Genomic DNA, 288,358 nt, shown 5'->3' with positions numbered 1-288,358 from the left:
ACCTAACATTTATTGAACGTATCTTATGTGCTTAGAACTGTGACAGATGTTTTACAAATGTTATTTCATTTCACCTCCACAGTGGCCTTAAAGGTAATATTATTTTACACATTGGAAAACCAAGACTTGGAGACTAAGTAATGAATAAGTCACAGATAGAGCTAGAGTCTGTGACTCCAATACAGGACTGTGTGACTTTAAATCCTATGTCCCTTCTTATAGAATACGCTTTCTCACAATTTTAATATAATTCACAAGCCCTTTATAATCACTTTTTTAAAAACTTAACTATATAGTATATTTCATTTTTTTCCCTTATCTGCTTTTTATATTTTAAGATCAAATTTAATTTGCTTTTATATTATGTTTTATTTTTACAGGTTTACAATTGAATTCTGCCAAATTTTCTAAAGAAGAAACAATTGCAAAATCATACAAGATCTTCAGATATCAGAAAAAGAGTAAATTTCTTCTCAACTAATTTGACGATATCAGTATAACAATTATACCAAAACCAGTGACCTAGAATAAGATAGAGTCACACATCAATCTCATTCATAAATAGATGGAAAATGCTAAACAAAATATTGCACTGTATAAAAAATAAACCCAGATCAAGTTGAATTTATCTGAGAAATTCAAGGATTTACATTAGCAAAACTAAAAAGCCATATCATCATCTAGATAGATGCACAAAACTCATTTAATAAATGTCAACTTTAATTTGGGATAAAAATTCAAGGCAACCTAAGGTAAATGATGAAATTTCTTTAAATTGAGAAAATGATATCTAGAAAAACAGTCTAGAGTAAGCATTATTCTCACTAGAAAATAACACAGTATTACCTTTAAAATCAAGAACCAGTAAAGGAATCCAATAGCACTACTTTTATTACATATTGTACTGAATATTCTAGCCATCATATTAAGGCAAAAAAGTAATTAAAATCATAACTATTTGAAAGGAAGAAAATGAAATTATCCTTACCCACAGATAATGTGATTTTAAAATATCAGTCTTTGAATAAGGCGTCCTAGTGCTAGAATTCTATTATTTAGGAACACTTGCATATCTGCACATGAATGTGATTAAAGATGATCATTTTAGCATTATTTATAGTAGTGAAAAATGGAGAAACATGTAAATGTTCGTTAATAGAGCATTTGGCAGCTAACATTAAATTTTCTATTGGGCCAGTAAAAACAATTGAGGAGATTAAATGAATAGGTTCATCACAAAAAATGCAAAGGGTATCATCTCATTGTAGAATGCATTCGTGTGTGTGTCCTCATTTGTATGTGTATATGCAGGGAAATTAATATAAAACATTCTAAGAAGATGCACATCAAACGGTTGATAGAGGGTAACTCTGGAAAGTCTACATATATGGAGAGAGGCAAGAATTAAATAGAAACTACCCTCTTTTGCTCAGTACAATTCAATTTACAAATAGTATGTATTCAAATATTTATTTATTTTTATAAAGGGGGATATAAAATAAAGAAAGGCATGATAAGCAAAAAAGGTAGATGACAACATAAAAAAGAAAAAATAAATTAAAAGGCCAATAACCATATTCAAAGATGAGTAACCTCACTAGTAATCAGAAACGTACAAATTAAAATAGTGTTAACATACAATGTTCACCTAAAACATTTTCACTCACAACATTAAAAGGATTGCTAAATATCCTCTGTGGGTAAGGAAGAAGAAGAAAAATAGAGATCTAAATCAATGTTTGTAGGAGTATAAACTGGTTCAATTTTCTTTGAGAAATTATTTGGTAGTATCCATAAAAATTAAAAAGCGTATACCATTTTAGCAGCAAATACATTTCTAGAAAATTTTCCTACACATATGCAGAAAAACATATGTAAATAGATACCCATAGTATCACCAATAGTAAGAGTGAACAATAAAATACTTATGAATTGGGGAATAGTTAAATACATTAAGCGATATTTAGCAGCAATTATAAGTATGAGGTAGCTCCAAATACACTAACATAAAAGATTATCCAGATACTTGTTAAGTTAGGAAGAAAAAATAACAAGCATGTAAAGCATGACCCCAACTGTATTAAAAATGTTAACTTAAATTGTATATATTCGCATATGCTCCTATTGATTATTATGCATAGGGAAACATTATCATTAGCAATGTTTACTGCTGAAGGGATAAGTTGGGTTGAAATAATTAAGTAGTTCTCTAGCTCTTTTCAGTACCAAATTTTGTATTATTTATTTTTATTCATTAGCATTTATTCTTATATTATTTGGGGAATTAAGTAATCAAAATAAAATTGCAATATAATCTCATAGAGAATAAAATAACATTCATTGGGAAGTAGCTGAATTTTTATTGCTTTCTGGGTGCAAATACATACTTTTAAGCATCTTTTTTTCCCATGAATCCAAATACTTCATCTCCATTTTCTTAATATACCATCTATGGATTTTAATCTGTTTCCTTGAGTTTGGCACTTCCATCTGGCACTAATCTCCTCTGTGTATGTTCTTCTTCAGCTTAAGAGGGTACAAGGAGACAGAGAGGAAAGAAAGTGACAGGCAGGTATTAAGACCTGTACAGAGTCTGAGATTTTACCCTACCAGAAGCCATGATATTCCTGGGTCAGAGACAAAGGACTTTATTACTCACAATAGCAATAGCAAGCACATTAGTATTTGAGATGAAGGACAATCCACTCCTAGTAGAAGTAGTCAAATACAAAAAAAAATTATTGTAAGACAATACTCCTAACTAGAAATATAAAGATATGTGGGAAAAATGAGTTATATTACCCTGTTTTATGAGACTACACTAAGTAAATTGAGAAGGAAAGGGTTAAAAGTAAAATTTTAACTCATTTTTCCCTTCTCCTGGAAAATTAGTGGATTCCAGGGCTGTGTTTAGGAAAAGATACATATTTTCAGTGGAGAAACCTGGAAGACACCATCTTAACCAAATGATCAAGGTTAACATCACCGGCACATCACTACTTATTGACATCCTGTACTTCCTAATAGATACATTGAAAAGGGCACAACATCACTTCTGTGGTATACTTGCTGAAAATGCATATGCTTAATCCAATCATGCAAAAGTACCCGACAAATTCAGACCAGGAGACATTTCACAAAATAACTGACCAGCACTCTTCAAAATTTTCAACGTCATGAGACACAAGGAAAGGTTTCTAATGGTTCAGTCTCTCCTTACAATAACTGTGCGAGATTTTTCTGATAGGCTCTGATTCATGGGAATAGATGAGGTGGGTTTCTTTCAAGAAGTATAGACAGCTCACAGCCTCTGAGTACAGCTTTCAGGTATTTGGATTGTTGCTCTTTTAACCCTGTTCCTCTCTTGGTCAGTATCAGTCTTCATCAAATGTTCTTTGAGTGGAAACTCTTGTGCTCCCCTGAAGCTCAGAAAGAAGACCTCAGGTTCTTCTGTCATCAGTCACCCTGTCTTCTTCTAAGGGCACAAAGCACTGTGCATTGGAGGCTTCCTTCAGGCCTTCCTAAGATAGATTTCTTCATTACCAGCTATTCTTTTTCTTTTCATTTTAAATGTGTTTCTGCTTTGAGAAACGCTACCATGCTGGTACAGAAATAATGAAAGAGGAAAATACATTATAAAGCATTCTTTTTTTTCCTAGATAGTGTTGCAAATGCTACAGTCTTTCAATGAAGAAATTTTGTTTAATAAAATGTGTGAGTCAAAGTGAAATATTAACCCATCATTTTTTGCAGATGATGTGATATTATACATTAAAAACCCCGAAGTCTCTATAGATACATTATAATTAAGAAGAGAAGTTAGCAAAGTTGTAGGATACAATGCCAATATACAAAAATATATCAACTGTATTGACTATCAACTAGCAACAAAAATTTGAAAATGAAATACTAATTGATACCTTTTATACTAACTTCAAAAATTATCAAATGCAAAACCACAATGAAATACTACTACACAGAATTTAAAACAAACAAAAACATCAAATGTTGGCGAGGGTGTGGAACAACTAGAACTCTCACATTGCTGGTTGATACATATAGATATAAGTATATAGATACAGATATATTCTTATAGGGAAATCATTTTTAGTTTGAAACCACCAATTAACAAATAAGCAAGTTTCTTGGAAGTTCAGAGATACCTATGTTATCATTGACTTTCTATTCCTAAGGAACACAAACACATGTAGAATATAACAACAAAAAAAGAAATCGGTTTTATTATTTGTGAAAAGTACTATCAAAGAAAAGCTAATATGTTGTTGGAATATGATGATGTTGAGGCAAATTATTTTTCTAATTCCTTCATATTCATTCACATTCAAAAATGAACTGCAACATTATTTGCTGTAAAGTGGCAAATAAGAGAGCATGCCTGCATGTAAGGAAAATGCACTCTAATGGATTTTAATAGATAAGTTTATTCAAGTATTAAGATGGAAAAATGTGTTTGTGGTAACACAAGTGTTTTTCCTTCATTCATATACATTTGATACGTATTTGCAGATAAATGTGCCTCTCCATGTATATCAATCAACATCAGTGCCCTTGAAACCTAATTTTTTTGCCATTTTCTCTAAAAAATATTTTTTAAAGAAAAATATATACAAGATTGTTAAGAAACTAAATAACTGATGGCTACCCGACATCTCTCCAAAATTTGGTCCACGAATCTAATTAGAATCTCCTTTTTAAATTAATCACTTGCTTTATCATCTTTTACTATAAAACTTAATTTGGTAATCATATCCATTACTGAATATAATATGAATAATTATCAAATATTCTTATAATAGTACCTGACACATTGAAGGAAACCAACAAGAATTTGCTGAATGATTGAGTAAATGTTAATAAGGAAATTATGCAATTATTTTAAGGAAGAACAAACTAGAAGCACTCGGGAAATGAATTTTTTTTTTTTCATTTAACTTAGTGCATCATTTTCTTTGTGTTCAGAGAGCTGCTTTGTCTTTCAGTATTTGCCTGTTTCTGATTTAAGCCCAGAAATCGTGTATGATAATGCAGACACTTTTAAATATCTCTAACTTGGCGAAAATACGAAACAGTTCACACGGCTGAGGTCTTTTTCCATGTTCTCTCCCCTAAAATAGACTCAACCCTTTGCCCCCTTATTTCATAGAAGCATCCTCTTCTATAGGCCTTGGAGGACATAAAACTTCATTTATGTCCTGTTAATAAAGTTAGAGGCATCACAAGAGCCTGCTTATAATTCATGCTTCTCTTTATTAGTTTTTACCCTTGCTTTGCCTTCTGCCTCTTAGTTTTGTTTGGTTTAATTCTGTTTTTCTTTTTTTTTCTTTTTCTAGTTGGCAAATTTACCAGTAGGTTTTTCCATAACAAAGAAAATTATATTCTTGGTACGAACATCTTCACACATGTAGCATTTTAGTATTAAAATATTTCTCTTGGTTAAAGAAATCACCCAGTTTGATGCATTACAAAGAGTCTCCTAAATATTCTGTATTATGGAGATGCTGAAATTATTCTCAATCCTTTCCAAAAAATATACAAGGGAATGATTTCTCAGTAATACTCTTATTTGTCCTTTGGTTTATGATATTTAAACAGATTTAATATATATTTCTACTAGTATAAAATAGTTTATCAAATTAGAATTTCATGTTGTTTAATGTGATATAATGCTTTTGTGGTAGAGCTGTCAAATACTCCTGATTCATTAATCTGTCACTCATTTGCCTCCAAATTCTAGAAACAACTGACTTCTTTCATGTTTTCATGTATGCATATATTCATTCATTCCTTTATTCATAGAGCAAGTGATTATTGACCAATTACAGTGTTCTAGGCTCTGAGCTAGTTTCTACAGATAAAATAAGAAACAATATAGTGCTTAACATTACATTTCAGTTTTTCTTTCGTGAGCTTCCTCTAGGCTCTAATTGAAATATTAAAAAGAACAAGCTTGCATAATTGTTCAAGGCATCCAGGAAGCAACTAACATTTTGCAGAAATTCTCATACATTATCTTCCTTTGTTATTGTAAAATATATAATTTCTATCTGAGAAGAGTAGCCCTGGGCTAGAAGGAAAGAGATCCATATTTCTAGTAATAAAAATGATTTACTGCAACCTCTACGATGTTACAAACGATATGTCCACTTTTCAACAAAAATTACAAGGCACACAAAAAGGTGACACATTGCCATGAGACACAGCCAGCGAGAAAACCAGACTCAGTTGTGACACAGAAGTTGGGATTGCCTCACTGGGACTTGTAGAGACCTGTGGTAAATACGTTAAGGCCCATTAAGGAAAAGGTGGACAACATACAAGATTAGGTGTGTAATTTCAGCAGATTGCTGCAAACCATAAGAAAAAAATCTCATAAAATGGTAGAAATAAAAACCACAGTAAGAAGCAATGACACACATATTCAACAAGCTCATCAGCAGACTTGACACAGGTGAGGAAGGAATCAGTGAAATTCCCCCCTAAGAACAGGAACCAGGCAGGAATGACCTTTCTCACCAGTTTTGAAAGTCCTAGTCAGTGAAATAAGACACGAAAAAGAAAAGTCATACAGAATGAAAATGATTCCACATGTAAGTGAAATCATACAGTATTCTTCTTTCTCTTTCTGACTTGCTTTACTTATCATATAGATCTTATAGATTTACTTATAGATCCATCCATGTTGTCACAAATGGCAGAGTTTCACTGTTTTTTATGGCTGAGTAATATTCCATTGTATATTGGATATATATTGATATATATATTGGGTATACATATCACATCTTCTTTATTCATTCATCTATCAATGGACACTTAGGTTGCTTCCATATCTTGGCTATTGCAAATAATGCTGCAATGAACATAGGGATGCATATATCTTTTCAAATTAGTGTTTTCATTTTCTTTGGATAAATACCCAGAAGTGCTGTTGCTGGATCATATGGTAGTTCTATTTTTAATTTTTTTAGAAACTTCTATACTGTTTTCCATAGTGTGTTGCACCAATTTACATTCCCACCAACAGTGCCCAAGAGTTCCCTTGTCTCCACATCCTCACTAACAGTTATTGGTCGTCATTTTGCTGATAGCCATACTGAAAGGTGTGAGATGATATCTCATTGTGGTTTTCATTTGCGTTTCACTGATGATTAGTGATGTTGAGCACCTTTCATGGACCTGTTGGCCATCTCCATGTCTTCTTTGGAAAAAAAACAAATGTACAAACAAAACAAAACAGAGATAGACTCATAGAATCAGAGAACAAATTAGTGGTTGCCAGAGGGGAGGAGAGTGGGGGGGAAGGGCGAAACAGGTGAAGGAAATAAGAGGCACAAACTTCCAGTCATAAAATAAATAAAAAAGTCATGGGGACTTAATGTACAGTACAGGGAATATAGCCAACAATATGGTAATAACTTTGTATGATGACGGGTCGTTACTAGTCTTATCAGGGTGATCATTTTGTAATATAAATAAGTGTCGAATCACTATGTTGTATACTTAAAACTAATACAATATTGTATGTCAACTATATTCAATAAAAAAAAAAGGAAATGATGAAATAAATCTCTATGTATATAAAACCTGGTATTAACATATAAATTCCCCCAAAATCTATAAAAAGCCCCTCGATCTTTTAGAATTTAGAAATGCCCCAGGGTACTAAGTCAATACGAAAAATTCAATTTCATTTATGAATAATGCCTGTGAACAATTGAAAATTGATTTTTTTAAAGTAACATTTACAATAGCATGAGGGAAAAAGAAATATTTGATTATAAAGTTAAAAAAATACATATAGGATCTGCATGTTGATAACTACAAACACTGAATAAGAAATAAAGAATGTTCTAACAAATGAATAAATATATTGAGATCATGGATTGGAATAATTAACATTTTATGACGTCAATACTATCCAAATTGATCTGTAGAGTAAATGCAAACCCAATTTAATTCCTTGTAGGTATTTTTGTAGTATTGACTAGCTTGTGCTAAATTTATATAGAAAGAGACAGTAACTAGAATTACCAAAACAAGTAGAAAAAGAAAAACAAATTTGGAAAACTTATACTTCCTGATTTCAAGTTTCACCAAAAGGTTGCTATAATCAAGATATTGTGTCATGGGCAAAGGAAAAACATAGAGTCAATTAGAAACCCTAGAAATAGACACACAAAATATAATCAGCTGTTTATTTACAAACATGCAAAGGCAATTAAGTAGAGAAAATTTTATTTATTCAACAAATGGGGTTGATCCAATTGGACTTCAATACATATCTCAAAACTTATGCAAAAAATAAATAAATATGAAGCATAGACTAAAATTTAAAACTTTAACCCATCAAGAAGAATATACAGAGGAAAATCTTTGTAGTCATGCATTAAAAAAAGGTTTGTTTTATGCCATACTACCAGTATAATCCATAAAAGAAAAAATATTGGTAAATGGGACTTTATCATAATTAGAAACTTTTGTTGTATGAATAAGTGAATGAAACCCTGTTAAGTGAATGAAAAGACAAGACGCATTCTCTAAAAAAAGGAATCAAGGATTCTTGGAGAAGTGATTGATTCCAAGATGAGTCTGGAGCACCTTGTGGTGCATGAAAGTAAGAAAATGTTCAAAAATATGGCACTTGTTGAAGTGGCACAGAAAACAACCTGAAAAAGCTCTCAAAGACTAAAGCTAGAAAATTTTGAGCAAAAAAATAAATAACGATAGCATTGGATTATGACCCAGAAAATAAAATAAATATTCATGAGCCCATAACAGATATAAATAAATAAGTAAATAAATAAAGGAAGGAGAACTAACAGGTCTTCTCTACAGAAGAATTCCAATTAATACACGTAGAAATAATAAGGGAAATAGAAAATCACCAGTCAAATACCAATATAATAACTTTTGCAGTCAAGATCCAATCTGAATGCTAAAATTAGTGGGGAAAATCAAAGGAGAAAAAAGATATTTTCATCATCTTCATGTTTCTCCCTCAAGATATTTGTTAATGACAAAAGAGAAAATAATAATTTTACAGTAAAGGCATGTGAAAGGCACTATCTTACCCAAGTGATCAAGGTTAACATTATTAGTAATGATATGTTGTCACCTTGTAACTTCTGATATGAAGCATTGAGAAGAGCATACCTCTTCATTGGTTATCTTTCCAAAAATGCATAACTTTAAACTAATGGTGAGAAAATGTTAGACAAATCCAAATTTAGGGCTAGTCTACAAAATAACTGACCAATACTTTTCCAAAATATCAAGGTCATGGAAGACAGAGACAGATTTAGGAATCATCATAGATTGGAGGAGTCTAAGGAAAATGACAGATCAATGCATTATGGGATCTTATACTTGATCCTGGAACAGAGAAAAGCATTAGTGGAAAAGGTGGTAAAGTCCGAATAAAGTATGTGGTTTAATAAAAGTAGTGTGACAACATTAATTTTTTGGTTATGCTCATGGTACTATACTTACGTGAAATGTTAACATTAGGGGGAGTTGGATGTAGCGCGTATAGGAACTTTCTGTACTCTTCCTGCAACTGTTCTGTAAATCTAATGTTTCAAAATAAGTAAAAAATATTGCTGGTGAGAAATCAAAAAAAGTTTACAGCCACTTTGGAATGCAGTTTTTCATTCCTCATAAAGTTAAATTTGTATATAGCATACAAGGGAGTAATTTCATGACTAGCTACGTACAGAAGAGAGAGGAATACGTGTGTACCCCCAAAGACTGATAAGGGAATGGTCATAGGAATTTTATGCTCAATAGACTAAGGCTGAAAATGGGCCAAATGCCCATTAACAAATGAATGGATAAACAAATGGTGGAATATCTGTACAGTGGACTATTACTCAGAAATCATAAAATGGACAATCGATAGATAGGTGGTTGAAAAGAATTGGAGATGAGGGAGGCTTGATGCCATCATCCCTCTATCATTACCAGAGCCACTGATAAAAATAAAGATACCTGGGCATAGAATGTATAGAAACAAAACATAACCAACGAATCATGGTGACTGTTTCCTGCTCTAAGTGGAAAAATTAGCAGTCTCTAACCCAAGACTAGATCTGGATTATTCAAACGCTATAGTTAAAAGAAATAGAAGCTGATGGAGTAGAATAATATTAATTGATTTTTTAAAATAATTTCCTGTAGAAATGGAGGAATGAATGTCATTTTAATTATATTCCACAGCACTTGGATGATGTATTTATTATAGGTCTATTCGAGTATTATTAATTGAGAATCTATTATGTCTCTGGTATTTTGTAAATTTTCGACACTATAAGAGTAAATAAGATACAGATTTTTATATTTGCAAGCTTCTCATCTAATTAGGGAGACATGTTTTAACTAACAGTTTCTCTCTCTCAATCTCTGTCTCACACACACATGCACAAGAGGGTACAATTTTTAAATTCCTCCTTTTAATTTGATGTATTCCAAATTCCAACCAAAGTCTTATCTTTTGAAATACAACTTTGATCCCACACCTATCGAACTTTCTTGGGTTCCTACATGCCCTGTGATGATGTACGAAGAGAAATGAAAGCACACAGCTTCCCTTTCATTGCCTAATGAAGTCAACATATCCAACAACCAGAGTTCTTGGGGAAAAGACATCAGGTACAGCTGTAGGTCCATTTCAGGGCAGGCTTTTGATTGAAACACTAAAGATGAAACGTCAAATTCAACACTGGGAGTGAGAACTGATTTATGTTACTTCATCAAAAGATAAACAAGGTGAGATTTTGTTCATTAACAAGGCATAGGTTTAATCTCTTTAACTTGAGCTGCAAGATATTTCTAGGTCTAAATGAAACTAGTTTAATGATATTTTTAGAGTTGCAAATGTATTTGATCTACTAACATCTAAGTTAAACAAAACATCACTCGAAAATATGATTTTCTGAAATCCTGGAATTTCTTGAATTTAAATCTTAGCTGCTATATACGTGTGTGTGCACGCTCACAAGTAATAAAGAATAACCTACTCTTCTAACTCTTTTTAGATTTTCTTCTGCCAGCAAAGAGAAAGCTGACAGACAAGCTCCTCTGTTCATCTACTCATTAGTAGTAGTATATGACTAGAGATCTTCAAATATTTTGCCCATTTGCTTGTAGCCCAGATGGCTAATTCTGAGCTTTCTGCTTCCCTGCAAGATCAAAACTACTTTTAGATTCCCACATTGGATTAAATATTTTTATAAAGTAATCACAGAACCAAAAAAAAAATGGTTTGCATTTTATGAGGACACAGAGGTTTATAAGATAATTAGGCCCAGCATTAAAACATCCTGTGAGTAGTAATTAAGACTACAAATTTCTTGGTCTTTGCCTAAAATATGCCTTTTAACTTAAAGTACAATTCAACTTGATATTTGAAATTTTTCAATTTCCCCGAAATATTAGTAAGATAAATAATGTAATAACAGAATTCAGTAGGAATATATAAAGTTGATCTCCAATATTATAAAATATAATATATCTGAGAATCTTACAGAAGTTAATCTGGATTTGTCGCTCAATATGAGATTTCCTTCTACACAATTCTTCAATATGGCTTTCCGTCTATATAAGCTCCTTACCTCCCCTTGCCTTTCAGAGTAGCTTTTAGGTTGGGCATCTGCCCCAGATATTTGGGATTATTTATGTCCTGCCTCCTGATATGCAATCACTTGCTTTGATCTGGTCTTATTCATTCCCATCCTTGTGCCATGCATTGGGATTCTGCCTCTCTACCAGTTCCTCTCAGGATAATATCTTATAGTCTCTCTGCATGCCTTTGTTTTTAAATCAACCCTAGACTTGCTTCTTGTATCACACTCAGTTTCATGCTCTGTAGCTTGAGCATGAATCTACTTCACAACTGTAGGTCTTCAATGTCCCCAAAATAATCACCTAGCCTCTTCTTGGCTTTTAAAAATTTAAGTAGATATTGTGTCTTCACTTAGTCCTTTCTTCTACAGTCAAAACACCCACACAGTAACTTCAATGATTACTCTTAGGCCACACAATGTAGTGCAATGGTTTCAAACTGTAACCAAAGGATCCCTAGGAATCATGCATATCCCTCATCATCCAGGAGTGGTTTGGCGGGGGCCTGGAAGAAAACTAGAATGTATGTGGCTTTGGGCCTCGCATCTCTACTTCAAGCACAGGTTGAGTAACTCCGGTAGCATTTGTTCTGCATACAATGAATCTATTAGGCATCTTTGAAGATTTTATTAAGCAAATAATTTTGCCATAAAGCATTCCCAAACCACCAGTGTAAATGTTAAAAAAAATGGATTTTAGATTCCAACAGACCTGCATTTAAAACTCAGCTCAATACATATTAACCCCATTACCTTTTATTATCTTAGATATTTTAAGCCTACAGATACTCAAGATTTTCAACTGCAAAATGAAGAAAGTAATCTGTAATTCATATTTTGGGGGGAATAGGGAATGAATTTTTGTTTCTAAAACACTGAGAAAAAAAAAACCTTCATGTAATAAATACTAGAAAAATGGTTGCTTGGAATTCCAACTTTGGCCATAAAGGAGTAATGAGTGTCAGATTTACCCTCCTCCTCCTATAAAAATTTATGTAATTGGACAAGATATATGAAGCAACATTTTTCAAGCATTGAACAACATATTCTTTGATCATTTGAACAACAGTGCATTGATCATTCAAAGAAGTGAAATACGTTAGGAGAGCCACACATTTACCCCTGTTTTCTACCTGGGGAATTTTCCAAACCTCAATAGAGGGAATGGAGCCCAGATAAAAAGCATGGGTTTCACTGGTTGGAGGAAAAAGAAATCAGTGTTCATGACTGCTGAGATGGCTGGAATTTTGAATTAAAGGTATTAGAATGAGGGATATTCACAAAGAAAGTGCTCCAGATGTATGCTTCTAGTTCTCCTTGACTCTTTGGCCAAATACTAATCTAATAAGGCAAGAGTCAATAGTAGAGAACACAACAGAAAGGCTGGAGCTGAGCAGAGACTACAGAGGTTGCAAAATGCTAAGAGTCTTTAGAGTTCTGACAAGAGTGAGTGGAGTTGATTTTGAGACTGAAGTTAATTTGAAGAAGACCCAAAGATAACACAGATGTTGAAATTAACAGGCAAGGGATTTAAGCAATGATTATAATTCTGTAGAAGAAATTCAAGAAAAAAATGGACATAAATCATCAAACATATGGAAAATATTAGGAGAAAGATGGAAGCTGTAACAAAGACAAAAAGGAAAATTATAAATGCAGAAATACAATATCTAAAATAAAAAATCCACTAGATTATCCTAACATCAGATTGTATGGTTATTCAATTAACTGAGTACAAGGCAATGGAAACCATCCTAACTATAACATGGAGAGGAAAAAGATCTTAAAGAAATCAGCATGGCCTCATCGACTTGTAGGAAAATATTTAGTAGTAGAATATACATAATTGGAGTTCCAAAATCGAAAAGAGGTTAGGGCAAGAAAAAATTGAAATTCTAAGTTTGATGAGAAATATCAACCCTTATATTTAAAATGCTACACAAATCCCAAGCAGAATAAACACATACACCCACATACAAAGGCAAATATAAGCAGCACATCATAGTCAAATTATAGAAAACCAAACCTAAAGAGAAAATTATAAAAGAAGAGAAAATGAAACATTATATAGATTTAGATTTACATTTAGATATATATGAGAACAGTGGATAAGAATAACTGTAGACTTCTCATCAGAAACAACACAAACTGTAAAGAAATGGACAGGCACCTTTAAAGAGCTGAAAGAAGAAAATATCATGTCAATTAGAATTCTATATGCAGCGAAACTATCTTTCAAAAATGGAGGTGAAATAAAGGGTTTCAAATGGAATGATAGCTGAGAGAAGTTTTTGCCAGAAGACCTGACCTCCATGAAATATTGAAGGACGTCATTTAGGCTCATGGGAAATTATACCCAATGGAAATGTGGTCCTACACGATGGATGTAGTAGAGCACTAGAAACAACAAATAAATTAGTACCTAGAAGATTTTTTTCTTAATTTATTTAAAAGATAGTTGGCTGTTTACAGCAAAATATGACAATGTATTCTATGGTTTATAGAATACATTGTGGTAAAATATGTGACAATAGAATAAAAGTTGGGAATTGAATAAATGTATACTCTTGTCAGGTTCTTAAATTTTATATGAAATGTTATAATAACTTAAAGTTAGATAGTAATAAATTAATGATGTAAATTATTAACGCTTTGAGCTAACAATGAACATACAAAACAAACAGACCTTTGGCTAAAATGTTAGTAAAGGTGATAGAATAGTAAAACCTACTTGATTTATGGAAAAGGAGACAAGAAATATTTAACAGAGAACCAAAGAACACATTGAACAAATGAAAAAACAGGAATATGGTACACTTAAAACAATAATATAAATAATTACATGACATTTAAATGAACTGAAAACTCCCCCTCCAAAAAAAAAGAAAACAAAGATTGTCAGGTTGGATAAAAAAGCAAGACCCAATTATACACTGTTGATAAGAAATGAGCTGTAAATATCAAGGGCCAAATAGATTTTTTTAAAAGTATAGAAGATATGTTATGCAAATTCTAAGGGTATAAAAGAAGATTAGCTGAAATAATATCAAATCATTTATATTTTAAGGCAAAAAGAATTGCTATAAAGACATTTTATAAAATGATAAAAGGATCAATTAATCAAGAAGATATAACTCTCCTAAATGTGCACAAACCTAAGAACAAAGGATTAAATTACATAATGCAAAAACTGAAAGAACTAAGAGGAGAATCAGACAAAACTACAATAATAGTGGTAAATTTTAACATATTCTCTCAGTATTTGACAGAAGTTATTTTTATAAAATTTAATATATTGTATATATATTAATATATATCTGTATGTATATAGAAGCTTAGATTAGCATTATCAGCCAATTTAACTAATCAACCTATATAGAATATTAGACCTGTAATAGCAGAACACATTTTTTTTCAGTACACATACAATATTCACCAAAATAGATCATATGCTGGGCTATAAATTGTTTGAATACATTTTAAAGGAATGAAAATCTACAGTGAATGTTCTTTGAGAAAAAATGGAATTGAATTGGAAACCATTAGAAAATAAGATACCTGAAAAATTCTCCAATACTTGGAAATTAAAGAATATGCTTATAAATAACCCATGAGTCAGAAAGATCTACCCCTACTCTACACTATGGGCAAAAATTAATTTGATGTAGCTCATAGAGTTAAATGTAAAGGCTAAGACTATAAAAATTCTAGGGAAAAGTAACTAGGGTCAGTAGAAATTTTTTTTAAAGGACAGAAAAAAAAATACCCATAGAAGAAACTATTTATAAATTTGACTTCATTGAAATTCAAAGCTTCTTCTCAGGAAAGACACCATTAAGAAAATGAAAGGGCAAGACATAGAAGGGGAAAAACATGTTTTCAATACATATATCTGACAGGATCTGTATTGACATTTTTGGGCATCAAGGAAATGCGAATTTAAACTACAAAGAGATATCATTGTATCATTATATACCCACTACACATGCACTGGGATGCCTAAAATGTAAAGACTGACAGGACTAAATGGAGACAGCAATATGGAACAAACCGAACTCTTGTAAGTTTCTTGTGGGAGTGTAAAACGTTGTAATCATTTGGGAAAAGAGCTTGCCAGTGACTCATAAATTTAAATGTATGCCTACTCTATACCTGTGATGCAGCAATTTCATTATTAGATATTAAGCTAGGAAATTAAATGAAAATATATGCCATAAAAAGACTTTACAAAAATCTTCATAGCAGTTCTATTCATCATAGACTCAAACTGGAAACAGTCCATCAACTGATAAATGTATAAACACATTGTCATATATTGAATGATGATATATTACTCAACAATGAATGGAATAAAGAGAAATGAACTAATGGAATATTAATAAGAAATAAAATATATCATGGTAATATCACAGATATGCTGAATCTAAAAAGCCAGACACAAAAGACTACATACTGTATGAAACTTTATAGAGTTATAGAAGAGACAAAACTAATCTATGGTGATAGAAATCTGACCAGTGGTTGCTTCTTAGGGTGTAGGATATAAACTTGCAAAGGGGTAAGAGGTTGCCTTTTTTGAGTGATAGAAATGTTCCATATCCTGATAGATTTCTGGGTGACACAAGTGTTTGGATTGTCAAAACTTATCAAACTGTATAGTTAAATTCTGTTCATTTCACTATATGGATATTATACAATGATGATGATGATAAATGGTTATCCTTCTTTCTCTCCCTCCTCTCCCCTTCAATTTCCTGGTTGCCTCCTTCCAAACCTTCCTTCCCACGAACACTATTGTATTTTTGTGTTTTTTCAAATGTGACCTAGAGCCTAGTAGCTTCTAAAGGATTAATCATTCCTCTTTCTCCCAGAAATATGATTATGGATTTAGAATTGTTACTTATGTAATATTTATCTGCTTGCTTAGTATGCCATTTTATTTTATTTTAAGAAATACAAGGATTTACACAAATGGATATGTTTCTTTGACTTCAATCAGAATGTTTCACTCTTATTCCAGTTTTAATGTTAATGTTTAAAGTGCTTTTAAAAAAATTAATAAAACCACTTTGATGTTCTCTTTGGATCGTGTTTTGAACTCACAAGAGAAAATAAGTCTCATAACATAATGGTAATATGTTGGTTTTAATAGAAAATGCTATTGTGGTATTAAAGTTCCATATTATTTACCGGTACTGGTAAATGACTGGTTTATTTGTTTGTTTTATAATGTCCACCAATCAAGTCCACTCTAAAAGTGGGAAGATTCTACATACCAATCATGTAGAAATGACTGTACTGTGAGGCCAGGAATTGAGCCCCTGCTGTGTTATGGAGAGAGACACAAAGGTTATGTCTTGCATACGTACACAGAGACACACAAACACTAAAAAAAAAGGTATAATTTATAAAGCTAAAAGTAGACAACAAGTGAACCATTGAAAGAAGAAATACAAAAACATGATAACTGAATTTATTTCAAATATGTTATACTTATAAATTTAAGTCAAGTATCTTTCAGATTAGGTTCAAAAAGGTACAACTCAACAAAATATTATATAAAGTATTATATAAAAGATATGCACCTGTAATAATCTCTCCTTCTCATAAGGAAAAATACAAATTAGAAATAAGAAAAATAAATTTTAATTTTTCCTGCCAAAGAAAAGGAAAGAGACTCTCCCCCATCCTACTTCTCAGAGCACCTGCTTTAGAAAACTTGTCATTGTGTATTCACTCTCTGCCCCTTTGAGATATCTGCATATATTTTCAAAAGCTAAATAAACATTTTGTTAGCTTTACAACCCAGAGATATTTTTCTCAAGGATTTGAAAAATATTTCTTTACAATGTAATCATCAAGGAAGACAGTTCCCCTATCTCCCAGTTTCTATGGGAGAGTAGGAACCTAACTTTCAGCTGGCATCTGGCTCCAAACCTACCTGCTTTCATAGTTGTAAGAAATTTATTTTTCATGTGGATAAAAGCAATTGGCAAACACAAGTGGTTATCCCAATACCAGGTGAATTTAGAATGAACGATGTGTGACAAATGATGCTGTGAAGACCTCTTACTTGAGGACTAATTATTGTTTATCTTGAAAAATACATGCAATAAGTCGTATCTGCTTGACTATATAAAATGGTAGGATTTCTCTGTCTTTGCAATCTCTTTAGCATATAGCCTATGATGAGCATTACATTCTGCTTATTTAAAGCTTCTTATGCTTAATTCTTTTTAATGCTTATTCAATAATAAAATTGTTTTCTTCTGCTGCTATTTTTGTGGAGAGGTTTTCTGGTTTCGCAAGAGATTTTGCTTTTTTTTTTTTTTTTTTTTGGTGAGATCAGCCCTGTGCTAACATCTGCCAAACCTCCTCTTTTTTTGCTGAGGAAGACTTGCCCTGGGCTAACAATCGTGCCCATCTTCCTCCACTTTACATGGGACGCCGCCACAGCATGGCCTGCCAAGCAGTGTGTCAGGTGCACGCCTGGGATCCAAACTGGCGAACCCTGGGCGGCCACAGCAGAGCGCCCCCAGGCCGGCCCCAAGATTTTGCTTTTAATTATATTTCCCCAACACTATCAGCCCCAGGTTTCTGTACTTGTTACACACTTTATGGACTAAGATGATTCCACAGTGCTGGAGTTTATGTGTATAAGGTCCAGAGAAAGATGACATTTCTGTAAACCTTGCAGTTCCAACCCAGAGAAGGATTGATGCCTCACAAAATGGGTTCACTACATGATTATTCTCTTGATTTCTACAAAGAAAAAAGAAATTATGTTTCAGGATAGTTAAATATCTCAAAGCAGAATTAAATACATACATTTAGTTAACAATACTATGGATACTTTGAAACTTCATGGAAACAGCTTCAACCACTGAACTGACACAGCCTCTATATTTCTCAAGTGTTTGACACAAATCCATTAAGCATTTTTTTCTTTTTCTTTTTTTTTTGCTGAGGAAGATTCGCCCTGAGCTAACATCTGTGCCAATCTTCCGCTATTTTGTATGTGGGTCGCCAGCACAGCATGGCCACCGCTGAGTGGTGTAGGTCCATGCCCAGGAACTGAACCCAGGTTGCCAAAGTGGAGCATGCCAAACGTAACCACTAGGCCACGGGGCTGGCCCCAGTTAAGCATTTTTAAAAGTTTTATATAAAAGCAGTTTAATGTATCTATAAATAGTATGATTCTTTATTGACCCAAATTATGATTATTTGCTTATAATTATAATTATGGATTTTTCAATGTGATGCCTATTAATTTAATCATCTAAGTCTGAAGCTTTTTTCTTCTGAAGTTAGAATTTATTGAGTGAACAAATTATATAATAATAGTATTGCTTCACAGACCATTCTAGGGAATCTTTATTCTTTGTCTGAAAGTACTCTCAAGAAGAATTAAACCCAGTTTGCCAAAAAGCATATAGATAGAACATGAACTATAAGGTCATGTTCACAAGCATCCATAACCTCTTTCAGCAGACACCAGAAGATGATATGAATCTTAAAATTTTATACTTTAATGGGGCCTTCAAAATAATCTATTTTAGTTTGGGTAAGGTCTTGGGCTCTGTATGGTTAAGTTATATGATAAAAAGACCATCATCAAATTTATTGAAACAATTGTCTCTGAACTTAGTTTACAAAATATTTTTCTGTATCACCTCTTCCAAGATTTTTTGAAGTTTTATAACTGAATGGCAATATCTTCAAGCTAAGGAGTATAATTTGTATCCACAGGTGTCAAAATCACATAGCAAAAATATCAGTGAACTTGAATTCAGAAAAGTCATGGACTCATTCTGCCTTTACAGCTAAGAATTATTGTGACCCTGTAAAGGTAATTTCATCTCATGTACCTTTATTACTTCGAGCGTAAAATAAAAGCATTGAGCCAGAAGTATTTTCCAACTGATGTTTTTAAAGTATTCTTGAGAAGCCGTTCCAAATTAATAAAAGACCAATGAGGGAGAAATAACATCTTACAGCAATGGAAATATTAATACAAACTGTAACGTAATGATTCTTTGTTCAGGTAACATTCTTGGCTAATCAAAGGAAAGCAAATTTTCCTTATGGTTGCTTTTGTTTTGTTGCATCCATTCAGATGTTAATCTAAGAAAGTAACTATGAGTCTATATTTTTATATTTCTTTCATATATTTGACCTTTGATATGTTTCTTTTTTCTTAATTTTTCTAAAGAGAAAGTCACTGAATTTATAAATTAACACGAGGACATGTGCAATTGAATGTGCTTTTCCATTTTCAGTGACCTTTTCCTGGCGAGTGCATTAAAGTGCATTGTCTGTGACACCCAGGAGCTGCTCAGGAGAGTTAGTGAGTCCAGGAATTTCTGAAAGGTCATAGTTTTTGTTGCTATTCATTTGACAGCTTTTTTTCCCCCTTATTTTGAATTTGTTCTATAAAACTCGTTGTTAGCAGATGGTTAGTTTATACAGCTTGGATCTTCAGATCCAATTATTTACCATTGCAATTGAAATCATCTTACCATTAAAATCATTTGGAAAAATTATATTTCATGTTAAGGGTAATAATTCCAGTAAGGGGAGACATGTCCAGACCATGCCAAAAACTTGAAACAAGTCAACTATATTCTAAGTGGATCTAATCCTTTTTCTATTTTGTCTAACATGATCTCAAGGTACTAATTTGACTGTACTTTTTCTTCTAATTAAATCATCTGCTTGATTGGATTATCCATAATTTTAAAGATAAATATATAATGCTCTAAATGAATAAAATGTATCCAGATCAACTTTTTCTAGATTGTAAAGCAAATTCACATTCATTTTAAGATCTAGAAAATGATCTAGCTTAACTTTCTGCATACTCTCTCATAGGTTTCTTGAAATTGGTTGAATACTTTCGTAAAGGTTTACCAAACCTGCAACCCTCAACATTCTTTTTACAACTTAAAAATAAAAAGATGAAATAATCATATCACTAATCATGGTGTCAAGGTTAATAAACCACCTTCAAATTTATGGCCAAAAAGATATTTTATTATTGAGTCAGTATTAAAATTTAGAAATCATATTTCATTTTAAATGCTTATTCTAAGCATCCTATAGCTACATTTAGTAAGCACCTTCATTAATAGTGCCCAATTTACAGTTTTAAATCTTCATTAGTGGTACTAATTAGAGCCTGAATTCCTTAGAGACATTGTAAGAATGCCTGCAGGCATGTTCTTTGGATAAGAGTTTTTTTTTTTTTTTTTTTGTGAGGAGATCAGCCCTGAGCTAACATCCGCCAATCCTCCTCTTTTTTTTGCTGAGGAAGACGGCCCTGGGCTAACATCGGTGCCCATCTTCCTCCACTTTATATGGGACGCCGCCACAGCATGGCTTACCAAGCAGTGCGTCAGTGCGCGCCCGGGATCCGAACCAGCGAACCCCGGGCCGCCGCAGCGGAGCGCGCGCACCCAACCGCTTGTGCCACCGGGCCAGCCCCTCTTTGGATAAGAGTTTTGTCTCTGCTGACATTTTCCTATAGCTTTTAAAAATCCACAGAGGACTTATTTCCTTAAAACAGTTCATTCTATGAATCAAAAGAGAATAGTAAATCTCTCCCCAAAAAATTCACTTAATTTAGATTCAATAGCTCTGTTAAAATTTTAATTGAGTTTTAGCAGACGAAAAGATTTTTTGAGATCAATTTATTGAGAAAATTTCTGTTAAAAAGATCTTTCATTTTTTTCCCACATGAGTATTATCAGTAATAAAAACAGTTAAAGCTAACCAATTGTTTACTATATTCTAGGCTCTTATATCTATACATATATATTTAAACATGACAGCATTCTATAAAATACATAACTTTATCATAACTTATTAGATCTAAGATACTATTGTACCATTGATTGCAAGACCTAAAATATACCATTTCTATGTGCCACTAAGAAAGAAAACAAAGCTGATAAATAAACTATTATATTGATTTGTAAGATACAACAAAGACACTAGAAAATGAAAAAAGTCCTTTATAAAATCAGTGATGGTATTTATCATTCCCATTTTACACATAAAGTAATTACACGAGGAACAGCAGGGTTGTGTAACTTGCCTAATATCACAGAGCTGGTGAGTGGCAGAGCTGCACTCTAGCTTCCGGGTCCTCGGACATTAACCGCTACCTTACACTGTCTCCAATACAAAAAGAACGTAATTTAAACCTATAGCAGCAGTCTGTAAGAGAACAATGAGGCCAAATCTGGCTGTGCTATGATAGAAATAGTTCTAGTATCTGGCATTTTAAAATCATGAGAAAAATCTTCTGCAGGAGGAGTTAAACAATTCTCATACTACATATGGTTTTTATGTCAAATCAGCTGTAAAAAGATATTTTAGGTCAATTAAAAATTTTTGTATATTGTTGATGGGATGAAATTTTATTTAAATAGAATGGTGGAAATTATTGACCAAAACCAGGTGGTTGCAAGACAGGACATATATTGATGATCTAATTTCGGTAAAAATACATATATATGCACATATATGTGCAGAGAAAGCTCTAGAAGGGTTTTTATGGAAGTGTGCTGGTAAATGTGCTGGGGCAGGGTGTGGAAGCCTTGATTTATAGCACCTGCTCATTATCAAGGTGTAAATACTCCCACTATGGCAATCAGTCCTGTGGCAATCAACACAATACCAATGTGATGTCACTGAACACACAATTGAGAAAAGATGCTCACAATTAGGTCTGGGAGACAGTAGGAGCTGGTTCCAGCACATCTCTGGTTATGAACTAAAGTGTTAAATGTGGTGATCTCTGAGTAGGAGAAATCTGAAGATGTGATTTTTTTGTTTTTATTTTGCTTATCTATAATTTCATTTATTTTACAATGCAAATACACTGCTACTGTTTATGCACGTGTGTGTGTGCGCGCGTGTGCACACATGTATGCCAACTAGGCAAGAACTTTGTCTCCTTAACTCTCCTTACCCTAGACAGTGTGTCACTGACTAGGTGCCTCCCAGAAACTCAAAGGTGGGTTTGGAAGTATTTAACTGTTTTTCCAAGTTGTTTCTTTTCCTTTTGTATGTTAAGGAGATGTAAACAACAGCCATCCTGAAACTGACCAAGCCTCACCACAAGAGCTATGCCCATGACCTTTACCTTATTTTTAATGCAAAGATCTCTCCAGGAGGAGCTTAGGCCTCATTATGTGGAAGCGTGTTCTCCAACTGAGCCTGTGCAAGTGAATACTTGCCTCTCCCTTTTGAATATTCATTCCCCAACCAAAATAAAAGTTCCTGCTTTTGTTCGTTTGGGGATGCCATGACTTTGGAAATGATTCCTCATGGCCTCCTATTTGCTGCAAATACACTTTACTTTGTGAGACAACTTCCACTGGTGTAGAGTCTTATTTAACTCACCAGGAGGGGAACCCACTTGGTTCGGTAACAAGTGTGATGGCATTACCTTATAAGTCAAGGAATTGGAATCCATGTAGCTGAAGGAATATTGTTTTAATGCAGTAGGGGGTTTTAGTCCTCAAAAATCTTTCCTAAAAAAACTCTTCAAAATGGATCAAAAAAGCAATCTGAAAAGAAGTCAAAAGAGTATTATTTTGTGGTCCATCCTTAAGAAATATTTTAAGGAGTTTATTTCTGGGCATTGAAAGATTCCTGCCCCCTGCATGACATGCATTCATCAAGTGCTTTTTAAGAGTACTTCTAATCTTTTCTCTTTGAATAATACACTAAAGTAACAAAAATTTCCAAAAAGAATATGGATTGAGATAGCATATTTCATGATTTATTTTTACTGGTGAAAAAAATCTTTATTGTTTAAAAATACATTCAGTCCACCAAGCCATTCATGGAGAAAAAAGTCCACTAAATAGTGAAAAAATGTGAAACATGTATGACTCCCAGTCCTCCAGATGTATTCCCCAGGACCTTATAATATTTTTGAAAAAGCCTTGAAAATTAGCATGAGGTTTAGCCATAGCCTAAAACATCATTTCAGTGACCTTAATCAACTTTTTGCCAAGTGAATATTTTGAATCCAAATGGAAAATTATCTCTACAACCTTGAATTTATCACCAATGGAAGAGTTATTTGCTGTGACAGTGAGTCACTCTCAAAAATGTAGGCCTCATATGTATTGGGCAGATCAATTCAGAGCTTCAAAAATCTATCTTAAAGCGTTGGTTAAAAACAGTCTGTCTCTAGTACCATTTTACTAAACCAGTATTTGTCCCTAAATCTCTGCAGTGTAGGAATAAAAGAACATCTATTTGGTTGTTTGCACTTACATGTGAAAAGCCTTTCCCATTTTTATAGGCTTTTGCCAAATTAAAGGCAGAATTTTGAAACTATGTATATATTTGTTCCTATAATGGACTTGTGCATATATCTACACTTTCTCATCATAAATATGGAAATGAATTAAACGTATTTAAAGATATGAAATCTAAAAAAAATATGCTTCGGGAACTTTGAAGATTAAGATTCTCTCATGATTGAGTGCATCTATTTCCAGGGAAAAGATTTCATATGTGTAATCTAGAAGAAAATGTGAATATATAGAAATTATGCACCCTAAATAATGCTTTTCAGAAGAAGGAAGAACAATAAATATTTAATAAAAATGCAAATATGAAGCCAGGCAAGGTGCAATTTCAGCAATAATTTTAAACCGTACAGTTTACCTCTAGAATTAGCCCTTTAGCAATTCATCCTCCCATCAGATATGATGGTGGAAGTGGAGGAGGTTTTAGGAGCAGGGAGGGGAGAAATAGATAAAAATGACGTATTTATATCTGAAAAGTGAGTTACTTCCTGCGTTTCATCCCTCCTGAATAGTCTTCTTGTTAGATTTTTGTTGTTTAATTCCAGAAGCACAATGCCTGACAATTTTCATTGTATATGAAGCACAATGTTACAATGAACTTTACACTATTTAGCCAGTTACTCCTGTCACAAACCAGGATAGAATGCTAATTATTTCTTTATTGAAACAGAGCTTTTGAAATGAAGTAACAATCTTAGTTTAGCTTAGCGTGAATGGGGTGAGGGGGAGAGATCCTGAGTTGCATTTTAAGACCATGGTACAATGACCAAATGAGTACAAAGTCTAAGATACAGGGGGTGAGTTTTATTTCTGTTTAGTTTTGGTTTAATACAATTAAACCATTAAACTGTTACTCTATACTGATGAGTGGGCTAGATGCAGATAAATGTTTACACATGAATAAATTTTATGCCCAAATATATAAAATATCTGGTCTTGTAGAAAATGCCAAATATTTCTTTTTCAATGAATTTAAAAATTAAATTTTAAGCTGATATTCTCTGGTAGGCTTTCATATTCCGAGCTTCACACCTAAGTGTGCTTTAGAACTGCTTTTGGTCCAAGTGCAAACTTGCAAACTTGGCTTCTGCAGGCTCTGCTTTCCCATTCATTGCCAGTACTTTCCTCATATGTTGATCTCTCTCCCCCGCCTCTCTGTTTATATCTATGTCTGTCCCCTCACCCCCTTCTAAATAACATGCTTTGTCTTCAACACAGACATTGTACACATTGGCTAAAGAGTATTATTGTTAGTTGTCAATACTTTAAAAATTACTTCAATGGAAAAATTTAAAGTCCCAAAAGGAAACGTGATCCCAAGAAATATTCTCTAAAGGTAAAGCTGGAATTTAGGGGGACATTTGATTATCAACCTTTTCATAGAGAAAATAATCTTTAATAGATAAAGTAAATACTATTTTTAATTTTTATTCATAAATCATTTTTAATGAAATATTGGTAAATTACACTGAGATTTAGATTGTGATTACAGTGATCTTTTAATGCATTCCTTGTATGGAAAAGTATTAACTAGTGCAGAAAATGTGAGTACACATTTTTGCTTAATGGTAATATAACCACGAATTTTTGTGAGGTTATTTGAAATTGGATCATCACAAATACTTCAACATAACCTGATTGAATCAGTGGTAAGCTATATAAGCACATAGAGAAAAAAAGTCTCTCATTTAGTAAATTCATATCATTTAGGTAGAAAAAGAAAAATACAATTTTGATTAAGGAGTTTTGTAGATTAGCTGAATTCTGAGTGATATTCTTTAAGACCTAGACAATTACAGTTTTTTTAGATTTTCCTTTTTTCTCTACATTTGGTAAAATTAATGAAAGTTATCAAGACTGAAAAAAAAGAAAAGCTTTGTTAATCACTCAATACAAAGGAATGCGTAATAATTATTTATTGTTTAGTTATTATTTAAGAATGTTGTAAAAATGATAATATTTTCCTCTTAGGATAAAAACGCTATCATCATTGAAAGGGTGTAGTTATTACAGAGAAAACGTAAGAGATTGGAAATTAATTATTATTGAAGTTTTTTAAATGTTTCTTATTTATCTTTTCCAAATATCTGGTTACTTTCTGTTTGTAGTAAAATCTTTTAAAAATTAAATTAAATTATTATGCAAACTTTACATTCTTTCATTTTTGTAAAATTGATTGTCTTCTTGGTCAATATATTCTCCTTTAGAGATCATACAAATAGGATTATTTATATATCAATAACTTCATTACAAAAATTCAGAATAATTCCATTGCCTTTTTAAAAATGAAAATTGATCTTGGTGCTGGTTTTGATATATGAAAGTATTTTTTAAAGGCTTTGATAGGATTTTTGTGGGCTGTTTAATAAGATTTCATTAGTGATAATAAGCAGTGGACTTTATTATTATAATGAATCAACAAGTGCAATAGATATCAAAACTAATACAGTAGTAGTCCTTATATCCTTCCAGTACAGTAGGTTTTATAATCCTCATTTTATAGGTAACAAGACAAAGACATGAGAGTTAAAATAATGGGCCATGGTGTACCTAGGATTTAAAGAAAGGTTGGTTTAATCCAAAGCCAATACCAGTCACCAAACCTTCAAACATACTGCTTCTCAGTGTTTACTGTTTTTCACTCAAACCTGTGAGCTCCAGTAAGAGGTTGGCCTTGATTTGGCAGCTCCAAGCGCAGCAGAAGATAGCGGTAAAGGCATGAAGCTTGATACAGAGACATTAAGTAAGATGAATGGAGAGGCTCTGCTCTATTTTCCATCACTCAGTTCCTAAAATCCTCTCTGGATGACAGCTCCCAGAAGTTCTCTGGATAACTGACCAGCTCAAGACCAGACTTAGAGCAATTGACTTCACAGTCTCTCAATGAATCATCAGATGCCCATCCTACCACCAGATAGAGAAGCCTATGGGTCCACAAAGCTTTGGATGTATGCTCTCCTCCCTCTGCCTGGGCACTGTACCCAGGCTGACTGCCCTCCCTCATGCCCACGTCCCACCACATGGATGCCTCTTCCTCCACTTGGGCTCTAATACTCTAGGGGAGGCTATTATGTGGATGTCCTTCTTTCTCTGCTCAGGCTCTGACACCCAACTCTGACTCTCATAACTTGCCAGGCCATCATGCCCCCTCCTCCCCCAACACAGATGCCTAGTTTGTTTTATCCCACCTAATGGTTTGAGGACTGAATTGTCTAGTAAAGGAAGGGAAGGGAAAGGAAGAAAAGAGAAAAAGAAGAGGGAGAAGAAGAGGAATAGTATATCACTTTCAACAACTTTGTTGAACAAGCTCATCTTGTGACAAAATCAAAATGTAACCTTACGTTTGGCTCCTGCTGACTCATTAAAATTTATTCAGTAGGGGAATATTTCTCTCTTCATTTGGGTAAAAACTTAAAGAGATCAACCCATAACTTTTCTCTTTGACTCATGTAATAAGATTTTTGTTATGGACTGAATGTGTCCTCCCAAAATTCATATGTTAAAATCGAATCCCCATTGTGATGGTACTTGGAGGTGGGGGCTTTGGGAGAGCTGCACCCTCATGAATGGGATTAGTGCCTTTATAAGAGGCCAGAGAACTAGCTCCCTCTCTTTCTGCTCTGTAAGGATATAACAAGAATTTGGCAGTCTGTAAACCAGACAATGGCTTGCACCAGAACCCAACTGTGCTGGCAGGCTGATCTCTTCCCAACCTCTAGAAACTGCAAGAAATAAATTTCTGTTGTTCATAAGACACTCAGTCTATAGTAATTTGTTATAGCAGTCCAAACTGGCTAAGACACTTGTCATTCTTTTAATTCACAAAATAAATAAACACAAAAAAAGTCTCAATTTGTTCACTAGGATACCTAGTTCTTTGTAGTAGTGTGGGAATCAAGTTTCAAACTTGATTTACTATTAGATCTTCTCTGGTAGTTAGGCTTGTGACTGCAGAGAATAATGACTCACAATTGACTTCTTTGGGGTATCTCTGTCTCCTGTACCTTCTTCACTCTTTCCAAATCCCTTCCCATTCAGCTTCAGATCTCTCTAGAATCAGGGTAGTAGTAGAGAGAAGAGGTAAAGGGCAGGAAAAGCCACACTGGGCACTTTGTACGTTGACTTCACCCTCTCTGAGCCAGTAGATGTTGAAATTGGACCTGTGGTGGTACTTGGGAGTGGTAGGAAGTTGATGAATTGAGAAGAATGGATAAAAGTTTTAAATATCATTTGAGAGAGTGAGTGAATTGCAGAAATATCATAGAATTGCTGGGAAGTATTGAGGCCAATTGATGTTCACTATCAGAAATTATTATAAAACCCTGAAATATTATTCAAAATGTGAATTATCCACTTTTATTGCTCATTACTGCTACTGGCCTCTTGCATGCCTCTGTCACTGGTAAATCTGACTAAAGAAGCCATTACAAACATTAATAAAAAAGGAATCCCCTATCCCAAATCACTGTGAGTTATGACTTTTGATTATACTGAAATATATTTTTATCCTTTGCAATTGAAAATTAGTAGGTAATATGATATTTTAAAAATTCATAATTCTTGATCTATTTAGTTATAGTAAGCTTTTAGTAGCGAATATCCTATGAATATTGAATCTACATAAGAATTTAATATGGTTAATCCTTAAGTGAAGGAGAAAATTGAACTACAGAACTAAAAGTAACATGAAGTTTCAATGATTCAGCTAACTTTCAAGGAACTGTCCTTGGATTTCAAACCTAATCTTGGGCTGTAAGTCCAAAAATAGTAAGAAGAGGGCTTGGACATAAAAACACTATGAGATCAGCAACTTGCCCCTCTTGGTAGGGATGACTAGGCTATTTAGTGTCCCCCATGGCTAGCAGTAAACACTTTAAACTGTGCTATGTAGTAATTTTCAAGGAAGTGACACATACAATATTCTGTTCTGTAAGTCCAGAAGAAACCTATGATCATCACACTTACTGTCATTTTCAAAGCTAGGCTAGAGTAAATGGATTGCCTTGCACAGGAAGGAGCTTAAGGCTGCCCTCCATACCACTCCCCTCCTACTCTACTTACTGGTTTTGATAATAGTCCATTACTCTTATAATCTTCAAATTTAATGAGTAAAGAGGTTATGGATGAAATCACGGTGCAGTTTGTCTTTCTAAGTCTTCCTTTTTGAGCATTCCCTATCTCTTTTCCTTCTTCCCTCCCATGCAACTGAATTGAAGGATGGCTGGGAAGGTGGGCAGCCTCCCACTAAGAAGGAATATGGTAGGCTTTCCCAACCATATCCATGTCAAGCTTTGGGAATGAACTATCTGTCTCTTCTGAGACCATTATTTGGGTAGGTGGATCAGGCAAGTATGTCAAGAAGCCAATCAGACTTCTGTGGTTTAAATCTCAGAAACATTCCTCTTAAAAAAAATGTCTCTGTGGTTCCTATAAACTGTCGTAGGTCAGCAGGACTACGGTTTAATAAGGAAGTTGGGAAACAAATCCAACATTAACCCCTATCTTGGTATTAAGGTGTTTCTCTGTTTGCTATGTCCTCTATATAGATAGAAGATAGATAGGTAGAGATATACACATAAATATAGATATGGTCTTTTTGCTCTTGGGGAACTTGCAAGGCTTTCGAAGTCATAGCAATGAGTTGAGAATTTGAGGTTTTATCCTGAATACTGTATAGTTGCCTTTAGTTAGTGAATTAATTAACATGATATTTGTTGCATTACTCTTAGTTATTTTTCTGCTAAAATGTGGAAAATTCAAGTTATATAGTAACATTTTTCAGTAGATAAAATAGGACACTGCACAAAGTTTTGTACATTGTAAGGTGTGTTATAAGGATTGATATTACGGTCTTCTTGAAAATGAGGAAAAATCAGGCTGAAGAAGGAGAAAGGAATCAGGCATCACAGTGTTTTGGATTTTGAAACCAGTTTAGGCAGTTATATCTTTATCCTAAAAGGAATGTTAAGCAATTATTGTTTTGCTTTTAAAAGATCCTTCTAGCAGAAATGTGGAGAATAGATTAGATATGGGGTAAGAGGGCAATGAGAAAAGTTGTCTGACATAACAGAAGTCAAATAAGTAAAGATCATAGCTTGGACTAGAATGGTAATAAAGTCAAGAGAAAGAATTGACCATAGTTAAAAATTTTTTTTCATTGTTCTGACAGCTCTAAGTTAATTTTTAAGTACACAATTATACACTAATATTTTCTCCTTATAAAAAAAAATGGTTAGGTGAGCTATAGTTAGCCTTCCTCCCTCCAATTCTAGAATTTTCCTCCTTATACAAAAGTTACCAATGACATTTATGCCTTTGGAACACTTTCTGCAGTTTTAATTCCATAAATATGTGCCCCTCATGCCATAAAATCTAAAAATAGTTTTTAAAAATAAGTATTATTTCACTATATGAATTGTTCTGGCCTTGTTTTTCCACTTGTTATGTCTCAAAGATATTTTTGTATTAATACATACAATTTCCTTATTCTTTTCAACTACTGAAGGCTATCCCATTGTATGCTGTACTGAACATTTGTCAGGTTTTAGTCACAAACATATCATCCTTTTTCCCTATAATACTCTGATTTTACTTTAAGGAATTGCTCCCTATCCTGTTTATGGAAAATTTTGACTGGATAATAAATATAACTGCCTGGTTCTCACCATGAAAGCTGAGAGGGCCATAGTCCACCCAACTCCGCCTTATTTACTTGCATATCTGAGGAGGTGTGGTGTTGGCAGACCAATAAATTTGGTCAATCTAACATTTCTTTTTGTGTGTGTGTGAGAAAGATCAGCCCTGAGCTAACATCCATGCTAATCCTCCTCTTTTTGCTGAGGAAGACTGGCTCTGAGCTAACATCTATTGCCAATCCTCCTCCTTTTTTCTTTCCCCAAAGCCCCAGTAGATAGTTGTACATCACAGTTGCACATCCCTCTAGTTGCTGTACATGGGACGCGGCCTCAGCATGGCCAGAGAAGTGGTGCGTCGGTGCGCGCCCAGGATCCGAACCCGGGCTGCCAGTAGCAGAGCGCACGCCCTTAACTGCTAAGCCATGGGGCCGGCCGCCAATCTAACATTTCTTTCCAGGAATTTCCATCTTGAAAGTTCATTTCTATGGCAGTACAGCCCTGACCAGACTGGTCTGACAAAAAGACTATACTAGTAGGTATTGCTTCCTAGTCCTCAGAGATTCTCAGGTTCTTGCATTTTTCCATACAAAATATGGCTTTCTTATCAATTCAATGAGCTTTAGGAATCTTCCCAATAAATCTGACTGTGCTATCTAGAGACAATCACTTTACTTTTGATTGAATAAAGCGAAATACTGTAAAAAAAAATAGCACTAGGAAAAAAAAGAGAGATTGAAGTCACAGATCCTCAGGAAATGTAAGCTATGTGAGAATATTTATCTGTTTTACATTGGGAAGAGGGTGGTAAACGTTCTGTTTATATTCTGAAATAGTATCCTAGCCTCCTCTAACATTCAATAGTAAGAGAGTTAATTAAAATAATATCTGTGATCAACTGGAATAATGGTTGTACCCATTTACCAGAATTTTAAAAACTGTCCGTTTAAAATGTTTGTATAATTCAATGAACCTACAATAGCCAAGAAAATTATGAAGAAAAAAGAAAAGTTGGAGAATTTACACTATTAGATATTAAGACAAAATAAAACTAACATAATTAAGACAGTGTAGTATTAGTGCAAGGATAGATAAATAGACCAATGGGACAGAATAGAGACTCCACTCACATATTAACCTGACGGGACAAATGTGCCATGGTTATTCAGCAAGGGAAAGATGGCCTTTTAAATAAATAATGCTGAAAAAATTGAATATCTATATTAAAAGAAAGAAAAGCATTGACCTCTAATTCACATCATTCTCTAAAATCAATTTGAGATGAATCCTACACCTAAATATTTATTTATTTATTTTTTGTGAGGAGATCAGTCCTGAGCTAACATCTGCCAATCCACCTCTTTTTTTTTGTTGAGGGAGACTGGCCTTGGGCTAACATTTGTGCCCATCTTCCTCCACTTTATATGGGACGCCACCACAGCATGGCTTGCCAAGCAGTGCGTCGGTTCATCCGAAATGGTGAACCCCAAGCTGCCACAGCGGAGTGTGTGCACTTAACCACTTGGGCCACTGGGCTGGCCCCTACACCTAAATATTAAAATGAGAATATTTAATAATCTAAAAGAAAAAAATAGCAGAATATTTTCATGAAGTTTGAATAGGCAGAGATTTCTTAAATAATTTATGAAAAGCTTTAACCATGAAAAAAGATTGATAAATTAGACTTCCTTAAAATTAAGAAGTTGTGGTAATCAAATTACATCATTAAACTGACATATATGTGAGTGAAAGACATATACCATATGTCTTCATATGGTGAAAGACATATAACATGTATATGTTATATATATATGCAAGAGAAGACTCAATCAGCATTAGATTCAGAATCAAAAAAAGAACACTTCTAAATCAAATAAAAAAAGAAAACAATAAAAAATGGACAAAAGACTTTAGGAGGTATTTCACCAAAGAAGACCATGAAATATCAGGTAAACATTAAAAAAGTATCAAGGTTTTGCTAAATTCAAAGTAAAACTTTATTTAGATACCATTACACAGCCACTAGTGTGTATGGCAAAAATATTTAGCAACTGGAGATCTGTGTATTGCTTGTGAGAGCATAAAGCAGTAAAACTTTTTTGGAAAACTCTTAGTATATTCCAAATAGAGAGCTAAATATATGACTTCCATATGACTCACTAATTCTACTTTCAACTGTATACCCCAAGATAAGTGAGAGCAATGTCGAGCAAAATACCTACGCAAGAATGTTCATGGGAGCATTAATCACAGAAGCCAAAAACTACAACTTGTTCAAATGCCTATCAACAGTTGAATGAATAGATATAAAATTGCATATTCATACAATAGAATGCTGCCTAGCAATAAAGATGAACAAATATTTGCTACATGCAACAATATGGATGAATCTTATCAATAGAGTGATCAACAAAAAGAGAGACAAAAGAGTACATTTTATATGATCCCATTTATATAGGGTTCAAGAAGAGACAAAACTATGTTTAAACTCTGTTGCTTGAAGTCAAGACAAATGATTATTTCTCGGTGGGAGTGGGAGATTATGGACTATGAAAGGGCATAAGGAAGCCTTCTGGATTGATGAAAATGTTCTACATCTCGCTCTGAGTGATGGCTACACAGATGTATACACACGTGCACTTTATTATAACTCAAAAATGTAACTGTTACTTTTTATTTTTAAGACTTTATTTTTTTGGAGAAGTTTTAGGTTCACAGCAAAATTAAAAGGAAGGTGCAGAGATTTCTCATATATCCCTTGCCCCCATACATGCATAGCTTCCCCCATTACCAACATCCCCTGTCAGAGTAGTAATTTATTACCTACACTGACACATCATAGTCATCCAAAGTCCATAGTTTACTTAGGGTTCTTACGGGTTACTTATGAGTTTGTACAAATGTATAATGACATGTATCCATCATTATAGTATCCTACACAGTATTTTCACTGGTCTAAAAATCCTCTATGCTCCACCTGTTCATCCCTCCCACTCCACACAACCCCTGGCAGCCACAAGTCTTTTTATTGTCCCATAGCTTTGCCTTTTCCAGAATATCACACAGTTTGAATCATCTAGTATGTATCCTTTTCACATTGGCTTCTTTCACCTAATAATACACATTTAAGTTTCCACCATGTCTTTTCAAGGCTTGATAGCTCATTCCCTTTTAGTGCTGAATAATATTCCATTGTCTGTATGTATTATATTTTATCTATCCATTCACCTACTGAAAGACATCTTGGATGCTTCCAAATTTTGGCAATTATGAATAAAGCTGCTATAAACATCCCTCTACAGGTTTTTGTGTGGACAGAAATCTTCACAAGGAGAATGATTGCTGGATCATATGGTAAGAATAGGTGGAGTTTTTAAGAAACCTCCATACTGTCTTTCAAAGTGTCTCTACCATTTGGCATTCCTACCAGCAAGGAATGAGAGTTCCTGTGCTCCACATCTTCATCAGCATTTGGTATTGTCAGCGTTCTTAATTTTGGCCATTCTGATGGGTGTGTTTTAATTTACATTTCCCTAATGACATATGGTGGGGAGTATCTTTGAATATGGTTATTTGCCATCTGTATATCTTCTTTGGTGAGGTGTCTGTTAAGGTCTTTGGCTTGTTTTTTTAATTGGGTTGTTAATTTTCTTATTATTGAGTTTTCAGAGTTCTTTATATGTTTTGGGTAACTGTCCTTTATAGATACGTCTTTTGCAAAAAATGTAATATTTTTAAAAATAAATAATTGAAAATTTCTAGATTGGATCAGAACCCATGCATGAAAAGAATTTCATGGCCACATTACACGTGGCCCAGACTCTTGCTCCTTGTGATCTTTTGGCCCAATGATAATGAAATTGAAATTATTTATGGTATCTATGGTAATCTCTGATCAGAGACTTTATTTTGAAATCATCTAATGTTTTCTAACAAAGCTGTGCCCTCTTCAATAAGTAAATCATCACCCTCTGAAAATAAACACATATCTTTACACTGGGCAGTAGTGACGGCTAAATGTCTGACCATGGGATACTAATTGACTAGGCTATCCAAGTCCCTTACTATAAGTTGGACATTAGCAGATCCATCTGTCATATCATTGAAGATGCCCAGAGGCACTTCCTGTGCTACATCCATGAAAAATCTGAGTAGGCTCTGATGGCACAAGCAAGTTGTCCATATTTTTAGCATGATAACAGATATCATACAACTGATCCTTTTTCTGTCCTTATTGAGAATTCCCTAAGTACTGTAAACTGATAACGAAAACATTATAAGTCTGGTTTACAGATGACACTGCGCAATATGAGAGCACCAGCCAAGAGTGGATCTTTTTAGCATTATTTTGTAGTCACAAATGCCCTGAAGAAAACTGAAGGAGCAAAAGCCTTCCTATGAGAAGAAGGAAGTAGTATGTGTCATTTTAATGGGAAGCAAGATAGCCTAAGGTAAGGACCTATACTCATTAACAGACAATGGTTCAATTATTGGTCATTTAATGGGGACCAGGATAGGGACTTGGAAGCAGTGCAACTAGAGATTTGGAAAAAGAATGTTTTCATAAGGGATGAGTATAGAGCACTAAAAATGGATCCAGAGAATAAGAAAATTGATATCCCTTGTGAATGGTCTTAAAAAAACCTCATTTCAGCGGATGTTCCCTCTAATCAAGAGGACGAGCTGGTATTCCCTGTAAATATCGGGCATTCTTCTGTACCATTTACATCTCTAATTAATCAATGGCAAGTCAGCAGGTCGGGTTAGGTTTGCATGGGCTCAACAACATGAACTTTCCCATCACGAAGATAATATGTCTAATGCCTCTCGTGAGGGCCCAATTTGATAGCAGTAGTAAATACTGAAGTTAAATTATGCTACCATGCCTCAAGAGGATTACAAGATTACTAAATAGCTCATATACCATTTTTATATTTCACAAAATATTTCTTCTGACCAGGGGAATCACTTTTTGGAGAAAGAATAAGTCAGAGATTCATATAGTATACTTTGTTCCTATCGCTTACCCCATCATCCAGAAGCAGAGATTGAACACTCCGTTGTGGTGCTGGGTGTGAGATAGTACTTTCTGAGGTTGGGGCATTGATTCAGGGTGCTATTTGTGTTATCTAGCTGCTTTTTCTTCCATACTCATATTACAAGGGCTTAGGACTTCAGGGAAGAAATCATGAAGAGCAACTATTACTACTCATGTAATTATTTATTCACAAAAATTTTCCTTTTCATCTTTTACTTTGGGCTGTACTTTTACAGGAGTTAGTATTAAAAAACAAAAGAATTCTACCAGATAATAAAGTAGCTCCACTGAATCGAAAGCTGCAATTCCCATCTATCCCACCTAATATTTCTTGTGCTTCATAACACGGGGTGAAACTGTTAGAAGAGGGTGTTTTGTGTTGGCTTGCAGTGATTATCACAGCTATCAAAATGAAACAGAGTTTCAGATGCATAAGGGGAGAATAAAAGAATAGAGTTGGGGCTGGCCCGTGGTGTAGTGGTTAAGTTTGAGCGCTCCACTTCGGCAGCCCGTGGTTCACAGGTTAAGGTCCCAGGAGTGGATCTAGGCACCGCTTATCAAGCCATGCTGTGGCAGGCATCACACATATAAAAGAGAGGAAGATGGGCACGGATGTTAGCTCACAGCCAATCTTCCTCAGCAAAAAGAGGAGGATGGGCAGCAGATGATAGCTCAGGGCTAATCTTCCTCACCAAAAAAAAAAAAGAAAAGAATAGAATAGCACCCCAGGAAACTTTGCCATGAAAGTCTATATTCAGTATTAAGGATAAATAAAGGCTGAGATCTCCCAATAATAAAGATCTGACTCACTGCTGTGAGCAAAGAACCCTCAAAACACTGGGGGGCTGGACAAAGGCAAAACAAATACCAAAAAGATATTTCAGGAGAGTAATCATAACTACCCAAATAAGGCCATTTACAGAACGCCACTTCTATAAATAGTTTCAGAAATAAGCACTTTAGGTGATCCCTGTATTTATTTCCTTGCTGGAATTAGCAAAGGTCTAGTTGTTTTTTTTTTTTTCTTTTTTTGGGGAAGATCAGCCCTGAGCTAACATCCATGCCAATCCTCCTCTTTTTGCTGAGGAAGACTGGCCCTGAGCTAACATCTGTGACCATCTTCTTCTACTTTATATGGGATGCTGCCACAGCATGGCCTGACAAGCAGTGTGTCGGTGTGTGCCTGGGATCCGAACCCCGGCCGCCAGCAGCGGAGGGTGCGCACTTAACAGCTACCCACGGGGCTGGCCCTGTCTAGTTGTTTTAAGTAATTCTCTTTTTATTTCCTTATTCCCTTCCCCCAATCTAACAGATAATACCTACTTATGAGTAAATATTGGAAAATAAAGGATGATGAAAATTTGTTTTAGTTCATAAATTTAAAAATATTGTCGAGTTGCATAGAACTAGAGGAAAATGGCTCTCACTTGGGATTGCCTCCCTTTGCAGACTGGATGAGTACCTTTTAAACTACATGCACAGTCACAACACTGTATTATATAGGAGACAGTTTTAGAAGTGTTTACATGGGAAGATGACATGTGGATGTTAGGTTATCAAAGACAAAGACTGGTGTTGGTATTTGTTTTTCAGCTACCTAGCATGTAGTTCTCAATCCTAATTGCACCTCAATTTCCTATTGTGGAATTACTTCTGAATCTTCCAAAGTGCTTCATACCAGTCCATTGTTTACATGTAAAACAAATTATATTTACTTCATCTTTAAATAGTTATTTGTCAATATTTGAATCTCTGGCCCCTATTACAGTCTCTAATATACTGTAAACACTTATAAAATGTTTGTTGAACTGAACTGTATTCAATCATCCACACAATGAAACTGTAACCGAACTCAATGGGTTTGTCTCTTGGTGAGTGCAGAGCCAAAAAGCACAACCAAGGCAGAAATAGTTGAAGAAGAGGTTTACCGCTTGCACAAGCAGTGGAGAACACTAGGGATATCTCCCAAAGCAGTGTCTCCCCAAGCTAAGTGCAGGGAGAGAGCAGAAGATAACAGGTTTATTTATAACGACTGTGTAACAACTATATTCTTTTAAGGCGCATGTGTAGCAGGTAAACATGTTATTATATACATCTCATGATCTAAAAATGGCTGTTTGGACCCTCCCAGAGAATGAGAATTTAGGATGCTAATAAATTAAGGCAACTTTAGGTCACTTGGTTCTGGAACATTTTGCAGGGGTCTTGCTGCAAACATGTGAATTTCTCTGCAAGACAACAACATCTGCAAAACGGGAACATCAATTTCTGAAAAATAGAACACACAGTTTCTTCCTGTCTGAAAAACATTTGACAGGCCATGTTAGTTGTTGACCAGATCCTCAGCAACCTTTTTTTTGCCTGGTTCCCTGGTCACAAAACTTTGAACTCTATCTTGTACTTTTGTTTCTTAATTACAGAGAATGTATTCTGTAATGGTTCTGAATTTTTAAAATGATAGAATTTTTGTGGCATCATACAATACAAAGAAATTCCTCTGGATATTCTATGGAAAATCAAAAATAAGAAGTGACTCAATAGGATAAAAAATGTGTTAATTAACCATAATTCTACTTAGTCATACATGAATATCATCCATACCTGTAAGTAAATATAATGATGAAATTGTAATTTTGCCAAGTTTTTGTATATTTCTAATGGTTTTTGCTTTAATATCTGTAGCTATGTCTTTCGACAAAGAAGACTTTTAAAATGCTGTTTCTGTTATCAGTTATCTACACAGGTACATCATAACTTTACATTCTTTCATAGTTTTACTTTAAATTCTATCTCATCTGACATGAAATACCAAGGAAAATGCCATTTGTGACAGGTTTTCAAAATTATTCTCTTAGCTACTTGGTCTGTGAATCACTGAAAGTTTTTCCTTCTATGAACATTATTTGAGCTGAACTTCTTGCTTCTAAGTTCATAAGTTGTTCCTGAAGTAATTGGTATTTGGATTATTTTAATTCTCTGAAATTATTTCGTGGTTGTTTTATTTCCCTTATCACTTTTAACAAATAACAAGCTATTCTTTTTCACTTGATAACTCTCTTACTACAGTAAGATTTCTCTCTTTCCTTCAGTATTTGACTATGCATTTATCACAATAGTTGACTCTTCATTGAATTATCCTGGCCTCTTTATGCTGCACATTTTCAATCTTTCTATTTCCCTCCTCTCCTCCTAGGAAAATTTACCTTACATTTAAAAGTAATGCTCACTTTTGTTTTGCAGTATGGTAATCCAAATTTCACCCTAACATAATTTTCTTACTTAATTCATTCCTGCCTCTTTACCACATGATTTATGTATTAAAGAAAATGAGAAGTGTTTCAAAGATAAGCACTAAATGGAAAAGTGAAAAAATGTAAATAAATGCTAATCCCATCTGTATAAAATTATCAATGCCTTTCTTCTTTATCCTGTGCACTCTTTTTCTTTCTTAGTCCTATTTATATCCTATTTCTCACCTTCAGTCAATTTAAAGTTGCACAGAATTATTCATCAGACAGACAAATTAAAACATTTTACTCCTGCAAGTCCCTAGTTTCTTTCTGCTCATTATGTTAAAGTACTGCTTTCCCCATATCTCTGAGCTTTTATCTCTGCTGGGTATTACCAGAGCCTAACCCTGGAGTCAGCTCCAGCCTTCCACGTGGAAGAAGAGAAATATCAACTCCTGCCCACTCTAGCCATCCTGTCTCATGTGGGGATTGAGAACGCTTGTGAAGTTCACAGCCAAGGGATTAGGTTCACTGAAAGGCTGAGACCTATTCACAGGACTATAGAATGCTTCCCCTACCCCCACACCTTACCACCACATTACTAAAGGCCTATTTATAGCAGTTCATTTTACCTGGTACATTATGTCTGGCTATCAAGAAAAAATTACAAGGCATGCCAAAAGGCCAAAAGCACAGTTTGAAGAGACAGAGAAAGCATCAGAACTAGACATGTCAGGGATGTTGGAATTATAAGACTAGGAATTTAAAACACTTATGATTAATATGCCAAGGGCACTAATGCATAACGTAGACAGCATGCTTGAACAGATGGGCAATGTGGGCAGAGAGATGGAGACCTTAAGAAATAATCAAAAAGAAATGCTGGATATCAAACACAATGGAACAGAAATGAAGAAGGCCTTTGATGGACTGATTAGTGGACAGGTCATGGCTGAGGAAAGAATCTCTAAGCTTGAGGATATCCAAATAGAAACCTGCAAAAATGAAAAGCAAAGAGAACAAAGACTAAACAAAACAGAACAGACTATCTAAGAATTGTGAACTACAAAATGTATAACATACATGTAATAGGAATACCAGAGGAGAAGAAAGAAACAAAAGAATAGAAGAAATATTTGAAATAATACTGACTGAGAATCTCCCCATATTAATGACAGACACCAAACCACAGATCCAGGATGCTAAGAAAACACCAACCATGATAAATGCCAAAAAACTACACCTAGGAATATTATTTTAAAACTGTAGAAAATCAAGGATTAAGAAAAAATCTGAAAGAAGCCAGAGGAATCAAACACCTCACCTACAGAGGAACAAAGATAAATATTATATCTGACCTCTCCTCAGAAACCATGGAAGCAAGAAGAGAGGGGAGTGAAATATTTAAAATGTTGAGAGAGAACAACCACCAACCTAGAATTCTAAATCCTGCAAAATTATCTTTCCAAAGTGAAGGAGAGAATATTCTGGGAATATAGCAGACTAGGAAGCATCAGAAATATGTTTCCCCACGGAGACAACAAGTGCACTGGCAAAGTCTGTCTGATGTAACTATTTTGGAACTCTGGAGCCTGGTGAGGCTTGCAACTTCCAGGGGAAGCCTCCCAAGGTAACTTGTGGTTAATTTCAGTCCATTTCAGCTCTTAGCACATTAGTAGCTACCTATCCCCCATTTCCCAGACCTGTAGCAGGCATCTGAGCAAGTGTTCCAGGAGCAGATTGCATGCAGCTTGCAGGAGTCAGAGGGTGCAAAAAAGAGCCTATCCTCCAAATATTGAGGGTTAGTGCTGATTGCTGCTTCTGAGCACAGAAGTACAGACTAAGAGGTTGGTGGCTGTTGTTGTTGCACCACCCCCGGTTGTTGCAAGCCTCTCCCCCAAATTGAATTTAGCTAATTCAATTTCTAAATGCTAAATTAGAACCTAAAATTCTAACTAAATTGAATTCCAGGGATTTAAAGGGCAGATACTCATTTTTATCCCTCTTAATTTTTCCTTTTTCCTCTTTTGAAGTCAGACATTAGAGACTATGACATTTAGAAGAAACCACATATATGGGGGAAGTTAGAAAGTCACCATCCATGCACGGGGAAAGGCTTAGACTTAGAAATGACCGGAGAAGACCCTAAGTTTATATCTCCCACTGATGCTTGGAAAAGAGACAGCCTGCAACAATTGAAAAACAAACAAAATGAAACAAAAACAGCAAACCACAAGGAAGGGAAGAGAATTTGATTTTCAGAATTACTACATTATTAGATTCAAATGTCGAATTTTCAATGACCAAAAAAAAAATCAGAAGTCATACTAAGAAACAGAAAGTATGGCCCATTTAAACAAAAGAGATAAAACAGCAGAAACTATCCCCAAAAAAGAATTTATGGCAGTCTACTAGACAAAAACATGGAAAGAATGGTCTTAAAGATGCTGAAAGAACTAAAGAAAGACATAAAGAAAGTGAAGAAAACAATTTGTATTCACTACAAGAAAAAAAAAATTACAGGCCAATAACCCTGATGAACATGGATGCAAAAAATCCTCAACAGAGAATATTATCAAACCAAATTCAACAATACATAAAAGGATCATACACCATCATCAAGCGGGATTTTTTTGCCAAGGATGCAATGATGGTTTAATATCTGCAAATCAATCAATGTGACACACTACATTAATAAAATGAAGGATAAAAATCATATGATCATCTCAGTAATGCAGAAAAAGCATTTGACAAAATTCACCATCTTCATGATAAAAATTCTCAGCAAAGTGAGTATACAGGAAATTCACTTCAAGAAAATAAAAGCCATATATGACAAGCCCACAGCTAACATCATACTCAGCAGTGAAAAACTGAAAGATTTTCCTCTAAGATCTGGAAGAAGATAAGGATGCCACTCTCTCCACTTTTATTCAACATAGTACTGGAAGTCCTAGCCAGAGCAATGAGGCAAGAAAAAGAAACAAAAGGCATTCAAATCAGAAAGGAAGAAGCAAAACTGTCTCTATTTGCAGATATGATATTATATATAGAAAACTCTAAAGACTCCACCAAAAAACTATTAGCACCAATAAACAAATTCAGTATATATATTCACAATATATGTACATCAAAACATCATGTTGTACAAACCAAATATATACAAATTTTGTTTGTCAATTATATGTCAATAAAACTAGGGGAAAAGGCAAACATTGATAATTAAGGATTCTTCCACAATTAAATGGAACCACAAACTCAGATGAAATAATACATCCTCCTTCAACCATAAAGGGGTCCCTCCATTTGGTACAGAAACTGCACTTCACTTAACAAACAGAAAACACATCTCTGAGAGTTAGAAAACTAGTAAACTTAAACATCTCACCCTTGCCTTTATTGGTGGTGCATAAAAATATTAAATATTTAATAACGTACAAAGAATATCAGGCAATATTAATAAACAGCAGTATAAAAAGAAAACAAACTAATAAAATTAAAATATTTCAGTTGTTGAAAATTCTCCCCCCAAACCCCAAAACATGAAGCAGAAAAAAATTAATGTGACAATCTAACCTGAGTTAAATGTTCTTAAACACAAATTTACCAATATGAAAGGAAACAAATTTAAAGCAGAAATTTTAAAGCTTAGGAAATAAAATGGACAAAAAGGAAATAAATTGAAAAAAAAAGAGATAAATTTGTATAAGAAATGAAGACTAAATTACAAGATTTCCAAAGAAGAATGGATTTGACAAAAAATCAAAGCAATTTAGTATAGAAATGAGCAGTCAAGAGAAAAAAACATGAAATAAAGAAGAAAAAAGGTCCACTAAAAAGATGATAGATATAGAAGGTAGGCAAAAGATATTCAATGCATACTTAATTGGAGATACAAAATAAAAAAATTTAACAAAATGATGGACTTATAATTAGAAAATTTTGGATATAAAAGAAAATTTGAGTTGACATATTAAAAGGGACCACTATATACTTTGGAATAATTAAATTGAAATGCCAACTCTGATCCATATCTTAACAAAAGAAAAGAATTTAAAGATAAGGGAAAAATTATCTTAACCTTCTGAGTATATAAGTAACTCACTAATAGAAAATGTAACAATTTCAAGAAATTCAAGAAAAGAAAGTTTGAACTAAAATTTTTATATTTGATCAACTTGTACTTATGAAACCTATAGATGATAGCTTAAGTCTTGAAATGACTGTCAAGAGTTTTCCTGAGGACTTTACTAGAGGATGAGCTTGCTCCCAATGGAGGATACCTTGAAAAATCACAACAAATAGACTGCTATTAAATATTGAACACCTAGAATTGTAGATACATGTCTAAATCAAAGTTGACTACATGGGTAAAATAATTATATGTAAATGTTATATATTCCATGCAAAATAGAAATAATAAAATTAAAAAAAAAGGGACGATAAGGGAGAGAGAGTGGGAAAGTGGAATGAACTCATGAAAGCTTGCGAGATAGTGGTGTACTGGAGTGGGCTCAGAGAGGTTTGCAATTCCGTTAACATCTTCTTGACTTTGCATTCAGTGGTAGCTTGACATTGGCCGTATTGGGAGTATTTTCATCATGGAACTCAGCAAACCAGGGCTTTCTCCCTCCCAATTCTTGCAGAGACCAGTTAAGTATTTACCAGCACATCACTGTGCATAGGTAATAAATAGGAAACAAACAAACAAATAAATAAATATGCATTTAAAGTTGGTAAACCAACTAACTGAAGTCTAAAAAAAAAATGGCTGAGTAGTATAAAATCATTAATATAAAGTAACCACTAAGTAACCACTAGTTAAAACTACAAACCTAATACCAAATGAAATATCCAACTTAGCAAAGACAGAAAAATAAATGATAAATACGACAAAATATACAGTTACATGACATAAATCTGAGCCTAAACACAACAGTCATACCAGTAAATTCAAATAGACTTAGATATATTAACAGAAAAGATGTTTTCCAATCTGAATACAAAACAAAGCCAAATTCAATGCTATAAATTGATACAATAGACAAATAAAATAAATGGATTCAAAAAGACTTAAAAAATGTGTGGAGGCATGGGGTGGAAAAAACATACCAGGAAAATGAACACATTAAGAAAATAGTGGTTGTAGTGCTGATAGCAGAGAAGGTACAATTCAAGACAAAAAAAACGTGACATGAGGCAACAAATGACACTTAATAATGCTTAAGGTTGCAATTCACAATGGATATATAAGACAATATTTATCTTTTTCTATGCAACAAATCACACAGCAAACACATTCATAAAGAGAAAATATAGAATAATCAAGGACAATAAAAAGAAAACTACAAATAATTGGAGCTTGCAATACACTTCTCTCAGTCTAAGAAAGGTCAAGTAGACCCAAAGAATATAATGAATAAGGTAGATCGTGTAGGTATATATCAAACTTTATAATTTGATAATAAATAATACAGTTCATAAGCATGCACTGAACATTCACAAAACTTGGCAACATATGAGGATATTATCTCAGACACAAACGGTATTAGAATTGGAAAAGAAAGAATACCGTTTCTCTCTGCACTTGATAAATACTTGGTAGTTTTCAAAAATCACCAAAAATTATTTCCCTCCCTGTACCTATTCCTCTTTGAATGTGATCTTATACCTCTTTCTTTCAAGAGTTGAAAACTATTTCCCAACCCCTTGAATCCATGCTGGCCTTGTGACTTGCTTTGGTCCACACACCGCAGGAATGCCAGTTCTGATTTTCTATAAGTTCGCTCTTGTACTTGGAATCTGCCAAGGCACCATGTAAACGTGCTCTAGCTAACCTGTTAGACAATGTGAGATACATGATCCATCTGCCAACATAATTTTCCCATTCAACGACCAGCCAATGCCTAGAACAGCCTTCTTACAGCAGTTGACCACAGACTCATGAATAAATCCAACTGTGACACAAAGACCTGCCAAAGCGAGCCCAGTCCCAAATGCCACATAATCATGATTATCATAAATGGTTGTTGTTTAAAACCAGTACATTGGTAGTAATTTGTTATGCAACAAAACTAACTTATACATAAGGAGACAAAAAAATACGTTGTATCGATGGAAGGAACTTACTTGAAAACCATCAAGGAAAGTTAGCATAGGCTGGAAAATTGTGATAATGCAGATATAGTAGCCTGGGAAAATATCAACAGGTGTTATGTCATAGTGAATAAATTAACAAAACTGTTGCTTATAATAAATTGTTAGTTAGAAAATGTGCCAGATGAACTTGTGGACCCGGGAAAGGTGATTTACAAGCAGGATGTTTCAAATTTCAGTTGCTTTGTTTAGCTGTGTATGATAAGGAACAGAAAGAAAGAGATTCATTAGAGAGAGGACTGAGTAGATTTTAAAAGTAAAATACAAGCAACAGGATTTGCTGTGTTGGGAAAAAAAAAAAAAAAAAACCCTTCTTCTATCTTCTGTCTCCCTAGCTGTTAAAATATTCTTTAAAAGTGAATTAGGGTGCCATGACATAGTTCAAATCAAGGATGTGATTGTAAGACCCTTTTTTAAGACCTCAGATTGATTAAAGATGGTACCTAGCAGATCCTCTCAGCTTGACAAAAATGTTCTAAGAATCTTAAGGATATTGTTACATAGCAATCTGACATATCCAAAGTAGCCCTGAGTAAGTCTAGAGAAAGAGGTATATTTTAAAATTAACTTTGAATCTGACTTGTATTGAATGCAGTTTGAGTCATAGTTAACCGCAAAATTTTCAAAAGATATGTACTATAGAATGTGTTGCAGCTTATAGTAAAATTAATTGAGATATTCAAATTGCAAGATATTTTTAAGTTCCCACATTTCTACATGTAAAAAGCTGCTTAGCTGCCCAAATAGGCCATCTCTTATGGAAAAAGAAAGGCATTACTTAAGAGTCTAGTTACTGAAACCAAGAGCCATGGAGAACAAAGAAATAGCGAGTCTTCCCTAGGGAGTGGTAGAAAACAATGGACCAGGGAGCCATTTCCACAGAGCAGGACTGGACACTAATCAAGGAGCATTCCTTGTCCCTGGAATCAAGGCAGCAATGTTTGTATAGTGGAACATCAGAACTGCAACAGAGCAGTGACTGTGTGTGCCTCCTGTGTGTCCCTTTGACAATAATAGTGTCTGTTCTGGTTATCCTATCCCTGTCCCACCATTGCATGTTGGATGAGGTGGGGAAGGGGCAGATACCTCTCTTTAGTTAATTTTAGTTAATTGATCTCCAGAATATACAGAGCTTTATATGGACATGATATAGCTCATACAATTAGGCCTTTGTACCTGATAGCATAATTAGATGAGTCTTTTGGGAGTCCTTGAACGTAGAGAAGCACATTTTGCAAATAGGAGGAATTTTAAAAAACCATGGCAAGTGAGTAGACTGTGATAGATTGCAAAAAATGGCCATAAGTTATTCCCATCCCTAAATCCATGCCTCTTTGCAGTGTCATTTTTCAGCTACTTCCATTAAAAGAAGGAAACTAGGGGCTGGCCTGATGGTGTAGCCGTTAAATTCGTGCTCTGCTTTGGCAGCCTGGGGTTCACAGGTTCAGATCACAGGCGCAGACTGGCGCACCACTTGTGAAGCCGTGCTGTGGCAGGGTCCCATATAAAGTAGAGGAAGATGGGCACGAATGTTAGCCCAGGGCCAATCTCCATCAGCAAAAAGAGGAGGGTTGGCAATGGATGTTAGATCAGGGCTGATCTTCCTCACACACACACAACAAGATGGAGACTATTTCTTCACGTCTGAAACTGGACTGGCCTTTTGACTCCTTTGGCAAGTCAGAGGGGAGGCAACGTTGCATCAGTCTGCAGGCCTCAAGATGCTTTGCACACTTTAGTTTACATTTTTGGAACTCTGCTGAGTTACCACGTGAACAACCCTGGTTAAGTGTGTTGAATGATGAGTGACACATACTCACAAACTCCTATATTGGTTGTAGCTAACTTCTAGCCAGTCCCCAGAAGCAGAGCTCTTTATCTGACAAGCAGTTAAGTGCAGATGTATCAGTGATCCCAGCCATGACCAGAAGAATTGCCCAGCAGAGTCCAGCCTAAATTATTGACTTATAGACTTGTGAGCATGATAAATGATTATCGTGAGATGCCACGAAGTGCTTGGGTTGTTTGGTACTGAAAAACAACAACCACCACCAAAAAAACTGATACATAGTGTTCCTGGACAACACAAAAGAATCAAAGATATGTATAATACAAATAATAAAATAATTCAGTATGGTAGCAGGATATAAAATTAACAGACAAAAATCAATACCATTCATCTGTACAAACAACAACAATTTAAAGACATAGTTGAGGAGAAAGCATTTTTTCTCTTTATGTTAGATATAAATGCCTAAAATACTTAGAGAAATTTAATAAGAAATGTGAAAACCTACCAGTGAAAAACTTTTAAAAACTCCAATAATAACTTGAACAAATGGAAAGACATCTCTTGTTTTTGGAAAGAATGACTCACTAAAGATGTCAGTTACTCCTAAGTAATACATTGATTTAATGCCATCTCAATAAAAATACTAATGTCTGGGCTAGACGAATCGCTTCTCAAGTTTACGTGGAAAATAAGTTTACATGGAAAAATAAGCCTCCAAGTATATCTATGAAAATTCAAAAAAAAAAAGAAGAGCAAAAAAGGGGTATTACAAGGTGACTAATATAGAGAGTATAGTGGTAGTGCATACATAAATAGGTGGAAAAAAGGAACAGAATAGAAATTCAAAATATAGATCAATGTGTATATGAAATTTTAGTATACTATAAAGGAGGCATCTCACATCAGTTTGAAATATAGTAGTTTTCAAAATACGTAAAGTTTAGAAACTCAGAGAGCCACTTGGACAAAGGCAAGAGTGAATCCACACCTGCCACCACTCCCCCAAATAATTTACAAATGGATCTGAGGTATAAATGTAAAGCAGGATTCCACTTATACGAAGTGTCTAAAATAGTCAAATTCATAGAATCAAAGAGTAGAAGAGTGGTTGCTAGGAGGAGGAGAAATGGGAAGTTACTAATCAAAGATGGCATAAAATTTCAGTTAAGCAAGATGAATAAGTTCTACAGATCTGTTGTACAATATTGTACCTCTAGTTAAAAATACTGTATTGTACACTCAAAAATTTGTCAAGAGGGTAGATCTCAGGTTGTGTTCTTACTACAATAAAATATAATTTTTTAAAAATATGAAGCAAAAATATTAATTTATAACCTGAGTAGGAGAAAGCATATAAATATTTTATTAAAATCTAGAAACCATAAAAGAAAGATGGATAATTTAACCACTTAAATAAAACCTTTTTCATAGGGGAAAAAAACAATGAGCAAAATCAAAAGAAAAACAGAGAGAAAAATATTTTCAACAAATATCACATGAAAAGTAGATTAAAAGGCTAATTTACCTAAAATATAATGAGCTTTTAAAAAATAAAAAAAGCCCCAAATCCAAAATTCTGATAGAAAAGTAGACCCCAGCCACACAAAATAGTGAAGAGACAGTACATGAACTAAGATTTACAGTCATTAACATGTAAAAAGACGTTCAACTTCGCTCATAACAAAATGTGCAGATTAAAATTAGACTCGCATGCCGTTTCTCTTGAAATTAGAAAAAATTTAAAGCTAAACAACGCACTCTATTGGCAAGGCTGTGAAGAAAGCAGTAGTCTAATTTATTTCTGTATGAGTGCAAAATTGGATCACACTTATGGAAGGGAATTTGACAATTAATACAAAATTACTGTTTTCTACTCCTAAGAATTCATCCTAAATATATACTCCACACTATGAAATGAAATATGCACAAGGTTATTGGCAATGATATTATATATGAAAGCAAATATTGGAAAAATATTAATACCGATCCATAGGAGACTAGGTACAAACACTATGATGGGTGTCACACAATAAAGAATAATGCAGGGGCCTGCCTGGTGGCGCAAGCGGTTAAGTGTGCGCGTTCCCCTGCGACGACCCGGGGTTGGCCAGTTCGGATCCTGGGCGCGCACCAGTGCACAGCTTGTCAGGCCATGCTGTGGCGGCATCCCATATAAAGTGGAGGAAGATGGGCACGGATGTTAGCCCAGGGCCAGTCTTCCTCAGCAAAAAAGAGGAGGATTGGCAGATGTTAGCACAGGGTTGATTGCCTCACAAAAAAAAAAAAAAAAGAATAATGCAGCTTTTGAAAGGTCTACATGATCATGATAATTGGAAAGATATTTATGGTCTGATATGGACTGAGTTCCAGGATACAATGTTAAGTAAATAAAAATATTTAAAAGTAAAAGAAAGTCCAGTTATATCTCTATATTTTGGTTCAGTCAGACATCCTCTGCATGCTTAAATTTCCCTATTAGGTTTAAATTATTTCACATGGGTTTTGATACTTGCAATCAAAAGTACATCAATCAACACACTAAGAAAATTCTCAGTGTATAAGATAACATCCATTTTCACATTTCTCATTCTCCAAGATAAGGTGAAATCAAAAATAGAACTTGAAGAAATCACCTACAAAATCTGATATAGCTCCAAAACCCTCAAGGGCATTCAGTGTTGAAGGAAGCAATTTTCTTCTTTTTTAATCCCATTTTCTCTTATTTTCCTTGTCACTTCCTTTGTGCACTCTTTTCCACCTTGCCAAATGCCAGCATTTACATGAATGTCTGAGTTTCAAGTGATGAGAGCAAGGTTAATAAACTATGCTCTCCAGCAAGCCTATCTACATATTAATATTGAAAGAAGTAGCTAAGATTTACTAAGAAACAAATATAAGAATTTCCTAAAATATAAGACTTCCTGAAATTACATTGGAAAAGAGAAAATAAAATGTACCTTGTAATAATTTTTTAAAAAATGAACCACATTTTGCTGATGGAAAATTGAATATTTTTGAAAAATTATAATGCTAACTATATCAAAACGCTTATGGCTTACGTTGACACTGGGTCTACCATCTCCAGGTTGGAAGCAAAGGTCAGATGGGAGAGGAGATTATAAGGCCCTAGAGGTCATTTATCCTGACCTTTTAATGTCTAATGAGACATTAATGAGGCAGTTCAAGTCTCTAGGCTCAAAACAGCTTCGGTTATGTTACAACCACAGTTGGTGGAGAGAAACCAACTGGACATTTCTTAAGGGAATTAACTCTTTTTAAATGACCACGCAGTCAAGGACACATTCAGGACACTTTTTTTCACAAATTTCCTAAATTTTCCTGCTCCATAAATCTATTCTGCCTCTCTAGTACCATCATGTGTTGCTTAATGATGGGGATACGTTCTGAGAAAGGCGTCATTGGGCAATTTCATCCCTATGCGAACATCGTAGAGTGTACTTACGCAAACCTAGGTGGTATAGCCTCCTACACATCTAGGCTATATGGAATAGGCTATTGCTCCTAGGCTACAAACCTGTGCTGCATGTTACTGTACTGAACACTGTAGGCAAATGTAACACAATGGTATTTGTGTATCTAAACATAGAAAATTTACAGTAAAAAGAAGAGATAAAAAATGGCACACCTGTATAGGGCACTTACTATGAATGGAGCTTGCAGCACTGGAAGTTGCTCTGGGCGAGTCGGTGAGTGAGTGGTGAGGGAATGTGAAGGCCTAGGACTCTGCTGTGCTCTACCGTAGACTTTATAAACACTGTACACTTAGGCTACACTAAATTTATTAAAAAAATTTTATTTCTTCAATAACAAATTAGCCTTAGCTTATTTAAACATTTTTACTTTATAAACTTTTAAATTTTTTTAACTTTTTGACTCTTTTGTAATAACACAGCTTCAAACACAAACAGGTTGCACAACTGTACAAAAATATTTTCTTTATATCCTTTTTCTATAAGCTTTTTTCTATTTTTAAATTTTTTTTAATTTTTAAACTTTTTGTTAAAAACTAAGACACAAACACACATATTAGCCTAAACCTACACAGGGTCAGGATCATCAATATCACTGTCTTCCACCTCCACATCTTGTCCCACTGGAATGTCTTCAGGGTCAATAACACACATGGACCTGTCATCTCCTATAGTAACAACATCTTATTCTGGAATACCTCCTGAAGGAGCTGATTGATGCTCTTCTTGAGGAAGTATCACTCTTTTCAGAAATATGTCCATTGTGATTTGCTTCTTTTTTCACCATAGATTTGCTTGTAAGCAGATAATGCATCATGAACATTCCCCTCTATTAATGAAAACATTTTGGGGTTGGAGTCCATGTTTTCAAGCTTTTTAAAGAGCTTGTTGAGGTCTGCAAAAGCTTCTGCTAAACCCTTTACTGTGAATTTTCTTGGAGGTTCTTCTTTTTCTTCTCCTGTAGTTTCCTTTTCTCTTGCCTCTTCTTTAGCTATGTGTCCTGTTCTAGTTCCAACAGCTCCTCATTAGTCAATTCTGCAGGAACCACTTCCAGGAGCTCCTCAATGTCATCCTCATCCACACTCTGGTTGAAGTTGTTTGCCATCTCAACCACACTTTTGTCGAATTTTGCAACCTCTTCATCCTTGGCAAATTCTTTGAAGTCATGGATGAACTCTTGAGTGTCTTCTTCCAGACACTATTCATAGACCCCTTGGTGATGCCACCCCAAGCCCAAGCAATGTTCTTGATGCAGTCATAGATGTTGTAATCCTGTGTTACATCAGTGTCTTCCTCAATTGCAGCAATAGCCTGGGCAAAGGTCCTCCTCAGGTAGTAGGCCTTAAAAGCTGCTATAACTCCTTGATCCATTGGTTGGGTCGAAGAGGTGGTGTTTGGAGGGAGAAACACTGCTTTGACGTTGGGATGAAGATCATCAATAAAAGGAGGATGCCTGGGAGTATTATCAACACTATACAAAATATTGAAAGGTATGTCATTCTCCAAACAGTACTTCTCCATTTCGCTGGCATGGCAATTCAGGAGGGAATCTTGGAAAAGGAGCTGGGTCATCCGTGACTTCTTATTGCTCCTGTAGTACACTGCAGTGTGTGCTTATTGACATGCTTGAAGGCCTTGGAGTTCTCACTGTGCCAGGTCACAAATGGTTTCAGTCTGTTGCCTACAACATTGCCCCCAAGCAAGACTGTTATCCTGTCCTTAAAAACCTTGAAACCTGCCATTGACTTGTCCTTATTATAGAAGAAAGTCCTTTCAGGCATCCATTTCCAGAATGGGGAGGTTTTATCCATATTGAATATTTGCTCTGGCAAGTAATTTTCCTCCACAATCAGCTTATCTAGAGTTTCCAAAAATTCTTCAGCTGCCTTCACATCAGCACTTGCAGACTCACCACTCCTTTTCACATTATATAATGATTAAAATTCTTGAATCATTTAAACCACCCAGAGATAGCAGTAAATTCAACATCGTAGTCAGGGCCAGTCTTTTCTTTCAACATTGCAAACAAGCTTTTTGCTTTGGCTGTGATCATCATGGTGCTGAGAGGAATATGCTTCTGTGTCTTTTCTTTAATCCAGGTCATTAGAAATTTCTCCATGTCTGATATAGGGACTTCTCGAATTTTTGTTAGCCTCATTGCCTCAATGAAGTAGATCCTTTAATAGCTTCCATCACTTTGTTCTTGTTCATCAAGATTATAGCCATGGTGGAATGGGATATGCCTAACTGGCAAGCAATTACCATCAATGATTTTCCACTTTTGTAGTCCTTAATCACTTTTAACTTAATTTCCAGGTCAATCACTCAATGTAGCCCCTTCCTGGCAATATTAGCAGTGGATTTTGTACACTTATGGGCTATGATGAACAAAATAATATGAGATTAAACCAAGCACAAGAGAAAATGATGCTATCAAGAGATATGGTAAACACCTGATGTATGAGGCTGCTGCCAGCATAACACGCATACTGCTTTACAGTAAACTTTTTTTATAATTAGAAAGAGTACACTCCAAAATAATGATAAAAAGTATAACATAGTAAGTATACAAACCAGTAACATGGTTGTTTATTATCATTATCAAATATTATACACTGCAAATAATTGTATGTGCTATACTTTTATACAACTGGCAGTGCATAGGTTTGTTTACACCAGCATCACCACAAACACGTGAGTAATGAGTTGCACTACAACATATGACAGCTACAATATCACTAGGCAGTAGGAATTTTTTAACTCCATTATAATCTTATGGGACCACTGTTGTATATGTGGTCCATTGTTGACCAAAACATCATTTTGTGATGCATGACTGCATAGTATTTGCATTTCTCAAAAATTATCAGGGGAAATTTTTAATTTATGAGTTTTGGAAAGAAATTTAGCTCCTATATATTCCTAAATATCTGATTCTGAGTGAAGTGTATGTCTCTTTGCAATTTTAAATCTTTTAGAAAATATCTAGAGAATACCACTCAATCACATTTTACTTCTTTTACAGCATTCACAGTTTTGCTTCTATAAGATATAAGTACAAAGAAACTTCTTTAGGAAATAAATTCTACAGATTTCTTGGCTATTTCCCATTTGGGGTAGATGGTAGAAAAAGATTTCCTAAAGAATGCAGGACAGCCAAAGGACTTTCAAAGGAAAACAAACACCTCTGACATATTTTGCAAATTCTAATTATTGGAAAGCAAAGTTATCAGCTTGAAATTCACACCTATTTGATGTTCTAGGAAAGTTTTAAAAAGAAGAAAAATTCTACTTGTAGACAAAAACAGAATGAGAAAAGAATGAAGTTTAGGTATGAAAAGATTTGTCTTCCTACATTTTCATATTTTAATCTCAGATATTCCAAAAATGTAAGACATTTTTTTAAAATAAACACTATTTGTTTTCGTGATATTTAATTGACTTGAGAGTGTTTGTGTGGAAACATTCTCTACCTTCTCTGATTAAAATATTTCACTTTGTCAAACTATTATTCCTAAGCAGCAAATACTACCTACATATCATTTTCACGAAAAATGCAAAAAATATTCTGTATTAAAGCTAAAACTCATCAAAATTTGATTTTAAATATTTAATTTATTTTTAATACTTGAAGGTTAAAGATATTAAGGGAATATTTGTACTTAACTTTAAAAAAAATCCTTATTTTTCTGACTTGGAAAGTAATATATATATATATTTTTTAATGAGCAGCCTATTCTGTGTTTATAATTTTATCATCTCCTGAAAACTGAAAATAAATTTATTCAATGCAGGGGGCTGGCCCAGTAGCATAGTGGTTAAGTTTGCATGCTACACTTTGGTGGCCCAGGGTTTGCAGGTTCAGATCCCAGGTGTGGACCTACACACCACTCGTCAAGCCATGCTGTGGCAGCATCCCGTATACAAAATAGAGGAAGATTGGCACAGATGTTAGCTCATGGACAATCTTCCTCAAGGAAAAAGAGGAAGATTGGCAACAGATGTTAGCTCAGGGACAATCTTCCTCACCAAAAAAATAAACTTATTCAATGCAGTGTTTCTACAATGACTGGTGTAAGTAGATTCAGATGGGTTATCTTATGGTTATCCTAATTTGAACCTGTGATGATGGAAAGTTCTGCGGTTGTACCAGATCTCTTACCATTCACCAATATATAACTCATAATAAGAATCTAATCTGGGGCCAGCCCCATGGCTTAGCGGTTAACTGCGCGTGCGCTCCGCTGCTGGCGGCCTGAGTTCGGATCCTGGGTGTGCACCAATGCACCACTTTTCAGGCCATGCTGTGGCAGCATCCCATATAAAGTGGAGGACGATAGGCACAGATGGCAGATGTTAGCCCAGGGCCAGTCTTCCTCAGCAAAAAGAGGAGGATTGGCATGGATGTTAGCTCAGGGCTGATCTTCCTCATAAATAAATAAATAAATAAATAATAAAAGAATCAAATCTAATTTCACAGCTTGGTAAGACAAATTTGCCCACCCTAGAGGAAAAGGTAAATAAATAAACACTTCAATTAGCCTGAATCCCATTGCATCCTTGCTTCCCCATGGGACTGAATATGACAAGGTATTGTCCACTCTCCATGCTCCCAGTTTCATTTGTAATGAATACAGAGTGCGGATAGACCTACTCTGAGGGTCAGAAGATACTTGTTTGGTCTCACCACCAACTGACATTTTCTAACTTTGCTTAGGCCTATGTTGTTTCTATGGAAAGAAGAACTCCAGGCAACACAATCCCCGTTGTTCTGTATAGTATTAACTAGTTTCATATTGAACATTGTAAATTACACACCAACACAAACTTGGAGCTGTGTAAATAAATCTATTGGTCTTCTGACTGTCATTGAAAGAAAAGTGATGATGGAAGGAAGCTAAATAATATTGATGCCGCTTACTTGGCATTTCAAATTAATATCTAGTGACATGAAAATTATTTTAAATCTTTATCTGTCTAAATTCTGTGCCAAGGTTTCTGATGATTTCTGAAGATAGCTCTCAGGATTATGTTTTTAAGCTGCTAAATTGTTGTTATAATAGAAATTTCATTAAACCTGGGAAAGTTTTGGTGAGGTAGGCACTTCCTAGAAATACTGTAGATGAGGAAAATGGTGAGATCCTCCCCTGATGACTTATTGAGTGCAGTATAAGTAAATTAATCATTGTTGCTGCCTCTGACATGACAAAGCTGTTTGGCACAAATGAGGGCATATATAAAATTGATGGGCAATTTCTTTGGAATTACAATTGAGATAGAATGAGCTGCCAAGATTCCTTTTATGAAGAGATCTCACAAGTGTTCTCTTGGGCTGAAATTCTTGTCAGAAATTGTTAAACACAGGCTCTGCTACTTGTTTAAAACACGCATATCTAGAGTACACACACAGTTGAAATCAGCTAAGAAATGTCAGATTTCTATCCCTAGCTATCCTAAACAGAATCAATTCAAATAATATGGAAACAGCCCTGGGGTGGAATTAGGAGTCTTGAGCTGTTATATCAGCTAGACCTTTATCATTCACTGTGTGAACTTTGCTAGGATCCCAAACCTATCTGGGCTTCACTCTCTCATCTATAAAAGACAGGGTCTGGTTTAAGTCAATGGTTTTCCACCTCAGTCTGTTATAGGTTGAACTGTGTGCCCCCAAAATTCACATACTGAAGTCCTAACCCCCATTCCATCAGAATGTGATCTTATTTGGAAATAGGGTCCTTGTCGTTGTAATTAGCTAAAATAGGATGAGATCATACTGGAGTAGAGTGGGCCCCTTAATTTAATATAAATGGTTTCAATTTGGAGTGGCACAGAAAAATGGGACAACCAGTTAATCGAGAGGTGAGAAGACACATGTCAGTAAAATGCCAATTTCATTTTGCTAAATTAAGATCATGTTTTATGAAAAGTATGATTTAACTGCTTTTTAATAATAGCGCAAATTTAAAAAGTGTTTTGGGGGTCACATTTATTTTAACTACTAAATAATCACAAGTTATATTATGTAAAATTTTTTTTTGGGGTAGGAGAAAAATCCTAGCATATTTAGGCAAAGATAGAACTATACTGTTGTAGGCTGAAGAATGACCTCCAAAGATATTAAGGTTCTACGTCTCCGGAACTTGTGAGTGTTGTCTTACTTGGTAAAAGGAACTTTGCAGATATGATGAAGTTAAGGATCCTGAGAAGATTATCATGGATTATCTCATTGGGCCCCAAATGTAACCACAAATGTCCTTATGAAAGGGATGAAGAGGGAGATTTGACTATGGAAAGAGAGACTGGTGTGATGCGAGGAAAAGGTTGTGAGTCCCAGAATGCAGGAGTCCTCCAGAAGCTGGAAAAAGGGGAGAAACAGATTCTCCTCTCACAGCTGCAGATGGAACCAGCGCTGCTGGCAGCTTGACCTTAGCCCAGAGGAACTGACTTCAGACTTCCGACCTCCAAAACTGTAAGAGAATAAATTTGTGTTGTTTTAAGCCACTAAAACTTAAAATGGCAAGAGGAAAGTAATACATATAGTGTTTCTCACCTTCTTCTCTCTGAATTGGGATTCTTTTCCCATCTTATATAATTCCCTCTCAGTCTAGGGCAATACAGGCAAGCTTTAGCCAGTTGACTCCAATTCTTTCCAATCCAGTGGGTTGCTTAAGAATGAATGATTCATTAATAGATAGGGCAGCTTTTCCTCTCTGTTCAACTGTGAAGGAGGCAGTTTTCCACCTATTTAACCCCAAGTACTGAGGGTAGATACATTCTGTGTATGTCATGAATTACCAGGAGCACTATGAATAAGAAATATGGGTGTCATTGATATACTCAATATATAGTGACAAGCCACTACTATTAAAAGTGTCATTTAGGTGGAGTGGTTTTGTGAGCCCTTTCAAATTATATTACTTATATTAGGTGTTGTACAAACAGAAGATTTAAAATTCTCTGAGCCATTGGACATATATTTATTGAAATAATAGCTTTCATTCTCTTTTCCAAGCTAAAAGTAAAAATTCCAAGCATTTTAAGAAATCTCATTAAATTTGGAATCAATGAAAAACACAGGTTACTCACCTAGTGATTGTCATTAATCAGAGTCAAAGTAGTTAAAGGAATATATTTCCAAAAAATGAAAAGCCATTTTCTGGCTTGACTCTCTCATTATTGTTGAAATGGCCATTGTAGCAGATAATTCTCCTGTGAAAGGGTAAAAGGAGATCAAGCTCATGCTATAATATTGTATTTTTAAAAATGGAGGGAACACTTTTATTCTGTTATTATAATAATATTAACACATTATGGCAGCAAAATGACAAAATACAAAGAAAGAACAGAACAAATGGATAAAAATCTATGATAAATAGAACGTTTTAAAAATAGGCAGAGGAAAAAAGACACATTACATAAAAGGAAAAACGTACAATGACGGCAAACTTCTTGTTGGAAACAAAGCCAGAAGTCAATGAAACAATATTTTCAAAGTGATAAAAAACTATACCAACACAAATTTAACAAACCTTCTCGAAAAGGTCCATTAATCTTTTGAAAATCTTTTGAAGGCAAAATAAAATTTGTCTCCAGCAGACTTGTACTACAAGAAATGTTAAAAGAAGCTCTTCGAGTGGAAAGCAAATGATAGCAGATGGAAATTGGTTCTATACGATGAATGCAGAGTTAGGAAATGGTAAATACATGAAAATAGAAGATAATTTTCTCTTTATTCAATTTCTTTAAAAGATAGCTGTTTAAAGCAAAAATAACAACAATATAACAGGTGTTTTATGTTATATGTAGAAGTAGAAGGTATGATAATAATAGTACAAAAGATGGAAGAGGGTACTGAAAGAACGTTGCTAAAATATTATTCTTTAGAATAATATTGTTTAACATTGTTTAGAGGATACTGTCATAATTCAAAGATATTTATTGTAAGCATTAGAAAAATCATTAAATCACTAAAAGTACACCTTAAATTTATACTACATTATCATGAGAAAGCTGGAATGGCTTCATAAATTTTGCTCCAAGTAGATCTCAGAAAAAGGAATATTACTAAAGATAAAGAGACTTTTATAATGTTAAAACATCTATTAATCAAAAGAAATAACAATTCTAAATGTGTATGCCCTCAATAATAGTGTGTCAAAGTGTATGAGCACAACTAACAGAACTGAAGAAGAAATAAATAAATCTGCAATTATTATTGGAGATTACAACACTCTTCTCTCAATAATTTTAAAAATAATTAGACACAAATTTAGTAGGAGAATATGAGACCTTAATGGCACTATTAACCAAATTGACCTAATTGATATTTTTAGACCACAACACTCAACTATAGCAGAATATACATTCCTTTCAGTTGAACATGTAACATTCACCAGGATATACCATATAACAGTTCATGAAACAAATCTCAAAAAAGTTAGACAAAAATAGAGTTAAATTATAATTTCTAACAGAAAGATACTTGGACAATCAACAAATATTTGAAGATAGGAAAAGTATTGTAAGAAAGTCCATGGCTCAATAGGTTAGCAACCACTTAAATACAAAAATCAAAGATCAAAGGAAGGAATTCACCAAAAGTAAATTTAACCTCATCACTGTAAACACACAGCCACAACACAAGATAGAATAAGGTATAACAAGAACGACTTAGAAGGGGAAGAGGAAAGTGATTGAATTGACTTCGTATAAGGAAATAGGAGGCCATCAGATAATGGACTATCTCATACAGAAGATTTTTTACACAAACCTCAAGGTAACCACTAAACAAATAATCAAAACAAAATCACATATGATAAACAAAGAGAAAACTAGAAGAGTCAAAAGACAGAACAACCAAACTGAATTGGCAGTCTGAAACAAATGGGACAAGAAACAAAGGAAACAAAAAAGAACCAGAAAATAAGTGACAAAACAGCAACATTAATCCCTCATATATCAATAATTACCCTAAATGTAAATGGATTGAACTCTCCAATCAAAAGATACAGATTGGCAGGATGGATTAAAAAGCAGGACTCAACAATATGCTGCTCAGGAAACACAGCTCTAAAGACAAGCACAGGCTCAGAGTGAAAGGATGGAAGACAATACTCCAAGGTAATGGCAAACAAAAGAAAGCAGGTGTTGCCACACTCGTATCAGACAAAGTAGACTTCAAGAAAAAACAGGTGAAGAAAGACAAAGAAGGGAAATATATAATAATAAGAGGGACACTCCACCAAGAAGACATATCACTTTTAAATATATATGCACCCAACATAGGAGCACCAATGTACATAAAGCAACTATTAACAAACCTGAAAGGAGACATTAACAACAACACAATAATAGTAGAGGATCTTAATACCCCACTTACATCAATGGCTAGATCATCCAGACAAAAAGTCAATAAAGAAATAGTAGACTTAAATGAAAAACTGGACGAGATGGACCTAGTAGACATATTCAGAGCACTCCATCCAAGAACAGCTGACTATACATTCTTCTCAAGCACACATGGAACATTCTCAAGGATAGACCATATGTTGGGAAACAAAGCAAGCCTCAATAAATTTAAGAAGATTGAAATCATAACAAGCATCTTTTCAGACCATCATGCTATGAAACTGGAAATGAACCATGAAAAAAAAACTGGGAAAGTGACAAAAATGTGGAGACTAAACAACATGCTACTGAACAACCAATGGATCATTGATGAAATTAAAGGAGAAATCAAAAACTATCTGGAAACAAACTAAAATGAAAATATGCCATACCAAACCATATGGGATGCAGCAAAAGCGGTCCTGAGAGGGAAACTCATAGCGATACAAGCCCACCTTAACAAACAAGAAAGTCCATGGCTCGAAGAAATCACTAGGAATGTTAGAAAATATGTTGAACTGAATGATATTGAAACAAAATAATAAAATTTGTGAGATGAAACTAACACAGTGCTTAGAGGGAAATTTATAACTCAAAATATTTATATTAGGAACCATAAAGGCCTAAATCAGTGACATCTGCCATATGAAGCTAGAGAAGGAAGAACAAATAAAACTTTAGTTAGCAGAAGAAATGACACACACCACACAAAAAGAAGAAATGACAGAATAAAGTTAAAAGTGGAAATCATTAAAATAGAAAGCAGATGAAAGGAAAGCCAATGAAACTAAAACCTGTTTTTTATAAAAGATAATACTGATAAATATCTGTCTAGACTAAGAACAATAAAATAGAGAAGATCCAAATGACCATACCAAGGTTAAAGGGGGAACATCACTGTAAATTATAAAGATAACAAAAGAATAATTAGAGACTATTAAAAACAATCTCATGATAAATTGAGATTTTAAAAGTAATCAAAAGAAACAAGGAAAACAAAATATAAATAATAAAGAACATTGGGAAACAAGGAAAATAATAGCAAGATGATATACTTAAACCAAAACATATCAGAAATTTCATTAAAAAAATATGGTCTAATTCATCGAGATTTGACAACCTGTGTGAAATAGAAACATTTGTTGAAAGACTCCATTACTAAAATTTATTCAAGAATAAATGCAAATCTTCACTGAGTGTAAGTATATTAAAGATAAGTATATTAAAGATATCGAATTCACAATTAAAAACCTTGGCATAAAGTTAACCTCAAATTCAGATAGCTTTACTAGAAAATTCTATCAAACATTTAAGAAAGAGATAACACCAATTCTACCAAAAAACCTTTCAGAAAAAAGAGGAGGAGAGATCATTTTCTAACTTATTTTATTAGGCCAGCATTATCCTAATAGCAAAACCAGACAGAGACATTATAAGAAGAGAAAACTATAAACTAACTTCCTCGTGAATATAGATTCGAATATCCTCAGCAAAATAATAGCAACCTGAATCCAGCCAAGTGGGATTCATCCATGCAATGAAAGCTCAGTTGACATTAGAAAACCAAATCAATTTAATTTACCACATTAACAGAATAAAGGAGAAAAGCCATATGACAATTTAAATCGATGCAGAGAAAGCGTTTTTCAAAATTGTAAACCCATTCATGATAAAAATTCTCTGAAAACTAGGGGGAAAAACCCATCTATCAAGAAAAAATTGCCAAATAGATGTTAGCTCAAAGCCGGTCTTCCTCAGCAAAAAGAGGAGGATTAGCATGGATGTTAGCTCAGGGCTGATCTTCCTCACAGAAAAAAAAAAAGAAGGAAAGAAAAAATTGCCGACATCTACATAATGATAAAACACTGAAAGCTTTCCCTCTATGATTGAGAGCAAGGCAACTAGATTGGATATCCATTTGAAAAGAAAAACACAAAACAACTTTGATCTTTATCTCATATCAGACCCCTCCCCTGCAAAAAAACCTTCTAAATCATATTTAAAAAAACTAAGTTAAAACTGTAAAACTTCTCTTAGAAAACATAAGATATTATTTTTGCAAAATCACGTTAGGCAAAGATTCTTAAATAGTATGCAAATCATAAAAGACAAAAAAACATTAAATTGAATATCAAAATTTAAAGTTCTGCTCTTTAAAAGCCATAATTAAGAAAATTAAAACACAAGCATTTACAATACTTATTTTAGCTGAAAAACTGGTATCCAAGAACATATATATTTTATCTTCTACAGCTGAAAAATAAATAAGCAAACAACCCAATTAAAATTGTTCAGAGGCTGGCCCTATGGCATAGTAGTTAAGTTTGGTGCGTTCCACTTGGGTGGCCCAGGTTTGCAGGTTCCAATCCTGGGCACGGACTTAGACCACTCATCAGCCATGCTGTGGCGGTGACCCACATATAAAGTAGAGGAAGATTGGCACAGATGTTAGCTTAGGGCTAATCTTCCTCAAGCAAAAAAATGAGGAAGATTAGCAACAGATGTTAGCTCAGGGCTAATCTTCCTCAGCAACAACAAAAAAAAAAATCAAAAAAACAACCAAGGAATATTATGAAGTTATTTTTACAGTGATACAACTGTTCTACTGATTCTGGTATTGATTATACAACTGTATTCCTTTGTCAAATCTCATTGAACTTACAGCAGAGCAAGTAAATTTTACTTTATTTAAGTTGGTCAAAATATTTGAATAGGTGTTTCCAAAAAGAGATATGTAAGTCAATAAGCACATGAAAAGATATTCAATATCATTATGATTAGGAAAATGCAAGTAAAAACCACTATACGTCCACTATAATGGCTAAAATTAAAAAGACTAAAATTACCTAGTGTTGTCAAAAATGTTGTGAAGCAACTGGAATTTTCATTCACTGCTGTTCAAAACAGGAAATTGTATAACCACTTGAGAAAACAGGCAGTTTCAGGCCGGCCCTGTGGCTTAGCGGTTGAGTGCATGCCCTCTGCTACTGGCGGCCCGGGGTTCGGATCCTGGGCGCAACCTGACGCACCGCTTCTCTGGCCATGCTGAGGGCACGTCCCACATACAGCAACTAGAAGGATGTGCAACTATGACATACAACTATCTGCTGGGGCTTTGAGGAATAAAAGGAGGAGGATCGGCAATGGATGTTAGCTCAGAGCCAGTCTTCCTCAGCAAAAAGAGGAGGATTAGCATGGATGTTAGCTCAGGGCTGGTCTTCCTCACACACACACACACACAAAATAGAAAACAGGCAGTTTCACATAGAATTGCATATATGCAATTCTTACCACATGACACAGTAGTTCAACTTACAGGTATTACTTAAGAGAAGTAAAAACCTATATTCATGGAAACTCGTATGCTTAAATAATCATAGCATCCTTATTCATTATGGTCCCGATGGCCACTGGGGAAACATCCCAATGTCCATGGATTAGCAAATGGATAAACAAATTGTGGTATATCTATACAATGGTATACAGCTCAGCAATCAAAAGCAACAAGCTACTTGTATTTATACAACATGTATGATTCACTAAAATATTATGCTAATAGAAGCCAGATGCAAAAATGTCCTCACAGTAAAATGTCATTCGTGTGTTAGACTAGAAATGGAAAAACTAATTTATAGATTAGTGATTGCTAGGAGGCCAGGGGTGGGTGAGCGGAGTAGGAAGTGGGGCTTGGGGGATGGTGACTACAAAAAGGCACAGGAAAACTCTGGGTGATGAAAATATTCTATATCCTGATTGTGGTGGCAGTTATAGGGATGTATACTTTCGTCAAAACTCATCAAACTGTACGCTTAAAACAATTACATTATACTGCATGTGTATTACATAGCTTAATAATATTGATTAAAATAGCATCTTGGGGTTTTTTGCATGCTTTGTATGTTTCAATAGACCTGTCTAAATATACAAAAGATGCAAAAATCCAAAATGCTATTTTAATCAGTATTACTAAGGTATGTAATACACATTTCTATCACAGAAATGATACATAGTTTTTTACATTTAACGATATTGAACACTTACTTCTAAGTTTGTTAATTTAATTTTCAGTATTTCCATAATAGAAACTGAGAAAATTTAGTGTCTTATATACTAATTTTTTCCCTGTCTCTGCTACTCTGGCAAAGGGAACTATGAATGATATTTAACCAATGCACTTTCTGCAATGGCTCCAGTGAATAGCCACCCACACTAAAGTGTAACTGAGCGTGAACCTTTAAAATCGTTCACCGGATGAAATATCACAAATATGTTCTGTCATAAACAAGTTCATATTCACTGGATAAAATGGGGTATGTGTCAATGCTATTGTCTTAAAGGAAAGCCAGATACAGAGACCTCTAAAGTCCCCAGTAAATCCTGTGTTTTGGACAGCCTTGTTTTGAGCAATACACACGGAGCCCTTTTAAGCTGTTTACAGTGACATGTTCTTTCTCCACAGAGTTGAAGCCCAGTTGAAACTGGATGACGGTCAGTGCCTCCTGACAACTGAAAAGCGGTAAGATGAAGGGGATGGCAATGGAATAGCCAGTCATCTGCTTGTCAAAGAGTATTTGAGATGGGTTTTTATAAGATTTCAGCTTGCTGTAGGCGTCAGTCCTTGTACAGGCACTGGGACGTATTTGTTCTATTGCTAGTTTTCTTTTTAGAAAGTATTCTAACATTTTAATAAATGCATCATAGATTTAGTGACTAGAGAAGAACAAAGGGAAATCGGGATTGTGGCTGTCTTGGGGCATTGGGTTTATAATATTTTATTAATGTTATGAATATAGATTTAGATGTTAACACCTATCCGAGAGAAAAAAGCAAACAAATAAGCACAGTCATCTCAAAGAACAAAAATTAGGCTGGTCTTGCTCCTGGGACAATGAGTATACTTTAAAACTCATTTAAATCCATTCTCCTCCTATTCTGATTGAAAAATATATGAGATTTTAAAGATAAGCAAAATCTTACATCAGTGCTAGATGCTACTGAAGAAACATCAAAACGCACAAACTTGGGGAAATTTTTGCCACACACAGTGTAGATTCAACTAGATTAAAGAACAATTTCTAGAAAGTATTTGTCAAAGAATGGCTTAGCCTTCTGAAAAAGAAAAAATCTGAAGGATATTTTGGACCAGACAAACATTGAGGATTGGAGGGATAAGTGCTAAAGATGGAGAAGGAATGAGATAATGACAGAAAACTTGCCTTAATTTGGCAGAATGAAAGAGGAGAAGTCGTGGGTCACAGGAACCCAGAAAATTGTAAATATTACAGGTAGGTGAGGATACCATTTCAAAGTGAGTAGGTGCTGGTAGCCTTTGATCCAATATGAAGTCCCCCAGAACAGTAAGGCCCTTGCCAGTGTTCTTGGCATTGCGGCTTTGGAGTTGTGTTTCCCTGGGGCCAGTTAGTGTCCTTCTTCACAGACACAATGCTTATCACTTTAAAGGAGACCAAAGAAGTGCCGGACCACAGAACTGCTTCCTGCTTGCACAGGACTCCTGACCTGTAACTCATTTTTATGCACAAGCCAAGGCCCACATCTTTGGTAGCAAAAAGAAGCAGGGAAAGCAATTAAGGGACCATGATGTTACCATTCCTATCATATTTTAAATAATCATCACCCTGAGAGAGGGCTCTACTTTTTTCATAGTACTGGAATTCCCTTCCAGGTAACAGTAAAGTAAACTTGATGCATGTCATATTTAGTGTGTTTACACTGATTCAACAAGCTACCTGGAAACACAGAAGTATGCACTAACTTAAGGTCCAGGAACAAGAATGCTGTATGTTCTTTCAGTTTTTTTCTTTTTCCTTGCTGAGGAAGAGTCACCCTGAGCTAACATCTGTTGCCAATCTTCCTCTTTTTACTTGAGAAAGATTTTCCCTGAGCTAACATCTGTGCCAATCTTTCTCTGTTTTGTATGTGGGTCGCTGCCACAGCATCGCCATTGACAAGTGGTGTAGGTCCATACCCAGAAATCGAACCTGGGCCACTGAAATGGAGTGTGCCAAACTTAACCACTAGGTCATGGGGTTTTTCTTTCTTTCTTTTTTAATTATTTTTCTTTCAGTTTTTAATTTACTTTCCATGAGTACGCTATCTATGTACATCTTAAATCCTTTCCAAGGTGAATCTAGCTAAAAACATCTCTACTGTTGAATTAGTAGCAAACACAGACCATCAAGGAAAATGCTGACAAATCTGTTCATCAAAACTTGAAAATTCTGTAATAAAAAGATATCATCTAAAAAGATTAAAAGATAAACCAAAAAAGGATTATATATAGAATTTTAAAAATCTTTTAAATCATAACCAACATGGCCTTAACATTCTCCTTTCCCCTCAGCTTGACAAAACTTCAGACAGGTTTCTTCCTGACTACAGGCCCCTAACCTCCCTTTTCTTATACCTCACCCATAATGGTCTCCAGTATTTTCCCACTAGACCATCCCAGGGCTTCAAAACTTCCCTATTTTGTTTCAGTAGAGTTGAGATCAATTTCTCTCTTCTGTTGGAATAGTCTTGAACAAAGATTTTCTTAGCTGTTTAACTTGTCCAGTGAAATTTATCTTTTACAAACCAATAAGAAAAAGATAAATGTGCAGTAGAAAATGATCAAATGACTTCTTCCAGAGAAAGTGTGATTGCTAATAAGCATAAGAAATGATGCTTAGTTTCACTAGGGAAATGCAAATGAAAATGACAGTGGCATACAATTTAACAACAATCAGATTAACAAATTTAAAAAGTCTGAGGATAGGGGCCAGCCTGGTGGCGCAAGTGGTTAAGTGTGCGCGCTCCGCTTTGGCGGCCCGGAGTTCACAGGTTCGGATCCCGGGCGTGCACCGACACACCACTTGTCTAAGCCATGCTATGGCAGTGTCCCACATAAAGTGGAGGAAGATGGGCATGGATGTTAAGTTCAGGGCCAACCTTCCTCAGCAAAAAAAAAAAAAAAAAAAAAAAGCAGGATTGGCATAGGATGTTAGCTCAGGGCTGATCTTGCTCACAAAAAAAACAAAAGTCTGAGGATATAAGTAACATACCCAGTTGATTTTAGGGTAAATAAGTACAATTACTTTATGAGTAACTTTACAATATTACATTAAGGTGTAGAAGCTCATATTCTAAAGTCCAGCAATTTTACTAGTAGGTATGGACACTAGAGAAATTCTCACACATATAAAATGTAGCCCAGAAGAAATATGCAAGGAAATTTACTGAAGTATTGTTGATAATAGCCAAAAAATGTAAAAAATCTGAATGCCTATTAATAGAATAATGGATTTCATACATTCATAGATTTGAATATTGTACTGTAGTTAAAATCAGCTACATTTACTAATATACAGAGTTTGCAAAAGATAAGAATTTTAAAAAATTAAGAAAGATAATTGCATGATAATAAATATATGAATTTTAAAAATCTGCCAAGCAATACTAAATAATATTCACAGATATACACATATGTGTAAAACTATAAAAAACATTTATGAAAATTACAACAAATAAATTTATTACAGTAGCGATTTAACATTGGTGAAGCAGAGTGGGAAATAAGAGGTTTCAATGATCTTACGTAAATAAATGAAGATGACCTAAATAACCTTGCTATAGAAAGGAAGTCAGCCACATAAGTTGCATTTGGCAGAGACTCAAAGGAAGACAGAGGACTGGGAAAGACTTATGCATGAGAAAAAGAGAAGGTTTCAGGTATGCCCTAATTGGAAGCTGTTGGCATTGGGAAGCTGGATGCGGGCTGACTAAAATTGGGGCATCCCATGTAATTGGTTAGGGGAGGATATTTCGCTTTTTCCAGTTGGTCCTAAGTTGGATATGGGGTCAAAAATTAGGGAGGTTATCAATTATTCATCAAGTCCTGGCCATCTGAGGCCACTTGCTACAGGGGTTATTGTTTGGTTTCTTGGTCTGGTTGCTGCAGATAGTGGTTTGGCTTTGTGCGCTGGTTGCTGAAGGTTGTCAGTCAGAGTTCTGTTTTTATAGATGGTCTGACCACTGTTCATTTGTCTATTCAGTCTATCAATCTTTAAAGTCTTATTTATTAAGGGAGGCTCACACTATTCACGTAAGAAAAAGCATAATTCAATGGACAAGTACTTAAAGTGACAAGAAGTATAATTTTATATTAATAAAAAATAAAATCTGGGGCCAGCCTAGTGGCATAGTAGTCAAGTTCAGTGTGCTTGGCTTCACTGGCCCAGGTTCGCGGGTTTGGATCTCTGGCGTGGACCTACACCACTCATTAAACCATGCTGTGGCGGTCACCCACATACAAATTAGAGCAAAATGGGCATAGATGTTAGCTTAGGCCCACTCTTCCCCAAGCAAAAAGAGGAAAATTGGCAACAGTTGTTAGCTCAGGGCCAGTCTTCCTCACCAAAAAATAAATAAATAAAGTCTAAAATTAAGATATTATAACTATGTATATTTTGGGATTTTTGGCATGTGCTGAAGGTTATCACTTATATTATATGCTTATACATATAAGCACAATTCCTAAGCTAAAACTCTATGTGTTTCCAAAATAGTGATTTTCAAAACATACAGCTCAAGATATTTTGATACTTGTAATGCACACTATTATATGATTAAAAATAAAATTTTATTGACATATTTTCATAACTGAGCATTGTAATTGGGGCTGGACAATGCAAGTAATGTATTTCTCAAACATTGTTTTCTTTTATCATCAATATTTCAATTTATGGGGCAAAAATCTGTGATATTAAATATTATGAAAAACTGTTAGACAAATGATCATTTTGTCCCTCAGCTAGTATAGTATGAGTGTTGGTATATAGCAGAAACTTTTGTAAAAAGAGAAATAGAAAATTCTGGTGTAATAAATACTACTTTTAGGGGTCAAAGCTATCTATTTGCAAAATGGGTGTTTCCTTGAAAGAAATCATATTATTATCAAGCTGAAAAACAAGTATTACTTCATATCTGGTAGAGTATTACAGCCCCTTTTGATTTCTGACTTTGATTTCATTTTGATGTTACAAACTTTCCTTAGAGAAGAAATGGCAGGGGTTGTTATTTGAGGAGACCGTTATATTTTATAGAAGAGCTGACTGCTTTGAGGAAGGGGCATATGGATTTACTAGTTGTCTGGCTTTTTTCTTGGAATCTTTCTCAGATGCTTGGTATGATTGAAAAGATAACTATGGATGATTGCTATTAGTCTTTTGTGAAATTTTGTGGGTTCCATTTTTAGGGGGACAGTGCCCTAGTCATCCAAATGGTATTAACAGGGATTGAAAATTATCTCCTTCCCACTCACTCAGCTTCAAAATCAGGTCAGGTTGTTCTGTAAATGAAAACCCAACTGAAGCTGTTTCTCTTATCCTCTTCTTTGGCTAAATCAGGATTCTAGACTTCAAAGCTAAAAATGTAGTCTTTTTCAGGAGCAATACAATCAGTGCAGACAAAAGTAAAATGTTCGGATCAGCCTCTTCAAACTTTGAAACTAAGATGAAAAGATCCATTTTAAATTCCATGGACAGTGAAATGTCATACTAATCATGAAAATTTGACCCATAGGAACAATTTTCTTTGACGAATTTGTTTTAAGAGCAGTGGGCTTAGTCATGCAGTCATTAAACTGAGATAACTTGAATTGTTTTGCTTTAAAAAAGGCAGTAGATAGTTTCTACAGGTCCATTCAAAAGTTGGGCACCTCTCTATGAATATGTGTCCTTTTTGCATTACAGTTGACTAGCGAAAATCTTCTAAAATTTGTTTTAAAGGACAATTTATATCCCCGTGCACCATTGCTGAGTCTTATAAATCTAAAGACTGACCACATGTCTATTTTATCCCGTGTAGAAAAAAACAAAAAAAAAAAGACATCTTTTAAATTAATACGTTGAGTGTCTTCTAAATCTCAGGGAAATATGAGGAATAATACTTTAAAAAACACCCATGTCCTCTAGAATATCAAGTTCAGTATGGAAGACAAATTCATAAACTCATAGTTCATAAACTATATACTATAATATTGTAAGTGCTATCCTAGAGTTTATGGTACCACAGATAAGAAAATAATCAACTCTCTAAGAGAATTGATTAAGGCACTGCAGGGAAAGCAACTTTTAACATGAATTTGGAATTATGAAAAAGAGCACAATAGACAAAGAAAAAAAATATTTAGGCAGAGGCAAGAGAATGGTCCAAAAAGCATGAAAGGACACAGTGTATTTGAGGAAGTTCAGCTTGGCTGGGGCATAGAACCTAACACTGATGATACATTGTGATGGACCTTTCATGACGTGACAAAGAATCTGAACACTGGCTTGTAGGCAATGAGCAGCCTATAAACATGAACTTATTTCGAATTTATTTTGGTTTACCTTTTGAAAAGATAATTGACAGCTGTGCCATGAGCTATGAGTGGAGAATGAACTATGAGAAACAGAAATAGGCGGCAGGAAGTTGTTAATGAGGCTGCTTCAGCAATGAATAATCTAATTCAAAAGCCTATTACATAAGGAGAAAGTAAAGAATCCAGCTTCTATTTCTGAAGCAGCAGTTAAAGATCAATTAGTCTGAATAGGAGAGAAAAAGTTGGAGATTAAGATCCTAGTTTAGATAAGAACAGTGGTACAAATACCGTCATGCACCACATAATGATATTTTAGTCAATGCCAAACCACATATACAAAGGTGGTCCCATAAGATTAGTGGCTAGGTGTGTAGTAGACTATACCACCTAGTATTGTGTAAGTACACTCTGTGATGTTTGCACAATGACAGAATTGCCTAATGATGCATTTGTCAGATGTATCTCTGTCCTTAAACGACCCATGACTGTAATCAAAATGGGAGATATTATAGGAGGAGCAGATTGAGGAGGCTGGGACAGAGAATGAAAGTAGAAATAAATGAGATCTTTGCACCCATGGTGATTTTGAAATTCCTAAAGGAGGCTCGTTAGAGTTAGACATACAGGTCTAGGTCTTGACCCATAAATTCAGTAGTTGATATTCTGTCAGCGGAGGAGCTCACCCAGGAACAGTATCACAAATGAGAAGAAGAAAGGTCAAGAATAAAACTCTAAAGAGCTAAAACATTTGAAGGCATGTGGAAGAGGAGGATTCAAAGAGGAATACTAAGAAAAAATCATACAATTAAAAGTTGTCACTGGTGATGATAGTGTTCTAAAAGCCAAAAGAGATCATTTCCAAAAGTTCACAGTCATCTCTGTCAAATGACAGCACAATGTTGCCATATTAATACTTTCATGGATGTTTTGCTAATTTTTGTTATTTTGTCAACCAGTGAGAATTATATACTAAATAAGATTTCCCTTACTATCATAAGGTCTTTTTCTTTTATTTTGCACAAACAATAAAATGAATGTTGCATTTAACAACATTTTTGTTTCTTTTTGGTTTTAATTTAGCTCTGTGTCTGTTATAGGTTGCATTTGACTGCGAGTAACAGAATACCAAAATATCATGGCTTAAACACTCAAGGATTTAATTTCTCATGTTAAAAAAAGAATGAATGTAGCCCTTTCTGGTCTGCTACATTAGCTTGATGGTATCTTCGATCTGTCCCTTTCATCTAATAGCATTTTTCACCGTCTTACCACGTAGCTTTCATTCTCAAGTTCAAGATGGCTGCTGAAGTTCTAGTTATCACATATGTGATGCCAGTCTAATGAAAAAAAAGAACAGAAGGGTAAAAATAATGCTCCTCTCAATTGAGTCAGATCCTTGAAAAGAACCATCCCAGAATTCCTTCCCAACCCTTAGGTTTACTTGACCACATCTTGCTTCTGTGGGGATTGAAAATGCAGCCTTTATTTCTACCAGCAATGGACCAACATGAAACTTGGAGTCTGGTAAACAAAATGGATATTTTACTAGCTATCTTTTCCACAAGCTCGTAATAGATGGAAGAGTTTGGCTAGTTTGAAAATGCATAAAAAATATTTAAATGTGGTCCCTTCCTTTCATCAAGTAACTGATAGTCAAATAATAGAAAATCATATGTAAAAACAAAATATAGAAACAGTATTTTTGCCATTAAGAAGGAATGTACAAAGTGCAATGGGATGTAGTGGAAAAAGTGATCCCTGGTAGAATGCATATTTTTCAGACAGCTAAGACTGAGGCAGGACACAGAGGATGGAAGACTTTCATGTGCAAAAGAAATGACCTGTGATAAAACACCAAAAATAGCACTGTGAGGATAACACTGGGCGTCAGACATTGAAAGAGCAACTTAAAATCCACATTGAAAACTTAGAAAGATTAACTTATAAAGAGAAATTTAGGCACTTGGGGACCTGGAAGTTCTAGGTCCTGAGTATCAGCTACTGAGGAATTTAACATGAAAGCTGTTCCCCAAAACTGCAAGACAAATTCTTTAGTAAAGTCCTGAGTGGCAGCTGTATTTGGTTTGTTAATTTCCTAGACCTCCTTATGCTTCTCTAAGGAATAAATTGCTACAGGCATTGTACCAAAGAGGAAGAGAAGGAAGCCCGCTGCTTTACGAATCTTCAAGTATTCAATTTAGATAAGTTTATTGTTTGAAGAGAATTATTAAGTTAATTACACAAGGAGGCGATTAGACTGAAGTGGCTCTAAGGCTGTGGAGGTCTATGGAAGCAAACTAAAGTTTGACTGGAAATGCCTCCAAGTTACAAAATCAAAATGCTAAGGACAACCAATCACAAATAGCCAACTAGGCTTTAAGCTATAGCCAATAAATAATTTCCCTTTATTTGCTTCCACACTTTCTCCATACAGAATAAGTCTTTCACCTGGCTCCTGTCCTCAGAATGCTCCTAATTACTTCTGGTTTGGTGCTGCCCAATTCAAATTGGTTTTTGCTCAAATAAACTCTTAACATTTTTAATACGCCTCAGTTTATCTTTTAACAGGATGACATACAAAATGTATTTTAGGTGTATATTAAGTTTTATCCCAAATGAAGATGTTAGAGAAATTTAAAACACTTGCTTGAAATGATTGATGTTTAATCAGATTTTTTTGTAAAATGTGCAATTTGGTTTTCTGAATTATTTTATTTATAGACCCTTGTACTCTAATAATTGTCATTAAGTATTTTATTAAATTATTGATTTTCTGATGTTATTTCATGAATTACATATTTCTATCAGATGATAATACTAGCATTTACATTTACTAACTTAACCTCACAAAAACCATCTGTAATAGATACCATTATGATTAAAATTTTACAGACACAAAAATGTAAAAATTGTATGTTCTAACTTTTCCTGTCAGGGAAAAGGGAGATGAACTTTCTAAATATGGTAATTATTAACTATTGATAAACCCTGCCACTTATCACATAGACTACGATAGGATATTCTATAGGAAGATGAAAGTTATTTCTTTCCGTGAATTAGTTTTATTTACAAAACCAATTTCAACCATTCTTTCAAAATCCAAAGATACAAAGAGTTACATAATGATGAAATCAGCATAGGCTTTTAAATCTCGATTCTGGGAATCCAAATAGTGCTTATCCAAACTGGTTTATGGAGCTCTAACTTATCTCTCCTATGTGCCTTTTTCCTGGAACATTTTGCCTGTATTGAGTAGCCCTCTTTACTGACTGAGGCAGTGGAGTCCAGAAGCCCTGTGCTTATGAAGTGGCACACGTTTGGTATCATGGGCTGTTTTTGTCAATAAAACATGAGCAGCCTTCAAGAAGCTGATGCAAACTCTAGAGAATGAAGATGCGCATGGTACGCACAACTGAACTCAGCAACTATTTGAGGCATTGCAAGTGAAGAAGAAAAGAGAAAAACAAAGCCACAAGACTAAAAACATCAACATTTTTTTTTAGCAAGGCATTTGGGGACTAGCTCTCAGTCTCAAGGAGGTGATGGTAGCCTTATTTGTAGCTGCCGATTCTACTTTGTTCCTTTCCTTTCTGATTCCGCTACATATCCAGAGACCTTCAATGCTTCAAAAGAAAATTGCTTCACTTATTGACTCAAGGTGTGATGTGGCAGCAAATTCAACAATAGATTTTTACCCTCCCCCTGTTGGGACCATTAAAACTTCAAAATAAAACTGCTTTAAATAGAACATACCAATTTCCAAGATATAATTTTTCAAAAAATTGGAATGTTGCTGAAACAATTTACCTGACATCAGGGTATGCTAGAGTAGATTTTTCTTACTCTCCGTCTAAGAGTGTTAGTTAATTAAGAACCTGTAAGGCAGTTAGGTGTAGAAAATGATTTTAGACTTGGAGCATGAATTTTGGAGTCAGGTGAGCAAATAAATTTTTGCTCAACTATGTAATGTGTGCTCTTAAATCCTTTCTATTTCTGGTGCTTGATGAAATGCAAGCAACACTTTGCATGATGGTTATGAGGATTAAAATAGGTCATGGGTAGAGAACTTTGATCACACAGATTCTCTATAAATAATACCTATGATGACTATTTGTAGTGTTATATTAGCGTGGTAACCTTAGATAGATCTTGGAAACTATTTCTTAGGACACTTCAAATAAACATCTATTCTATCTACCCTGTGCCAGATATTGTATTACCTGCTGGAGTTCCAGAGATAGAAAAGATCCAGCCCCTTTAATTGAAGAGAATTCACTCTAATGGGGTAGGCAAACAAATAGCCAGATTGTTTTACCATAATTTGTAAGTGTTAAGATCAAAGTAATCAAATGGACCATGGAATTTCAAAATACTTGGATTATTTTTGCTCCCCAAAGTTCCAGGACATTCAGTGGCCACTCCATCTCTGCCTCGCTTGTTGGTTTCTCCTTATTCCCTGGGGTCCTTAGTCCTTTTCTTTTCCCTTTCCGTGTTCTCTTTTTCAGGATCTAGGGATGCAACAAATTTCATGGATTTTAAAAAGCATTTATGTGCTGATGACTCTCAAAATTACAGATCCAGCTCAAACCTCTCCCCTATATTCTAAACCAATATAGCCTAGTGTTTATTTCACCTATCTGTTTATATAGCTAATAGGTGTTCAAACTTAACAATATTTAAAATTGAGCTTCTGTTTTACCTTTTAGAATATGCTCCTTCCACAGTTGTTTTCAGTTCAGTAAATGGCAGATCCATTCTTCCAGTTCCCTCATTTAAGAGTTGCCAATACACCATCAGTGGAGAAAATGGCATAATTTAGATAAACTTAATTCATATATTCGTTTCAAATTCCCATTTTTTTTGCTATTATAAATGGTTCTGTAACTTATGATGGTCCTACAGAGCAGGATAATAAAACTTCTCTTCTATTTTAATAGAAATATACATGGGCATTAGTCAAATTACTAAGGGATACCTTCTCATATTATTAAAAAGCCATATATAAATTACAATAGAAGAATTTAGAAGTTGACTTGCTGCTCCCGCTCCGTATCCCTAGACTTGAGTATGTGGGAGGGGATATTAAGCAAATAGAGGGTGCAGGTGCATAGTCAAATTTCTAGAAATCTCTTTGTCTAGTGAAAATTGGGTGGTTGAAAGAACTATGTAAAATTTTCTTGCCACAAAAAATTCCATGGCCAATATCCATTCCTTCAACTTTGGAAGAAGTCTCTGAATGCAGCAGCTGGAAAGTATCTAAGAAATGTTAGTTGTTTCAGAAATAAAAACTTAGTTCTCTCAGAAATAAGATAATGGAGAGCATCCAGAAAAGAGGGCAACTCTAATGGAACAGGGCATTTTCTAAGAGGAGCAAACCCTGGTGAGGCATATTTAAGAGAATTCTAAAAATGAAAGCGAGGAAACCAAATCTACCTACTGTGATTTCCCACGGCCTCAGGGGAGGCATAATTTTCCCCTATTGTTTGGTAATTTAAGAAAATGTAGTATACAAGCAGTTAATATCCAGCCTTCGAACTATAAATGTGAGAAGTCCTGCAAAAGGCTCAAATAAAGTAAGAGGGAAGCTGCTAACCCTTTATTTGAGCCAAGAGGTAGCCCAAAGAAAGCTATCTTTTTAAAAACTGAGTAGATTGTAAGGAAAATAAAAAACACTATGCAAAAATACTATGAAAAATGAATGTAAGAAACAAAAGGAAGGAAAGAGGGGAAGAAAGCAAGAAAGAGAAAGAAAAAAAGGAAGAGAGAAGAGAAGATGGAAAAATGTAAAAGACATTCTAGAAGAAGGTGTACCACTTGTAAAAAGGAACTTGTTCTAGAACAAATTCTTTCACACTTTTTGTTTTTTCTAGAACAATTTCTTTCACACTTTTCAAGAAACATACTACATCAAGACAGCAGAATAAGATAAAAAGAGAAATTCTGATTTTTGGAAACAAATTAGGATTTTAATAAAACAACTAGTTCATAACTAATGTATAAGTTGGAAAAAATACTGAACAGAATAGATACAACTGAACACCAAATTGGTGACAGAGTAGACTGAGAAAATCTCAAAAAGTGCAAAAAAAATATAGATAATATAAATTAGAGGAAAAAATATAGACTCAATATATTGCTAATCAGATACTAATAGAAAGTAGAAAGAATTACAACAAAAAACCAAACACTTGAGTCAGAAAAGTATCAAAAAAATAATAGAAGAACAATTTCTTTAAATGATTAAAAACAATGACATTTTAGATTGAAATGGAGCATTTCTTTGATATTCCTAGGCGTGTAACTCAACCACAAACATAAAGCAAGATTCATGCGATAATCTAGACTGAAAGTTTTAATTGCTTACAAATGAAAAGAAGCTTCTTTCAACTCCTTAGCATTGCTCATTGTTAGAAGATAAATAAGCAATGGCTATATAAGTAAAATGTAAACAAATTGTAGAAAAATAATATAGAAACATTCTCAGATATACGAAAAGTTAGGGAATTTATCATATAGGAGTCCACCTAGAATAAATTCGTGTTGAAAAAGACTGCTTTCCAAAAGAATAATCAAAATGAAAATTCAAGATACAGAAAGCCACTGAGTAAAATAACTGGTGAGAATTTTAATTATTAAAATGTAAAATTAAAATTGTGAGAGTTCAAATACATATATTTACATTAAGTTCAAAATTGTAGCCTGAGTACTTGCTAAATCTCACAAATCAAACATAGCAATAATAGAAAAATATAAAAATAAATACATAACCATCTTGAAAACAAAGGAGGAAACATTATGTGGACCAGAAAGGAATAGATTGTATGGGCTTTCATCCCATCACAAGAGTAAGAAAAGGAACACAAACTGAATCAATTCAATAAGCCACTAAATGAAATTTTTTAAAAGCAAGTTAAAAAAATGAATATGATAGCAGAAAAATATCCAAATATATTGACAATCAAAATAAATGTTAATTAGTTAAACATGTATGTTAATAGATTCTAAAAATGGATATTTTTTCATCATCTATATTCTATTTGAAGCAGTATATCCAAAACAAAAAGATAGAGAATGTTTAAAAATATAAAATGAAAAAATACATGCAAATTCTCACAAACATTCCATGTTATCAATATTAATATCAGACATACTTGAGAGTTTGTATATAAAAGTGTTATTTCAGTCAGTAGTGACATAATCATTTATTTAATAAAGAAAATTGGGTCTCCATATGGAAATATTAATATGCATTATATTTATATTCAAGACCCTAATAATTTTAAACCTTTAAAATTATCAGAAGCAATATAGAAAAAATATTTTTTAGATTTTCAAGTATGGAGGAAAATTTACTTAAAACTCAAATGGCAAAACCTGTAAGTAAAACTATTACTTAAATTACTACATCAATATTAAACCGTACTGTGCAACTTTCAAACATCAGAAAAACTGATAAATGGCAAGCAACAGGTGGAAAAGAAATATTAATTTTATGTATAGAATGCTTAAGGATAACATTCAAAACATGTGAAGAAAACATACAAAAATCCGAGAAAGTCAAATAATCCAGAAGGAAAAAGAGAAAAGTTTATGAACAGGAAATTCACTGAAGAAAACAAGTAAATTGAAAGTACACTCATTAAAATACAGCTGATGTAATTAGAATTAAGAAAAAAGCACAATGAAAATACAGGTATGCTACATTATTTTCACTCATAAAATTGGTACACTTTTTCTTAATGCTTGAAAATCAATTATTGGTAAGGTTAGATAACCTCATACTTAGCGAGATGTAAATTGACAGATATTTTGGAAGGTATTTGGGCAATATGAATTTTAAAAAGTAAGGTACAACATAGATATCTGTCTAGGAACCAGATTAAACAAACTAAAAAACTCAACAAAATATATCATATTTCGCACATTGAATATAACGTAGCAGTTTAAAAAACTATACTAGATCCACATATGTCAATTCAAAAAATATATTATGTAATGAGAAGCATAATTTTGTGAGTTTATAAAATACACATATGTAGAGCATAAGTTTTTAAGGCTTTCTGAATAACATAAACTTTAATAGACTGTCACCCTTGAGGATTTAGAGAATTGATGTTTCATGGGGATTTTACCTTTATGGATAATATTTTGCTATTTTAAAAGAAAATTACAAATTTATTTATGAAAAGCAAATGTGAATATTTTGAATGTAGAACTAAAAGTTATGCTATAGAAAAAAATAATACACCTACAATTAATTAGAAAAATCCTCCAGGGCTCACAAATAAATATTGGAATTGGAAGTTTATGGCAGGAAATATGGGAGTAAATGTAATAAATGTAGCAATTCCTCTTACAGATCAGGCTCTAAAAAGAAACCATTTAAATTTCAACTTGATGTACAGGAAAAGGGCATTCAAAAATGCTATCTAAAACTGTCACAGTAATACTATTTAAAATTGTAACTAGTAAAATTAAGGGGAGAAAAAAGAACATAGACTGTTGAAACTTCTAAGACAAATTCCTAGAATAGAAAAAAAAAGTAAACACAAGGCACTGCTCAATCATAAAATTTTAACTAATTAATTAATTAAATTTTAGGAAAATGGGTCTATTTTAGGAACACACAGATGCTTCAATATTAAGTAAACTAGTCTTGTGATTCAAAATAATATTAGATGAAAAATAGAAAAGTATTAAATAATCATATAGATACTGAAAAGGAATAATAAAATCAAGTTCATTCTTGATTTTTAAAATTCTTAGTAAAATAAAAATAGATAGATATTTCCAAATATGGTAGAACATTTTTATATCTATCCCTGAACCTGTGCCTATTCTCATATGTACATCTCTATCTATACCCGTTTCCACTCTTCCGTCTCTATAGTCTACTCCCTATATGGCAGTACCTACTGATGGGCATTTTTAAAACTTAAATTAGATGCTATCATTTGTCTGCTTTAAACTCACCAATGATTTCCAAATGTATTCCCAATAACATTTCATCTCATTACCACAGTCAATAGGCCCATGTGATCTGTTCTCTGTCGAACTTCTTTGACCTTGTCTTCTATCACTCTCTCATAATTTAAGATGCTTGAACCCTACCGGGAATCCTTGCACAGGCCAACTCATGTTTTGCTTCTGTTTAAAATGTGCATTTACAAAACTTCTATTTTCACATCTCTGGGTCTTTCTCAACACTCAGGTCTCTACTCAAATGCCACCCTGAACACCTTAGATAAAATATAGACATGTTCCATTGTTCTATACCATTTCCTTGTTTTATCTCCTTCAAAGCAACGTTCGCTATCACTATATTATGTGATATATTTGCTTCCTTACCTTCTTGCGTTAGATTTTAAGCTCCGTGGGAACAGACCTTAATTGCCTTGCTCATAACCATATATCCAGCATCCAGAATGGTGACTCTCATAAAACGGGCCCTTAGTAAATACGTGGAACTGATAAAAATATGAGTAAATTTTATAATAATTTTAAAATTGGAACTATCTTTCTTAAAATTATACAATATAAATCATAAATGAAGTGATTGATATATTAAACTATAATTTATATGATTTAAAAATACCACATGAAGGTCAGAATACACAGGAAAACTAAAAAAAAATTATTTGTAATATATATGAGTGACCAAGAGCTAAATTTCTCAATATTCAAAAGTATACACATACACAATACGTAATACCAAAAATATTTTTTAAAAAACTCAAAAAGAGAAAGAAAACACAAATATATAAGCTATAGAAAAATAAATTAAAATGAAAAGCATATTTGTCAACCTCAATCAAAATTTCAAACTACACATTAAAATGAGGGATTTTTTTCTGTTAGATTGAAAAAATTGCAGTTTCGCAATAGTAAAAACTTTCAAGTGCTTTGCAAATAGGTATTTCTATACACTGCTGCTGAGACTGAAAAGTGGTGCAAGTTTCTGAAGGAAATTTAGTAATAACTATTCACTTCTTAAAAGCATATATCCTTTGTCTCAGCAATTCTATTTCTGGAAGGGCACTGAAACTTCATACCTGTAAAGCTCGGCAGTATATAGTGGTCCCCCCTTACCCACGTTTTCACTTTCCTCAGTCTCAGTTACCCTCAGTCAACTGTTGTTCCAAAATATTAAATGGAAAATGTCAGAAATAAACAATTCATAAGTTTTAAATTGTGTGCTGTTCTGAGTAGTGTGATGAAATCTCGCACTGTCCCACTCCATACCACTGGCACGTGAATCATCCCTTTGTCCGAAGTACCCACACTGTATATGCTACCTGCCTGGTAGCCCATTAAGAAAAACCATTGTATATATCGGGTTCTGTATCATCCGCAGTTTCAGGCATCTACTGGGTTCTTGGAATGTATCCACTACTGATAAGGGGGGGACTATTGTATACAGTCAGATATGTATTTCAGAATTGTTTATTATTGCAAAAAACTATAATGACCTAAATGTCAATGAATAGTGTTAAAAGATAAACTGAGGCATACTAAAAATGTTAAGAGTTTACTTGAGCAAAAACCAATTTGAATCAGGCAGCAGCCAATCTACCAGATAGAAAGAAGCTCTGAGGAGCTGTGCAAAATGAAGACTTTTATAACCAGAAGGGAGTGGGAACAAGGAAGTTATACTAGCATAAAAGCTGGTTGGTTATTGCAACCTTTCTTCCTTTAGGGGATGACAGGGGTCTATCCGGCAGATTACCTATCTAGTGCAATCAGACAATTCCTGATTGACTAGTTTAAGATTCCATTTCTGGGAGAGCCAAAACTGTAATGAGGTTAAGTCTCGGTTTGTTGACAAGGGGCTTAGCATAAGTGACTCTACTTCTAAGTGGCCTGTTGTCTTGTTTTTTAACAATAGTGAATTGGTTACATAAATTATTTGGAATTGGTTACATACATTATTGGTATTTTCATATGTACAATACTACACCATCATTTCTAAAGAATGTTAGATAACTACGTCTTAATATAATAGTATGTATAGTATGATCCTGTTTATATTTAAAACTTTGTATATATGCCCATGCCCGTGTGTGTGCATAAAGCAGTTCTACATGATAACTTAAAGAACTCTAGATAGTGGTTATCATAGGAGTTTGGGATAGGAAGACATCAGAGAAGTGGAATAGAATTATATTCCCTCTAAATCTTTCTATTTTGCTTGTTTTTTTTTTTTTTTTTACCTTGATTATCCGTTCTTAATGAACAAGCTTATCTAATAAACCTTATGCCCATGGTATATTATAAATCACGGAAGTGCAATTGCTGAGTACAAAGGTATGAATTCATTTATGTTTTAAATACATATTAATAAATTGTTATTCAAAAAATTTGTTCCTAATTATACTCCCAACAGAACTATAAAAAAAGTTATTACTTACACTATATGCTTATCGATTCTGGAGATTATCAGTTAACTAAATATATACATGTATAAATCACAAATTATATATATATATATATACACACACATGTGTATATATATTCAATTTGAAATAATATTTTAATTTCGTGGGCTTACTAGGCTTTGAAAAATCACAAAAGTTTTGGACATCTGCTTTTAAGAAATTCTAATTTATTACTAATTCATAACTTAGCGTTTTCATTAGGTTGAAATGAATAGAATATTAAATTAAATGTGATTGCCTTTAATAACCAGAAGAGAAATATGTATTATATTCTATTGCTCTTTCAAATTATATTTTTATATACTGTATACCTTTCACATCATATAAATATGCATCAATTTTCCCCAGTCTATGAATTGTCTGTCCAGATTTGCATTTAATCCTCTCAGAAATAATAAAATGTATAGTTTATTAGAAGCGACTAAATTGTCATTTAGGCTATACAGTCAGTGGTAAAACTCTGAAAATAGTATACAACAAAGGCATTTTTTGCAATAGCTTTCATATTGCATTATTATTTTCAATTTATTAAGAAAGATACTCAAGAGCCAAGAATGGATTTATTCCATAAATATATTATTATTTGAATTGCACATTTTGAATGATATATTTTTTTTAAATCCTGCTGTTGGATAATATTCAATAATTGTTTTCAGTCTCTTCAATATTTTTGTTTTTCTTTTCTGCAGGAAGCTCCAATTGTGCTTGCAGCTTTTAACAATAATGACAACAATGACAGTAAAAACCATGACATCAATAAAATAAGTCCCCAGAGCCACAGGAGTTAGAGTTTTCATGTGCTAGAAGGAGGCAGCAATCTGAAGTATTGTGTTTTACATTATGCTTTAAAACTCAAGCAATGGATGACAGGAAAAGGATGCCAGTATATACACTCTCTATGGAAACTCTCTTCTACTGATTTTGTGAAGTTCCAAACAGATGTAAACTGGCTAGATTCAGCTATAGGGAAGGATGGCAGCAACAGACGTACAGTAGCAGTGACAGAAAACATGAAAAAACATTCTGATCTCAGGAAGAGCAGCTACCCAGAAGGAAGCACAATTCTGGAAGAAATCAGTTTTAGGAATTCTTCCTGAATGGCATTTGGCAGGCAGTGACAATTCCTCCTGTGTTCCTAAATACTCAGCCAGGAGAAAATGAAGCCTCTCTTCATTATGAAATTAGCATGTTTGCTTGTTTGAAAAGCATAAGAGGAGTACAGGTGATGACACCAGCAGCTAGGTGTTCAAAATCCCATCTCATGAGGCCTCTTTCCCTCTCCCTCCTTCTCAGACATACCCCAAGCCACGGAGCAACTGACACCTTTGAAATCCTCCTCAAGAGCCATAACCAGTGTTACACCTTATGTGTTACACCTTGATTTCCATCTGCCGAAGTCAGTCAAAAGAAAATAAACTCACAGCCAGAACTGAAGATAATGAAATCCAGAACATACGTTCTGTAAAATATCATTTACTCTGCTGAGAAGTTCTTGGTTTCTAGTCAAACTCCACATCTAGGACAAATAAATAAGCAGAAGAGCAAAAAATGGGACTAGCACTCACCATTTGGTGGTGTAGACGCTGATTACAAATCTCAGTGGTTGGAGATTCTATATTCACGTAGTGCACATCTCTTATCTCTTACCAAGTGCATTGTTTAAGCATCCTCTCACCACCCTGTCAATCCTTTCCAGACCCCTCAGTATTGAGGTGCTGTTACTTGCTGGAGGATTCCTTATAGTTCACTTTTTTTTTTGTTTACCCTAAACAAAGTTTTAATGAAACTTGATTAGCTAAGAGATTTTTGATGCTTCTTTTTTTTTTTCTATCATTGACTGTTACTCTCTCCATTCCCTTCTTTAAAGAAAAATAAAAATTGATACAAAGAAGCAAATGGAAAAAAGATTCAGAAAACGGAAGCAGATATATGGGAAGAGTGTTCCAAATTACCAGGTCCACTTGTGAAACTGGCACTGCTAATAATCCTAAAATAAATGGTCTGGACACAGAAATGATAGATTTCTGGGAAATGAAATAGTTTTTCTGAGAATGCTACACATCCAGGTAAGCCACTGGTGTGGTATTAAACTCACAAGAGTGATACTGAGCAAGGGCTCCATCTGCTTGCCGAGAGACAAAAGCCACTCCATCAAGAAACAAGGTGGTGGAGAGAGAAAACTTTATTTAAGCAATGAGCTAGCTGATCAGAAGATGGTGGACTATGATCCTAAACAAACTTCTTAAAGGGGAGCTGATTTGTAAACGACTTATAAGGCAAACGGGGTTTGGGGAGGGGGCTCAGGAGTGTCAAGTGTTGGATGACTACAGACCTTTGGGCACCTCTCCATAGACAAAAGTTTCAGATCTGCTGAATGTGACATTCCTGAGGAATCTAAGAAAACATTAGCTATTTTCTTATCAGGGAGAAAAGGAACGGTTTGGGTGGAGGACTTAAATCTTCTGCTAACAAGTCATTCTCTCTACTGGTTACTGATTAGCTCGCCTATGTGCAGTTCTAAAGCATTTCTCCAAAGCACACTGTGAGAATAAGATGGGATGGGGGAAGGGTTTAGACATGGAGTCTTTCATGCTAACTCAGTCTCAAGAGCAGGACAAGGAAGGATATAAAGGGACCAGAACTCAACATCCTAAGCTGAAGAGACCATGGTAATGGGTTGCATCTCCTAGGAAACCAAGTCTACTCTCCCCACACACCCCTAAAGTGGGTGTAAGCTGCTGCTGAGGACATCTTCAGAGTTGCCAGACTTTTAAAGCAATTACCTCATTCAGTTGCCTCACACAGAAACATTATCTTCAGTCAGGAACAAAGGTATCGTTTCCCTTCTAATGTCTTTAAATGAATCTAGTTTAACCGTTAATTCCATGCTGGCATTCCTTAAAAACCCAGCAAGCAACTGCACTTTTGTATGGAATGGACAAATTCACCACTTGCTCTTTTGTTTTAAGTGGCACTCTGTTTTCTTAGTTTATTTTTCCTCTCTATGACTCTCCTATCCACCAATTCTGCCTTTCTGTTGGCCACATATCTCATTTCCTGTTTGACCTGTGGCTTTATTGATTAATATCTCTGTTGAGTTCCACTACCTGGATTTTCCTCTCAAAATCTTACCAAGCGGAGACTTGTATTGTTTGCCCTCCATCTCCATCAATTCTTGAAAGAGGGATGTTAAAATACCAACTATGTTGGATGAATGGTCTATTTCTCCCTTTAGTTCCATCAACTTCTGCTTTACGTATTTTGAGTTCTGTAATTAGGCACATATGAAATGATTAAATGTCTTTGTTAGCATTATAAAATTTCCCTCTTTATTCAATAGTTACCTTTGTCTAGAAGCCTGTTTTATTAGATATTAATATAGCCACCCTGCCTTCTTAGGCTTATTGTTTGTATGGTATATTTTTTTCCTTTCATTTACTTTCAATTTATTTCCTTCTTTTTATTTTCTATTTCTCTCTTATGGGCAGCAAATAGTTGTTTCTTACTTTTCTATCAATTCTGATATTCTCAGCCTCTTAACTGTTTAGTCCATTAGCATCAATATCAATTATTTATGTGGTTAGATTTAAATCTACTATTTTATTACAGTCATGCATCACTTAATAATGGGGATATCTTCTGAGAAATGCATCATTAGGTGATTTCGTCACTGTGCAAACATCATAGAGTATACTTACACAAAGCTAGATGGTGTATCCTTCTACACATCTAGACTATATGGTACTAATTTTATGGGACCACCATCATATATGCAGTCTGTTGTTGACTGAAATGTCCTTATGTTACTCCACAAAACTGAGGTTCTCTGTCTACTGCACATAAAAAGCCAATTATTATAGCATCAGCTTTAGAGAAAATAAAAGGCTTTATTGTGAGGTTGACCTGCAAAGAGACAAAAGGCAAAAGCTCTCAAATCTATCTCTCCAATCCAGGGGTTGGGGCAAAATTTATGGGATATAGGGCAGGATGGTCTGAAGTGTGGAGATAGATGATTGGAGGTAAGGAGAAGTGAGGTAATTGATGATCTTCTCAAGTGTAGTCAAGATTCATGGCTCTTCATGGGACATATGTTCACAAAATGGTGGCGTTAGCATAATCTGAGTGTGGAGTTTTCAGCCCTCTGACATCAAAAGGGTCATTTATCGAGCATTTGCACAGGCTCAGTTGAGGGGGTGGTGGTCTCAATCAGACTGAACTGGACAAAGGGACGACTCTCACTTCCTGAAAAACAACTCTTAATTACTTTGTTGATAACACGGGATCAGTTGAACTGGTCCTAGTGGGCCTGTGGTTATACTTATGCAGTGCATGACTGTATTTGTTTTATATTCTCTGGTTTTCTGTTCCTCTGTTTCTCCTTTTCTTATGATATTTGAAGGTTTTTAAATTCCAATTTAATTAGTCTATAAACTTTTTAGCTAAACCTCTTTGCATTACATTTTTTACAATTGCTTTAGGAATTACAAATACATCCTTAACTTTTCAGTATAATTAGAGTTGATATTCAATCACTTCATTGAACAAATACAAACACTGCAAACTTACAGGTCCATTAACCATTCTCTGTTGTCCTTTATGCCATAAGTTTCATATACATTACATCAGTGTACATAATGAACCTCACGAAAACATGTTGTGAGGGAGGAAAAATAATTTTCCCTTTATCTTTCTAGGTTCTTGGCTGAGGCTGCCCTGTAATGAAAAAGATAGATTAACAGGAGAAAAAAAACAATTTTAATAACGTGTATCTCCTGTATACACAGGAGAGACCCAGGAAAACTGAATAACTCTTCAAAATGGCCCAAGTCATCATTTTAAATAACATCTCCAGCTAAAGACAAAAGCAGATGTTGGGGGTGGGGGAGCCATTTATAGGAGGTTATCATGATGCAGAGTAAACAAGGGTAAGGTTGTTATGCAGATTTAGGTCAGTGCCTTCTCCATTGTTAAGAGTTTCTAGAGTTAAGAGTTTCTAGAGTTTTAGTCATTTTCTCTTCCTTGTACAGAAAGGGAGACATCCTTACAAATGGAGATTTCCCTTACAAATGTAAATATCTGTTACAAAAGGGTAACTTCTACTCAGTTTTCAGAGCTTTTCCTAAGCCTGCTGTTTCTTAAAAATAATCAGCCTAAAATAATCCTTTTGCCAAAGAAACATATTTTGGGGTGGCGAATCCTGCTCCCCTTCAGTGTCATAATTTTTGCTTTAAACAATCATATATACTTTAATGAAATTAAGAGAAAAATTAGTTTATATTTACCTGCTATTTAATTTTCTGGTGCTCTGCATTGACGCTTGAAAATCTAAGTTTCTCTTTAGTATCATTTCTCTTTCAACTGAAAAAAGAAATCTGTTTCTTGGCATGAAGGTCTGCTGATAATATATTCTCATACATTAACTTTATTGGAAATTATTTATATTTTGCCTAATAATTGGATGATATTTTGATGGATATTGAAATTTGAGTTGACAATTTTTCTAGTGCTTTAAAAGTCTTCCAGTGCTTTAGAATCCATGGTCTTCTGCCTCCATGGTCTCCAATGAGATGTCCATGGTCATCTGAATTTTTGTACCCCAGTACTTTTCTATAGACTCCTGGTTGTCATCCATCCATAATGACCCTTTTCCCTCCTTGTTTCCCTCCTTACTATAATTGTTAATTTAGAACATTCTCATTTGAATGCCACTGCCCTCAATCTCACTGACAGCTGGATATGCTATCCAACATAAGACCTCAATGATAAAAAACCTCTGAGCAATGCTGGACTCATCAAATGAGACCAACTTTTAAAATCTATTGATCAGACCGTAGGTAATATTAAATCTGAATTCAACAACCTTCATAGAACAATGGGCAAATACTTTCCACCTAGAAAAGCCTAATAGAGGTCCATATATACAACCCAGCTAATGTAAGGCCTTGGTTTAGATCTTGCATTGTGAACAATTCATTCCTCCCTGTATCTCCATGTGCCCCTACAAGACACCGTTTCCCTTGAGGCCATAGCACCTGTCCTGTTTGCCTCGTAATAACACCTCATGCCCATTAGAAATAACATTCCAAGACTTGTCCGTACACTAAGATCTTAATTTTATAAATCACCAAGTCTGGAAATTCCAACTTAGATGCAACCTCCACAATGAGGTCACGCTTTATTATTCAGAAAGTCTACCTGGGGGAATTACTGACTTATTGTTAATGTGAAGATTCAGAACAGTGTTCCCATCGGTAGCATGCATACAAACAGAAAAGACTGTAGGAAACTTATCACTAACTCTGGGAGAAGATATTAATGGTACCACCTCTGCCCTACCTGGAAAGATGATCAGTCTCAACTCATTGGCACAAATAGTGATGGACAATCACATTGCTCTAGATTTATTATTATTTTTTTTGGCTAGTCATGGTGACATCTGTGCCACTGCAATATTTCTTGTTGTACTTGGATAAAAGGAACAGACAAGATAGAACAGGATCTGTTTGACAAGACAAGATAGTGTGTCACCTTAAGGAAAAAGCTGCTTGATTCGCTAGGGTTTATCTTCATGGCCTATGGGATTTGTTCTCTTCACTTGGGTTGGGCAACCGGGGCTCCTGATTCTGAGACATCTTATAAGACAATTTGTTTATGTTTTGTTTTTTTCATATTGTTCATGATGCTAGTCCAGTGAATTCTACCCAGTCTTTTTTTTTTTTTTTTGCAGGGAAGGATTTGCCCTGAGCTAACATCTGTTTCCAATCTTACTCTTTTTTTTTTCTCCTCAAAGCCTGCCAGTGCATGGTTGTATATCCTAGTTGTAAGTCTTTCTAGTTATATGTGAGCCACCACCACAGCATGGCAACTGACAGATGGGTGGTGTGGTTCTGTGACCGGGAAACAAACCCAGGCCACTGAAGTGGTGACAGCGCCAAACTTGAACCACTGGACCATCAGGGCTGGCCCCAATAAGAGTCTTAAATGTTTCTGCACAGCTTATTTCTCCTCAGATGATCACTATGATGCAACAACAAAAGATCAAGAAGATCTTGCAATAGAGTTGACTATGGATGTGACTGAACAATCTCTGAGCTCTGAAGGTTTGTACTGCTGACCTTTCCTGAATTGGTCAGTCTCTTGCAAGCTAGAGAATGACCAAAAGAGGGATTGAGAGACTGAATATACTAATGAAAAATTTCCAGATCATATATGAAAACAGAACTCTCACCCACAATTCCTATAGCAACCGGTCCAGGAAGGCAAACTATCCCTCTGCAGCAACTGGCTCATAATGGTCAGGACTTGGTCAATAACTACCAGCTTCCCTAATCTGGCCCTGTCTCTACTTCAGGACCAAGCAGAAAGGCTGAATATGCTCCTCAAACCAATCATATCAGATGCGTTGCTTCCATATAGAATACTTCCAGTTTCTCCATGCCAACACTTTTCAGAGCACAATTGAATCCTTCTTTTTTGTTCACTCTAAAGTTTTCCCACTCCCCTGCCTACATTTCCTCTGCCAGACACGAGTGATGCTGGCTGACTACCTTGCTATAGCGAGCTCTGAACAAATAGCCTCAGCTTATCCTCTTTTGAGTGGTCTTCATTTATTTACTTAATATCTATATACAAAATTTCAAAATTTAAACTGGATGAAAATTGTTTCTGACATTGCAAAATGGTATCTGGAAAAAGATACAAAAATCAAGAATTAAACCATTGAATGGACTTCTTAGAGAAATGTCTTGTATACAATTTCTAGTATTTTATCTGTTGGAATTGCATACTTTTCTATAAATATTGTATATTCATACAAAAATCATATGTTGGACTCTCCTTACCAGTATTTTGAGGCTATTGTGCAAAAGAGTAAAATGAAATTTATTTTTCCAGGTTAATTTATTTCTCAGTTATTAGTCTTTCTTAAACATATATATATAAAATATATATTTTTTATGGACACATCTCTGTGTATTAAATGGTCACTTGTTAAAAAACTCACTGTATTTGTTCATGGATTGCTTTTTCAAATTTTATTTAGTTTTCCTCTCCCTTGATAGGGTTTACAAAAATTACAAGTAGAAACAAAATTTAAAACTTTAAAAAGAAAAAGCTTAGAGGCATAATCTGTTATTACTTTCTTGGGCTTGTTTATTCACTTAGTCTTTATTTATTATCCACTATTCTCTAAGAACTCTGCTTGTTTCCAAAATAGAAAGGCAAAAAGACATGGTCCTGAACTTGATACCTTCAAACTCTAGTGAGGCCTATGTATGTAATAAAAATCTAGCAGTGCGAAAATTACACTGTATAAAAAGGAAGTACAAACAATTCGGAAGGAGCACATTGACGGGAGATATACTCTCTCCCCACGACATCAAAGTTGGCTTCATAAACGGATTGGTACTTGAGTTCCATCCTTAAAGATTCAATAGGAGATTCTAGGTGGAGAAAGGACAGAGACTATGACAGGTGCATAGATTAGAATATGTACATTTATGGAGGTAGAAAAAACCTAGTGCTTTCAGTGAAAAGTGCATATGTCAGTGTGGCTGTATTTAACAACATGGTGGGGAGTGTGGAAAACCTAGTCTAGGAAAATACGTTGAGTCCACATTATGAAGGAACTCACATGCTGAGTTAACACTTTGTCTTAAAGGGAATATGGAATCATTAATGTTTTCGAAGCAGGGATACAACACAATCATATTTCCATGTATAATTGTATTGCTAAAATTGGGTAGTGATTAGTGATGCAGAATCTGAGAGACTTTAGTTTATATCTGCAGTAGGCAGAATAATGGTCCCCCAAAGACGTATATGTTCTAATCCCTGGAACCTGTAACTGTGTTAGGTTACATGGCAAGAAGTAATTAAGATTGCTAATTAGCTGACCTTAAAATAAGGAGATTATTCTATATTACCAAGATGGGCCCAATGTAATCACAAAGGTCCTTTAAATGTGGAACAAGGAAGCAGAAGAGTTAGTGTCAGAATGAATGCAATGTGAAAAAAGGCTTGACTGGCCATTGCTGGCTTTGAAGATGGAAGGGGCCACAAACCAAGGGATGAGGGCAATCTCTACAGGCTTGAAAAGGCAGTAAAATGGATTCTATCTCAGAGCCTTCAGAAAACATCTCCTTTTAGCCCGCTGAGACCCATTTTGGACTTCTAACCTCCAAAACTACAAGATAATACATGTGATATTGTTTTAAGTCACTAAGTTTGTGGTAATTTGTGACATCAGCAATAGGAAACTAATACAATATAAGATCCCATGTACTAGACATGTGTGGCCTTTGGTAAGTCAATCAACTTTCTATTTCCCCAATTGTAATACAAGATAAGAATACTATCCCATTTGTGTTCCAGGAAAATGGAAAGAAGGTACATAAAGCATTTTGCCTATTGTTAGTGTTCAATAAATAGTAGTAGGCAGTAGAAGTACTGGTAATTGTAGCCTTATCTTCATCTTTGACATCATTAGAACTTCTGTGAATTAAACAAGTTACATTGGGTAAAAGAAAACAAATTCTGAATTTTTTCAATAGATCATATGCAACATGAGTAGGTTCTTAATAAAAGTAGTGGTGGCAGGGTTGGTGAGGAGAGGATGATCTGAGGAGAATTTAAGGGAAGAATCAAAGACTTCTTAGCTGGTTGGAAATAGATGTAAAATGGAGAAGGAAGAATTTTATTTTCTATCTTGGATGATTGAGTGTATTTCACAGATAGCAATATGGTTTACTAAATCATGCCATGATTTGATACATGAGTGCCTATATAACTCAGGCTGAGAGCCATATGAAAGGTTGTTTCAAATGCACAGTCTTTTCCTACTTTCTTAAGGTATTAAAGACATTAAATATCTCTGCTTAGCTACAAGAAAAACTGATCCAGTATCAGATAAGCCTTGCTGTCGATTCCACCTGCTCTGCATGATCTTCAATAGCATCTTAAAATCTACCTAATAGCTCCATTAACACATTTTTCTCTCTGGTAGCCTGACCACCCCCCACCCCCATCTTTAATAAAATGCTCTGCCTAGGGTGGTCACACTGCCTCTTCTGGTTGTAGGTGCCTGAATGTTCTAGCCTAATAATTATCTTCCCCAAATAGCTCCGTTTTTAACCTAGGCTTCCAATAGCAGTGTTTCTTTGTTGCTATGGATTCTGGACATATACCATTTTGTCAACCCTTAAACCTAATCCTCTCCGTCCCACCAACACTTACTAAGTAGATATTTTCCTTTACCTCGTTTCTTTGTTAATAGTCAAACACTTATTGAGAACATACTTATCTGGCATCATGCTGAAATTAGTCCTTGGACTTCTGCTGAGTTTAATCTTCATAAGTGATCTAGAGAAAGGAAATGACTGTGAACTAGCTGGAATTACTAATCAACCAAAATTGCAGGGAAGGAGAGAAGTAGAGGAAGCAACAACCAAAAATAGGTAGGGTTCAATATGCCATGTAGCTAAGTGGGTCTGTGGTAATGGAACATAACAGGGAACCTTGTGAAGAGCTCCACACATTGGGCCTAAAGGATTATGAAATAAGTAGCGCCATTCAGTTGAAATGCAAGAAGTTTGGGGCGTAATTATGGATCAGTCACTCCAAAAGGGTATGAACCGTGTGAAGCTTCAATTAGACCAGAAAAAAGGATAAGACCCACTAATATGGCACACTTGAAAACATTTGCATTTCAATTTATTTTAAATTTTATTTTAAAAAGTACTGCTGTGAGAGGAAATAGAAATGAGATATCAAGATTTGCTGTCAGAGACTCATCTAATAAACTGGAATGTGTATGTGTGCTTGTGTGTGCATGTGTGTGTGTGTATGTTTGGAGTTAAGTGTACAATTGAATAAGTTTTGATACATATATACACCCATGTAACTAGCACCTCAACCAATATATATATATGCGATATTTCCATCAACCTGGAAAGTGTTCTTGAGTCTCCCTAAACGCAATCTCTCTCTCCCCATAGGCAACCATGGTTCTTATTTCTATCTCCACAGATTAGTATGGATTGTTCCAGAATTTCATATATATATGGAATCATACAGTATGCACTCTGTGTTTGGCCACTTTCACTCAGCATAAGGCTTTTAAGATTCATGCATACTGTTGGGTTTATAAATACTTACTACTGCAATTTGTTTATTCCTTCTCCAATTGATGAACAATCAATCAGATTGTTTCCAGTTTGGGGCTATTGTTTTACAAAAAAGCTTCTATGAACTTTTTTGCATAAATATTTTTTTTGCACATATATTTTAGTTTATCTTAGAGTTTTATTATAGGGTAGGTATATATTTAACACTATAAAAAATAGCCCAAAATGTTGGCAAAGTAGTTATACTAATTTATATTCCTACCAGCAAAGACTGAGAGAAGCAATTAATCCACGTCCTTGCCAACACTTTGTGTTGCAAGTGTTTACATTTTAACTATTCTGCTTGATATGAAATGACTTCTCATTTTTAAATTTAATGTGTATATCTATGAAAACTCAACATGTTAATCACCTTTTCACATTCTTTGGGGCCACAAATCTTCTGCTCGTTGTAATTGGGTTGTTTGTGCTTTCATTATTTATTAAAAGGGAGGGATATAATATGCAGTAATATATATATATATGCAGTGCTTTGTCACATATAAATATTGCAAATATTTTTCTAGTCTATAACTTGCACTTTCACATTCTTAACAATATCTTTAGATAGAAAGAGTTTAATGCCCAATACACTTTTTTCTTCTTTTTCTTCTTCTAAACAGTACTTTTTGTATTCTAAGAAATCTTTGCCTACCCCAGGTCACAAAGATATTCTCTTATACTTTCTTTTAAAAGTTTTAGATTTAACTTGTGTTTATATCTATGACACATCTGGAATTAAACTTTGTTTGTGGTATGATGATGGATCAAGGTTCACTTTTGCCCTTACGTTTATCTAATTATTCCACCCACAACTGTTGAAAAGTTCTTCTTTCACCTAATTTGGCACCTAAGTAGAAAAAAGTCAATCAACAGGATACATGTTGGTCTATTTTTGGGGCCTCTATTCTGTTCCGTGCATCACTTTATCTATCCTTATACCAATAGCACACAGGATAAGTTTACCTTTATAGTATAAGCACTCCAAGTTTAATATTATTTTCAAATTTTTATATAAAATTTTCTGTTTTCTCTTTTCTTTTTTTTTTTTTTTTGTGGGGTTGTGGGGGAGGAGATCGGCCCTGAGCTAACATCCGCTGCCCATCCTCCTCTTTCTGCTGAGGAAGACTGGCCCTGGGCTAACATCCGTGCCCATCTTCCTCTACTTTATATGGGGGGCCACCACAGCATGGCTTGACAAGTGGTGCATCGGTCTGCACCAGGGATCCGAACCTGTGAACCCGGGGCCGCTGAAGTGGAGTGCACGAACTTAACCGCTACGCCACTGGGCCAGCTCCTCTCTTTTCTTTTTTTGTACAAGTTCTAGAAACACCTTGTCAATTTCTATTTTAAAAAAGACTGCATTTTTATTGAGATTGTGTTGAATCTATAGACCAATTTATAGAGACTGGCATCTTAATATTTAGTCCGCCAGTCCACAAACAGCATATCTATTTACTTGTCGTCTTAAATTTCTTCTAGTAATGATTAGTATAGCTTTTGATTTGCATGGTTTTCCATGTAGAAATTTCACACATTTAAAAATTTATTTCTAAGTATTTTGTGTTTTCTGATACTAGTATAAATAGAATGTTCTAATTTTATTTTTAAATTTTTATTACTGGTATATTAGTTTCCTGTGGCTATCATATCAAAGCACTACAAACTGGGTGACTTAACAAAAATTTATTCTCACAGTTTTGGGAGCTAAAAGAGTGAAATCAAGTTGTCAGCAGAGCCAGGCTCCCTCTGCAGGCTCTAAAGAAAAATGCTTCCTTGTCTATTTGAGCTTCTGGGAGCTGCTGGAGTTCCCTGGCTTGAGACAGCATGACTCCCATCTCTGCCTCCACTCTCACATGACCTTCCTCTCTGTGTGTCTCTCTGAGTCCTCTCATTTTCTTATAAGGAAACTAATCATTGTATTTACAGCCCACATTAATCCAGTAGGACCATCCCTTAATTAACTGCAAAAGCTCTACTTCCAAATAAGGTCACATTCGGAGGTCACAGGCGGCATGAATTTTGGGGGGACACCATTCAATACACTACATCTAGTATGCGGAAATATAATTTATTTTGTTTAACGAGATAGTGTCTGATGACCTTACTAAATTCACTGATTAGCTACAGAAGTTTCTTTATAGATTTTTAGGGTTTTCGTCTTATAAAATCATGTCTGGTCATCTCTGGATAAAGACAGTATTTCATCTTTCATTCCAATGTGTTTCTTTCATTTCTTTTTCTTGCCTTGTTGCTCTCAAGAAGACTCCAGTACAATGTTGAATAGAAGTAGTGAGCATGACCATCCTCTCCTTTCTCCAATTTTAGGGGAAGAGCATTACAGATGCTCTTTTTCCTATCGGGAAAGATTCTCTATTCCTACTGTGCTGGATTTTTTTATGATGAATGGCTGCTGTTGGATTTTTGCCAAATGCTTTCATTTAATACATTTATGAAGATGGTCATATTTTTTTTGCTTTACTGTGTTAATTATGTGAAATACATTGACTGATTTTTGGTTATTAAAGCACCTTACATTTCTAAGATAAACCACACCTGCTCTATTGTGCTGTATCATTTATACTCTGATAGATTCAATTTAATAATTTTTTATTGAAGATTTTTGTACCCTTTCCATGAGAAATGTTGGTCAGTAATTTTATTTTATTGCCCAGTTTTGGCTACAGGGTTATGCTGGCCTTATAAAACAAGTTGGGAAGTTTGTCCTCCTATTTTCTGAAAGAGTTTGTGTATGACTGGAATTATTTACTCTTTACTAATAAAAAAAATTCACCAATAAGCCTATAAGTACCTGGAGTTTCCTCTGAGTGAAAGTTTTTGATGATGAGTTCAATTTCTTTAATAGATTTACTCAGATTTTTATTTATTCTTTGTCAGTTTTAATAAATGTATTTTAAAGTAAATTGTCCATTTCGACTGGTTGAATTTATCAGCAAAAAGTAGTTTGCAATATTTACTTATTACAATTTTAACATTTGTAGTATCTTATAGGGATGTCTTTTATTTTATTCCCGATATTGGTAATTGATATTGCTAAAATTTTATCAATTTTATTAATCTATTCAAAGAACCAATTTTTGACTTGTTTTTTTTCTGTTTCCAGTTTTTTCTGCTTTTATTTTATTTCCTTCTTTCTACTTTTTATTTCCTTCTTTCTACTTTTTATTTATTTAATTTACTCATTTTTGTAGCTTCTTAAGGTGAAAACTTAAGTCATTGATTTTAGAACACACCTATTTTCTAATATTGACATTAGAGCCAAATATTTCCCTGTAATAACTGCTTTAGTTCATACCCAAATGTTGTATTTTTATTATAATTTAGTTCAAAATGTTTTTTTCTTTGAATCATGAGTTAATTAGAAGTATATCATTTAATTTTCAAATATTTTGAAATTTTCCTGATATCTTTCTGTTATTGATTTCTAATTTAATTCTATTGCTGTTGGAGAACACACCCTGTAATAATTTAATATTTTGCCACATATTCAGCTTTATTTCATTTCCCAATATGTGGTATATCTTGATACATGTGTCATGTGTTGATAGCGTAGTGGAAATATTCTCTTATCCTTGTTGATTTGTTTGGTAACTATTCTACTGAGATTGAGCTGTTGTGGCAGACGTACAGATGTGCTTCTCAGATCCCTCTTCAAGAAAGGCCACAATGCCCAGCTGTGAGGATTGTGGTTGAGAGCATCCAGCTGTCAACTCTTTTAGGTCTGCCCCAGAACTTTAAAAATCATACTCATCAAGGCGGCCCCAGCCAATGGCTGAGCAGGAATGTAATCCAAGGGCCTACTCTAGTCATTGCTTCTAATGTGAGATTCCTCTGATGGGCAATCTTTGCTCTGGAGTTCCTGTTTGCCTGGAAAGACAGATCTGCATCACAGTTCGTATCCCCTCTTGCCAGATATTGTTTCTATTTTCATTTTATAGGTGATACTCCCCAATAAAACTTCTGCACTTCTAACTGTATCTCAGTGTCTGCTTCCTGGGAAAGCAACAGATACAGCTGTTAAAATCTCCCGGTATCTTTGTGTAATTTTCTGTTTATCTATGTCAGTTTTCCTTAATGCATTTTGAATGTCTCTTATTAAGCGCATACACATATGTGGTTATTGTTTCCTAATGAATTAAAATTGCCCTTTTTTGTCTCTGGAAAGACACATTTTGAGGCCCACTTTGCCTGCTATTAACATAGACATAACAGGTGTCTTTTGTGCATGTGCTGTATCTTTTTCTATCCCTTTATTTTTCAATCTATCTTTGGTTTCATATTAAAGTATGTAGTTTTTAGATGGGATACAGTTGTGTCTCTCTTATCTAGTCTGATAATCTCTGACTTTTAATTAGAATGTTTAGCGCATTTACATTTTAATTACTCTTTGATATATATGTGTGTTGGTCTATCATTTTGCTATTTATTTCTGTTTCTCACTCTGATTTTTGTTCCTCTCTTCCTCTTTCCTTGACTTCTTTTGGGATAATCGCATATTAGTATTCATTTAGTATTTCATGTTAATTCCTCAATTTATTTTTAGCTATACTCATTCATTACATTATTTCCTTAACGGTTCGTCTAGATGCTACAGTATTAATTCTTAACTCATCACAGCCTTCTTAATGTTGTATCACATTATATAAAATATAAAAATCTTAAATGAATATAATTCCATTTACTCTTCTCCAGTTTTTTGTGCTATTTTGATGCATACTTGGCAGCAGAAAGCTCGCTGTCTTTTGAAAATTTTTAGAAGATATTCTTTTTATGTTTAGCCACATATTTACCTTTCTGAGTCCTTTTCTGTCAATCCTCAAGATTCTATATTCCATTTGATGTCATTTTTCTTCTTCCAGAAAATCTTCATATATCATTTCTTACAGTGCAGGTCGGCTAGTAGCAGTTTTTACCTTTCATTTATCTGAAAATGTCTTTATTTGGACTTCAGTTTTGGCAAATATTTTCACTGGATATAGGTTCTTCTTTGACAGGTTGTTATTCCCTCATCCCTTTTAAAAATACCATTCCATTGTTTTCTGGCCTCGATTGTTACTGATGAGAAAACAGCCATCATTTTTACCCTATTCCTCTATGTGATGTGTCTCTTTACTCCGGCTGTTTTCAAGATCTATCTTTCTACATCTATCTATCTGTCTATCTATCTATCTATCTATCTATCTATCTATCTATCTATCTATCTATCATCTATCTTTTATCTCTCTCTCTCTCAGCTCTCAGCAATTTACCTGTGATATGTTGAGGTGTTTTGTTCTTATTTATACTGCTTAGGGTTTGCTGGGTACCTTGCATTTTTATGTTTATGTTTTTTACCAATTTTTTTTTTTTTGTGGTGAGGAAGATCAGCCCTGAGCTAACATCCATGCTAATCCTCCTCTTTTTGCTGAGGAAGACTGGCTCTGAGCTAACATCTATTGCCAATCCTCTTCCTTTTTTTTTTTTTTCCCCCAAAGCCCCAGTAGATAGTTGTATGTCACAGTTGCACATCCTTCTAGTTGCTGTATGTTGGACGTGGCCTGAGCATGGCCGGAGAAGTGGTGCCTTGGTGCGCGCCCGGGATCCGAACCTGGGCCGCCAGTAGTGGAGCGTGCACACTTAACCGCTAACCCATGGGGCTGGCCCATGTTTTTTACCATTTTCTTCCTTCAAATATTTCTTTGGACTCATTTTTTCTTCTCTTTTTTATAAATTCCAATTATACTTATTTCTGCTGATTGATATTGTTCCATGAGTCACAAAGGCTCTGTTTATTTTTTCCCTTTTTTTTTTTCTTTTTGCAGATTGCATATTTTTTTTCATCTGCCTTAAGTTTACTGACTCTTTGTTTTGTCCATTCTGTTAATTTTGTTTTAGGGACTATAATTTTCAGTTCTGTCATTTCTATCTGAGTCTCTTTTGTAATGTCCTTATCTCTCTCTTTTGACACTCATTGAGCCCTTTAACATTGAGGTCTTTCATTTTTCTTTAACTCCAGGAAATTTATCTTGCATTGCTCAAAATATTTCCTCCTGTGAATTTTTTCTTTTTTTTTCTTTTTTTTTTTTAGTTTTTTCACTTTCTGGGAATACTCTTATCTTTTCTTTTAGATTTTAAATATTTTTTACTTTCTTGTTTCTTCTGGAACAGTTCCTCAATCTAATCTTATTACTACTAATTCAGGAACATCTGTCCCTCTATTCCCTATATCTACTCCGTTTATCATTCCTACTGTTAAATTTTCATTCCAATATTTCTACCTGGTCCTTTCTTTGTTTCATATTGTCAATATTTTTCTATCTCTTTTAATATAAATAGTATGCTTGTTTATTATGCTTACTTTTAATTCTTGATCTATATATTTTGATATTTCTGCTTCTAATACATCCCCTTCCTTCAAACCATTAGAGAAATTCAGCATCTGGGAAAAGAAAGTCTGCTTAGATTGAGCTGTTCCAACTCCAGTTGTTTGGGGACAGAGTGAGGGATACTCTGTCCTAATTATTTACCTAAACCTCATACCCCAGCAAGATTTTTTTTCAAAAATGTTGGCAATTGATGGGCTGGCCTGGTGGTGTACTGGTTGAGTTAGCACGCTCTGCTTCGGCGGCTTGGGGTTTGCAGTTTCGGATCCAGGGCGCAGACTGACGCACCGCGGGTCAAGCCATGCTGTGGCGGCGTCCCACATAAAGTAGAGGAAGATGGGCATGGATGTTAGCCCAGAGCCAATCTTCCTCAGCAAAAAGAGGAGGATTGGCAACAGATGTTAGCTCAGGGCTAATCTTCCTCACACACACACACACACACACACAAATGTTGGCAGTTGAGCAAATTTCTGCAATAAAGTGGAAGAGGAAAAATGTCATATGGCATATTGGAGAAGAACGATAACTGAACTTAAACAGCTTTTTTGCAATTCATGCGCTCAGTATCTACTGAGCAACTTTCTGCACTGGACTGGAGCATTCAACCCCCAGTTCAAAAGAGCTTTCTCTCCCTATAAGAGCTTCTGTTGGTGGTGATGTTGTTTTCTGGAGTCTATTTTCCTTCTATAATTTCTCTAGGGTTAATTTTTGGGGAAAAAATAGCCATCCCTTCTAATACTTCGTGGCAAATATCAGATCTCCATCCTTACGTATCTTTACACTAAGACTAGCACATTTCCTGTGTAAGAAAGGAAGAAATTTTCCTCTACCCTTCTAGATTATTCTGGCTGATCTAAGAACTAAATTGACAGGAGAATCACACAAAGTTTAATAACAGGTGTACATAGGAGAGATCCAGAAAAACTGAGTAACTCCCCCAAATGGTTGAAGTCATCACCTTAAATACCACCTTCAGCTAAAGATAAAAGAATGTTGGGGGTGGTGGTTTGGGACTTCAAAGAGGAGGAAGGCAATTCACAGGGAGATGGAAAAGCAAATATTTGGTAGACAAATGTTTGCCATGCCTTGCAGAGATGATGGGACAGGGAGAGGATTCTGATCTCTAGGGCCTGCCTGCTCTCCCTCACCACACTGTTGGGGCCCAGGGCAGACCACCTCAAATACCCCACAATAGCATATTGATTATTTTGAATTAAAGTTGCTTGAGAGGAAAAAGGCTGTTCTGACCCTCCTGTCTCTGTTCCCCCTGAAAGCAGGAAATAAACCTCCTACTTGAAAGGTGCTCTCCCTGCACCCTTATCACCAGAGCTAGGGGATTCAGGGCTGGGAAATCTCAATAAACAAACCTTGCTAATTTACTACCTCAAGCCTAAACTTTGCTTAAATTCCTCACTATTCATGTACCCCAAACCTAAGTTTCTTTGTCCTGTTAATTCTTCACAAATTTATTGTTTCTTTGTGTAAAACATATATATTCTGCCTTCTTTGTTCACTCTCTGAGTATCATTTTCATGATTCTCCCTTGCGCACATAATTAAATTGGGTTTTTCTCCTGTTAATCTAGTCTTTTGTCAATTTTATTATTAGTCCAGCTATAAGAACACAAGAAGGGAAGAAAGGGTATCTTCCTCGTCCCCCAGCAATACCTAGCCTGTATTTTTTGCAGATATCTCTGGTGACAGCTCTGTTCCTGTTATAGGTCATCCAGCTAAATTCTTTTAGGCAGTGAATGGGGAGGTAACAAGAAAAACTCTCTGAATCTTTTGTTTCTTAAAATAATCAGCCTAAAATAATCCTCATGCTAAAGAAACACATTTTGGGGTGGCAAATTTTGTTCCCCTTCATCTGGAATATACTAGACATATAAAAAGTGCTTTCAAGTGAGTAAATAGTCATATCTTCTTTTCATTTTGTTTCTTGGGGATTTGGTTTCTTGAGATTATTCTTTTTTCTGATTGCTCTACTCTTCCTAAGTCAATCCAATCCCCCCTCAAGCTTAACACATAGTTTCTAAGCTAGGTTTCATAAATTTTACACATATTATGCCTGCCTCACTGGTTTTATAGCACAAGATTTACTATGTTTATTCCCTTGGGCTTATATAGGGGAACGAATTACTTTAGCTAGAGAAAATGTGATTTTAATCAATTAGGTCAATTGATAGCTTACATTGAATCCTTCGACAGAGTAGAATTGATATTTATTGTCCATTGTTGAAAATTGCATTTAGGACCAGGGAAGAAAATATGGGTTAGGTGTGTTTGTGTATGAGTGTATGTGACGGGGACAGTTGATGAAGACAATAAGACTCACATATCTGATGTTCCTTGAAATTAAATTATGGAAAGATAGTTGCCTCTAATATATTAACAGTTTAGAGTGTCAGAAATTATTTTTATTTCGTAACTGTGAAATATCCATAAAAGGACCATAAACACTATAAGAATGATAATTTTAAAAACATCCACATACTCCTTAGACAGGTAAAGACATAGAAAAATATATTCTTTAGATGTTCTCTATTTTATTCTTCCCAATCTCATCCCCTTACCTACCCATACTGTGTTAAGCAATATCCTAACCTCAATGTCAATTATTTCCTTCCTCTACTTTATAGTTTTCTACCTATGTGTGCACCCCTAAGCAATATTTTGTTTAATTTTGCATGCTTATAAAGTTTAAATTAATTAAATCATACTTTAATATTCTTGTATCAGTTACATCCTTAGCTTAACATTATATTTTTTATTTTAATTCATATTCATGCAATAGTTGCAGGAGTTTTTTTCACTTTTACTGAAGTAGACTATTTTCTTATGTGAATATATTACTTACTTATCTATTCTGCTATTTATGGCCATTTATTTATTGGCCTTTTGCTCATACGGATAATACTACTACAAATATCCTTCTATATGTCTTCTATACAAACACGGGAATTTTTCTAGGGAGAACTCCTAGGTCATAAGTTATCAGCATGCTCTGTTTTACTAGGAAGTGCCAACAGTGAAACAATTATTTTGTGATTTTCTGTATAGCCTTCTGATTCCCAAGTCATCTCCTCTGTCTTTATTCCTAGTCTAGATTGGCCCAAATAAATCATTAAAGCAGAACTCACTCCTTATCACTCTTTATCACCTATGCTTTCCCCAAATAAAAGTTCCATCAAGGAGCAGTACTGCATAATTAGACATGATTCTAGAAATCAATGCATGACAAGTTTGATCATTTTGGCATTCTTTATAACAAATATGCTTCACTGCTCAATTTATCCAGCTATAGCAATTGATTTTTATAACATAGACAGCTAAATTAGATTCCCAAATATGTCTAAATGCTCCAGTCATATTTCTCTCCCATGGACATGCAGACATCTGGTCTCTATAAAGCAGAACAGAATGAATTTTTTTACATTTGTTCAAGACCATCATTTTGTTTATGGATTTTGATGTTGAAGGAAGATCTCCACCAGCAAAGAGATTTTTCACTTAGACGTGTATCATTTGCAGGGAGAGATTATCTGGGAGAGGAAGTTCTCTTCACAGATTCATTAGGATTTCCATGAATCTGGCTTTTTGTTTCCTTTTATTATATTACATGCTCAAATATGTTTCTCTGAATATTATCTGTATAGCATATTAATACTATACGGTAAGGGGACTCTTTTGACACCAGCTTCTATTGTAACTGAGGTCGGGAAAATAGGACATTGTGAAATGTGCACTGACTCCTAAATCTTCTTCCCAGAGGTGATGTTCCTCAGCTATCAAGATTACATGGCACAGTTGCATGTTTAGTCTCTTTTTTCCTTAAAAAACCTCCCACTGCCATGGCAGTGATCCACATGCAAAAGAGAGGAAGACTGGTACAGATGTTAACTCAGGGCTAATCTTCCTCAGTAAAAAAAAAAAAAAGACATTGGGAATGTCATTGCTGATACTCTCTATGAAAATTACTATGCATGTGGTCAGGGAAGATAACTGAGTCCTAGGCCACTTGACCTCAGTCCCTGTGGTATCACTATTATGATAAAAGCCATATCAGCCTTCTTTTTTTCTAGATAAATATGAAGAAGACTAAAATAAAATGGAATCTCTTCTGGAAAGCCCAAGTTAAAAGGTTGATTTAGACTTTGGGTACATAATGGTGTCAAAATCACAAAGTGATTATTAAAAATTATGCAAGTTTTAAATATTTAAAAAAATTTACAGTGTGAATAGTCCCACTCTATATTTCTTGGGTTTGTTTGACAATATTTCGATTTTGGCATTAAATATACACACACATTTACATTTTTCTCCCCCTGAAATTTCATTTAAAGGATAAAGATAAAACATAAACCTATAAAAATAAAGGCAATCTGAAGAGAGCATTCAGTGGACAAGATACTTCAATAAATTTCTGGAGGGTAGACAGTAGATTGAAGAAAGAAAACTGAAATATCTCAGGGGTCAGAAGAAGGGTTGCAAGATAAAATACAGGATGCCCAGTTAAATCTAATTTCAGATAATCAACAAGATTTTTTTAGTATAAGTATGCCCCAAAGATTGCATGGGGCATACTTATACTAAGGAATAAGTAGTATAAGTATGCCCCATGCAATACTGGGTTCTGTATTTTTAAAATGTTTATTCATCTATTTATTTTTATTTTTTGTTAATCTGACAATCCTAGCCATAAGAAACCTACTATTCTTAGACAGGTTTGTGAAGATAGGTACTTTATAAATTCCAAACAAGATAGCATCGAAAAAATAGCAGTCACAGAATAAGAAAGTAATCTTGGAAATGTAATTGAAATTGGAAATAGAAAGTTGAATAAAGGACAAATGAATATAAAAAAGAAATTCTTCCAGAACATGATAAAGCAATTGTAAATATGAAGAAGAAAATAAAGTTCTAGTGCAGGGGCTGGCAAACCTGAGTCTTGACGTTGAGTGCAGCCATGTTTGGCCGTTCCATTAACCTACAGCCACCAGCACTCAAAAAAATATAAAGCTGCTTTCTGTGTGGTGGGAACTGGCCTTTTTCCCAGGAACTGGCCTTTCTCCCACGGAGATAGTTGCAATTTGTAAGAATTTCAAGGTCCTTTTGGCGTCATGGCATGGGGCAGACTGGCCAGCTGTGCTGGGCTGGGACGATAGCCAGGAGGCTCAGGCACGTACACCACTGATAACCATTTGTGCATGGGAACACTGAATGCTTGCTCTGTGAACTCTGCAAATGCTTATATAAACTGCTGGAAACCGAGGCCTGGTGAGAGTCTCACCTGTGGAGGGGACGCCGGGCCCAGGACCTCTGATGATCAGATTCCTGCTCAGCGGTGTCAGTTGAAGGGACTCTCCCCAGAAGTGGGGCGTGGATGTTGTGAGTAACGGATCTGATGTGTTCCCTTTTCGGTCAACCTGGTGTTTCTCTTTCCGGTTGATTTGTGTCATTTCCCTTCAGTCGATGTGGATGTTTTCCCTTTCTAGTCAAGCTGATGTTTTTCCCTCTTAATATTTGACCTATTTGGATCTGTTTGCGGACTATCGCCTTTACTCTCCTCTATATAAGGTATATATATAAAATATACCTTCGGTCCATTTGTTTGGAGTGGAAAGTTTCTTTTACGTCTCCGATCGAATCTCCTGAACCTCTCAAAACACTCACAGGCTAAATCTGGCCTGCTGCCTTTATTTGTCTACGAACACTGCTCAAGAGGGTTAGCACTGTGAGCCCCAGAAACCAAGCCAGGGCATCTCCTTCTGGCCCTATTCATGGTCCACTCCCAGCTCCTGCCTTCTGTTACCACACCAGGTCCATTTTTGCTGGCTGCCCAGAAAGCCAATCACCAAGACAACGAGGTTGCAGAGAGAGAGGGTTTATTAATCACATGGCAGCCAAGTGTGGAAACGAGAGAATGAATCTCAAATCCGCTTCCCTGAAAATAGGGACTTGGGGATATTTATGGGAAGGGGGCAAGGTGGTCTGAAATGATTGGAGGTGAGGAGAGAGGAGGTAATTGATGATCTGCACAAGCATAGTCAGACTTCACGCCTCTTTCTAGGATGCATGTTCACAGAATGGCGGCATTAGCACGCCCTGAGGGTGGAGTTCCAACCTCTTGCCATCAAAAGGTTGCTTTTCGGACACATGTCTGCATGGGCCCAGCTGATGGGTTGATGGTCTCAATCTGGCCTGAAGTGGACAAGAGTTTCAATTCCTGAAAAAATAGCTCAAACACCCATTACCATGGTGACCCTGGCTCCAGGGGGATGTTACCTATAGGAACCTGGTGGGAGTCAGATAGCATATGGCCCAAACAGCACAGTTAACAATGGGTAAGTTTATCACGCAGATTTAAGTCTTCACCTTCTGTTCTGATAAGTTTCTAGGTAAGGCCATACCCCCCTTCGTCTTGGTGCAGGGAAGAAGATACATTTACAAATGGAGATTTTCTTTACAAATGTAAATGTCTCTTATAAAGGCTAACCAGAACTAAGAATGGGCTTAGCAAGGACCTTACAGATACCTAGAGATGTCTATGCCGGGGGCAGACCTCCCATCCCAAACTCCTTTGGTTAGTGGGGGTGGGGGCCAAAGTGTCTTTCAGGCAGAGACATATTTTGAGGTGGCCAATTCTGACACCCCATAGTTACTAGCTGCTTAATCATCAATGGCTAACTGTTTGCATGTTTCACTGCTTCCCCAACTGGCAGCCACACTAGTGCTCAAGCTTTGGACTGGTCACCCCCTGTGTGTGGGGGACTCTGCAGTTGGCAATTACCAGGCACCAAATAGTAGAATCTCAACTGGGGACTCAGAGACTCAGCAAATTTCCTTATCTCCAGCCAGCTGCCTAAGTTGAGACAGCTGGGCTCTCCTGAGGGAGACAAGGGCACACCTGGATGAGGTGTCACTGAGGCAGTGAACGAAACTGCCTCATTCATCACATTCTTTTTTCTCTAGATGGTACCTATTCTTTCTTCATGCCAAAAATGTATCCAGTGTCTAGCACCTGGGTGCAAAGCATGCCCTCCGCTTTGTGGGGTCCATCACAGGCAAATGGTAGAAGTGGACAGAGTAGGAGCTTATCTCTTATCATGTAAGCACCACACAATATCCTGAATGTTGCCACTTCACTAATAAAGCCTAAAATATTTAATATCTGGAACTTTACATGAAAGGTTTGCCAACCTCTGGTCTAGCAATCAATCACGAAAGTTGAAAATAGTTTCAGGAAGAATGAGAAAGCAGAAAGCGATGGAATGATCAAAGAAATAATAGAAGAAAATCTCTCAAAACTGAGAAAAAGAACACATCTTCAGTTTGAAAGGACCCTCCAAGTATATAGAAAAATGAAATGGGGAAAAAAAAAAAACCATACTATACAGAGAAAAGCCTACATATTTCCTAGGGTAAAGGAAAGCGGGAGGGGAAAAACAAGAATCAATTTCCACCAGACTTTTCATCAGGAACATCCCATGTTGAAAGCTACCAGTCTGAATGCCTCCCAGTTAATGAATTAAACTACTCTTATCCTAAAATTTCAACTCATCCATATATTCATTAAAAATCACAACCAAATGCAGTGACAAAATTAAGATATTTTCAGATGTGCAAGGACACCTTTTTTATTTTAATAAGTTACTTAAGAATGCAAACCAAGGAAGAAGCCATAATAGAAAAGCAGCAAAAAATATGTCTTAGGAGAACAGTGAGGAGAAAGTTATCCACGGATGATAACTCTGCCACAGGCTTAGGATCCATGAGCCCAGAATTGGCAAAGGATAGAGGATTCAGGAAGAGAAGTCTCTGTGTGGGAAAAATAATATTCTATAGAAAAAATAGAATATTTTCTATATTGGAAAAAATTGAGAATATGCTAGAATCTATTTGAGGAGTGTAAAAGAGTAAGAATTTATTTGAACTTGACGCTTGGCTCATTTTACGTTGAGTAAGAGTATTTGAACTGTAGATAAATCAGTGTAATCCTAGCACACTGCTTCCATGGCAGGGGAAAATGTTTATAATGTCAATATAATTTGACGTTGTTTATTTCTTTTGTAACTTTCATAATCAGGCATTAGTAAATCACAGAAGAATGAATTATAGCTATAAAACAAAATAAATAGAGTTCTTTACATTATAAGCCTCTCTGTGGAGAGATTAATAAAATGAGCTGACTGTAGATGAGACTACTAGAAACCAAAGAACTAAAACAGAATTAGAAGACATTGGAGTTTCACTCAAATTCCTCAAAGAAAGGAGAGGTGGTTTCATTCTTAACTTCTGAGTGGTTCAGAGAAGGGATATGAAAAGCTTGGGGGGGGAAGGGGTTAAGGCTACCTTATCAATGTCCATAACTTTGTTAATACTTCAGGGACAATAACCTCCTGCTTTCAAGTGCAGCAACTTGAAAAGGAGAATCTTCTTATTGAAGCTGCTCAAAATGAACTTTAAAAAAAGAACATAGCATGAAACTGCCCCAAGAGCTTTTACTGATTGATTACTATATTTGAAGCATATAGTGATTTCTTTACTTTTTAAATTTTAATTTGCCCTCACAGTAAGCCTATAAACTAAGTATTACGATTTTAATTTTATATGTGATGAAACTAAGGCTCTGAGAGTACTACCTTGCCCAAGATTAGATTGTTAGCAAGAAACAGTCAAGGTGCAAACCTAGGGTTGTGTGATTCCTGAGAGATTCTTGAGTGACAATAGAACTTGCACCCACAATCTCTACAGCAACCAGCCCAGGGAAACCAAACCACAAACTCTGCAGCAATCAACCCAGAATGATCAGGACTTGGTCGATGACTGACAGCTTCCTTATTTTCCCTACTCCCCTCTGTGCCCAACTTAGGACCAACCAGAGAAAGCCAAATACCAACCTAGAACATCCCACTTCTAGTTAGCCCACCTCCAGCTTCCCCATGCCAACAACCCCTAATCTGAGCATACCAGAAGTCTTTCTTTTTTTCAGATAAAGTCTTCCCACTTCCCTTCCTTACTCTGAGGCTCTGCCAAATGCAGGTGATGGTAGCTGCTCTGCTGTAGCAAGCTCTGAATAAATATCTTCTGTTCATTCTCGTTTGGGTGGATTTCATTTATTTCCACATACCAAATGCTACAATTTCAGCCACTATACAGTAAGGTTTAGACTTTCAATGCAACAACTAATTGTTAGTTTTCTTCAAACTTGCTTTTGGAAGGCAAGATTTTCTAGGCAAAAATAAAAAAGGAAAAGATTTAGAGAAGTTCCCCCACCTTAGATAACTTGAGGTGGTAAAGTATGGTAAACTAAAACTGCAAATGGTTATTGAAACCCTTAAATTGACTTGTGTTCTGCATTCATAGTCAGAGGCAAAGATCCAGGGCCAAATGACCCTTCATATTGTATTCCTTGGTTCCATTCTACAACCAGTATTGTTACAGATCAAAAGAACCGGCAGAGCCCAGATGCAGCGGCAGATGATAAGTTAAGGCAAAGTGTTTTCTGGCTCTCTAATGGCTTTCCGTCTGCAAATGGAATGAAACACAGCAGGGACTAAAAGCAAGCACCTAAATATTTCCAATAAAGGCAAGGTGTATGGGCAAATAAAAAAGTTAAGGGAAAATGTTAAAATAGTATCAGTGCATGAGGTATGACTCAGACAAACCAGGAGAGGTTCTACCTCCATCTTTTCCTAGTACTTTGAATTCCGAGTAGGCTACCTTAGGCCACTTAGCATTTGATCTACTTCCAGAGGCCAGTATTTATTTCTCAACTGATGTTCCTGGGAAAATCCGTTTCTCCAGAGCTTATGATGTGTTCTCCAAAAAGCAGGGCTAGTCTCTTTTCAAACAAAATGTCAGCAACTGGGTTACACAACGTTGTACACGTTTCTTTCTTATACTACTTCCATGAGCTTTTAATATACAGGAGGATATGACATGAAAATATTTCTAAACATTTTTAATTTCATTTCATGGGACTAGTGTTCAAAGAAACACAATTGAGCTGATATGCTCTTCATTGCAAGCCATCTTAAAGCCTTAAACGTATTTCTATATTCCATTGCAATGAAGATATACAGAATGCCAAGTCTGAGAACGGGCCAAGGAGTTATACTTTTGAATTTTTGAACTACAGTAAGATAAAAGAAGGAAGGTTCTTGCATGACGGTGTACGACAGTGATGAAAGCTGGGACGTGAAAAGAGTCTGCTAGGTTTGAATTCTTGGGTTTGCTGCTTTGTGGCTTTAGGCAAATTATTACTCACTCCATGCCTTAGTTTCTTCTTCTACTGAAAGTTACTGAGAATATTAAATGTTAGTATATGTAAAGCGCTAAGAATGTTACCTAGTTCATAATTTTCATTATCATCAGTATAATTGTTAATTACCATTTTCTGGTAAATTTGAGTGATAGATCTAGGACCATTCTGGCCTCACTCTTTCCTCTGTGTTTACTGTAAACAAGTTGAGTTTTTGATGATATGAAAAATTGGAGTTAGAAAATTAAAAAAAAAACCTCAACATGTGGTGTTAGAGGAAGGCTGTCAAAGGAGGTTGGGGCTGATATGCAAGACATACATTTCAATCCCTTAGCACTCTTACCCCAGTAAGGAGACTGGTTAAATCCTCTCCCAAATGAATACCCACTGCATTAGACCTCCGTCCTCAGGATGTCACTCACTTCTATAGAACTATGCTGAAAATTAAAGCAAGGTGCAAGTTACTCTGAAGGCCGCCTCCCTCAGGTAACTTGAAACCATTTGAAGCATAGAGACCCTCTAGTAAGTCTAAGGGGTTCATTTCCTTAGTGCTGTGTTTGCCACTGGGTCCCTCTCTCAACTGAACAGTGACTCACTCTTCTATTGAAAGATTGTCTTAATTTATAGAAGTTTAATGAAATGATTATATTTTAAATCAGCAAAACATTTAAAATGTCATATTCTAATTTTTTCCCCAAAGTTATTCCTTCACATTTGTACTGCATCAGGATAAATATCACTTCTGAAAATTGAGAGTTCTTTGGTCTCTTTAAATCAGCACTAACTTTATAATCTGGCTTTTTAAGTTCCAATTTTAGGTATAGGATTAGAACTAATGAGAAACATTTGGATTACATTTTTGAAGTATTGTACTACAAAAATTCTCATTTTCCTAGCATATTGTAAGCTATTTTTGCTGCTGTCTGGCCTTTAAATACCTTCTTCACTGGATGGTAATCCATTATAGCTATTAGCTTGTTGCTCTGTCAGGGTACAGAGACTAATAAACCTTGAAGGAGTTAGAAAGCTACAGATTCTGAAGTTCTTTCAAGTTTGTTTGGCAGGTTAAATTACTTATTCTTATTAATATCAGAGAGTAGTTTGTCCCAATAGTGAAAGGTCACCGTAAGCGTCTCTGTAAATAATTATATGATTCTAAAACCTTGCAGTTGAAATACCTGTTTTTAATCATTCTACTCACTTCTAAGGGCATATCAAGGCAATAAAATAATTTCAAAGGGGATATTTTTAATATCTTCTCCAGCTGAATTATTGCTCATGGTAGGAAGAAAGTCAGTAACCATATTCAAAACCATTTTTAAAGCAGTAACTTAATTTACTTAACTATCTCTTTTTTTCTTGTCAGTTCTACCTTTTAAAGATGAGAGTTATCAAAAATGTTTCATAAATGCTCTTGTGTAAAATGTGCATATGTATTTAAATATTAACAAACAACGAAGTTAGCCTTCACTGAAGAGTCAACCACAAAGTATATCCAGCTTCTCATCCTTGATCTATGTGTATTATATTTTCTTTTTCGTATTTCATAAATTTAATAAACCTTTGAAAAAGAATAATTTATGCTTCTTTATATCACAAGTATATGGTATTAGCAAGGTTATAACTTCATCCACAGCTATAATTTTGTTTTTGTTTCTTTGGATTAGGGCCTAAAATCCACAAAAAATTATAAGATACACACAAGCATATAGCACATTGCAGGAGTGTAAGAATTTAGAAAATAATATGCATTTGCAGACTACAAATACAAATATTTCTCTATAATTCCATTTACATTATTCAAGGTAAACTTATGTATACTTAGCCATTTCTCTCTTCATTAGAAATTACTCTGAGGATAGATAAAAGAAATAAAATGGAATGTTATATATATCCTATTTAGTTCTCTGTAACGATATGATGGAGAAGAAAATAGGATAAACAAGCAAATTCATTTGTATTATCCCAATTTCCACTAATGTACATAGGCTGATCTTCATTACTACAGAAAAACGAGAATTTTCTGCACTATAAAACTAGAATCCATGTTCTACTGAGCACCACAACAGATGATTCTTGCCTTCACCTTCAAAGATTAACCTAATCACATTTGTCTTCTTAAGAAGTTTATTCTTGATTCTTCCTCTTTTTCACTATTCCTCTTCTCCTAATTCACACTTGATTTGGCAAATTTCTCCAGGTCTCAATATTCGTATGTTTATTTTTCCTCCAATACCCTGGGCATTCTCATCATATGCCAATACGTTTATCTAAAGTCATACCACATTGCACTTTTCTTCATTGTAAAAGGGTCTGAGCTCCCATGAAAAGTCTTTAAAATAAAAAGCTGTAAAATTAATGAACATATTATTAAATTAATTTTGGAATGCAGTATAATGATCTTAGGATTTCAAGCATTATGAGAGGCATTTGCCCTCAGGTTTACAAAAAGCTTGAATAATTACCTCTAGAAAGATAGAATATTTGGTTTTGAGTTAACAAATAATTTTACATTATACCTTGCTAAATGAGGAAAACATACAAAAAGTTATGTTACTAAGACCTTTACAAGGCTGAAAAATGCAACTAAAACTTTTTGAGTATTAATTTAGTACACTCTGAAAAGTAGGATAGTAGCATAAATATAGAAAAGATTCCTGAAATTTTTATTTACCAGTTATATAAACTTCCTTATAGGGAGTTCATTACTACTGGATTAACTTGCATGTTTGAGAATAGAATTTATAGAATAGAGAATTTTTCTTTTTTTTTTGTGAGGAATATTAGCCCTGTGCTAAAACCTGTTGCCAATCCTCTTTTTTGCTGAGGAAGATTGGCCCTGGGCTAACATCCGTGTCCATCTTCCTCTACTTTATGTGGGACGACTGCCACAGCATGGCTTGATGAGCAGTGCGTAGGTCTCTGCCTGGAATCTGAACCTGGGAACCCTGGGCCGCCAGAAGCGGAGCGCCCGAATTTAACCACTATGCCACTGGGCAGCTCCCTAGAATAGATAATTTAAAATTTTTTTTATAATTCAGCTCAAAATGTTTTGATTATAACATGCCTTTAAATAATGAATACTATTAAAGTGGTACAATATTATTTTAGCACTTAATGCAATCATGACTGTAGAGTTTACATTCAGGAGTACCTAAACAAAATTCTGCAGGATCCTACACAAACCTTGATGAAACTAGTTACAAATCAGTCAATATCACAGCAGCTTATGTTGATAACAATTCAAAGTAATATCAAATATAACCTAGGATTTCAAACTCAGTGTAGTATAGAAAAGCACCTAGAAACCATGTGTCAAATAAAAACACGTAATTCACATTCTCCTCTTAAATGAGAACCCTTGTTCACACATACCTGAGTGTCACCATCTCTGACCATCCATGCCGCAATTTAAAAATAAAGACTTGGTCTTCACTGCCAGATCTGCAAGGGCTAACCCAGTTTTAAGTGATGATGTAAAGAGTGATCTAGAATAAATGCCAATCTCATTTTTCCCAACATTTGCTTTGATAAGATAGTAGAGAAATCTCTCCCTGCAATTCTCAGGCCAAAAAAATGACCAAAGTTAACTGACAATAAATGTATCATCTTTGTAGTCAGCTGAGAAAATATTGGCAAAGCAAGTATAAAAGCTTCATGAAATCCTTAAAATAGGACATAATACACAGAAAACTATCTTATATCAACAAAGCCAAAGATATCTGAGTAGGTGGAAAAGCTCCTTTGTGCTACTATGCCCTAGTCACAAACCGTGAAACACTTGGGGACTGACATTTAACTACAGTCAAGACCAAACTGAGAACCCATTACAAAACCTTCATTTGTTTTTCTTTGTCTTTCAAATGTGACCTTGAAAAGTAAAAAATATTTGGTGATAAACCGCCAGATATAAAGATGATAAAGGAGTCAAATCTAAGTAGTTGATTTGACTGATAATGTCCATCTGCCTGTTGCTTATTTATTTGTTCTATTAGGAATTAAATGGCCACTGTATCATGATTGCTCTATACTGAAACCATATACAGATTAAGTAGAAGATTAAAATTACATGGACTGGAGAGGTGTGAGTTTGGAATAAGAAGAGACATATTTGCTAAGTTCTAAAATATATTTTTTCATATTTACTTATTTATTTGCTTATTCATTCAATAAATATTTATTGAACATCTATTATGTGCCCCTTTTAAGTTCTGAAGATACAGCAGTGAACAAAACAGACAAAAGTAGCTGTCTTCTGGGAGCTTACATTCTGGTTGGGGGCTGTATCCAACTGAACTTGATATCCAATCTTGGATGTCTAATAGGCACATCAATCTTGAGAATTCCAAATAATTCTCAATCCCTTTCCCCTTCAAATGTATTTCTTCTCCAGTCTTTCCTATCTCAGTAAGTGGCATCTCCATTCATTCTGTTGCTTATGCTGAAAGCTTTAGAGTTATTCTTGTTTTCTCTCATTCCCACACTCTACACAAACAATCTATCCATCATCAAGTGCGGCTGATTCTACCTTCCAAATATATTCCAAATCTAACTATTTTTCAACACCTGCTACCACCCTGGCCCACCATTTCTCTACTATACTGCTATAATAGGTTTTCTAACTTTCCTGCCTCTGTAAGATGAAGTAGAAGAGAAGAGGGAAAGAAAGAAAGAATATAAACTAGAACAAATAGGGAAAGACTAATTCTAGTTGGTTACCCAAGGGAGTGAGGAATTAGGTTGAAACTGATAGGCATAAAATGTAAATTAAAAAAAAAAATTTAGGGACAGGCCCCATGGCTTGGTGGTTAAGCTTGGCATGCTCTGCTTCAGTGGCCTGAGTTCAGTTTCTGGGTGCAGACCTACACTACCTGTTGGTGGCCATGCTGTGGCAGCGACCCATATACAAAATAGAGGAAGATGGGCACAGATGTTGGCTTAGGGCTATTCTTCCTCAAGCAAAAAGAGGAAGATTGGCAACAGATGTTAGCTCAGGGTGAATCTTCCTCAGCAAAAAAAAAAAAAAAAGTATATATAGTTTTCTAAATTTGATTTTATAATTGTATAATAATTTAGTAATTATAAAACACAATTACATTGAAATGCAATCACTAAATATAAAATTTAAAAAGTAATTTTCCTATCCAAGTCCACTGGAAAGTTCTTAAAACAATGGCAACCTAGTAGCAAAGAACATTCCCAGTGCCCAGATTTTGGTCTTAATACATCATTTTCGTATAAGATGAACCAAAGTTCCTTGAAAAAATGGCAGGAACCATATAATATCTGCGTGGAAACAACTTTTTATCTTAGATAGCAAAAAAAGATCTCAAACACACTGCTCAGATCATGGCAAAGGACTCAGTAGTAATTGAAGAGTCTCATACTTGGTGAAGACAGGAAAATTTGAGCATCAAAAATAAGATAATTTAAATACGTAAAATACATTTAAATACACGAGTTCATCATGATGCTAAAAAAGTACTAATTGCTCAACATTTGAATGTGCTGGTAAATGGACTCCTTATGCTGTAAAATAAATGTAAAAAATGACATATGTATCCTACTGTTTTCTACAATAACTGTTCTTTTGGATAATCATAGAGCAGATGAGAAGAAGTTTATTTTTAAGGGAAAATTGCAGATAATAAAATACTACAATAGATAGATTTATAATATTATTATTTTATATACTCTAAGGAATTAATTAATCTAGATATTGATCAACAATTACTGCTAACATCAGAAAACAAGACAGACATTATGTCTCGTTTTAGGTAAACACAACACTATCTATGAAATAGTATTGCTGAAAAAAGAAAAATTAATAAATCTGAATCATATCAAGCCTCTGGTTCCAATCCATAGGAAAATACACAAGATTGTTGGTTTGGAAATTTAGGAATTTCCTGGGTGAAACCTGAGACTGGACCTTGGAGACTGGAAACTGGAGGGCAAGAAGAGACTGAAGGGAGAAGTGTATCTTTCCAGATTGGTAGGTGGCAGTTTTAATAAATAAGGGAACTTATGAGGCTTGCCTTGGGTGGCCATAAGACAAATAGATCGCCACACCTGCCCACCAGAATTTTAAAAGTTTGTTTACAGAGAGGCTTTAACTGGGTTCAGTCATGTATACTGTCCAGATGGTCTCAACAACACATTGCTCTCTTAAGGCTGAATCCTTGAAAACAGCTCCCACTGTGGGAACATTTGAAGGACAAGAGAAGAGATGAGGAGTTCAGGATCAGTCCTCTGCCTGAGTCCAGCTCACTAGTCAACCAGTGGTCGTGTCCTCTCAATGACCTCCTCCAACAAAGAGAGAAGAACCTGTTAAAGAATACATGAGAGGGGGCTGGCCCCGTGGCTTAGCGGTTAAGTGCGTGCTCTCCGTTACTGGCGGCCGGGATTCGGATCCTGGGCGCGCACCCATGCACCGCTCATCCAGCCATGCTGAGGCAGCAGTCCACATAGGGCAACTAGAAGGATGTGCAACTATGACATACACCTATCTGCTGGGGCTTTGGGGAGAAAAGGGAGGAGGATTGGCAATAGATGTTAGCTCAGAGCTGGTCTTCCTCAGCAAAAAGAGGAGGATTGGCATGGATGTTAGCTCAGGGCTGATCTTCCTCACAAAAAAAAAAAAAAAAGAAGAATACATGAGAAATGCAATTGGCAAAAGCTAAACTTTAGGAAACTGCTGGCCAAAGGATCTTATTTTTGATTCAACAAATAAGTTGCCAGTAATTTAAAAAAAGAGAGAAATGGAGAGAAAACTTGTATACTAAAAGGGAATTAAGAGCCATATCAATTAATTGCAACGTTGAGAATTTTGTTGGTTCCTGATTTAAAAAGAAAACACTATAAAAATAATTGTGGCATTTATGAGAAAATTGGAAAAATTTGAACAGCGATTGGATTTTTTCTGAGACTAAGGATTTATCGTTAAATTTTTGGAATAATAACAATATCATGGTAATCTTTAAAAAGAGGGCTATTATCCTACAGAGAAATGTAAATATGAAATACATGGAATCCCTAACTGAAATATTTACAGATGAAATAATACAATATCTTAGATTTGCTCAGATATGATATGAGAAGGGGAGGTAGGTAGGAGTATAAAGAACACAAGATGGCCAGGTGTTGATAATTGTTGATGATGGGTACTGGTGAAGGATTTATTATGCTCTTCTTTGTATTTCTACATATGGTTCAATCTTTTTTACAGGAAAAAATTAAAAATAAATATACAAGAAAGCAACATAATATAAAATATATAAATATTTTTAAGATAAGAAAACCCAATTGTGTTCCTTTAGTTGTCAGGCCATTTGCTAAGTGTTCTGATCATTTTAAATAAAACAAAATGTCACACTTGAGGCTTCATGCTTTTAGTGTGCATTTTGTTGGTAGAGATGTTATTTTCCCAGCAGTAGAATTTATATATTTTTGCCAATAATTCCCATGTGTCAATACTTTTAATGTTTTGTACACCAAATTATAGTAAAAAGACAACCATAAACAAGATGCAGTTCCTCTATTTTCATTAACAGCTCAACTGTATTATAGTAAATCAAGTTTATAGTCCACCAAGTGGGGTTCTCCTATTATTTTATTTTGTGATGGATCATTAAAAATATCTTAAAAACCGATAGTTTCATCATTACTGCTCAAAATAGCCTGTGGAAGATTTGAGCTAGGCAAATATGGAAGATACTGAACATGCAGCACTGCCTTGAATTCCATTTGTAATTTTAGTATAGCAAATAGACCCCGGATGTTGCTTAATGTGGATAAATTCATTTTATGTTTTGGTTGATCTATATATTAATCAGCTAGCACTGCCATAACAAAACACCACCCACTGGGTGGCTTAAACAACCGAAATTTATTTTCCCACATTATGAAGGCTAGAAGTCCGAAATCACAAGGCTGGCAGGATTGGTTTCTTCTAAGATCTCTGTCCTTGGCTGCCTTCTCCCTGTGTCCTCACATGGCCTTTGCACATGCAAATCTCTGGTGTCTCTTCCTCTTCTTATAAGGTCATCAGTCATTGGATTAGGAAGGAACCTTTATGACCTCATTTAACCCTAATTACCTCCTTAAAGGCCCTATCTCCAAATATAGTCACATTGGGAGTTAGGGCTTCCACATATGAATTTGGGAGATACAATTCATACATAACAAGCTGAAAAATTTTTCCTAATAATTCAAGAGGATGACTGGGCAAAAGTTTATTTTTCACATAAGAAAAGTCTTTCTGCAAATTGTCATGACTTGCAAAACGTCCACTTGCTGAAAGTTCAGTAACTGGAACGCTGTCCTTCAGCTGAGATCCAAGTTTCTGGCATCCATCTTCAGCCTGCTCTGCACACAGCCTCTTAGCACCCGGATGCTAGCCAGCCGCTCACTTCTAATTCTGGGAGTTGACCCCCCCCACCTGCCAGCACATATTGTTTTAAAATGTGCGTATATTTGTGGCCAAAAAGTTACAGATGGCAAATAAACATGTGAAAAGATGCTTCACATTATATGTCATTAAGGAAATGCAAATTAAAACAATAGTGAGATACCACTACACACCTATCAGAATGGCTAAAATCCAGAACAATGACAAGACCAAATGCTGATAAAGTGCAGAGCATCAGGAATTCTCATTCACTGCTGGTGGGAATGCAAAATGGTACCGTCACTTTGGAAGACAGTTTGGTGGTTTCTTATGAAACCAAACATATACTCTTATCACTCTTACAAAGATCTAGTGATTCTACTCTTTGATATTTACCCCAAAGAATTGAAAACGTATATCCACACAAAAACCTGCATGTGGATGTTTACAGCAGCTTTCTTCATAATTGCCAGAAACTTGGAAGAAACCAAGATGTCCTTCCGTATGTGAATGGATAAATAAACCGTGGTACATCTAGACAATGGAATATTATTCAGTGCTAAAAAGAAATGAGCTATCAAGTCATTAAAAGACATGGAGGAAACTTAAATGTATATTACTAAGTAAAAGAAGCCAATCAGAAAAGGTTACATACTGTATGATTGTAACTATGTATATGACATTCAGAAAAAGACAAAACTATGGAGACTAAAAATATCAGTGGTTCCCAGGGCTTATGGGGAAGGGAGGGATGAATAGGTGAAGGACAGAGGATTTTTAGGGCATGATATTCTGTATAATATCATAATGGTAGATATATGTCATTATATATTTGTCAAAACCCATACAATGCACAACACCAAGAGTGAATCCTAACGTAAACTATGGACTTTGAGTAATTATGCTGTGTCAATGTGGGTTCATCAGTTATAAGAAATGTACCATTCTGGTGAGAGGTGTTGATAATGGAGGAAGTTATGCACGTGTGGGGACAAGGCATATGGGAAATCTCCACACCTTCCGCTCAATTTTGCTATAAACTTAAAACTGTTCTGAAAAATAAAGACCATTTAAAAATAATAAGCGTAAAAGAAAAAAAGTTTTAAAAGTTTGAATCTCATTTCTTTTATTTACTGTGTGATTTTGAAAAAGTTAATTAGTATATATGTAGTCCAGTATACCTATCTGTAAAATGGAGTAATAAAGGTAATTGCCTCTCAGAATTATTACAGATAATTAAAAATGAAAAAATAAAGATTTTACAAAATGCTTTCAAATATTAATTTGTACTAAATTGAAAGGGAAGCTTTCAGCTCAGACATCAATGCAAAACAAATATTGCAGATAGGAGGCCGTTGATTCCTTTACCCTACTTCTCTAAGGTGAATTATAGAAATACTTATTTCTATTAATTATTTTATAGATTCCCCAGATCTATATATGAGATCTATGTTTATAATAAGCTTACTCAATTTAAGAAAAAAATAATCACTGTTATGATGAGGCAATACATACTCCTGGTACAAACTTCAGACTTAACTAAATCATATATTGGTGAAAAGAAATTCCCCCTACTCCTTTCTTCATCCAATTTCCGTCCCTAGAAGTAACCACTGTTACCGTCTTGTACATGTTTACAGATATGTCCTAAACATTTACAAAGAATGAATGAGAGTGCTTGGTTCTGGAGGTGTTATTAATCGTACTGAATCACCAGTATTGCACAGATACTAATAAATCAGAATGGATTTTGGTCTTAGCTTTGGTCAGGGTCCTGGAGTCCCCTGGTTGTGACACTTGCCCAAGGTCAATAGGTTGATAAGTGCATGATGTCAGGATGGGGCGAGGCGGTCATTACTCAAACTCTGTGCTAGGCATGTGGTGGTTAAAAAGGACAGTAAAAAGGGAAAGTAGTAGTGTAGGATGAGAGGTAATAAAGGTGTATGTTATCTATTTTACCATTTTTCCTGAACAAACCTTTCTTTCTTTTGTATCACAGATGTCATACTTAAAGTAGTGTATATACATGTATAGCCTATATAGATAATCTAGTTTTGTTAGTAAGAACGTTGGTAACATTTTTTCACTTAAAAATAAAAGATTTAGCAGAACAATGTACTAGTTCCTTTACATACCTTTCCCCTAACCTTCAAAATATCATTTCTAATAAACTCATATTCCCACTGGGTAGATAAAGAAATTGATGCTTAGAGTCATTAAAGAACTGCCCAGAACCGTGAGCTAGGATTTGTCCCATATGTATGTGATTGTGATTCCAAAACCGAAGGTTTTTAATTTGACTAATAAGCCTTATTAATGCTAAGTCCCTGAGTAAAGATGTATTTTCTTACCTAAAATTAATATATTCTCAGCTCTAAGTATTTTTACTTTGATTTTCTTTGTTCCTTATATGCATCTTCCTCCTTTGCCGCCCCCAAACCTCCTAAGAATTGTCGTTTTCTAGGATTTCAGGATGAGACTCTGTGTACAATTACATTTTTCATTTTTTCTAACTTTAGAAATGTGGCAGTCAATGAGAACTTTGTACAGTTATTCTTCAGATTCAATTTCGATCATGTACATGACTCATTCAGCCTTCTCAGGTCCTTTCATGAACCGGCTCAGAAGCAAGGCACTTCAGGTTTGATGCATTTCAAGTCCCATATAACGCAGTGCTCACTTTCAAGTGTGTTCGTTCAAAGCCATCCTCTTTTATACCTCAAAGTCAAGAGAGGTTTTCGTATAAAAGAATTTCTCAACCGACCACTGTTAGTTTCGTGTAAATACAGTGAAGAGATAATAGAGAGAAGTAGCCAAAAAAAGCATCATTTGCACAGGGTAAAACAAAATAAAATGTCAAATCATATCTGTCTCCCTCTTTTCCTTTCACTCACTTATTAGTAAGCACAGATATTGGAAAAGACCTAAGAGCCAATATGTGATTCCAGGGCTTTCTGTCTTTCAAATAACTTATGCTAGTTGGTGTGTCCGTAAGACAGTATGATAGAACGGGAAGTAGAATAGCTGGATGAGTGCGAGCCCTCACTAACTAATGGATGAGCCTGGGCATCCATTTTCTGATCTTCAGCTTCAACTTCCATAAAATCATCATAATATCTATTTCTTAGGGCTGTTTAGAAGATTAAGTGATGTGTGTAAAATGTTTTATAAACTGTAAAGCACATAAAATAGAGGTTATATTTAGTATCTCAGACAAATCTGTGCAGTTTTGCCACAAAGTCTCGTTCCGTGTTCGGTGCATTTAAGAATCCATACAAATATTTAAAACTGGTTTCAAATTTGGCATACAAATTACATCCACGGCAGGGAAGACAGAAAGGTAACTCCATGATAGACAGAGTCATGCAAGGTCCAGGCACAGAGGTTCCGGAACTTTAGCAGCATCTTCTCTAGTACTAGGGGTAGAAATGATACAGCTTGAAGAAAAGTTTTCAGGAGGGAAATGGAGAACAAGAGATATCAAGTGCCACGTCTAACGCAGCAAAAATAATTATTGGTCAAACACTCCACAACCCAGAACCCAAGGCTCTCAGGCAAGTTTCCCTCCTCTCATCATAGATATGTATGATCTCCAAAACACTAATGCTGAAATCTCAGGTGACCGGCAATTCAGCAGTGGAAATATATAGGAACAGACAGCTCTGCCCAACCTAACTCAATTAATACCATATAAGTAACTCTCAAGAGTAGTTCTGGTGCTAACCAACCTTCACAGACTTGCAGCTTGGACATACATGCCCAACAACCTGTATCTATAAATAACAAGAATCCAAGTGGGAGCTGATCATTTTTTCTTGCTTCCACTGTTAACATTTTTTTATATTTTAATTTTTTTGTTGATTTCTACTTTGAAGGCACATGTGAAGAACAGTACCTTTCAATAAAGAAATTTCAGAAAATCACTGTCTGCCCTAAAGATAATGTTCATTCACTGAGTGCTAACCCGGACAGTTAATGAATAAGGGATTAAGACAGCTTTATAGGTTAAATAGTTCTTGCCTCTGTTCTAAAAACAAACGAAAAGTTCTTTAAGTCATAACTGATGTCCTGGAATCAAAGAAAAGTGCAAATATAAAACCTGTCTTCATTTTTGAAATAGTTGGTTTCCTAGCATGTATTACTTACTATTTTGTGAATCAAACATTTTTTTCCAAATTAATTAAGGGGGCTTGATACTCACATGTTAAAAGTTGAATACCTTTTTAATGTGAATAAATATAACTAAATATATCTTTTTACAAATTTTGATTTTCTTTCTTAAATTGGTAGTGTCTAGTAACTTTAGTAATTCTTCAATATAGACAAACAAGACTACTTGAGATAGAGCATTTTTGTCACGGCTATATTTATTCAGTGTAAGGACAAGAGATAGGCAAAGCAATTTTGGCACTCATCTTCACACTGTACAAACACTGAGGAAGCTGAAACTGGGGAAGGTCTAATTCAAAGAGGATGACCAGCAGTTACAATTTCTGAGGAATGAAGCTCCATTTTCACACTTTGGGTCACAGGAAAGAAGTATTTAGGACACGTGGCAACACTCTAAGATCTCATCTTGACTGAACTGTATGTTGTGGGTAAGTCCTTTAATATTTGGGGGCCTCTAATGTGCAAAATGAGAAAGTTGAACATATCATGGTCCCTGAGTTTTTACTACAAAGTCGCTTTTTAAAATTTATTCAAACACTTTTTAAAATCTAATTTTTGATTTACATAAATGTTCAGGAATAGTACAAAGAATTTCCTTCTATCTCTCATGTTGCTTCCTCTAGTGTTAACATCTTACATAATCATAGTAAAATTATCAAGAACAGAAAATTAACATTGGTACAATATTATTAACTAAACCACAGACTTTATTTGAATCTCACCAATATTCCACTAATGTCATTTTTTCCACAAGATTCTACACAGTGTCCCACATTAGATTTAGTTGTTATGCTGGCTGTAGCAGATCCTCAGTCTTTCCTTGCCTTTCATTACTATGACATTTTTGAAAAGTATTGACCCAGTAATTTTGTAGAATGAGCCTAAATTTGGGATCATCTGATGTTTTCTCATGTTTAGATTAAGGTTATGCATTTTTGTCAAAAATACCACAAAAATAATGTTGTACCCTTCTAGGTGCCTCACATCAAGGGGTTCATGATATTGATATGTCCTATTCCTGGTGATGTTTACCTTGATTATTTGGTTAAGATGGTGTCTGCTGTATTTCTCCACTATCAAGTCACTGTCTTCACATTTGCAGTTCATAAGTATCTTGGGGGACATAACTTGAGGCATGGAAATCTTTTTCTCCTCAAACCTTTTCCTGATTTTAGTATCCATTGGTGGATCTTTTCTGCCACAATTATTACTGTAGTGATTGACTAGTGATGATCCTTTATTTCCCTCATTCCTTCTATATGTATTCATTGGAATTCTACTGTAAGGAAGACCTGTCCTTTCCCCCCTATTTATTCATTAATCTGATTATTTATGTACACCAGTAAGGGTTCATGAATATTTATTTTATTCTATGAGTTATATTCCAATGCTATCATTATTTATGCTATTGAAAAACTTGTTTCAGCTTTGTCCATTAGGGGCTCCTTCAGGTTGGCTCTTCCATTGTTTCTTTCTTTTCTTTTAAAATTTTTCTTACTTTCTGGGACTAGAAGAAATTTCAGACTCCTCATATTTTCCTGCCACAATTCTGGCACCAAGCAGTTCTTCAAGGAGTCCTAGTTCTTTTTATTGGAGAATGGTGTTTATAAACTCAGATCTGGGGCTTAGGCGTGCTCATTGCTACTGGTATGTCATGGCTTCTAGGCCATGCCAACAGACAGAGGTGGGAATATATGTTTGTGTACTAACCCCTACATGAGCTCAAGTGTGCACGCCTACAGACACATACACACACCTCCCACATCTATTTTTCTGTTTATCTATCAAAAACCATGAATTTATACTATCTCTAATTCAAAACTGACACAACATGGTTCATTCTAGCCTTCTTCCTACTTATTTATAAATTCTTTCCCCAAAAGTGAGAAAGCTGGCTCTCATTATATCTACACTGTATTTTCTTATTTTTTCAATTTGAGGATACACATAAAATAGTTTCAGAATTGCTAAATCATACCCCTATGAAAAACACTTGTAATGACTAGAGTTCATTTTTATCTTTAGCCTCACGGTATTCAATCAAGATACTGTTTTCCACAGTCAGTATGTTAGTTCTTGACTTCCTCACTCCATTCAGCATGGATATATTATTCATTTGTGAGACAGTTAGGTTCATTTGTTAGTGTTTGTACTCCATGTTTGATTCTCACCACCACATTCTGATTGGTTTTAAATGTTTGTGTATTTTGGGGTACATGTGAGTAGTACCAAGGCCATTTTTTATTATTTCTACAAAAGATTCATGTTTTAAAATTGTTGGGTAATAAGAAGTTGCCATTAAGTGGTAATGTTCTATTTCCTGTTTGTTTTCTATATTAATTAAAGTCATAGAAAATTTCAAAAAGAGATTCCAATGTTCTCTGTGAGTTGATTTAAATTCTGACCAAAATAAAGAAAAAATTGACAATCAGCGACCTCATATAGCATTATATCGAGAAGTGCGTAATTTAAATTGTTTAAAAAAAATATTGCAAATAGTTCACTCTACTACTTTCATAGGCACGTAGAATAAAACACTGGACTAAATGATTTCTAAGAATATACCCCCATGTATGATTCAGTCCTGAGTCACAGAGTTGGGGGTCATCAGTAGAAGAAGCCCAATCACCTGCACCACACCTGACCCACAAAACCACTCCCCAGGGTTGGACAGGAGAGAAGAGGATAGATGTAAATGACTAGTTGGAGTAACAGGGTGTGAGATCATACTCAGTTTCCTATTTGCCAAAGGTCCAAGTTCTTAAATCATACCATGAAATTATCAACATTCTTTTTTCTCTTCCCATACCAGTTTCAATTCTTACATTCTGGTATGTGAAATAGAAATCATAATGATTCAAGTTATGCAATTCTTACAGTTACACAAACTACTGAATTCTTAAAGTTAGAATTCCTCAGATTTAACAACCTAAAGAGATTTTAAAACGAAGTCGTTGAATTTGACAAAAGATTTTCTAAGAAAAATTATGCACGTGGTATAGCTATTTTTAAGCAGAATATGCCTGAAGTCATCTCATTTCAACCTCGTATTTTAAAAAATATTTTTTGTACTTTCTTTTCCAATCTTTATTTGAATTTTACATGTTAATATCCATCATCGACGGGGAGGTAATATAAAGAGAAACACGTTAACTTGATTTATAGCTGGAGATTGACAAGTCTCATTGTCAGTTTGGTAGAATTGTGCATGTACCCTGGCTCCGCGTTTGAAATCTCCCACACAGATTGTGTGCTAATTAATATTGAATTGCAAAATATTGCCATAATCTTGTGACTTGGCTAAATTCAAGTGATGGATGAAGTTTTTTTTCTCAGTTTATTGGTGTAAAAAAATATAACATTCATCATTTTAAGTTCATCAACTCGGATTTTAGTAGGAACTCAGATGTCAAAAACCTTTGGTATTAGCATTATATTCACAATAATATCATGTTCTCTATTTTCTCACTAAAAGGATGAGAACTCTGAACTTTTAGTAACTAATGGAGTCCCTTACATTGTCACAGCAACCCCATAATTAATTTGTAATGTACGAATGTGCCCTCTTTTAGGTCTTACCTCATCTGCTATCCTCTGATACATCAGAAGTGCAGTGAATATATTTTTTCTTTCTACAAATAAAGTTAAATAGTTCCCATAATGAATTTCTACCACCTATTTGAGGGTAATGTTTTATTTGCTGCTGCAAATTTCTCACCCTGAGCAACATTCACACACTCATTTAGTGCTTCTGTAAGATTTCTGAGATTTTCATTCTGGAAAGTATTACTCTAAAGATGACTCACATCAAGTACCACATGTTTTTGACTTGAACTCTCAGCAATAAAATCTCTAAAAGGACTGCTTAGCCCAGACCTTGTCTTTTCAACACTACTCTCCAATAAAAGGAACTAGGTCTCCCTGGAAAACGGCTGATGTCAGAGCTAGGGCACAGAAATGTACAACATGACCCTGGAACATCTTGAGTTGCCAATAAGTAAAAAAACACAGAAAGAAATGGGAGCATATTGAAAGAACAGAGGAGCCAACTCAAAGGAGCTGCCAATTGCCAAAGCTGGCACAAATTGAGCAACAAAATAAACAGTGATAATGTTGTATTACAAGAAATAGAATAAAATAAATACACGTGGATCCATACCGATCCATGAATGAATGAATAAATAAATAGTTACATAAATGCAGGAGAAGAAATGGCTCTTCACTTACAGGAAAATTCCAGTTCACAAATGTAGGAAAAATAAACAAAATAGAAATTTACCGTTAGACAAATACCACAATAATTGTTGTAGCAGGCAAGAACCATTTATGGATGCTAAAATTAGCAGATAAGAGTATGACGTGAAACAGGATATTTGGATAGTCAAAGTATTTCGTCGTGAGAGCCTTGTTAATTATAAAAAGAAAAATCATAATTTTACAGTGAGGAAAACTGGTTGACATCACATTAGCCATGTGATCAAAGTTAACATTACCAGCAGTGAGACATACTGACCTCAGGTGCTTCCTGACATGATGCACTGAGAAGGGCATACAATTCCTGTGGTATTCTTGACAAAAATGCATAACCTCAATCTAATCATGAGACAATACTTGTTGTTTGTGCCGTCTAGTCAATTTCGACGCCTGGTGACCCTGTGACAACAAAGCAAACCCTGCCCTTTTGTGTATTTCTGCACCATCCTCTCACCTCCTGGTGATCCTTCAGACAGTGCTCCACTGCTATTCATAGGGGGTTCATGGTCAGTTTTTTTGGGAGTGAGTAGCCAGGTCCTTCTTCCTAATCTTAGTCTGGAATCTCCGCTGAAACCTGTCCACCATCAGTGACTATTTGAAATACCGGCGGCATAACTTTCAGCATCACAGCAACATGCAGCTGCTGCAGTACGACAACTGACAGACAGGTGGTGTGGTTCCCTAGTGGTGACAGCGACAAATCGTAACCATTAGACCAGCAAGGCTTGCTGAAAAAACATTACACAAACCCAAATTGAGGGCATTCTACAAATAGCTGGCCTGGTGTCTTCAAAAGTGCCAAAGTCAAGAAAGACAAAGAAAGAATGAGGAAATGAGGAACTGTCCTAGACTGAAGGAAAGTAAGGGAGCACGACAACCAAATGGAGTCTCAGATCCAGGATTGGATCCTGAATCAGAAAAAGGGCAACAGTGGGAAAACTAGCAAAATTCAAATTAGGTCAGTAGATTATTTAATAGTATTGTATCAAAGTTAATTTTTTCCTTTAGACAGTTTTATAATGGTTTTTAAGGTGTTAACATTAGGGAAAGCTGAGTGAAGAATATATAGGAATTCCTTTCACTATGTTTGCAACTTTTCTGTAGGTCTAAAATTATTTCAAAATAAAATGTTAAAAAAAAAAAGGTCTGCTCATGAAGGTTTTCCTCTCAAACTTCTAGAGTTGAGACAGGATATTGAAAGAGGCCTCAAGAAAGTAGATCAGCTGAGATAATCTTTCCAAACTTAAATAATATGAAGAGAACCCTTTAAAAGAGAAAATAAAATCTGAAATTTTATTAATACATTCTGGTGCCTGTTTCTGAAATGCTGTGTTAAGATTGCTCAACACAGTCTTTGGAAACTAGTCTTTGAATCATTACTCTGAGATTTGTTTCTTTGGCTTCCTGAAACAAGCTGCAAGTCCATGAGTCTCTCACGCCTCAGAGGACATTCTTATACTGCCAGCAATGCCCTTGTAGCACGTCTATCTATCTCCTTGTGAGTATCTACATTTAGTCCCCAGAATATCTTTGGATGTAAAATGTTGCCCAAAGGAGAGATGCAAACAAAACTATATTCATGTTTCCATGTCATATTAGCATTGGGCTTCATCTTATTGTTTCTCAAACACATTTGGATAAACTTTCCACACGTGCAGTTTTCTAAGCAAAATGTATATTAAAACCTTTAAAAGCTAGAGTCATAAATATCTCATAGAATCTGGTATGTAAACAATTTACATTTGTTCTCTCTTGCAAGGAATGCCAAAAGAAGACATGTTTAGTAATAGTGTACTTTTATCTCTGCTTTACGTCCTTATCTTTTCCTAACAACCAACTACTTCAAAAAGCACTTACTAGAATAAAGTACTTGGTACCTATAGTGCCTGGTGGCTTGGCTCCTACAAGCATATCTCAAATAGAGTTCAGTGCAGCATTTTCATTAGGAAAAACTGTTGGTGTTTCCTGATGCCTCTACCCTTTTCCTCATTTAAGGGTAATCTTTTGTAAGATACATTTGTATTAAAGCAAATACGTGTGTGTATATATATATTTGTGTGTGTGTGTGAGGAAGATTAGCCCTGAGCTAACATCTGTTGCCAATCCTCCTCTTTTTGCTGAGGAAGATTGGCTCTGGGCTAACATCCGTGCCCATCTTCCACTACTTGATATGGGACACCGCCACAGCGTGGCTTGATAAGCGGTGCGTATGTCCACACCCAGGATTTGAACCTGCGAACCCCAGGCCGCCGAAGCAGAGCGTGTGAACTTAACCACTACGTCACCAGGCCAGCCCCTGTGTATATTTTTTCATTCATATAAATTCACTTATATATACATGTATATATCATATATCATAAAAATCTTATATATTAAGGCAAATATATATTCACCTCTTGCTCTGAAACCCTTTCAAAGGCCTCTCTTTTTTGTTCAGAATAAAATTCAAACTATTTAGGAGCTTTACAATCTGGCTTTAACCTTTCTCTTTAACCTTATTTACTAGTAAACTACACAAAACTTTTATACTAGCTTTCCCCATTCATAGCTTACATAATTCCAGTTCTGTTTATTTTTAACATTTACAGACATCTTTCTCCCAATTTCCCCTACTCTCCATTTACTTTTCCTTTCGGAAATGGGCAGCTCTAATACCAGTAACTCCGCGAACACTATGATGAATTCCAGCCCTAGGGATCATCCTCTTCCTTCTCCCTCTCCCCCCCCTCCTCTTCCTCCTCCTCCTCCTTCTTCTAAACTGCTTTTATCGACTTTTTCACTTTTTAAAAAAATTTTGGTTACAAAAACATGTAAACCACAAGACATGAGATATACTATCTTAAATTTTAAGTGTACAGTATTGTTAACTATAACAGTACACAACGTTGTACGGCAGATCTCAAGAAGTTTTTCATCTTGTGTGAATGAAACTCAGTATCTATTGAACAGCAAGTCCACATTTCACCCTCCCTCAAGCCTCTGGCAACCACCATTCTACTTCCTGTTTCTATGACTCTGGCTACTTTAGATGTCTCATATAAGTGGAATCATCCAGTATTTGCCCTTTGGTGACTGTTTAATTTCACTTAGCATGATGTCCCCATGTTGTAGCATATGACAGGATTTCCTTCTTTCTCATGGCTAAATAATATTCTAGTGTATGTAAATACCACATTTTCTTTATCCATTCATTCATCCATGGACATTTAGGCTATTCCATCTCTTGGCTATTGTAAGTAATGCTGCAATTAACATGTGAGTCAAATATTTCTTTGAGGTCCCAATTTCAGCTATTTTGGATAAATACCCAGAACTAGGACTGCTGAATCATATGGTAGTTCTATTTTTAACTTTTTGAGGAAACTTCACACTGCTTTCCATAGTGTCTGCACCATTTTATATTCCCACCAACAGTGCACAAGTCTTCCAATTTCTCCACATCCTCAGTAACACTTATTTTCTGTATTTTTCTTTTTATAATTGCCATCCTAACAGGTGTGAGATGATGGGTCATTGAGATTTTGATTTGCCTTTCCCTGATGATTAGTGATGTTGAACATCTTTTCATTTACCTGTTGACAATTTGTTTGTCTTTTTGGAGAAATACCTCTTCAAGTCCTTTGCTTATTTTTTAATCAGGTTATTTGTTTTTTTGCTATTGAGTTGTAGGATTTCCTTGAGTATTAACTCCTTATCAGATACATGGTTTGCAAATATTTTCTCCCATTCCATAGGTTTCCTTTTCATTCTGTTCATTGTTTCCTTTGCCTTGCAGAAGGTTTTTAGTTTCACATAGTCCTGCTTGTCTATTTTTGCTTTTGTTGCTTGTGCTTTTGGGGTCATATCCAAGAAATCATCTTTTGCCAAGACAAATATTTTGAAGACTTTCCCTAGGTTGTTTTCTAGGAGTTTTGCAGTTTCAGATCTTACATTTAAGCCTTTAATCCATTTTGAGTTGATTTTAGTGTACAGTGTAAGATAATGATCCAATTTCATTCATTTGCACACAGATATCCAATTCTCTCAACATCGTTTGTTGAAGAGACTATCCTTTTCCCATTGTGTAGTCTTGACATCCTTATAGAACACCATTTGACTGTTTGTGTGTGGGTTTATTTCTGGGATCTCTACTCTGTTCCATTAGTCTATTTGTCTGTCTTTATGCCAATACCACTCTGTTTTGATTATGGTAGGTTTATAATACTTTTTGAAATCAGGAAGTGTGAGGCCTCCAGCTCTGTTCTTCTTTATCAAGATTGTTTTTGGCTATTCACCGTCCTTTGTGGTTCCATATGAATTTTAGGGTTGTTTTTTCTATATATGTAAAAATACTACTGTGATTTTGATAGGTATTGCATTGAATCTGTAGGATCACTTTGGGCAGTATGGACATTTTAACAATATTAAGTCTTCTGATCCAGGAATACAGGATATCTTTCCATTTATTCGTGTCTTCTTTAATTTCTTTCACCAATATTTTGTAGTTTTCACTGTACAAGGCTTTCGCCTCCTTTGTTAGGACTATTACTAAGTATTTTATTCTTTTTGATGTTATTGTAAATGGGATCATTTTCTTAATTTCCTCTTCAGATTGTTCATTGTTAGTGTATAGAAATGCAACTGATTTTTGTATGTCAATTTTGCATCCTGCAAATTAACTGAATTCATTTATTAGTTTTAACAGTTTTATATGGAATCTTGAGAATTTTCAAAACATAAGATCATGTCATCTGTGAACAGAGATAATTTTACTTCTTTATTTCTGATTTTTATTTCTTTTTCTTGCCCAACTGCCAGCTAGGACTTTCAGTACTATGTGGAATAGAAGAGGCAAGAGTGGGCATCCTTGCGTTGCTCCTGATCTCGGAGAAACACTTTCAGTTTTTTGCCAATGAGTATGATGCTAGCTGTGGTCTTTTAATATATGGTCTTTATTATGTTGAGGTAATTTCCTTTTATTCCTACTTTAAGTGTTTTTATCATGAAAGGCTGTAAAATTTTGTCAAATGCTTTTTCTACATCTATTGGGTTGATCATGTGATTTTTATCCTTTGTTCTGTTAATATGGTATACCATATTATTTGATTTTCATATGTTGAACCATCCTTGCATTCCTGGGATAAATCTCACTTGGTCATGGTCTTAGATTCTTTTAATGTGCTGCTGAATTCAGTTTACTAGTATCTTATTGAAGATTTTTGCATCTATATTCTAGTGTCTTTTTTGGACTTTGGTATTACAGTAAGACTGGCTTTACAAAATAAGTTTGGAAGTGTTCTCTCCTCTTAATTTTTCTGGAAGAGTTTGAGAAGGATTAGCATTACTTGTTTTTTAAACGTTTGGTATAATTCACCAGTGATGTTTCTGGTCCTGGGCTTTTCTTTGTCGGGAGGTTTTTGATTAATGATTCCATCTCCTTACTAGTTATAAGTCTGTTCAGATTTTCTATTTCTTCATAATTTAGTCTTAGTATGTTATATGTTTCTAGGAATTTATCCATTTCATCTAGGTTATCCAATTTGTTGATGAATAATTGTTCACAGTAGTCTCTTATAATCCCTTTAATTCCTGTGGCATCAGTAGTAATGTTTCCTCTTTTGCTTATGATTTTATTTATTTGAGTTTTCTCTGTTTTTTTCTTAGTTAATTGAGTCAAAAGTTTGTCAATTTTTTTCTAAAACCAATTCTTAGTTTTGTTGATTTTTTTCTGTTCTTTTTTAATTCTCTTACTTTATTTATTTCTGTTCTAATCTTAATTATTTCCTTCCTTCTGCTAACTTTGGACTTATTTGTCCTTCTTTTTCTAGTTCCTTGAAGTATCACGTTAGATTGTTTATTTGAGATCTTCTTTTTTAATGTAGGTGTTTATTGCTTTAAACTTCCCTCTTAGTACTGCTTTTGCTGCATCTCATAAGTTTGTTATATTGCTTTTTGTTTTCATTTGTATCAAGATATTTTATAATTTCCCTTTTGATTTCTTCTTTGACACGCTGGTTGTTCAAAGGTGTGTTGTTTTATTTCCACATATTTGTGAATTTTATAGCTTTCCTTCTGCTATTAATTTTTAGTTGCACTCCATTGAGATCAGAAAAGATAGTTGGTATGATTTCAATCTTCTTAAATTTGTTAAGACTTGTTTTGTGACCTAACATGCCATCTATCCTGCAGAATGATTCATGTATGCTTGAGAAGAATGTATATTCTGTTGATGCTGCATGGAATTTCTGCATATTTCTACTGAGTCCATTTGGTATATAGTGTTATTCAAGTCCTGTTTTTCCTCATTGATCTTCTGTTTGGATGTTCTATATATTATGGAAAGTGGGATATTAAAGTCTCCTATTATTGTTATATTGCTGTCTATTTCTCCCTTCAGTTCTGTCATTGTTTGTTATATATGAGTGCTCTGATGTTGGGTGCACATATTCTTATAATCGTTATATCTTCCTGATGGATTGACCCTTTTGTCATTATATAATGTCCTTTGTCTCTCCTGACAGTTTTTGACTTAAAATCTATTGTGTCTGATATAAGTATAGCCATCCGTGCTCTCTTTTAGTTACCATTTGCATGGAATGTCTTTTTCCATCCTTTTACTTTCAGCCATGTGTGTCCTTAAATCTAAAGTGAGTCTTGTAGACAGGACAGAATCTTGTTTTTTATATCCATTTAGGCATTCTATGTGTGTTGATTGGGAAGTTTAATCCCTTTACAGGTAATTATTGAAAGGACGGGATTTATTATTGCCATTTTGTTAATTGTTTTCTGTCATTCTTGTAGCTTTCTTGCCCCTCTTTTTCTCTCTTACTGTCTTCCTTTGTGTTTTATTGATTTTTTCCTAGTGACATCTTTGATTCTTTTTTCATTTTCTTTTGTGTATCTTCTATTGGTAATTTCTTTTTGGTTAGCATGAGGCTTACATAAAATATCTTAAGTTATAACAACCTATTTTAAGGTGATAACTTAACTTTAATCATATACAAATACTCTATACTTTTAATTCTCCTCCCCTGAACTTTGTTATTAATGTCACAAATTATATCTTTTTAGAGTGTGTATCTATTAATATGTTTTATAGTTATAGTTATTTTTTATACTTTTGTCTCAACTTCTATACCAGAATTAAAAGTGATTTATGTACCACAGTTTCAGTAGTACAATATTCTGTGTTTGTCTATATATTTGCTAGCAAGTTTTATGCTTTCATATGCTTTTATGTTACTATTTAGCATCTTTTTGTTTTAACTTCCCTTTAGCATTTTCTGTAAGGCAGGTCCAAGGGTGATTAACTCCCTCAGCTTTTCTCTGAGAAAGTTTTTATTTTCACTTCATTTTTGAAGGATGGTTTTGCCAGATATAATATTCTTCATTGGCAGTGTGTTTTTCCCTCTCAGCACTTTTAGCACTTTGAATATATTGTCTCACTCCCTTTGTCCTGCAAGGTTTCTGCTGAAAAATCTGCTTATAGTCTTATAGGAGTTCCCTTGTATTTGATAATTTGCAAAGATCTAAATTTATCTTTTCTTTTTTGTTTTTGCTGAGGAAGATTCGCACTGAGCTAACATCTTTGGCTAATCTTCCTCTTTTTGCTAAGGAGGATTCGCCCTGAGCTAACATCTGTTGCCAGTCTTTCTCTATTTTGTATGTGAGCTGCCACCACAGCATGGCCACTGACTGACGAGTGGTGTAGGTCTGCACCTGGGAAACAAACCTGCGCCACCGAAGTGGAGTGTGCCAAACTTAATCACCAGCCCACCAGGGCTGGCCCTCTTTGTTGTTTTAATAATCATTTTTTAAATTAGCCATTGCAACGTAAGACTCTAAAATATATAATGCCTATCTCTCTATGCCAGGGCTACATCCTCCACAGTAATCTGAGCTCCATGTCTTCTATGGTTGGTTTCAGCTCCCATCCACAATATTTGGTCAAATAATTTGCAAAGTGGATGTACTGATTTACACACATGCTAGCAATGTATAAGGATTCAGTTGCTCTAGATCTACAATAATGCTTACCATTTTCTGTTTTATTTTTTAATCTGGTGGCTATGCAATGAAGTCTAGGTCCTGTTTAACTTGCATTTCTCTGAAAGCTAATAAGTTAATCACCCTTTACCATGTTTATTTGTCTTTTTGATATCTTCTTTTGTTACATGTTTGTTCAGATCTTTTGCCCATACTCTAAATTTTAAATAATCTCAGTCCTCGTTTTTAATCTGCACTTAATTTGAATGCTTAAATTTTTAAAAAAGATTCATATACATTTTTGTTACTTTTTTCAGGATCATAATTTACTTTATCTGGATTTTTTTAAATCCTTGTTTTAATGCTTTCTAAAATGCTATCACATCCAACCAAGTCTGTGTGTGTGTGTGTGTTTGTGTATGAATTTTCACATAAATGAGATGGAAATCAAGTAACAAAGAAAAGATTTTTGCCCCTTGAGTGCAGGAGAGTGAGTTCTCATTTTTTTCTCTACTATTACTTGTTCTGTAAAAAAAGCAAAATGATAGCTACTTTTAATTCAAAGGGCACCTACTATAATATAGATGTGAAAGAATTGAAAAGAGCAGTAAGCAGTTGATGGACTCTCTGAAAAGCTAATTGCAATGGTTGCCTTATGTACATGAAGGAACAGAGAAGCCAAATGACAAGCAATGATATTTTACAACTGGTAGGACTACATTTTATTCATTGTTATATTCCCACCAACTAATAGAATACTTGGACAAAGTAGATATTCAGCTAGCATTTGTGGAATGAATTTCAGAGAGCCTAGAATCGAAGCAAGATACAACAAGATTAAAGAAGGCAGAGAGAATAAGAGAAAGCAGAGGTAGAGGGAGAGAGAAAGATTGATTTAGTCCTAGCATCAGCATCCTTCTTGCTCCCCACAGCTAAACCTCTAGGCTTACCCCTCCCTCTGCACTCAAACACAGCTCAACTCCCAAGGCCAGTCCTGATGTGAATCAGGAAGAATTTAACAGTCCTTGCTCCATAGCTTCAATGAGCATCATCATTCTTACAGATCATCTGACTCTAATGTGTATCTTAATTCTGACAACTGGCTTCTTTTCTCAAATTCAAGTCCCAGTCCCATGACAAAATCCATTTCATAATTCTGCTAGCTCTCATTTACTTTTCCCCCTTGGTTACTGTTTCTGAGGTCTGATTCCATTATTTCCCTAGTACTCATGACTCTTTTCAGAACTAAAATCTGTTGTTCTTTCAAGGCCTTTGGATCAGAACCTGCCCTATATCCCAGCAGGTTGCTGGAGCCCAGTTACAAAGGTGGTGGGAGTCTTGTTTACCTGCCTATACTTCTAAGCACATATGTTTTCAGCTGTTGTTCTCAAGCCCAACTTATCTTCTGGAAAATCCCTCTATCACTCTCCTTCCCATTGCCAATTGGTTGCCTGAATTGCATTCTGCTTTTACCTGACACTCTGTATGCTGTGCCAGAAGAAACTAATATTCTATGGTCAAGGCCTACAGCTCTGTTATCCTTGAAGTCCATAATCAGTTAACAGAAATACTGCCAGGTCTCTCACCATTTATTCCTGCTCAAACTTATTGTAAGTAACTGGCCACGCTCTGTTCATCCCAGAGTGATATAACATTCGCATTCCCAAAGTACATCTTCACCCATTGAAATCTTTAATGAATAATATAGCATGGTGAAAAAGAGCATCAGCTTTGTAGTCAGACAAAGCCATCAAGTCTAAATCCTCCTTCATGACCAGTAGTAGAGACAATAATGGTCCCCCAAAGATGTCCATGTCCTAATCCCCAGAACCTGTGACTATGTTATGTTACATGTCAAAGGAGAATTAAGATAGCAGATGGAATTAAGGTTGCTAATAATTTTACTTTATGATAGGGAGATTAGCCTGGGTTATCTGGGTTGGCCCCATGTAATAATGGGGTCCTCAGAAGTGAAAAAGGGAATCTGAAGAGTTAGTGTCAGAATGATGTGATGTGAGAAAGACTCAATGAGCCATTGTAGGCTTTGAAGATGGAAGGGAGCCGAGGAATATGGATGCCCATAGAAGCTGGGGAAGGCAAGAAAATGGCTTCTCCCCCTAGAGCCGCTAGAAAGAAAAGCAGCCCTGTGGACGCCTTGCTTTTAGCCCAGTGAGATCCGTTTTGGACTTCTGACTTACTGAGATAATATTACTTGTAATATAATCTTATCTGTAAGATAATAATCTTACCTGTAAAATAATCTTATCTGTAAGATGACAAATTTGTGTTGTTTCAAGCCACTAAGTTTGTAGTGAATTGTTACAGCAGCAATTAGAAACGAATATACCAACTTACCAGCTTTGTGGCTTGAAGCAAGTTACTCAACCATGCTGGGCATCAATTCCTTCATTTAAATAAGGACTGTTAATATAGTTGATAAGACTGTGCACTATAATTTGAAACTTGCTAACAGATTAGAACTTAAATGTACTGACCAAAAAAAGGTAAATATGTGAGGTGCTGGATGTGTTAATTAACTAGATGGAAGAAATCTTTGTCAAGATGTATATGTATATCAAATCATCGTGATGTATACTTTAAATATCTTACAATTTTATTTGTCAATTATACCCCAATAAATCTGGGAAAAAAACAGGGCTTTTAGATAAAATAGTTGAATAAAAGAACAAACTTTAAAAATATAAATAAAAATAAAAAAATAAATAAGAGCTATTAATACTATATTTCATTAAATCTAAGATTCCATTAATTGTAATTAGATGTAAATAGATGCAACACTATTTATAAATGATGAAAATATACTGCCAACTTAACGTTGGTACAAGGCTTTCATCACATTTAGTATTTTTGGTTTATACACATTTAAAGAGTTCTTCTAGACTTATTTACATTTAGATTTTTATCATATATTACTCTTGTGCATACATAAAAGAAAATTTTAAACTAGTTATTACTAAAACATCTTCACTTTCAACATACAATTTTTCTGAACCACTTTACAACTCAGTCACAGACGTGCACGTTTTATCAAAAATATTGTCCTTTCTGTCATCAAAAACATTTACAATGCAGCCTTACTTCAACTAGCTTCAAGATTTTCTTCCAATCCACTGGCACACATCTACAAGTTTTAACGTTGTGTGCAGGCAAGTCAGAATTGCCACTTGACCAAAAAGGATTGCAAAATGCAAACTGATTCAGAGATTTAAAAAAAATACTCCTCAGAATGAATAAAACACAGTATAATATAAATGGCCTAAACACAAAGGTATAAAGACTTCAGAATCTTCAATGTATTTCTTTTTCTGAATAATTGTAAAGTGTACTTTCCTTCCCAATTATGTTTTCCTTAGGTTCATAAACTCTCATGGACTCAATGGTTTAATAGCCAACAAAGGAAGCCTGGAGAGGAAAGCTAATTCTTAATTTTTGAAAGAGGCTAAAAATGATTAATAAATGGGCAGAACACCAAAAATTATAATTATTTTCATATTTATACCTATATCTATCTATATACATACATACATATCTCTGTATACATTATATCTACATATCTATTATACATTATGTATAATGTTTATATAGACATACATGTATATACATACATATAGATAGATAATATCGATATAGATGATACAGACATAGATATCAGGGATATTTTTGTTCTCTTTCCATGCAAAAGCAATGAAAAATGAATAGACATACTTTGAACATAAGCAGTCTTTTACAGTGGATTGCCGTCTTCTATTTAATTTGATAGTTATGTAGTTTAGCCTTATACAGTTTTCTTATAAAATTTTTCAAGGTCAATATTGAATCAGATGGGAATAGGCAATAAAACCATATGAAGTTGTAGAAGAAATATTTTGATTGACGTTAGCTAGTGTGTTAGAACAGAGAAACACTTTTTAAAGATAGGAGAAGAAACTGGACAGAAAAGATCGTGTGTGTGTATATTCTTTATCCTTTTTTTTTTTGTCACCTCTAGGTTTTGTGGGCTTATATGATATGGTGTTTATGTTAGAGATATACTTTTTTTTAATGGAAACTATAGCTCCAACTAAGGAGGAGTTGAAAATTAATTTATATAGATATTTGTGATAGTAAGATAGTTCCACACAGTTTTTACTTCGCACATACGCAAAAATTGGGATTTGATGAATTATGAAGTATAATTGGAGTAGTGACTAAAGTTAGTCTAAGTTAAAATGTACAAAACATATCTTGTCTTACCCTCATTAGTATGAACTTTTAGGAAGAATTATACAGTTAATTGACTCAAAATTATTTTCTTATTAAGCCAGCCGACCAAGGCTATGGTTAATTCATTTAAGAAGGTAAAATAAACTTTAAAGAGACTACACACTGCAAAATATTCAATAGAGGTTTAAAAATTGGAGGAAATCTGTGCTTAGCAGAGGACATGTCCACAAGTTTTTTCAATATATAAAATCAATTTTCATTCAACGAAGAAAAATTTAAATAAGAATTTGAGTAAATCTTGCTGCTTATTTCTTAGATAATCTCCTAAAAGATTAAAATATTTTCCACAATGGATGTAACTCTTCCATGGTACTTATACCTGTCAGTTAAAAATGAGCAGCCCCTAAAAAAGAGAGAACAGGAATGAGCAAGTAATACATAAAATACAAAAGATAAATGACAAATATAGATAAAAATATGGTTCATTTTGACTTGGTCATTTATTGAAATTTGACTGCATCCATAATATTCTGCCCAATCTGCCATTTGGCTTTGATTTTATCTTTTGATGCTCAATCATTACATGTCTCCTTCAGCATTGTGACTGGCAGCCTGTATCTGGGCATATTAAATGTGTAATCTTATAGGTTAGCATCACATCTAATCACTGTAACAATATCAGTATTACATACAATGAAGGCATGCTATTCATAATTATTATTAATATCAGAATATTCACTCAAATATAGTAAGCTTCTGGATATCACCTATAGAGTTCTTATATATTTTAATTATTGATAGTCTATATGTAATCTGAAGTATAAATATATTTATTATTGCTTGTGTAAAATTCTGCAACAAATATGATTTTGAAAGCTGCAAATTATATATAATAAAACTTGTATTATTAGCTTTTAAATAGTTACAGGAAAATGAATTAAAAGACTATAAAAATGCTGAGAAAATGTAGCTAGACATTTGAAAGAATGTTATGCATATTTTTGAGGCAATAAATGCAGAAAATTTTATTTATGAAATGTAAAAAATAATCAAGGCAGAATAATAGGTATTACATGATGTTAAAATTCTTTCTCGGGGCTGGCCTGATGGCATAGTGGTTGGGTTCATGAGTTCAGATCCCAGGTGTGGACCTACAAACCGCTGGTCAAGCCATGCTGTGGCAGCATCCCACATGCGAAGTAGAGGAGAATGGCACGAATATTAGCTCAGGGCCAATCTTCCTCACCAAAAAATAATATATATATTCTTTCTCTGCAGAATCTCTGGTGTGCCGTCATTCAAAATATTAAACAAATAATTTGAAAGAACTTCATCTTCTATTAAGATATTGAATTTCATTTAGGTTGTCAGCCTTTCAAAATAAAAATCTTATATGAGAATTCTACATATTAAAAAAATCCTAAATCTACGTAACAGTTTATAACAAACAACACTTAAATAAGACAAAATAAATAATATAAACAGTATGAGGAAAAGAAATAATTATCAGAAAAAATGAGATGCCAACAATAATATCCTGCATTCCACTTATTTTGGTGAAATGGAGCCATATTGTCTTACAGCAGAAGTGCAGTATATTCAAATTTAGCAGTGCAAGATGCTGAGCACTTACTGTTCTTGCAAAGTAATGCAACTTTTAAAAAGTTGACTACAAATTTTTTAGTAATACAGTTGTAAAAATTATAATTATTTTTTATATAAATTTTGATAAAATTTTATTCTTTTGTTTTAGAGTTCATTCTATGGGTGGACGATACTTGATTTCACACTAAACTTCAGCCAAATGTTGTTTCTAACTATAAGCCTTGGGTGTTGGAACAACATGTATATTTGGTGAATTTCAAAAAAAAAAAAAAAAATAATAATAATAACAATAAATCTTCTTTTAAAAAAATGAACTTGCTGAGGGAGTTGGGCAAAGATGCTCTGACACCTTGAGGTGGGGAGCTTACATTCGCTCTACCTTCTCTGGAGAGCAGTTTGGGGAAGCGTGCTAAAAGAACAAAGGAACTTTAAATATGAATACAAATTGAAATAAGAATACAATATGAAACAAGTTATGCAGATAATTACCCATCTAGGAACTTGTCTAGACATAGTATGACTTGATGGATACAAACATTTGGCTATAATAAAATATAAAAAAGAACATTGCAGGGTTAGTTTTTATAGTCCAAAAAAATCTAAAGCAACCATATTAAAGCTAACTAAAGCCAACAAAAGAATACTATACATTCATTAAAAATGGAAGAATTTCCATTAAATAAAATGATGTTTCCAATATACTATAAGGTGACAAAATACATTAAAAAATAATATGTACAAGACAATGCCATTTTTATAGTTCTATTATATATCTATTATTCTGGTATAATTATTAATAATACCTCCTTTCACTCTCAAATTGTTTCTTATAGGATGAATTTCATATAATCTTCACCTATAATTAGGTTATGGCATAACTGACCTCTGAGGAAAATATTAAAATATTTTCTTATTTAAATCTAGGCTCTAATCTACACAGCATCACTGATGATGTTCACTCTGCATTGAGAAATTTTGCCTCCAGAAAACAATTTCTCTGTACCGCATTGGTCTGCATTTCTGCATCAATAAGGTCCTGAATATAGCATTTTCCCATATAAAATTTTCAATTACAGTGTGTGCTTCATCTGGTGACCATATATCTAGGATTGTTAACATTATTGCTAAGAGTGCACCAAATCACGTAGCTGAATGACTTTATGGAACTTTTCATATCTTGGTGAAAAATGAAAAAAAATCTTTAGATTGCATAGTAAGGGTCAGAGATTCTCAAAGATAAATAAAAAACACTTAGTATTATCTTTTAAAGAAGAAAAACTTTACTCCAATTCAGCCAAGGCTAGGAACCGATGTGGTATTTTATAAACTTACAGCAATTTCTCTAATGGCAGGCTTTCACCTTGTGAAGCTCCATGTGAATCAAAGAATCTATCAAAATGCAATACAGTGACAGATGAAGATTACAAACAAGGTTATATTTTTAAGTCAAATTGACAGCTAGGTAAATTTACTGATTAGAATAAAAAGTTGACACCCTAAATCCATGAAATCCAGTAGAGTCTTTTGTCTATACATTCCCCAAAGAACTGATCGTGCTACATATAGCTTGGTTTTTTTTTTCATTTTGTGTTCTTTAGAAGAGTTCTTTTAGTCATTATATTAGTTGAACAAAAGAAATGTAATAACTTCCAATAATATGTGATACACTTTATTTACTTATTAATCATTTCCATTGTCAAAATTTTACTGGAATAGAAACCCTCCAGTAAAGTAGTTGAGTTTCTTTTTTTTTTTTTTTAATTTTATTTACTTATTCCCCCAAAGCCCCAGTAGATAGTTGTATGTCATAGCTGCACATCCTTCTAGTTGCTGCATGTGGGACGTGGCCCCAGCATGGCCAGAGAAGCGGCACGTCAGTGCGCGCCCGGGATCCGAACCTGGTCCGCCAGCAGTGGAGCGCGCACACTCAAGCAGTTGAGTTTCTTATAGTGCATTTGTTCAATCCTAGAACATTAATGAAAGACTTTTTGTGAGTTTTCAGGGAAAATAATTTCTAATATGTACTCTAGGCTATTAGAAACTTAAAAAAGTCTTTTATTTTAAGAGAGTAGAAAAATCATTACAGATACTAAACTGTGCCTATTTATTCACACAACCAATCAAAGAGTTCAAATGCAAAATACCTTTTCTTGGTTTTATATGCCAAAGAACTGCTTTAACTTTATCCCAACTCACTGAATAAACTAGTATTTTAATCATCAGGTTGATAACTCAGACTCCAGTGAAAACATAGGAAGACAACTAATAATTTAGTTTTATTAAATTAAATTAATGTTGATGTTTTTAGTGATATTTTTCCTAATACAGTATTATAACAAATGGACATTTTAACCTTACGCCAAAGCTAAATATGATGAAATACGCTTAGAATAATGACCATCTTTATAGAATAAAGAGCTCAGTTTTCTTTAATTATTTGGGAAAAGGTGAGAGAGTTTTAAAAAACTAAATTGGAATTATACTTATCAATGAAAAATTTAAAATGTTAAGGAATTTATTTGTTAGAATTTTTTGAGATTAGTGGCATCTTGAAAAGCTAAAAGATTTAGGAAGATGGCAGGGGTAGTGCATCACCACATCATCCTTTCACTCTTCTTTGGCCAGATGGGTCTCGGAAAATGACTGTGGAATATTGCAAACTTACATTGCGATGTTGATTGCAACTAGAACCTAGTACCTAGAACAGGGGTTAGCAAACTGCAACCTGTGGACTGTTTCCTTATGATCCAAGAACTAAGAATATTTTTACATTGTTAAAATGTTGTTAAAGGCAAACTAAAAGACTGTATAACAGAGACTGTATGAAACCCACTAAGCCTAAAATATTTATGTTTAGTCTTTTACCGAAAAAGCTTGCTGATGCCCATCCTAAAAGATGCTTTCATTTCAATTCTTATCAATAAAGATAATCTTAAATAGTTTTCATTCATGTGGTAGGGACAGCAATGTACCTTCACTGTTTTACCTCCTGTTCTTTGACATAGTATGTTCTTTGACATGTTTTCAGTGAAGTCTCTAGTTTCATGGCCTGGGGCATGGAAGATACCCCCTCCAAGCAAAGAAAAGTTGTTCCATGTAGCACAATCCACAACTAAGAAGAGACATGGTCTTTGTTGGGCCTTTTCAGATTTTGAAGGCAGGATTTACCACATTTGGGTGATGCTCTGGCTCACTTACCTGGCTGTCCCCTTTCAGTGAGACCCAGAGTATAAACTCTGCAGCAGTTCCCAAGCTCAGATGCAAGGTAACTTGTTCTTCAGACAGTCTGACTAATTGACCAAATGGTATTCAAAGTGTCTGTGGCAGAATGAGATGTTATATGGAATCTATGGAAAACCGCAATATGAAAATCACAGCACAAGTTTGGGAGTGAGACCATGCCTAGATGCTTAAAAACACTTCCTCTATTGGAAAAGCTACTGGGCCCTGGTAGAGACCTAATACTGACCATGGAAAGCAAGTGCTTTTGTGACTCACGTTGCCTACCATGACCTGAGCTTTATATGATCCATCAAATTATAGAATCAGCTATTCCCAGCAACATTACATTGAGAAATGAAAATATTATATAGGTGACTGAGCCTGAGCAAGTCTGGAAGGCACTAGGAAGCTGCATGAGAAGGTGGCTCAGACTCCCATGATACTTGTTCCTACTGCTTTGCTGCCTTTGCTTCCACCAACATTTATAGTCTCACGGGAAGTTCTCTGTGATCAGTTAACAGATGGAGAAGTAGTATGGGCCTGTTCCTAGATGGGTCTGTTGGTGCAATGGTGCCAGTTAGAAGAGGACTCAAAGAATTACAGTCATTTCCAGGAATAATCTTGAAATGAGATCCTCCCAGTGGTCAGAATGTCAGTTGGTACAGCTACTTATCCACTTCATATAGGAGAGAAATCCTGAAGCACAGATCCACACTGCTTCGTGGGCGGTGCCTAATAATTGGCAGCTCAGAACAGGAAAACAACATTAGTAGATTTAGAACTAAGAATATAAAGGGACAGGTAAGTGAGCACAAAGTGTGAAGATATTTGTGTCCAAATATATGCCTACTCAGATGGCATGGAAATAAACATTTGTGTTACTCCATCAGGTAATGATCCCCATCTACAGTGAGAGAGTTTCTCAACAATCAGGTGGAAGAAATGACCCTGGATGTTATTCAGTCATTTTTCCCAACCACTTTTCTATTCTCCCAATGTACACAATAGACTCAACATTTTGGACTTCCTAACCCAAGGCTGATCTGCTATGACCACTGCTGAGTGTCTAACCTGCCAATAGCAGAAGCCAATGCTGTGCTCCCAATAAGCTACCCTTCTCTGATGAGACCAAGACACCACTTGGTGGCAAGTTGATTACTTTTCATCACGGAGGAGGCCGCAATTGTTCCTCTAAGGAATAGATACGTATTCCAGATAAGATTTGCCTTCCCTGCCTATCGCACGAAGGGCTTTCAGAATGACTTACTCATCACCGTATGACATTCGGCATTGCTTCCGATAAAAAAACAAACAAAAGACTGACGCTGTAATGACGAAAGTACGGCAGTAGATTCACCCTCAGAACTAACAATTTTTAGGGTGTATCTCATCATCCAGAGGCAGATAGCTTGATAGAGCAGTAGTTTGGTCTGCTCAAGACTCAGTTTTTAGTACCATTGGGGAGATAATACATTGTGAGACTGGAGTGCTGTCCTTTAAGGTACGCTATATGTCTTAAACCAGCAGCCAATATTTGGTGCCATCTCCTTCCTGTGTTCAAGAACAAAGGGGCAAGGTGAGAATGGCCCCTCTCACTTTTTCACCTACTAACCCACTTGAGGAATTTCCACTTCCTATTCTTGCAACTGTTAACTGAGTAGATTTGAGGTTTTAATGCCCAAGAAAGAATGATTCCACTAGGGAATACAATCAGAATTTGGTTAAGTTAGAAGCTAAAGCTGTTTCTCATCCATTACAGTTTCCTGATGCTATGCTGCTGAAGCAAATGATAGGTAATTGGTGCCTAAATTGGACAGGGTGATTAGATTACTCCAAACCAATTGCAGCAATAAGGTATAGAACCAATTTGGAACCAAAGAAATTTACTGAGATTCTTCTTAATAATTCTTTACCTGAAGGAGCACTAAGTACACAGATTATGTGGAAATAAGCATTTGGGTCAACCTAGCAAATAATGAACCCCATCCAACCAAACTTTTGAAAGAGATTGAGGGGAAATTGGAATCGGCTGTGGAAGAAGGAATATATAATCATCAACCCAAGCCTAACGGCTGTCTGTAGAAGTAGGCCTGTATCAGCTATGCTTTCAGTTATTTTTTATCCGTCCATTACATAATATTAAGAGCACTGATAAGGATTACTGTCTTAAGCTTTAGATGACAGGATGATGAAATTGACATCACATTATGATTATGTAATAACTGATAGGACTTGTATATTCCCTGATTTCAGACAAAGTTTTTCATTTGGTTAGAGGAAAAATTTGGGTGTCAAAGGTATGAAAGACTATGCTGGAATATTCTCCATTTGTCACTACAAATTCACTCTCCATCCTGCTCTGTGCCCCAGGATGCTGATCTTTATGGGCTACATAACTGGGTTAACTCTTCCTCTGACTTCTGGTTGGTTTTGGCCAATAAGAGGTACCAAAAGAACCAGAGGGAATCGGAAGGAATCAGAAGAGGGAGAAATCTGGATATTTATACTCTCAACACTGTCCCTGCTGGGCTGTCAGTTATCACTACCACTGGCCACAGCTCCTGTTAGACAGCTCTGTCCTACAGCCACTGGTCTCATCAATTTCCCATAACTACTAGCTCCACTTGCATCTTCAGGTCTAGTGGAGGTGATGGCTTCCAACCAACTGTTTCTTGACTCAGTGTTCTCTTTAACTCTGCCCACACATTTATAAGAAGTTATTTTATTAAAATTTCCTCAATTATCCATCTATGGATGTCATCTATTTTCTTACAGAAACCCAACAGATTCTGTAATGTATGCTACAAGCACATCTCTAATTGGGTAATTTCTCGTTAATATTTTTGCTGGTATTTGATACACTTGTATTAAAACATTTTTAATGTAGCTGCATCAAACATCATTTTCCTTGTCATTTAAACCTTTGTTTTAATGTTTAGAAAGCCATTTCATCCTAATGTTATTTAAATATTCATCTGTATTCCTTTCAGTACAGTTATGGTTTTATTTTACAATAAATATTTCAGCCAATTGAAAAAATTATATGGGGTAGAAAAGTAAGGTAGAAATCTGATTTCCCTTCTTTTATCTTCCGATTGTACTCAGTTACTTATTGAGTAATTCAGCAATTCCCTCCTGATATCAAATATTCCCTTTATCGCTTATTAAATTATTATGTTTTTGGATGCATTCCTTGCTTTTGCATAAGTTGGTTCTTGGAAGAATCAAGTACCATAGTCACTTAAGAAATATTAAAGAAATAAAAATTATTATTACTCAAGAATGTTTGACTCATTAAGTAGCTTGAAAATTGGCCTCCAAGATGTTATATGATCCATTTCCCCTTTGAAGCAAGTGACTATCTAAATGATCCATATCAAATTATTACCTATTTATTTAACTTAGCAGTTTTGTTCACATTTCTCAGGGGTGGACCACTTGGGTTTTCATTTTGCATATCAGATTCATAGATCTCCAGAACAATTGAATACGGTCTTATGACCTAAAAAGATAAACGTTAAGTAGCACACATTCATTGAAAGATTGCAGAAAATATGTAGTCCACAGATTAGCTTGGTTGCAAGTTAGGCTTCAATTAGAAAATAAATTAGAATCAAAATTATAAAGTATAGTAGGAGATGGAATGGAGACTGAAATATTTACTTACTTCCTAAACAGCAGCTTTATCATACATTTATCAGCAAGATCTTACTCTCTATAATAAGGGAAAGTCTAGGGAAGTGATATGTGAACTTCCCAACACAACTTCCCTATGCAAAGAAATATTTGTGAAACAATAAAAACTGGGAAACCAATCGAGAGTGTGGCTGAGCAAATTACAGGAATTATTGTGAACTAAAATTAAATGAGGAGAAAATATGGATTGAGTAATAAGAAAATTTGCCTGGGCCACATGTCAGTGGTAGTCTGCATAACATGACAACTTCTTTGCTCCATTAACAAATGGTTGACTGTTTTTTGTTTTTTTTCTTTTTTTCTTTTTGGTTAAAAAGTATAGCATTACAAGAAAAGTTATCATTTTCCTGTAATATCTCACTTATTTACTAGAGAACACATTTTTTTCAACAAAATGAACTCTGACCCCAAATCCTTCATATTCTAAAAGATGGTTTCATAGAAACTATCTGCCAGCATGCTCATTGTGTTTTGTCCTTTAAGAGACAGAGATTGGATTGGTGGTTACCAGAGGGGAGGGGGGAGGGGAGGAGGGCGAAAGGGATAATTCGGCACATGTGTGTGGTGATGGGTTGCAATTAGTATTTGGGTGGTGAACATGATGTAATCTATGCAGAAACAGAAGCATAACGATGTACACCTGAAATTTATACAATGTTCTAAACCAATGTTACTGCAATAAACAAAAAATTAAAAAAAAAAAAAGACATTAGTACATGAGACATTAGCTCCAAACTTATCCAGATGGAGGTAGAATACATATAAAAAAATTTCACTTGTAGATCTTGGGGGTGATTATGAAATTCCATCAGCAAAATAAAATTCTAGGAAAATATTTTTTTTTTTTAGAAAACTATCTGTGAGTCCTTATGTATTTGGAAAATAACAAATACATTAGAATAAATTGATAACTTTTCTTTGACAAATCAATTTCTTATAGTTTCAGGAAAAGCTGACACTTTAAAGGAATAACACTGTCTTTAATTTTTGTAAACATATGTATTATTCAGGTTTTGCTATGATAATATTGTACAACAAAAACCCTAATACAGTGGCTACAAGCTGGGTTTTGCTATGATAATACTACACAACAAAAGCCCTAACACAGTGGCTCACAATACTAGACATTTATTTCGCACTCATATGTTTGCTGGTTGGCTATAACTCAATTTATTTTGTCTGTGCTTAGATAGGCCAGGTGACATTATGAGCTTTGGGTTGGGTTCAGATCTGCTTCACATGCAGTCATTCTAGGATCCAACGTAAAGGAGGAACGGATACCTGGGGTGTGCTCTTCCAGTGTCATGCCTCCCAAAGTCTCAGCTCAGAATTGGCACACTGTCACCGTTGTTCACACCCACTGGCCACAGCCAGTCACATGGCCAAATTCTGAGTCCACAAGGTAGCCTTCCACGAAGAAGAGAAGGCAGAGGATATTTGATGAACAGTAGCCCAACCTACCACAATGTGGATGAGCTCATTCAAATTCTCTAATGGAGGAAGATAAAATGATAGATTCTGCTTCACTGACCAATATTCAACAAGTTTAAGAGGAAATGGCACTATTGGACACTCCACCTCGTCAAAGACTTATACTTTGTTTGGGTGCGGAAAACAGCATTATACCATATAGTCAGCTCTTCTATTCGCCAAGAGGTCTTGGAAATTTAAAGTAAAATTTATGATAGCAAAATAAGTGCCCAAATAATGTGCAATTTTCTTCTTACTTAGGAGATGGCTTGGCAAACTTTTCATCGTCAAAATGCAAAATGAATAAAATTGCAGAGGCTATCGTACCTTCTCTATTTATCAACCTAAAACTCTTTTTCATCAAATTATTTTCTTAAAAATAAGAAAAATGCACCTATGTTATGATATTGATTAGCACAAATTCACTTAACTGTGTAACTTCTCTGGTTTATAAATTAAGTAATGCAATATAGTTTTATTTTCCATTATAGAAATCAAACGTTTGGCCCTTCTGCACGGTCCAAGTGCAATCTTTTTTTTTTTCCTGGCATTAGGACAATGCGGCCTAATATGGTTCAAGGTAAAGTGTGATTCCAAACAGAGAATAACTTAAAGTTGTTTACTAACTTCTATATTCATAATCTTTAAATTACCTCCTCCAAAACAAACCATTAAAATATTGTTTTCTATTCTGTAGAATGTTAATCCACCTTCTATAGCATGCTACTTGATTTTATTAATTGATACACTCTTGTTGAATGGATTTTATAATTGATTCTCCTTCAATATTCAGCTAATATTCCACTTTTTCCATGAAGTTTTTTCCAGATACAATGACCTATAGTGATCTCTCCTGTCTCTGACATCCTTTGGTTCTTATAAATACTGTTATTGTTCTGTGATACTTATGTGTGTATATGTTATTCTTTCAAGCAGAAAGGCTTTGGTTATCTATCACTGTGTAACAAATTCCAAACTTACTGGCAAAAACAATAACAATTATTCTTATTCCTCAACATTCTGGGGTTACCGGCCTCAGCTAGACAGTCAACTTATGGGGTCTTTCATGCAGTTGCAATCTGACAACACTTGGGGACTGAAGTCATCTCAAAGGCCACCTCAGTTGAGTGTCTGGATGCTGATGCTTGCTGTGAACTAGGATCTCACAGCCAGAACTCCTACATGTGGTTTCTTCTTGTGACTGGGACTTCTATACAGCATGGCAGCTGGATTCCAAGGGTGGCTGTCTCATGAGAGAGAAAGGCAGATGGAAGCTGCGTTACATTTCTGAACTAGTCTTGGAAATCACACACCTAGATCTCATTTTAAAATCATATTCTAACCTCATCTCCCTGTACTAGACTCTTCATATGCAATCCACATCCCACAGAGGGCTGGGCAAATAAAGATTTTTGATTGAATAGACAAATGAAGCCAATGTTTTGATTCCTGTTAATTATAGTTGCCTAAGGCTTATGTTACTCTTTCAATGTCTATAATTCTCCATAATTAACTTTTTAATTAAGAAATATATATTATAAAATAAAATTTAATTGAGTATTTTACTTTACTTAGCTTTAATAATTAAAAAAAGAGAAGTTGAAAAAAGCAGAGTTAAATCCCATTACGAGGCAAATGCCAGGCATACAATTAACAAGGTCGTATAGAATTTGTCAGGATATAACAGAAAAACGTACTCTGAATTATACCTGGGGATAAAATTTAATATTGAGAATAATCAAATTCGCTGCAAAAACTAAGAATTTATTTTTGTTTTATTGCAGTTCAACTTTTTAATTGGTTTTCAAATATTAAGCAGACTTATTTTAATTTAGATTACTTGTCCATATAATATATTTTCCATCATGTTCGAAGTCCCCACTTACAGTTGTTGTTCACATCTCTAGGGTGCTGGTCAAAAGAGCCAGAGGAGGGGCTGGCCCGGTGGCGCAAGCGGTTAAGTGCGCGCGCTCCGCTGCGGCGGCCCGGGGTTCGCTGGTTCGGATCCCGGGCGCGCACCGACGCACTGCTTGGCAAGCCATGCTGTGGCGGCGTCCCATATAAAGTGGAGGAAGATGAGCACAGATGTTAGCCCAGGGCCGTCTTCCTCAGCAAAAAAAGAGGAGGATTGGCGGATGTTAGCTCAGGGCTGATCTCCTCACAAAAAAAAAAAAAAAAAAAAGAGCCAGAGGAGACTGAAGTTCAGTCTGTGCTCTGTTTGGTGAGTCATGTACACTTGGCACCAGGCTACCCCAAATATGTGTGAGGTGCTCTTTTGAATTTGCATAAAAATGATGCCATATGGGTTAGTAGAGTCCCTGGTTATGAGGCATGATGTTATAGGAATTTCCTTCAAAGAAAATGATGTAATAGAAAGGCTACTAGAGTTTTGGCATAAAAAACAGATTCCATTTGAATCTTGGCTCTGCCACTTAAGGTACTGTGACATTGAGAAAGTGATGCAACCTCTCTGAACCTCAGTCTCCTCACATGCAAAATGGAAATATCAATTCCTGTCTTTCAGAGTTGATATGGTGACTAGAGCTAATATATGAGATGCATAAAACACAGCATCTAATAGAGCAGAAATGACTTAAATAGCATCCATAATAAATTCTAAGAGAAGTGTCGTCATAGAGTTTCAATCCTTGATTCTGCGTTTGGTTTTTTGATAGATACAGAGCTCTGCAATTCTATTTTAGGTATGTAATTATATAACTCACTGGTTAAAGCCACAGCAGGAGGAGTAAAAGAAAGCAGTTATGTTACAATTCAGCTAAGGAAAAACACTCCTGAATGAAATAGTCCTAAGTATTTTGTAAGAATTGGTCAGGTTGGATTTTCAAAATTTAGTTTTCTAATCTAGTTCTTGGAGTCTAGCTTCCTGGTACCGAAGAGATTGTCTGCATAAGATCACATCCTATGATAAATTCGTTTAGGCAAGAACTGTCACCCTGTAGCAGGATCCAGTTAGATCCTGGCTCAACCCCAACGCTTGATTACTACAAATGCAACAGATTCATCAGAACTGATAAGACTCAGGGTTGAAAATAAAGATGAGGTTAAAATAACAGCGTAGATACGATGTATAATTTTTCTGCATACGGGTAAAAAAACAAAACTCAAATATTTGTTTATGACATAAATCTGACTGAATCATTGCCTCTTTCCATGGTGTACCTTTAATTATCCCTGTTAGCTTCTAATCTTAAATAATTAATTAGAACTATTTCACAGTGGAAAGTGACATGGCTATCTCTATCTCAATAAACAAGAGGTTGTTTAAAATATTCCTCAGGCAAATTACAAATAGCTTTCATAAATGGCTACAATTTTAACAGCTGCACAGTGCAACTCCCAAATTCAAAGTCCTTACCAAAGCATATAACGCACTGCCTTCTCTCTCCCGGCTCATCGTGTATGATTGTTTCCCCTGCTCGTTACGCCCTGGCCATGCCAATCTTTCAGATCTTTAAAAAGATGTAGCCTTAGGACCTTTGTACAAGCTGTTCCCTCTTTCAGTAACACTCTTCCTCCTACACTTTGTGTATATTATGTCTTGGCTTAAATCTACATTCATGAAGATGCCTTCCCCGGCTATTCGCAGGATTAACAACATCATTGTGTGTCTTTGTCATAACTCTCATTGCACATACAAATCACTTTTTTATTCTTCTGATTATTTGTGTTTTTCCATGACTCTTCCCACTAGAATATAAGTCCATATTGGTTACCTTCATTTGTCCAGTGCCAAGCAATAGGAGGTCCCTCATAAATGTTTGTTAAGTGAATAAACAATTACATAAGAAGATACAAAACTGTAAAGAGTTTGAATATTTCCAAATTAATGCAAATGAGGCCCTGGAGAAAATCTTCATAAATAAATATTGATATGGAAGAAAAACATGAAAACAGACAAATTTTTAAAAAATAATGAAGCACGATCGCAGAAAAGAAAGTAAAGTAATACATAAATACCATGTAACCAATTATGTATATACACGGCTTCTCATTACATCACTGTTTAAATTCATAAAAAATAAAAATTTACTTCAATGTCTAATTTAATCTTTAAAAAATTTAATGCAAAGAATCATGTCCCACCATTAAGAATATGTGTAGATTTGGGGTTATTACCAAGAAGAGTTGTTCAGGATATAGTTATAACTGAAAATTGAGAATATCATAGGATTACAGGTGATTTTGTCATTCTTTATTGATTTTTGCTTGCTTACATTTTCTAGAATTTCTATGAATATTGGGTAAGAGAGAGAGAAAGAGATTGATTTTAGTAATGTATGCCTTTGGCACATCTTTCTTTTTGCTACCATGTTTTTCTGTGCAATTCAATGTCTTTAGATGTGTTTCTTCTCTCACAGGCTCTTTACCAAGTATACTGAGGCACAGTGTTTACCCTAAAGGATCTCACAGTCATATTGCAGATAAAGGTATATATAGGAATTTTGATGTGTACAGTAAATTCAATATAGAGGCAGTGGGAGAAGAGAGTCTCTCTAGAGAACAGTGCTCAGTTTCTCAGATAACCTTCTCCTTCAGCTGTTTCTTTCCCTACAATGGTAACTGCATATATAGGGGGAAGGGTGTAGCTTATGTGATGTTGGCAGGGAGGAAAAACAGGTCTTCTGATCACTGAGCGATGTATTTTGTACACCTATGAGACCTGGTATTCCTAGAAGAATCTGCAGCTGGTACAACTCAAAGACTTTTCCTTTGGCTCAGCAATACCCCAGATTTGTCACCGAAGAACCTCAGCCACATCTGCCTCATTGGGACTACAGACTCCTCTGAGTTTCTGTTACAGCTCCCCTTGGCTTTGCTCAGGTGGATGCGTTTGTCACCTTCAACTCAATCATCTTACCGTTTAATGGGCCCCCTTAGCAAGTTCTCCATTAAGATACTACTTATTTCTGGATCATTGCCCATGGAAACCAAAGGTAGCTGAGAAAGCTGAGCCTCACAGCTCCTCCTATAAAAGCAAATAGTACCAACACCTTTGACTTAATGAAGCAGAACCCCTGATTGGTCAAGGGCAGCTTTTCAGGAGGCCAAATTCCCAGACTTCCAAAGAAGAAGGCAAGAAAACTCTCATTCATCTGATATGCCTCTACCTCCGTAGTCTTTACAACCAATATTATAAGCTGGCAACCTACAGCCAATTCGTTAGCCCTGTCAAGGAAATTGAACATGAAGAATACTGGAGATCTCTTTTTAACAAGATAGAGTTGCCTGCCTTACTCTCCTTCTCACATCCAACCTCCCTCCCACCGCCACCACCCCCCCCCCCGCTCCCGCCCCAGCCACCAAATAAGAACATTAGCCTGCTTCCAACCTTCATTCTCAGGATCTTGCAGGGGACTGGAACCAATGACAATATATCCTAATCCATGTTACTGCTGTGAAAGTTATAGCAGAGTTTTGCAGTATAAACAATCTGGTGATCCCAGAAACAGGAAGAACAAAGGGCACTAAATCATTTCAAATTAAAGCTAAGCATGCTCCAATTGTTTTTATTGTGATTATAGTTCTTTACATATTCTCTCATTCAAAAAGAAAAGCAGAAAAGTCCCTTCAAGTCACTTAGCAGTTTAATATCACTATATTATTTAATCTTCTAAATTGTAATCTTAACTGTAGGACACGTGATAACCACAAAGTCTGCAAATCGTATCTATTTTAGAAAATTGAATTTGCTCGCATAAACTGGAAATGAGCTCACTAGCCTTGCAGGAATGCAATGACTACTTCATAAATGAACTCACCATCACCCACCTCCCCCAACACAGTGTGACTGCTTTTTTTCTTTAGAAAGCATTTAAATCTTTGGTCTTACTTTCTCCTTGAAGATATACTTATAATAAATGGTGCTTGAAATCTTATCCAATTCTTATCCACAGTACATGAAACTCTAGTCTTTCTACAGGACTTAGACCTAAACTTTTTAAAAAATTAAGATTTTCCTAAGGATAACCAAAGTATACCTGTGTCATCTCCTGCTTCCCTCTCCTTCCATCTTTCCATACGATGGAAATGAAAATTGGCTTATTTGTGTGTGTGTGAGGAAGATTAGCCCTAAGCTAACATCCATTGCCAATCATCCTCTTTTTTTTGCTGAGGAAGATTGGCCCGGGGCTAACATCGTGCCCATCTTCCTCTACTTTATATGGGACACCACCACAGCATGGCCTGATAAGCTGTGCATAGGTCCGCACCCAGCATCCAAACTTGCGAACCCCAGGCCGCAGAAGTGGAGCGCATGAACTTAACCCCTACGCTACCCGGCTGGCCCTAAAATTGATTTTTTTAATCTCATGATTTCCTTCTATAAAAGAGATGGTTTTGATGTCATAGGCAAATGGGTATCTTATCTACATTGTGGCTCAAATACGAGAGGGATCTTTGTTACTTGATCCTAGATATCCTAAAAAGGAAAAAGGCAAAGAATTTGGATAATCCACCCAAGGCAATAATACCACTATTTACATTTTTTAATACCACCATATTTTTCTATACATTCTTTCCTTAATAAGCCTTATTTCGTTCTTTTATAAATCTTCATTTTCTCCAAAAGTAATGGGTGTCACAGGCAGAAAAGGGTCAAGGTTATAAGTTGACAAAGGCAAATAAGAAAATCACGGTAATGATTTTAAAATGTCACTGCCGTTATATTATCAAGGAAGAGAAGAATATTGTTAAATATTTAAAAGTCTATTTTTAAAGCTTTAAAGAGACAGCAGACTTCCTAACTGGCAGTAGTATATCCACGGATTGCAAGCTTAACTCCCCATGTCCCCTACCTTGGACACCCTGTGGATTTAGAAATAAATGTTGCAGTCTGCGAACTGCCTTTTAGAACTTAACCACTTTGTGAGTAGGGGGACTTCTATAATGAATAATGTAAACAATTTTTAAAGCAAACCCAACATATAGTATATATCCTTGTTAAGACTACCTTGAGAACTTCTGGCCTTATTCTGTTGAAAAAGAGTCCAAGTTATAATTTACTCAAAAGGAAATAAAATACAGAGGAAAAAGATAGAAGTAAAAGTTTAATAGTGTTTCACTGAACAGCTGTACCAATTCTGAAAGTTTTCTCAACATATTCAAATGACAATCTCATTAACACGGCAAAGAATTCTGGGAAGATAAGTGGATCTTAAAACAGTTTCAAGAAACAATATACAATTAAGCTGCCATATGTGTTTCCTCTGTATGAGTGATACACAATACATAATGAGGTAAGGGCTGCAAACATTTCACAGACTTTTTATTTTTACCATGAAAGTCTTCCAGACATTCTAAGAGATGTTAAAATTAGCTTAGAAAAATATCTACTTCTCCTCTTAAAAGTTTTACTTGTTGGCTTTGAGAAAGATATTCCTTCATTCTAGGCATTGAGGCATATACCCCCAATCATGATGAAGTACGATCACATCTGTTGTCCACATCTGGGTTCAAGCAAAGGAAAAGAGTGGTGGCTACTAACTGGTGAATCAGGTGATCAGATTTAACTCAAGTATTTCAACTTTGTCCCTAGATGACTTTTGACTACAAATGAAAGTACACTTTTGCAAATACAGAGAGTCTTGCTGTGCTTCTATCCATTCCACAAATGTTTCCAGGCATTCAGTTCTTCAACAAATATATAGTACGTGCTTATTGTGAGCCAGGAATGTTTATAGACGCAAGAAATGCAATAGTAACATTTTACATTCTAGAACAATCCACCCAACAATTTCAGAATACTTTTTTTTTTTTGGCGAGGAAGGTTAACCCTGAGCTAACATCTGTTGCCAATCCTCCTCTTCTTTCTGAGGAAGATTGGCCCTGGGCTAACATCCGTGCCCATCTTCTTCTACTTTTTTTATATGTGGGATGCCTGCTACAGCACGGTTTTGATAAGCGCTGCATAGATCCACACTTGGGATCCGAACCTGTGAACCCTGGGCTGCTGAAGCAGAGTGCATGAACTTGACCCCTACACCACCAGGCTGGCCCCAGAATACACCTTTTTTTAAACACATATGGAAGAAAAAGCAAAAATTCCCAGGGAGTTCACAATCAACTAGGGAGACTAGACAAACTGACAAGTATCTAAACTCTTAGGGAAAACTAAAGGAGTAAGGGAAACATTGTTGTTGGTGGGTGGCAGGGTGGGTGCTCTGAGTGCAACTTTAAATATGATGGAAAAGGAAGGCTGCACTGAGAAAATGACTTTTGAAGAAAGACCTGAAGTATGTGAGTGAATAATCCACATACATATCTGAGGGAAGAGTGTACCTAACAGAGGGTACAGGAAGTGCAAAATCTTTGAGATGGTATGTACCAAATGTTGGAGAGGATGTGAAAAACTGGAATTATTGTACATTGTTTGTAGGAACATAAGTATTATAATCACTTGGCAGAAGTCCTTCATTTCCTTATAAATGTATACCTACCCCGTAACCTAGCAATTCTAATCCTAGTTGTTGACCAAGAGAAACAAAAACATGTCTATAAAAAAAATTTGTACAAGAATATTCAAAGGAGCTTTATTCATAATGACACAAAACGGGAGAAAACACATATGTCTATCAGCTGGTGAATGGATAAAAATAATCTGTGTTATATTCATACAATGAAATACTACAAAGCAATAAAAATGAACAAGTATTAGATACGTGTAAAAACATGAATATAACTCAAAACCTAGGTGAGTAAAAGAAGCCTTGTCCAAATTATTCCATTTATTTGAAGTTCTAGAACAAGGAAACTAATCTATGAGGGGCATAGTGGAATTACAACAGCAATTGTTTTTGGGGAAAGGGGTTAAAGGCTGACTGGCAAAAGGCATTAGAGAACTTGCTGTGGTGATGGTGTTACTGAACCAAGTGGGCTTGCCTCCTGGTGAGTTAAATAAGACTCTACACCAGTGGAAGTTGTCTCACAAAGTAAAGCGTATTTGCAGCAAATAGGAGGCCATGAGGAATCATTTCCAGAGTCATGGCGTCCCGAACAAAGGGAAGCAGGAACTTTTATTTCAGTTGAGGAATGAATATTCAAAAGGGAGAGGCAGGTATTTGCTTGTACAGGCTCAGCTGGAGAACGTGCTTCCACATAATGAGGCCTAAGCTCCCTCTGGAGAGATCTTGGCATTAAAAATAAGGCAAAGGTCATGGGCATAGCTCTTGTGGTGAGGCTTGGTCAGTTTCAGGATGGCTGGTGGTTACATCTCCCTTGAGTTTCTCGCTTGGTCAGTTTCAGGATGGTTGGTTGTTACATCTCCTTAACATATAAAAGGAAAAGAAACAACCTGGAAAAGCAGGTAATTGCTTCCAAAACCACCTTTGAGTTTCTCGAGGTGCCTAGTCGGTGACAATGGTAATATTTTATGTCTCAATAGGGGTTTTGATTACACAGTTGTATGCCATTATCAAAATTAATCAAAAGGCATATTTATAATTTTTATATTTCTTTGGAGGTAAGCTCCTAGACTACTTTCCAATTCTTTGCTATTCTCTCACAAGTCTTCTCAATATGGAAGCTTACTACCTCAAAGCCAGGAAGAAAACATTTATCTTCAGGAAGAGCCCAGTCCCACTTTTAAGTGCTCCACACAATTAAATCAGGACCACCTGGGAAGATCTCCTTTTATACTCAAAATCAACTGATTTGGAACCTTAATGACACCTACAAAAATCCCTTCACCTATCCACATAATAACCAACTCACAGGAGTGAGATCCCATCATATTCACAGGTTCTGCCCACACTCAAGGGGAGGAGACTATTTGGGGCATGTATATCAGCAAGTGGGAACCTTGGAGTTCATCTTAAAATTATGCCTACTGCCTTAAATATTTCATTGTATACAACAAATTATTTATCTATTGTCCTGTTAATGGACATCTCAACTTCAATTTTTGGCTATTATGAATAAACCTGCTATGAACTTCTGAGTATAAGTTTTGTGTGGACATAAGTTTTCATTTCTCTTGGGTAAATATCTAAGAGTAGAATTGCTGGGTCATAGAATAAGCACAGGTTTAACTTTACAAGAAACTTCTGAATAGTTCTCCAAAGTGATTGAATCACCTTATACTCTCTCCTGCAATGTATGAGAGTTCTAGTTATTCCACATTTTCACCAGGGTTTGATATTGTCAATCACAGATTTTTGGCATTCTAATGAGTATGAAGTGGTTTCTTATTGTAGTTTTAATTTACTTTTCCCTAATGACTAAGGATGTTGAGCATCTTATTAAATGCTTATTGGCCATTTGAATATCTTTTTGTGAAGTATCTTTCAAGTCTTTTGCAATATTTAAACTGGGTTGTCTGTTTTGTTATTATTGAGTTGTAGAGGTTCTTTATATTTTCCACAAGTCCTTTATCAAGTATATGAATTGTGAAGGTTTTCTCCCAGTCTATAGTTTGCCTATTCAGTTCTTTAATGTTGTCTTTTGAAGAACAAATTCTTTTAATTTTGATTAAGTCCAATTTATCAGTTTCTTTTCCTTTTTAGTGCAGTGTATTTTGTGTCCTGGCTAAAAAATATTTGCCTAAACCAAAGTTGTAAAGATGTACTCTTATCTTTTCTTCTAAATTGTTTAGAGATTTAGCGTTTTTCTTTTGGTCTATAATCTAGCTTGAATTGATTTTCATACAGTAAGAAGTAGGGATCAAAGTTCCTTTTATTTATTTTTTGCAATATGGTTATGCAGATGTTCCAGCATCATTTGTTGAAAATATTTCCTACTCTTCCGTGATACTCTTATCTCTTATTTCTAAACATAGATATTCTTCAGAAATTAGCCTTAAGCTCTATTTTACCACACTCTCTTCTTACAAAATTCTGCCTTTTCCCATGACTTTCAATGAAATATAAACACTAATGATACCTAAATTTAGAACTGCATTTGAGTACTCTCCCTTGAGTCTCCAGATAAATCAATTCAACTGTCTACTTGGCATTGTCCATTGAATTTTCAAAGACATCTTCAATTTAACAAAGCTAAAAACAATCTTAATTTCCCCACAGAGCTGCTCCATCCTTATAAATTTTCCTCATCTTCGTAAATATTACCACCATGCTCTCAGAAACCTAGGAATTATGCTTAATTCATTTCTTTCCTTTATCTTCCTCAGCCAATATCAGTAAATCTTGCAAATTCATTCTCCAAAATCATCTAAATCCAACCACTTTTAAGATCTGCTCTGCTATCACTTCAATTCCTACCCACAATTCTCTCTCCCTGGACTACTACAGCAGCCTATTAATTATGCTCTCTTACACTTTTGCCCCTCTCCAATCTATTCCCTCAAATCAACAAAAGTGATCATCTTAAAATATACATCGGAATATGTAACTGCTCTGCCTAAAATTCTTCAATAACTTTTACTCAATGCACTAAATAAATATGTATTAAGCATCTATTGTGTGTCAAATGTTGCTCAAAGCACCGGGGATACAATGATAATTACAAAAAGACATGGTTCCTAACTTCATTAAATTTACACTCATCCAATATTCATACCCACACATACAATTATAAAATGTTAACTTTGGCAAATATACAGAGGAGTAATGAACAGTGCTATGAATGTCTTCAAATAGGAATTTTATATGGTTAGGAAACAAAACAAGGATCCTTGGGATACTGATTAGCACAAATTATCTAAAAAAGAGGGACCCAGGCAGAAAACCATGCATGTAAATGTGAAGACTTAAGGCATGAGGAAGCATGACAAGGACAAGGAGACAAAAGGACAGATGGCTAGGATAGAAATCAAAAGAGAAGATGAGTTTTGAGAAAAAGGCACAAGCCTGACTTGCAGGCTTTGTGAAGTAGTATTTTTCTCTTCCTTAAAATAACAGAGGACAGTTTGAGAAAGACCACTGTGGCGTCAGCGTAGAGAATATACTGGGAAGTGAACAGAGTAAATGTGGACAGAGCATTGCAAGGTTTCAGCAATGACCTAGAAAAAATGGGATGATAGCTCTTTCCTGCTTCAGGACCCCTATAACTTCTGACTGGAAGGACTTCCTCCATCGCTTCTACTCCGTCAGGTCTCAGATTAAAAATTTCCCCTTAAATGGAGGCCTTCCATGATGACTAAGAAAATAAAATGTTTCTCACTCGTACCCATTATTTTCTGTCATCATCCCGTTTATTTCCTTTTTGGAACTTTCACATTTTGTAATTATCACTTCTTGTTTATTTCCATCTCCAACACTAGAATGTACGTAGGACAGCAGGGACCAGGTCTGTCTTTTTTGCTAGCTGGTAAATCATCAGCACCTGCCACAGCGGCTGCTTCATGGTTGTACTTTAAAAATGTTAATTGAAGAAATTATAGTCCTCAACATGATATTAGCTTTCCTCTCTTCATAGGATATATGCCAGCTTAGCTCAAGCATGCTCGATTAAGCCTTTCAAGAACTGTTCCATGCCTACATGCCATGTGCTGGGCAAGGTGTTAGGGACAGAATAATGACTTCCCAGACCACGTCCTATCTGTCAAAACAATGTAGAGCAAGGGTTCTGAAGCCAGGCTGCTGAGAATTGAACTTCAGTTATTCTACTTCCCAGCTGTGTGATATTGGAAAATTTACTTAGCATCTCTGGATCAGTTTCTTCAATTGTCAAAAGGTGATATAAAGAGTTCTGTATAGCATTGTGTGAGTATTAAAGGCAACCATGTTTTTTAGCTATTTTCATCCCACCAGGCAAAGCAAAGTTTCAAATAAAATTAATTGTGTATTACAAATGTGGTATGTGTCAAGAAGGAGATTTACAGGATATTTGAGAATATACAACAGATTGACACGTTTATTGTTACATAACAAGCACTCCTGCTATTTAGAGGAAAGTAAGAAAACTTGACTTCATTTCATATTCAGGTTCATCCCCCAATGCATGTTAAGGAAATAAGTTGGAGAAAGCTCTGAGGTCTCAAATAAAAACCCTACTGTCATTAAAATGGTAGTTGCTGAGTGTGTGAATATGTGTGTGTAGTCATCTCATGTATTAGATTTCACACATATCTGTATAATTTATCTACTAGCAAATACTGCTATATAACAAACTGCTCCAAAGCTGAGTGGCTTGAAATAGCAATCGTGGGGCTGGCCTGGTGGCATAGTGGTTAAGAGCGCGCGCTCCGCTGCGGCGGCCTGGATTCGCAGGTTCAGATCCCTGGCGCAAACTGGTGCACCGCTTGTCAAGCCATGTTGTGGCAGTGTCCCATATAAAGTGGAGGAAAATGGGCACAGATGTTAGCCCAGGGCCAATCTTCCTCAACAAAAAGAGGAGGATTGGCATCAGATGTTAGCTCAGGGCTAATCTTCCTCACACACAAAAAAAATAGCAATTTTTATTCTCACTAATCTTGGCTCCACTGGGGTTGGTTGATCTAGGCTGGGATTGGCTGAGGTAGCTCAATACCTCGTGTTTCTCTTTCTCCTCCTGGAACCAACAGTCTAGTGAGAGTTTTTCTCATGAGAAGGTCAGAAGTGAAATCACACAAATAGAAGCCCACATGAACTCTTGAGCCCTAAACTCTGAAGCTGCACATTGTCACTTTGCATCATTTTATTGAAAAGAGAGTCTCAGGGCTGAACTCAAAGTTAAGGGGTAGGGAAATAACCTCCATCTCTTTTATGGAAAAAGCTACAAAGTATACGGCAAAGGACTTATATACAGGAGGGATGAAGAATTGGGGCTTGGATACAGGGAAGCATGAAGAATAATTCAATTTACTAAGGCTGCTCAGTTTGTTCTTCATTTTCCCATATAGAGACAAGGATGCTGAATCTTGATTTGACAAAGAAATATAGGACCACATATACCACTCTATCATGTGAGAGTTCACATGTAACCATAAGCAGACTTTTAACTAAAAAAGACAAATAGGAGGAAGGAAAAAGGATGATAAAGCAATATTTTTTCTTTGAAACATTAAGATAAATGCCACTACTTATAGCAACTATTTTGTAGGGATATGACAGAATAAAGAAATGAAGCATCTTATGTAACTTATGATTATAGCTGTTATTCCTTTTACAAAATGTTCCCTTATTGCACAGAATATTTTTGGTAAGATAATGCCGTTTTTCATTTTTTTTCTTATCCCAATAGAAGCTCTATTTCTTATGGGATTACTTTGAGCACCGAGTATTTTATAGTTTGATGGTGCCCTTTCAGGACCTTTTCTTATATAAAAGATACTGTTTTTTAAAACATAGTTTTCTTCTGTATTCTGTAATTGCCTCAATTTCAGGTTCTTTTTTTCCCAGGCTATGTAAGAAAATCTAATCAAGTTTAGAAACTGAATTGTGTGCTCTGGCTTCAATCCTAAAATAGCCATTTTCCTGTTCTTTTCATTAGAGAAGTCTGGGTTTTTTTTTTTTTTGACTAATTTTTTTTTCCATATTTCCTTTAACTATATAAGATCACTGTATAGAACAGTACACTCTATAGAACAGTACATTAAGATGTGAATTGTAGTATTAAAAATTTACCAACATAGGGTTATTATAATATCTTCCTTCACCTAAGAACCATTGCTTTATGTAATACATCAAAAGGAAAAGTTCTAAACAAGATTTTAATTCTGTTGCAATGCCCAATTGTCCAAAAATAAAAGAGAAACATCCACTCTGAAAAATCACCTGCTTTAGGAGGTAGTAGAAAATCTTAAACGTTTAAGATTTTCTCTTCTATTCCTCCATTGTTTCGCAAAGCCCTGTATTCTAAGGCTCTCAGAGAACTCAATATAACCAAATTCTATGGATGCAAATCATAGAATTACAGTCAAAAAGGGGACTTAAGAGTTCACTTAGCCTATCCCTTTTGTTTAATTTAAGAGGAAATTGAGTTGAGGGGAGAAGAGATCAAGATTGTCAAGAAAAGACCTAGGGCTGTCACTCGAGACAATCATAGCTACAAATACCGTCTTTGCCACTCAGAGACGATGTGCCTTGGAACAAATAACCTAGCTCATCTGAACCTCAATTTCCTTATCTGTAAAATGGGGATTATAACATCTCCCTAGAAGTGTAATTGTGAGGTTTAAATGAGCAAACATATATTCAAAGAGCCTCAAATATAATAGATGCTCCTCAAGTTCACATAGCTAGTTACTTTCAGATGTGAGAAATCAGAAACTCCTCCCTTCCGGTCCAGTTACCTTTCCCCATGTTGTTCATGTCACCCTGTTCAAAGATTGTACAATTTATTCGTAACATAGGAGTTACATGTAGAACTCTTAAACCATCATTTACACAGACTGTACAGAATAAATCCAGAGATTAAACAGAGATTTGTCAGTGCCTTTAAAAATGAGCTAAGACACCAGTGCCAACAACGTAGACATTCCTGGTGTCTGAAGAAGACTGTAAGTGAGCACATTTAGATCCCCCTCCCCCTCTCTCTAGGTCATGATAAGATATATTATCACAATGTGTCATATTTCAACATGTCGGGATTGGATGAAAAGGAATTGAATGAAAGCCAAAAAGGGAAAAATCCAACAGTTCTTTCCCTCTCATTCACTTACACATCTAGAGTTTTTCCAATTTGGAGTGTTCTGACATCCCAGTAATGATTGTAATAACCTGTTAGAGCAAACACCTCTCAGACCTGATTCTGTTGCAGACCTAAAATGAGGTGTTCCTTAGCGATAAGTGAATGTCTATTGAAGAACATTGAAAGAGAGGTTCACAGCTCTCTTTCACTAGTTTCTATGCAGCAAAAGCCATACCCTAAAACTCATTCATGTATAGCACATGTCAGTTATCTTTGGCTTGATATCTTTCATCAGACATTGCAAAGTGCTTTCATCAGACATTGCAAAGTGCTTTCCACTACTATACATCGTACCACCACTCTATAGTGTGAGGTCCTATTTATAGGCATAGTTAGTATGTATTAAGCACTTACTCTATTCCAAGCCCTCTCCAAGGAGCTTTATATACGTTATCCAGCTTAAGCCTCACACTAGGCAGAAGAGTTAAGCATCATGATGCTCATTTAACAAAGGGATGACACTTAAAGAGCTCTAATATCTCACTCTGGTTGATAGAGATTGTAAGGAGCTAAGCTAGGGTGTGAATTGACCTTTATCAAATGCCAAAATCCATGCTCCGAGATTAACTTTCTGAGAAAATGTTATCATTTACTGAATGCCTATAAACTGCCAAGCTTTGGGATAGCAATTTCACAGATTATCTCATTCATATATGAGCTTCATTTAATGGGGAATCTACACTCCGTGACAATTTGTGAACTGAAGTATCCCTAGTGATTATACAAATCACGGTCCTCATTGCCTACCAATATCTGTTTCGTTAAACTGTATTCACGGAGAGCAGTTAACTGCAAATGAATGCAATTTAGTTGTTTTCTAATCTGCAATCATTTAAAAATGTATTTTAAAAATATTTATACATATATACCTACTTATTTTTTTAATAAATGCATAAGAATAACACAGATATTTCATCGTACTTTTTTTTTCATTTTCCACTTGGCTACACATTTTCTCTTCTTCCCTCTTCCTACAGCTCACTACCTGACCCTTGCCCCAAAAGTCACTAAGCCCATATTCCCATTTTTTTCCAGAGAATATATGCATGTATAATATATATGCATATATGTATCTATCTGTATATACACATACTATATATATATATGCATATATTTTCTGAAAACATTTCTCTCACACACACAAAGTCTGTAATCAAATAATCAGCTATACACACATGCATATGCATATACAAATAATGACATTACTGTCATTATTTACAAGAAATGGGATCACACTATGTAAATTTTTCTGCATTTTAATTGTCACTCTCATAAATATTTTTAGAAAATTTTTACTCTCATAAAAATTTCTAGAAAATTCCAGTAGTATATGACCATAGCTGTAACTCATTCTTTTTATTATCTAATATCCAATCGTGTGGATGTACCACAATATATTCAAGAATTTCTGTATTTGATGGACAATATTTTATAATACTTCGTTTCCACTTTTTTGCATTGGAAACAATGTTGAAATAATCATCGTTGTGCCTACAACCTTAAATACTAGTGGTTTTCTTTTCATGGGATGAGCTCTCAGAAGGCGGATTAATAGATTAAAAGGTATATATTTTTTGAATTTGAATAAATTTTTCCTTATAACATCTCCAAAAGATTGTACAAAATGCAATTCCATCAGCCAAATGTAAGAATACACATTTGTCCCCATCCTCCCAATAGCACTTGCTACCCACAGTACTCTTTTTTTCTTTATTTTCATCACTATGTTTGTTGATGGATATAAAGTGGCAAGCACTGTTACTGTCATTTGCATTTTTCAGACAACTGGCTACAGAGAGGATCTTTCTATTTGCATGTTGGTCATTTGCTGTCTTCCAAATTGTCTCAATATTTTTTTTTTCCATTTTTATATTGGGTTATTTGTTCCTTTCTTTGTAATTTGTAAGTGCTTTTAGTATTATGCATTAGTTAATGGTTTTGAAATTAATTTTTGGATATGGTATTTTCTTCCCAAGAAATGCCCCCCATGTTAATACTTTTTATTAAACAACACATACATTCCTCACTGGAAGATGAAAATCAAGATTGTTATGTATTAAATTCTTACATAGATGCTGGGATCTATTTTTGAACACTAGTGGATCCTCTGATCAATTTATCTATTGTGAATTTACATCAAAACCACATTAATTTTTAATGTAGCCTTATACTATATTCTAATATCTAGTTTTCTTTTTTCATACATCTTTACTTTTTCTTTCCCATACTTTTCCCATCAAATGTTAGGTATTTACTTTTTCTTATAAATTTTAAAATAAATTTTCCAGTGAGGAAAATTATTTTATTTTTTGTATTTATTCCAATCAGTTGTCAAATAATTGTGATTCTGACATCTTGGCCCAATTTCTGATTTTAATTGAAGTGAACCTAGAGTTTTTTTTATTTGGGATAGTATCTGCTGCTGTTGTTGGCAAACAATTTTCTTACATTAAGTAGATCTCACTTTTTGTTGTACTTAATTTTTTTTAATTAGAAATATATTGCTGAATTTTATCAAATGCCCTTTCAAATTGATATTTTTAATCCTGTGCATTTTCTTCATGTTGCAGGTATGTCATTTCTTAATGAGTCACCTAGTGGGTGGATCAAATAAATTTTCCTTTAAGTGAGAAAATAAATAATAGTGTTTTTAAGTCATTAAATAACTTTTCATGAAAAGTAACCCTATCCTCTTTTGCAATAAAGAGACAGATAGTAACTTGATAACTTTGGAACATGACACTTTTATTTTTGGCAAATAATATTGAAACAAGTTAATAATCAGCTGGGCTTCTTTCGGCTTCAGTCCTGCCCCAAGGAGAAACTCTTCCAAACTCCTTTTTCTTTTTTCTATCATAGCTTTTAGAACAATATATTTTAAGTATATGTTAGTATATTTGCATGTCACAGTAAAGCGTGTATCCTTAGGGGCAAAGTTCTCTCTTTTTCTATATATTAGTGCCTTAGCACGGTGCCAAGCACATCATAGCTTCTCAATAAATAGTTGTTGAATAAGAGAGCTTTTAATTTATTTATTCCTTGCCTATAGAATGGCAGAATGAGAAGGAAATGTTGAATAAACGTAGGTGGATCTTTTGATGACTGCCTTCTTAAAATTTAAGTCTTTTCTAAGAGAGTTTAAAAGTTAACTCACTCTCTAAGGAATTAAGACTGTTGTTCTGGTGAGCAAGGAAAAATTTGCTGTGATTCTGGCTGAGCCATAATGAATTCTGTACCATCTGTTAAAGATTAAAAAGAAATAGAAAAGCAAGGGATAGTGAGTACTTAGATCACAGATCTAATCAATAAGCATGTTCAATTTACTGAAAATGTCTGTAAATATTAAGTTTCAACTGCTGCTTTATATTTAGTATTGTAGAAAATTAACCAAAACCTCAGCAACCTCTCTCAGTAAGTAGTACACAATGTCTCCTCATCAGAGAAGCGGGGTTTAAAACAAAGAGTCTGGCAGGAAGTTAAAATTGGGTGAGCCAAGTCACAAAAGAGCCAGCGCATCTACTGGATCTAAACAGTCAGGCTGGTGGTTTGACGTCAACCACTGGCATCCCTTCATTGATTGGCAGGTTATATTTTGTGTATATGTGGAATGAGAACCTGGACAGTTCAGATATTTCCTAGGATTTTACTATAATCCTTTATAGTTTTTTTTTTAACTGGATTCTTTAATTTCTGCCACTACAATTTAAAATAAATTCAGTTGGAATATACTTCCAGAGTCATCTGTGGAACTCACAGATTTAAATATTAATAAAGTCATAAAATTTTCTTCTACCACTCTAGGCTGAGTATTTTACCTAGTTCATCCAATGCACTTCCACACACATCCCAATGGCTGTGGCCTTCAGAAGCTTAAATTATTGGATAAACACATACACATACACACACACACACAAAATTAGATTTTCTAGTCTAAGGACAAAGTTTTTTCTTGTGTTCTTGATATCTCTTTGAGACAGGGAAAAGGCAGTAAGTATTCCTAGATTTGCTGCAGATAACCCAAAACAAAAAGTTTAATTGCCTGAAAAGACATTTGTATTCCTAAGATATATCCCTTCTCCAAACACCCACAATATCACAACTATCTTCATTCAAAATTAACAGAAATCCTTCCTTCCTTCCGTCATACATTCATTCATCAAATTATTCAATAATTATTTTTGAGTATCTAACCAGGAGCTACTTGAAGAGCTAGAGATGTAGTGATGAATGAAATAAGTCCCAACTTCAAAGAGTTTATATTCTAGAGGAAGAAAGGCTGTTTGAATATTTAAAATTAAATATATACATAGCCATGCTCAAAACTAAGGTAAAAATTTATGTGCATAAAAGCAGGGACCCATTGTGGTGACCAGGGACCAAACATAGACATCCATAGTATCGCAGCACTGGAGACAAGCAGTGGGCAAGGGACCAAAATCACTTTACAAGAGGAACTGAAGAACAAAGAAGACTCGTTTATTTTGAAGACTTGAATATTGGAGCTTTTATTGCAGTTGCTGTTCTGAATGCCTAAACCTTCCTATATATGAGGCAATTGAGGGAGGGGTGCTCTTTTGAGAGGTTGGCACAAAGTTGATGCTTGGTCTCAGAGCAAATTAAAAGCCCCGTTGATGATGATCCATCTCAAATCAAGGAAAGAAAAAGAGAAATCAAATCCAGACATTTTCCCAACTAACCTTTTCTACACTTCAGATGTCTTGTAATAGTTTCAGAGTGAGCAAGTTTCCTGCCTTTTGAAAAGTCGAATATTTATCATATAATTTTTTCTGTTAACATGAGAGTTTGGATGTATTTGTTGTATGTGATTTTTCTGCTATAGGTGGACAGTTCAGATACAAATGTCTCCTATCATATTGCAGCTAAATGCATGATTTATTTTCTCACTAGAGGACAGATCATTTGCTAACAGCATTAGGTAAGGGAACTAGATGTATAGTGACAGACTTGCCATAAGCTGGTGAGGCAAGTACAGCAAAGAAATTTATCAAAGGCCTATCAAGCAGTGGTGGAGGAGATAACTGAGATCTATTTCCACCATGTGACTTTAATGACTTTGTATTTTATCTTAAAACTCACCTGCTTATGTGGGAAATGGAAAATGAAACACATTATGGATTTGGCATAATTAAATCCTTCCATCAATGATGTATTATAACTGTTTTCAGTCTGCTGGAGTGGGGCCATAGCAGTTCTTTAAAATATCCCCTAAAGTAAGTCTCCTGATTATAGATATTAGCTTAAGTCTCAAGCTTAGCAAATCATGTGGTTCTTCTTTGCAAATATACTTTGCATTCCAAGCACAGGAGAGGATCAATTTTATATAAGATTTGGTATCAGATATACTGACAATCAGATTGTATGCTTTAAATAAAATAGTGTTATAAACACATAAAAGAATGTCATAGAGCACATTCTATTTCTACCAAAAATCTAATGATCATATAGCTATGGGGCATCCACTAGTGGAAAGGCCAGATGCTATAGGTGACACGTATATGGATCAGACACAACCAGCCTTGAAGTTGCCTATGATCTAATGATGGAAATTCAACATAAACACATGAAAAGTTCAATTACAGTTTAGTAGACTAGATATTACAGACCAATTCTTGATTGATTACTCAATAAACTAAACTATCAACTCCTTTTTAAGGGGCTCAGTAGCATTACAACAGTTTCATTGAACTTTCTCAGTATGTCTCCTTATAAGTACATGTTGGTAAAGTTTCCAAACGAAAGTATTGCTAATTCTACGAGACAGCCTAAGAGAATGTCGTTTGTGTGACTCTCTCAAAGCACTGAGCACAGATAGAAGATGACAGATTTCCGTTACTAACAGCTGTTGAAGCTCTTGGCTATGGTCCCTGGTCAGCATCTCCTCCCAATAGCAATTATATTATACCTTCTTTTACTGTAGCAGGTGCCGCAGCATGTGGGGCAATTTGGTATTGTTGACAGATCTGATCCCATTTGCTGGCAATGTAAGTTTGTTTTCCCAATTCTTTGAGTCAGCTAACTCATTAGGGGCCTCCAATGAGCAGCTAAAGATGCAATGATCCTCTTGAAAATGTCTGCTATGATGAGCACTCATTGGAGACCTGAGACTAGTTTACAAAATACTATCTATAAACTGCATTCCATATGGAGGAATAGGAAGGGAAAAGAGCAGCTCCACTGACATTGTCTGCAGAAATGGGTTATACGGGAGGTATTGGGTCCCCTGCTTGTTCCTAAGTGAACTCTGAATCAGAAGAGCATGCCCTGAATATACCCTCTTTGAGTTAAAGAGGTTATAATACAAGTCCCCATGCAAAATAGTAATAGGATTACTAGTAAATTATATTTCTCTGAATTTCTCTGTATGCTTTGGGACTCTCCACATTTTCACATTAATAATATCTCAGGCATCAAAAGATGTTTATTTTCAGCTTTAGCAGTGATGAGCTTAATGCTCTTTCAATAATTACTGAATTTCTGCCTTTGGACTTACACTCTGTCCATAGTCAATGTTTTCTTTAAACTGTTAAATATCTCACCAGGAGGACGTCTCTGAGATTCTGGCTAAAGTCATAGAAACCAAAATAGAAAAACAGCAAGAGTTTGCCTATCCATCCATTCCTTCTTCATTCGAGCATGTAGTAGATAACCTGTGCATATATTTACAATGTTCCAGAAGCCTGTGTTCAGTGCTGAAGATAGTAAGTACAACTGGCCTCGTACTTGCCCTCACAGAATTTAAGTGTTGGAAGGAATTTTTAGACAGTGATACTAAGCAAGTAATTACAGTAAAAGCACCATATTCCAACAGTGGGGCGGTGGTGAAGTACAGAGAGGAATAGAGGCATAGAGCATGGAGACTTTTTATAGATTAAAAACTAGGTAGAACTGCATTTTTAGAGTTGCAGAGCTTGGTTCACATTTGCCAAATTTGAAGAATTCAGGCTGACTACCAGGAAAAATCTATGGGACTCTTTGGGGCCTTGACAAAGAACATGTGCTTTCCTGGAGAAAAGTTTATTAATTATGAAGAGCACTGCCATAGTATTTAGTGAACGAGAAATCCTATGAAAACAGAGGAAAAGCACTGAGCAGATTGTTAAAGCTATCATAAAAAAGTTCTCCCTAATACAAACACATTTCAAAGGACGGGATTGAAATTTTCTAACAGGCAATGCAAATCTGTTACAGTGGGTTATATATTATCATGGATAGCTTGTTTACTTCCTTTCCAATTTCAATTAGACTTTCCTATCATGTGAATAAATAAAAAAAATTTTATAAGATTTATCTGAGTATCTTTTTTAAAAAGAAGAATAGTAATCTAAGGAAGAAAAAGGTTTGGAAAGTAAGAAGCAGTGACTTTAACCTAGGACAATAATGAAAAGACATCCCAAGTTAACATCTGTACATCACCTAAAAAGCAATATATCCAATTGATAACAGAGTGCTCTGTGGGGAAAAAGAAATTAAGAAAGGCTTGCACACAATAAATCACATTTTCAATATACTAGCATATCTTAGTGTCTTGAAGAATGTAAATTTTTTTTCTATAAAGAACAAAGAAAAGAGAGAGTGTAATTAAAAATACAAGGGGAAAAACACAGCTATGAAAGCAATCCCGGTACAAATATAAGGAAACAAATATCTGACGTGTTTTTCATTTAAGAAACATTTATTAAACATTAATTATGTAGTTATAATTCTAGGTAGGTGACGATATTGATGAAGAAGATAGACAAGGTTTCTACCTGATTGGAGGTTATACTCAAGAAGAGGAAAATATATATTAAACACATAAAAAATAAAAGCAATAAATTCCGATAGTAATAAATGCTATGAATACACCAAAAGGGTAATGGGATAGAGAGTTTCTATAGGGAGGCCTGGCACCTTTGATGGGGTCGTCAGGAAGGTTTGTTTCTCTGGGGAGAGTGAAAGATGAGAAGAAACCAGCCATGCTAGGATCCAGAAAAAGACTAATACAGGAGCAGAGAAAAGCTGAAGCAAAGGTGATGAAGCTGGCATTTGTTAAGAATAGAAAGATCAGTGAGGCTGGAATGTAAGAAAGAAGGAGAGAAATGTATGGGTTTAGGTCACAAAGGAGGAGGTCACAAAGGAGGACAGATACGGATTAGGGAGTACATGTCAGGCTATGGCCGGAAGTCTGTACATTGTTTCAAAGTGAAAGTCAAGCAATTGGAGGTTATTGTGTCTGGGAGTAATATAATCTGATAATTAAATTCAAAGCATCACTCTCATTCCATATGTATATAGACTCTGGGAGCCAGAGAGGAAGGACAAGAGCAGTGAGAAGTCTGCTGTAATAGACCGTGTAATTTGCACCAAGATGGAAAGTGTAAATGAAAAATAGTAGCCATATTAAGGGTATATTTTTGAGGCAGAACTGTCATATTTTACATACTAAAATTATGACCCAGCGATTTATTACAAAAGATTACAAATTTTTCTAATCTAAATTAAGACAGATCCCCTTCAAAATGTAAAATATCTCATTTAAATATTGCTTCCTTTTGGTATTTTCACATCTGTTGCCTCTTACTCTGCCCACATAACACTCTTTTCTAATTTTAAAGACATATTAATTCATGACTCTGTTAATTAGTGTCATTCAAGCTGCAGAAAATAGAGATATACCCGGGTTACATCAGGTCACATAAAAATACACATGGATACAAAAAAAATATGCCCCAAGCTGGGCAAGCAGCTGCACACAGTCCTCATAAAGGCCTGAAATAACAACTGATTCTTTCCTTGGTAAAACTCTGCTGACCCAAGTGCACATCTGGAGACGTGGTTATCCTGTCATCCATGAAGATGTGGATATTTGATGCTCTCTACATTATGCCTAAGATCTCTCTCCTCTCTCCTCTCTCTCCTCTCTCCCCTTACTTCCCCCATAATAGTTTGTTTTTCTGTTCATTGCTCTAGAATCAACTTTCTACCTCTGTGTGTTTATGTATGTGTACGTGTGTTCTTGCACGTTTGCTTTCAAATTTCCCAAAGAGAGATTCCCCCTTTGGGAGCTCTCGAATCAGGCTACCTCTCTCGGGCTCCTGGTTTCACTCATACAGATATCAGATGATTCATTTCAGCTATCGGAACCACCTCTGCGTGCATAGAAGTAGATACATATGACCCAAACATGGCTTCACCCCTCTGGCCACTCTCCTCAATAGAGGAGCTGAACCTGGCAGACTCAGGCAACAGAGGTTTCCGTCTCTGGCTGTATATACACCAAAAACTGTAAACTTTAAAAAACTAAACATGCTTCAGTAACACACCTAAGAGACTCTGATATACATATATGTACATATATATATACACACACGTGTGTGTGTCACACACACACGTGTGTGTATGTACAGAGACAAATCTGCACAGATTTTTGATGTAAAATCAGGGTTGAGAGTCATTGACTTAGAACCTGACTGGCTTTTTTCAAGTGCACTAAAAAATTTGAATTGGACCATTTTACCCTGCAAGAAACGTCAATCACTTGACCCATTTGGCTTTATGAAGTATTTATGGTCTTTGGGAATTGGATGCATCTTTATGTATACAGATGTTCATAGAATTCATCTTTATATGCTTTTTGTTTTATTTTTAGAAATGGGGGAATTTTAATAAAATGTAATGCAGGATAATTCATATGCCCCCAAAATAAAACTTAATTCAGTAAAATCCTACTATAACATAATTCATTTATAAGGCTTTTCTCCAACTTCTTGGTTGCACCAAAGAAAACCCCTCAAGATGTTACTTTCATATCATCATTATATACAATATAAGCATCTAATATTATTTATATTTTGTTAAAAAGGGCTATGAAAACTTACATTTATCAGTTTTCCCAATGACTGAGGGTAGCTAGCAAAAATATTGAAAGATGAATAGACCCATACTACATAATAAATAAGAAGTGATGTAGTCACTATCCATAAATTAAAAACACTTATTTCAAAATATATCACAGCTGTATAGTCATAATCAAATATTTCCATTTAGTTTCTGGCAGCATAAAGCTATTAAGTGAAATCTATTTATTTATTTATATAGAGAGTGACCATATACTTTATTGTCCAGACTAGGATACTTTTTAGAGTGAAAGAGGTCAATATTAATAATTATTCTGTGGCTCAACTAGGACTATCATGGACATTTTTCTATTAGATTTCAGAGTCCCTTTGGATATGATTTCAGTATAATATATAAATAATTTATCTATAAATTTTCAAAATAACCTAGGACTTTGGAAATTCTGTGTATTCTGGAGATTTTTGTGGCTAATTAACCAATCTTTTAAATACATTTTCCTAAAGCTTTCAAAATGAAGTAGTCTGCTTTAGACAATGGAAGATTAGTTTCTTTTTTTTTTTTTTTTTGTGAGGAAGATCAGCCCTGAGTTAACATCCATGCCAATCCTCCTCTTTTTGCTGAGGAAGACGGGCTCTGAGCTAACATCTTTTGCCAATCCTCCTCCTTTTCTTCCCCCCAAAGCCCCAAAAGATAGTTGTATGTCATAGTTGCACATCCTTCTAGTTGCTGTATGTGGGACGCCACCTCAGCATGGCTGGAGAAGCAGTGCGTCGGTGCACGCCCGGGATCCAAACCCGGGGCCGCCAGTAGCGGAGCGCACACACTTAACTGCTAAGCTACGGGACAGGCCCCAAGATTAGCTTCTTATCTGCTATGTAGGTCCAATCTTTCCACCAAGAAAAACCAAAAATGTATACAATTTTTTACAAAGAGAATAAAATAAAACATGTCCTTGAACATATCAAATATAATTTGCAGGGACATAATCCTGGAGGAGGGAAACCTGGAGAAATGAGCCCTGCATTTTTTTTACAAATTATCACAATGGCTGCTGAGAGGGTAAGAAATTAAGCACTTTCAGGGCTCTTGCAGCTAGAGAGACAAAAATTGGAGTTTGAGGCCTGCTTACAACAAAAATAGAATTGTGATAAATAACCTGGGCTTTAAGTGGGACCCTGAAGGCCTTCTCCCTATATGCAAGGAGAAAGTAGAAATAGCTTAGACCTCATAAAGCCCCAATTTGAATTGCCTTGAGCTTTGATTGGTTTTGTCCCTTATTTAGCTACCTCTCATAAGCAAAGTAAATCCTCAATGACTAAAGATAACACTCTAGGATTCAAATTATATTGACAAATTTTTATGCAATCTAGAGTTCAATTTTAAAAAACAACAGACTTTTAGGGACACAAGAGGGACACAAGATAGAAATCAAGAGAAAAAAGTAGATAGTAGAGAAAGACCACAGGAGCTATAAATAATGACTTCTTAGACTCAGACATTAAAATAATTATGGTAAATATATACAAGGTTAGAGATTTGAAAACTATTATGAAGGAACCAAGAGTGGGCTCTGCAGAACATCAGCAAAATGATGAACTAAGAAGCTCCAAGCTCTTGTTCCACCACAGAAACCTCAAAAACAGCCAGAAACTGGCTGAGTTAACCTCACAGAAGCTCTGGAAAACTGTCAAAGGCTTACAGCAACCAAGCAAACGGTAAATCAAGGAAAAGCCAACTTCAAAAAGGTAGGAACTTTGTAGTGTTATTTCTTGCCCTTGCCCCATGCTCCCCCTAGTGTGCCAAGGTCTTGGTTTGGAGGAGGTAGCAGCCCAATTCCCAGTTCCCTCCCTCAAACTGGAGAAAGCAAAGCAGACCTTACTTTTGATGTTTTAACCTATCTGGGCTAACTGAAGGACAGAAGGACAGAAGGGAGAGGCTGAAATAATGATGATTTGTGGAAAGTCTGTTTAATGAACAAATACTTGGATCTCCTTCACCTCTCTGTATAGCCTTTCCCCAAATGTTGCAAGAATGACGCTGTATCTGCTGAAGCAGATAAAACAGAGGTTTTCTGGGCTGGGAGATACACAGACCAAGTTGAGAGTGGGTGTAGTGTGCCGAAAACAGAGGAACTTAAAAATTGTTCATAGTGGATGCTGAGGTTCTTGGCCCTGTTCTTCCGCTTTGCTGCAAGAATACTGACAGCAAACCAAAACGGAGATTCAGAGTCTTAGTTAGAGAAAATGATTGGCTCAAGTGGCAAGACTTGAAGATAAAGTAATTTGAGGTTCCCCAACTAAATGGAAAGGCAATATTATCCTTGAGTGATCTTCGTACATGCTCAGAACTGCTAATCAGTGTTTGGCCCCACAGATCTAAAATACTTGCAGCCAACCAAGGATTGGCAGATTTCTGAGGAAACATAAAGATCAAAAAATGAAATCGAAAAAAAATAAATAAAAGCAACTTTGTCAAAACAGAATCCACTCAAAAAGAACTCTTGGAAGAAAATTAATTTTAAAAAATTAAAAATTGGACCCTATCCATTAATATCAACAGAGAGAAAAGAGATGTAATTGCGACCATAAACTGAGAACAGGATAATACAAAAACAAGAAAAGCTCTTGAAAATATCTTTTTAAATATGATAGCATGATAAAATAATAGCAAAATTGATATTTAGAATTCAAGAAATATCACAGAAGTACCACAAAATGTAAAGCGAAAGAAAATAGAAGAGAAATGATAAGATATTAGAGGAAAACCAAGAGATTCACTATTTGAAAAATAATAGTTCAAGAAAGAGAGAATAGGAAAATATGGAGGGAAGGAATTCATCAAGGAGATAATTCAAGAAAAATCTCCAGGACTGAAGGCCAAGAACTTGAAAATCTAAAGTGCCAACTTAGCCTAATTGTTGAAAATAGATTCACATCAAACACATCATCATGAAATTTTAGAAGTCCCTAAAAGTACACAAAACTAAAAACAATCAAACAGAAAGCAGGATATAAAAATGATCAAGAACCATCAAAAGCGTACCAAGGGTGGGAGGAGCAGCAGTGAGAGCTGTCCACCTTGAAAGGGAGGAAATTCCTTTCACCGATATTGCTTAGAATTGTCTTTCTAGCATGATAATTAAAAAAAAAAAAAAAAAAAAGGATAACTTGTAGCTGATTATTTTACTGTTTTTAAATACTCTAGAGTTAATGTACCCCCTTATTACTTGAACCTGGGGTCAACCATTCCCCCATCCCCAATCTCCATCTTTGTATACTGTTGAGAACCAGAATGGCTTTTGACTTAGCAGCAACAATGGAAAACGGAAGGCAATGGAGCGATATATTCATTTAATAAACAAAAAATATGTATTGACCCTCAATGTACCAGGCACTGTTGTATGGATTTAGCATACATTTGTGACAAACACATGAAGACTCCTATGCTCATAGAGCTTATATTTAACACAACACACATAATAAACCAGTGTTTATAGTATATGTTAGAAAGAACAACCAAAAAGATACAGAGCAGTGTTTAGGGGTACCTATTATAATGGGGAGATAGATTGGGGAGCAAATAGTAAGTCAGATGGTAACAGAAGGCCTCATTGTGAAAGTGACATTCTAATAAAGTCCTGAAGGAGATTCATTGAGAGCATGTGAGATAAAGAGAACTTCCAGTGTGAAGACTAAAGGCAGGACTGGCAGAGTGATAGTGTATGACAATGGGAAGGGTGGTGTGAAGGTCATGTTGAGCCTTACAAGGACTTGGGCTTCTATATGAATGAAATGGTAACCCTTGTGAGTAAAAGAGTAACATGGTTTGACTTTAGTCAAGATTCATTCTATAGTATGATTAGAATATAATACAAGTAAAAGGACAGCCAGAGCAGAGTCAAGAAGACCAATTAGAAGACTGTCACAGTAATGCCGGCAAGAGATGATTGTGTCTCAGAGCAAGTAGTGGCAATGAAGGTGTGGAGCAGTGTTCACATTCTGTGTATATTTTTAAGGTATGGTGATGAGATTTCTGGTTGTATTAGTTATGGAGTGTATAAGGGAAAGAGTCAAGATTGAAAGCAAAGTTTTAGCCCAATCCACAAAAAAGATGGAGCTGCCACTAGTTGGGTCGGAAAGTGTAGCTAAAGAAAAGAAGAATGTGGACTTCAACATTAGAAGGTTGAGCAAAAGAGTAGAAATCAGCATAGGAGATTGAGACCACTCGGTTTGATTGAATGAAGAAAACCAAGAGCACGTGGTATTCTGGAAGCCAAAAGAAGAAATACCATCAAGGAGGAAGGAATGATAGGTCAAATAAGATGAGACCTGAGAATGGACAAGTGGATTTAGCAACATGGAGGTTATCATTTATATTGAAAAGAGAAACTTCAATGTGCTGGTAAAGGCAAAAGCCTAACTGGAATGGGTATCATAGAATATGGGGAGAGAAATGGGAGACACTGTGAGTAGAAAACCTTTCCTAGGAGTTTTGCTGTAAAGGGCACAAAGGGATGGAAGCTCAAATCAGTAACGAGGTCAAGAGAAAGTTTCTTTTTCTAAAGTGAGAGAAGCAGTATGTTTCTATGCTGACAGGACTGATTCATTTGAGAGGACAAATTGATCATGTAGGAGAGAGGAGGAAATTTTTTTAAAAGATATTCTCAAATAGGGTAGAGAAAATTGGATCTAGTCACAAGTGGAGGGAAAGGCTTTAGGCCAAACCATGGACAGTTCTATTACTCTACCTGTGGGACAAGGCAGGAAGGCCCTGTATTTGGATCAGATGCTAATAGGTGGGTAGATACAGTTGTAGGAATCTGTGGGGCATCTCTGCTGATTGCCTGTTTTCTCAGTGAAGTTGTCAGTAAAGTTGTCAGCTGAGAGAGAGAGGGAAGAGAGTATTGTGGATGTGAGGGGATAGGTGAGGTGTGAAACAAGCATTTAGGAGAGTGGGAGAATAAGTGGAATTTGGAAATACAGTATGATTCCCTGGTCATTTGAGGTTAATGGTTATGAATTTTAAGTGAGATCTGTCAGTTTGATTATATGTCTTTTCCTAGTCATGTTTAGCTGCACCAGTGCCTCCAAAATTCTGAAGAAAAATTCTTTCCAACTTAGAATTCTATACATTTCTAAACTTTCAGTTATGAATCAGAATAAGATAAAAAATAATTTCAAACATACAACATCTCAAAAAACTTACCTCCCATGCATGCAATCGCAGGAAATTACTGAAGGATGTGTTCCCCCAAGATGAGGATATAAACTAAGAAAGAGAAAGACATGAGATAACCGGAAATGGGAAATCAAACATAGGATAGGGGTGAAGTGAACTCTTGAATATGTGTGACGGGAGAGTCCAGCACGAGAACGGAGCTTCAAGTATAGAGGACAATCAGATCAGATTAGAAGAGGCACCTATGCAGGGAGATGAAATGGATAGAATATATGAAATAACTAAATGTTCTCAGAGGAGATTCAGGAAATTGGCAAAGTGCTAGTTACTGTAGGTATTCAGTACATAACCACGACATACAAAATCATGACAATTATTAGCTTCCAGTAAAATAAAAATTTGTTCCAGGAGAAAAAAGCAATTATAGATTGTTAACTGGTTCACTTGTGAATAGTGTTTACATCATCATAATAATGCAAATACTGAATAGTATCTTATAAAAATTTCCATATAACAATATTGGATAGGGGATAGGAAAAGCATTCATATGTGGTGGGGGTAGAAATAGGAAAACTGAAAAGATCTAAATTCTTATATAAAGGGAGAGATTGATTAAGAATGATTAAGGCTGAAAAATCAAGATGCTGCAGTATAAGCATTTCACTTAGAAATTAAGAACAATACCAAAATAATTAATCAGTAGAGATGAAAGTGGTTGTCTCTGGAGTAGGAGCAGGGGGAGAGGCAGAGAAGTTTGTTTTCCCCAAATAAACGATATAGAACCATTTTACTCTTTGCATTCGCGTAGAGAAAAAAGAAGAATAGTACACACAGAGGTAATAGCATGCTTGAAAGAAATGGCAAGTAGCTATTTACTACTCCCACTGCAGCTAGAGAGTAGAATGTGTGTAGTGATGGTTAAGAAAAAAAGAAAAAAGTAGGTTTTCAGAAAGAATGTCAGGCTAAAGAATTTTGAGTTTTTTCAAGAGAATATAAGAAGTCATTGAAAGCAATGAAGCAAGAAAATTATACAATCAGAGTTTTGCAAAGATGATTCTAACAGCAGTGTAGATTGTGGCTTGGAGGGTGTAAAACCAGAGGCGTGGAAATAAGCCAGAATATGGAAATATTTCAGTAGAAAGACAACAGGGCCTGAGGCTGTCTCTCTCCTTTCAGGCCACGTGTTCCATCTGTTCCAACTCCCATCTTCCTCACCTTTGCCTGTTTCTTTTCCTCTCTCTTCTTAAGCCCCATTATTCTTCCCTAGGGTCAATAATATAAGTGGATTGTGTGCGTGTGTGGTATGTGTGTGCAAGCGTATGTGTGTGTGTGCTACTATCTGCATATAAATGACATGTATTTTTTTTCTGAAAATGAATACATAGCTGTGGTCTCTACTTATTTAAAAGACATATGTGCAGAAAATTCCATAATTTTATGGAGAAAAATAATTAAACTGCATTTTACACTGTAGATATTTATATTTCTCTCTGAATCAGTCTTTGATGTAAAACATATTGTCTAAAAATGGTCTCTATGCCCTAAACTGGGGTTTTGGGGAAAAATAGGAAGATCTAATATTGTTGCTTTAAAGTATCCCTGATGCTATAAGCCAACCCTCATATAATTTAGTGGGGTCTAAAATGAGGCTAATACCCAGCCCTTTGCCAGCGCTCCAACATAAAATCCAAACTGAAGCATCCAGCCATCTGAGTCTGATGGGCCACAGGCAGGACTGACCCCTGATGCTATTTATCTTTCCTTGTAGGATGCCCCAGTCCTTTCCTTAGAAATTCTTTCATTAACTGTTCATTTTGGCTCTCTCTGTTTCTGACATGATCATTTTTCTTCCCTGTAGTGCTGCTCTTCTATTTCCTAGTTTCTCTCTCTCTCTCTCTTCTTTTTTTTTTTTTTTCCTTTCTGGAATGCATGTGAGATTCATGTTTCTACAGCTCACTAATTTTTCTGTTGTCAATCAGATCTTCTGCCCTCCATGGATATGGTCTGTGAAACTATTCACTCAGCCTCCATTTTTCTTGTTTTGGTTTTCCTGCATTTCTTTCCTTTTCAAAAAAAAAAATCCGTCTTTTCAGTGCTCTTCTTTTAGTAATCAGTGAAGCGAAGCAGACAGGAGAATTGAACAACAATGAGAGGCTAAAAAATAATGTGATTCTATTTCCAGAAATTATTTGAATTCTGGATTAAATCAAAGTATCTTTCATCCTGCAAATATTTTAGGTGTTCCTATTATATGAAAAATTGGGCCCTCTTATGAGATCATATCTTAAAGCAGTCATAAATATAAATCATTGTACGCAAATTCTATGCATAGACCCAAACCACGTAAACTTCTTCACGGCATTTTTTGGAAAATGCTTCAAAAATACTTCATGTTTTAAAGACACTTCATGAGTACATAAAACAGTGTAAGCAAAGAAATTTTAACCAGGAGATGAGGAGTTTAAATATGTGAGTGTGGTAGGTAGAATAATGCCCCCCCACCAACACACACACACACACAACCCCACGTCCTAATCCCCCAAACCTGCCTATATGTTGCCTTACATGTTCAAAAGGACTTTACAGATGTGATTATGTTAAGAATCTTGAAATGGGAAGATTATGCTGGATTATTTGGGTGGGCCCAATGTCATCATAAGGGTCCTTGTAGAGACAGGCATCATAAATTGGCCATTGTGATAGTCTGAACCTGCTCTGATATATGGAGAGGCTGTCTACTGAAGATGTGAAGGCAACCACAGTGGAAGCGGCACATGACTTACTAAGTGCTACTGGTAAGCAGAGGGCCAAGATGTGAAGCATTCAAAGCAGGGATTCTCTCCATGATACAAGGCCCTTCCTCTCAAGGAAGTTACACTAGACTGTCCATGGTCGAATGTATACAGTGGAAAATAGTGGTAAAGAGCTACGGCTCAACCCTCAAACTCAATGGGCTTAATCTTGGCTTTACCACTTGATACCTGTGTGAAGGTGGTTAGGTTACTTACTGAGATAGCACTTATGGAGTACTCACTCTCTAGCTATAGACAGCATGAGATAAATGTGAGCTATTACTATCAATCAAGAAATATATGCCCATTGAAGTCTCCAAGGAAACATGAAATGTATGTTAAGTGCCTGTTGGCCATGGTTCTAAGACTAAACTCAATCTCAGAACCAATCAGGTGAAAAGATATCTAATAAGAAGTAGAAGACTGACTACAGGAAAATGGACTGTCCAAAAAGCTGGAAAATAAGACACAAATTGTTCAGGCACCCCTAGGTACTGTCTCTGCTTTCTCTCTCCAGATGGGGACACACTTCTGTTTATTTGGCTCAGGAAACCAGATAGACCAATGTTCGTAAATATGTCTTTGAACTAAGTATCACAGAATGTTCGTGTACTTTTGGAATGCTTATATAAGGCCCAAGTATAACAGGGAGAAGAAAGAACTACTTTTTCAAAAACAGTGAGACTTTTGAGTCACTGTCACTGGATGCTTTGCACCTTTTTACTCCTTTTTGGAATCAAAGGGCAAGTGAAAGCCATTCTGAGATACTCTTGGTCTCCTCCTGCTCTTAACTAACCTGCTGAAATGTCCTCAACATTTGTCAGATGTGAGAATAAGTGAAGACCTCTAAAGCATTTTAAGATGTTGTGGGGAGGGCAGAGCATAGGGAAATGGAAGGAGAGAGCCATGAGGTAAAGAGGTTCAAGTGAAGACTCAATAGCCCAGAACAGGAAAACTTCGGGTAGTTGTCCCCAAAGAAAGACCCACAGCAAAGGACTTCATCTCTATTCCTGCACCTCTGAAAGTTGAGCTCAATAGACAGTTGAAGGCAGGTCAATCCAAATTCCTATCGCCTGACTTTTCCTACCCTAGTTACCTAAGATAGAGGAGACACTTGAGGGTCTTGAAAGGAAATTGAAAATGCAAGGGAATTGGGGAAAGCTCTGAGAACACCCTCAAGACTCCCTTAGACTGTCAGTAGGCAACTTTTCAGGCAAAAATTGGATGGACACAGAAATGTAGGAGCAGAGTAGTAAATGAATTTGCTGGAGAAAGAGGCTAAGTTAAAGGGAGAAAGAAGTGAGAGAAGGGGACCACAAAGCAAGGAAAGTTAAATATATGCCAAGGTTTTGATGTCACATGAGTGGTTATAAATAGAGGAAAAATCGTTTCTACTTATTTTCCCTTAAACAGCAGCCCAGAAAGAGACTTTCCAACACAAAATTTTTAAGTGCAAGTAATTTATTGTAAATTATACAGTAGAATAACATACAACAGTGGAAAGACATGAACATAGGAATACATATCAATATAATCATAAGCAGTAAACTGAAAGTCTGGTTGGCCCATTTATGTTTTGTTGAAAACACAATCTACATTACAGAAATTACTGGACCTCAAGTAGACCACTCTCTGATTTGGAATCAAGAAATATGTAAGGTAATATAAACATAAAAATGCATGTGAAATGTGCTGCAATCCAAATGTGAAGATGTGAGATATATATTTTCTGTGTGTGAGCATGTGTGTGTGTGTATGTGTTTGAGCAATTAAACAGCCGTTTAAAAAGTTGTTTCACATAAAATTTTTGGTTCAAATGTTTAAAATGCCTGATAATTTTTGTTATTACTTTGTTTATTCTGGCACCATAACTAGATTTGGGAAAGTTAAATTAGTAAAATACTGAAATAATGAAAATCTACATTTATCTAAATGTCTTTCTAAAAGTGGAAATCAACATTATATAAATTTATGATGAGATAAATAAAAAAAGTGTACATAGAGTATTAAAAGTGAAACATAACTACAAAAGATGATATTTGTCTACATTATACCCTTTATTATTATCCCTCAAAAAATACACATAATTTTATGTGGATCCTACATGTCGGTGCATTCTGAATTGCTTATTTATTTTTTGAGATGTTGCTCCAGAGGGAAATCGGGATTTCTTATTTTTTTTCCTTTTTCAGAGATTTGGTGCTCAAGTGAAGTTAATGTTGGATGATTTTGACCTGCATCCTTTAAGGTCAATTTCAAGATACTTGAGCCAAGTTTTAAAAAGAAAATTGAGAGTTCTAAATTTGGGGGAAAACTTGTACTTAAAACAACATGGTTTGGTATGACAATATGTAATAGTTTTATCAAACTATAACTATCAAACTATAAGTTGGTGTAAAAAGAGACGGGGAATTTTAGATGAGAAAGTTCTTATACTAGAGAAAGGTAAAAATAAACAGTGAATAGAAACACTGAAATACAATTGACCTTTTGTGGAATAGGGGACACTTCTTACTTCTGTGATAAAATTGCCCCTTTTCTGTTGTGACCCTGCTCTACTCCCAATTTCCTGTGAAACACCATAATCTGCAACAGTAGTGAACAGAGTCTGATCTTTAAAATTAGTCTCCACTAAAGAGAATACAGACACTTTAGAGAGCCACTGAGTCCCCCTTTCATGCAGGAGAGCTCAAGATTATCCTGGAATAGTTTTCTGTTATTGGAAAGCAAGGTTAATTTTTAAAGATGCGTGAAAATGGCTGCAAGACCTAGTAGCCATCCCGGTCAAACTATGGCAACTGGAGCACCAAAAGCAAAACAAAGATTGCTGTAAATTAGAAGCTTTGAATCAGCAAAAGATTTAAGTCCATGATGTTGCCCAAAAAGGATAAGTAATATGAAAAGTGTTATAAAGTAAAGCAACAAACGCCAATGAGAGGCAATGGGTCTTAATCTTTGCTGACACTGAATTTGGATCAAGAACCTGTAAGTCCTAATGTTTGACAACCTTTGTCAAATGTAAGGTATATTCTTCCTGAATGATCATATAAGCCTAATTGTTTCAGGACTATGCCATAGCAAGAACTGAGTTTTCTTGATCGCAAGAACTGAGTTTTCTTGGTCACAAGAAAGCCTTTCTTGCACAGAGAATAGTATCAACAGCTATAGGCCCCTATCAGAGACTCTGGGGTATCAGAGCAGTATCAGAGGGTATATACTTTGTGGGGCTGAGGAAAACAGTTTCAAAACCTCTAAGCTCACATTGTGGCCCTCTGGCCTCTCCCTCAACTTAAGAAACATAGAAAGGACTAAGAGACCTCTCTCACCTCAAAGGATCTTTCTGGCAGGTGCAAGTCCATATGACCCTGTCCCAATACCCTTAGAATTGCTAAGCCTCCATTTATTCATTAATAAAACTCAGTGTATGGAGAATAAGGGAATGAATACATTTTAAATGAATTCGTATTCAACATGGAAATAGAGTCACAATAAGTCTCAGTCTGCCAACGGCACACATTCGTGCCTTTCACACTGTGTGAACTGTGAGTAATGATCTCCTTTTTAGGAGACTTATTAAGATTCGAAGTATTAAGTTGCTTTTCTGTTTTAATATGCATATATGCAACAGCAGAATTACAATTTTAATTGTGTTCAACACAAAAAATTATTCCCTGGAGTATCTTCCAGTAGAATTCAGAGAACCTTATCTTTAGCTAGAGAAAGTGAACTTTTAGGGGTGCTGTGCTGAGAAAATTTGGACTCAGTGAACAACCTCCTTCTACAACCAGAAATAAATAAATTCAGCCAGAAAAAAATTTACTTCCTAGAAGATCTGCCCTGGTGTCCAGAGGATTGGTGCTGAATTCTATGCATAGACTCAAAGGGTGTAAACGTCTTCATGTCATTTTTTGGAAAATGTTTCAAAAATACTTCACGTTTTAAAGACTTCATGAGTGCATAAAAGAGTATAAGCAAATAAATTTTAACTAGGAGATGAGGAGTTCAAATATGTGAGTGTGGTAGGTAGAATAATGCCCCCCCACCAACACACACACACACACACACAACCCTACTTCCTAATCCACAGGACCTGTGTATATGTTGCCTTACATGCTCAAAAGGACTTTACAGATGTGATTATGTTAAGAAAGCTGAAATGGGAAGATTATGCTGGATTATCTGGGTGGGCCCAATGTAATCATAAGGGTCCTTATAAGAGAGAGCCAGAAGAGTCAGTCGGAGAAGATGTGAAGACAGAAGCAGAGGTGAGAGAGAGAGATGGGAAGATGCTACACTGTTGGCTTTGAAGATGGAGGAAGGGACCATGAGCCAAGAGCATGCGAGGAAATTAATTCTCCCCTAGAAGCTCCAGAAGAAAACACATCCTTGGTGACATCTTGATTTTAGGACTTCTGACTTGCAAGACTGTAAGATAATAAGTTTGTGTGGTTTTGAGTCACTAAGTTTGTTGAAATTTGTTACAGCAACAATAGGAAACTAATATAAGGAGTCAAGAAAAAGAGTCCCAGAAAAATACCATAAACTTCTAATTGTGAACAATAAAACTGCAGTACTGTTTGGGCTTGAGACTCTAAGTGGAAATTGGGTCTATCAGAATCTGTTGGCCATCACTGTACCCGACATAGAAAAGACACTCAATACATAACTGTTACGTGTAAACTAATGAATAAAATTATGCAAGAAATAATAGAAATACAAATAAGTTATAGCCATGCACATGGAATTTAAATAAAAAATACATAACTTCCTACTTTTCAAAAACACAGACTGTGAAGCAAAATATGATCAATATATCATCAACTCAAAAAATCTAGAGTCCTCTAGATCTGATGACCTTGTTCAGTGTCACTTATGAGTAAATGTGTGATTGTTTGAAGGAACAGAGAACAGAAATAGCAATATGCTTTTAGATATTTGTTCTATTTTCCTTTTCCTTCAGCGTTGCATAAACCGAACATATTCCACTTAGGAACTACACAAAGAGTTGAAGGTGGCATGAAGGTTATAGCAAGCATATTTTCCAGGAGAAGTATAGTTTTGCATTTGAAATTAGCTCTAGCTTAGCAACGCCAGCTTCCAAAACATTTATACCAAGTGAAGAGCTGCATATGCTGTAGTGCTCGATGTACCGAAACAGCACCAAGCTGGGGCGCACGGCAGGGGTGGGAAGGGAGGATCTCAAAACACACTTATTTTCTTGTTATTATTGTTGTTTAAAATTGTTTTCAATGGAGAGCATCACGCCTTTAACATTAGTTCAATAATGTGGAAAGGACATATTCTTTATATTTAACTTTGAGTTGGTGCCTATAATCATTGGGATCATTATTATTATTATTATTACTAAACAGTAGCTTTCCAATTGAAAAATAAGGAGTTCCAGCTTCATCTTCTGACTCCAGTGCAATTTACCTTCTCAGGTCATCAAAGAGGACACAGACTTTCTCTCTTTCCTTCTTGATCTCCCCTGAGTGGGGTGGGGTGCAGGTCTTCAAGCCAGTTTAGGGGCAGAGAATAGCTTCTCCTCCATCTTTCCTCCACTGGCAATTTGAGAGGAAGATTTAATCTATTTTCCTCTCCATAGGGTTCTCTTTAGCACGGATTTCCATACATTTTCTTCTTCCCCTCACTGGAGATGACTACGTTTATTAAAAACCATATGCAAAACAGCTGGGAAAATACGTGGTTTAATTGCCAAACAGATTACGAACAATGGCAGCACCTAAGTATCAGTCGCAGAAGAAATTCCCTCTGTTCAAATGGTCAGCGAGTCACCTACAAAGTCAGCTGTCACTGCTCTGAGGTCAAAACCGGAGGACCTCAGGACCTCCCAAATGCTTTCCAGGGACACATTTTCATACGCTCTTCCTGCCTTCTCCCTGCTGTTCTTGGAGGAAGTCTTTTTTTTTTTTTTTTGTGAGGAAGATCAGCCCTGAGCTAACATCCATTCCAATTCTCCTCTTTTTGCTAAGGAAGACCCACCCTGAGCTAACATCTATTGCCCATCCTCCTCCTTTTTTTCCCTTTTTCTCCCCAAAGCCCCAGTAGATAGTTGTGTGTCATAGTTGCACATCCTTCTAGTTGCTGTATGTGGGACACGGCCTCAGCATGGCCGGAGAAGTGGTGCGTCAGTGCGCGCCCGGGATCCGAACCGGGCTGCCAGTAGCGGAGTGCGGGCACTTAACCACTAAGCCACAGGGCTGGCCCCTGGAGGAAGTTTTGAATGCAGAATCAAGAGCTCCTGGCAACAAAGAACAGGAGCTTTAGAACAAAGCATATCTGGGCTCAAATCTCAGTCCTGCTATTTTCTGGCTGTGACACCTTGGATCTGATAGATAGTCTCTCTGAGGTTTGGTTTCTCATCTATTAAATAAAGTAACATGACATCGTTTGCAGCATCATCGTAGGGTGATTGAAAGAGAAAACCCCTATTATCTTCCTTCATACTCCAGAAAGAGTAGCCATTACTAAAATCCACAGATATCTCTGTACTGTTGGAGTCTGCATCATTCTTCCAGGCTCTACCTTTACTGTTTGATATTTTCTTAAACTCATAAGTTGTCTGTGACTGAGATCACAACAGCCTCTTAAGACACAAAGGATGCTACTACCTAAATCTGGTCCATCAAGTGCACTTTGTTCTGGAAAGGGTGGGAGGCTTCCCTTAATACAGAAAGAAAATTAAAAACCCAATTTTTCCTGTAGAGAAATTAACCAGTTAATTCTGAATGGCCAGGTAAACAGATCAAATTATCTGCTAGCCTGGGGACCTGTGGGCTCCAAATTCTGATTCTCCCTCCTCCCTGCACATGTGTTGGTGATTGGTGACCAATTTCGAATTTCTCTGATATCTGTGGATTCCATTTCAAAACCCTCGGGTATAGCTGCTTTGTTTGGCCTGCTGGGCATCTCAAGGTGTGGCTGCCCTCTGGTGGTAGCTGCCTTCCCCATACCCAAACGTAATGCAGTTTTTTCTTTCACTTCTGTCCCACCGTAGAGAGCCTAGGTGGCTGACCAGTTCCTTTATCATTTTTTAGGCTGAAGCTCCCTGTGCAGCCTGCTAGTGAGAGGGAACCACTGACTTCAAGCTGCATTTTTCTGCCTAGATGTCTGTCTCCTGAAGCCCTTCCAACAGTTGAGGATATTTATCATTTCCTCTTTGCATTATCTTTTCCAGACTAAGGTTATCTCAGGTAATGTAGAATCCAGATTCCTCATCACCAGGCTGCCTTTAGGGCATGTTCCAATGTTCCTTCTAAAAGGTGACTGGTGGAACCAAATATTTGATCCAGCTGCAAACTAAACAATGCAAAGCAGCACTGGGATGCTGTTCCCAGGCATCTGGACTTGCAGCTCACACATAGGGATGGCTCAGGAGCTCTCCCCTGCTCTCCAAATCTGTTGCTTCAGCATCTCACTTGTACTTCGTACTGTGGACCGAACATCTCTCACCTGGGTACCCTGCATGTACCTCAAATTCCATAATATAAAATCAAACTAATTTCCTCCAAAGCTGCTCCTCCTCCTTTTGGGTTCGGTCCCTCAGATAAAGGTCTGTCACCTCGGCTCCACAGCTGTTCCCTTCTGGCTCCATCACTACTGCCCTAATCATATCTGATATGCATGTCCAATTGTGATGACCTTCTGCTTAAAGTAATTTTCACTTTCTGTAGAACAAAATCCAAATTCTTTGGCAAGGCACTCCGAGCCCTGTATAATCTGGAGGATCCAATCTGCCCTCCCACGTGCATTGCCCACCCTGCCACACCATCATATGAACCATCCCCCAATTACACCACACATGTTTTTTTCCTCTGCATATTTGTCCTTCAATCTGGTGAAATTCTATCTACCCAGTTCTCAAACTCCACTCTGAATAATATCTCCATTCTGAAAATGTCGCAGGTTCCTCTCCACTTCAGCAGAACTAATGATTCTCATCTCTGGACTCATATAGCATTTGTGACTCTGTGCTTACAGGACATATCATCTTGTGTCAAAGTTTCATACAAATCCTCTCAGCCTTGTGGGACTCTAAGTTCCCTGGAACTGTGACCCCATCATATAAAAGTTTATAAATCGAATACCAAGCATAGGGCTGGACATTTGGTGGGTGCTTAAAAATGTTTTGTGACTTAAATCCAAATATCAGCACTGCTTAAAAATACATGAGCTTTTAAATATGTTGCAGTTATACTTGTGGTCAACTAAAAATTCCACCTATTATGTTTTCACCTCAACTAGTATGAAGTCGAATCTCCTTTTCCTGTAGTAGTGTAAGTGATTTCTTTAGGGGAGGGCAGACGTGGTCACGCATCAACTGCCAATATTCAATGTTTGGGTTCATCTGTGTAGCCGGGTTTCAGCCTGAGCATGGTGGTTAAGAAGACAGTCTCTGAAGTTCGATATCTACTTTCAAACACCAACTCTATTTTTTATTAGACCTTAGGTATGTTGCTTACACCTCTAGGACTATTTTTTCAATCTGTAAAATTAGACAAATGAAATTATCTATAAAGATAATTTCAAGGATTAATTGGAATACTCCATGAAAAACATTTACACAGTGCCTAGCACATAGTTACTGCTCTATAAATGTTAGCTGTAGTAATAATTATCATGCATACATCCCATGTCTATATGCATACTTACTATACATAAAATTCCACAAGGAAAATAATGCGAGTCATAGTGTGTAAATACCTTGATGAGAAGAGAATTCCACTGAGAATTACTTGATTTTGTGAGTGTTGCTAATTTGGCTTAATTCCCTGTAGATACTAAATATTGCCTCTTCCCTGTGAAAACAAACCCTTACACAATGCCCATGTTAACAAGTAAACGATGTAAAACATTGAGCCACTGCTTTATGGGAGCTAAGTGCCAGGGAATTGTATTGCAGCTCAGTAAACAAATAATTTCCTCAGCTGGAATCCAGTGCTGAAGAACCTAGAAAATTAATGTTCCCAGGTTGAAATAAGATAGTTCATTATTCTTCTTACTGCAATTTTTCAAATGTAGCGAGAGATCACTGGTCTGCACTTAGTTAACTCTGTGCTTTAATTTCTGTACATGCAGGATGGGGATCATAATAACAGGAGCTACCTCATAGAGATGTTTTGAGGATTAAATGAGTTAATATATTTAAAGTGCTTAAAACAAGTGACGGGTTTACAGGAAGTTTAAATAAGTATTAACTATTACTTTCATAATAAATACACTTACAGAGATAACAAGATTGCCTCAGGAAATCCAGAACAGATGGATATATAGACATCAAGTAAAATAAAAAGCAAGTGAATAAATAAAGACATAAAAGAAAACCATAAAACTGGAACACTTGACCCTATGAGGGCATTTGCTATTGGAATTATATGATAGTTATAATGGCATTAGATGTGGCTATTTAACATATGTTCAAATAGGTTAAAATTTACACAGAGAATTCGAAGATTTTGGAGTTTAAAATGTGTACAGAGTATTCAAATGCTCATCTGAAACAATTTTGCTTTCCTATCATCTTAAAAAACACAAGCAATAAGTATCAGAAAAAATATGCATTTGTTCTCCTGATCGATCAAGAATTTATTAAAGTCTATTAAGTGTGGAGTTATAGAGGCAAAATATATTCAAAATATATATTCCATTGTCAGTGGCTAATACTCTTTGCAACAATAAAAGCATCTAGAGGGTAGAATTCAATTATGTTTCCCTTTACATCCTGAAAGTTACTCTAAATTGGCTGATCAGAAACTCCTAGGATGCTTGCTAAAAATACTTTGTTCTGTGGTGCCGCTTCAGACATATTGTATCAGAAATTCTCAAGAGGTTGTCTAGGAATCTGTGTGCCTAACAAGCACCCCAGGAATTCTGGTTACCATTCTATTTGGGAACCATCACTTGCATGCCTGGTAAAAGCTTCTGCACATAATAGGCACCAGGTGGGAAGCAATTTAGAGTTTGACGTTAGAAACTCTTACTTCAACTTCTGGCTCTATTATTTGCTAGAAGGGTGATTTTGAACACTGATATCTGTAAAATCATCAGTTTCCTCAACTGTAAAATGGAGCTAATCATACCTACCTTGTAGAAGATTAAATGAAATCAAAATTAAAGCGCAAAACACAGTGCCTGACACACAGTATAAGATTTATAAATGTTAGCCCTTTATAAAGGTGATACTATTTTCAATAAATACAGTTGGAGTAGATGACATTATTTCTTCATTAAATGGCATTTGAAAGAGTCCTTAAATATTGTTCTCCTTGTTCCCAGAGATTCTGTAAAGAGAGCTGGAATTATTAAATATTTCTGCCTTTTGCCCTCTCCTGTTAGCACTAACATCTATGACATGATATGCTGTAGATTGTCTGTGGCCAGAGTTTTGTTGTCAATAATGTTGAGTATTCACTTTATTCTGGAAGGCTCTTGTCTGCCCTTGCACAGAAAATGGTACTGAGACATTAGTATTCTGGCAATGATATTTCTGGAGGGGATGCTTTAAAATAAATTGCAAATAAATGCATTTTGTAAGAATGCTGGCATAATTACTTGAAAATTCCTCTAAAATTAGATAGAATTCCTAGGATAAGAGGAGTAGAGAGGACTAACGAGAGTTTAGGGTTCCTATTCACTCCAGGTTGTCTGTTTTTCATTTATTGACCCATCCTAAGGGACCTTGTTTTACCCCATTAAAAATGTCCCATCTGCAATTTTTAACAAGAAAACAGACCTAGTAAAATGTGGGATTCTCAATGATAACAGTTCACCTCGCTTATCAACTTCTCATTGTTTAGTTCTCTTTGAAACTTAGAATCCCAGAAAATATTGATCCTGTCAAGTTACACAGAAGAAGGTAGTTTACATAATGAAGTTGGCTATTCTATAGTCACACTAGATAAAAGCATCAATTAAGGTATCAACTAAACTGTCCATATAAACTCCTTATCATGCAATATTAGCATTTTCAAGATCATTAAATTTCTGATTTTATCATTGTGTAGTGAAATTAAAATAAAAAGCAGATGTAATCTCTTATTTCAATATAGCGCTGAAGGAGGAAAATACCTATAAGCAATCTGTAACCTTCCAAAATAAGCAGTCAGAAATGTATACCAGACACGACAAGGTTGGCTATAGAGCTGTGGGGAAGCAGGCAGTGTAGAGTCGAGGACACTGGATTTGGACAGAGTTGAGATCCTATGCAATCTGTACCACTTGATACTTATGTGGCTTTAGGCAGATTACTTAATTCCTTTGAACATTAGATTATTTCTTTTGTCTGTCAAATGAAAAAAAATTATGTTGCAGGATCATTGTAAAGATTAAATAATATAAAATACATTATACTTTTCAACAGTGCCTGACATATAATATGTGCAATAAATAGTAGCTATTGTTGGCTCAAACCAAATGTCAACATAGAGAATGACCTTCATAAAAATAATGGAGAATATATCTTCCTAAACAAATACTAAGTACCCTGTGGTTTTAGGTATTCATAGGAAGAACTATTATTGAGTGTTCATTTTATTTGTGGAAATGTCACCACTACTTGATTGCACATAATAATTCAGGTGAACAGCATATTTCTACAAAAAGAAACCTTTACTGTCATACTGTTTAAGCTTCTACACTATGTCAGGTACAGTCGTTGGCACTATGGATAAAATGATACAACCACGACCTCAGTCCTTGCTGAATTTACAGTCAAGTGGGAAGACAGATTACAATAATAAGTAAACAAACATAAATACAATAATTACAAATCCTGTGCTTCTGTGACCCCACACTCCCTAGAATCTGCGGATACTTTGAGTTCCAAAATTCGAAGATTTGGTTAACCTTGGTCTCCTTTTATTGCAATATGGGTTCTGGAGCATGGAACTCATCATATTCCTACTGCATTAAGATTAGATTTAATTATTTATATGTAATTTCTTAGAAATTCAATGTTCAATTTTCAAAACTGAATGAATTATTAGTGTTTCAATAAACTGTATTCAATATTTATTAGGTTTCAAGTACATAATATATAAATTCTTCACTCAATGTGCATATTTTCTCAGAAATACAATCTGATAACTTTAAGAAACTAAATCTCAATCAAGCCCTAATCTCAGTCGAGTCCTTACCACAATCTGTTCCCTGGGCGTCTCTTTATAATAGCGACAATAGCAAGGCAACTGCCTCACAATTTCCTGAATACATTTATTTTGTAGAAGAAAAGTTATTTGAAGAATACTCTTGACAACAGAGAACTGTGATTGTGTAAAACCTAATTTAGATTACAGTCATAAAGTACTTTCTGAGAAAGTGATATTTAACCTGAACCCTAAAAAATTAATCATTTTGATTCATAGTGAAGGAAGCAGTGTTTCTCACAACATGAACTTCATGGTAAATGTATTAAATAAATAAACGTATGTTCCATGCATTTTAAGAATCTGAATCTGTAGGGGTAAGAAATGTGGTTGGAGATAAGGACAGTGGAGTTGGCTGAGGCCAGATTATGCAGCGTCTTGAAGGCTATTATGGACTCTATTCTAAGTGCATAGGGAGGCTATCAGAGAATGCAGCCCAAGCGTCAGACAGCCTAAGCAAAGTTCTGCTGTAATAACAAACAAATCCCAAAGTACTAGTGATTATCAGAATCATGGTCTATTTTTTGCTCACATTAAATGTTTATTATGGTTCCACTGGGCCTCTGCTCTATATCTCTGCTCCGGGACCACGACTGAGGGAGCAGCCACGCTAGCCACCTGGCCAAGGAAAATAAGTGATGAGAAAGCCCCTCAAAAACGCCTAAAAGTTTCTTCAGAAGTGGCACATATGACTTCTACTCATATTTCACAGTCTGAAACAGTTCACATAGCTAAGCCTGACCACAATGGAATCAAAAACAAAATCTTCCCACAAGGAGGCCCTAGTGGAGAGGGTCAGATATTAGTTTTGAACAATAATAAAATATACCACAGAGCAGAGGAATGAGAAGATTTGGCTTATATTATTTAAAGACTAGTAACTTCAGGACGAAGAAGAAATAAAAAGACACAACAGAAGTGGGAAAACCAACTAAGAGTTTGTTGTAGAACTGAATGTTACAGAAAATGGTGACTTGAACTGAGATGGTACCTGAGGGAAGAAGCAAGCTAGATAGATGCAGGATGTACTTTGGCAGTAGAGTAGACACGATGACAAAACTGAATACCAGGGACACATAAATGACATTAGCTCAGGTGGTTTGTACTTGATGATGTTTACTGTTTAAATCATACAAGAGGAGAAATAAGGGAATTTAGAACTGAATGCAAGAATCATCTTAGTAGAAATGCTCACTAGTGAACCTTGCGAGTGCTTGGCCACTTTCTGCCTCTCTGCTGACGTTACAACGGAAGAGCAGAGTGTGGAATCCAAGACCCCAAAGCAGTTTGTTCATCACATTATGCCTCAATTCCCTCAGCTTTCAAATTGGGATAATATTATCTACCCTTCTTAAATCAGAGGTCTAAAAAGTATAAGTTGCTGTACAAATATAAATTCTTCTACCTTCTAGAATAATTTCTCTCTACTCACCACTTCAAAGGATAAATGACAGAGTTCCCTGGGAAGGGAATATGGTGTGGGAGAAGGGGCATTGAATTTGACATCAGAAGATTCTGATTTAATTTTGACTATGAGTCTTATCCATTTATCTTTAAAAAATTTTAAGTAGCCCTTATAATAAAAACATGACCTTAAAAATTATTTAATGTTTCAGAGCAGCAATATTATCATCATTAAAAGTAGAATATTAATTACCTATTTGCTGTTATGAGAATTAAATGAGATGATGACCGATATCTCCCAGTTTAGGATTAGTTGAGTCTGAATGGCAGGGAATTATCAGATTAGGTAACTTTTAATTGTGAGATAATTGTAGATTCATATTTAGTTGTAAGAGATAGTACAAAAAGGTTTACATTTATCCAGTTTCCCCTAACAGTAACATCTTGCAACACTACAGGACAACATAACAACCAAGATATTGACATGGATTCAGTCAAGATACAGAACATTTAAGGGCTAGCCCAGTGGCATAGTGATTAAGTTCAGGCTCTCCACTTCAGCAGCCCAGGGTTCGTGGTTTGGATCCCAGGCACAGACCTACACACCACTCATCAAGCCGTGCTGTGGCAAGGAAGATTGACAATAGATGTTAGCTCAGGGCCAATCTTCCTCACACACACGCAAAAAGATACAGAATATTTCCATCATCAGAAGGGGTCTTATGGAGTCCTTTTATAACCACACTCACTTCTCTCTCACCCTCAGCCCTTCCTTAATCTCTGACAGCTACTAATCTGTTTTCCATTTTTATAAATTTGTCATTTCAAGAATGGTATAAAAATGGAATCATAATTTATGTAACTTTTGGGAATTAGCTTTTTCACACAGCGCAATTCTCTGGGGATTTATCTAGGTGATTGCGTATATCAATAATTCATTCCTTTTTCTCATGGAGTGGTATTCCATGATACATGTGCTTCACAGTTTGTTTAATCATTCATCCATTGAAGAATATCTGGATTGTTTCCAGTTGGGGGCTATTACAAATAAAGCTGCATAAATATTCGTGTATCTGTTTCTAAGTGAATATAAATTTTCATTTCTCTGGGATAAATGTCCAGAGGTACAAATCATGGGGCATAGGTCGTATTGTAGTTGTGTGTGTGTTTTTTTTTAAGAAACTGCCAAACAATTTTCCAGAGGAGCTGTACAATTTTACACGTCCACGGGCAATATACGAATAATCTAGTTTCTCATCATCCTTGCCAGGATTTTGTATTGCCACTTTTTTTTAAAGCCATTCTGAGAGGCGTATAGTGATATCTTATTGTGGTTTTAGTTTGTCTTTCCCCAATGGCTAATGATGTTGAGCATCTTTCCGTGAGCTCATTTGCTATCTGTATATCCTTTTGGGGAGAAATACTTCTTTGTATCTTTTGCTCATTTTCTAATTGGATTATTTTTGAGTTTCGTGAGTTCTTTATATATTCTAGAGACTGGTCCTTTATGGGATATGTGGTTTGCAAATATTTTCTTTCACTCAGTAGCTTATCTATTCATCTTCTTACTGAGATATTTCATGGAACAAAATTTTTTAATTTTAATGAAGTTCAATTTATCAATTTTTCCTTTTATGGATCATGTTTTTGTTGTCAAGTTTAAAAACTCTTTGCCAAGGGGCCATCCCGGTGGCACAGTGGTTAAGTTCGTGTGCTCCACTTCGGTGGCCCAGAGTTCTCAGGTTCAGATCCTGGACGTGGACCTACATACCGCTTATCAAGCCATGCTGTGGCAGACATCCCACATATAAAGTGGAGGAAGATGAATATGGATATTAGCCCAGGGCCAATCTTCCTCAGCAAAACAAAAAAAAGAAAGAGAGAGAGAAGGATGGGCAACAGATGTTAGCTCAGGGCTAATCTTCCTCACCAAAAATAAATAAATAAATAAAATAAAAATAAAAAATAAAATAAAAAGAAAAAACAACTCTTTGCCAAGCCTTAGGTTCCCCAAGATTTCCTTCTATTTTTTTAAGCTTTATAGTTTTTCATTTTACATTTAAGTCCGTGATCCATTTTCAGTTAATTTTTGTAGAAGGTGTGAGGCTTGAGTCAAGGTTCACTTTATTGTAATGGGTGTCAAATTGCTCCAGCACTATTTGTTAAAAATTCTATCTTTCCTCTACTGAATTTTTTGCATATTTAAAAAAAATCGGTGAAGCAGATTTTTATAGGTCTATTTCCATGTTCTCTATTCTGTTCGTTTGATCTCTGTCTGTCTCTCCACCAACACCACAGAGTATTGACTACGATAGCAATACTTAATAATCCGAGACATCAAGTAGACTGATTCCTCCCACTTTATTTTTCTTTCTCAAAATTGTTTCAGCTATTCTATTTCCTTTGCCTTTCCATATAAATATTAGAAAAATCTCATCTAGATATAAAAAAATTTTGCTGAATTTTGATCAGAATTACCTCAAACCTATATATCTATTTGAGGAGAATTGGCATCTTTACTGTATCAATTCTTCCAACCCATGAACGCCTTATATCTCTCAGTTTATTTAGGTCTTCCTTGATTTATCTATCAGCATTTTGTAGTTTTCAGCATGTAAATTCTGTACAGTTTTTTGTTAGATTTATATCTATTTCACTTTATGAGCAATTAGAAATGTATTTTTAATTTCAGTGTCCATATATTCATTGCTAGTACATAGAAATATAATTGATTTGACTTTTGTATGTTCATTTTGCATTCAGCAACCTTACTGAACTCACTTATTATAGATTCCTTGGAATTTTCTATGTAGACAATCATGTCATCTCCAAATAGGAATAGTTTTATTTCTGATCTGTATGCCTTTTTATTTACTTTTCTTGCCTATTGCCCTGGCTAGACCTTCCATCATTACATTGAATAAGAGTGATGAGAGCAGACATCCTTGCTTGTTCCTGATCTTAGGAGAAAGCATTCAGTTTTTCACCATTAAGTATGACATTACTTGCAGATTTTCTGTAGATGTTCTTTATCAAGTTGCAGAAGTCTCCCTCTCTTCCTATTTTTCTTATAATTTTTTATCACATATGGGTATTGGATTTTGTTAAATGCTTTTTCTATATCAGTTGATACAATCATGTGATTTTTCTTCTCTAGCCTGAGAGTATAGTGGATTACATTGATCGATTTTTGAATACTGAACAAGTCTTACATCCCCAGAAGAAACCTCACGTGGTCATGGCACATATTTTTTGTTTATATATTGCTGAATTCTATTTGCTAATATTTTGTTAAGGATTTTTGTATCTATGTTCATAAGAGATATTAGCCTGCTGTTTGTTTTGTTTTGTACTGTTTTTGCCTGGTTTTGGTTTTGGTGTTAGGATAATACTAGCATCATACAATGAATTAGGAAGTGGTATTTCCTCTTCTACTTTCTGGAAGAAATTGTGTATAATTGGTGTTAATTCTTCTTTAAATGTTTGCCAGAATTCTCCAGTGAAACCTCCTGGGTCTGGAGAATTCTTTTGGGGAGCTTCTAAATTAAGAATTAAATTTCCTTAATAGTTACAAAGTTATTTCGTATTGTGTGAGTGTGGCATTTTGTGTTTTTCAAGTAATTGGTGTATTTCATTTCATCTAAGTTGTCAAATTTAAGTGTGCAGAGTTGTATATAGTATTCCCTTATTCTTTTAACATCTAAAGGGCTGTTGTGATTTCCCTTTTCATTTCTGATATTGATAATTTGTCTTCTCTCTTTTTTCTTCATCACTCTTGCCACAGATTTGTCAATTTTATTGATCTTTTCAAACAACAACTTTTTGTTTTATTGACTTTTCTCTGTTGTTCTCCTGTTTTCAAGTTCATTGGTTTCTGGATTTATCTTTAGTATTTCCTTCCTTCTGCTTGCTTTGGACTTATTTTGTTATTCTTTTTCTAGGTTCTTGAGGTAGGAACTTGTACTATAGATTTGATCCTTTTCTTTTTCTCTAATATATGCACTTAATGCTATAACATCCCTCTCAGCACTGCTTTAGCTGTGTTCCACAAACTGTAATATGTTTTATTTTCATTTTTGTTTAGTTCAATATATTGTTTGATTTCCTCCTCCCCAGTAGGCCTCCACTGATACTCAGAGAAATTAAGTGATTTGCCCAAAGCCACATAGGTAGCAAATAGCACAGATTGGATTGGAACTCAGCTAGTCCAAGGCCTTGGCTCTTAAACTCTATACTTTCTGCTTCTCTAGAGCTTTGTTGGCAGCCTCAATGTGTCTGATATAGATAGGAGTGCCTCATTGCTGGTTACTGATCCCCACATGGCCTTTACCAGGGGTGGTGGGGAAGGGTGATTTCATTTAGCTGGGCATTGCTGAGAGTCCTGAATCTCCAGCAGGTCTCATCTGACACCAACCCAGCAGGGAGAGTGGGGATGCCACATTACTGCTGCCTCTTCTCCCTAGCCCTTTGACTACAGACAGCAAGCTTTTGTTGGGGTTTCATTTTTCAGTGCTTGATGGTATTTCCAAGTTGCCGGCTCCTTTTGCTTCAAGTCTGAGATATATGAGGCCAAATGAAAATCCAAGGAACTCCCACTGTGTTGTTCCTCAGGTCCCGACATCCATAGTCCATCCTCCTTCTCCTTATTTTTCAGAATCTTCTTATGTTTGTTTTATATATAATATCCTGGAGTTTTACTTTTACATAGCAGGACAAACAGGAAAAAGTCTTTCTCTTTCATCTTCTTGGGAGCAGAAGTCTATAGTGCATCAATTTTCAAAAATTTAATGAACAAATTTTTCTTTAGAATAAAAATTTTTGAGAGTAGAGTGTGTTCTCCTGCATTAAAGTGGAAACAATGTCTTCTTCATTGGAGATCTGATTCCAGGTCACCTAAATTTATATCGATGGTTCTTACCAGCTGTTTTTCAGGGATAGGAAGCATTTTTTGAAAGTGTGTCACCTGGACTTATACTTTTATTTCAGGATATGAAAGAACAAAGAATTTCACTTAAGAAAATGTTTGGTATGGAGAAAATTAGAGGGGACCTATTCAAACACTGACTTGGAGCTGATGGTATAAGGATATTCTGACTGTAAAGTACCAGAACCATTTGGTCAAACCCATAGATTAAAGTGCAAAAGCATCATGCAGTCTTCTTGGAATCAGCTGTGTTTGTGATGCTGAGACTGGTTAGTGACAAACACTCATTTGTTGGCAGAGTTGTAGCTGCCCTAATTTTAAAGCAGTTGATGGCTTCCACTGTTAAGTGCCATTATCACAAATGATGTAACACTTACCACAGCAGCTGCTGCCAACATTCTCCTCTCACACCCCATGCTACATGAATTCCAGGTGATGAATATCAGATTGTTTGCAGTGAGAAGAGGTTGATATATTATGACAGAAAATATATCTTCTTGTTCCTCTACTGATAAGAAGGCTCCCCAAATTCAATACGAGTGAAGGGCTGATGGAGAATTCCAGTTTCAAAGCAAGCATTGTTCAATACTTTGTGTATGTAGCCATTAATCCCCACTTCCATTCCAACGGCAGACATAGCAAATCAATTATCTCACATTCCTTGTTAGCCTGGGTACACCATCAGTAGGATGGTCATATTTAACAAATGAAAGAAAGGAACACCCAGTTAAATTTGAATTTCAAATGAACAACAAATAATTTTATAGTGTAAGAATATCCCAAATATAGCATGAGACAAAATTATACAAAAAACGTGTCTATTCAGCTTCTCTGATGAATTCTACCAAACATTCAAAGAAGATTTAATACCTATCCTTCTCAAACTCTTCTAAAAATTGAAGACTCATTTTACGAGGCCAGCATTACCCTGATACCAAAAGCAGACAAGGACAACACAAAAAAGAAAACTACAGGCCAATATTGCTGATGAACATAGATGCAAAAGTCCTCAATGAAATATTAGCAAGTCAAATACAATAATACATTAAAAGGATCATACACCATGATCAAATGGAATTCATTCCAAGGATGCAAGAATGGGCCAACATCTGCAAATCCATGTAATACACCCCATTAACAAAATGAAGAATAAAAATCACATGATCATCTCCATAGATGCAGAGAAAACATTTAACAAGATTCAGAATCCATTTATGATAAAAACTCTCAATAAAATGGGTATAGAACAGGAGTTGGTCTGGTGGCGTAGCAGTTAATTTCGCGTGTTCCACCTTGGCAACCTGGGGTTCACTGGTTCGGACCCTCAGTGTGGACCTACTCACTGCTCATCAAGCCATGCTGAGGCAGCGTCCCACACAGAAGAACTAGAAGGACCTACAACTAGGATATACAATTAGGTACTGTGGCTTTGGGGAGGAAAAAGAGGAAGATTGGCAACAGATGGTAGCTCGGGGCCAAGCTTCCTAAAAAAAAATGGGTATAGAAGGAAAGTACTTCAACGTAATAAAGGCCATATATGACAAACCCACAGCTAATATATACTCAATGGTGAAAAACTGAAAGTTATCTCTCTAGGAACAGGAACAAGACAAGGATGCCCACTCTTGCCACTCTTATTCAACCTAGATTAGAAGTCCTAGCCAGAGCAATTAGGCAAGAAAAAGAAAAGTGTCCAAACTGGAAAGGAAGAAGTAAAACTGTCACTATTTGTGGATGACATCATTTTATATACAGAAAACTCTAAAGAATTTACAAAAAAACTATTAGAAATAAAAAATGAATACAGTAAAGTTGCAGGTACAAAATCAACATACAAAAATCAGTTGCATTTCTATACACTAACAACAAATGAGCAGAAAGAGAAATCAAGAATATAATCCAATTTACAATCAGAACAAAAGGAATAAAATACTTAGGAATAAATTTAACCAAGGAGGTGAAAGACTTGTATGTTGAAAACTATAACTGAAACACTGAAAACAATATATTCAAAGAAGTCAAAGAAGACACAAAGAAATGGAAAGATATTCCATGCTCATGGATTGAAAGAATTAACATAGTTAAAATGTCTATATTACCTAAAGCAATCTACAGATTCAATGCAATTCCTATCAAAGTCCCTATGATATTTTTCATGGAAATAGAACAAAGAATCCTAAAATTAATATGGAATAACAACAGACTCCAAATAGCCAAAGCAATCCTGAGAAAAAAGAACAAAGCTGGAGGTATCACACTCCCTGATTTCAAAATATAACACAGATCTATTAGTAATCAAAACGGCATAGTACTGGCAGAAAAATGGACACACAGATCAGTGGAACAACTGAGAGCCCAGAAATTAACCAACACATTTATGGAGAGCTAATTTTTTACAAAGTAGCCAAGAACATACAATGGAGAAAAAAAAAGTCTCTTCAATAAATAGTGATGGGAAAACTGGACAGTCACATGCAAAAGAATGAAAATAAACCACTATCTTACACTATACACAAAAATTAACTCAAAATTGATTAAAGACTTGAATGTAAGACCTGAAACCATAAAACTCCTAGAAGAAAACATAGCAGTGCACTCTTTGACATCAGTCTTAGATATGTCTGCTCAAGCAAGGGAAACAAAAGAAAAAAATAAATAAACGAGACTAATCGAACTTAAAAACTTCTGCACAGCAAAGGAGACCATCAACAAAACAAAAAGACAACCTACCAATTAGGAGAAGATATTCGCAAATCATATATCCCATAAGGGGTTATTATATATAAAGAACTCATACAACTCAACAACAACAACAAGAAAACAAACAACCCCATTAAAAAATGGGCAGAAGATCTGAACGTTTTTCCGAAGAAGATATAGAGATGATTAACAGGCACATGAAAAGATGTTCAACATCACTAATTATTAGGGAAATGCAAATCAAAACCACAATGAGATATCACCTCATACCTATCAGAATGGCTATTATTAAAAAGACAAGAAATAACAAGTGTTGGAGAGGATGTGGAGAAAGGGGAACCCTCACACACTGCTGGTGGGAATGTAAATTGGTGCAGCAACTATGGAAAACTGTATGGAGATTCCTCAAAAACTTAAAACTAGAACTACCATATGATCCAGCAATTCCACTTCTGGGTATTTATCCAAAGAACACAAAAACACTAATTTGAAAAGATATATGCACCCCTATGTTCATTGCGGCATTATTTACAATAGCCAAGACTTGGAAACAACCTAAGTGCCTATCCACAGATGAATAGATAAAGAAGATGTGGTACATATATACAATGGAATACTACCCCGCCATAAAAAAAGATGAAATCTTGCCATTTGTGACAACATGGATGGACCTTGAGGGTGTTATGCTGAGCAAAATAAGTCAGATGGAGAAAGAAAAATACCTTATGATTTCACTCATATGTGGAAGACAAAAACAACAACAATAAACATATAGAGAATAGATTGGTGGTTACCAGAGGGGAAGAGGAATGAGGGGAGGGTGAAAGGGTAAAAGGGAACATGTGTACGATGACAGATGGCAACTAGACTTTTGGTGGTGAGCATAATGTAGTATATATAGAAGTCAAAATATAATGATGTACATCGGAAATTTATATATTATAAATCAATGTTACCTCAATTAAACAAATTGATAATTAAAAAAATAATAATTATGAAGACAGTATAACAACTTGGGAGATGGTTGAAATATTAAGTGACAAAAGCGTAAAAAAATTTATTCCTACAACTTCAAACACATTAAAACTATGTTTGCAGAGGACTTCCGGCATCATAGAAGACTAGCCAGAGTGGCAGAAACTCTTTCCACTAAAATCACATAGAAACTTTAGCTAAAATGAGTACATTTAAAACATATATAAAACAGGTTTGAAAGAAAGTGAAAACACACGGTGCCAGAAGAAAGGAGAGGTATCAAAGGTGGATCACGAAGTGGGAGCTGGCATTGTGGTGGCCTACGGGTATTTTAAACCTGGAATTAGGTCATAGGCCTGGAGTTTTAACCTAAGTGAGACCTGGAGGTGTAGTTGTGAGCCCCTTCAAAGACAGCAGGAGATAGGGAAGGAGAGAGAGCTGAAACTGGGCCCACTGCATAAAGCCTGGAGTCTCAAACCATTATCCAACTCTGCCTGGGAAAACAGCAAAGAAGCCTGTCATCTGACTGGAACCTTTGATCAAGACAAGTCACTTACGAGAAACTAAAACTCTCAGCATGTGAGGAGTCTGATTTTGCATTATTAACCTGGAATAGAATATCGAGTTAAGAAATTAACATCTAACAGAAGCTTTAGAAGGAGAGAATAGAAAGAATGAAGACGGGCATATTTGAAGAGATAAGGTAGAGGTTCTAGAACTGAGGAAGACGTCTTTTCTATCTAAGCAACATAAATAAAATAAATTAGTACTGATATAGATCATAGTGAACCTTCAGAATATCAAAGACAGAGAAAATCTCAAAGGCAACCAAAGAGAAAAGATAGATTTCCTATAACTTTAGTCTGGCAGTGGTCTTCTCATCAGCAACAAGAGATGCCAGAAAACAATGAAACAGTATCTTCAAAGTGGTGAAGGAAAATAATTGTCATCTCAGAATTCTGTATCTAGATATCAGTCAACTATGAAAAAATAAAGACGTTTAAAAAAAATTGTGGTGTTTACCTGAAATCCAAATTTAACTAGGCATCTTATATTTTATTTTGCAACTCTACATCAGAATTCTTCTAAACACTGCACTTCAGGTAACTCCTGTCAATCTGTTGGAATTTGCCTGTTACATAAACCATATAAGGCATCAGAAGCGTAGAAAACAAGAGGACAAATGGGAGTTTTAGAGGAGGGAGTGACAATGAATTTATGTCTAAAAAAATGAGGTGCTGGCAGTGTCTTTTCTATAGGAGTAATCTCTATGTTTCCTACTTGATGCAGCAAAAATGCTGAATATATTCTAGTTACGCACCAATCACTTAAACATTATTACTAAAGACAAAGCCCTTTTGTGAGAATTAAGTGTTGTTTCTCTAATGTAGTGGTTCTCAAAGCATAATCCCTGGACTAGCAGCATCAGCATCACCAGTGAATTTAGAAATGCAAATTGCCAGATCCACACAGACCTTTTAAATCAGAAACTCTGGAGTGAGTGCCCAGGAACCTGGACTTAAAAGCCCTCCAGGAAATTCTGATGCATGCCCAAGTTTGAGAACTGCTACCTCGTCAGCACAGCAAAGTACAATAGTTGCCATGCGAGAGAAATCCTACAATTTAAATACTCCTTTCATTTTTCTGCCCTACCTAGGTTTCTATAAATTTAGAATGAGGAAAGTCAGTAACCTACAACTGGCTCTTAATTCCAGCTAGATACGAACTCAGTACAAATCTAACATTTTCCCACAGAGATACTCTAAACCCTGAGCAAACACCGTGTCCTCTCCCTTCTTTTACCCCTGCCAGGAAGGTGGGTGACTGATGCTCTCTCTATTGCCTGAGCAGTGGTAAAGCCTGCTTATCATGACCTCCCCCAGCATAAGCCATGCACTAAGTGTCCAGGTTTCCAGTCTCAGTGTTCTCTTTAGCCGAATCAACAACAGTTTTAAGTGTTCTCTTATCTAAATCAACACATCTAGTCAGACATACATATCGTCACTCTCTTAAATTGACCTTGGGACCAGCTTATTAGAACAAAAAAAAAAGCAAAACAAACAGTAACAATAAAATGAAGACACAACTCCAAAGGGATTTCACTTTTATTGACCAACATTTATAAATTGGGGCACTTTACGTGTGTATTGTTATTTTAATTCATGTGACCATCAGGAGAGACAAGATTCCTACCTCCAATTTATGAATAAGAATGCAGATTCAGAGCGTCTATGTAATTTACTTGAAGCCACATAGTTAGGAAGTAGCACAGGGCAATTCAAAGCCAGGTCTGTGAGTTTTACAAATTCTATTGTTCTGTCCGATATGACATTGTCCTTCCTCATAGAAGGCCTTCATGGATGGAGCTACCAAATGAACAGAACTAATTAAAGATTCAGTGACTTGCATGAACTATTTCCCCCCATCATCTGATTAACTATATAAAGGATTTGTTTTTGTTTTTGTTTTTGTTTTTTTGGTGAGGAAGATTGGCCTTGAGCTAACACCTGTTGCCAATCTTCCTCTTTTTGCTTGAGGAAGAGTAGCCTTGAGCTAACACCTGTGCTCATCTTCCTCTATTTTGTATGCGAGTCACCACCACAGCATGGCTTGATGAGTGGTACAGGTCCACACCCAGGATCCAAATCTGTGAACCCGGCCTGCTGAAGCTGAGGACGCCAAACTTAACCACTACACCACCCGGCCAGACCCTAAAGGATGTTTTGATGTGTTCTCAAATCCCACTCTTTCTTTGAGACCCAGTCTAGTTTGCATTTTCTATGACGACTACCAGCTCACAGTGATAACTCATTCTTCTTAACACAGAATGCAGTGTATTTCCTTTCTTTTGTCATTTAATTATATGCTAGTCTCAAATAGTTATTTAATCCTTTCAAGTTTGTTTTTACTCTATAACAAAATGCTTGAGGTCACGAACTGTGTCTTCCATTTCTCTGGCAGCTCCTTCAGTACTGGATATCAAGTCATATAGAGGAATTAGTGCTCACCAATATCTGTTGAATGGGTTTCAGCTTCCTATGGCACAGTATCTGCTACAGACGTTATGCCAAAAGAAGTTTATTGATCAATCAAAGGAATCCTAAGGATGCAAAGATAAAAATACATGTTCTCTGTCTTTCCGGGGTAACAGTTCAGTAGGAAGACTCATGGGGGAAAGCATCTCAACGCAGTGGCGCTCTGATGTACTGGCCATTAGAGTCATGAGAGAAGTAACTAAATCTTCATGTAAGAGTTAGAAAAGTCTTGTGCAAACTAGCTGTTGAGATACAACTAGAAAAATGAGGGAAAAGTTGTCAAGACATCTGATGAATAAAGTTCTAGGCAGAAGAAATCTCATCAAGAACATTTATAAAGGAAAAGGAAGGATGTGAAGGCTATATGTATACGTAGTTCAGTACTGCTAAAGCATACGAAGGGAAGGTCTAGTGGGTTGAATTGCGTCCCCAAAAGAGATACACACAAGCCGTAACTCCCAGCACCCATGAATGTGATCTTTTTGGAAATATGGTCTTTGCAGATGTAATTAGGGTTCTTGAGATGAGATCATCCTGGGTTTAGGGTGGATCCTAAATCCAGTGACTGATATCTTTAAAAGAGAAAGAAAAGGGAGATTTGACACACAGAGAAACAAAAGGAGGCCATGTAAAGATGGATAGAGAGAGTGGAGCTATGTAGCCTCAAGCCGAGGAATGCCAAGGGTTGCTGGCAGCCATCAGAAGCATGGAGAGAGGCATGAGAGGATTCTCCCTCAGAGACTCCAGAGGAATCAACTCAGCTGACACTTTGATTTCAGACTTCTGGCCTCCAGAATTCTGAGAGAATACACTTCTCTTGTTTTAAACTGCAAGTTTGTGGTAATTTGTTATGGCAGCCCTGGCAAACTAATACAGAAGGGAATTAAGGAGCACAGTGATAAGACATGAGCCTAAACAAGTAACTAGGCTTGAGATCACAAAGATTTGTGGATGTTATATGCTCAGTAGCTTGGACATTTTCCCACATTGTAGTGTAAACTCTGACAGTTGGGTTTTCTCTTTTTTGTAATGCAAGTGCCTGATTTAAGCTTTGCTTGCCCAGGCATCCACTCAAAGAGGCATCCACTTCAAAGATGGCTATCTCGAATACACACACTGCCAGCCACAGGAAGGCCCCACCCGCTAAGGCTCCTTTGTTTTAGAGATCTTGGTTCAATTCAGTAACTGATCATTTGGGCCTGATGGTTATTTATCTCTTCCTGCGCTTTACATTCCTGCTCTTATGTTTTAAATTTACCAACAGTGAGCCTGCAGAAACCCTAGGCCCTCCCCCTTGACCCCAATAAAAGCAGAACGCCAGGCTCACTCTTTTTCTCTCTCTCCTCCCCTTCAACCTCACTGTGTGGCCCCAGGTGTGTCATATAATTTCCAGGGCCTGTAAGTAATAAACCTATTTTCAAAGTTGCCTTATGGTTATTGCTGAAGTGATCCTTTCAACCATAATAAGAACAAGGGCTGGTCCATCAACAACATTGGTTATCGACAGGCTGAGACCAGCGCACAACAGACGTGCTATAGCAAAACCACTGATGAATTTTGAGGAGGGAATTGAATGATCAGATTTGAGTATTAGATTGTTTTGATGGTAGAATGAAAATGAATGACAGTAAGACTGATGAAGAAGCTATCTTAATAGTTCAATTGGGAGAAGTCTGTGTAAGTTCACCGGTAGCAGGGACAGACAGGAGAGAAAGGATAAATAATAGAAAGGACAGGACCTATGCTCGTTGAATGTGAAATCTCAGAAGGCAGGAAAAGTTTATCTTCATACCATATGTACTATTTTGTAACAATTATATATAATATTTTGTAAGCTAAGATTCTCACTTAGCAATATAATTGTGAACACAAAGCAATGATTTTAAATATTCTTATATAACACCATTTAATAACTGAATTATATACCATCGTAGAGATGAACCATGATTTTTAAACCAAACCCCTAATTTTTGTCAATTTTTAAACATTTCTCTTATAAATAATATTACAGTTAATATCCTTGAATATATGTTTGCACTCTTCTCTGAATATTTCATTATTTCCTTATAATAAACTCATAGACTGAGTAAAATATTATGTAGATTGTATAGCTTTTCTTATTTTTTATTTTTACAAATTGCCATTTTTCTCTCTTGAGAGTTTTGTTTCTTTTTATTAATTTAAACATCTACCAATCATGTGTGATAGAGACTATATATTTATTCCCTCCCAGAGTATTGACATTCTTAAAGATTATACAAGAAATGGCACAAATTGCTGTTTTATTTGCATTATCTTTAGACTGAACAGTTTGTATGCCTTGTTTATCAATCTTTTGCACATCTTTCCTCCTGGCAAGCCTGATTATGCCCTGTGCCTATTTTGCTATTTGGGTATTTCTTTTCATTGATTCTTAAGAAATTATATATTAAGTATTAAGATTCTCTGTCAATAATTAGGCACATATTTCCCCAAAATTTTAATTTTTTATTTCTATGCTTTGCTAGGGACTGAATGTTTGCATCCCTCAAAATTCTTATATTGAAATGCCCAATCCCCAATGGGGGTGATATTTGGAGGTAGGACCTTTGGTGATGATTAGGTCATGAGGGTGGAGCCCTTATAAATGGGGTTAGTGCCCTGAGAGATCCCCAAGGTCTCCCTCACTCCTTCCAAGTTGTGAGGACACAGCAAGAAGATGGCCATCTATGAACCAAGCAGCAGAACTTCATCAGACACTGAATCTGCCAGCACCTTGACCCTGGACTTCCCAACCTCCAGAACTGTGAGAAATAAATGTTTGTTATTTAAGCCCCCAGTCTATGATATTTTTGTTATATAGCTGCCTGAATGGACTAAGACATGCTGTCTTTTGATTCACAAAAGTATTTAATTTTTGGTAGTTTAATCTATCAGTATTTTCCCCTATGAATAATGCCTTTCTTGTCTTGTTAAGATAGGTTCCTTTACTCCAAAATTTTGTGATTATTTAGTTGTATTTTCTTCTAATACTCTTACTTTTTATGTAAATAGTTAATTCATCTTAAATTTATTTCAGAAAAAATGTGAAATGGGGATCTACATTCACTCTTTTTGTCATACACAACTATTAAATTAACACTATATTTGAAGCCACAGCAGGTTTGAATAACAACTAAAACTACGAACCGAAAGAGAAATACTATATATACTGTGAAAGTGATTCTCTTGTCACTCAGTAATCAGATGGAACCGTTGTGGATGAAAGCCTGACTCAAGTTGATTCACAACAGAATGGCAGGAAGGTTTGGAGACAAAAATCTGAGCAATTCTTTTGAAGAGTTTGCTGTAAACTGCAGCAGATAAATGTGGTTGGAGCTGGAAGAAGTGCAGTCAGAACTTACGAATTCTCTGAAATAATTCTTCAAACAGCTTTCTTGTTTTCTCCTGGAGGTTGGATGAACGATTCTAAATGAGAGGTGTGGATACACATTTGAAGATAATGGCTCTCGCCATCCATGTGGCCTCTCTTCTTCTCCAAAATCCCATGGAAAAGATTGTAAAAATATACAAAACAAATAGATGCACAGCAGTGTGAAAAATACAGAACTATGTCATTTTCAGGGCAGGTGTTTCAACAAATTTCTGGAAGGCAGAATGCAGGTGCATTGATAATTTAATCAAAGCGGAAGAGACTACAAATGCACCACAGAAGCACCAATCTTCACACTGTAGCTATGAACAAAGAGTGGCCAAGAGTGGCTACAAGAAGAAGCATGTTCAGCATGCTTCCGTCAGCATCCGTCAGCAAACTGGACGGATAAAAGAATGACTGTCTGTATGTGTGGCTGGTGCTCCCAACCCCATTCACTAATCCTTATGGACAATTTATCTAGTTCTATGGAATGATGGAATGGACGACTGGAATGAAGAGAGAGGAAGGGCAGAAACCGAGATATAGCTGAACTTCTGCAAACACCTGGTAATAGGGTTTCCAGGTAAAATACAAAAAAAATAAAGGATATGTGAACTTCAGATATACAACAAAAAAAATATTTACATTAAGTATTTCCCAAATAGTTCATGTAACATACTCATTTTACATTCTCTCTTGTCAATCTGAAATTAACATTTAACTAGGCATTCTGTATTTTTACTTACTAAATCCAGCAGCCCTACTTAGCAAGCAAAGTCAACTTGGCAAATTTAGAGGTCTTGACCTCTCATCTTAGATAAGTCTGCTTGACGACAAAACCATGTATTTTCCCCAAATCTCAAACAAGCCCTCACATTCAGAGGTTAGAAGTTGTAGCTAAGAAACCCATTAAATGCAAGCGAAACCCTCACCAGCTACCTGGTCAACCAGTACTTCATTAATGAATACAAGTGGTGAAACAAAGATCACCAACATTTGAGGAAGAGCAAAACAGAAGGGTCATGATGAGAAGCAAAATAAGAACTGGACTTAATAATACAGGGAGCAGAAAAAGACGTGAAAAAGAGTTCTAAAATTTCCCCTGACATGAATGATTGTTTTCCTCTGTGAAATAATACTATTCTTCACTTCTTATATTTATGCCTTGGTTCTGGTAACTCCATTTAAAGATATATAATACCAATAAAGAGACAGATTATTCATCACTAACACTATAATAAAATGTCAAAAAAAAAAAAATGAGGAAAGACCACTGGATTTGCTAATTAGAACAAATCCTCAATTTCAATACATATAACAGAAATTTTTTTTATATTAGCAGATTGATTATATCCTTTAGAAGAGAAAAAATAGTTATGCCTTATTTTGAAAACACAACTAACAATATGAAATCATTTTTACAGATATCAAAATAGCTCTGAATACAGAGAATAATTTCTAGATAATTCACCAATGACAAAAGCACCAAGAATTCAAATAGTTTTGCTTTTTTCATGTCTGTTTTCATGTATAGATAGCTATACCTCTATACAGATATAAATCCTCTTTTGATGACATTATAACTCTTGAACAAAATAAAAATAACACCTGTGAGGTGGGGAAACACTATTTAGTACAAAAACCTATAAAATATGTTATAGTTTCATATTAATATATTGATATTTTACAGAAATGCTAGTTATAGGATATTAAAATAGTTAAAGAATAAATGTTTGAGTGTTACTGGGAGGATTTTTTAAAATCTCATAACTAAATTTAGGTTTAATTAAAAAATAAGAAATGAAGACAATTACACGTTTTGGCTGTGATTTCCTCTACTACACTATAAGCCCCATCAGGGCACAGATTATTGCCTTCTCTCTTTCACTGCTAAATCCCAAATACATAGGATAGTACCAGGGTATAGTAAGTTGCTCAACAAATATTTGGTGAATGAATGAATGAATCATTATTTAAAGAGATTTGTTTGGTTAATACACTTGAAGAAAATTACTACCTTCAATTCCTCAATAAGCCGAGAAAAATACAGACTAACCATCGATCTAACGTATTCAGCAAAAATGGAATTTTGTCATGAAATTATAATCATAAAACCTCATTTTTCTGATTGGCACATTTTGAATTCCCTTTGATAGGAGAATAGAAGGTATAATAAAATTAGGAAGAAGCAGCAAACCAGTTAGGGCATTTTCTTCCCTAGCTTTCTCCAATTTATCACCCTCAAGCAATTTACTGTGAGTCCAGTCACCGTGTGACTCCTAGTGGAGGAATACAGCCACCCTTGACGAGCCACGGTGGCTCCATTCACCCAGCTGATGTCTGAGTTTCTTACTGCTTTTTGTTAACACTGCTTCATGTCTTTTTCTTTTTCTTACTAAAAGGTACGGTCTGAGAAAATCATTGAAGTTTGTTGACAGGTGACTTTTCTTTCAGGATAATAGAATACAGTTTCCCAGATGCCTCCTGGGCTTGAAAGTAGAAACAGGCAAAGTTTAGAAAAAAGTGAGATGAGTAAAATATGTTTGATGTTTCTTCCGACAATATAGATAGTTCATTCTTTTAGCAGGTTAATGGTTGGTAAGCTCCCCAGGTCCAGAGCTCAGAACTGTAGCACCTGGAGTTCTATGCTGTTGATATTCCAGAGAGAAGATGGAGATGTTATTAATTTTTTACAATAGCGTATTGTGTAGTTTATATATTTTTTCAGACAAGAAAGTAATTTTGTTCTTTGTAAGATACCAAGAATCAGAAATAAGAATATAAAAATTGCATAAAGTATACCTGCCATTATATATTGACCACTTTAAATATATGATGTCTTTTCAAGCTTTCTTTCCTTGAAAAATGTTATTTTTCTAGCCAATGAACTGCTATCGACAGTTTTTTCTCCTTCCCCAAGGTAGGATTTTACGAGTTCTGGTGTAATGTTCACTGGCTCCAATTACTGAATCTCTCACAGAGTGGAATCGTTATCTGTGAATTCTGTTATTTATACAAATGAAAAAGATGAATTTTCTCTGAATTATCAAACAAGAAACAAGTGACACAGAAATTTTTCTGTCATGCTAATACAACTTCCTTTGTCTCCCAGTCCTTCTCTTTACAAATGGTTTATGATTATTTAGACGATGCTGAAGAACCGCTGGCAAAATTCCATTTCTTCTGCCTAATTCTGTGTTTTTTTTCCTTCCAACACACAAACTTTCAGGTTGATAATCTTCTGTATCAAAGGATGATGTACATAAGTTTAAGCATATCAACCTGCTTTACTTCCCCAACGGTTTTTAGAAATCTAATTTTATTCATTTTTAGAGCAAAATTCACGTGTTGAAAGGAGAAAAGAATTAGAGAGATAGAGGGGAGAGGGAGGAGCAAACTGAAGAGGAGCCTTTCGATTACATCATGTCACAAATTCTATTTTATTGCTTTGAAAATAGTGACATCTAGTGGATACAAGGTATTAATACCATGGGTGTCTTGGTGTCAGAATTCACTGCAATTGTAAAAAGCAAAAAGAAATCCAATTGCATAGTCCCAGAAAATTAAGAGGATTTTATAGCAATCCGACTTCACTGATCCTCTTTCAGATATCTGTTCATCTGCCAATAAAATTCCAGACAGAATGTAACTTTATTAATGTGAAAATCTCAAACACTGCAGAATAAGGGAAAGTGTTATCAATTTAGCCTTGAGGAAGGTGAAACAAGGGTACAGATTCTGAGGCTGGTTAGCAAAAGCGCACCCTGAATGTAGTATGGGAACAGAGCACTTTCAACCTTTTCTATCCATATGCACATTGCAGTATTTGCCAACCGTAAATTATTTGTCATATAATTTTTTTTCCATTTGATTCCCAATGTATTTGTCTACAACACATATTTTGATTATGAATTTATCAAGGTAATGGCATAAACCTTTAAATGAACAGTGACTGTTTAGCTTGCATTACAATTCTTCACTAAACTTACCATATGGACTAATAATATATGTTTGCCACTTTGCAGTTTGCAAAGAAGTTTTTATATACTATTATTGAATTCTCATTGATACATATTAATAGTAGTCCCATTTTATAGCTAAGTAAAGCAAATCTTAAAATATTTTAGTAAATTAGCTAAGCCAACCAAAGTATCCTCAATAGGAAAGCCAATGAGACCAGGGGGACAGACCATCTCGTTTCCCCACTGCCCTCCCCTACTGAAATTCCAGGGCAAAGAACAAATCACACAATGCTGACTCCCTACCTAAAAAGGCAATCCAGATTTAGATAGAATCCAGATTTAGTGGGAATTACAACACTAACAACAGCCATCACTCCATTTATGGAGTGCCTTTTATTTAGCAAACACTACTCTAAGAAATTACTATTCTTAGTTAATGGAGGAAGGCATCTGAAGTACAGAGAGGTTAAATAGTTCATCTAAGCTCATAATGCTAATATCCTTGGGGTAAATATACTGTGCCCTCCTTCTGTCAGCGTATGTAACAACCAGTATAACATGAACCCAGATTTTTAAAATAGAAGTTGCTCACTTGTGTATTTGTTTAGTTTTAATTAGGCAACTTTAGATTTTAGAAAGTATTTTATTTTGATTGTTGGTTAATGTTGCTGCTATTTCTTAAATAAGATCGACTGAAAAGAGCACTAGAATTGGAATTAGAAGACTCAGATTTTATCCAAATTGTATTTCTCCCTAGGGAACTGTTTGTTCTCGGAAAATTAATTTAATTTAGCAGGGCTTTTATTTCCCATCTGTAATCCAGAAAAAAATAATCATTTCAAACTCGCTATAATCCAGTGTCAGACTGAATAAAATAATGTATGTGAAAGCATTTTGAAAAGGGCAAAGCACTGTACTAACTAAAAATATTATTATAATAATGGCATATTCATAAGAGTAATCAGGCTGGTTCTCTTTTCTGAACTGAGGTAAAAAGATGATCTGAGTAAAATAAGCTCTTGATGAGTCTTTCAAACTGCTGTTATAGAATTCTAGAGAAAAGTTCAAATTTTGTAGTGAAATTAAGGGAGAGGAAATTCCTAGAATTCCAAAAGTTTGGCATCCATAGATAAACATAGATATTTTTATTTGTAGTTACATTTATATTTATATTATGTCTGTGGGCCAAGACCAAGACATACAGTATCAGATGATCTGGCTGGTAGAGAATAGGCAATGTATTCTACCCCTTTTAAGGAAGGGACTTTGTTTCACGGAAGAGTTCTATAATTGTTTTAAAGTCAATATTTTACAGAAAACATCAATAGTAATAACTGACTTATTAAAATCAGTACTCTATCCATTAAGCTAAATTTCTTGCTCTTTATCTGACCAGTTCCTTAAGAAACACACACACACCCCACAGGTATAATTTTTCATTTGCTTAATTTCTTTCTAAGCAGGAAAAATACCATTTTTAAAAAAAGTACATTGGTTTCTTTGGGTTAAAAAAGGATATTAAATTCATTTTATTTATCGAGCAGTACAATATCTACAGCATTATAGGAATAATATGTTCTAACAGAGGTATGGGGCAAGTTACCAAATATAAATAAATTCACAATGTTATTGGAGACAAGGGGGTTATACACCTAATACTTTACTAAATATTCATCTTAAGGCTTATACTGATCATTTTCTTTATTACTTCTATAACAGGAAGGATGCTGCTAGTAGGAAAATGACAGCACATTCAACTTCAGGAATATAACGATTGTTTAAAAAGACAACTTGCAATGTTTTGACAGAGCGTGGAAACTATAAGGAATAGTGCAGCTAGGAAGAGCAGGGGCACTTCTAGCTCTTTAGCCTGAAAGAGGAGGGGGAAGGATCAGTAACTAGAACCTGGGGAGAAAGAGATAGAGAGAGTGAGAGAGAGAGACATAGAAAGTAGTGCCACCTACCTAGTAGGACACTGTTAAGTGACCCAGACAGACAGAGATGACTTCATAGGGGAGAAACTGGGAATATAAACCCAATCTCCATCTCTGCCTTTCCTCTGGTCCCTGTCATTGCTCACCACTGCTGAACACAGCCATGAGCCAGGGAGGATGATTGGGCAAGGAAGTCTGCTCATGCCATTCATGCAACTCAGCCTTCAGGGCAGTGTGGTAAAAGGTGGAGAGTGGATCTAGAAGGACAAATGAAACAGATCCACCTCACCTTCTCACAGCACTTGTGGGTTCTACTAAGCAGTATGTTGGAGCTGCCTATTCTCAGGTTGGGTTTGTGCACATCTCTTCCCAACTCCACTTTCAGTGACTTCACATTGGTAGCTTGAAATTAGCCATGGTGGGAGTATTTACAACATGGAAATCCACAGATATGACAAATCAAGTATGTTTAATTTTTTTCCTGGAATGCTGTTAAAAATTTACAAATACACCACTGGTTCTACTCGTCGTGGCACTTCAGATGTATATTTGTTGCAAATGTCCCAATGCAACTTGATTTAAAAAATGTATGAAAGACATTTTATAAAAAAAGGAAATTCAATGACTCATAAATGTATATTTTTTCCAACTTTTATAGGTTGAAACAGTGGGAGAGGGTAAGTCTGATACTGGCATTGATAGCCAATGATTGTACCCAAAACGAGGATCTAACAACAGAACTCTACATAATTAAATTATAATACATATACACAATGGAATACTATGCAGTCATAAAAGGTATGAAGAAAATCTCTATACACTAGTATGCAGAAATGCCCAAGATATATTGATGTATTGTTAATGTATTGTGGCAAGGGACAGAATTTTCTCTATTTCATGTCATCATTCTATGTGACTATTATATTTATAAAAATAAAATTTATTATATTTATAAAAAGAGACATTAGAAGGATAAACCAAAAACTAATAAAAATAGATACCTACGGGGGAGGGAAGGAATAGATGAAGAAGATGGTGATAAAAGTGAGACTTTTCTGGATAAAACAATATATGTTTTTGGTTATAAAGGTTTTTTAAAAAATCAATTCCTAAAAATTGAAATCAAACAGAAACAAGTGGATCTAATTGTAAATCAAGTTGATAACATAATGACACAAAGAAAAAGACTTTTTTAAGTGGGTTCAGAACACAACCTTAGGAAATATATTTTAAGGGAAAAGAGAGCTGCAAAGAAATCTTAAACTTCATCAAGCAGTCTATTTGTAATAATATTTTATTATTTTGAAAATACTTTGAATATAATGAAATGTAAGGGAGAAAAAAAGGATGTTAATGTTGTTAGAAGCCAAAGTATTCGGTATAAGAAAAAAAGATAAAAGCATAAAATAAAATGAAGTTATGTAATGTTAAATTTGAGTTGGATATATCAAAAAGAGTTTGATATTTTTCCTTTCAAATTATGTTATTGAAAAGGCTGAGAGGCAATAATGATCTATAACAATGAGGAAATCTAGCACAATAAATAACCTTCCCCTCCAGGACTTCTTTGAGGAAAGTCTGATTCCATGCCAGGAGCAGGAAGCATCAAGATGATCCAGGGTATTTTGTTGTTCGACAAAGTAAGGAAGTCTATTGGGAAAGGCAGTCTTTCGACCCCCGCTCGGCCACATAAGAATGGGCCTTGGACCCAGAACGCTTCCTTACCAAGAGAAAAGGAGCCTTCACAGTCTGTGCAGGCTTATCGCCTTGCATGGGGAATATCTTTCCCTGTTTCAGACTCCTTGTATGCTCCTTTCTCCTGCTTGAGCATGTGCATCATATGGCACCTGGCCAACCCCCTACAACATCCGTTCCTGGGGGTGGAAGGGTGGCGGGGACGGAATGATGTCCTTCACAGCACAAGAGGTGTGTATGCGGATCACCACCTTGTGTCAGCTCTGGGATGAGATCTACTGGCTATGGGGGACCAATGCCTACTATTGAAGCTCATCTTGCTCTGTCTCTTCTCTATGTGTGTAAAGTGTTGTTTCACTGTAAGACCCATGTGAGTCATATCTTTCCTGGTGATCCTGAACCATGGAGTGGGTTGACATGCTGGGTTGCTGCTCCTGGTGGAGGAGAACTCCTTCCCTGGAGGTGATAACAAGCGCCATTTGCTTGACAACGTTATCAACACAGAGCAACCAATATGAAGGACTCCCTTGTACTAAAGATGGGACAATTTGAGCAGCAAAAAATAATGAATGCATTTAATTGAAATTCACTAAATATATTTTTTTAAAAAACATCCATTTGTGTTGATACTCAATTTTAAACACAAAAATCCAGCTAAAAACAATGCAACAATTAAGAACTTTGGAAATAACTAGGGCACCAACACCTTAGTATGAAAATTATAAATTAAAAGGAAATAAATAAGCATTTATCCTATCTTTCCTTGTATAAACTATTAATGAAGAAAAAACTTCTTTACAGAAGAATTCCTACTAGTAAATGTGAAAGAAATTGTAAAAATCACACTTTGCAAACTTTAATAAAGTAATTGATTCAGTCAGCAAGCAGTTAAAAAATTGATGGAGAATTTTACAAAGACTGGCTCCATTGATCAACATAAGTACTATCAAAAATGTGACAATCTCCTGATGTGATTCCATGTGAAGCACAAAGCACCGATAGAAAAGTGTTCTTGCCCAAAAATTGATCCTAAAACTAATCAAGCCTTCTGGGATAATCTCGCTTTATAGGAAACACAGTGAATAAAGGGATATGTTAAATGGTGTGGGGGCAAACAAATTCAGAGTGTAGGACATTTAGAAGAAAACTAACCCAGTTTCTACAATAAGTTAATGCCGTTTAATATAAAAGTAAATGGGAAATAAAAATAAATAAATGGGTAAAAAAAATAAAAGGGAAAATGGCCAAAAGATTTTAATAGACACCTCATCAAAGAAGATATACAAAAGGCAAAGAAACACATGAAGAGATGTTCAACATCGTTAGTAATTAGGGAAATACAAATTAAAAGCACCATGAAATACCACTACCACCTGTGAGAACGGTTAAAATTAAAAAGAATGACTATTCCAGATGCTTTGATCTCAAGTCTCAGATCTTGCTTTATATTCAGTTTGATCCTTTTTGCCCTGCAATTTCTAATTTGGATTCTCCTTTATATTCTTAGTTTGTGGGTGCCGTTTTTAAAATCTCTTTCAGTTCTTTAGTGTTGGGGAGAGTCCAGTGTACTTCAGAGATCTACTCAGATTCCTAACACCCATGCTTCATCTGATGTCCTACGATTCCCTCTTTTCTGGAAGGGATGTTTGGTTTTTATCGTGAATGGGTGTTGGATTTTGTTAAGTGCTTTTTCTATATCTATTGATATGATCATATGATTTTTCTTCTTTAGCCTGTTGATTTTGATGGATTTTATTAATTAATTTTTGAACATTGATCAAGCCTTGCATACTTGGAATAAATCTCACTTGGTCATGGTGTAGAATTTTTTTATACATTGTTGGATTCGATTTGCTAATTTTTATTTATTTTTTTTTTGAGGAAGATTGGCCCTGAGCTAACATCTGTTGTCAATCTTCCTCTTTTTTCTCCCCAAAGTCCCAGTACATAGTTGTATATCCTAGTTGTATGATATATAACTTCTATGTGGGATGCCGCCTCAGCATGGCTTGAGTGGTGAGTAGGTCCGCGCCCAAGGATTCAAACCAGCGAACACCAGGCCACTAAAGTGGAATGCACACTGTGGGAGATCAAGATTTGGCCACCCTGAAATCTATCCCTTTACCTTGATTGTTTTCTCTGAAGGACATTTGACCTCTCCCACTAACTGCCTAAAGAATTTGACATGGTGGCTCCTTCCTGGAACAGATCTTCTATCATGATGGCTATAAAGATAATGTAAAATAGATGTTACAATGGGAGGAGCACCAAGCCCCTTTTATCAAAAACTCTGTCTCTCCCTGACCACATTATCTATAGATGACCCCGAAAAGAATTGTCCTCCTGCCCTCTGAAGTCCCAGGCCACTACCCACCCCCAACACGCTCCTCGCCTTTAGCTGCAATACTTAAGCAAGCAGCTTAGACAGAGGGATGAGTTGCTCATTTCTGAGCTTCTCCCATGTATACATGTTATTAAACTTGGTATTATTTTCTCCTGCTAACCTGTCTTGTTGATTATTTGGCCAGCCAGAAGAACCTTAAGGGAAAGGGCAGAGGGAGATTCTCCCTCTTCCCCCGACAACACTTAACCACTACACCACTGGGCCAACACCCAATTTGCTAATATTTTGTTGAGGATTTTTGCATCTATGTCTATAAGAGATATGGGTTTATAATTTTTATTTCTTATAATAGCTTTTCTGGTTTTCATATTTGTGTAACGCTGGCATCATAGAATGAATTGTTTCCTCTACTTCTATTTTCAGGAAGAGATTGGAAAGAATTGTTATAATCTCTTCCTTAAATGCTTGGTAGAATTCACCAAAGAACCTATCTTTGTCTGGTGATTTGTTTTGGAAGGCTGTTAATTGTTGATTTAATTTCTTTAATAGATAAATGCCTGTACAGATTATCAATTTCTCCTTGTGTGATTTTTGGTAGATTTTATCTTTCAAGGAATTGGTCTATTTCATCTAAGTTATCAAATTTTGGTTAATAGAAGTCTTCATAATATTCCTTTATTATCTTTTTCACATCCATGGAATCAGTAGTGATGGCCTAGTTTTGATTTCTGATATTAGTCATTTATGACTTTTCACCTGTTTTTTTTAGTAAGCCCAGCTAGAAGTTTGCCAATTTTATTGATGTTTTCAAAGAAGCAGCTTTTGGTTTTTAAAATTTTCTCTATTAATTTCTTGTTTTCAATGTTATTGATTTCTGCTCTAATTTGTATTATTTCTCTTCTTCTGCTGTCTTTGGATTTAATTTGTTCTTTTTCACGTTCCTAAAGTTGAACCTTAGATTATTCATTTTAGATCTTTCTTCTTTTCTAATATACACATTCAATGCTATAAATTTCCCTCTAAGCATTGCTTTTACTGTATCTCACAAATTTTGATAAGTTGTATTTTCATTTTCCTTTAGTTCAAATTATTTTTTTAATTTATCTTGAAACGTCTTTGACGCATGTGTTATTTAGAAGTATGTTGTTTAATGTCCAAATATTTTGAGATTTTCTAGCCCGTTTTACTGTGGTTTCTAGTTTAATTCTATTATGGTCTTAAGAGCATACTTTGTATGATTTCTATTCTTTTAAACTTGTTAACACGTGCGCCATGTCTCTTTATACTGCTCTGAACTTCTGTTTATTTTCTAATTTTACTGTAGGGCATTAAATCTACTCCACAAAATCATGTCCCTAAATATTTTGAAATTTCATAAGACTTTGTCTGAATGAGGAGGAGACCAGTGGGGTGGGGAGGCATTTTGGAGAAGGCTCTGGTACTCCTAACCAACCTCCTTGGCTATACATTAAATCATTGAGGCAGCCAAGAAGGGTGACTATGTACTTCTTTAGGTTAGAGATGACTGCCTAAGCATCTGAAGCTACCCAAAAGAAATAAAAGTCTAAGCACAGAGCAAAAAATGGAGGCCTCTTTTGGTTTGGCAAAAGGGGATGTATGTTGAACATCATAGAGTGCTATTCTTGAAAAAAGATTTGAAATGATCTGAGATGTGCTGGAAAAGTACATATATCTTCCTTCTCTCACTTTCATACCCTGTCTCTTCCAAGCAGGAAAGATTTGAATGACCTTATATTTGTGTAATAACTTTGCTGTTCTTTTACACTTTCTGTTTTCCTAAAGATTTTCTTTGGAAGATATCCCTTCAAGGCTGGAAACAATTTAGTTGGGACCTGTGACAAGGTCTGTAAGCAGAAGTACATATTAAAAAAAGGCTAGGGATATTGCATCAGCTATCTGATATGTATAGCATATACTGTAGAACTTGGGATATACAACATAGGACTCTGAGTTTCCTTGTCAAGACCTATTAAACAGAAGAAGAGTCCCGGAAAAAGACTGTTGAGAACCTTCCTGCCCTTTTTCGTTATGTGAATTGTCATGGATATGGGAGGTGGACTCAGCTGGGGAGAAAATCTATATTGTTATTATATTTGGGGCTTTTAAATCTCAATGAGAGCTTCTACATCTGCATCAGAAGGCTGTGACACTGCCTTAGCCTCATGGCAAGAGGTTTATCATTAAATCTCCAGAGATGGTTCCTGGCCAGAAGAATTCTTCATCCTCCAGCTGTTTGAGCTTTTTTTGTTTGTTTGTTTTTAAGTTATCCAGATCCCCTATGTCCTGGTAGTGTAACAACGCAGATACCATTGTCCTTTTTCTTGGATATTATCTAGTGATTTAGCTGAAGGTAAATTTAGTGCAAGAGGTAAAATGGTTTTTCTTCACCTAAGGGCTAACCTTAGGTAACCTGAATGTTTTTCTTTACCTATTTCTGGAAAAAGAGTTGTAAATTACATTATAGTGAATCCTTATAAGTCATTGTGATGAAAATTGTATCCTTTCTGTAACTGGCTCTTTTGGTTTGTTTCCGAAAACATTAAGAGAAACTGACTTTCCCATGCTGACTTCTTAAGTACTTTTACTTCCTCCTGCTTCCTACATTCTGGACATTTCACTGCTCATTAGACTCTCCACCAAAAATAATGAAGGGGATAAAAATAGGAAGAACTTGGCTGGTGAAAAGGTTTGTTACAATGATTGATACAGTGGCTAACAAAAGCTTACCAGGTATATACGAATTTTCTTATTATAGTGTCTCCTCATGACTCATAATTAGCTAAGACCTGGTTATGCATACAGGCACTTATTTTACATGTCAGGGACATCATTATAGTTCACAAGTGGTTTTCTTTGTGTAAGATGTCTTATATTATTTACTTTATTGGGAAGACTTTTATTTCATACGTATGAAGATTTTCAGTTCTGTGGATCTTCAGTATCTAATGATGCTGATCATTAGTTCTGGTCCCCTTCCACGCTAAAAATAAATTTGGTGGCTTGAACAAAGATTCAGTATATTTTCAAACTATGAATTTTCCACTTAGGTAATTCTGAAAAATAAAAACGAATCAGCAATAATGTGATTTTTAATGAAAAATCTAGTTTAAAGTTAATCCTTCTAGAAACATTATAGAATATTCTCAATTTATATGTAAAATGTAAACCAGGAAAAGACTGACAATGTAGCAGTTAGACAATCATTCATTAGGTAATTTATATTTTTCTTTAATTTATTTATGATGCCACACATAAAAGAAGTGTAAAACTCTAAAGAAACATCATTTAAGGATTATGGGAAGAGGTGAGCATAAGATTAAATAAATGAGATTCAACTGAAGAATCCATTAATACCTAAAGGTTGTATAATTCATGATGGGGGATTTTTTATATCATGGAAAGCAAAAGAATCATTTACAAATGAGACAAGACCTCACCTGCTCCCATACAACTAAGAGCAAACTGCTTTGAAGAGACTCACTTTCAAGAAAGAGCATGTTTACATGGCTGAATTTTCTGCAAAGGTCCTAAGAGCCTCCCCTTCTCACTATAGCAGAAGAATGGCTCCACTTGTCAGTCAACCAGTGATGTAAGACTCCCTGTACAATAAAATAATTTCATCCTTTCTTTAGTCAAGTAGGATAAGTTTGTTAGAGCAGAAACTGAGATGAGAAAGAGGATGTATTAGCTGTTTGTTTGTTTTCCATTTGGTAGCGAGAGCAATCAAGGCCTAATATATGGCAAAAGCCTGCTTAAACAGACAAGATCTGATTCCTACCCAAAGGGCTGCTACAAATAGGCAAAGATGGCACAGACCTGGGTTCACTCGAACAGAGAAGCATATGTGTAGGCTGGGGTGCAAGAGGACGTTCATTTCCACAGTGACCACCCATTTCCCCTCACCCCCTTCCTTCTGCCTGTGGCTTCCTCCAGCCTCATCTCCATCCCTCTCATTTGGGATTTTTCTGATGTCTGTACAGAGCAGAGAAACAGTTGATATATTTCTTACTGTAGATGGAGTGACCAGCTGTCTCTCACATGAGACCCAGCTCTGTGGACTCTTCATACCCACTCATTAGTTCTAACAAAACATTTTATTTGCCTTTACTTTGTTTGGCGATGGGAATAATTCCTGGATGTGCCATCTTAGACACCAGCATCAAATGAATCATGAAGTCTATTAATAGTACATTCTGAATGTTTCTTAAATCTCCACGAATTTTCCATTCCCATTACTACCACAGTGGTGCAGGCCACCATCATCTTTCGCCTGGATTTCAGCATTATTCCGCTAACTAACTTTTCTTCCTTTTTTCTATGCTAACAGTATCTTTTTGATATTCATTTACCTGCAGTGAAATATACAAATATTAAGTGTATATCTCGAAGCATTTTGACAGATGTAAAGATACATATAACCCCAGATGAAGATACAGAACAGTGTGTCAAAAGGAAACACAATGTAAGTTTCATATGTAATTTTAAAATTTTCTTGTAGTTACATTAAAAAGTAAAAACCGGAGGGGGCCGGCCTGGTGGTGCAAGCGGTGAAGTGTGCGTGCTCCGTTGCGGCGGCCCGGGGTTCGCCGGTTCGGATCCCGGGAGCACACCGACGCACTGCTTGTCAAGCCATGCTGTGTCGGTGTCCCACATAAAGTGGAGGAAGATGGGCACCGATGTTAGCCCAGGGCCAGCCTTCCTCAGCAAAAGGAGGAGGATTGGCAGATGTTAGCTCAGGGCTGGTTTTCCTCACAAAAATAAAAAAGGAAACAGATGAAATTAACTTAATAACATTTTATTTAACACAATATATCCAAAATGTTGTCATTTCAGCACGCAATCAATTAAACTGTACTGAGATATTTTATACTCTTTTTTTATACCAAGTCTTTGAAATCCAATATGTATTTTTCACTTACAGCGCATCTCAATTAGGACTAGCCATATTTCAAGTGCTCTATAGTCACGTGTCTAGTTGCTGCCATATAGGCCAATGCAGATTATAGAACATTTCCCTCACCCCAGAAAATTCCTTATGCCCTATTCTAGCCATTCCATTGGTCTACTCTGCAGACAAACACCTTTCTGATTTCTATTACCTTAGAATATTTTGACTATGCTTGAGGTTTACATAAATGGAATTATAGAGTATGCAGTCTTCTGTGATTGGTTTCTTTTGCTCAAGTAAATTCTGTGAGAATCATCCACGTTATTACATTTATTGGTAGTTTGTTCTTTTTATTGCTGAAAAGTATTCATTGTCTGAATATATCACAGTTAGTTTACCCTTTCTCATGTTGATAAATACTGGGGTTATTTCTAGTGTTTAGTTCTTTTTTTTTTCTTTTTTTTTTTTGAGGAAGATCAGCCCTGAGCTAACATCCATGCCAATCCTTCTCTTTTTGCTAAGGAAGACTGGCCCTGGGCTAACATCCGTGCTGATCTTCCTCCACTTTATATGGGACGCCACCACAGCATGGCCTGACAAGCGGTGAATCGGTGTGTGCCCGGGATCCGAACCTGGGCCGCCAGCAGCGGAGCGCGTGCACTTAACCACTATGCCATGGGGCCGGCCCACCAGTGTTTGGTTCTTATGGTCACAGATGTTATGAATATTCTTCTGCATGGTTTTTTATGAACACATACATTCATTTAAAAAAAAAATACATATACCAAGAAGAAGAAATGCTGAGGGTATTTGGGAAGATATTTAACTTTATAAGACATTGCTGAATATTTTCCAAGGTGGTTATACTATTTCCCATTACTACCAACAATACAGATGTGTTCTAGTTGCTCCATGTCCTCACCAGTGTTTAGTATTTTACTATATTTCCTTTAAGCCATTCTAGTGAGGATATAGTCACATCACATTGTAATTTCATTTTGCATTTTCCCAGTGATCCAGTGGCAGCTAGCACATTTTCATATGCTGGGTGGATATTCTTATATAAGATTTGGTGAAATAACTGCTCAAATCTTTTTCCCATGCTTTAATTGTGTTACTTTTCCTTTCATTATTAAGTTGCAGGTATTCTTCGTATAATCTTAATATGGGCATTTTGTTAGATACATGTTTTAAGAACATTTCCTCCCAGTCGGTGGCTTGATTTCCACTTTCTTAATATTGTTTTTGTGATAAGCGAAAATTTTCAATATTAGTGAAACCCAATTTACCATTTTTTTCTTTTATGATTAGTGCTTCTTGAGTCTAGGAAATCTTTGCCTAACCCCAAACACGTGAAAATATTTTCTTCTTGATATATAAATTTAAATTTTACATTTAGGTCTATGAGCCACCTCCAATTACTGTTTGTGTGTGTGAGGAGAGAATCAATATTCATTTTCTCATATGATTATCTAGTTGTTCCAGCACTTTTTGCTTAAAAGAATCTCTTTCTCAAATTAAATTTGTTTGACTCTTTTGACAAAAATCAATTGATTGCATATGTGTGGATCTAGATTTAGAATGTCTATTTTGTGCCCCTGATATATTTTTTTTATCCTAACTCCAATATCATGTCTTAATTATTCTAGTTTTGCAATATGTATTGAAATTCAGTAGTAAAATCTTCCAAATTTGTATTTCTTTTTCAAAATTGTTTTGATTAGTCAAGGTGAATATAATGTGGATTTCATTTCCACATAAATTTTAGAATTCTATGAATCAATTTCTATAGAAAATTCTGCTGTTATTTTGCTTAGAATTGCATTGAAAGCTTGGATTAATTTAGGAGAAATAACATCTTAATAAAATTAAGTTTTCCAATCCATTAATTAGCATATTTTTCCATTTATTTTGAACTTTTTTGTGTGTGTGTGTGAGGAAGATGAGCCCTGAGCTAACATCCGTGCTAATCCTCCTCTTTTTGCTGAGGAAGACCTGCCCTGAGCTAACACCCATTGCCAATCCTCCTCCTTTTTTTTTTCCCACAAAGCCCCAGTAGATAGTTGTATGTCATAGTTGCACATCCTTCTAGTTGCTGTATGTGGGACGCAGCCTCAGCATGGCTGGAGACGTGGTGCGTTGGTGCGTGCTGGGGATCCAAACCTGGGCTGCCAGTAGCAGAGTGCCCGCACTTAACCGCTAAGCCACAGGGCCGGCCCTATATTGAACTTCTTTAACTTCCATCAGCAATGTTGTGTAGTTTTCAGTGTGACGTTTTTACACATTTGTTACATTTATTCCTACATTTCTAATTTTTGAAAGTCTTATAAATCATTTTTGAATTTGGTTTTCCAGGGTGTTTTTTTTTTTTGAGTGGGGGGGGCACTCTATAGAAATGCCATTCATATTTGTATATTAACTTTTTAATCTAGCAATCTTGATAAATTATTATTTCTGCTAATTTCTTTATAGATGGCTTTGCCTTGCATTTTTGATACCCACAATTATATCATCCTAAAAATAAATATAGTTTTATTATGCCTTTTATTTATATATTCCTTTTATTTTTTTTTGTTTTCTCTCTCTCTCTCCTTTTCTTTTCTTTTTTCCCACTAACTATACTAGCTAGGATCTTCAGGACAATGTGGTGTTGAGAGAGTACTTTTTTTTCCTTTCCACATATTACAGGAAAATGATTTACTATTTCATCTTTAAATATAATATTACCTGTCCGTTTTCTACAAATGTCCTTTGTCAATTTGTGAAAGTTCCTTTCTGTTCTTTGTTTGGTGAAATAATTTTTACTTTACCTGGTTTTGAATTTTAACTAAATCATTTTTCTTAATCTATTGAGATGATCATGTTTTCCCCTTTACTGTTATTGTAGTAAATTATGAGGACTGAGTCATGAATGTTAAGCTAACCCTGCTTTTCTAGGATAAAATTTATTTATCGTGATATTTTAGAATATATTATTAGATTTAATTTGCTAGTATTTATTAAGGATCTTTGGAATGAAGGATATTGGTTTATAATTTTCTTTTCTTTTAATGTCTTTGTCAAAGTTACACTGGTCTCATAAAATAAATGTGGATTGTCTTTTCTTCCTCTATTTTCTGAAATATATTAGATAATATTGGCATTTTCTTCCTTAAATATTTGGAAGAATTTCTTTTTAGGAGTAACTTTCTATCTCTGCTGAAGTATCTTCATCCAATTACTTAGTTCTTCATCTCTAAATTTCTTAACATATTTGCAATAGGTATTTTAAAATCATTGTCTAATAATTCTAATATCTGGTTCATCTGTGGGTCTGCTCCTATAAGCTCTTTTCTCTTTTGGAAATTGTAATGGGTGTTGCTTCTCCTGATTTTGCTTGACTAGTATTTTCTATTATTATATGCTGGACATTGTAGATGATATGTTGTGGAGACTGGATTATATTCTATCCTGCTTTGGAGGCAGTTAAATTACAGGTGGACCATTTTGTCCTGTTTAGACTTAGTTTTTGGCTTTCTAAGGGTGAGTTTATTTCAATTTTGTTCTTAGTTCTAGGGCCAAGAACTCGTTAAAATAAGTATAAAGTAGACTTAGAGAGTGATCTTTGCTATTTTGGGGTCTCAACTGAATGCCTGGCTTAATTATTAAGCTGTATGGACTCTAGTTGGGTCAGAACTCAACATCTTGCCAGCATTCCATGATCTTTGTGTGATCAAAAATCTCTACTCAGCTGTCAGCCCCTCGTCAAGCAGTTCCATGGTATTATGCCTTGTGGAATTTCACCTTGCATCCCAAGGATCAGAAGAGAACCCTCTTGCAAATTTCCAGGGATCTTTCTCTATGGTTATCCCCAACTTGTCAACATGCCTCACAAATTCCAGTCATATTAGCAGCCCCCAAACACCAGACTGTGTTTTACTCTACTCGGTAAGAATTCCTCTTTATGCTTTCAAGTATCATGCACTGGGCATTGCCTCAGGCAGAATAAAGTGGGTGAATAAAGAGCTAATATTATGTGCTTTTTTTCCCCCTCAATGATCTCAGCTTAACACTGACTGCTATCCAATGCCTAAAAATATTGGCTTCACATAATTGGTCTAGTTTTATAGTTGTTTAGGTAATAAGTTAAGTCTAATGCCAGCTTCTCTGACAAAACTGGAATGTAAAGTCCTGCCTCTAATATTTTGTTCCCTTTCAATCCATTTATCATATGCAGCCAAAATGATCTCCCAAAAGTGTAAATCTAATCGTGTCATTACCACCCTAAAAATTATTAAATGGTTCCTTATTGTCTTTGTAATGAAATCCATACCCGTAATGTGCCTTTAAAATTTCTGAATAATATCTCTGCCTACCTTCCTACCCTAATTCTCACCACTCTCCACCTCACAAATTTCTTTGTTCTAGCTGCACTAAAATTTATTCCTCTCTCTTTTCTAGATCTTTAAACACGCTAGTCCCTTCTCTTGGAAAACTAATTTCTTTTCTTTTCTAGATAGCTCCTATTCATCATTCAAGACAGCCGCTTTAGGTGGGATTCCTTTCCCCACCTCTGGAATAGGGTAGAACCCCTAGCTATAATGCCATCTAAACTCTTTATAATTCTGCCGCTATACAATTTATCCCATATTTTGTGCTTATTTGCTAATCACCTGGCTTCACCACTTTGTTATAACCTAGTGAAAGCCTTGCCACATCTCTGTAGTTTATTCCTGTACTCCTCACGCTTACTGTAATACCTGACACATGGTGGGCACTCAACAAGTACATCTTACATAAGTGATTAACTAATGTGTTAGTTCCCATGGGCTTTTCAGAGCAGGTGTCTTTACTATTTATCTTGGGTGAAAATAACTAAAAAGTTAATTTAAAAAAATTCATAAACATTTACTGTGTCCCAAGTGTGTTCTAGGTGATATGAAGCTTTTCAAGGAAGTATAGGGGCCGGCCCCGTGGCGTAGCGGTTAAGCACGCACGCTCTGCTGCTGGCGGCCCGGGTTTGGATCCCGGGCACACACTGATGCACTGCTTGTCAGGCCATGCTGTGGTGGCGTCCCACATAAAGTGGAGGAAGATAGGCACGGATGTTAGCTCAGGGCCAGTCTTCCTCAGCAAAAAGAGGAGGATTGGCATGGATGTTAGCTCAGGGCTGATCTTCCTCACAAAAAAACAACAAAACAAAGGAAGTATAGATGAGGATTTCTTACTTCAAGAAAATAATGTCTGAAGGGACAGGCAATTTACAAAGCATTTTGAAGGAAACATAAAAAGATACCAAAGAGTTATTACAGGCAATGTTGTGGTTTGTCAATGTCCAGAGTTCTAATATTAGTTTTTTGCATAACTAATTTTCATAGTCTGAAAATCTTCTGCCATTTTCTTTAGTTCCCTTTGAAAGATTACCTTTAAGGGTTGTGAAATTCTTATTCACACACAATAGCTATTTTTAGGAACAAGAAAGTCAGAAGCACTAGGTTTCTTCATTCCTTTGCCACCACAGGTATAGAATTCACAAACCAGCTTAACAGCTTAATAGAAGATTGACTCCTTCTCCTTCCTCTAAATCCCCTCAAGACAGTCTAAAAAGCATTTCCCAGGTTTAATGCCAAAATAGAAAAATAGCACCCGGGGTTGAAATCCTAGGAGATCTCACCATCTGTAATCTGTGGAACGAAGCTCTATTTTGAAAATTGTGGGAAATTGAAGTTTCTCATAATATGAGAAGACATTCCGCAATACTCTGAAAGTAAAGATTCACATAAGATTGTACGGTTTTGATCTCTTGCAACAAAATTGACGCTGGGCTAACGCGTGTAACTCGTGGCGGAGTGGAGCAGGTTTTAGAATAGTACATTGCCTTGAGTTGGACAAGCTGAGGGAAAGAGAGCCCATGTCCCTCAGCTCCACAAAGTCTGCCACATCCTCAGAGGACACAAACTCTGAAGAGTTTCCAGAGGGTGGCAGGACACGTCTGCCTTCTTACTCGGAAAATTGCAAAAGTGGTCAAAAGGAATTTTCTTGTTCCAATGAGAAGAAACAAGGCCCTTCTTCTTCTAAATAAGTGACTATTTCCTCCCAAATGAACACAAATGCACAGGATAGCAATAAAAACACAAATTATATGCTGCCTTCTATTGAAGCTTCCAAAGACCAAAAGGGGAAAAACGTGAGCAGGCTTAGCTACAAAACACACTGATGCTGTATAGATTCTCTCAATTCCAGGCGATATACGATGCTGGAATAGGGTTGGAGGTAGGCATTATTCTGATAGCCACACGTCCTCAGAAATCTGGGTCCTTTGTGGTCCGGCTAGGAAAGGAACAGCAGCTCCGTCAGAGGGCATAGCAACTGCAAAAAGAGACAGTTAACAAAAAAAGTGGAATATTTAGAGAACAAGAGTGCTCTCGAAAAAAAATAATAAATATGACATAGGAAAGGAAAATTGCAGAAGTTTTGGAAAATGAAAGTGAGTAAGTCTCCAAAGACCCAAAATATAAAGAAATAGAAACTTCAAGAGAAGAGAATTCAAAAGTTAACCCAGGAGGTTTAATTTACAAATAAAAGAAATTCTACAAACTGAGGGGGGAAAAAAGGAGGATAAAATTTAAGGAATACAATTGTTGAAGAAATAATTCAAAAAAAGATCCACCCTGTTTTTTGCAAAATGAATGAAGAGTGACCCACATTGAGACACATAAACTTCAGAAACCTGGGTACAAAGAGATGATCCTAAACACTTCAAGAGAAAACAGTAGGTCATATGTAAAAATACCAGGAGTTAGAATTGCGTCAGAATTCTCCAAACAAAACAGAAACAAAAAAACAAAAATGCTGGAAACTAAAAAACAAGAGAATAATGCTTTCAAAGTTTTGAGGAAAAATGATTTACAACATGGAAGTTCTTTTTCAGCCAGGTTATCGCATCTCAAATAGAAACACCCAAGCACCTTTTCCTTGGAAGGTTCTGAACAATTCGTTCCCCAAATGAAGGCACAGACCAAGTATAAGACACAGAATCCAGCGGATACCACACAGGAAAGGGCATAGAAAATGTCCGGGACGACAGCTGGGCAGCAGGCCCAGAGGGCCACGCACCCAAATAGAATAGGAGAACAGGGCTGTTTAAAAAGGAAAAGAAATGAAACTGATAGATAACCTGATGTGCTTGAATGTACTAAGAGAAGATTTTCATATGTCTGAGAGTTTAGGCATGATATACTGACAGGTACATAGAAACCTAAGCAAAGTTTAAAAGGAGACAGTTATCAAGTCCAAGAAAAGCAAAATTTGTACAAGAAATAAAATAGTACAATGCCCAAGTACTCTGGAGCCATAAATACGTCTCATCTGTCAATAATATTTACATAATAATAATGGTGTACACACTGAGTATTGATCAAGCCAAATATGAAATAACTCTATGGGTTGGTTGGAGGTGGGAATGTATGCCTGCGTGTTTGGGAGGATAGTTTAAAGAAGCTAAATCTTCATCTTACACAGTAGAAAAGAAACAGGTATTATATAAAACGGACTAGGTACATAAGAAATTCGCCCACAAGCATGCTATGTAGAAATAAGAAGGAAAGTAATTTAGAAAAGTTTTAACAATGTCAAAATGGCTTCCTCTAAGGAATGGGAATTTGTGTGCGTTGCAAAGGACAATAAAAAGGACTGCTGGCCTTGGCTAGGAGCCTTGTAGAGCTATTTATCTCTTACACTCCATGCAAGTGTATCTTTGATAAAAATAAAATCAAATTTAAAGAATTCACCAGTGTTTTTGATATGAATCCTGAAAACTTACAAACATATATTAAATATAGAGTTGTTGCCTAAATTCAAATTATTTTATTGTTATCTAGTGGTACTAGCCAACTTTTTAGCTAAGGTTGAAATGATTCCATGGCACTAGGGGATGTCCCAGAGGCTCCTGACCAAGACATGGCACACACAGACACACATACACATACATATACAAACCCTTGCTGTCTATGCATTGGAAATTTTTAAAAAGATAAACAAGAACTCATAAAACTGATCAATATCTGGGAGAGGGATTGCAATCCTGGGGTTCAGGGAGACTTATGTTTCATTATATACCTTTAGCACGGTTTAGGTTTTAGATCTTTAATTTAAACGAGGCTCTAAAGTTAAAAAAATAAGATTATAGACAGTTTAAGAGAAAAAATAATGCACCCCAAAATACATGACCACTTTCATTTCTTTTTCCCCGCTATGATTTAATACATATTTGGGGACAGTTGCAAATCTATTACAGGTTACTTTTGAAGGACATGTTTGTGGCTAACGCACAAAACAACAAATTTGAAAGAAAAAAATTTAAATTCATCAAATTGGGTACATTTCCTCTTTCTCCCACTTCTTAATCCCTGAAGATGTTTGCATATTTGTTTATAATATTGTAATCAATTTTTTACTCACTATTCCAAAATCCATGTTTCTGCATATTCTCCCTGTTAATCAGGTTTATGTAATACTCTATTATGTGGATGCCCAGTGTCTCCTTTAACTGTGCCCCTACCACAAATTGACGTTTAAAAACCAATCTGCTCAATTTTAGTAGTGCATCATTTGCATTTTATTTTCTGTCGGTTTACCAGTAGGTGGTGCTGGATAGTAGCTGTAAATAATCCGGTTTGAGAGCATTGCTGGGGGATATGCGCTCTAATAACATGGTTTCTGTAGAGTGACGGCGCTGAGCCAAATCAGGGAAGTAATCTGGACTGTTTACCCTAGCCACCATGGGTTTTCCACTATTGCATGTCTATTCTCCTGTATTCTTCCTCATGTGAGAAATTCCAAGCACATTTTCAAGATGACTGCCTGGAATTAAGGTCATTGTCTATGATCCTGACACAGAGCAGATAGGAAGTTCCAGCAGCGGCCCCGCCTCTTGATAAAACATCTGCCTCAGGCTTCACCACAGTCCTCTACTGCGCTCCATCGCTCCAACCTTTCAAGCGTCAAGCCCTGCTTTGTGACAAGCCCTGTTCTGAGTCCTTCCCATGGATCTCCAAATATTTCTCACAACAACAGTATCAGATCTGTACTATTATCCACGTGTATAGTTGAGAAAACTGAGGCCTGGGGTGGTTTGGTCACCCATTCAACTTTATACAACCGACTTGTTGCAAATGAAAGAGTCCAACATTTGTAGCCAGAGCGACTAGGTTTGAATTCTGGCTCCTTCATTGACTAACTGTTCACCTCCGGCAAGGATTTAATGTCACCAAACATTTGTTTACTGATCTGTAAAATGGAATGGTAATGTGTGTCTCCCCGAGTTATCTTGGTATTAAATGAGAAAACATATGTCTGGTTCTTAACACAGTTGCAAACTCAATAGAAAAACGTTGCAAATACAAAGAAAAACAACAAAAAACAACTAATATTCTTCTTCTCTCTTCCTAACTCAAATGCTTTCCAGACTTACATGCCCTTCCCTTCCCTTCTAATTTAAGATTCAGAGTTCTTACCCGTATATCACCCTCAAAATTTCTATTTCTTTAATAGTACAGTATAACCCTTCTCACTTGGGATTAATTGTCACATTCCAGGAGAAAGCAGAGGCAGTCATTCCAATCACAGGTTGCCGATACTTGACAGGTGTTCCATATTCTCCTAGGACTCGAGTTTAGGGAAAGCAATGTGTCATATGTGTGGTCCTGCCCTTTAAATCCAGGCTAGTGTTCTACCATTTTTGGCTATTTCAAAGTAGATAGTATAGTCAATTTTTTCTTTTTGTTTTTGGGGAGGTGGGGGAGGGATCATTCTTTTTTTTTTTTTTTTTGTGAGGAAGATCAGCCCTGAGCTAACATCCATGCTAATCCTCCTCTTTTTTTTGCTGAGGAAGACCGGCTCTGAGCTAACATCCATTGCCAATCCTCCTCCTTTTTTTTCCTCAAAGCCCCCCAGATAGTTGTACGTCATAGTTGCACATCCTTCTAGTTGCTGTATGTGGGACACGGCATCAGCATGGCCAGAGAAGCGGTGCATCGGTGCGCGCCCGGGATCCGAACCCCCGGCCGCCAGCAGCGGACCGTGCGCACTCAACCGCTAAGCCACAGGGCCGGCCCTGGAGGGATCATTCTTTTAGCTGTTTCTTCTCAAAGGAGTTGCTCTTATGTGATATTTATAGAGTTTTTTCCCCTAACTTAACACTTTTCTATTAGCCCTGGCTTATCTTTCAGGTGATAGTAGAAGAGACTCATTGCCATCATTTACCATATCTGCTTTCTTATCGTTGGAGCATGCCAATGCATTATTGGTTAATCTTGTCAAAACATTTAATTAGGATATGTGGCCATTACTTCTTCTCAACTCGTTCACTTTCTCGAGTCCACTTTTGGAAAATCTGTTTAGAATTGTAGCTTGCAATTAGCCAATTTTTTGGCAAATATATACTTTACAGTAAGGTGTTTTATACCTACATTCTGAAGAACAAGGAGGTATTTTATTTTTCCCTCCTTCCCTAAGTCTCCATGGACCATGCCTTGGCTGTTGCCTTATGCTATCGCCTTGTACAATTTTAATGGGCTTTGAGAAGAACTGTGTATCCTAAGAAAATTTTAGAATAGATTAAATTTGAACATCTTGGGCTGGCTATTGGTACTTTGGTTTATTTATCTGTGACTATCAGCAGCTAACATGTGGACCACTTGTCATCGAACAGTTGGAAATGGGAAATATTAGTCCTATGTGAAAATGGCCATTATTTTTACAAAATTAACTAATCTTTCTTTTATAATTGGGGCAACCTTCCCTGCATGCCCAACTGCAGGTATCAACAAGGCAGCAGGTACAGAACTAAATAATATTTCCTGACTTCCTAGTATGTTTGACAGCTCTGCCAATTAGAATGCTACAAACCCCTAATTCCTGGGCTTCCAGGGTTAAGGCTTATGAGTCAATATGGAACAAACTGGATTAATTGATTCAGCAGTATAGATTTAACTCAGAGGAGCCTCTTGGAAGCCACTGAATGATAAAGTGGCTCTTTTAGTTGGTTTGTGTGTGAGTTTGAAGACATCTACTGGTGGCTCCTGGATTGTGCAACATATCATACCTGACATAGGGATCTGGTCATACATTTGCCAAAGTGGCAAACGCATTCTCCAAGACAAGGTGTGGTAGGAAATTCATGAAGCTATATCTCTAAATATACTGACAGCTGATTCCTGCTACTGGGTTTGCTGTTAGTTTTGTCTTCAATGCCACAAAGCAAGTCATATGTTGGCCCAAACAACACTACAACCACCAATGGAAAAGTAAGTAGCCTGCCAATACAGGGACAAGTAGTGGAGTTTGTCCTACATGCCCACTGTACCTAGGCTTTAGCTGTTAAGTGGTGTATTGAATTTTATTTTATCATTCATAGGATATACCCACCTCAGGGTAGACTGAGAGATATGTAATAGCCTCATGAATAAGCTATGACCCAGAAGATCAACTTGAAATAGTGTAGCACAGTGGCTAAGAGCACAAGTTTTAGAAACAGGACATCTTAATTTGTATCATATGTCACCCCTTACTGTATAATCTGAGAAAGTTATTTAACTTCTCTGTGTCTATGTTTTATTATCTGTAAAAGAGGAATAATAGTTGTTTCTATCTCATTGGATTGTTTTGAAGATGAAATGAGTTCAATTTTAAAGCATATTTTATGTCTGGCACATATTGAATCTTTAGCAATGTTAGCTATTATAACCTGATTAAATCAAATATGTTCCTATAAGAGGAAGGAAGGGATCTATGAAACTTCCCTCATCAAGCTTCACACAGTGACATTTCTGAAAAACTGGTATTGTTTCTCATGCATTGCTCATGTTTCCCTATGGTCCTTACCCAGCACCTGGAAACACACTACACTTTACTCCGAGTTCTACTTACTTCCAGGCTCCTTCCATGTCTCAGGACGCAGAAGTTTGGTTCAGGATTCCAACATATGTCATTTTTCTCCCAAAAAGTGTATCTACAAAAGGTATAGGTTTTACAGAAAAAGACATAAAAGTCTACTTTACACAGATGAGAATTGTGTATATTAAACAACCGAATTACAGAAAAACTATTATAATTAATAAGTGTATTCAGTAAGGTCATTGGATAATTTATTTCTATTTGTTGGCTACAATTAGAAAATAAAATTTAAAAAGACACAATTTACAGTAGCATCATTATGTCAAATATCTAAGCATAAATCTACTGAAAAACATGTAAAACCCATATAAACATTATGAGAGAAATTAAAGAAGATATAAATAAAAGTATTTATATACCATGTTCATAGATAAGAAGACTCACTATTGCCAGGATGTCAATTCTCTCTTTACTGGTATACAGGAATCAGATTGCAACACAGGCCTGCCAGGGGGCAGTTTCCTGTCACTTGCCACTTCAGCATGTTTGATTTTTCCAGCCTGAGGCTGAGTTCTTCCACTTGGTACCGTGGTACCAACATATAGCAATGGTTCATCAGATGCCCCTCCATCTTCCAGCAACAGACTAGAGCTCATTGTAACAGATAAGTCTCTTTATATACTCCCGATGACCTGTGACAGAACTAATACATGCCAGTTCAAAGGAGTGCTAACTTTCTATTAATTCCCAATCTCGTGACCCAACACTACAAAACTTGGATTTTCACAAAGGTGAACGACTGATCTGTGAACAAACCTGTCCATATCAGAGGGAACAATAAATGGAATCAGAAGTGGAATTACTGAACTCCACGGGGAATCTAGGGAATCCTAGGCCGGCATGTGAACAAGAGTGTGAGACTTATTCATGGTTAAATTACCCTCTAGCCAGTCCTGAAAAGCAACCAACAAACACAACTCCTCCTGGCCTTCAACAAGCCCCTTGTGATTGATTTTCTCTGCTTCATTTTGCATTTGCTCTAGTCTTTCTGGTTACTGGCTTAAAAATGTCTTTTAGCCCATTGGTTGTTGACCTTCAGGTTTCCTTTCTGGCTTTCTCTTCCCACAGCTTCTTTCCTGACTTTGATATTCCCCATTGTCTTGGGTGAGAAAATTCTCTCTGTGGTCTCTGGTACTAGCAAAATCTATCTGGGTCATCCACTCCCTCAAATCATGAAGTCTAGAATAAATGCAGAAGTGTGAGAAAAAAATGACATAAGAATTTACTTTGGAAAGTTGAACCCCATATTAGAGAAAGCTTAACCCCATCTTAGGGAAAGCTTAAAAAAAATTATCACTGATAACCACAGGGTATCTGGAGCTACGTTCAGAGCAAGAAAAAGCAGGAATAGATAAATCATACTGCTAGGAAGCAAGGATAAAGGGACAACAAAAGGAAGGAAAAATGACTCTGTTTTTTTCTTCAAAGAGAATAACCCCCAAACTGCAAAAGAGAAAACAAAGGTGTTTAAGAGGAAATTGAAACTCAGGAGAGGTAAGGAGGTAGTGAGAGAGCCCCCAGAACCTTAAATGAATTTTTGTCTCTAGACCAAGATGAATTGCATCCCAAGCATTAAGACAACCTGCCATTGTGATTGTCCAAATGTTGCCAGTGATGTTTAGGAATCATGGGAAATGGCAGGAGTCCTACAAGACTGAATACGAAGCACATTCTGAAGAGAAAAAAGACATTGGTTCCTCAAACTACAGATTAGTTAGTTAGATGCCATAACATGTTGGATTTCTATAACCAGAGCAGTTAAAGAAAGGATAAAAACATATTACTTGAATTGTGCCTAATATAGTAAAAAAGTTTTAGCATATACATTAACCCATTTCATCATCACAACATCCATTTATACAAAATCACAACATCCATTTATACATCACCTTGTATAAATGGATATTTGTGATGATGAAATGGGTTAATGTATATACTAAAACTTTTTATAATATCCTGTATAATAATATAAAATAATAGAAATAATGAAAATAATATAAAATAAAATGAAATCTTGTATAATAATCAGGAATAATTATTATTCTTGATTTTTGTTTTTGTTTTTTTTGAGTTTTTGGTTTTTTGGGTTTTTTTCTTTTTTACAAATATGGAAATTGAGATTTTGGACAGATTGAAGTACTTTGCATAAGATTACATGATACTATCTGCCAGGACTGTTTTCATTACAACTCTCCAGTCCTCTCCAAATTCCATTTTGATACTGAAATGCTGTTATAATCTTCTGTTGTTCAATTGAATCTAAAGAGAGTTGACTAAAGAGCAAATTAACAGCAGAGAAAGTTTTTCAGATTTGACAGCACAACCTTTTATATACACTGTAAGCAAAAGATATATATTAAAAGAAAAATTTGTGCAACATATGACTTAAGAAAACTCAGTATCTTCTTGCAAATCAAAAAAATAAATAAATAAATCACCCAAATAGAAAACTGGCAAGTGGCAAGTTAGTCTATAAAAAGAATATTACTAAACATGTAAATGAAAATATCAGATGGACAATGATTAGAAATATTTACAATTCACCTTGCTAGCAAGGATGTAAAGAGAACTCTAATAAAATGGGGGGTGGTTGTGTGAAATTGTTCATGCTTTCCCATGGGCAATTTGGTAATGTATTTCAAAATTTTAGTTTGTATATAATTTAATTCACTTCTGAAACTTTATCTTAAGATAAGACTAGTGTAAGTACATGAAGATGTATATTCTAGTATGTATGTGCCATGTTGCTTATAATGGAAAACTTTTGGAAACAGCTTAAATGTCAATGAATAATGAATAGATGAAATAAATTATAGTAGACCCATACAGTGGAATAAAATGTATACATTCAAAAGGACAAGGAATATTTATCACATTTTAAAATAGAAATGAGTATACGATATGTATGTTAGTTAAAAGCAGAAATGTATAAAATGATACAATTTATATAAAAATATGTGCATTAAAATTGTGGAAAGGTAAACAATAAATTATTGATGCTTATCCATGGGAGCAGAATTTCTGGGAAACTTCTGGTTTCACCAAAGTCTTCTTTTTTTAACCATGATGTTTGTTTTAAGTGATATTACTATCTTGAAACCAAAAGTAATATAAGTGCACTGTGGATTGCAAGATTCTGTACTTGACTCTTTTCCTAAATAATGCTTTAACCACCGCTAATAAAGGCACAAAAAAATGTCTTTATCAATTTTTTGTTGACCCAAAACTGAAGGGCCAATTCACAGATAAGAAGATTAAATTATAAAGATTATTTCAATTTGGAAGACGACAAGAAATCTAAAAAAAGACAATAAATGTATTAATTTTAGAGATGATTAAAGAAAATATTTAGAATGGGAGAGTGCACCATGCTCATGTGAAAAACTCTAAATGTTTTAATTAGTGATTAAACATAAGCAAATAGCATTATTTACTTGCTAAATTAAAATTTCTAATGAAGTTTTAGACTATCTACATTAAAGATAAAAGAGAGTTTGGATCTAGGGAGGTAAATCCCATTTTAAAATATGCGCTGCTGAGCAAACAGAAACACCGTGAAGACAGGACTATTTTCCTCTCCCTTGTATGCCTCCATCAATACCTAGAACAATTCCTGACACAAAATAGACACTAAATGAATACATGGTGAACGAATAAATCAGGAGCAACACAAGTACTGTTTTCTCAATTGAATAACACATTTGAAGAGACAATTTCACCTATTAAACTATGGTAGAGTTATAAAAAAATATAGAAACCATGTGGCATGAGAAAGGCTTAAAGTACTAGAAAGGCTCCAATTTCCATCTAGAAAAGTAAAGAGGGATGCACACATGGTAGCTGTCTGTCTTCAAGGATCTGAAAAAGTGTCCTATACAAGAAAGATTACACTAATTTTATGTATCACCAGAGGGCAGAATATTGACGATCTTTGGATTTATAAAGACATATGTCTCATATGAATACAAGTTAAAATGTTCTAAAACTTATGCCTGTCTAAACCTGTAAATATTAAGCTCTCCATCCCTGAAATCTCACATCTAAGAAAGGATATTTAGGGCACTTCTGCATGGTGATGGTGTGGAAGTGTGAGTGATAGCTTAATCCCTTCTCACTCTACCTAGTGAGAAGCATTGCACTCTGTGTTTTTATCTCAGTTGAAATAATACTAAGGTATCAGAAATTGGCTTCAAGGCAATACGTTTAAATTTCTGATCTTGCCCTTCCTTCTAGCAAAACTATCATAATAGCTCTCTAACCCTTTAGTAATAGCGAAATTGATATCACAAGAAGAGACGCCCCCACCTCCCGTAAAATTTCATGGGCCTATGAGTGTATGCATTAGCACATGCACATGGACGTGTGTGCCTACACACACACACACACACACACACAGCAATAGGTGTTTTTTATTGAGTGGTATCTACAACTTCGCTTAAATTAGTTTTAGTGACCAAATCATGATGATGTGCTAGCTCTTGTATTATAATTTCATTAATCAGAGAATTTAGAGTTATATGTTAGTATCATCATCTGAATAAAAAAAATCTAATAAATCAATTCCATTCTAGGGTGAGTCCATCACTTTGAGTAATAGTGACTACTGTTATAGGTTTATGGGTTAATGCTAAATTATGGGTTTATGTCTTGTCTGGGAACCTCATAAGTTACAAGTACAATACACTTAAGGCACTTTGAGGCCTCTCAAGTAAGACATGTGAAGCTATTACTCATCACAACCTGTGAAGCAGCTATACTGTGACTTTTAATGGTAATTTTGTAAATATTTCAAATTTTTATTTTTTTTTTTTTTTTTTTTTTTTTTTATTTTTTTTAAAGATTTTATTTATTCACTTTTTTCCCCCCAAAGCCCCAGTAGATAGCTGTATGTCATAGGTTCACATCCTTCTAGTTGCTGTACGTGGGACTCGGCTTTGGGTTGGACGGAGAAGTGGTGCCTTGGGGCGTGCCCGGGATCCGAACCCGGGCCGCCAGCATCAGAGCGCGCGCACTTAACCGCTAAGCCACGGAGCCGGCCCTCAAATTTTTATTTTTAACAAGATTCATTTAACTCAATGCTAACCGATATCCATGTACACATACACACATACGTATATATCCTACAGCTACACACTTACCCCATGTTTTCTCTGAAGGAGGCATTAGAGGAAATCACATTTAGGCAAAACTGCAGAATAAAACATAAAGGATACTAAGTTGCTATTAGTTCTGTTTCTCCTCAGCTTGTATTACAGTGGTTTTTAATACCCCTATGTGTTATTTTCATCTGCAGGCCAATTTGTTTTACTTTAATAGTGCTTGGTTTCTTTTCATTCTTTTTAAATCACCCAATTTAAATTTATGAAAACTTCTTGACGTAAAGCATGGGTCTGGGTGTCAGGAGTATCAGGATTCTAGTCCTCATTCCCACCCTGCTGCGCACATGAAGTGTGTGACCTTGAGCAGAGCACACGTCCTCTGCTGCTGAGTCCCTCATCAATAAAACAAGGCCATCGGATGGGTGGATCACTAAGGCCTTTCCAGCATATTCTCCATCTGTGCCTGTTTAAACAAGAAATAATTTAGGATTTGACTGACAACCTAGGTCAACATTATGTACTACGGACATGAAAAACATTTAAAAGCCTCTCCTGTGAATTGGATATCTCAAGTAGAGCTCCCCGGACACAGATTCTGAGTCAAGCACTCATGCAAAAGTGATTTGTTAGAAAAACTAGTAGGCAAGGGAGGAAGGATGGATGGAAGTCAAGCAAGAGTGTAGAACTAAGCAAAGTGCCACAGGGTATAGTGACTTTGGCTCAATTCCACACAGGAGCATTGCAGGCAGAGGAGATGGTGGTCTTAATCAGGGTCAAGGGAGATGGAGTATTCATACTCTATCACCCAAAACTCATCAGATCTTGGTTAAAGGCTTGGACCCCAGAGGGTTATAAATCCCAGGCACTCAGGTCCTAAACATCTCTACTAGCCTTGAGGGCAACCTTCACAAAGAGATACAGAAGCTGACTCTGGGAGTAAAGGCACTCAGCGAACTGAAATGCACTGGAAGAGTAAAGGAATCCAAAAGGACCTGAGTGGAGGATGCAAAGGTCACCAGAGTCAGCCTCCACCTCCACCCATTCCAAAAGGCAAGCAATGAAAGCACGTTATGTCCTTTTCCCCCAAAACATTGCACTTATTACACATTCAGTAAAAATATCCGAGCACCTGTAGACGTCTGACAGATTATACAGGGGTGAACAAAAAAGATAGGGCCTCCAGATTTCGACCTTATAGTAAAATGGAGGAGACAGAATATAACTATAAATTATGATAATTCTGTGAGGCACCATAACAGAGTGCAGTGTGAGAATGACAGGAGTGGTTCATTATAAAGTAAGAAATCAAGGAAGGCTTATATGAGAAAGGGACATTCAAGCTGAGACCTAAAAGATGGCCTCAAACAGGCAGATAAAGAATGGAGGGGTTAGGGGAGGAGACTATTCAGAAAGAAAAGACCGTGTGCAAAGACTCTGAAGCTGGAAGGAGTTTGACATAGTCAAAGACCTGAAATAAGGCCAGCGTGGCTGGAGAGTTGTGAGCATGGTGAAGAAGAATGAGTTTCAAGAGGTGGATGAGACTAAGGGCAAAATTCAAAAGTGTTATACCATGCAAAAGTGTTTACATTTTATTCTCAGTGTAATGAGAATTCATGTTAAGTAGGGGATAGACATGATCAAATAGGAAGCCATTGTAAACAGGAGACAGACATTTCAAAAATAACGCTCTGAGTGCCGATCAAAAAAGGAACAAGAATAGGAATGAAAAAATGTGTTAGGAGGCTATTATAGTATTAGGTCCCATGAAAGAAGATGGTAAGTTGAACTAGAATGTTATTACTAAATATGGAAAGAATTATTTTTTCTCATGAACCCAAATCTATATCTCAAGAACTCCTCGTCAAGCCAACCATAAGAACAGAAAACCAAATTGATGAGAATATGTGGTCATTAATTTGACCACAGAAGTGACTGTGACTTTTCATATTCAAAACATAATCTTTGCCTTTTTATGGTTGGAGCTACAGGAAAGAGGAAGCAAAAATAAGAGTTGGCCGGGGCCGGCCCGGTGGCGCAAGCGGTTAAGTGCGCGCGCTCCGCTGCGGCGGCCCGGGGTTCGCTGGTTCGGATCCCGGGCGCGCACCGACGCACTGCTTGGTAAGCCATGCTGTGGCGGCGTCCCATATAAAGTGGAGGAAGATGGGCACCGATGTTAGCCCAGGGCCGTCTTCCTCAGCGAAAAAAGAGGAGGATTGGCGGATGTTAGCTCAGGGCTGATCTCCTCACAAAAAAAAAAAAAAAAAAAAAAAAAAAATAAGAGTTGGCCATGGCTACCCCAGGAGAAAAGCCCTGGGCCAATTCACACTTAATCCTATAGAGGCAAGAAGAAAAGAGAGCAATACCTAAGAGAGAAGAAAATGGTGTAGTCTCCTCCCCAGGCAGAAAAAAACCGATGGATTATTTTATTAATATAGTTAAATTAAATTTAAAAGGAGGAGAAGGTAGAAGAAAGTGCCACCCTCATGGTATGATCTTTTAACATGAGTTCCTACCAGGAAATCAAATCAGATTATCAACCTCCTCTCCTTTATATCATATTTGTGTGTGTATGCATGTGGGAGGGTTAGGGATGGTGGTAGAAAAAGGGTACAAGTAGTTGAAGAATTTTGAGTGAATTTTATCCTCTAGACTGGACAAATATATAATAAAGATAATCATGGGATTCCATTATCGAAAGACAAAGAATGGACCCCTTACCTATACTGGGAAGATCAAGGCACACTTAATAGAAATAGAAGAATCATGTACTAAATCCTGGAAGTGAGGAAGAACATGACTTCTTGGAGGAAGTTAAAGTAGATTAATATGACTGAAATACAGGATTTGAAAGAGGCATACACAAGAGATGGGAAATAAGAATGACTTACGCACAAGAAGCCCTATATGACATGCTAAGGAGGTTGGCATAGACTTGATAGTTCGGTGATCCAAAGAAGAATGTTTAGCACTAGAACAGCATGGCTATATTTGCATATTAGAAAAATCATGCTGGCAGGAATGTAGAAACTGGATTTAAAGGGAAAACACTTAGGAGTCTATTCTAGTCATCTGGGTAAGAGAAGACATATCCTAAAAGAAAGCAGTAGCAGTGAATATGCAGGAAAGAGGATGGAAACTAAAGACTTGTAAGCAAGTGAAATCAATGCTACTCGATGACTGACTATCACGGCAAGTGAGGGGGAGAAGTAGACAGAAATCAAGGGGTGAAAACCAAGGCTCTGTCTCAAACAACTGAGAGGGGGGTGATGATTTTTCTTTGAGATAAAGAAAATAAGAATAAGAAAATAAATAAAATAAAATTTGAGAATAAGAAAATCTGGGAAGGACATGACAACGGATTTGTTTTGAAAAAGATCTATGGGATATCCAGATGAAGAAGAAAACCAGCAAATTATTGGACATATAGGTTTGGAAATCAAAACAGAGACCTTTGCAGTATATACTGAGATTTGCATGTAATAGTTTAAGCCAATAGATTAATTTAGATCACTCAGGAAATGCTTGAGAAGTATTAAAAACTGAACCACAGGGAATCTCAAAGTGTAATAAGAATAGAGGAAAAATAGTTTATTTACAAACCAAGAAAAATCTTCTATGAAGTAGGAGGAGAACTAGGAAAGACAAGCGTTAGGCAATCAACAAAAGAAAGAGGATCGAGGAGGGAACGGTCAGTCAGTCCACATGCTCCAAAGATGTCAAGTCAACAAGGACTGAGGACTAACCACTTGTTGGCTAGCAGTTTGGTAGAGAGCAGTATGGAAAAAACTCAGACTTCAGGAGGAAGAGGGGTGAATAGGAAGTGCAGAAGTGGAAGACACAAGGGAAAATAATATGTTAAACTAAAAACTTGGCTCTGAAGTAAAGAAGAGAGAGAGGATGGTAGCTAGACTCAGTTTTTTGCTTGTAGGTTTTACGTCTGTGTTGGTCATCTATGTAGCCTAAAATACTGGTAAATGGCAGACAAAAACTGCAGGTATTCTGCCATGTATGTCCAATAAATAAAATAGTTGAATGGCTGTTTGGAAGGATTTAAATTTCATTTCGACTCATGTTTTTTGTTTTTATTTGCTAAATTGGAAGAAACTTGAGCATATGTTCATTCTGAAGGGAAAGAGGGAAAGGATAAAGACAACAGCAAAATCAAGAACTGTTAGAATGAGACGCTGGAGGAGTCTGGCGGGAAGTAATCCAAAGCACAGGGAAAGGATTTACCTTGACCAGAGGAGGAATCTTTCTTTCCCTCAATAGCAGAGAGGCAGGAAAATGGTACAGGTTTCTGAGAAGCCATCTTTTGAAAGAATGTGAAGGTTTTACCCGTTTGATCATATTTATTAAGTGCATACTGATTGCAAGCCACAGTGCAAGGTGTTAGGAATACAATGGTGAGCAAAACCAGACACGGCTTCTGTTCTCAAGTTGCTCAGCGTTTGCAGAAGGTGAGACAACTGTTAATCAAATAACCACATATATATTATCATACAATAGTAATGAACAGTAACAAGGAGAAAAGTATGTTTTTCCAAAAGAATGCATAAAATACCTAGTCTTCACTGAGATCAGGGAAGACTTCCCAGAGGAAGATATGATTGAGCTAATAATTGAAGAGTAAATAGAGTTAACTAGGAAGGCATGATAGGAAGGATATACCAGGCAGGGTAGTAGCCTTTGGGACAGTATGGTGCTTTAAAAATGCTGAGAGTTTTTGAACTTTGAATTTGTACATCTTACGAACTCACTTAAGCAGGTGAGTAGGTGTATACCCAGCCTATGGCAGCACAACTGGTCATCCTGAAATTCCATCTTTACCCCTGTGCCTCCATCTCCCACGTTGCTCAAGGGAATTTAGGCATGGAGAGAGGAACAGGATGAGTTTTAATGGGAAATTAACTAGAGGACTCCCAGGGATTAATTTCTAATGACACACCATTTCGGAGGGATGAACTATTGTACATATTAGTCATACAAATCCTGTACATATTAAATTTGAGGGCTGTTTTCAGTTACAGCTACCAAGCCACAAGCTACTTAAGCTGCATTTGTGGCAGAGTATATAAAATACATGGATTAAAAAAATTTTTTTAAATCATATATTAATGCAAATTAATATACTGTTTCACAACAAATTCTGTTTTCCGTGGATTTCTCATTGACAAAAACAGACACCACTAAACATCAAGTGATAAAGCCACTAGAGATTTGAGGGACTGTTTTAATCAGGTGTCCTTTTTCGACAAATATTTTCATGGGCCTCCATTCCTGACATAAATTCCGAAATTTGCATTAGCAAGTGTGTCTTTATTATTCACCTATGTGATTCTGATCAATGAAGATAAGTATTCTGAAGCAGAAATTCAAATCCTGGATCTGGCCCATGAAGTAGCTAATCAGGGGAATTCCAATAGTTGATTTATTGTAGCCATTGAAAAGGAGGAAAGCATATTGCTAATAAACAGCAATTAACCACATATTTTAGGCCAAGTGAAGACTATTACTCACTCCGAGAGTTTTTGAACTTTGAATTATCTACTTCTTACTCACTCACTTTGGCAGGTTATTATTTTTAGAAAACATTTATCATAATGTTCATATACATGAACACTTTTCCTTCTCTTTGTCATAGGAAGTTGAAGTCAATCCAACTTATATTGATCTAAATAATTGTTTTTTCACTCATTTTTGAGCCCAAATGTGATTCCAAATCAGGCTGTTTGGGGAAGACAACATGATTCTGGAGGCATTTTCTAATGGGGAGGAGTTAACAAGATCCAAACTTGTAGTATTGGATTTAGGGAGCCAGGCCTAAATCTGAGCTAGAAATATCCTAAGTCTGCAGCAATGAACTTTCCCAAAGGGAGTTCTTTGGAGCTGATATTTGTGCCATATTCATTTTTTTCAAAATATTTTTAATATTATAAACTTTAATGAAACTGAATATATAACAATACACTTTCAAAACAGAGATATATACTTTACTGCAATCTCAATATGAGCTAAAACTTAGGTGAGGCTGCCAAATAAAGTCATCATAGTCTTAAAGAAAGCTGGTTAAAAGAAATAACAATAGAAAATTAGAGTTGTCTTAAAATAGAATAATCATCCTTGAAAAGTTGTGAGTTTTCTGTCACTGAAAGCATTCGTGTGAAGGCAAGATACCCACTAATCAGAAATGCTGTAGAGGGTATCATGCACTGTTTAAAGAATTGTATGCCCTCTAAGCTTACTTTCAATATTCAGCAGCTATAATCCTAGGAGAGTGATAGATGAAAAATATTTTCTAACAGAGTTATCTAAAATCATCTATATTTTTAAACAAGATGGCACATTATTTGGGGTTCTTGGCCACAAGCACCAGCTAAACCTCTAGCTAACAGAACAAACTAGTTATTGGTAATTCTTAGATTAGAATCTGGAGAAACACAAGCTTGGGAAAATGGGTAGGAACCAAGGAAGTCTAGGCAATGACAACCACAACCAACTTTAGACCAAAGGTCTAGTCTGAGGAGAATGTTGTTTTTGGTACCGTGGCCACCTATTCTGCTGAGCCCAGCTGTCATGGAACACTCAAAACCAAGGTCATATGCCAATCCTGCTGCTGCACATCTCACAGGATTCTGTTAAGCTCTTGCAAATAAATTCTGTCCCTTTTTCTTTGCATCACTCTTTCCAGAGATTAATCTTTGGCTGGAGCATCAATCTGACAAAGCCAGAATCAGGGACTTAGACGCTAGCTACTAAGGGGTGGAGAGAGAAAGAATTTGTACCTCTTCAGCTAAATAGTTAAGATAAGGCATTCTTCCAAAATGGGAAGGGAGTTTGGCTTCTGATCAGTCAAAATAAAGGTTAATAGCTACATCAATGCTTTTAATGAATGTTTTAATATTCAAGATTTTGTGTCTTTATAATGTTAATGAGTCTGATCTATGGGGTGTGGTGGGGGGACGATAAAGGATTTTGTGACTTTCATGAATTTTGTTTTACTTGCAAACTTTCTTATTCCCTATCTCCTGGAAGTATTTCCTAGAGCACTACTCTAGTTTCTCAGTAGAATACACTAGGTAAAAACCATTCATCATGGCCTACTCTATACTTTTTATTTTCTCTGAATAAAACAAAGTAATCAATTTTAAGGAAATAGATGCCTCTTTCCAACTCATGGTTTCCAATTATAGGTTTCCTGGGAAATACTAGGATTGCTCATGGCCCATTGTTAATGATCTGAGGCTGCCTATTCTGCTAAATGTTAACTGTGGTATAGAAATATGATGGTGTCTGCATTTGAGTTCACTAATGAAAATAATTATACCCACTCTGCACATTTCACATGCCTTCACTTAAATAGGATCAAGTATCATTTAATATGAACCCTTTATATAAAGCTACATTCTCAAGAGGCTCCCTCCAAACTGGATGAGCTAAGAGTTTCTTGCAGAAAGAGCATTTGTATAGTTGTGAAGGTCTCTTTTATAATGCTGGCATAATATTACCACTACAGGTCTTCTCCCCCTACTGTGATCCCAGAGTGACACTGAAACAACAGAGATCAGTATGTTTGCCTTATTTTGGAGAGTATTATTGAAAAAGTAATTAATAAAATTTAGGCCAAATTCAGTTAACTCATCCCCATTCAACAATACCCATGCGCCGAATCCAATCACTAGAATAGCCTTTATCCCACAAGAGGAGCAGGACATTATTAGCAAAGATTAGAGGAGCAACTTTCACCCATAAATTAGAGGTTTTTATCTTTGGGGCTTTCACCCAGTGATATTTTCTTCTCCTACCATCTTATGATAGAAAGCACATGCTAAGGAGCACTGGAAGCTTCCTGGCACTCCCTTCATCCTAGTACTGAGGTTGTTACTTTGATTTATATTGTATTTTCTTCATCAACCAGCATCCATCATTCCACAGATTGGACAAAAATCAAATAAGGTAAACACTACATATCAAATAGAGGAAACGTAAAGAACTCTTGCTCTTACTTGCCAATTTCACCATGTTCACAAAAGGAGGCTTAAACATATTCAAGAACAGAAAGGAATGCCAGATATCACTAGATGATATACCATTCATGATTGTTTTAAATGTAAGATATTCAAAATTTGAAAAGCACTGTATAAGAGGACAATGAAAAGAGGAACGTGGCCAAAATGGGTGGCCTCCACTGTAAAATTAGAAAAGTCTAACTAGTATTGGCTTTTAAACATCAAGAGACACTATGTGATCAATGTAAGCTGCTGTCTTCAATAAATAGCATACGGCTTAAGCAGCTCACACTTCAAAGAACATCTGAAAATTTCTATTTTATGTGTGTGTTGGTCCAGGTCTTCTGAGAAGGAGATGTCAAGATGACGACAAGGAGATGCCAAGATGTTCAAGGATTTTATGTGGGGAAATGCCTGTGCGAGAGAAAATGGGGCAGGAGCTGGAAAGGCTGGGTAAGCCATGAGACAACAATGTAAGTCTGACCAGCAAAAACAGAGGTGGTAAAGTTGGGTGGAAGCACCTTAGAATGCTTTACCATCTAAGGAGGGGTCAAGCAGGGCTCTTGGGGAGTTCTGGAGCCAAAGTCATTGTGTCCCAGGAATGTCTTGCCTTATCTTCCCTGCCATGTTCAGTCACTGTGGGAGCAGCCATAGGAATAGTCAAGGATTTAAGAGGACAGAAGCTGGGACTGTCTTTCAAATATTCCTTCCAAAGTTTTGCCCATAGAATAAGAAGAATTTTCTGTGTCATTAAAATGGATCAAATGCAAAAAGCTTCTTAGAACACTCCTTACTTAATATAGTCTTGGTGTAGAGGCTGGCAAGAAACCTGGATAGTTGCTAAGAGTTTTGTCAATCTCCCTCTATTACTGCCCTATCTCTGTAATTGGATGCATCTCAAGACATTTTGAGTCACGTATATTTTAGCTTTCCCTTTCTTTCACCTACTTACTCCTCAACTGTCTACAATACTTCTAACTTTCTATTGAAACTGTTCATTTGAAAGTCTTCATCAACAATCTCATTAGCAAATGCAATATTATTTTTTTTAAATATGAATACATTCTAGCAGACTTTTCCTTGAAGCAGCTGAATCTTGCACAGTCTCCTTGAAATATTCCTCCCTTGACTTCTATGACTCAGGGTTGTCTTAATCCTCTAGGTCTCTAATTATGCCTTCTAGGCCTTTTTCATTAGATCCTTTCATGTCTCCCAACCTTAAATCTAGACATACACCAAGTTGCTGTCTTTAGACTGCTTATCTCTAAATACCCTTTCTCTTAGAGTTGTTATTTCCCACATTTTCAACTCCTAAACATATCTGTCTATATCTGAACTATTTTTGCAGCACCTAACATATCTTTCCAAATATTTTCTGGACATTTCCCATGGAGGCTTTCAAAGGCACCTTAAATGGAACATGTCCAAAATCCAATAACTTCTATTCTATTTTCTTATTTTAGGTAATGGCACCACCCATAAGCTATATTTTAACACATTTTTAATCATTTGACTTTTCCATTTTATATCCTTTCTGATGCTAAATGAAATAATCCAGATTTACCCTAAATGCTAGTCAACAGATAAAGCAATATTTTTACTTTTCATATTTTAAAAGTTTATATTTTGCCGATTATAAAATGAATACATTGTTTAAGTAAATTAACTATATACAAAATAGAAAATTTAAAAAAGTACAAATTCAACATATGCTATTAGATTGTTCCCAGTCTTTCAATACTTTAAATTATGCTCAGTGAACATGATTATATGTAAATGTTTACATATCTATGTAGATATATTTTATTCAGTAAAAGCCTAGAAAAGGAATCAAGGAACCACATTGAATAAACAATTTTGCTAAAAGGTTCTGTTAAAAGGATAAAACTAGTACCTTCCAGAAATAATGTATACAAATGTTAATTTTTCAATATAATTGTGCAATAAATATCCTTTTATATAAATCTTTGTATAAATTTATGTTTATTTCTATTTGGTAAATTCCTATGAGCGAATTAATAAACTGGGATTTTGTTTTCAAATACTTAGAAAATTCACATCATCAGGGACATGCAAATCAAAACCACAATAAGATATCACCATACATCTCTTAGAATGGCTATTATCAAAAACACAAGAAATAATAAGCATTAGTGAGGATGTAGAGAAAAAGGAACTCTTTTGCACTGTTGGTGGGGATGTAAATTGGTACAGCCACTATGGAAATCAGTATGGAGGTCCCTCAAATAATTAAAAATAGAACTACCATATGATCCAGCAATTCTACTTCTTGGTATCTGTCCAAAGAAAAGAAAACACTAAGTCAAAGAGATATCTGCACCCCCATGTTCACTGCAGCATTATTTACAACAGACAGTACAATGAAACAACCTAAGTGTCCATTGACAGATAAATGGATAAAGAAAATGTGGTGTGTGTGTGTGTGTGTGTGTGTGTATAGTGGAATATATATATATATAGTGGAAAAAATATATATAGTGTCTATATATAGTGGAATATTATTCAGCCATAAAAAGAGTATCTTGCCATTTGCAACAACATAGATGGACCTTGAGGGCTTTATGTTAAATGAAATACACAGAGAAAGACAAATACTGTATAATCTCACTTACATGTGGAATGAAAAAAAAAAAAAAAAAAACTCCTAGATACAGAGAACAGACTAGTGGTTGCCAGAGGTAGCAGGTGGAAGGTAGGGGAATTGGGTGAAGGTGGTCAAAATGTACAAACTTCTAGTTATAAGATAAGTAAGTCCTGAGGATGTAATGTACACGTGGTGACTATAGCTAACAATACTGTATTGTATATTTGAAAGTTGCCAAAAGAGTAGACCTTAAAATTTCTTATCACAAGAAAAATAATTTGTAACAATGTGTGGTGATGGACGTTAACTAAACTTATTGTGGCAATCCATTCACAGCATATACATATATCAAACCATTGTGTTGTACATCTAAAGGAATATAATGTGATATGCCAATAATATCTTAGTTTTTTAAAAAACAAAAATTCATAAAGTTTTTAAGAGAGCTATATTGGCAAAAGCATGGCCATTCTGCATAAAAAGGATGTATGACTGAGAAAGAAAAAGACTCTGGACCTCCCACTTTCTACAGCCTGAGAAGGCTACTCAGCTAACAGCACCATTTCTTCAAAAGTGGCCAGGATGGATGGAAAAGAAAGGACACCTCAGAGGGAGAAGTCTAAAGTCACAAAGAACAATAGATAGAGGATCCATTTTCATTTCTTGGGAGCAGAACTGGGCCCAAAGTAATGAACATTCCCCCAAACCAGAGGGGAACCTGGAATCTTTGTTCAATGAAATTTCAAAATTTCTATAGAACAGGGACTACACTGTGTTTCTCCTTATTTTCTTCTTAGTAAATTTTTATCCTGTTTCTTCATTGTACATTGGGTGTTTCAGGGGCACATAATTTGTCTTTTTGGTTATAGGTCTCTGGACCAAGAGGGGCCACATTCAGACCAAAAGAGATCACAAAATCACAGACCCTGAATTTCCTGCTGTGAATGGATGTGAATTTTGATAGTCATGGGAATGGGAGAGCATATTTTATCCATGAGAGGGATATGAATAGAGAGAATGTTTGGGATAGATGGGTCTATTTCAGATCTTATGCAAGCATTGAGTCATGGGTTTGTTGCCCATCACAATCTCCACATTAGTCAAAGAAGAGGTAGATGAAGAAACAGGCATTAGGCGTTACATTATCAGGATCTAATTCATCAGGATCACCTCAAACAGATCATCTCCTTGGCCTTGACCTGGTCTCTTTTTTTCAATCGGTCTCTTTTCAAATGCCTCAACTGTGAAGATCCTCCTTAGATAGTTCAGCTGGATGGTATTTAGCAAATCTTTCAGTGTAGACAATAATAACCTCCAGCTCAAGATGCCAAACCAGTTCTATCAGTTCTCTCCTCCTAAAACCTCTGTCTAGTTTGCAACCTATTACTACTGTAATTATTTAATGAATGAGACATTTTTATATTGATTGACTCTTGAATAATCATTAATTAAAATCAATATCAATTTACATTTGTTTGGGTTGTATCCTTTCCTACTTTTCTCTGTAACACACATAAAACGTCATCATTGCCTGTGTTTGTTTTGATCTTAACAACCTAGTAGATAGTATATATAACATAAAATAGCAGAAAGGTAAACCCGATAAGAGCAACAGCATTTATTTTCCACACTCCATTAATATCTTAGTAATAATGCACACACTATTAGAATTTGAACCCAAGTTAACTAACAAAAATCTTCCAGAGTTACACTACTGTCTGTTGTGCAGATTGATAACAATCCGCAAATAAACACACACAAACCAAAGACAAATCACAAAAAATTTAAGTAGACATGTACAAGCAAATTGGACTATAAAAGTAGCATATCTCTTTGCTTAAATGTCTTCTACAAATCCGAGAGAGACGGGCTTGGACCTAATATAATTGTTTTTGCCATTTCCTTACAATTTAATGCGTGAGAAACTGGAATTACATATGACTCTACTACCTCAGCTAAACAAATTCATTTATTAAGCTATTAGAATCTATAGTTGACAGGAACTGAAAAGCATTTGGCAATGTTAGTTTTATATTTGGCCAAGTAATTATTTTCTGGTTACCATTTTCAAATGGTACTGGTGACGTTAAGATTGAAAATGTTGACACAATTTAAACTTTGAAATGGATGACCCAGAAATGGTCTCTTGTCACCTCGTCTTTTTGGTTTGTTTTTGTTTTGTTATTGCTGCTTCCTCTATGCTTCAGCAGTGCTATGAGCTAAACTGTGTCCTTTCACAAATTCATAAGCCCTAATCTCCAGCACGTCAGAATGCAACTGTATTTAAAAACAGGGTCTTTAAAGAGGTAATTGAGTTAAAATTAGGTTATATAGGTGGGCCCTAATCAAATATGAGTGGTGTCCTTATAAGAAAAGGAAATTAGAACACAGATACACACAAAGGAAAGACCACGTGAACACACAGAAGATGGTCATATACAAGCCAAAGAGAGATGCCTCAGAAGAAATCAACCCTGCTGACACCTTGATCTTGGACTTCTAACTTCTAGAATTATGAAAAAATAAACGTCTGTTGTTGAAGCCACCCAGTCTGTAGTACTTTGTTACGGCAGCTCTAGAAAACTAATATAAGCACCTTCAAAATATCTTTCCATGATAGTTCTTGAAAATCTTAAAATAAATTTCTGGTGTTCAGGGAAGTAGACTTGGTTCATATTTAGTAGCACAAGGCATATAATGCCTTTGTTTTGAGAAAAACTACCTTAAAACATATCCTTGACAAGGACTAAAGGGATAGGGCAGAAACTCCTGGTTCCTTATTCAACAGCCTTTCTTTCTTTCTTCTTTACTTATAGAGTACCAATTGTTTTCAGAGCAGTAGTGTGATTCTATTATAGCTAGGAATGGACATGCAATCCAGTTTTGACAAATGAGATTAAAGAGTATATCAACTATGTGATTTTACAGGAAGTCTATTTTTTCCTAGTATAAAGAGAATAATAGGCTCAGCTGGCAGACATATATTGTTCTCTACTCTTCCCTCTTTCTTCTTGCCTTGAATATGAACATAATGCCTAGAGGCAGAGAAGCCATTTTGAATCCATGAAAAAATAAATACCATATGAAAAAGATAATATACAGGAATTTTAAAGGATCTTGGGCCTTCCTTGAGCAGCTATACCAATCCTGAACTAATTGCCTCCAGATTTCTCATAATGTGAGAAAAATGAACCCCTATTTGGTTGTGCTATTGTAATTAGGTTTCTGTTACATGTAGTCAAACATAATTCAAACTGATACGAAGGGTTTGACTAGACAAGACCACTGTAATGGATCTTAAAGCACAAGTTCCGATTAGCTATGTTGGTTAAAGCATTAAGCTACTGGTATTTAGTACTGAATTGAATCTCCAAAAAAAAATCATTAGCTTTATGCTGATAAATGCTATAAAACACAGCAACTATGTCTGTAATTCTTTTTAACTCTTTATTACTGTTTGTAATTCTTTTTAATTCTTTCTTACTGTTGTTCACAAGGGAACTAAATGTAACATGTATGTTCAATGAATATCTACAAATGGGTAAATGTGAAAGTGTATTGTATGGACAGAGAATGGCAACAGCATCCTCATTAAAGAAAAATCATGACAGCACATATTCTGGTGCCAAACTCATTTTATTCAGAATTACATAGACAATGGAATTTAGAAAATATAAGCAAATACAATACAACCTAATTGAGATATCACATTTTTATATTTTCAAATAATTTATATTCATTTGTTAAGGTAAAATGTGATTTCCCACAAATTACAGTAAATTTCCATTTAGCTCTCATTCAACACTGCTAAATATTGAATATATGTGTGTGTTTATGTAAAAAAATAAACCCTATGTAGCTCCATGTATGTATAATATCCTTACACTTAATAGGAGAGAGGAATGCATTGGAGTTGGAGGGAAAGGAACAGAAAAATATACCTCTCTGAATATAACACATTTGATATACTTTAATCTACATAAATATTTTATATAATTATACAAAACTAAAATGTAAGGAGACGTTTACTAAATATCTCAAGCAAAATACCTCATATACACCCAACTTTATACTAACTTGGTAATATAACCACACAGAGAGGAAAATTCAAGGTGACTATGACACATAGTACTTTAACTGAATATCTCTACTGTGATATTTCTGAAGGACAAAAATAAAGGAAAATTAAAATCTGAAATTGCTTTCAGCAATTATAATATTGGTGACAATGAATGTTGATGCTATTATACTGAACTGTTGTGTGTGTATTGTGAATAAAACAGATGAATAATTACTTTAGTAATATTGAAATACACATGAGATAAAGAGATAAGATTAAAGAGATTAAGTAAAAGCCCTACAGTCTTAAGTTTAAATTATATGAATTATTTTTTGTTATTAATATATTAAATAATTATATGAGTATACGCTTATGATGTATTTTATATTTATAAAACGAACATATAGTTCTTATCTCTGAGAACTAAAAAAGTTCTAAAAACAAAAACTAACCCAAAGGCAACAAAAAATCCTAGTGCTCAAATCATAGTTTCTAAATATTATATCCCGCAACAGGGAACAAGGGCCTTTTGTACAGTCCAGGTCTAGCTGGAATTAGAAATTTGTAAGATGAACCTGAAGAATTTTTTCATACTAGACAGTAAGGAAACTAACAAGGATTATTAGCTTCATGTCAAATGGACCCAAGAGACCACTTGAACTTCAACTGGATAAAGGCAACATAATTTAAGTATGAGTAAAAACAATAACTGCAGTATTTTGAAACACATCAAATACATTTACATACCATCCATTCATTAAAAAAGAATGTAGTCACTCTCTTTGGAAGCTTCTAAGGAAACAAATTATTTTTTAAAAACATGTAAATAAAGGGACTATATCAAGCATACATCCTATCTTTCCTATATAACCTGTACTTTTTAATAACTAACAATTTATGAGGGATGAATTCTCCTTATGGCATTATTCCATCTAATAAATGAAGAAAAAATTACAGAAGAAGAAAGTCACCATTTTGCAACTGCAAATGAAATAATGAAATATTGGATGCAGGCAATAAAAATTTAAAAACTACTAACATTAATGGCAGCCATGAGGTATACTGCTCAGATCTGCCACCAAAAATGTTCTTGCCTTTCAGCTGCAAGGAAGAAGAATTGCCAGAAAGAGAGAAAATAGAGAGAGAATGAATTTGTAGGTTAAAAGTGATTTAAAAGGCAAACAAGTCAATATTAATATGTGGATTTTATTTGGATCCTGATTTAAACAAACAAAAATTATTAGACAGTCAAGGAAATTTTCATACTAATTAGAAATTTGATGATATTGAAGAATGGTTGTTAAATGTTTGTTGTAACGATGGTTTTGTGGTTATGCTTTGAAAAAGGACTCCTTATTTTACAAAGATACATATAGAGGTGTTTATGGATAAAATAATGTTTTGCTGTTGTTAGTGCTGTCAGGTCAATTTCAACTCCTAGTGACCTTGTGTACAGCAGAGTGAAATCCTGCTCAGTCTTTCCTCTCACCTTCTGGTGCTATATCAGACAATGCTCCACTGCTATTCACAAGGTTTTCATGGCCAAAATGATATTATTTCTTCAAAATAATTTGAGACTAAAATTAGGCATGGTTTGAAAATGGAGAGAGTATAGATGAAACAAGATGGGCCATAAGTTTTTAATTGTTGAAGTTATTTAATTATACTATTCTGTTTTAAAATGTTTGGAAATTTCATAACAAAAAACTTTTTATTAGTCTATAATTCAGTTTTCTCAAATGTAGAGTACCTATTGGTTGCAAGGCACAGGTTCAGAAACTAAGAATGTGCAAAGATGAATAAGATAAACTGCATGATGTCCACAATCCTTATAATCCAAGACAGATTATTTTTAATTATTATAGCAAAGAGCTAAGGGAACACAGAGGAGGAAATAACTAATTCTTTTTGGAGATCATATCTAGTAATAACAAAGAAGTTGACATTTAAGCTGAGCCAGGAAGAATTTCAAACAGAAGTTACAGCATGCATGAAGAAAGAATACAAAACATTCTGGGAATGGAGACGAGTCCTGTGACTAGACAATATAGTACACTGAGCTAGTTTAGAGTGAGCAGTGGTGAGAGATACCTCTAAACAGGTGTGTAGAATCTCATTGTATAAAGGCTTGAATGCCACATTAGGTCATCTTTACTTTGTCATTATCTTGTTATTTCAGGTATGAAGACCTCTTGGCAGTGAAGAAGGATGAAATATCTTCTATTTGATTTATAACTCTTCAACATTTAGATATATAGTATCTATATGGGCCTCTATACATATTGTTCCAGGCCTGGGAATGTTAAGGGCAGATCCAATTGCATAATGGATTTAACTAGTTCTAATGTCCTACTGAAAAATAATTTTTGATTACTAAAATTAATGCTGTAATGATTATTATAAATACATATTTTCATACATGGTTTATATTTCATTTAGGATAAATTTCTAAAAATGGGATTGTAATGTAAAAGGGAATACACATAGCAAAGTTGATAGATATTGTAAATTAGATACTGCAGCATTGCCTTGCAAAAAAGTGTGCCATTCTCTTCCCGAACCAATGTGTATGAGATTACCCATGTTTTCACACCCTTACCAATGCTGGATATTTCTATTTCAGTTTTTCCAATTTATAGATCAAAAAACACTATTTTAATGTTTTAATTAGTATTTTTAAATTATGAGTGATACTGTACATCTTCTTAAGTTTATAATTGATTTATATATTTTTTTCTATCAGAGTCCTCTTTAAAATTTTTGCCCCTCCCTTTATTTTAGATTGTTGGTTCTTTTCTTGTTAATTTATCTGAGCTCTCTCCATACTTTAAGAAAATTAACCCTTTTCCATCATACTTTTTTTATACTTTTTTTTTGGTGAGGAAGATTCGCCATAAGCTAACATCCATTGCCAATCTTCCTCTTTTGCTGAGGATGATTGGCCCTGAGCTAACAACTGTGCCCATCTTCCTCTATTTTGTATATGGGACACTGCCACAGCAGGGCTTGATGAGTGGTGCATAGGTCCACACCCAGGATCTGAACCTGCAACCCCTGGGCCACCGAAGCCAAGAGCGCAAACTTAACCACTATGCCACCAGGCTGGCCCCTCATATATATGTATATTTTAAATTTTTTTAAATTTTATTGATTTATTTTTTCCCCCAAAGCCCCAGTGGATAGTTGTATGTCATAGCTGCACATCCTTCTAGTTGCTGTATGTGGGATGCGGCCCCAGCATGGCCCGAGAAGCGGTACGTCGGTGTGCACCTGGGATCCGAACCCGGGCCGCCAGTAGCGGAGCGCGCGCACTTAACCGTTAAGCCACAGGGCCGGCCCTCCTCATATGTTTTGCAATAATCTTTCCAAGTACATTGTTTCTCTTTTTTCAATATATATTACTGTTTATCCCACAGAAAATGTTCACAAATTTTATGTAGTAATAATTACCAGTTATTTTATGAATTCTGTTTTTTGTTATGTAAATCATGTTAAGGAAGTATCTATTTCTAAAGTGATAGGATCTGCTAAAGTAAAGATGGAATTTATAAAAATAAATATAACACATAGGGAAATGCATATACACATTCATACTGGATTTCTGAAATACATTTATGGTTAGAAAAAAATGTTTTCCAGAGAAAGGAGATAATCATGTAGACACAAATCCTGGGACGACTCTAAGTTCAGTGCTGAAACTGCACCAATAAGCAAGATATGGAGAAAAGTTTTACATGGTTGGTTAATAGACATGAGGTAAAGAAGAACAAATTATGTCTTCAAATAAGTGAGGTTTCAATCTAGAATTTGACCAAGTGGAATAAATTTCCACAAAGATTAAACAGCTCATGCACTGTGCAGGGCAACCAGATGTTGTAGTGAAAATATTGCAGTGACATTAATAGTGAACAAGAATAGTTTAAACAGCACACACTCCAGGTAGCTGAACATTAAAAACAGAGTTGAAGGAGGAGTTTTGAGGATTTTGAGAGAGATAGGCAAGATTAAATTCAGAATATGGTCTTGGTTTGTAAATAAGAAATAATATAGTTAGTCTGCACACTGGGCCACTTCTTAGGGAGCACAAAACTTCTGCATTTATGTGTCCCAAGATTCACTGTCAGCATATTTTTTTGAATTTTCCATGTATTCATTCACCAGAACTTTGTAGAATGCCTAGTATGTACCAGGGAATGTTATTTAATTGGTGAAGTTTCAGGAGTAAGTAAGACAAATAAATACCTGTTTTCATAGAACTTACATTCTAATTGGATGAGACAGAAAATTACAATCAAATAAGTGAAAAAGGCTAGTTCAAGCTGTAATAAAAGCCTTGAAGACTGTAAATGGGGTAATATCAGAAAGCGCTTGTTGTGGCTGGAGTGATCAGGGGATCCCTCTCAGAAGAAGTGACGCTTGAATTGAAAATGCAATGTGTTATGGACTGAATGTTTATGTCCCCCCCAACTTCATATGAACTCTACCCCTCTATGTGATGGTATTGGGAGGTGAGGCCTTTAGGCAGTAATTAGGATTAGATGAGGTCATGAGGGTAGACTGTGATAAATGGGATTTGTGCCCTTATAAGGGTCATGAGAGAGCTTGCCTCTTCTCTCTGCTCTCCCCCTTGTGATGACACAAGAAGTCGGCATTCTGCAACTCAGAAGAGGGATCTCATCACAACCCGACTGTGTTGGCACCTTGATCAGACTTCCAGCCTCCAGAACCGTAAGGAAAAAGTTTTATTGTTTATAAGTTTATGGTAGTTTGTTGCAGCAGTCTGAACAGACTAAGACAGAATGATATATAGCTATGCAGAAAAAACTGGCATAGTGTCCCACGAGGAGAGAGCAAGTATAAAGGTCCTAAGGTAGTAAAAAGGTTGGTATGCTCAAGGAAGAAAAAGAAGATCATTGTGGCTAGAGACTGTGGCGAAGACAGTAATAAGACAGATTATTCCAGATGAAGAAGAGAATTTTTTTAAAGCAGGGGAGTGACCTGATCTTATTTTTGTTTTCAGAAAATCACTGAACTTAGAATAATATCCAAAATCATTTAGGATTTCCTCCAAAGTTACCAAAACCCACTAGGTAGTCTTGGTGTCTGGGTTCCTTCACTTAGCATAATGTTTGGACATTTATCCATGTGTAGCATTTATCAGTAGATATATATATGTATTTTTTTGAGTGAGGTGAGCACTCGACCACCACAGAGCACAGTGCCAGCCAGCTCCAGCGTGAGACCAACTCCCATGGACCTAGGTGGCTCCTGGCAGGCTTCAGTGAACTTAGGCCTCTGGCCCAGCCCACTTCCTGCTGGCACCAGCAGCCCCAGGTGGCTACTGTGGCCCTAGGTGGTTTCTCTGGTACCAGGCTCCCGGAGGGCTCCCACAACCCAGGCTCCCAGCCCACCCAAGTGCTGGCAGCTCCTGCGGTCCTGGGCAACACTCATTGCACCAGGCTCCTAGCAGATTCCTGTGAACCCAGACCACCAGCACATCCCAGAATCAGCAAGCTCACGTGACTCCTTTGGCCCCATGCTCCCAATCAGCCCCTAGAACCCAGGCTTCTGACCAGGCCCAGCACCAGGCCAACTACTATGGACCCAGGCTTTCAACCCATCCCAATGCCAGGCTGGTCCCCACAGACCTGGACTCCAGACCACCTCCCATAGATCCGGGTTCCCAGCCCGCTCTAGCACCAGGCTAGCCCCCATGGCCCCAACCTTGAGGCTGGTACCCCTGGACCCACCCCAGTGTCAGATAAGCTGCCACAGATACAACTGCCAGGCCAGCCCCTGTGGCCTCAGCTTCCAGGAAAGCTTCAGCAAAACCAAACTCCTGGTCTGTTCCAGTACCAGACCAGCTCCTACAGATTCAGATGCTGGGCCCACCCCAGTGGTCCCTGACATTTTGTTAGCCCCTGTGGGCCCAGGATCCAAGTCCTCCCACACAGCCCCAGCTCCCAGTCCCATCACCACAGACTCAAGCACCAGGCCCATCACAGTGAACCCAGGCTCCAGGTCCACCTCCATGGACCCAAGCACCAGGCCGGTCCCTACGTACCCAAGCACTGGGCCTGCCCACCCAAGAACACCAGCAAGCCCGCCCATGAACACCACCAGATAGCTAACCCAGATCTGAGTAGGCTGATTGGCAAAGGACTTTGCCCGCCAAAGCTAAGCTATAAAGACTGGAAGAAGTGCCTGCTTCCTCAAATGCATAGACACCAACGCAAGGCCACAAGGATCATGAATAATCATGGAAACATGACACCACCAAAGGAAACTAATAAAATTCCAATGACCGACCCTAAAGAAATGAAGACCACTGAATAATCTGACAAAGAATTCAGTGAAATACAAAAAAAGCACATATAAAGAACTAAATAAAATTAGGAAAACAATGTGTGAACAAAATGAAAAGTTCAAGAAAGAAATAGCAATCTATTAAAAAAATAGAAATTCTAGATGTGAAGAATACAATGACTGTACTGAAGGTTTCAATAGAAAGCTTCAATATCAGACTTAACCAAGCAGAAGAATTACTGAACTCAAAGACAAGTCATTTGAAATCATCCAGTCAGAAGAGCAAAAAAAATAAAAAAAAGTGAAGAAAGCCTATGTGAATTATGGGATACCAGTAAAAGAAAAAACCTAGACATTATTGGAGTCCCAAAAGGAAGAGAGTGAGAAAGGAGAAGAAAGCTTATTTAAAGAAATAATGACTGAGAATTTCCCAAATCTGAGAGGATATTTGGACATCCAAGTTCATGAAGCTAATAGATCAACCCAAAATGTAAACCCCAAATGATCTTCTCCAAGATACATTATAACTATCAAAAATCAAAGACAAAGAAAGAACTTTAAAAGCAGCAAGAAAAAAAATTCCTCACATATAAGGGAACTCCCAAAATGTTGTCAGTGTATTTCTCAGCAGAAACCCTGCAGGCTAGAAGAGAGTAGAATGGTATATTCAAAGTGTTGAAAGAAAAATACTGCCAACCAAGAATACTTTATCCAGCAAAATTGTCTTTCAAAAACGAAAGATAGATAAACACTTTCCCAAACAAACAAAAGCGGAAGTTCGTAACCACCAAATCTGCCTTACAAGAAATGCTGAAAGGAATTTTTCAAGTTGAAATGTAAGAACACTAATGAGTAAAATGAAAATATAAAACACACTGGTAAAGATAAGTATATAGTCAAACTCAAAATACTTTAATACTGTAATATGATGGCTTGTTATCCACTTAACTCTGGTATAAAGGTTAAAGGAGAAAATTATTAAAAATAACTATAGCTACAATAATTTGATAATGGATAAAAACATAAAAAGAGGTAAATTGTGACATCAAAAACATAAAATATGGGGGAGGAGTAAAAGGATAAAGTTTTTGTATGTGATTGAAGTTGCTATCAGCTAAAAATAGACTATCATATTTATAAGATGTTTTATGTAAGGCTCATGGTAACCACAAAAAAAAAAAAAAAAACCTACAGAAGATACAGAAAAGATAGAGAAGGGAATCAAAGCATACCACTATGGAAAATCATCAATTCAAAAAGAAAGACAGCAAAAGAGGAAGAAAGGAACAAGGGAACTACAAAACAGCCAGAAAACCATTAATAACATGGTATTAGTAAGTCCTTAGGTATCAATAATTGATTTAAATGTAAATAGATTAAATTCTTCAATCAAAAGGCATAGAGTAGCTGAATGGATTAAATGGAAGACCCAACTATATGCTACCAACAAGAGATGCACTTCATCTTTGACACGTATAGACTCAAAGAAGAGGGATAATAAAAGATATTCCATGCAAATGTAAAGCAAAAGAGACCAGAAGTCACTATGCTTAAGTCAGAAAAAATAGGCTTTAGTAAAAAACTGTAAGAGAAAAAGACGATCATCATATGATGATAAAGAGATCAATTCATCAAGAGGATATAACAATTGTAAATATATATGCACCCAAACTTTAGAGCACCTAAACACATTAAGCAAATTCTAATAGATATGAAGGAATAAATAGACAACAATACAATAGTATTATGGAACTTCCATACTCCACTTTAAACAATGGATAGATCATCTAGACAGAAAATAATAAGGAAATGTTAGATTTGAACTATCCCTTAGACCAAATGGAAGTAACAGACATATACAGCAACATTCTATTCAACAGCAACAGAAAACACATTCTTCTCATGTGCACACAGAATATTCTCCAGGATAACTCATGTGTAAGGATACAAAACAAGCCTTAGCAAATGTAAGAAGACTGAAATCATAGTAGGCATCTTTTCTGACCACAATGGTATGAAACTAGAAATCATAAACAGGAGGAAAACTGGAAAATTCACAAATGTGTGGAAATTAAACAACACACTCCTAAAAAACCCATTGGTCAAAGAAGAAATCAAAAAGGAAAACAAAAAATATCTTGAAACAAACAAAAATGGAATCAAAATACACTATAACTTATGGGATGCAGTAAAAGCAGTTTTCAGAGGGAAGTTTAGAGCAATAAACACCAATGTTAAGATAAAAGAAAGATCACAAACAATCTATCTTTACACAAGGAACCAGAAAAAGAAAAAAATGGTAAGCCCAAATTTAGCAGAATGAAAGAAATAACAAATATCAGATCAGAAATAAATAAAATAGAGACTAGAAAAACAATAGAAAATATCAATGAAACTAAGAGTTTGTTTTTGAGGATAAACAAAATTTACAAACTTTGAGTTAGACTAATAAAAAAGAGAGAAAACTCAGATAAAATCAGAAATGAAAAAGGCATTAAAACTGACACCACAGATATACAAAGGATCATAAGAGACTATAATGAACAATTATACATCAACAAACCGGATGATCTAGAAGAAATGGATAAGTTTCTAGAAATATACAATGTACCAACATTGAATATGAAGACATAGAAAATTTGAACAGACGAATAATGAGTAAGGAGATTGAATCAATAATCAAAAACATCTCAACAAAAAAAATCCCAGGACCAGATGGTTTCGCTAGTGAATTGTACCAAACATTTAAAGAACTAATGCCAACCCTTCTCAAACTCCTCCAAAAAATCTAAGAGGAGGAAGTACTCTCAAACTCATTTTATGAGGCCAGCATTACCTTGATACCAAAGCCAGATAAGGACAATACAAGAAAGGAAAATTACAGACAAATATCCCTGATTAATATAGATGTAAAAATTCTCAACAAAATACTAGTGAACCCAATTTCAACAGCACATTAAAAGGGTTATACACCATGATCAAGTGGGATTTATCCCTGGGATGCAAGGAGGGTACAACATATGCAAATCAATAAATGTGATACACTGCATTAATAAAATGAAAGATAAAAATCATATGATCATCTCAATAGATGCATAAAAGCAGCAAAAAAAAGCATTTGATAAAATTCAACATCCATTTATGATAAAAACTCTCAACAAATTGGATACAGAAAGAATGTAGCTCAACATAATAAAAACCATATGACAAACCCACAGTTAACATCACACTCAAAGGTGAAAGCTTGAAAGCTTTTCCTCCAACCCAAGGATCAAGACAAGGGTGCCCAGTCTCCCCACTCCTATTCAGTATAGTACTAGAAGTCCTAGCTAGAGCAATTACACAAGAAAAGGTAAAATAAAAACCATCCAAATCAGAAAGGAAGAAGTAAAATTGTCTCTGCAGATGATATGATCTTATATATAGAAAACACTAGACTCCATCAGTAATCTGTTATAACTAATAAATGAATTCAGTAAAGTTGCAGGATACAAAATCGACATGAAAAATGAGTTGCATTTCTATACGCTAACAACGAACTATCTGAAAAAGAAATAAAAAATACAATCTCTTTTACAATAGTGTTGAAAACAATAAAATAACTCAGGAATAAATTTAACCAAGGAAGTGAAAGATCTGTACACTGAAATCTACATGACATTAATGAAAGAAATTGAAGACGACACAAATAAATGGAAAAACATTCCATATACGTAGCTCTAGTTCATTCATTTCCACTGATGTATTCAATTGTATTTTTCCTTTTGTTCCCTTATCACTGCTTGAAAGCATAGTCATAGTAATTGTTAACAAGGATTAAATGCTTACAATGTCCCAGGCAATAGGCAAAGCTTTTCATAATATTTTTATTGAATTTCTAACATATTGCTAAACATTCTCTGGATAAATTTTAAAATTCCAAAAAAGTTCAAGGACTATTTAAAAATCCATACACTTACCACTCAGAAAGGACAATTATTGACTGCTATTGATACTTGCTTATATTTTAAATAGAAAAAAGAATTAGAGATAAAATGAAGAGCCCTTTATCTTTCATTTAGTGTACCACTTCTTTTACAACCAAGTCATCTGACGCACCACTCCCAGGAACTTAGACTACTTTCCAACCAATTTCATAAACGTTTACATACATGAATATAATTCCATATATGATACAGCATACCTGTTTGTATGGATGTGTTTTCACATTTTTTAAAAATAGTATCATATCCCAATATTATTCTAAAATTGCTTTTTTTTTCTTATGAAACCTTACATTTTCATCTCTCTCATAAGGAAATATATCCATTTCACCTCTTTTAAATACTGTATAATATTCCAATTTTTAATATAATATTCTAATTTCTCCATTGATGGACATACAGGTTGTCCCCTATTATAAATAATGCTATTACAAACATTTTGTAATTCTCCTTCTGTTCATATCCACTGAAGAATTACTCTACATATACCTAGATGTGGACTTGCTCAATTTTAGTATTTGCTCTTACCAAATTTATTAAATATTGCCAAATAGCTCTCCAAACTGACTTGTAAACTAGCATACTCATCAGCAGCATATAGATTATCCATTTCTCACCATCATCACCCACATCGAATTGTTAGACTATATTTTTACTAATTTTTAAATATGTCCTCTCATGAGTACTAATAAAGTTAAGAATATTTTCATATGTTTATTGAACATCCTGGTTTATTCATCTGCAAATTCCCTTGGACAATTTTTTCATTAGGTTACTTTTCTCCTACTTTTTGAGTTATAGGACTTCTACTTAACACTTTCCATCTTTAAGAGTCTAGTCATTTTCTTTAGTTTTTTCACGCACCTAATTGCTTTTGTTGTTGCTTTACCCTGAATTAACAATATTTACAACTGTTAATTTATTATATATTGAAATATTTTTATATTGTGTGCCAAGCACAATTTATCTGTTCTAGCAGCTTATCTATACATTTTCTTGAATCATCTATGTAGATAATCATATCATATGCAAAAAAAGGATAGTGCCTTCTCTTCGTCTTAAACCTTCTACATGCTTTTCCTATTTTTGGCTAGGATTTTTCTTTTAATCTTTATTCAATAGATCTATCACAATGTATGTATGAATGGATTTCTTTTTATATATCCTTCTAGAGACTTAGAGGATTCATGCTTTTTAATTTAATTTTTTAATTCTGTAAATATTTCAGCGATTATGTATTCAAATACTAGTTTTTGCATTTCCTTTTTTTTCTATAAACCATAATCTCTCTGTTTTTGAGACTCTAAATGTAGGTTTATGTTTCTATACTAGTCTAAAGTTTTTTTTTAATCACTGTCAATCATCACAGAGTTCTGAATAAATTCCTCAGAAATATGTTCCAATGCACTAAATCTCTCTTAAACTATGTCTATTCTTGAGTTTATATCAAATATAGATTTTTATAATTTTAGCTTAGCAATAAAATTTCTCATGTCCAATGTTTACAATGGATACTTTTCATATCTATCTGTTATTGTTTCATGTCTGCCTATTTTTCTTCCATGTTTTAGAAATTTTTTAATAGAAGCTATTCCTTTTATTTTACCTCTTGGGAGAACTGAAACATTTTTTTTTTTTGGTTTGTTTTACTCTTCAATAGTACATGTTTATTTACTGTGTGTGTGTGTGGTGAGAACACTTAAGACTGATCTACCCTTTTAGCAAATTTCAAGTATACAGTGCAGTATTGTAAACTGCAGTAACCATGATGTACATTAGACCTCCAGAACTCGTTCATCTTGCACAACTGAAACTTTGTACCCTTTGACCAACATCTCCCTATTTCCCCTTCCCATGGCCCCTAGTAACCACCATTCTACTCTCTGAGTCTATGAGTTTGACTATTTTAAATTCTACATATAAAAGAGATCATACAGTTTTTGTCTGCCTGAGTCTGGCTTATTTCACTTAGCGTAATGTCCTCCAGGTTCATCAATGGTGTCTCAAATGGCAGTATTTTCTTCTTTTTTCAAGGGTGAATAAAATGAATAATCACATTTTTTAATCCATTCATCCATTGATAGATATTTAGGTTGTTTCCATACCTTTGCTGTTGTGAATAATGTTGCAATGAAAATAGGAGTGCAGATTAAACATATTTATGTTTAAGAAAAGTTTTTCAGGCTGCTCCTTTATTTCATATTCATCATAGTAATTATATATTCATATTATAGATTTATTTGGCTGTTTTCCTACTGATATATTTTTAACGTGTTTTGGAATTTTGGCTTATGGATATTTTTTGAGTAGGAAGTTATTTCTGTGTGTTTGCGTACCCACACATGTACGTGTGTAATAACCTCTCTCTAGTGTTTTTGCAATTGCTACCAGTCAATCCTTTTTGGACCCCAGGCAGAGAAGGGTCATATACTAAAAGCATCTGCACCATAATATATTGGCGATGTCATCAATCATCAAGCCAGCAGGCAACTTAATGATTTACCTCCTAGTCATGTGGTTGTATTAATATCTTCTAGGTTCTCTCCTCATGAAAGGTGATGTAAGCAGAAGTCCTAGTTAATGTTCTGCTATGGACACCTTAATTCCCTCTTATCTTCAGTAGCCAAATTCCTGGCCATATCAGACTGTTTTCTTACCCAGAACCTTGTAGGCTGGTAGGCTGGTGACTTTAGTGCTGCTTACTACTTTCAGTTTCTGTATCATGGAGACATTTATCTTATTTTTGAGCATGACTACACTTTTTAGATTTCCTCATTCTACATGTTATCTATATGTCACACGTGTAGAGCAGAGGAGGTGCCTCAGAAAATTTATAATGCCATCATGACTAGAAATTTTAAGCAATTTTTTTTCACTCAACAGTATGTCATGAACACCCCTTCATTTTATTCACATTCTTAATATCTTTAATGGATGCATAATATATCATCTTAAGGGGCTGAAGAATATACTAATATGTGGATATGCCATTGTTATTTAACAAATTTTCTACGGATAAATAGATTACTTGAAATTGTTTTCTATTATAGATAATATTACAATTAACACGCGTGAAGATATACCTTTTCCTCTCTGTCGGAGTCTCACTCTAGGAAAAAATTTTCTTTAATGGAAGTGCTGGGTTATTAGAGAACTAGTAAATATCTCCAGAGACAGATAAGGTATCTACGGACAACTGATTCAAATGCAGCCAGAACCTCAACCCAGTTAGATAATTTCTGATTCCACACCTTCCATAATATTTCCCAATATTTCTATTCCATCTATCCAACTCACCTCAAAGCCCCCTGACTCAATTAGAATTACATGTGGCTGTATGTGACAGGGAAAAACAAAACATTAGTGATTTAAATAACATAGTTTATTTCTCATTAGCTCACGTAAAAATTATTCCATTCCTTGTTAGCTCAGGGCTGATATTCCTCACAAAAAAAAAAAGAAAAGAAAAGAAAGAAAATATTCCATGTCTGATATAATGGTTCTTCTGTTTCAGATTTGGTCTTTTTCTAACTCACTACTTCACCTAGGATATGTCCCTTGACCTCACAAACGTATATGATTGTTGGAGATCCAGCCATCTGCCTCATGATGGAGGAAAAAGGACAGAGAATACAATGAAGTGTCAATTGGCATGCACCAACTCTTAGAAGATTTCTTAGATGCCCACACAAAACATTTCTGCTTACAGATCATTTGGTAGAAGGTACACACGGCTAATTTTATCGGAGATTGAGAAACGTAGTCTTTAAACAGCTTGGCATATGCCTAGCTAAAAACTGGAGGCTGTATTCCTAATGAAGAAAAGGAAAAGCAAGGTATTAGGCTAGACAGACATTAGGTTAGTCTCTTCCATATGCCTAAACCAAAATCTTGAGTACCTAAGCTTTCATCAGAATGAAATAATCTCTCAGTCTAGAGCTTTTTATTAGATTGGGACTGCTCCAAAGGGTTACATGTCAGAAAGGAAGAGCCACTGGTAGACAGATGTCCAAAATTGCTTTTCTGTAATGTCTCTCTTAGCTTATCATCAAATCTTCAGAGATGATTTCCTTACACTCCAATATACGGGATACTGACTTATTTGTGCAATGTCTTTGAACTACCCCTACCTAAAAGTAGAAAGTACGAAAATGATTATAAATTCCTTGTCTTTCATCAGTGTAACTAATGCTTCAATTGCTTACAGCCAACTGATGTCACTGTTTCTGGTTAAAACAGACACACAAAATATAAATTCTTTGAACACAAAGGATGTGTACGACACAAGAGTGTCTTAGAAGTGACAAAAGGAAGGGAGAGTGGAATCTGCTGGATCATTTGCAGAGCTTAAGGATCCTCTTCCTCTGGGGCCCAAGAGTAAATTTGTGAGAAGGGAGTCCAGTGACAGGAAAGCAAGAAATGAGAGACACACGTCAGATCCTAATGAGCAGCACATCAGAAGGAGAGGTAATGGGGGCATAGAGTGAGAAAAGGAATTCAGCACAGTCAAGATAAAAATGGAACAATGGTGGGATTAAGAGAAATAAACGAACCAAGTAGGGAGTGAAGCAAATCTGAAATGAAAAGTGAGTCTTGACCATGATTTCCAGAGGGACAGGAAGAGGGTGATGAGGGGACTTGAGGGTCAGCCTGCACATATTTAGTCAGTTATAATAAGGGAAAATTGCTTCCGCATTACAAGGCTGGGAATGATGTTGATCATTTTTCTCTCCATTTTAGATAGCTGCATGGAAGTTATAATTGGTATGAGGAAGCATGGGCAGCACAGTTCAGACCCTTGCTCAATGGGAAAACCCAAGAGGCATGTGCCAAGCTGGATGATAATGACAACTGAGACTATCACATCATGCAGCCAGCCTTTCAGAGGAGATGAGGGTTGACCCCAGAGACCTGACGGGTTATGTCTAGGTCTCCAAGGAGAGGACTGAGGAACTCTTTTCCTGAATCGGCTGTAAAAATGACAAGTTTATTTAACAAGTATGAAGAAGGCAAAAGGAGCTATATATATAGTGGGATATGTTTAAAGATAAAATTACTCTTTCAGAAGAGATTAGGAAAATGATTCCCGGGGACTTGACATTGTATATAACAGGAATTTCACTAGTTTGATATAAATGTCTTATTTTTTGGTCTATTCTTATTGTATGAACCAAGAATCAAAATGGGACTTCTTTTCTTCCCTCAAATGTCTAAAAATTTTAGTAACAAACATAGACAAGTGAAGGTCTTAATCATAAAACCTAAGACCTTTGGTATTTGTGAGTTATCTGGTTACTATTAAGAGTTTATAGATATTAGAAAAATCTTTGCACCATAAAGAGACAACATCACGATGATAGAAACGTCCTTTTGGGCTTTATGATAATTTATCTAAATTGTTTAAGTCACAAATTAGTTTATACGAAGTGCTTCCAATGTTTTATAAAGTCAACTCCAGACACACACATATATATATAAGGCTCTGATAGAAACCACCCTGGTTTGTTACTGCACTAAGACATGTGGACCTAGATTAGCAATCTTACAGAAGCTGGCTTGGTCCCAACGGGTTGTCTTGCTCATGCTAACAGCTGAAATATCCGGAAAAAAGTCACAAAGAAAATATTCCACCTTTTAAAGGTGATAATATAATTCATATGTCTTTTAGTTATGTAACACTTTTGCTCTAAAGATGAAACTCAGCACTGAATCCCCAGGGATATGTGTGTTTGTCTACATTGTGCATGGCTATATATCAATTTTCCTTTTAAGAAAAGCATAGAAACTAGTCATTGTGGCTCTCAAATGCTTAACACTAATGCTATTGCACTTGGTAAATCTCTACAGACCACAGTAAAATAATATTTCATATGCAGAAGTATGTTAGGGTCCCTGAACATTTGGGGAATAATAGAACTTCAGTTTATGTGGCTTTCCAGTAAACTTAAAATTAAAGATATTTGACCTCTCAATTAATGCTCACTCTCTCAGCAGACATCCTAAACTGGAGTGAGACTGTCTTCTTGTCCTTCATTTCTGTGTTACAGAATACTTTATTGCTTAAAAAAATTGAGTACTGATTTGCTACAATCTAACTTGTTTGTTCACAAACCCTTAACACGAATACCTGGAACTCTGAAGTGATTTGATTTCAACAGATTTGCCTCTTTGGGAATACCAAAATTATTTGGAGTAATTTGGTGGAGTACAGTAGTTTTTTCAATATCCTTCTTTGTGAAGGTAAGGACTTAAGGAATGTCATTGTTCCTCCTCACAAACATTTACTGAAGGCCTACTTTGGCTGGACATGCTGCCAGGTTCTACATCCTGTGTGGGAAGGCACAGGACATGTTTCCTTTCTGGGTGGGTTTACAATCTGCTGTGGGAGATGGGAATGCACAGAATAGCAGTGACAAACCGCATTTGTGAGGAATCCAATAAGATATGCAGGAATCCACAAGAAATGGAGGCCACTGAGAACCCAAGGTGGAGCTAGGGTCCTACAAAGATCTCAGAGAGAGTCTGAAATTCAGTTTGAGTCTTAAAGCAAGGTAGGGCTTGCTACCCTACCTTGAGAGGGTAGAGAGTTGATAAGATAGAGAGTTGATAAGAAAGGAGGCCATTTCAAGAAGATCTGAGCTAAGCAGAATGGAATGTACCAGCCATATTTAAGGAATGGTGAAGAGTTATTCCTGAGATGGTCCATAGGACGTGGTCCGTGGGATCTGAGAACATTAAAATAAAATAATATACCTTCTTTAGGGGCTTTAAATAAAATAAAATGAAGGGCTGTCGTCTGTGTTTCTGGGTTGGGATGACTGAAGCTGCTTCCTGAAGAGACTGAAGCGTGCAGTGCCCACCATGGAATGCAAGGCAAGATATATTAAAGCAGGCAACAAAGCGGGATAAAAAATGGCCACCTGAATGAAAAGGGCAGAAAGATAATAAGGGAGAGGACACCAAGCAGACTGATCCTTAAGAAGGTTCCCTACCATAGATATGCAAGTGTGAGTAGGTCGCATACTGAGGAGATCATTAGCTCTCTTTGACAATACAGCAGTTCATGCAGAAAATATTATTTTTACACCCACTAAACTCCACACAAAAAAGGTGTGGTTTTGAAATGTTTGATTGTAGTATTATAGTATATTATTTCCTATCAAAGTAATGTTAATTGTCAGAAATATAGGAAGCAAGTATCTGCTTAATTCTATAATACCAGCTTTTATATAAGAAGCTCAAGGTATAGCTAAATTTTATTTTTATTCATTTTTTTATTAATCTACTTTGGAGCACAAATAATGATGGATTGAGTGACCTCTAAACGAGAACATTTAAGGTCATTAGATAAGAAAAATTTAAGTAGTATACTTTCAATGAAGAGTTGATTTTACTTAGGAAATCATGGCATCTCACGGAATCAGATTCCATTAACCATCATTAATGATGAATTAATTCTTAGGAAGAGAACATAAAACAGAAGAAACAAAGATATTCCCAAATAAACTCTCTGACAGTCTTTTTGTCCCTTTGAGTCATCATCTTACTCTGGAGCTAGCACAGAAACTACTGGGGCCAAAGGCAATCAAATGACCCATCTATGGGATTAGGGTTGCATCCAAAAAGGCAGGATATACTTGACTCCAAAAGAAAGTGGAATTAGATTCAAATTTTTAAGAATTAGTTGTTTGGCTCATTGTGCATTCAGTGGAGAGCCAAAAAGTCTGTCACAGAAACAAGTATGAAAGTAAATGTTCATGTGTCTTAGGAGATTGTTTTCTTGGCAATACCTACTTGTTACAGAATTAACACTGAAAAGCTTGTAAATAATGGCAAAAAAATCTTATTAATATATTAACATGAAAAATTAATAAATAATAATTTTAATCTTTAACCTATTTAAAGATCTTTTAAAAATTCTTTAGACCATTTAAACCTACAAAGCATAGTGTCAATTGCTTTTAATAACTCAAGGTGATTTGAAAGGTAGCCAATTACTAAAATCCGTATGATTAGCAGAGATGGTAGTAGGGTTAGGTTTGGCTCCTACATCCCTTTCCAAATTGCTGTAGCTATTGTTTGCTACTCGTTATCCCTGAATACTCTCAGCCTGTTTCTCTCTCCCTTTCTTGTTCAAATCATCGCTGAATCATCAACTTTATTTCTTCTTTTGTAGGCAATTCAAGTCCTGTCCATTCTTTAGTATCAGTTTCAATCCTCACCTCCTCCATGAAACTCTTCAGGATGCCCTGCCCTGCAAATAGTTGCAACAGAGACTGCATGGCCTGCAAAGCCTATTTGTGATCTTTCCCTTTATAAAATTTGCCGACCCCTTTTCTAGAGCAAGGTAGGAACCATTGTATATATTTTAATCTTTAAAAGCCTAGCTTTTGGTGTCTAAATATCATACACTGATGAAAAGAAACAGAGATCCTTGGAAAAGTGGTTGATTGAACAGCTGCAGAAAAGAAAATACAAGATGAGCCTGGAGCATCTTATGGTGGCAGTAATTGAGTAGTCCATAATGAGTAAGTCCATACTGATATAAATAAATAATAAAAAGTAGAAGAAATGAGAGAAATAGAAAAATAATAATTGCTGCAGGAATGATCCACCAATGGATAATGAAATTAGTAAGCAAAAATTTGGGGAGAAACAGCATATTTGCAGAGCATTTCCCTAAGATATTTATTAATTTCAAATAGAAAAATAACAAGAAAAACCCAGCAGACCCCACCTTAACCAAGTGATCAAGGTAACATCACCAATAAAAAGACATATGAATATCATTTATCCCTTTGATAAGATGCACGGAGAAGGGCATGCTACCTCTGTGGTATTCTTGCTAAAAAGGCAACCTCAATCTAATCATTAGAAAATATCAGACAGGGGCCAGCCCCATGGCCTAGTGGTTAAAATTTGGCAAGCTCCGCTTCGGTAGCCCAGGTTGGCCGGTACGGATCCTGGGAACGGACCTACACCACTCGTCAGCCATGCTGTGGCGGTGACCCACATACAAAATAGAGGATGACTGGCATGAATGTTAGCTCAAGGCTAATCTCCCTCAAGCAAAAAAAAATGGAAGACTGGCAACAGATGTTAGCTCAGGGCAAATTTTCCTCAGTAAAAAAGAAAAAAAATAAAAGAAAATATCACACAAACCCCAAATGAGTGATATTCTACAAAATAAGTAACAAGTACTCTTCAAAAATGCCAAGGTCATGAAAGAAAAAGAAAGATAGATGAACTGTTACAGATTGGAGTATCCTAAGGAGACACAACAGATAAATGCAGTGTGAGACCCTGTATTGTATCCTGGAATAGAAAAAGGGCATAGGAGAAAAACTGGTGAAAAATGAATAGAGTCTTTAGTAAATTAATAGTACAATGCTAGTTTCTTAGTTTTGATCATTGTGCTACAGTAATAGAAAATATTAACATTAGTGGAAACTGGGTAAAGTTTATGCAGAAACTCTCTATACTATTTCTACAATTTTTTGTAAGTCTAAAATTATTTCAAAATAAAAAGTGAAAAAACTGTGTTTGAAAGAAGAAAAAATATAGTTTTTTGATTAAGGAATATAGAAACCCAATGTGTTGTCATTTTTGGTGACAACATTCCTAGTTTATAATATTTAAGTTAATAGAATTATCAATAATAGGTTTATAATATTTAGGTTAATAGACTTTCCAGAAACAGAAGAGGAGAACAAATGCTACAGCTGTTAAATTGTTTCTAGGTAGAAGAAGTTTCTTTGACTTTCACATAGTCACACAGTTTTAGCCCAGGAAAGCAGAAGAAATCATAACTGTGCCAAAGGAAGGGTGTGACAGGATCACGCCAGACTCTATAGCTCTCGTCCCCTGGGGTCCTCACAACCAGATATTCCACACATGCCCTGACTGTGTGAAGTTCAACCAGAGATGAGTAGCAGAAGGCAGGCCGGACTTCGGAGGCCCCAAGGGTTTTTCTCCTTCTCTTTCCCCATAGAAGAGTAATTGTATCTTTCTTGTACCCAGAGAAGGACCTGGTGTCTGTGTGTGGCTTATGGAAATCAGTGTCATTATTTTAGAGGCATATCTGACGTAGGAATAAGGAATACAGAAAGTAAGAATGTGTCACATGTTGAAAAACTGATTAGAAAAGGGAAAAGCCCTTTATTTCAAAGGTTAAATTCTTATATAAACTATGTTTTTTTTCTAAATTTATATTAAAAATGGAAAGAGTTTTGAAGCAAAACACATTATAATATATTAATTTCAATCGTTTGGCCCAACACTCTACTAGTCACTATTGGAAATTAAAAAAAAAAAAAAAAAGCAAATCATCTCTGTTCTCAAAATGCTCACTATCTGTGGAAGCAACAAATGAACTCACAAGAAATAAGAAAAATTAAGTGTATAACCATAACAATGAATACAAATAGAATAGATATTCATAAAGATGAAGATATTTGTTAAAGGGAGCATTCAGCATTGATGTCATGGGGAAGATTAAAGTTAATCTGCTCCTTGAAAGAGGATAATAATAATACCAAAATATTGGTTTTATTTTAATGATTAAATAAGATACTGCAGAAAAGAAAATTAAGTCACTTCCTTACAAGATACGTTTAAAATTTTTCCAGGTATATTAAAAGCCTAAAAGTAAAAAAACACCACTTTAAATTATTGGAATAAAATATAAGAAAATATCCTTCTTTAACCAATCATAACAGGCAAAGTCCTCAAAGTAAAAGAGAGCACATTTAACTAAATCAAAAATTTTAACTTCTTAATCAAAAGACACCATACACTCTGTTAAAAAAAATCAAACAGCACATTGGGATAAGACATTGGCAATTAATTGAAGTGAAAATAAATTAGAATCAAGAATATGTAAATAATTCAAGAGGCCTATGAGCTTGAATGGAAATAAAATTACATCTTTATCATGACTAAACTCTAACTGAAATTTTAGCATTTTTTGTATTTACAATAAATGTAGGCTACAAATCAAAGTGGTATGAGTCATACCTGAGACTGTCAAGATTAGAGTTTATGGATTTTCTTCATGTAACATTATATTTGTTGCAGACAACCAGAAATACTGTTTATACTCATCACTTCCTCCAAATTAGAGCAGTATAGATTCACCACTAGATCTTGTTATCTAATGCATTAATACAAAATAAGTAAGTATATTACAATTTGGTTTTCAATATGTTGCTAGCTATGTTTTAATATAATTGAGTTCCTTTGTATTTTATTAATCCCCTGTGTTTTATTAAGGGAATTTTTAAATTTATCCTGAAAGAGAGTCCATTAGCTTCAATAGGCTACCAAAGGGGCCTATGGCACAACAGTGGTTAAGAACCATTGAATTACGTCGACATGAACAGGACATTACAAACAAAGGTGAGAGAAAACAGCTAGCGTCAAAATGATGTAGTACAAAATGGTATGATGTATATGGGTTTTTATGAAAATCACAAGAAATAATACCACATATTTTTCATGAAATCATATTCATACATAAGAATCTATAAATATAAATGAAAGGAGATACAATAAATTCATGAGAGCTGTTGCCTCTAGGAATGGGGGAGGTGAATAGGAAGTGAGAAGGTGGATAAAAAAAGACTTCATATTTGGCTATAGTATTTTACTTAAAAAATGAAAGAAAACTGATGTCATTTGTAGCATCTGTAAATTCTGTGTAATAGATACACTGGTGGTTACGCTTTTGAATTTTTTTTTAAATATCTCAAAATAAAATTTTAATAAAGTTTTAGAAATTAATTCAACATAAGATACTGCTTTTTTGTATTTTGCACAGTTCCTAATATATAATAAACATTTTGTAACACTTAGGCATTTCTATTACCATTAAAGATTTAAAAAGTGTTTGGAAAGCCAAAGTGGAAACGGCTCGCCTTCCAGGTGGGTAAAAATACACGAGTAAAGGCATACTACAAAGGAGCACATAAGAGTTAACGAGATGTTGTCAAGTCTCTGGTAGCAATCCTCCATGGTGGAAACATTTCTGTGAACTATTTGTCTTTCTGGTTCATGACCCAGAACATAAGGCCCTGAATTTCTAATTACTGATTAAACCAGCCCTGGGAGACTTGGAAGCCCATGGCAGACCTTGGTGATCTGATGCTCATTGGGTAACTGGGCTTCTTAGCAAGGGCCCGCAAGGTAAGGCAGTGCCGGTGCCAACTGACTCAACGGAGAGGAAGTTCATCAAACAGGTACCTCACCAAACAGGAGTTTCTATCCTTAAAAGGACTGTGGCTGAGGATGGAGGACCCTGGTGCAGGGATGTTGCTAAGCGAGATGAAACAAATTAGAAAGGGCCTATATGTGAAGCACTTAGTTTGATGTGGAAGGCAGACACATTCTGGTGTATGTATGTAAGTGAAGTTCTGAAATATAGTCACTCCAGCTTTCTTTCTTTTATTTTTTTTCAGGTTGTTTATCAAAGAAGAATGACAAAAAAGAGAGTTTTGTAATTAATTTAGGAAATACTATATAATTCATCCACCTCTTAGAGAGTCACAATATATGTTAGAATATTCAAGACTCCGGGGAGTCCTATTTCCTTTTTCAATCCGGCATCTCCCAAACATCTCATAAACATCTCGTAAAAGTTATATTCTAAAGAGATTATTTTGGAAACACTTTTCTAAGGATTCAAGAAATCAAAGCAACTATAGCTATTTTTTGCAGGTGAGGAAAATTTCATAAACATCCAGTTTACACTTGAAGCATGACACTAAAAGTTGATTATAAATATGTTAGAGTATATGAAGCTGCATGAATTTCCAGGGCAGCAGGTTACCTCGGAGGCCTGATCATTGTCAAAAGTCTCTTTATGGTTTATGGTCCTGTCATAAACCCTCGGTTCTCCCATATGTATATATATGGTACCCTTGCCTTCACAGTTAATTGTGCCATAAATAATTTCTTCTTATCTGCATATCGATTACAAGTTAATGAATGCCACTTCATATTACATGAAACACAAATCAAGCCCTAGACCCCATGAGATAATTTTCTTGGCTAAACTCCCAGGCCCTGTACTTGGGATGAACTTCAAATGTGTCTCTAGGGTTAGTGAGTGTTATGTTTCTAAGTGATGATCTGTTTATTTCATGCCACATTTGCAAGCTGTCTTTTCCTCAAATGTACCATTAAGAGATTTTTTAAGGTGCCCAATTCACTTTATTTTTGTAAATGTTCTTTACTCAAATTTATCTCAATGTACAATTTGTTCATACCTCATCTCTCTAGAGAGCTTTGAGGTTACTCTTTCCCTACAGGGGGCTTTCAGAAAAAAAATAGCAGCTAAAATTCACGGTTGACAAAGGTATATTTTCTTCTTCCCAATCTTTAACATGCTTGTCCCAATGAAAATGATTTCTTGCTTGCAGATGAACCAAAGGAGACTTCTCATTCATTGACTTTCTTCTTTTTATAAAGTCACATACCTGCACCAATTCTTTTTGGATATGTTAGTACAGTTTCCTCCTTCTTTAAATACAACTCAAGGTGTCAATTTCACATTGGAAATTTATTTGATATCAGTGAGAGAAATATTTCCATCTGAAAGATATTATCTTTAAGATTGAGTCAGGTTCCATGCTGAGAAAAGGATCAAGAAGATATAACAACAGTTGAAGAAGTGAAACTCAATGTGTAAAATATTTTCAAACATAGGAGCAGCATACAGAGAAGGTGAAAGATTGGAAAGAGCATTTTACTTCCACAATTTTGAATAGCTGTATTTTTATTTCAGTGCTGAAATGCTCTGTGCATTTGCTTAATAATCATTTCTCACGATATCAGTGCTTAAATAATTTCTTCCTGAAAGATGAAAGATAGGCATTAAAAATTATGTTTTTAATATTAAACTTGACTACTTTATCCTGAAATTCAAACCACGTGTGACTCCAAGGGATTTAAACTATTTTCTGATATCTAGGGGTTTCCTTTTGGTTACCAAACTCTTTGACCTTTTTTGTCCTTAGACACAAAATTATGAATTTAATGAAGAAAATTCACATCTCAAATCCACCAAGGTCTGTGTAAATGGAAAACCTTAAAAATAGTAGATTTGAGGACTGAACATATTTTCCACACTCTATAAGTCATATCCCTTTGCTATTCAGAAGAGGGGTATTAGCAGTGTTGTTAAATGAGAAGGCAGTATTAATGGCAGGATCACTCTGAGAGACCATATTTCACACCCACCTCTTGAGACAGCACTTGGCTTCTGACATGGGACCCCATACACCTGAGCCATGAATGATTACCTTCTGAAATAAGCCAAACCAAGATGAAATATCACAAAAAAGTAAACCCAAAGGATACTCAAAACACATAATCACTGCAGGGAAAATACTTCTATATTTTGCTAAACTGAGGATCCATAAATGTGACAGAAACTTTCATTTGTGCACGGTTGAGCTCAATTTCATTCTTGCAGTTTTGGTGCTCTCATTAAAACACGTCATTGAAAACTTACAACTGTTTTCATTTTCTTTTATTCTATTTAACTACAGAGATTTCAGGCTCTTGTTGTCTTTTGCTCTCTGGACCTCATCATGCAAATAGGGTTGGTATAGCTACAAAACACACTTCTATGGAGAGTATAATACATTTTAAAGATTATATTGATATTATTTCTCTTGCCCAGCGTTGAAAATGGATTTTTCAAAACACTGCTAGATTAATGAGTTTTTCTTATATCTATTTTCTTTTTATTGCATGTCTTTCATGTTTTAATATTTTAATGTAGTTCATTCAGTTACTCAGGGAATAATTGTCTAGGTTGTCTTTTTATTCATAACTTCTCAAAATAATAAATTTGTATTTCAAATATTATACTTCTATTATTTGTAAAAACCTATAGCTTGATTGCCAATCAGTATGTTTGTATGCTAGAAATATTTATATATTTTGAATTATATATACATAAATTATATATATTTAATATGTATATGTGTGTATTTAAATATCTTACACAATACAAAAAATTAACTCAAAATGGATTAAAGTCTTGAATGTAAAATCTGAAACCATAAAACTTCTAGAAGAAAACATAGGCAGTCTGCTCTTTGACATTGGTCTTAGCAGCATCTTTTTGAATACCATGCCTGCTCAGGCAAGGGGAACAAAAGAAAAAGTAAACAAATGGGACTAGATCAAACTAAATAGCTTCTGCATAGCAATGGAAACCATCAACAAAACAAAAAGACAACCTAACAATTGGGAGAAGATATTTGCAAACCATATATCTGATAAGGAGTTAATATCCAAAATATATAAAGAACTACTACAACTCAACAACAAAGAAACAAGCAAACCAATTAAAAAATGGGCAAAGGATCTGAACAGTCATTTTTCCAAAGAAGATATACAGATGGCCAACAGGCACATGAAAAGATGTTCATTATCACCAATTATAAGGGAAATACAAATTAAAACTACCATGAGATATCACTCACGCCCATCAGAATGGCTCTATTTAACAAGACAAGAAATAACAAGTGTTAGAGAGGATGTAGAGAAGAGAGAACTCTTATACACTGCTGGTGGGAATGTAAACTGGTCTAGTCACTATGGAAAACAGTATGGAGATTCCTCAAAAAATTAAGAATAGAACTACCATATGATCCAGCTATTCCACTTCTGGGTATTTATGCAAAGAACACAAAAACATAAATGCACATAGATATTTGCACCCCTATGTTCATTGCAGAATTATTCATAATAGACAAGACTTGAAAACAACCTAAGTGCCCATCAATGGATGAATGGATAAAGAAGATGTGGTATATATACACAATGGAATACTACTCAGATATAAAAAAGATGAAATCTAGCCACTTGTGACAACATGAATGGACCTTGAGAGTATTAGGCTAAGCAAAATAAGTCAGACAAAGAAAGTCAAATACTGTATGATTTCACTCATAAGTAGAAGATAAAAACAACAACAACAAAAAAACACATAGACACAGAGATTAGATTGGTGGTTACCAGAGGGGAAGAGGGGAGAGAGGAGGGCAAAAGGGGTGATAGGGTGTATGTATATGGTTACAGATGATAATTAGTTTTGGGGTGGTGAGCATGATGTAGTCTACACAGAAATCAAAATATAATGATATACATTTGAAATTTATATTCTGTTATAAACCAATGTTACCTCAATAAAAATATATGTGCATACGCGCGCACACACACACACGTACTTGACCTTGAAGGGGAAAATATTTCCCCTTCTGGCACTATCTGGCAATATTTCCAACTTACTCTTGATTTTTTTTAGGCATTGAGGCACAGGGTAAATCTGGATATATCTGTAATTTCTGTCACTAAAATTTCCAAAGATATTCAAAATGATAGGTAATTCATAAAGTGTTACTTCTTTTTCCAGCAAATTTTCTTCTAAAATGCATTTTTTAATAGTACATTGCCTGATCTGAGTCTTTTCCTCTCTCTACGGACTCTTCATTTCAGATGCTAAAAAGCAGTAGTGGTGACTACAGATATTACTAAGAGAAATGCCTGACCAGAGACCACCAGGCTGGGAAATGTCTTCCAGACCTTACCACAAGCAACACAGAGATAATTCAGAAAGTGAATAGTTGTTTGCCTGGTAAGGCGTCATGAGGAATCAAGTTGCTCAGTGCCAGCTGTATCCCTCGAAAGAGAAAAGGTGCAAGGAGAATTCCATTCTCTAGAGCTGTGGTTCTGCCTAGCAGCTAGTTTCTCCTCTCCTCACATTCCCTGTTCAAATAAATGATTTTACACTGTCCTTTCTATGTACTATGTTTGACAAAAATCAAGTTCTTCTACCTGAGCTTGGGAAAGCTACTGAATAACCCTAAACCTTGGATTTTTTTATCTGAAAAATGGAGAAGTTAGTATTACTTCATTCTTAAAGTTGTTATAAAGAATAAATGAGTTAATCCCTATTATCATGGCAACGATCAACGTTTATAAAGTCTTATCTATCATTAATTTCCAAAAGTAACATTAACATCTCTGAGCCTCCTGGTCTTTTTTATCAGAGTGGGGTTAATAATGTCAACTTAATATACAAGTTTCCTCCACTATCCGAAAGTAGAGTATTCCTATGAAACCTTTCATAAACCGAAATGGCATAAAATGAAGAAGCCATTACCTTAGGACACATCTTGCTAACGGATGCACAAAATAAATTGAGATAAAACACAGATGCTCAGAGACACAGTTCAAAGCTCCAGAGGCTTGATGCTGAGATGCTGAGTGTAGTTCCCGGAGGAGGAGCTTGGCGGCGCCACTCTCGCTGCTCCCAGCAGGCGCTGCTTTTCTAAAGACTAGCTGCAAAACAAACGCTAAACGTTATTTTTGCTTTTCGCCTTTTTTTATAAAAGCAAAAATCCTGTTCGGATTTCTTTTGGTTGGCAAAAACAGGTATTAATGTAGGTCTTTTGGAGAAGAAAAGCGGCGTAAAGCGAACTTTTGAAAAGCAGGGGATTAACTGTATTGTTCTATAGACTGAATGAGCTAATATATAATTAAACTCTTGGCATAGGGCATGGCAGGTAGTCAGTGCTGAGGAAAGGTTAGTTCCCTTTTGGCCCTCTGGAGCAATGGTGAAACTCAAGACATAGAAAGTATATTTTAACACTTCGTTATGTAATCTCACCTATTTTCAAAAATCAATCCCATAGTCTAGCTTTAGTTTTTAACTACTCTGTCTTTAGAAAAATTGTAAAACTAAAGAATTGACAGCCTTTTTTGTTTCTTTTCCAGCTTCAGGTGCCTCTGTCCTCTTTGGGATTGTTGCTTACTCTTGGGGTCTGTCCTCAGTGTCAGTCATGGTCACGCCTAAGCATCGAGAATTTCCTGCTTTAGAAAGCAGATGTTTTCAAAATATGAGCAAAAGAACAGGTGATTCAAAAAGTCGTTAAACAAAAGGCCAAAGTCACATGTAAACTAGCTGTCCATACAACTTGAACACAGCATTGCTGAAGGAGAGGATGACGAGGACAGGCATGGGGCCATGGACTATACTGGAGAAGGAATATGCGGTCCCAAGGTCCAGTCATGGCTCCACCGCTGCCAGCTCCGACTTGGGCCAGTTGCTTTAGCTTCCCTTAGAGGCGTTTCCCCAGGCACTTAAATGGTTACACAAAATATGCCTCACAGGGTGGTTCTGAAGATCGACTGTGAACTAGGTAGTAATTTAAGTAGAATAGTTGACTATTATTATAAAGTTGCTGGAAAGAAGGGGACAACGGGAAGGTGCATAGGAAAGCAGTAAGGCATGATAGGCCATGGAAAGCAAATGTTGAAGAAAACTCAAGTGCCCCAATTTATTAAATAGGTGTTGCTTTCTCGAGCCCACTTCCTCTCTTTCTCATACTATCCCCCCCTTTATTCTGAGCAGAGGCACGCCAAGCCCGGTCTCTCCCTGAAGACCCCATATTGCAATCCGATCTGGAATGTGTTTTCAGATTATTCCTAAACATTTCAATGTGAAAAATGAAGCAGATCTAATTCAAGGAAATGTGAAGAAAAAGGGGTTGATTTTTTTCTAACTTGAGAATTTTCAAAATGCAAACTGGATCAAAATAGGATATTTTTAATAAGCTCTAATTATAAATACATTTGTGTGGCACAACTTAATTATTGGGAAACTAATTTTATTTCATCTTTTTTTCTTTTTAAAGTGAAAGCAAAACCTCCAATATGTTGCCATAATACAATAAATATAATTTTCCAAACCAGAAACCATGGCAACTGTTTTTAATAATAGAATATGATTGGCTGCATATGAAAAACTAAAGCCACATTCTAAATAATTAAATTGTTTCTCAATATAAAATAATAATATCTCAAGCATTTTCATGTTTTTATGTGTATAATATGATACACTGTCTCAGTCTGTAGGGAAGCCTATAATTATCAAGCTCTCTTTTCATGTACTACATTCTTTTTGTCACTAATCCATGAATTAAAATGATAATTCAAAGAAAATAACCTGTCAGGAAAAGAGAAACCTGAGAATTAGGTCCTTAGAATAAATTCTTTTTATGTTGGTCCACCCAATTGAATACATTTTCTATGATTTTGGAGGAAAGGTTTTATAGTTTTTAAACGGGGTCAGGACAGGAACACTGATTTAAATCAGAGGCCTATCAATTTGGCCTCACATGTCTGCATTCATATATTCCAGGAGATGAAGCGAATAGGCAAAGGCTTTTCATGGACACACTGTCTGTCCAGGCAACAAAATTCTGCTGAAAAGGGAAAATCTGAATTCAAGCATTCAGATGTTTAGCTTCCTAGTGGGCATTTGGCATCACTGCAACAGAACATCTGCATGGCTAAAATTGCTCGCTTCTCCACCGCATTGTTTGGCAGGACCTTCCAAAAAGCAGGCTATAGTGGAATTACTTTACCAAGTTCCAAGACAGAATTTGAACCATATTCCCTATATGCTGCTCACATGTCTTGTGGAATAAGGTTATAGAAATACATAAATAGATAAATGACTGGATAACAATAAACAAATGAATAATTCATACACACGAAAGGTTCAGGCAATGATATTCACCCATATGATCCTGCTAAGTGGAAAAGAAATTTCTGTATCCAAATATAGTGTCAGTACCAGAACTAGTGAATAATGCTTTATTTCTCCAAAGGTCAATATGATATTACTTAGTCTGCCAAATTCTAATAGCTATGGCCCAGTCATTAGTGGCAAAGTCAGAGATGGTAGTAATGATTTTGACCCTAGAAATTTCAATCCTATTTTCAATGAGTTAATCAGAGGAAGGCATACACCTCTCTTCAATGTCTTGAATATGATATATTTGAGTTGCCGTTCAGAATATATTTCTCAAAATCATGTGTGCGGTTAATAAATATTTATGGGGAGTAGAAGAGTATATTCACGTATTTCTCAACATGCTGTGATCCATCTTGTAGTTTCAGCATAGATTCTGTTGTACAACAGAGCATTTAATTTTCATAAGGGGTGACCTGACCAGTAAAACGAATCTTCTTGTCAAGATTACTAGAACCTTTTTTAAAAATAATAAATGTTCACTTTCTAAAGATTTCTCTTTGAGAATCCCAACTGTTACAGAGCTCTCTCCTATATTGTTTATTTATACTGGAACCAGTCATGTAAGACTTATTTGCGAGTAACTGCATACTACACTTCTTCGACATGGCTTATTTAGCATCTATTAGCAACTTGGCAACATATAAAGGAGGAAAATGTACATTATAAAAGTAGAGAAGCAGTCTGAATATTACCATAAGCTGTCCACAAAAGAAACGGGAATGTTACCAGATCTGTATTTTGCTGATCACTATCAGATTTGTGTGTGCATTTCTGGTAAGAGTAGATAAATGAGGGAATACTGATTTAACATTTCAACTGCTCTATTCTTTCTGGCTTTGATTATAAAAATATAGCGAAGAACACAACTAATCCATCCCTTCTGTCACACATCCACTTTGAGCTTAGCCCAGGAAATTCCAAAGTTTATCCTGTGAAACTTAACGACTTTTAGGATTTCAATATTACAGGGTAAGCATTCGCTTCAAATGAATTTCAACTCATACTTTTCACAATTATTTTATTGAAATGTTACATTTAGAGTACTCTTGATAATTTCATTTTTAACCAATTCATTAAGATTTTTAAAAGGCAATTACAGTCACATTATTTCAGAGGTCATTCTACATACCATTGCAGAACCGGAAAAAATTCTTTGAGATACATTTAATATTAGTCTGCTTTTAAAGCACAATAGGAATATATTTTATAATTATTTTAGGAAATTAAAATCTTTAATTGCATGTTTAGATAATTTGTTTCAAAAGCATAAGTTTATCATTCATTAGAAAATTGCATTTCTGTTGTAAAATGTGCATTTTTTGTAAAATATGAGAATTTAAATAGTAATTTCATGTTTTTCAAACGCTTAAATTTTAAGTAAGCAATATATTTACTAATGTACATATTTGAAATAACTTCTTGAATTTTACTTAAATGTCTCCTTTCAAAGCAAATACTAACTTGGAAAAACTCTTAATTTATTTTTTCTTCTTTCCTATCTATAATCAGTTTTAAGTGAGAAATCATTCTTAGAATTCATATTTTAAAGTGACAAAAAGGGAGAAAGTTATAAAATACTTTGGGGGTTAATATCGGTATCCTGAT

At 35.5% G+C, this 288,358-nt stretch overlaps 1 pseudogene; it reads right to left on the bottom strand.

Moving 5' to 3' along the window:
* Positions 1–116,860: 116,860 nt before the first annotated feature.
* Positions 116,861–237,675, bottom strand: LOC131412287 (proteasome maturation protein-like; annotated as a pseudogene).
* Positions 237,676–288,358: the final 50,683 nt, after the last annotated feature.

Source organism: Diceros bicornis, chromosome 12, assembly GCF_020826845.1.
Source record: "Diceros bicornis minor isolate mBicDic1 chromosome 12, mDicBic1.mat.cur, whole genome shotgun sequence".
Lineage (NCBI taxonomy): Eukaryota > Metazoa > Chordata > Mammalia > Perissodactyla > Rhinocerotidae > Diceros > Diceros bicornis.
This window is presented reverse-complemented; position numbering and strand designations above follow the sequence as displayed.